The sequence below is a fragment of the Callithrix jacchus genome, chromosome X (genome assembly GCF_049354715.1).
Source record: "Callithrix jacchus isolate 240 chromosome X, calJac240_pri, whole genome shotgun sequence".
Classification (NCBI taxonomy): domain Eukaryota; kingdom Metazoa; phylum Chordata; class Mammalia; order Primates; family Cebidae; genus Callithrix; species Callithrix jacchus.
Window position 1 is genome coordinate 147,843,241 of NC_133524.1, and position 288,358 is coordinate 148,131,598.

Genomic DNA, 288,358 nt, shown 5'->3' on the forward strand with positions numbered 1-288,358 from the left:
GCCTGCTTTGGGGCCATTAGATTCTAGGTAAAGCCTGGCAACATGTGGAGTTAGCCAAGCCCCCTGGCTATGCTGGAAAAAGTCAAACTTTATCCGTACTCTGTCTAGTGTCCTAGGCTTCACGCCTAGTACATAATTAAAATCACCTACCACATTTTTCACCAAAAATCAAAATTACTAAGAGTTAATATTGTAACATGTAATTGAGACTACTGAACAGTTTTTATATGCAAGGTGTGTGAGGAAAGTGAAATGTGCTTTGAGTAAAAAATTATAAGAAGGCATAGAAATGTAAATTTTTGCCAGATTTAGAGGGTTAAAGTATTGTTTTAAATTAGATAGGATAAAGCTGAAGATTTGAGCAAGTTGTGGAAGAGTTGTGAAAAAATAATCTTATTAAAATAATTCTGTGTAAAATTTAAATTGGCTAAATTTAAAGGGGTATTATTCAGTTTTTCTGTAGCACTTCATATTTGAGAGAGAGAGAGTCTTGCCCTGTCACCCAGGCTACAGTGCAATGGCACAATTTCAGCTCACTGCAACCTCCACCTTCTAGGTTCAAGTGATTCTTGTGCTTCAGCCTTCTGAGTATATGGGATTACAGGTGTGCACCACCATCCACAGCTACTTTTTTTTTCTTTGTATTTTTAGTAGAGATGGGGTTTCACCATGCTGGCCAGGCTGGTCTCAAACTCTCAGCCTCAGGTGATCTGCCCACTTCGGCCCCCTAAAGTGCTGGGATTACAGGTATGAGCCACTGTGCCCAGTCAGGTTATATTTTAGTGAATGATATTAATCTATGTTCCAAAATTGTATGGGATTTCTAGAATTCAAATATGTCTGTGTTATCAATTATAATTACGGTTATTACATTAAGTTGTTGTAGACCACAGAAATAACCAAATTTCCTTGTCAATTGTGTCTTTACCTATAACTCTTTACAGTCGTTTCCACAGTTAATTGCTTAATGCTGATGTAGTTTCTGAAAATTTCATAAGCATGCAAAATTCTAGGATATGGTGCCTTTTAAAAAGTTCAGGAAAGGATGGAAAAGACCTGGAAAAGCACTCTTGAATATAGGTTTCTGACAACTTTAGAATCATATCATTTGGACTGGTTAAGAATTCCTGAAACTTTAATGAAAAGGCTGGCTGGTTTATATAACTGCTAACCCAAGTAGAACAAAAATTAATTGAATACCAAGAAAATACTTTGGCAGATATTCATGCTAAATTAGCCAGTCCTAAAATTGTTTAGATATTCAATTTAATTGAACTCCATGGTCTAAGTCAAATTACCTGTGACAACCCATCTGTTATCAGTGCTATGTACCCAAATGGGAGAAACAACTGCTATTCAACAGGACATAAGTCCAATGTGAAGCATGAACTCATGGAAAACCAGGACAGCTACATTGTCCTTCCTGGGTCCTTGAAGCTTTTGTTATTAAAAGTTCTGCATTCCGGCCAGGCACAGTGGCTCACACCTGTAATCCCAGCACTTTGGGAGGCTGAGGCAGGCAGATCATGATGTCAGAAGTTTGAGACCATCCTGGCTAACACAGTGAAACTCCATCTCTACTAAAAATACAAAAACTTATCCAGGCATGGTTGCACATGCCTGTTTTATCCTAGATATCCCTGTTTCTTAAGTAACCAGTCATTTTATTTGAGGACAAAAATTTCTCATACAAGATTATTTTTCATATAAAATCATTTTCCTTTTTAATCTTTCTTACCAAAAATACAGCTTTGGACCTGTAACTTTCTTTACATCTCTCCTATTTACCATTTCCTTTTATCCTGTTTCATAACTTTTGAATTTAGACAAAAATTATTTTTCTTTGAATAAGAACACTTTTAAGAAAAATATTTGCTATAATTTTTTTAAATTGGAAATGACTCAGCCATTTAAAGAGTATCTATTATTTAGTATATTATAACTTTAGATTCTAGATTATATGACAGATTTATCTATAAGCATGTATTCCATTACACTTATCTAATTAATTATCTTTTTTAAATAGTTTACCTAGATTACTTATGAAAACTGTGGCAGTCATCATTTAAGGTTATTTTCCTGTTAACCATTTTTATAGCTTGTGAATTTCAGGCATTTACCTAAGTAAGAAACTTAAGGTTAAATAAATTGGTTATTTTGACAATAACTCAAGATTTAGCTATTTTCATTAAACTAAATAATACTCAATGCCTTAAAAATTACACAAATAAAGATAATTCTCTTTTGGGCTGCAATCTTTATAACCCTCATGCCAAATTTTGACACCTTATACTATCTAGCAGAGATTAAATATTAGCATGCTTGACCAATAAATCTAAATAATAATATATGTTAACAATTCTGAAGACATTTCTAATTTTATTTTACCAATATTGTTAAAATCATCTTACTTACTAAGGACTTACTTAAGTCACATGAACTTAAAAAAGCATTTGAGCCTAAGGTTTCTATTTTTCTAATAAATTATTTGTTTTAATTTTTTTCTTTAGAGATATTTTATACACTTTTGGTAGTGATACATTATATATATGACATAGACATATTAGAAATACAGATAGAAGTAGATTTTATAGATTCATAAAACCTCCCACCCCAGGAATGACAGACAACCATCAGGTGATGGTTAGGCAATTGTTAAACTGTGGCTCTAAAATAATAATTGGTCACAGATGGCACCAAGAAAAGGTAGTCTCCCAATAGAAAGAAACACCTGCAACTGGTGGTGATCAGCAGTTTACCAATAAGATCTCAGGAGTTAGGTGAGCAGGCTCAAGCATGTGCAACAAGAGGAAAAATTGCAGAGTTTAACTGGTATATGACCTTCCTCTAGGAACACTTGACTGGTAAGGGAAAAATGCCTCAAGTGAGCATGTGTACAACTTCAATAAACACACTGTGCATGTGACCTCTTCCAAGTGCTGGAAAGGCACTGCCCATGCAGACAGCCTGCCCCCAATAAATAAATAAATAAATAAATAAATAAATAAATAAATAAAGTACGAATACACAGAAACATACCAATATGTAAAAACATGAAGTCAAGGGTTGGATGGGACACTTGGATCTCTTAAGTTGCCTGCTTGGCCCTCTTCCAAGTGTACTTCCTTTCATTCCTGCTCTAAAACGTTTTAATAAACATTCACTCCTGCCCTAAAACTGGCCTCAGTCTCTCACTCTGCCTTATACCCATTGGCCAAGTTCTCTCCTCTGAGGGGGCAAGAATCAAATTTGCTGCAGACCCATAAGATTTCCCGATGCTAACAGTTTGAGCAATAAACCTAGCCGATGTTGGTACCAAGCACTCATAGATTTATCAAAGGCCAGGGCCACCTCCACTGACAGTCCTATCCATTGGTCACCAATTTGTAAATGAGAATGTATCTCAGACAGATCTCTATCAATTTGTAAGTTTATGTTGCCAACGTTAAAGACACACTTGGGAGACAGGTCTGTGCCTTTCTCCAAAGATAATTTTGAGGGTTTCACTATTTAAAGGGGAAAAGCAGGCTGGAGGGGAAAGATGTATGGCATGGTCACATAACTGAATGCACATGTTGCAAGAGAGAAAGGAGAAAGTACAAAAATAGTTGATTATGTATTTCTTACTCACTCAGTAAATTGGCACTTTACATAAGAGAAGATGAACCTATAGTAGCTACCTGCGGGGATATTTAAACTTTTTTCTGTAGCTATCTGCTGAGAAACAAAAGGAAAGGAAGTTTCTTGCATGACTCAGCTTTCAGCTTAATTTTTTTTTCTTTGGCATAGTCAGATGGGGTAACATGTTTTTATTTTCCTTTCACAGTATCTGATGTATTGATTTGGAGATTATTTGCTTCTGTATAAGATATGGTATTTAAATGTATTCAGCTATATCAATATAACATACTTAGAAGAATGCACAAATCATAAGATACAACTCAAAGAACGTTTCAGAAAGTGATCATGTGTACTCTGAACCTATGATGAAAAATAGATTAACTATTGCCCCAGAAGCACTACTTATTTTAATTTTTAATATTTTAGGCTAGTCAAGTGAAACAATGAGAGTGAAGAAGGAGCAAAGAAGCCTGTAACTTGTGTAACACCACTGCACTTGTGTCAGAGGCATGTGAAGCAGAGCAACGCCATCTTAAACAGGAGCTGGGTAGAATGAGGCTGAAACCTACTGGACTGCATTCCCAGATGGTTAAGGCATTCTAAGTCACAGGTTGAGATGGGAGGATGGAGAAAAATACAGATCATAAAGGCCTTGCTGATAAAATGGGTTACAGTAAAGAAGCCAGCCGAAACCCACCAAAACCGAAATGGTAACAAGAGTGACCTCTGGTCGTCCTCACTGCTACACGCCCACCAGCACCATGACAGTTTACAAATGCAGGGCAATGTCAAGAAGTTACCCTATAGGGTCTAAAAACGGGAGGTATGAATAATCCACCCCTTGTTTAGCATATCATCAAAAAATAACCATAAAAATGGGCAACCAGCAGCCCTCAGGATTGCTCTGTCTACAAAATAGCCATTCTTTTATTTCTTTACTTTCTTAATAAAGTTGCTTTCACTTTGCACTGTGGACTCACCCTAAATTCTTTCTTGTGCAAGACCCAAGAGCACTCTTTTGGGGTCTGGATCAGGACCCCTTTCCTGTAACACTTGGACCAGCCAAAGCACCATTTAGTTTTGTTTCCTATCACTGACCCAGTTTCTTCCTCAAAGATGACCATTGTCATGACTCCTAACATCATAAATAACTTTGGTCTATTTTTGAACTTAAATATAAATGGAAGTAAGCAGTATAAATTTTTAAACTAAACTATTTATTTTGAAATAACTGTAGATTCACATGAGGCTGTAAGAAATAATACAGAGATCTTCCTTGTACACTTTACTGAGTTTTTCTCAATAGAATCATTTTGCAGAACTATAGTATATATCACAACCAGGACATTGATATCAAAAAGGTCAAGAAACAGAATAGCTGCATCACCACAATAATTCCTATTGTTACCTTCCACTTCTTATGCCACCCCCACCCCACATCCTGAACCCCTGGCAATCACCATTTCTATAGCTTTGTCATTTCAAGAATGTTATATAAATGGAATCATACAATATGAAAAAATTTTGTAATCGACATTTTTCTCACTCAGCAGAATTTTTTGGAAATCCATCAAGTTTGTTTCATCTACCAATAATTCCTTCCTTTTTATTGTTAAGTAGTGTTTCATGGTATGGATGTTCCACAGTTTAACCATCTACCCATTAAACTGCATTAGATTGTTTGTAGTCTTTGGCTGTTATGAAAAAAGCTTCCATGCATACATGTATCATTGGTAACTTCATGTGTCATCAATGATTTCTGTGTTTCAATAGTAGAACACATGTCTCTTGGCATGGGTTTTCATGGATAGTTAAAAAATAAGCATATAGAATAATAAGTCTGGCTGAGCATGGTGGCTCATACCTATAATCCCAGTACTTTGGGAGGCTGAGGTGGATGGATAACTTGAGGTCAGGAGTTCAAGACCAGCCTGGCCAAGACAGTGAAACCTCATCTCTACCAAAAATACAAAAAATTAGCTTGATGTGGTGGCACATACCTGTAATCCCAGTTACTCAGGAGGCTAAGGCTGGAGAATAGCTTGAACCCAAGAGGTTCAGTGAGTTGCAGTAAGCCAAGATCGTGCCACTGCACTCCAGCCTGGGCGACAAGGCAAGAATCTAATAATAATAATAATAATAATAATAATAATGTGTATTTAAGAACATCCCCCAATCTCCCCTACCTTGCCTAAAACCTCAAAACCTACCTTGCCAACTCTTTTTTCCTTTTTTTGAATCCATGTAGGAATTCAAATGTAGATGCCCCCAGGAATTATTCCCTCTAAGCCTTATTTGGCTCCCAGCTTCTGCCCAAGGCCTGGGCCACTGATCTCTCCTTTTCCTTCCCACACAGTACCAGTTTACCTCAGGAAGGAAATGCTTGAGCTGGAACCACTTTTGAGGTTTAGTTGCAAGCCTAGCCCCAAGGGATGCCTTCAATTTTATTCCTTGTGAACCAACAAAATTCCAAATCCTCTTCTCACTCCCTTAACCCACATAGGGAAGCCCTGGCTTTGGTCTTTGGACCTGGCCCTCTCCACCCTCAAGCTCTTGGAAGGACTACTCCTTGGCTAGTTTATCCCTTTCCCTGAGCCTTAAACTATACCAAGCCTTGGTACTATACCAAGCTTAGGGCCTCAGGATTGGTCCCCATGGCTAAGTCTTCTGGATGTCTCCCACTTGCTCACCTGCCTTGGCTCTCCTCAAGACACTGGGAATGTTTTTGAGGATATGGTTGGGGCAGGAGAGAGAAAACAGATAAATAAGGAAAGCAAAGAAGGAGGCAATGAACGCATAAGGACCCTTAGAGGCCATCCATTTGAACTCCTCGCTGGACAAATGAGGCAGTTCAGGCCAAGTGTGGGATCCACCTTATATGCAATTTTTTATTGTGTTCTTTTCAATCTTGAGAACTTTCCAACAGTACTAAATATCCATCATAAACATAGCTTTTAATGGCTGCAAAATATTTCATTCTATCACTGTACCAGAATTTCTATCATAATTCCCACAATATTGGTTTGCTTTTCATAATTATAAACAATGTTTCAATTGACATCATAAGGAAACATAAGTATTTTTCTAGATTAGAGTCCTATGTGTGAAATTACTGTGTCAGTGAACATGAATATTTCTATGGCTAATGATACATATTGCCAATTTAATTTCTGGAAAGTTTGTGCAAACTTATACTCCTATTGACATAGCATAAGGGTGTTTATCTCAACATGTTTTTGTCAACACATAAATATTTCTTTAGACATTGGCTAATGATAATCATGAAAAATGGTAACACTTAGTTTTATTTGCCTCTTTGATTACAAATATGGTTGAGCACTGTTATATGTTTATGAGCCATTTAAATTTTTTTTCTATAAATTGTCTCTTATGTTCTTTGACCATATTCAAGTTGAAATTTTAATGTTTTGCAGCCAAGAAGGGTGAACTTGAAGATTAAGCATGATGAGGTCAAAGGACAGAATTAACATAGAGCTATGACCTGGGAGGCAAAAGCACCAAGATTCACATCAGCTGCTTACTCAGTGGGTTACTTTAGGTAAAACCATTCTATGCTTTGGTCCTCAGTTTCCCCATCTGTCAAATGAGCAAGTTGAACTATACGAACTCTCAGTTAATGTAAAATCACTTACGTTATATCTTGAAAATTTACCTTTACTGAAAATGGTAGTATTTCCCACAAGGTGGCTATAAGAACTATTGCATTCAACATATCTTGCTCTTTCCAGAGAAAAATGCTAGAAGTACATATCAGCCTGCTTTTTCTGACCAACAATTAGAGAAAATACTCCTCTAAGTTAGGGGTGATTCTGCTTCCCTACCTGCCAGCTGGTGGCATTTCTTTCCTGAGAGGTTCAAAGGTAGATTGCTGACTTCTATCAAGATGGAAGAGGAAGATTAAAGGGTTAGATTGGGTGTATCGTGACACCCCTATATAAGATACCTGCACCTAGTATCAAGAGAGAACTACTTACAAATGCATTCAAAGGAAATCAAGGGTATTCGTTTCTAAATATCTTTCAGGAACGGGCTTTCAATAAGGCTCTCAGTTTGGAAATGAAGCAGAGACAATATGTGAGGTTGCCTTGAAGTGCCTTCTTATCTTTCTATCTGGCAACTATTTCTTTTCTTTTTTCTTTTAGAGATAGGGTCTTGTTCTGTCACTCAGGCTGGAGTGCAGTGGCAGGATCACAGCTCACTGCAGATCTGAATTCCTGGACTCAAATGATCCTCCTGTTGCAGCCTCCTGAGTAGCTGAGACAACAGGCATGTACTACCATGCCTGGCTATTATTTTTATTTATTTTTTGTTGAGATGTGACCTCACTATGTTGCCCAGGCTGATCTCTAACTCTGGGGCTCAAGCAATCCTTACACCTCAGCCTCCTAAAGTGTTTACATTACAGACATGAGCCACCATGCCTAGCCTCCTCTACTTGGCAACTACTTCATCTTTGGGTGCAGAGATTGCCACTATAATCCCTCTTGTAAAAATACTAATCTTCAGAGACAAAAAAAAAAAGGCAAGAAGCAAGGATAATAGAACAGAAGGAGTAGCCACTGTTTTTTTCTTCCTAAAGGCAGAGGTTTTTATTGTGTTTGGTCCATAGTCAATGTTTCACAGTATTTCATGGTGCAGATTCCCCGGGTGAAGGTCCCTGTGCAGTACTTCACTGGGCATGTGGTAGATGGAGATGAGCAGTACAGCTGGTCAGGACTGGAAGGGGAAAAGGAGAGCTGGGGGCTCCTTAAAACCTATTGAGGGCCACAGTAGGGGAGTGAGCATGGGGAGTGGGTAAGGCTTAGCCCCAACGACTCAGAACTCCATGTCTTGTGTGGGCTTCAGTTTCCCTACCAGACCCCTGTCAGGGTTGTTGGTCTGAGGGTCCTAGGAAAACCCAGTCCCTCATGAGCCTAAAATATTTTAGGACTATGGCCTGGCCCTCTCCCAGAGAACCCATTTCTCCCCCATTTCCTGGAAAAAAAATTCTTTCATTAAAACTTCTTGAAACTTCTGTGGGTACAGAAACCACAAACCGATCAGCCAATAAAAGGGAAGAGGAGAGACAACCAGAAACATGTTAGGGCCTGTTTCTCGCCCTGCCCAGGTCTCTTTTCCCCACACAGCTTGGCTCACAACCTGGATGTCTCTTCCAGGCACTCCAACTCCACAAGCATCCGGATATGGCTTTGACCCCTTCCCCCCGACCCAGGTGGCTTAGTCTTGTAAAGGAACCAAGACAGGAGGGGGAGAAAAAAGCTTGCTGTGTAATCCCATGCATCTGCCCATAGACCCTCAGTTAGCAGCACTGAACACATTAAAAAAAGAGATGAGAACACAGAAAAAAACCCAAACCCAGACAGAGTGGTGATGTGAGGAGACAGCATGCTTGGGAGCCTCAGTAGCTGGCCTCCTTCTGGTAGGAGGGGGGATGCCAGGGGGCCTCCCTTGGGCCTGGGAAGTAGCCACTTGGCCTCACAGGCAGTACTTGGGATCATATCTGTTGACCAAGGCCAAAGACCTGGCTGCTCTGGTTGGCACCCTGTGTGTAGCACATCTGCAGGGACATGGAGTTGTCACACTTGTTGGTTCCTAATTTGTTGTCATAGATGTGCCTCCATGTCCCAGGAGCTGTCATGCCCACCTGGCTGGCACACTTGTTTGTACCCATCTGGAGACTGATGGTCAGTTGGTCCATGGGGGGAAGATATGGTTCTTGGGGTCGTAGAGATGCCCCTTCATGCTGTAAGCTGTCATGCTGGACTGGCTCGCACATTTGTTGGTACCTGTCTGCAGCCCAATGATGTACTGGTAAGCCTTCATGGTGGCGTCATCCAAGTTCTGCTCCTGCTTCTCCGAGTATTTGATGCTAACGTCCACACCATTCTGTAGCCCCTTCATTGTGGCCTTCCCTGCCAGCGCTAAAAGAGACACCTGCATATGTGTCATGTTCACACTCTCAAACAGGTTGTTGGCCTTAAACAGGTCCAGAGGGTTTATGCCATAGCTAACCATGGTCTTGATGAAGTTGGAGAGGTTTCCTAGCTGGTGCCAGTTCTGGATGGAGTGGTTGATCTTGCGGACTGAGGCTGTTAGAGCTTGTTCATGAGTGTGCATGAGATAAACCCGTCCTTCAGATCCTTCTGGAAGTTGGGGTCAATAGAGAGGCCCATGAATCCCTCAATCCAGCTGGGGAACTCAGCCTCCTGAGGGTTGTATTTGGACAGAAGCCAGTTCTTGACCTTGGCCAAGAGCTGTACAAGGACCCCTTGTTGAATTGCATGGAGCTTATGGCTGGCAGGAGTGACTGGCAGGATGGTAAGTGACAGCCAGATAGGCATAGGGTTGGGATGCTCTGGGCTCTGCCACTGTTTAATTTGCACCATTCACTTAGCTGAAGCCTTCTTTGGGTTGCAAAACATTAATGGTCTCACACTCAAAACCAAAACTGCAGAATGTGGCCAAACATATTTTCTTAGAGTAGGCAAGATTTTTGTTAAAGTTGGTCAAGCTCTTGTGGCAGAAGGAGCCCTATTTTGTAGCAATACCCACTGTGAAACATTGGCAGTGATACTTACAAAACCTAGTTTCGAGGAAGAGTGTTAACATGTGCTATAGTTTGGCTATTTGACCTTCCAACACTTACGTTGAAATTTGATCCCCTATGATGGAGGTGGAGCCTAATGGGAGGCGTTTGGGTCATGGAAGATGGATCCCTCATGAATGTCTTGGTACCATCCTCGAGGTATTGCACTGGATGTTAAAAGGAGACTGGCACCTCTTCCTTTCTCTCTCTCTCTCTTTTTTTTTTTTTTTTTTTTTTGAGACAGAGTCTTATTCTGTCACCCAGGCTAGAGTGCAGAGGCATGATCTTGGCTCACTGTAACCTCTGCCTCCCAGTTTCAAATGATTCTCCTGCCTCAGCCTCCTGAGTAGCTGGGATTACAGGTGCCCACCACTACACCTGGCTAATTTTTGTATTTTATAGAGATGGGGTTTCACCATTTTGACCAGGCTGGTCTTGAATTCCTGAACTCAAATGGTCCACCTGCCTTGGCCTCCCAAAGTGTTGTGATCACAGGCATGAACCACCGTGGCTCCCTTTATCCTCCCATCATGATTGGAGGAATTCTGAGGCCCTCACCAGACACAAATGCTGGCACCATGTTTCTTGTATAACCTGCAGAACTGTGAGCCAAATAAATCTCTTTTCTCTATAAATTACTCAGTCTCAGGTATTCCTTTATAGCAAGACAAACGGACAAGGAAAACGTGCTACTCCTTTTGAGAGAAGCCATGAAGCATAAGCAATGTGTCTTCTGTTTTCTTGGAATAGAACTAGATGTCAATTCATGTCCAATTTCTTCTTGGATACACACTTATGTATCTCTGATGATTTATGGTATTTTAATGCCTGTTCAATGAGCATCTAGAATGAAAATAGTCATAATTTTGATTAAAAAGACACAGTACCTGCCTTCTAGAAGCTTATAGTTCAGATCTTTATCAGATCCTTAACACCCTGGCCTGAACTACTCCCAAGTTGGGTGAGGTGCCTTTCTTTGGAGTTACCTAGCTCCTGGACATGTATATGTTACAGTATTGTCATTCTTATGTTATATATCTCTACATTGAGCTTTCTTTTATTTTCTTTTCTGTTTTTTTCTTTTGAGACAAGGTCTTGCTCTGTTGCCCAGGCTGGAGTGCAGTGGCGTGATCTTGGCTCACTGCTACCTCCACCTCCCTGGTTCAAGCGATTCTACCTCAGCCTCCTGAGTAGCATGCCACCAAGCCCGACCAATTTTTATATTTTTAGTAGAAATGGGGTTTCACCATGTTGGCCAGGCTAGTCTCAAACTCCTGACTGCAAGTGATCTGCCTTCCTCAGCCTCCCAAAGTGCTGGAATTACAGGCGTCAGCCACTGCACCTGGCCTCTACAGTGAACTTTCTAAAGGCAGAGATTGTACCTTGTTTACTCTTGGATACTTGGCAATGGTTTTAGAGGCTACCATGGAGAATAGCTAGCCAATATATAGGCACTGAATGAATGCATGAGTGCCTTTGTGAAGAAAGCAAGACAGACATTTTTATTCTCAATTTGCAGATGGGGAAACTGGGTTCCAGAAAGAGTGACGTGTTCAAGATCATAGAGAAAACTAGTAGCAAAATCAAAATTTGAACCAAGAACTTGACTCCTAGCCAAGCTTCTTCCAGTAAGAGTTGAAGTTTTAGAGGGGGGAAAAACATAAAGAATCCAAGAGAGTCTTAGTTGTGTACATGGCATGAGAAAAAGTGGTAACTTTCCCAATCTCAATGGTTAAAATGGAAAACTTTAGGGAAATTTTTAAGTGTCTTTGCACTCCATACTGGGACATTTTTTGATCATCAGATACCTACATTGTCATAGTTTCTTTTGCTCTTGACTTATTTTCCCCTAACTTCCTGCCATCTCAACTTTTCCACTTTTTCTTTAGTTCATCCAAGAAACATTGGAATTTTTCAAAAGGGACTCACTTGGAAATGTTCAGGAAACAGAAGAGTGAAGAAAAAAAGACAAAAAATCCTAATGCAAAATGCCAACAGCCTGCACAGCCCAGAAGCCTTATGCTTAGAAGACTGGTATCTAGCCCTAAGACTTTGTACTTAGAATTTACATTGTATTTATATTATTATGGCTATGTAAATATTACTCACAGTTATGCCACATAATATATAATGATTATGTTTCCTTTCTTATAGCACTTTAGTTTTTTCCTGTAAGTAATAACCATCATGCTTTTCATTTGTTTCATTTCATATCTATCTGTCTGATATGATTTGGCTTTGTGTCCCCACCAAAATCTCATGTTGAATTTTAATTCCCAATGTTGCCAGCTTCCATGTGGTATTGGGCCTGTGGGTGCACAGAAGGCAAGGATTGAAGTTTGGGAGCCTCTATCTACATTTCAGAGGATGTATGGAAACACCTGGATGTCAAAGCAGAAGTCTCCTGCAGAGGCAGAACCTCATGGAGAACCTCTACTAGGGCAGTGTGGAGGGGAGATATGGGGTTGGAGCCTCTGCACAGAGTCCCAACTGGGCCACTGCTTAATGGAGTTGTGAGAAGAGAGATACCATCCTCCAGATCCCAGAATTGTAGATCCACCAACCGCTTGCACCATGCACCTGGAAAAGCCTCAGGCACTAATGCCAGCTCTTGAGAGCAGCCATGGGAGCTGAGCTCTGCAGAGCCACAGAGTGGAGCTTCCCAAGGCCTTGGGAGCCCATTCCTTGCATCAGTGTGGCCTGAATGTGAGACATGGAGTCAAAACAGATTATTTTGGAGCTTTAAGTTTAGTAACTATCCTTTTGGGTTTCGGACTTGCATGGGGCCTGTAGCACCTTTGTTTTGGCCAATTTCTCCTTTTGGCGATGGGAGAATTTACCCAATGCCTGTACCCTCATTGTATCTTGAAAGTAACTAACTTGTTTTTGATTGTACAGGTTCATAGACAGAAGGGACTTGCCTTGTCTCCGATAAGATTTTGGACTTGGACTCTTGAGTTAATAATGGAATGAGTTAAGACTTTGGGGGACTGTTGGGAATGCATGATTGTGTTTTGAAATGTGAGAAGGATATAAGATTTTGGAGGGACCAGGAGAAGAATGATATGGTTTGGGTCTGTGTCCCCACCCAAATCTCAAGTGGAACTGTAATTCCCAGTGTTAGGGGAGGGACCAGGTGAAAGGTGATTGAATCATGGGGGTGGATTTGACCTTTGCTGTGCTTGTAATAATGAGTGACTTCTCATGAGATCTCATTGTTTAAAACTGTATAGCACTTTCCCTTCACTTTATCTCTCCTGCTCTAACCATGGTAAGACATGCTTATTTCCCCTCCACCTTCCACCATGAGTGTAAGTTTCCTGAGGCCTCTTAGCCATGCTTTCCATGCAGCCTGTAGAACTGTGGGTCAATTAAACCTCTTTTCTTCATAAATTACCCAGTCTCAGGTAGTTTTCTTTTTTTAATAGCAGTGTGAGAACTGACTAATATACATATACTATCACTAATTATTCCCTCAAATTTCTTTCAGAACTGTCTATTTATGTTGTGTATTGGCATGCATTTCTTTGCGTTTTATGATCTGTATTGGCATGATTGTTTTTAGCTTTATCCTGTTGAGTTCTCCATAGGTTTTTGAATCTGTAGGTTTATGTCTTTCTGTCACTTTTGAGTTTTCACCCAATATTTCTTTGGGTATTCTTTTAGCCCCACTTTTTCTCTTCTTCTGGAATTATTGTGATAGAAATCTTGGATCTTTCATTGTTTTCTCTAATGCTCTGTTAATTTTTTTAGCTTATTTTATCTCTATTTTTTAGATTGAAGAAATACAATCGATCTGTTCTTAAGTTCACTGATTCTATATTCTGTTATCTTCACTCTACTATTAAGCCTATCCAGCAAGGTTTTTATTTATGTTATTTTATTTTTAATTTCTATAGTTTTTCCTTGGTCATTTTATATAACTTCTATTTCTTTGCTAAGTTTTTCTATTTTTTTATTTGTTTCATGAAAACTTGTAATTACTTATTGTGTTAATATGTCCTTGTCAGTACTGCTGAATCATCTGGTGTTTTTGGTAAGGAAAGGATTTTTTGGCCTAGAGGGACAGAGACCATTTCCTGGAACATTTGTTGTGGCAGGGCCACCCTTTCCTTTTGCTCTGGTCCTCCTAGAGTCTCTAGGGAGAGGGTGAGTCTCATGCACAATGGTGAAGAACATTTCTCTTAGCCACAAATTGTCAAAGGAGTTTTGGATTAATCCCCCTTGCTGATGCTGCTAACCTTCCTACTGTTGTTGGTTGGGCTCCCCTTTAATCCTAGGGAGGAATGGGCTGCTTTCTGTTGTTAGATTGGGGTTTGGGAAATATCATGTCTAGATTACCTTTTTATTATATCATTATCCTTATATTGACATATTACTATATTATATTATTATATTATATTAACATAATCTTACCTTAATTATATCAGATTTTGTATGATATTAACACAGTCACTTTGGCATGTGGTTAACTCTATCATCCCTTTCTTCCAGGGACAAAAACTTGAATGAGAGAACCTGTACCTAGGGAGATAAATGGACTGAAATTGATCACATGGTGTCTCCTCCAAGAAGTTGGAAGCTTGTTATAACCTTTCATGAAAAATAATTCTGTGAGTGTTTCCCCTTAAGGTAAACTCTATTTCTTCAGAAGTCCTCAGGAGAAGAAAGGGTAGTAGAATGTTAAACGAAAGCAGTCAAATAAGATAAGAAAAGTACCTAGTGGATGCCAGCACATTTTGAGAACTTTTCACGCTAGGTGTGCATGCCTCTGGTTAAGCCAAGCTCCTTCCTGGATGCATTAATCAGTTTGAGGTTGCGATTTTCTGTGTGCAGACACCCAGCGCAAATATACATCTGCCTCATCCCCCTAACACTGTTAAAACTCAAGCCTGAAGCCTGAATATTATACCTATTGAGACAAGCAGAGTTGATACAAGAATAGGATACCCAGAAGAGCAAGTCTATTCATGGAAGTCTCTCTTTCTTTCTTTTCTTTCCTGAATATCTCTCTCTCTCTCTTCTTCTCTTTTCTTTCACAGAGTCTTGCTCTGCCATCTAGGCCAAAGTGCAGCAGCATGTTCATGGCTCACTGCAACCTTGACCACCTGAGTTCAAATGATCCTCCCATCTCAGCCTCTCGAGTAGCTAGCACTACAGGCATGCACTACCATGACCAACTAATTTATTTTTTGTAGAGATGGGGTCTTGCTATGTTGCCAAGGCTGGTCTTGAACTCCTTGGCACAAGCCATCCTCCTGTCTCAGTCTCCCAAAGTTCTGAGATTATAAGCACGAGCCACCAGGTACAGCCCTTCACTGAAGTCTTCATAGTCTGAAGGCAGTGATTTGAGACTGGAGAACAGAAAACTGCAGAGAGCCTCATGGACACTAGAAAAAATACATGGAATAAAAAAGGTTCTTGGCAGTAAGCCAACAAGTTAATGGTTTTCAGCATGTATAGACTATTGTTAGGTGGGAATTGGATGATTGACATCTCCACAGACACTTAAATATTGCCAGGATGTATTAGTATAAATTTTACCATGAGTAGATTGTAGATAAGACATGCAACAACTAGGTAATGGTGAAAGGTCGAAGAAAACAGAATGTACCACTGCATGGGTTGGCAGTGGAGAAAGGCTTTGGAAGACACACCCTATCCTTGCCAAGTGATTCACCAGAACTGACATGAGAAAATGAGGAGGGTGCCAGGTCAGTTTGGGAAAGCTTTTTAGCAGTGCTAAAGAAATGCCCCCTTTTGTTTCAACCAGCCTGGCCTCCTAAAAAGACTCTTCACTCCTCCCCTTGTCCCCTACTCTTCCCAATACCTGGTGCCTCCCCTGCTCTCCACTCTCCTGTGACAATCTCCTGATGGGGTTCTGTGATGTCTAAGCCCCTCGCCCCAGGCCCATCATTGGCTGTTTAGTGGTTTGCTTACCAATCAAGGCTCAGGGATGTGGGTCGTTACTGTCCTGCAAAGGTTATATATCGGGAGGCCAGGTGACCTGGAGAAGACAGTTGAGAGACACTGATGTGGTGAAGATGGCCAGGAAAGCACAAGTCTCTAACCCAGTTGCCGAGGGACAACCACCCACCAACACCAAAGAGGAAAGGAAGAAGAAGGCCCCCTCTCAACCAGGTTCAGAAGCCCTCTGAAGGTGAGTGGAGCAACCAGCCTCCTCCTTTTCTTCCCCTTGACTCCTCCCTCCCAAGATGCCTACCTTGCCCTTGCCTGGCCCAACTCCCACTCCAGCCTGCACCCTTCTCCTGCAGCTAGAATCTCAGGGGTTCGTGGCAAGAGTGGGATACTCCATGCCCATTTCACTCACCCCTTCCCTAAGAGCTCCTCAGGGCCAGGAACTAAATACTGCTTCTTGGCAACCCTGTGCAGGGTTCCCAGCTTCCTTCTCTTTCAGCCAGGGGTCTGCCTCTTCCCTTGGTCCACTCTCAATGCCTTCTTTTGGAAGATTTGTTTGAAGTGTGCTGGTCTACTTGATGGTCTGGTCTCTCTCAGTGAGAGAAACTCTTCCTGGCTGTACCTAGTTGGCCATCTTGGCTCTCCCCCTCTCCCTCCTTATTTTGAATGTCCAAGATACTATTCTTGGTTTCTAAATGCTCCTTTTTATGACCTCCTTGTCCAAATTTATACTTGAATATTGTCCTGTGTCTTTGATGAAATTATTTGTAGATTTCTTTGAAGTTTTCTTTTGTTCCCTGCTGTGTCTCTGTTTCATTCAACTTTCCCTTTTTGTTGGTTACTATGTTTGCTTTTGGTCTTGTGTTTCAAGTAACCAGCTTTCCTTAAATATCTCATAATTCTTGGCCCACTGTCCATGAAATTGCAGTGGAATTGGTGGATCATATGGTTGCTCTAGTTTTAGTTTTTTGAGGATCCTCCAAACTGTTCTCCATAGTGGTTGTACTAACTTACATTCCCACCAACAGTGAATGAGGGTTCTCTTTTCTCTACATCTGCACCAGTATTTGCTGTTCCTTGTCTTCTGAATAAGCCATTCTAGCTGGGGTGAGAAGATATCTCTTTATAGTTCTGATTTGCGTTTCTCTGATGATCAATGATGTCAAATACCTTTTCATGTGCCTGTTAGCCATTTGTATGTCTTCTTTTCAGAAATGTTTATTAAAATATTTTGCCTATTTTTTTGTTGGATAATGAGATTATTTTCCTATAGTTGTTTGAGCTCCTTATCTATTCTGATTATTAATCCCTTGTCCTCAGAGGGGTAGTTTGCAAATATTTTCTCCCATTCTGCAGGTTGTATCTTCACTTTGTTGATTGTTTCCCTTGCTGTGCAAAATAGTCTTAACTTGATGTGATCTCATTTGTCCATTTTTTCCTTGGTTGCCTGTGCTTGTGGGGTTTTACTAGACATTTAACATCTAAACTTTTATTCTTACATTTCTGTTCCAGACCTGTTGTTCTGTAAAATCTTTGCTTAATACTAATAAAAGTATTTGGTTTCCTGTAAAAAGTGATTCTAGTGGACTGGATTCATCAAAGTTTAAAATACCCCATCATAGGGATTTATTTTATTTATTTTTTTTGAGACGGAGTTTCACTGTTGTTACCCAGACTGGAGTGCAATGGCACCATCTCGGCTCACTGCAACCTCCACCTCCTGGGTTCAAGCAATTCTCCTGCCTCAGCCTCCCGAGTAGCTGGGACTACAGGTGTGCACCACCATGCCCAGCTAATTTTTGCATTTTTTTTTTAGTAGAGACGGGGTTTCACCTTGTTGACCAGGATGGTCTCAATCTTTTGACCTCGTGATCCACCCGCCTCGGCCTCCCAAAGTGCTGGGATTATAGGCGTGAGCCACTGCGCCCAGCCAGGGATTTCTAATGTTTAAAAAAAAAAAAAACAACCCTGCAAGGCAGTATAGTGCAATGAGAAGTGAACTAGGTTATGAGTCAGTAGACTTGTAGCTTAGTTTTAGCCAAAAATCCCTGTGTCACCTGGGGCATGTCCCATGCTCTTTGCTCCTTAAGTCCCTTCTTTAAAAGGAGTTGTAAGTAGATGTTTACCAAGATATCTCAGTGCTCTGAGACATTCAGAATTCTATTAATAGAAATAATTTTATGTGTTAGGTAATTGGCTATTTGATATCAGATAGTCTGGGACTTTTGGTCTAGCACTAAAATATAAAACCAAATGTACAGTGTAAGTAAATTTGGCCCCTCTTAAAGTTAAGTTATATTTAAAACTTGGTCAGACAATAACTTAAACTAAAGAATTTTGTCTTTGTGAAAAGTAATTTTTTAAAGTAGAAAAGTGCCATATTTTATTATCCTCATGGCACAATCAGAAAAATAATACCTAGAAATGGAAATTAATTTGTTTAAAATTGAGATAAATACAAAATTGCCACAGCCATAGAGAGACCCAGCATCCAAATAATAAATCCAGTACTTTAGAATATGCCAGTTAGACTGTATTCAGAGCACTGCACCCTCTGGTTATAGAAATAAAATGATCTCCATATCCACCTTTGGATATATCAATACATATGTTAAAATTGATGTGGTTATGAAATTGAAAAGTTTGAGGTCTTTTTGGTCTCTAATCTTATTTTTGTACTCATTTACAGACACTCTGAAAGTTAGATTTTAATACTGTCCTGTTTCCTCTATTTCAGCTATTTTACTAGCTGCAGAAAAGCTTCTTCAGGGGAAGGATGACTTAATTCTTACATATTGCTAAAAGTGAAGAATTCAACACTACTTTAGAACTTTTGTGTATGATTGATTCTGAGGAAAACACTACGAGTCAAGTGAAGGTGATATTTTTCAAGCCAGTGATTATGACAAATTGAATTCAGTATTAAAATATCAGGGAAAAGGGAACATTCTGTCTTTTTTGAAGTAGTAGATCCTAAATTCATTTCATAACAAAGAAATGTGCTGACTTGATTGGAAATGTTAATATAAAAAGTTGTAGAATTTACTAAATGATGTTTGTTTTCTCCTGTCTTCATAGATTCTAAATTATTCATATGGATAACTTATGTCATCAATCAACTTATTCAGCAAAAATCATTTTTAAGGGGTTTGTGTTGGAATATTTTATCTTCAGATTCTATAAATATCATAGTGCCCAACACAGGTATGGTCAACTGGGTGATTATTTGGAATCCAGTTTAAAGGAGAGTCTAATCCTTAAAATGTAAAAATAAACTGTAGGATGGGCATAGTAATATCCCTGTTATTTCTGGGTGAGTCAATATCATTTTCTTACTATATCAGTCATGCTCATCATATGTAAACATGTGTCTCCTATATCTAGTTGAGGTCTCCCAGACTGCGTTTCTGGTTAATTAGCAGGCATGAGACAATGGTGTTTTTTGTATCATAATGATGTCTCAGTAACTCCACATGAAAATATAACCCAATATGGTATTTTTAAGTGAAGTAGGATTTTAGAAATCTGACCTAATGTCTTATTTTACAGATTTGGAAATTTGAAGTCCAAAGAAATTCAAAGACCAGCTGAGTTTCCATAGTGATTAGTAACTAATCTGTGACTCTTTCCTCCTAAACTGGGATCTGTTCTGCATGTCAAAAGTAAGAACTTTTCAAATAAAATTACAAATATTTCTAAGTTTTCCTTGACAATTTCTTCTTCAATTCTACTCTCTTTTCTATTAAAAAACTACACTGGACTGCATCTTTTCCACAAACATTTTGTAGATAGCTCATAGGGACCTGTACCATGAATTAAATTCCAATGTCTAATGAAATGATTGGCTATAGAAGGCACTTAACTGTTTTTTTAATATAGCAAATACATTGTTTTTTAATATAGCAAACAAACAGGTTATTGTCATTATTTTCAGATAATGCATGAGAGCTGAGAGAAATCACCTGTGTTTTAATTTGAAAAGTAATTTTTTTAGCCATCTTCAGTTAAACAATTTGGCAATGTGTATTAAGGACCATAACACTTTTCTTGACCTAATAATTCCATTTTTTGACCCTAAGGAAACAGTATTATGCATGCCATTTCTTTGACACTATTCTAAAGCAATAGTTTTATGCACAAAAATGGTTAGCGCAACATCCTCAGTCACAAAAGGAATGTAGGGAGAGAATATACAAGGTTGAATTACCTCCTTCCATCCACATGGCTGGACAAACAGCACCTACTGCCTATGATTCAGCAGCAACTTGACCTATGAAGGGTCTTTTGAGCATTCATTTCCATTCTCATCTCCTGTGGAATAACTCAAAAAGGACCCTTGCCCCTTTGCTCATTTCAAAATAGATTAATCTGCATTTGAGAGACTATGCAGAAACAACCTAAATGTATAATAGTAGAGATATTTTAACATAAATTGTTGAATCTCCATACAACTTGTTATCATGCAGCCATTAAAATCAGGTTGTAGAATTTTATTTAATAACATGAAGAAGAGTGTTATTCTAATGGTAATTTCTAAAATCAGATGATAAAATTGTATGCACAATATGGTCTGAATCATGTAAAACAAATATAAATAAAAGGGAATATGCCAAGACAGTATTGATGATTATCTCTGCTTAATGAGATTTTTTAACTTGTTTTTCAAACTTTTTATTTTTCTGTAAGTATGTATTGCTTTTATAATCATAAAAGAGAAAAGATGATGTATGTTCAATTGTTCCAAAATGATTAGAAAAAAGTACTTGACAAATAATAGTGAAAAAGGCTTAGTTTTCTTTCTCATGCATTATTTATAAGGAAAATAATTCCTATCAGTCTCTGTTTTCAAAAAGCACAATATATACTCTTCACACAGTTGCCAATACAATGCTGGCATAACGTTGGTAAAAAACACAAATGATAACTCCAGAGACCTCTCTGTTGATTAACTGATCCTTTGAAATTACTAAGTTCTAATGAAAGGGTCACTTACACTCTAGCAAAAATAACATTTTGTCCATGTCCCCTAATTTCACACAATGAGAATGTAATTTAAATATATATGGTTTTGAAATTTTCAATCTAGTTTGAAGAGGTATTATGTAAATACTTTGAATATTCAATTTAAAGTTCAACATAATGGAATATCACATATTTAACAACCATACTCTTCCACATGGGGGCAAAGACAACTTTCACAAGTTTTAATTGGTAGGGACGTTTCTGTACGGAAAGGTTACTTTCATTTGAATAGTCTTCGTATTTATGTGGTACTGGCTGCCTTAATAGCTCACAAATCAGCTGATGGATCATCTGTTCCCATTTGATAGATACTTCTTCCAGATGCAGATTAATCTATTTTGAAATGAACAAAGGGGCAAGGGTCCTTTTTGAGTTGTTCCACAGGAGATGAGAATGGAAATGAATGTTCAAAAGGTCCTTCATACACCAAGTTGCTGCTGAATCATAGGCAGTAGATGCTGTCTATCTAGCCATGTGGATGGAAGTAGGTAATTCAACCTTGCATATTCTCTCCCTAAGTTCTTTTTGTGATTAAGGAGATGCATTTCCAAAATTGTAGGTTGACAGTGTCTGGGCAGCAATAACTGGCAGAGAAATAGTACGCACATCCTACTTCCTGCACCTCATTCTTATAGAAGGCACCAACTAATTAATCATCAGACTTGATGTAGCCCTGTTCTGGCCCTTCCATTCTGTAAACTGTTGTTTTAGCATCTCTTTGCCCTCAGCTACTCAGTCTTTACCTTCCTGCATCATCTTCTCCCTCTGTGTTCTATTCCAACCTTGTAACTCCCCATATAACATCTTTCTTTCTCATTTCCCAGAATAGACCCTTCCAGGTCTCTGATTTGCTTCTACTTTCATTCATTGGAAGCTGGTGCTGATTTACCTATGACCCTGACATCTGGCCCCTTCCCCCTCACCCTACACAGGGCTCTTATGTAGAGGCTCCCTACAGACCTTTAGGCAGAGCTGGCTTCAAACATCTGCTGAAATTAACCCTTCAAATTTTACCATTGATCAGAGCTAAGCCTAGTTCAAATAAACAAATAATTCGAGTTGAAAGAGATACGTGGATGTTCAACAACAAACCAACATGCAACATTATCCAGAGGGGCCGTCTAAATTAGAGCCTATTTTACCACATCAGTAGGAAAGTATATAATTCAAAAACATTCAAAAGGAATCATTTTCCACTCTTGCGCCTGATGCTAAACATTATCCAGTTCCCCAGTACAATGTTGCATATTAACCCATTTTCAAGTATTAGGTGGAACAAACAGTGCATTCCGGTAAGTGAAGGACACAAAACTCCATTTTCTTGTAAGGCAAAGCTGATTGCGTCCCATTCAATGTGAAGCCAGGAGGTTTCAGGAAATCATGCTCGAACATTTTTGTTAAGTCTTGAACATTTTTGTTAAAGCACTATTTTTAGGGCACAGGGCAGCTTATAGTTTTTGAGATGCATGTTAATATTGGATATTCGCTGTCTGGTAGATCATTGTGTAATTTATTACTGGAGGGGTTCAGAAATACTGAAACAGTATCACTGAGAGTTTCCACCCCTCACAATATAGATGCGGGGCTTGAGGAGTCAGAAAATTACTCAAAAGACAGTGAATGTTAGCAAGTTCATTAACTTATTTTCTCCTAGCCCCAAAAGCCAAGAAGTTAATTTCTTGTTTGCCAGGCAGAGTGGGCCTTGCTCTCTGGTTCTTACTGATTGAGATAACTAAAATTTTTTGTGTTTTCCAGCCAGAAGTCATTCCACTTAATGCTTTCAATATGGAAATACTCTCGTTAAGGCACTGACCAGAATTTAAAATCATTGTTGAGTCTTCAAAATTAAAGTATAAACAAAGAGCAATTTTAAGAATTTGTAAATCCTTCTTCCTGGTTTTGAAGGCTTTCCCTGAGGTTGATATTAGGCAGGGCTTCGTCCTTTTCCTTCAGGGGAGAACCACTAAGTCAAGCTCCCCAGGAGATTTTTTGTTTTGGCTTGACCAGCCATGAGTTTCCTCCACAGCCAAACATTACAGATTCTTAATTTTAACATTCAGAATTAATGATAAATCAAGTTGAGAAAGATTGAAGTTTCACATTTGGGAGCTAGAAGGTGACCTTTACCAAGTAACGTATGTGAATGAGTTTAAGGAAGTGAGGTAAGCAACAAACAGGTGAACGCAACCGAGGAGACCTGGTCCAAGGTAAATTTACCTCATCCCTCCAGGTGAGTATCATCCTATTTGCATATTATTCCCATCTTTTCCTTGGCACAGACATCTGGTAGGTGATTTCCCATATTCATATGTGTTGGTAAATGAAATAACGAAAGTATTTCATTGGAATGGAAATAATGAAAATGCCTCTCTTTTGAAATACTCTTTAACTTAACTTCTGAATGTCAGAACAACTCTTAGCCTCTTCTAGGATGTCTGAGACTTGACTACACTTCTGAACAACTGATTATAGGTTTTCCAAATTTTTGGGGAGTTAATATGTGCATCAATTACCTAGAATTTATTTGCAGATTATACTGCAGCAGTATCAAGCAATCAATCCACATTTACTGATATGCTCACAGCATGCCCAACAGTAAGATAGCATTGAAAAACAGCAGGCCTTGTCCCCATCTCTTGCCAAATTACAATCTGGCCGGAGAAGCAAGTCTTAGAGAATGTTTATAACCACAAATAGATAATTCAATACAAAAAAGATAGACAACAAAGGATTGATATTAAAGGTAGCCAGAGAAGGGCAAAAATCAAGGCTAGGCATAATGAGTCAGGGTTTAATTGAGGAGGTGAAGCTTGAGTGGAATTTAAATGAAGCTGAGATATAGACACAGAAAGAACACAGTTATATCAATAATCTGAAAACAATCATGCTTTCTCCTTTTTATAAAAGCTTCTTTCTGTGATTGCGCCACTACGCTCCAACCTGGGAGGCAGAATGAGACCCCCTTTTAAAAATAAATAGGCTGGAAGCAGTGGCTCACATCTGTAATCCCAGCACTTTAGGAGGCCAAGGCGGGCAGATCACCTGAGGTATGGAGTTCAAGACCAGCCTGGCCAACATGGTGAAACCCTGTCTCTACTAAAATTACAAAAATTAGCCGGCCATGGTGGTGAGTGCCTGTAATAACAGCTACTCGAGAGGATGAGGCGGAAGAATCAGTTGAACCCAGGAGGCAGAGGTGACCCAAGATAGAGCCATTGCACTCCAGTCCAGGCGACAAGAACAAAACTCCATCTCAAAAATAAAATAAAATAAAATAAAAATAAATAAATAAAGCTTATTCTGACTCAAAACTGAAAGGTAGAAAAAAGATAGTTAAAGAATGGCACATTTTGGTCAGGTGCAGTGGCTTGCCTCTGTAATCTCAGCACTTTGGGAGGCCGAGGCTGGCAAATCATTTAAGCCCAGGAGTTTAAGACCAACCTGGGCAACATGACGAATCCCTATCTCTACAAAAAGTACAAAAATTAGTCGGGTGTGGTGGCGCAGGCCTGTAGTCCCAGCTACTTAGGAGGCTGAGGTGGGAGGATCACCTCAGCCTAGTAGGACAACGCTGCAGTGAGCCATGATCATTCCATTGCATATCAGCCTGTGCGACAGACTGAGAACCTCTCTCTCTCTCTCAAAAAACAACAACAACAACAACAAAACCACCAGAACAGAAAAAAAAATGGTGCATTTCATTTGGTTAATGTGTAAACACCAACTTCCCCAACCCAAACCATGACCTTCTTTCATCAAATAGCTCTGAAATGTTGGTGCTGAAATATTTCTGATGAAATGCTGCTGATAAAATATATTGTTTTGTGTATAGTGGATATTCAAAGTGTTTTTGTAGAAGTAAATTGAGAAGTAAAGACAATAGCTTAATGCCTCTGGTTAAGAATAATTTAGTGGAGGCCAGGTGCAGTGGCTCACGCCTGTGCTCCCATTACTTTGGGAGCCTGAGGTGGGTAGATCACTTGAGGTCAGGAGTTGGAGATCAACCTGGCCAACATGGTGAAACCCCATTTCTACTAAAAATACAAAAATTAGCTGGGCATGGTGGTGGGTGCCTGTAATCCCAGCTACTTGGGAGGCTGAGAGACAATGGCTTGAACCCAAGAGGTGGAGGTTGCAGTGAGCTGAGGTTGTGCCACTGCACTCCAGCCTGGGAGACAGAGCAAGACTCTGTCTCAAATAATAATAATAAGTTATTATTATTATTATTTAGTGAAGAAGAAAGGGACTCAGCTTCACAAATATTCAGTAAATAATGCAAGAGCACAAATTTATTGATAGCGATATAGTTGCTTTTTAGTTGCTAATAGATATAGATAATGTATATATAGCTTTTAAATTATTTGGACCTTAGCAGGCAATCTGTGCCCCAAATATATGATTTGTCCAAAATATAATAGAATTTAAAAGGATCACCTGTATGCTATCTTAAAAATAAAATATTAACAAACATATTTGGTTTAATCTCATTCAAAATATTTCAAACTATGTTGCTGAAAGAATGCTGATTAACAAGTTTATTGACCATAAGCAGCAAAATCACCATGACAAAAAAACTGCCAAAAATATGTCTTTTCTCCAACCAAAATGTTTAATAACTCTTGTTCCTCTTATACCAAAGTAGAAAATTCAGCATGGAAAATGACATAAACTTGTAAATTGGCTTTTAACTGCTTTCTGAAAACACCACAAACGTTATAGTGAATGAGGCAGCCTTTTAATTGTCCTCATTTGTTAAAATCTCCATAAAGTCATCTCTTTATTTTATAATTTTCACTTTACTATGCTCTATTCATTCCCAGAATCATTCATATGGTGTGTAAAACTATAACAAGTAGTTTTATGTGTAGGATATTCCCTTCCTTTAGAGATTATGATCAGGAAGGAGGTTGCTGTGACAAAGGCTGTGCTCTCAAGTGTCCATACTGTTTTCCAAGGACTGACTGGCTTTCTAATAGAATCAGTCACTCAATGTGTAATTATAACACAGAGAATCAAGATGTTTTATTCCCCTCAGCATTGCATCCAGGCCTTCCACATTCTTACTTCAGTTCCACAGTTTTTCTTAGCTCCCTTTGCTAACCTGTCTTTGTTTTCGTCCTTCCTCATTTGTGCCTTCATGATATATAAAACCATTGGACAATGCATTCATTTACTTCACTTTTTTTCTGTTCTTTGCTTTTCATAAATGTTTTCCACCTTCTCCCATTGAATTTTGTCAGTACTGTAGAACCTGTTAACTGCAACAATAAACACAGTCCTAAACTTCATCTCATGTGTTCTCAATGTTACATTAGTGTTCTAATTATGTTTTACTCTATATAGTATTGTGCTCCGTGTTTTACAAAATCGTGTTTTAACCTTTTGTTTATATGTACTCTTCTTTACAATTTAGGAAAGAAAATGTAATTAAAAAAGATGGAATCTCTTTTGAATACAAAACAAATTCAGAAGTCGCTAAACCTACAATTAGGTAATTGTGAGCAAAATTAGCTACTGGCTGTTTGTTCTAAAACAACAAGTTTTTGCCTGTGTCAGTAATTATTTCTACATAAAATTTAGCACTTTTGCATTTTGACAATCAATTAAATCACGCAGTTAATTTATACATGATAATTAGTCATGAAAGAACAAAATGCAAATAAAGAAAACTTAGAAAAGCCCTCATAAAGAGTAAATTTTCTAGCCACATATGAAGATGAGCCTTGAGCAACCATCTAAAATACCTTTTATAGAACTAGTTACACAGTTAAGGTGAGAGATAACTGAGAATTGCCTGCCCTGTGCTGTATGTTCTGGCTTCCCCCAAGAATCCCAGGAATCCCTGGTGATGCAGGACAGGTTTAGAGCTCCCTGAATGCCCAACTGTTTCCCTCTGAATGCTTTCGGCCCCTTTCCCCTTCAAAATACAATGTCTCTGGAAAGTGACTTGTCATCTCTCCCAATACCCCATCCTCCCTGATCCGGCCATAGGTTTCAGACACTGGAGATATAACAGTGAACATTAAAGGGAGGAGACAGAACAAATACACAAGTAATTACATAAAATTTTAGGTAGTGATAAATTCTGTCATGAAAAATAAAGAGAAGGGAATTGAGATTGAGAATTGAAGCTTACTTCAGTGGTTGTTGGAAAAGGCCTCTTTAAGGAGATTGTATTTCATCAGAGATCTGTAAGAAGTGAGGTGGTGGTGAGTTGTGCAAACGTTTTGCGGGAAAAGACCTCCTCAGTGAAGGGGAAGCAAGGCACCTTGTTCACAAGGTGGTAGGAAGGAGAAGTGCCCAGTGAAGGGAGAAGATTCCCTCATAAAACTATCAGATCTTTTGAGAACTCACTCACTATCATGAGAACAGCATGGGGGAAACCATCCCCCATGATCCAGTCACCTCCCTCCACACGTGGGGATTATAGTTTGAGATGAAATTTGGGTGGGGACACAGAACCAAACCATATCACTGCTCCTTTATACTTTAATCATTTTTCTATTAGGCTTTATATCTTTTGTGTGTTGCTTTCTACAAGTTTCTTATCTAGCTTAAATGTCAGTTCCTGTTGGTGTTAGATACTGCAAATATTTACTCCCATCCTGCCATCCATCTTGAATGGTGTTCATAGTGTTCTTCATTGAACAGAAATCCTTAATTGTAATGTAATCAAATGAATTAATAATGACTTCATATTTTTGGTTTTGAAGTCTTATTTAAGAAATCCTTTCCCATTCAAAGACAAAAACAATATTTTACAATTTCTTTTTAGTTGTTACCATTTTTTTCCTTTCATAATTCTTCTTTTTTTTTTTTTTTGAGATGGCGTTTTGCTCTGTCCCCCCATCCTGGAGTGCAGTGGCACTATCTCGGCTCTTAGTTTTCTATTTTAAAAAGATCACTCTGAACACTCACTTTTTGCTTGATTATAATAATTACGTGACCAGACTGCTTAAATAATGTTGTGGTAAGCTAGAAAGGAATGATCACTGGAGCAGGTCTGCCCTGGATTTGCCCTGCCTCTTTGGATGAGTGATTGAACTTCTGAGTGTTTTTCTCTTCTTTAAAATTAGGTAAAAATCATGATAAAATGAAATGTTTTATGTAAAAGAAGCTGCACACGTTTTCAGAATATGTCCATGATAAATCTCTATTTCGTCATTCTTTGATTGTTAATGACCTGGCTTTTTATGAAAATTTCATTTGATTTTAGCCCTTAGGTATTCCTTGTTGATGTTTGCTGGCTTTCTGTTGCAAGAAACACAGAGAAAGAGGAGAATAGTGAAGAGAAGAGCATATTGTTGATTTTTGTGAAAGAAGGGATATTGGAGTCCTACAGATTTCGGTATTTTTGAAGCTTCATAGTGTTGAGACAAGCTGCGTACCTTAAACTGTTATAGTTGGCATGGTAAGTGATTTTGTTTTTCATAGCAACTGAAGCCACAAATAATTCCACAAATGCTGAAAAACAAAACAAAACAAAAACAACCAGAAAGCAAAAACATGGCTGGCTCACAGCCTTTAGGTGAAGACATTTTCTCCTATAAAAGCATTTTAAAGTCTGTGCCTGCAGCCTATGTTTTTGGTTTAAGCTACCCCAAGATTGCTTGGGCAGTAGTAACTACTTCAGAATGAAAGGAGGTAGTGCCCCAAGGCTCTATACTTGGGCTGGCTAGGCCAGTTCTAGGGTCTCAGTGAACCAATTTAAAACGATGGACACAGTTAATCAAACTGGATACCAGTTTAAAAAGATGAACAAGATGGCATAAATGGCATGGAGCCAGGGGACTCTGGTTGACTTGAACCAGGATGCTTCCTATTGCAGAGGCACAGGAATATAGTTTAGAGATGGCCCAAGTTGCCTGAGATCTCACATAAAAAGAGAATTGGCAACCATGGCTGGAGCTAAGATGTAGCACGTGGAGTGCCCAGGGCACAACATTGAAGGAGGCATTTACTCTCAAGGTCATACAACATAACATGGGCTGTTTGGATATGTAAAATGTGTGATGTTAAGGCAGCTCACAGGAGAAATTGATCTGGGCTACTATAGCACTAATTCACAATATTAAATTGATCCTCTCCCTGCCCCCTGTCCCCCCTTTCCTATTTGCCCACCAAAGGAGGGCCTGATGCTGTGGTAGAAGCTTGAGAAGACAGGGAATCCCCCATATGGTCCCTGCCCTCTATGAACTACCAGACAGCAGTACACATAATTCTGAACCCAGATCAAAGAGATGTAGAAGTGGCTCTCAGTTGAGAAGTCTTGGGCAGGTGAGAAATGCCCAGATATTACAGTCACTTGAACTAAAAGGTACCAGAGCTTTATCTTCCCTTTAAAAAAAATTTGGATCCAAGCACTTATCTTCCTTTAAGCCAATCAATTAGAACTCTTTTCATACACACCACACATAAAACACATATATAACTATACAGATAGGTAGAAAAAAGCCCAGTAGCCATAAGACTTTTTGTTTGCCAATCTCCTAATTGGATTATTGGCCTCCCAGTGGAGCCCTTTAAGATACAGGGCTCAGAAAACATGTAGCTTCTAAGGCCTAATAAACAAACACAGGTGGGGCCAAAACAGATTTTGAGAGGGGTCTATCTGCTTTTAATTCCTGGGGTTCCATGAGGAAAACAGAAGGCTCCTCCCTCTCATGGGTGCATTAAGAGTGGCAAGGGAAAATGGAGAAAAATAATTCAGTCAACTGAGAAAACACCTTTTTCCAGCAAAACAAGGTCCAAGAAAAGAAAAACATAAAGGCCTTTTAAATATACCTATAACTTGGATATCCACTTTAATTAAGCTGAGTGCTTTTTAAGAAAATCATTTTAACTCCCTTATTATCCAACTTCAGCCATGCCAAGTGGGCAGTACTTCTGGCTTTCGAACTTCACTAAAGGCTCAGAGAAAGGAAAATCCAAGGCAATTAGTGGAGGGAAAAAGAATCGACAAATAGCAAAGGATGCACAGATATCAAACTAGAACCGACTCATTCCCCAAGACTAAATAAAGCATTGCCATGTGGTTACAGGTCACACTCCCAATGAGGTAAAACAAGATGGAGGCCTACCACAAAGTTTGCTATGTAACATATGGAAAGCGACACAAAGTACACCAGATTGGCTATAGCTCAAGACCAACTTCACAAATCCTTTTTCATAATTGAAACTTTACAGAGAATATGAACAGCGATCTTTATCATTACTGGCCTAGTAAGACTTTTTTTTAAAGAATAAAAAACCTCATTTAAAAGTTAACTCATAACCTGGTAGAGAAAGAAAGAAACCTTAAACTGCAGGGCTGTGTTAACTGCTGACAGGGTAGAGAAAAAGAAAAAAAGTTTAAAGTGAATGGGTGGAAAGATGTCTAGGGGAAGAACCCTTATAATTATGCCAATGGGCTCCTCCAACAAGAAGAAAAACTTTAGAGGGGAGCAGGGAGTTGCCAGTCTGCCTGTCCATCCTGGGAAAAAAAAAAAAAAGGGAAAAGGCTGACATTCCTGATGCACAGATGTGATGTGAATAGGGGAGGCATAATTTCCTTTATACTTAGAAGTCTTAGGACAAAAAGACTTAGAAGTGGAAGGAAAAAAGATTTTTTGATTTACATGCTACTCACTCTTTCTCATGTCCCCGTACAGGCCACCAAAAATGTAGGAAAAAAACAAGTTCTTGTCACATGACCAGGAAGGATTAGGCACACAGACACACTGAAGGGTGATTAGAGAGGATTTTACTGGGTGAAAAGGAAAAAAGAAAAACAACTCTCAGCAAAGTGATATGGACAGGCCCTCCACCTCACAGATGGATTCCCAGGTCACCACACGAGCTGAAGAGAGCAGAATCCTCCTCTGCATAAGATATGAATTCTCTGTGGCTTAACCTACTTCCCCCAGTGCATATGTTGGGGTCCAGTCCACTGTGGGCAACTCCAGTCAAGCCCTGGGCAGGTTTCTTCATCTGCACACAAGCATGTGATGTAACCACTTGTGGGGCAGGTGAGAGATCCTCCAAGGATCCCTTTTTATCTGCCTAGGCATTTGGCTGTCTCAGTGAAAAGTGTTGCAGTTCTAAGGCCAAGAAGCAGACCACCACAGGGTAGGAGGAAGAGACTTAAGGAACGTAGCATGAAATAAACTGGGTCAGCTTTGTCATGCTTACAGTTTGCCAAAGAGACTTTACCCACCATCATGAGTCATGGCACTCAGGAGGAATTGGGAAGCATCATTAGTCCTGTTAGCTCAGGTTCTTGGCAGCCCACTGAAATCAGGAAAGTCAAGATATACCAAAGAAATCAAATTCTGTTCTCATTACACACCCAGTTAGAAAACAGTCCACCCTCCACAAAAGGCAGAAGTAAAGCAATGTCAGTCGAGACAGAAGGTGGTTGACCTCAGAACTTAGTTCATTGGGTTATGTTGAATGTCTTGAGTTTCAAGTTGCAATGGAAAGACCATAGTCTTCTTCAGTTGTGTTACCATCCTGTCTCTAGGCAAAACAGTACTGGCTGTTCCCGGAAGTCTGAAAGTGTGTAAGGGCAATCCTGTTCATGTTTCTTACCAAGATTTCAGTCTCAAGGCTTTATGAGCTCCCTAGTAGTACTTGCTATGAAGTTAAGGCCTTGCCTTCATGCTGTGCAGGGTTATGGAACCCCAGGATGCACACAGCCTTAATTCCTGTTGTTTTTCAAGTATATCCCATCTGACTACATCTTTCTTACTACATTTCAGTGGCTCCTGAGAGACTTGAGGATCGAACCTCAAAACAGCTTAAAGTTGATTATTTATCCCATTCAAACTTTTATTTATTCATTCACGAAATATTTATTGAGAGTCAACTACCTGCAAGATTTCAAGGTCTTGCATGATCTGGCCCCTCCTTACATTTCTAGATTCATCTTCTTCCACCTGCCTTCTTCCACCTACTCTATGCTCCAGGCCAAAAGAATGATCTCTAGTTCCATTAGCAGGATGTCTGATGGCTTAGTGACTTTGCTTGGAAAGCACTTTCATGACTTTTTTTGTTTGGCTTGCTACTTGAGACTCATCAGGACTCAGCCCTGTAATCACCGTCACCCCCTCTGGGAAGCATTGCTAGAACTGCTGCCTTCCTCCCCATCTCTGTGGTGTTAGTCCACCCCCCTCCCCCGGTGCAAGCAGAGGCCCCTGTACCCTCTTTTACTACAGCCCTCCCCTATTACATTACACTGCAACTGTTGTTCAATCAACTGCCACCCCCCACTTCCAAGTCTATGAAACCCGTAGAAGGCAGAGATTGGGATTTCCTCATTTATGAATCCTCAGGGCCCAGGTCAGCATATTGGCCACCATCTCTGAATGCTAAGTGAGTGAAGGATAAGGCCAGACTTCCCTCAAAGGGCTTGCCAGGCAGATCACAGGAGCTATCATCATGGGGAGGGGAAGGGACAGGACCCGGTTTCCAGTGAGCTATGGTGGAAGATCCTACTTGGCCTTTTCTGACACTGGCTTGAAGGGGAGATTGGTGTGCCTTTGCTGGCTGGAATGAAGGTGCAGGGGTCACAGTACTTTTTCTGTGGTATGTAGCTGGATTAGAGAAGTTACTGCCCAAATGTTTTCTGTCCTAGGCACCCCTTTCCTGGTCCTTTGACTGGAGAGGGCAAGTTTTTGTTGGAGCTTTTGTCTGCACCCACTGGTGCAGATTGCTAGTTTTCAGATTGCTAGTTTCTTCAGCTCCAAGTTTGGGATCTGTGAAGCAAAAAGGAAACCCACAGAAGTCACCACTGAGTAGTTCTTTGGATCCTGAAGTCCCTAAAGAGTCAACTTTCTTCTTTCTACCTTTCAGAGTCTACTTCTGTTCTATACCTAATCTCCAGGGGTTTTAGTTGTACTTAGTGGAAGAAATAGGGAGAAGTATGTCAACTCCATCTTCCCATAAATGGAAGTCCCATAATTGATTTCTTTCTCCCAGCTTTAGTGAGGCATAATTGATAAGTAAAGATTGTATATACTTAAGATATACACCTTGATGTTTTGATACATGTAAATACTGTGAAATGTTAAATGATTTACATGCCCATCACCTCACATAGTTACCATTTCCTTTTACTATTTATTCATTTATTTTTATTTATTTTGGTTAGAACACTTAAGATCTACCCACAATGGATTTTTCTACATTGACTTTGTAACTTTTGACTCTCCTATATTTACTCCTTAAGCCTAGCAGATGTTTTGTAGATTTCATAAGATTTTCTATGTACATATATATGTCATCTGTGAATAGTTTTGCTTCTTATAATCTCTTTGTCTTATATTTCTTTATTATTATTGTACTGAATTGGCCCTCTAGTAGAATGTTGAATAAAAGTAGAAAGGACATATTTGCATAGTTCCCACTCACAGAAAAGTAGTTAGTCTTTTACAATTGAGCCTTATTTCTGATCTTAGGAGGAAAGCTTTCAATCTTTCATCATTAAGTATGATGTTAACTGTAGGTCTTTTTTAGATGCCCTTTGTCAGGCTGATAAAATTTTCTTCTATTCCTGGATTGTTGACTATATACTTATATTTATATAAGGAATGGATGTTAAATGTTGTCCATTTTTATATCTCTTTAAATTAGCCTCTGGGTTTTCTCCTTTATTCTGATGACTTACATTAATTGATTTTCAAATGTTAAACAAGGTTATTGTGTTTATGGGATAAATTCTTTATGGTCATAATGTAGTATCTTAGTTTTTAATTTTAAAATTCATTTTATTGTAGTAAAATATACGTAACAAAAAATTTACCACTTTAACCAGTTTTAAGTGTTAAGTTTTGGGTGATAATTACATTCACATTGCTGTGCAACCATCACTGTAAACCACCTCCAGAACTTTTTCATCTTCCTAAACTGAAACTCTGTACCCATTAAACAAGAACTCCTTGTATAGCCTCCCCCAGCCCCTGTCTCCATGTGTTTGACTACTCTAGATACCTCCTATAAGTGGATTCATACTGTATTTATGCTTTGTGACTGGTTTACTTCACTTAGCATAATGTCCTCAAGATTCACGTTGGAGCATGTGTCAAAATGTTCTTCCTTGGAGTGCAGTGGTGTAATCATACCTCACTTAGCTCACTGCAGCCTGAAACTCCTGGGCTCAAACAACCACCCCACCTCAGTCTCTCAAGCAGCTAAAACTACATGCGTGTGCCACCACACTTACTGATTTAAAAATTATTTTGGTAGAGATGGAGTTCTTACATATTGTCCAGTTTGGTCTTAAACTCCTCAGTTCAAGCTATCCTCTCACTTCAGCCTCCCAAAGTGCTGGGATTATAGGTGTGAGCCATCATGCTTAGCCAATCCATTGTCTTTTATACATCATATTTTGTTTGGCCATTCATCTGTTGATGGGCACATGTGTTGCTTCCACTCTTTTATTACTATACATAATGCTGCTGTGAAGATGGGGGTACAAATATCTGTTCAGTCCCTGTTTTCAATTTTTTGTGTATGTACTTGAAAGTGGAATTGCTGAATTATGTGATAATCCCATGTTTAGCTATCTGGAGCGCCAGCATACCATTTTTTTTTTTTACAGTAGGTGCACCATTTTACATTCCAATTTCTCAGCGTCCTCATCAATGCTTGTTATTTTCTGCTTTTTAAAATAACAGTTATCCTAATGGATACTATGTGTTATCTTATTGTGGTTTTGATTTGCATTTCCCTAATGATTAGTGATGTTGAGAATCTTTTCATGTGTTTATTGGCCATTTGTATAGCTTCTCTAGAGAAATGTTTATTCTAGTCCTTTTCCAATTGAGTTTTGTTGTTATTTTTGTTGAGTTGTAGTTCTCTATATAATCTAGATTTTAATCCCTTATCATATATATGATTTACAAATATTTTCTACCATTCCATGAGCTGCCTTTCACTCTGTTGGTAGTGTTCTTTAATGCATAAATTTTAAAAATTTTGATGAAAGCCAATTTATTCATCTTTTATTTTGTTGTATATGCTTTTAGTGCCATATCCAAGAAATCATTGTTAAATCTAATATCATGAGGCTTTTCCCTTATGTTTTTTTCCAAGAGTTCTATAGTTTTAGCACTTGCATTTATGTCTTTGATTAACTTTGAGTTAATTTTCGTGTATGGTTATAAGGTAAGGTTCCAACTTGTTTAAAAAATTTTTTGCATGTGGATATTGAGTTTTCCCAGCATCATTTGTTTGAAAGACTACCCTTTCCTCATTTGACAGTCTTGGCACATTTGTTAAAAATCATTTGGCTATATATGTGAACTTTCATTTCTCGGCTGTCTAGTTTATTCTTTATATGTCTGTCTTGATGCAAGTGCTACACTCTTTTGATTTGTGTAGCTTTGTTCTAAGTTTTGGAATCAGGAAGTGTAAGACCTTCAACTTTGCTCTTTTTAAAGATTATTTTGGTTATTCAATGTCTCTTGAGATTCCATACATACTTTAGACTTTTCTATTTCTGCAAATTGCCATCAGGATTTTGATAGGGATTGGGATGAATCTGTAGATTGCTCTGGGTAGTACTGACATATTAACAACATTAAGTCTTCCAATCCATAAACATGGGGATGCTTTTTCATTTATTTATGTCTTCTTGCATTAATTTTAGCATTTTGTACTTTTTAGTGCACAAATTTTTAATCTCCTTGGTTAAGTTTATTCCTAAGCATTTTATTCTCTTTGATGCTCTGTTATGCCTTCTTGAATTGACTCCTTAATTACTATAAAATGTTATTCTTATTCCTGGTAAGATTACTTATCCTGCAGTCCATTTCATCTAATATTAATATACCTACTCCATCTTTTTTATAATTAGTATTTGAGTGATATCTGCTTTTCATCCTTCTACTTTTAACCTCTCTTCACTTTTGTATTTAAAGGCATTTCCTAAAGGGCTGGTGTGATGGCTCACATCTATAATCCCAGCACTTTGGGAGGCAGAGATGGAAGAATTACTTCAGTCCAGGAGTTCAAGATGCCTGGACAACAAAGTGAGATCCTGTCTCTACAAAAAAAAAAAAAAATATCTGGGTGTGGCAGAGCACACCTGAACTTCCAGCTACTCTGGAGGCTGAGGTGGGAGGATTACTTGAGCTCAGAAGGTCGAGATGGCAGTGAGCTGTGACTGCACCACTGTACTCCAGTCTGGGTGACAAAAGGAGACCCTGTCTAAAAAAATGGTGTTTCCTATATATGAGATTATAGTTCAGCTTGTTTTATTTTCTTGGCCTGGTAATTTCTGTTTTTTAATTGAGGTTTTCATACTATTATTTTCTTTTAATGTAATTATTGATGTGCCTAGGTTTAAGTCCACCATCTTACCATTTGTTGGAAATGCAGAAGCCTGTTAGTGCTCTGTTTCAAAGCAACATTTTTGTGAGAGCAAAATACATGTGGGTATGATCAAGTGGGAGCACCCAGGGCTTCTCATCTGGGTACAATTAATCTCTAGCCCTGGGATTTGATAATTCTCCCCAAGGAGCTCCCTGGGCTTCAGTGTCCTAAATTAGAAAGTGAGGGGTTTGGACCAGACCATCCATAACGGTGAGCTTGGCTATGCCAGGATCGCTAAGGCAAGACCCCAAGCAAATATCCTACTTTCACTCTTCTCTCATCCTTGTGAAATGGTCTTCAGAGGTTCACCAACACTCTGAAGGCTGGAGGGCATAGGTACTTTCAATGTTGTTGTTTGTTTGTTTTTGTTTTTGTTTTTGTTTTCTTTGATCGAGTCTTGCTCTGTCACCCAGGCTGGAGTGCAGTGGTGAGATCTCAGCTCACTACAACCTCAGCCTCCCAGGTTCAAGCCATTCTCCTGTCTTAGCCTCCCTGAGCAGTTGAGATTACAGTCACATGCCACCATGCCCAGCTAATTTTTGTACACATGGGATTTCACCATATTGGCCAGGCTGGTCTCAAACTATCCTGATCCACTCACTATACCCTCCCAAAGTGCTAGGATTACAGGCATAAGCCACCATGGTTGGCCTAAACTTGTTCTTGCTAAATTGAGAGCAGAGGAAGAAGAAATCATAAATGTTTAGGCTCTTTGAGAACATATTTTAACATTTTTTTTTCTTTTTAATTAATGTTATCTCTGAAAGGCATTATCTTTTCTCCTGGGTTCCAATGCCAGAACATGTTTCTTCCATAGTTTTCACATCAAAACATTTAGTAAAATCTCTGGGCTCGGTGCGGTGGCTCAAGCCTGTAATCCCAGCACTTTGGGAGGCCGAGGCGGGTGGATCATGAGGTCAAGAGATCGAGACCATCCTGGTCAATTTGGTGAAACCCCGTCTCTACTAAAAATACAAAAAATTAGCTGGGCATGGTGGCACGTGCCAGTAATCCCAGCTACTTGGGAGGCTGAGGCAGGATAATTGCCTGAACCCAGGAGGAAGAGGTTGCGGTGAGCCGAGATCACGCCATTGCACTTCCAGCCTTGGTAACAAGAGCCAAAATCCGTCTCAAAACAAAACAAAACAAAAACTCTAGGAGTGAAGACAAGAAGGCATATAGAAACAGCTCCAGTCTGCAGCTCCCAGCAAGACCAATGCAGAATGTGGGTGATTTCTGCACTTCCAACTGAGGTACCCAGCTCATCTGATTGAGCAGAAGCAGGGAGAAGTGTTGCTTCACATGATAAGTGTAAGGAGCCTCCCCCAGCCAAGAGAAGTTGTGAGGGACTGTGCTACCTGGCCTAAGGTACTACACTTTTCCCATGGTTTTTGCAATCCACATATCAGGAAATTCCCTTGTGTGCCTACACTACCAGGGCCCTGGGTTTTTAGCACAAAACTGAATAGCTGTTTGGGTAGACACCGAGCTAGCTGCAAGAGCTTTTTCATACCCCAGTAGCAACTGGAACACCAGCGAGACAGAACCATTCACTCCCCTGGAAAGGGGGTTAAGCCAGGGAGCTGAGTTCTCTTGCTCAGCAGGTCCCACTCCCATGGAGTCCAGCAAGCTAGGGACCACTGGCTTGAAATTCTTACTGTCAGCACAGCAGTCTGGAGGTGTCTTAGGAGGATGGAGCTGGGTGCCGGGAGGGGCATCAACCATTACTAAGGTTTTAGTAGGCAGTTTTCCCCTGACAGTGCTGAGACTGGGAGGTTTGGACTGGGAAGAATTCACCACAGTGCAGCAAAACAGCTATGGCAAGACTACTTCTCTAGATTCCACCTCACTGGGAAGGGCATCTCGGAAGGAAAGGCAGCAGCCCCAGTCATGGGCTTGCATATAAAACTCTCATCTCCCTGGGACAGAGCACCTAGGGGGAGGAGTGTCTGTGGGCACAGCTTCTATGGACTTAATCTTTCCTGCCTGCAGCTCTGACAAGGGGGATTTTTCCAGCACAGCACACCAGCTCTGCTAAGGGACAGACTGCCTCCTCGAGTGGGTCCCTGACTCCCATGCCTCCTGACTGGGAGAGACCAACCAGCAGGGGTCAATAGATACCTCATACAAGAGAGCTCCTGCTGGCATCAGGCTGGCACCTCTCTGGGATGAAGCCTCCAGAGGAAGAAGCAGGCAGCAATCTTTGCTGTTCTGCAGCCTCCACTGGTGACACCCAAGTGAATAGGGTCTGGAGTGTACCTCCAACAAACTCCAGCAGACCTGCAGAAGGGGGCCTGACTGTTAGAAGAAAAACAAACAAACAGAAAGCAAAAACATCAACATCAACAAAAAAGACACCCCGCCCACAAAAACCCCTTCCAAAGGCCATTAGCCTCAAAGATAAAAGGTACATAAATCCATGAAGATGAGGAAAAACCAGCACAAAAAGGCTGACAATTTCAAAAACCAGAATTTCTCTTCTCCTCCAAATGATCACAACTCTTCTCTAGCAAGGGCACAAAACTGGATGGAAAATAAGATTGATTGATTGATTGAAAGAAGTAGGCTTCAGAAGGTGGGTAATAGCAAACTCCTCTGAGCTAAAGGAGCATGTTCTAACCCGATATAAGAAAGCTAAGAACCTTGATAAAAGATTACAGGAACTGCTAACTAGAATAACCAGTTTAGAAAGGAACATAAATGACCTGATGGAGCTGAAAAACACAGCATGAGAACTTCTTGAAGTATACACAAGTATCAATAGCCAAATTATCAATTAGAAGAAAGGGTATCAGAGACTGAATATCACTTTACTGCAATAAGGAGTGAAGACAAGATTAGAAAAAAAGGAATGGAAATGAATGAACAAAGCCTCCATGAAATATGAGACTATGTGAAAAGACCAAACCTACAATTGATTGGTGTACCTGAACGTGATGTGATGGGGAAAATGGAACCATGTTGGAAACCCACTTCAAGATATTATCCAGGAGAACTTCCCAACTTAGCAAGACAGGCCAACACTCAAATTCAGGAAATACAGAGAACACCACTAAGATACTCCTCAAGAAGAGCAATCCCAAGACACATAATCAGCAGATTCTCCAAGGTTAAAACAAAGGAAAAAATGTTAAGCATTGCCAGAAAACAAAGGTCAGGTCACCTACAAAGGGAAGCCCATCAGACTAACAGTGGATCTCTCTGCAGAAACCTTACAATCCAGAAGGGGGGGACAATATTCAACATTCTTAAAGAAAAGAATTTTCAACCCAGAATTTCATATCCAGCCAAACTAAGCTTCATAAGCGAAGGATAAATATAGTCCTTTACAGACAAGCAAATGACGAGGGATTTTGTCACCATCAGCCTGCCGTACAAGAGCTCCTGAAAAAGGCACTAAATATGGAAAGAAAAAACCGTACCAGCCACTGCAAAAACACACCAAAATATGAAGACCCATGACACCATGAAGAAACTGCATCAACGAATGTGCAAAATAACCAGCTAGCATCATGATGACAGGATCAAATTCACACCTAACAGTATTAACCTTAAATGTAAATGGGCTAAATGACCCAATTAAAAGACACAGACTGGCAAATAGGATAAAGAATCATGACCCATTGGTGGGTGGTATTCAGGAGACCCAGCTCACATGCAAAGACTTACATAGGCTCAAAGGGATGGAGGAATATTTACCAAGCAAATGGAAAGAAATAAAAAAAGCAGAGGTTGCAATCCTAGTATTTGATAAAACAGACTTTAAACCAACAAAGATAAAAAAAAGACAAAGAAGGGTATTACATAATTGTAAAGGGATCAATGCAACAAGAAGAGCTAACTGTCCTAAATATATATGCAACCAGTACAGGAGTACCCAGAGTCATAAAATAAGTTCTTAGAGACCTATAAAGAGACTTAGATTCACACACAATAATAGTGGGAAACTTTGACACCCCACTGCCAATATTACACAGATCAGTGAGATAGAAAATTAACAAGGATATTCAGGACTTGAACTCAGCTCCGGACCAAGTGGACCTAATAGACATCTACAGAACTCTCCACTCCAAATCAACAACATATACATTCTTCTCAGCACCGCATAGCATTTATTCTAAAACTCGACCGCATAATTGGAAGTAAAACACCCCTCAGCAAATGCAAAAGAACTGAAATCATAACAAATAGTCTCTCTGATCACAGTGCAATCAAATTAGAACTCAGGATTAAGAAACTCACTCAAAATCACACAACTACATGGAAATTGAACAACCTGCTCCTGAATGACTACTGGGTAAATAATAAAATTGAGGCAGAAATAAAGAAGTTCATTGAAACCAACAAGAAGGAAGAGACAAGATACCGGAATCTAGGGAAACTTATAGTACTAAATGCCCACACCAGAAAGCTGGAAAGATATTAAATCAACACTCTAACATCACAATGGAAAGAACTAGAGAACAAGAGCAAACAAATTCAAAAGCTAGCAGAAGACAAGACATAACTAAGATCAGAGCAGAACTGAAGCAGATAGAGACACAAAAAACTCTTAAAAAAATCAATGAATCCAGGAGCTGATTTTTTGAAAAAATTAACAAAATAGATAGACTATTGGCCAGAGTAATAAAGGAGAAAACAGAGAAGAATCAAATAGACACAATAAAAAATGATAAAGGGGATATCACCACTGATCCCACAGAAATAAAAACTACCATCAGAGAATATTATAAACAACTCTATGCAAATAAACTAGAAAATCTAGAAGAAATGGATAAATTCCTGGACACATATAGTCTCCCAAGACTAAACCAGGAAGAAGTCGAATCACTGAATAGATCAATAACAAGTTGTGCAATTGAGGCAGTAATTAATAGCCTACCAACCAAAAAAAGCCCAGGACCAGATGGATTCACAGCCAAATTCTACCGCAGGCACAAAAAGAAACTGCTACCATTCCTGAAACTATTCCAAGCAATAGAAAAAGAGGGACTCCTCCTTAACTTGTTTTATGAGGCCAGCATGGTCCTGATAACAAAACCTGGCAGAGACACAACAAAAAAGAACCACCACGTGTTCTCACTCATAAGTGAGAATTGAACAATTAGAACACATGGACACAAGGAGGGGAACATCACACACAGGGGCCTCTCGGGGCGGGGGTGGGAGGCAAGGGGAGGGAGAGCATTAGGACAAATACCTGATGCATGTGGGGCTTAAAGCCTAGATGATGAATTGATAGGTGCAGCAAACCACCATGGCACATGTATACCTATTTAACAAACCAGCTCGTTCTGCACATGTATCCCAGAAATTAAAGTAAAATTTAAAAAAAGAAAAAAGGGAAATTAATTGACAATTCACCAAGAAAAAAAATTATCCATTATTCTATAAAAAGCATGTTCAACCCTAATTATAATATTTAAGAAGTAACAATCAAAACAGTTAAAAACTCTAGCAAAGTTTTGTATATTTAACTGTTGTGGAGTGAGGAGAGAAAAGTTGTCATTATAATTGGGAGGGTATTAGAGGAGGTGAGGCTGGCAATGGGCCTTTCTCAACAGCCAACAATGGTGGCAGTGATGGTAGGGGAGCTGACAGTATTCCCATTTATGGAAGTGATGTGACATGAACTTAGTTTTAGAAGTCGCAATGGCTGCTCGGTGGAGAACAGTTTGGAGGGGTCAAAAGTGAAGGTAGCAAGGACTCCAGTCAGGAACACAGGGTAGAGTCAATGGCGATATGATCTAAAGCAGTGCCAGTGCAGGTGGAGAGGACAGTTCATATGTCATTTCTTGTGCCTAAAGAACATTTATTAGCACCAGAAAGCATGATTGATTTTGAGATTTTTGCCAGAGAGTAATAATCATGCTATATATAGGAGGCTTGGCATCTAGAAATGGATCTTTTATCCAGTTTGTACTCCTGGGTTTATGGAGACTGTAGTAGGTAATGAAACAGAAGTCACTCACTGTATGTTTGATGAATAGAGCTGAAAAGCATATAGACATAAAATGAGGATCCTTCTAGAATTCATTGGTTGATATTTTTTTAACTCCAAATGAATTAAAATGGCACTACTTAAATTCTTTTAGTGTATTTGTCATTACATTTTTCCATTTAAAAAAAACAGCGCAGACATCTTTAATGTGACTACTATGTATTAACATCATACTTGCCCCTCCAAAAACATGGAGGACTTTTGAGGAAAACTCAACTCACACATTGATCAGTGTATTTCAGATGTAATGGAAATATTACCAAGGCTCCACAAAATTGCATTTAAATGAACTGGAGATGAACAAAACTGTGAGTATTCTTACAAGCCACGAGGGACTTCATGTTGATTTTGTACAAGTCTGCTCTGTTTTGCCTCAAGAGATATGAAAATGAGGTATTTAACTCCTCTGAGGTGAACCAAACAAATGTCAGTTTAATGACCACACAGAAATAAAATCTTACCTCACTTGGCTTTATGTCTTCCAAGGAATTCCTCCAGAGGTTTCTATGAAATTTCTGGGCTTGCTCTGGAGGCTACTGGCAACTGTCTTTTCTTTGCAGACAGGTGCCTAGTCTTTGATATTGACCAGTCCCCCTGTGAGAAAGAGCAGAGGTAAGATGATAGTTCCAAGCAAGAACACTAGAGTCTCAGGCCGAAGCCCCTGAAATCCTGCATTCCATGTTCAGGTGGGATGGACATCTGGAAGCCCTTCCTGCCTTTGGTTAGTATTCTGTTGTGGTTCCTGGTGGTAATTACAACCTCACTGACCAAGACCACCTTCCTACCAGGCCCTGTGCTAAGTGCTTTGCATGCATCATCCCATTGAATCATCCCAATTTTGTGAGGCAGGTATTATTTACTACTGGGCCCATTGTCAGTCACCATGACTTCAGAGATGTTAATTACATTCTCTAAGACTGGCCAGGATTTATACTTAAGCCCAAACTCTTCTTGTTCTTTGTTGTCGCTAATCTCTCTGCTTCTGTGGTGGGAGTCATGCCTCCTTTCTGAGGAAGCTTGGTTGAGATGTTATCAGGAGAAAAGCATGTAAAAATCCCTCTTTTTGAATGCTGTTTCTGACAACTCACTTCTAAATTTACAATTGGAGTTAATTTATGCAGACCATATACTCTACAAATGACAAGCATTACATACATACATGTTATTACCCCTTTGCATGTAATATGGCATTTAAAGAAGGGAAGTGATTTTCTTAAGGACAAGAATTGCATGTGCGATGGGGAAGAAGAGACCTGATTTCTCTGCACCAGCAGAGCACTGTGATTTAGGTTCCTAGAATTATTGCATAAATGCCTGCTTCGCTAAACAACGTTTTGCTCTATCATTTCCTGATTATTTCAGATGTCATGTCATGCTGATGCTTTTAAACTTAATAATTAGAGTTTGTTTATAGTGCCTCAAAATTTCAGATACAGCTGCGAGTCAGAATGTTTTATTTAAAATGCCATCGGGAAGACCAATGCTATTTTAAAATGAGTCCCTTCTGATACTGGGTTTAGAAGCTTGTTTCCGAAGTTCATTGATCTTCAATTTTGATATGAAGAAAATAGTACATACATCCAAAGACCACCTTTCAGAGTAGTCAACTTTTGACGTTACAAGGATTGAGTTGGAGGTTGAAAGCTCTAGGCCCTTTTTGTGACATATCCCCCTTGTCAGAGGGGCAAGCGTTGCCACTATTATGAATAAAGTTTAATATTAATGATGTTAAATTAATACTTACTTTGTTCTTCCTGTGCTCAGTAGTAGAGCAGAGTTAAAGTTGATTTTTGATATTTTAACTCTTTGTCTTTTTAACCTGTCTCAAAATTGGTCATTTTAAGAAAATAACATTGTTAAATCTATTCCTCATTGAGAATTTATTCAACTCTGGAATGAGTGGTGAGGGGAGGGTGGCTCAAGCCTGTAATCCCAGCACTTTGGGAGGCCGAGGCGGGTGGATCACGAGGTCAAGAGATTGAGACCATCCTGGTCAGCATGGTGAAACCCTGTCTCTACTAAAAGTACAAAAAATTAGCTGGGCACGGTGGCACGTGCTTGTAATCCCAGCTACTTGGGAGGCTGAGGCAGGAGAATTGCCTGAACCCAGGAGGTGGAGGTTGTGGTGAGCCGAGATCCCACCATTGCACTCCAGCCTGGGTAACCAGAGCTAAACTCCGTCTCAAAAAAAAAAAAAAGAAAAAAGAAAAAAGAAACAGACTGGAGGAATCAAATGGTGTAATATAGGACAACCCTGCAAAGCTCAGTGGGTGTGTCTCTTGGAAAAGGCCAGAGAGGAGGGCGGATTGGGAAGTGTGAAAAAAAGGCTGGCCTTGTGATTAATGCCACCATACTAAATGAGCCAGCAGGCCAAGGGAAACACTGAAGTTGATGCCTTCCCTCTGACCTCTGGAGTTCCAGACACCTGCTGATGCCCTGCTAAGCTGTAGTCCATACTCAACAAGGGTCGCATTTTGCTCTTTCAGACTACGAAGGCCGTTTAGATCAGGATGGGGTCCTACCTTCTTTAGTTCCACAAAGTAGCTGTGATTGGACTCAAAAAGACCGCTCGTTTATGGGATCCATATATTTTCTGTGCTACATTAGGTGCTGCTCAGGTAGTGCTCCGGGGTCTACGGAGAGCGGAAAGCCTGGATTGGGGTGGAACCTTTGGACTCGGCAAGGTAAGGGGTATGTTGACGGGGTATGCTGTTGCACCTCCAGTCCAGAGGTGGTACGTACCTCAGACCCCAGCAACGCAAAGTTTTGGCGGGAATGCTGTCAGTCCACCCCCACTTCCGCCGGAGCGGTGCCGCGCCCACGGCCCCTCTCTGCCCCGCCTCTTTACGCGCTTTGCACTCTGGGGCTCACTAGGTGCCTGAGGGGACTTCGTCGGGTGAGGAGTCAGTTAGAAGCTGCTCCCTGTTTGCAAAACCTCCGCACTCCCACTGGGCTCCTTGGGTCTCCCTGGAGACCACAGGGAGAAGCTTTAAGGCACCCTACGCTACTTCGACCACCTCTCCAGTAGTGAAGACGGCAGCAAGGGTGAGTAAAGACTGTTAATGGGGGTTGTTCTGACGTAAAATACCTTGGGGTGGCGGCGGGGAGCCAATTCCTTTGTCCCTGGGTGGCTGAGGAGTTCAAGCTTCTCCGTCAGAGATAGTCCCTACAGGACCCTCATTTTCGGGATCATCCTTGGAGGGTTGGTTGGGACCGTTGGGTTGAGGAGGAGGGGGAGGGGTGGCAGCAGGGAGCTGGGGGTTGCGTGAGGAAGCCCTCCACATTCGGAACCTCCTCCTGCACTGGGCACCATCATAGATGCACCATAGGAGGCGCCCATTAATTTTTCTTTGGACGTTTCAAGAAATTTCTGTCATTTGGATGCCCGGTTAGCCAAAACCTCGGAAGCAGAGTTGGGAAGAAAGGAAAGCTTGTGGTGTCGCAAATAAGCGGGCTTGAGCGGGTGGTTCCGGTGAGAACGGCAGGCTCTGTCCCTCAGGGTTGGGCACATCCCCATTGCCACGGTCGAGGACCGCTTGCTAGCGTGGGTGGGCATATCAAGAAGTTTGCCTGGCTTGTAGCAGATTGAGCAGTTTGTGCACGTAAAATCTCAGATTTCGGAACTTTGAGGGCAGCAGTGGCTTTTCCCAAAGGATCGGCTTGAGCTTTTTGTTGCTGTTTGGGTTTTTTGCTTTTTTGGGTTTCAAATGCTGAGGGGTTTACGTCAGGATGTGTAGTTGAGTACAGAAGTCGCGGCTACCTCAGAAAATGTATTTTTACAAAATGGAGTCAGTTCAAAGTGAAAGCGGCAGCAGCTGCATGTGTGAAGACCTATAACGGAGGCGAGCTTGCACGCGGTGGCGCGCAGCTTAGTCTCAGCTTCTCGTAAAGCTGAGGCAGGAGGATTGCTTGAACCCAGGAGTTTGAGACAAGCTTGAGCGGACTTAGCGAGACCTGTTCTCTACAAAAATTAAAATAAATAAGTAAATAAATAAATTAATTAAAAAAATTAGCTGGGCGTGTGGTGCCCCGCTAGTCAGGAAGCTGAGGCGGGAACTGTCACTTGAGGCGGGAAGTGTCGCTTGAGGCGGGAAGTGTCACTTGAGGCGGGAAGTGTCGCTTGAGGCGGGAAGTGTCTCTTGAGGCGGGAAGTGTCGCTTGTGGCGGGAAGTATCGCTTGAGGCAGGAGGTATCGCTTTAGCCTGGGAGTTCGAGGTTGCAGTGAGTCATGATTGAGCTGCTGCACCCCACCCTGAGCAACAGAACAAGACCCCATAACAAAAAAAAATTGTTTTAAAATTAAGTTGATTTTTAAAAAAAGCCAGGTTTGGTAGTACATGCCTGTAATTTTAGCTACTTGGAAGGGTGACGCAAAGGGTCACCAGAGTTCTGGATTGTAGTGCTCTATGCCCATCGCTCATCCATGTGTCGACACTAAGTTTGGCTTCAATATGGTCAATTTGGTGGCCTCCCAGGAGCAGGAGGCAACCAGGTTGCCTAAGAAGCAGTCAACTGGTTCAGGTCATGAACAGAGCACTTCAAAATTCTACTTCTGATCAATAATGGGATAGTACCTGTGAATAGCCTCTGCACTCCAGCCCTGGCAGCATAGCGAGACTCTGACTTTAAATAAAAATAGACTTTAGGAGGCTGAGTCGGCAGGATCGCGTGAGCCCAGAAGTTCAAGACCAGCCTGACCAACATAGTAGGAGCCTGTTTCTACAAAATACAAAACAACAACAGAAAAGAGACAGGCACAGTGGCTCACACGCATATTCCCAGCTACTGAGGTGTTGAGCTTGAGAAGTTGAGGCTGCAGTGAGCCATGATTTTGCCACTGCACTTCAGCCTGGGTGACAGAGAGCCTTTCTCAAAAATAAATAAAACACAGACCTTAATGTATATGACTAAAGCCTACGTGCATATAGACAAACACCCTTATATAAATATACTGGGTCCCCCAAAGTAAATTGTTTACAATTCAGCCTGAGAAAAAGCTTTGATGCTTCACAGAACAACATGTGTCATTTTATTAAAAATGGATTTTGAGACCATTCTTCCAGCAACATAGCCAATTTGGGTAAGAGAGGGAAGGACCACATGGAGTTTTAAATTTATTTATTTGTTTGTTTGTTTGTTTGTTTGTTTGTTTGTTTTAGAGACAGGGTCTTGCTCTGTTACCCAGGCTAAAGTGCAGGGAGCATAGCTCACTGCAGCCTCGAGCTCACTGAAGCCTGGAACTTCTGGTCAAGGGATCCTCCCACCTCAGCTTCGCAAAGCATTGGTATTACAGGCATGAGCCACTACACCTGCTCATTATGGAGTTTCAAAATCTTTTTTTATCAGTCTGAGAGGAATGGCATGTTCTGTATCTGGTTGGGGAAGTGAGTGGTGTGATTTTGGGCTTCTCTATGTATTTAAGAAGTGGTGTATTCACTTAATAATTAGAACAGATAAACTCTCTGAATAGGTGAAGAAACTTTACCCGTGTTCCTAATTTTACTTTGTTATGGACAAACATGTACTGGCATATTCCGTAAATTCACATTCTGCACATACTTGTAAATGGTGACATATTTATTAACTCTTAAATTAAAACTACTGTGAAGCTATGTGCCAGGGGTTGAAAATGGAAACATCTGAAAGAAAAAAAAAAAGTTGCTGTGAAATGAGATCAGTTCTTATGCATTTAAAAACAGGAATGCCTAGATGCTATTGTGGAGGAGAGGTTAGTGGCTAGCAAACTGGGGGAGTGCCATTCAAGGCTCCAAGTGATTTGAAGATTGTGCAAAAAGTAGGGGAAGCAAGTGTTAAAAAAAAATTCAAGGCGTTTTGCTTCCTGTTCAAAAGTAAAAGCCCCAAGTGAACTTGCAAAGCTTTCCCGGGTGGAAGCAAAACCTGAAAGAAAGTGAAATTTAGCTAGGCCAGGAGATAAAGGGTCCCCAAGGGCGAGGTTGTGTTGAGGCTTCCTATCTGTTTTGGAGGGGCTAGTTCAGTAGTACCGAACTGTTTATCTGACCCAAACACGAGGAAGAAATAGCAGGGATAATTTTCATTATCTAATTAGGGGAAATTTGCATTATTTTTTTCAACTTACTTTTTTTAAACAAAATAAAGAGGATTTTTCTATAGTAATTAAGCCCTCAAAGAGTTGTATTTTTTACCTCTAAAATTTTCAAATGGCAGGTGAGGAGCTCGATAGTACTAACTGCTGGATGATACTGGGAGTGCAGTGTGAACAAGCAGGTTATTTATTCATCCAGGTTTCTGGCTGGGGCAACTGGAGTTATTACATATGTAATTACACTAAAATTAAGATGGCTAGGCCTGGCACAGTGGCTCAGGCCTGTAATCCCAGCACTTTGGGAGGCCGAGGCGGGCAGATCATGAGGTCGGGAGTTCCAAACCAGCCTGACCAACATGGTGAAACCCCCTCTCTACTAAAAACACAAAAATTAGCCTGGCTTGGTGATATGCACCTGTAATCTCAGCTACTCAGGAGGCTGAGGCAGGAGAATCACTTGAACCCAGGAGGTGGAGGTTGCAGTGAGCCGAGATTGCTCCATTGCATTCCAGCCTGGGCGACAGAGCAAGACTTCATTAAAAAAAAAAAATTAAGATGGCTTTTGCTTGTGCAGCTGAGTGGCTTGAGATGGGCTTCCTGCAATAGGGGATCTTAAGTGGTGGGTGGGTGGCCAAGGCCAGTTAGGACGGTATGTCATAACCAAGGAAGGGCAGCTTACTTATTCTTGTCTTGGTTGGTTATTTTACTACTATCAAATGATTTTCTTTGGGTCTTTGCCTTGTGAACTGTGATATTTCTATTGGGAAAATATTTTTAAATGGTTCTGAGAAAGGTTTTCACGTATGGCATATCTTCATGGATAAATAACACAGTAATAAATTTATCCTTGTTATACTTTTTTTTTTTGAGACGGATCTTACTATGTCACTCAGGCTAGAGTGGAATGGTACGATCTTGGCTCACTGCAACCTCCGCCTCCCAGTTTCAAGCAATTCTCCTGCCTCGGCCTCCTGAGTAGCTGGGAATACAGGCATGCATCACCACACCCGGCTATTTTTTTTTTTTTTGTATTTTTAGTAGAGACAGGTTTCGCCATATTGGCCAGGCTTGTCTAGAATTCCTGACCTTGTGATCCACCCACCTCAGCCTCCCAGCTGGGGTTACAGGTGTGAGCCACCACACCCGGCCTATCATTGTTACTTTTAATGGAATGGACTCCCACTTTGATCCATCTTATGCTTGCTTATTTTGAAGTTAGTTGTTTATCTCTGAATGCCATGGCAGAGGGAGCCTTCCAGGCTGAAAGTCCATCCAAAAGGTGGCAAGACCTCTTAGCATGGTAAGGAGAAAATGTAACTTCCTAAGTAATCATGAATTCCTCCTGTTTTAGAAAATTAAACAATTCCTCAGTCAAATTGGTAGCCAGTTTATGTTAATTATGCCAGAAGGTATTAATAATGTTCACATTCAAAAATAAATAATACCAACTGAAGTGCTAGTTCTAGAAAATAAAATAGCCTAGTTATGTCTGAAGTAGATTTGTTGTGTTTATTTCTCTGCCTGTTCTAGAACAGAGAGTATTGATGCTCTGGCAGCATCAATACAGAGGTGTTAAGATGCTCTGGCAGCAAAAGAGAATCCTTTCCACCAAACTTTCTTACATCAGCAAAGAACAGGTGTGAGGGTTGTTCCTCCTTTTTTTCTCCCCCAGCAAGTCAGGAGCCAGTGGGAAGTGGTTTTCCAATGGCTGACACTTATGTGCAGATTTCTTTGCAAAGTAATCACAGATACCTAGTTTCTTGGGTGATAAGAATTAGACTACAAATCCTCCTACTCTTAACTGAAAGCTTACAAGGTTGACAAGGTAATTAGGATTATGGGGAGATCATTTGGTTGCTGGTAGTAAAACAAATATTTATGATAAAAATTTAACTCTCCTGGTTTTAGTCTCAACATTTCATTCAACACATACTTAAAAGTTCTGTTAAAGGCATTTTCTGAGCTAAGATATGGGCAAAGCAACTGAGAATAAAGATGCAAGCTTTTAGGGAGTCCACAGGCTATGGAGCAGAGAAACGTGCAAACAAAGTATTATATTCCATTATTTGCTTTGTGCTTTAATATGTGAATAGGAAACCCAGACACGGGACTTCAAAGAGAAGGGAGTGAGCAATTTACCATGGGATTAGGGCCTCAGCACATCTTCCCCAAAGAAGAGGATTTAGATTGGGTTTTGAATTATGAGTTTAATAACCCCAGAAGGAGAAGGCAGAGAGAGGCACACATATTAACAAAATGATGGAGGAGCAAAAACACCTAGCATTTTCCGAAGCAGGAGGTGACCAGGTGAGGGTGGCTGCCCTTGTGGCCTTTGAAAGAGGAGAGATCAGTTTGAGGAGTTGCCTTTTATTTCTTGAACAGTAGGGAGCCATGGCAGGATTTTAAGAGAGTGATTCTCTATACAGGTTGATAGCCTTGATCCAAAATGCTTGGGACTAAAAGGGTATCAGATTTCAGATTTTGAAATATATGCTTTTGCATTATACTTACTGAGTGAGCATCCTCAATCTGAAAATCTGAAGTCTAAAAATGTTCCAGTGATCATTTCCTTTGAGTGCCATATTGACACTTAAAAAGTTTCGGATTTTGGAGCATTTCAGATTTTGGATTTTTGAGTGAAGGATGCTCAACCATACATACCACACCTCATTTAGAGGTGGACTCATCAGGATTTGCTGGACTGGATTGTTTGGAGGCAGAGTGAAGGAGAGGGAGCTGTTAGCAATGATCCTACAAGTTTTTGTTTAATACGACTGGTTCCACTCACTGAGATGAGGAGGACTGGGGCCGGGAGCAGTTTGGGCAGGTTTAGTTTTGGACCTGAGCCTAAGGTGCTGGTGAAACATCTAGGAAGCCACTGGATATGCATCTAGAGCCAGAGCTCAAAGGAGTGGTCACAGCTGGAAATAAAGATGCAGTGTCATCGAGGTTTCTTTTTGGCAGAGGCTTCTGGGGACTACCAGCACCTCTTTATGGTGCTGATGTCAGGGAAATGAATCAAAGCTGACCCTGCTCTATCCATAAAAAGCTGCTGTCTCTAGTCATGCTGATGTAACTTAGGCTATTTCTGATGTTGATAGGCAAAGGCGTGTGTGACAAAGGCTTCAACTAGATTTTCAAGGAGGTACTCCCTGAAATTCAGTTTCTTAAAAGACAAGATCTAAGCAATTGTCCTTTTTTTTTTTTTTGAGACAGGGTCTCACTCTGTCATCCAAGCTGTAGTGCAGTGACATGATCTCAGCTCACCGCAACCTCTGCCTCCCAGGCTCAAGCGATCCACCCACCTCAGCCTCCCTAGTAGCTGGGACCACAGGCATGTGCCACTATGCCAGGCTAATTTTTGTAGGGTTTTGCTATGTTGTCCAGGCTGGTCTCGAGCTCCTGAGCACAAGCGATCTGCCTGCCTCGGCCTCCCAAAGTGCTGGGATTACAGCGTGAGCCACCACGCTCAGCCAATTGTCATATTTTTTAATGGAAAATACAAACTACCTTTGACATCCCAGTTTACACTGAAAAACTTTACATTTTCCCCTTGTCCTTTCTCAAGAGCTGAAGATTTCAGCAGGTCTTTCTCCAAACACTATATAAATATTAAATTGACTTACAAATGTTGTTTATGAGAAAGAGAATACCATTCTTGTTATTTGATATGTATTTATGGAGTGTGTGTCTTTTGACTTGAGTCTGGCTAATGTCCCAGTAGGGTAGGATGTTTTGGATGTTGATGAGTTTTTCTTCTGATTCTATTTTTAATAATTAAGCATACTGTTTAAGTAACTGGTTGTTTGTTGATTATAGAGTGTTCATGACCACTAATAAATGTCCCCCATATTTAAATATACAAGTTGTACCTCTGGGATGGCAGGGATCTAAGGGCCATCAACTCTTTTATGTGCTAATACCTGAGATCAAGGCACATAGCTAATATTTACCTTTGGAAATTAAAGCATAAATTCATGAATTTGAATAGTGTTCTTCTTTCTGCATTGATATTTAACCATAATGTATGTATGTACACAATGTTCCAAGATTTCTTCTTTTTGTTTTTAATTTTTGATGATGTATGTTTCACTTGCTGCAATATTTGTTGACTTCATGAGTACTACTGATTTTTAGGAGAAAGGATCCAAGAAGTGTTGAACTCCTAGTGTCTTTCTTTAGGCTTGTCTCCTTGTTAAGGTGAACCTTAACATACAAGGTTAAGGTGATCCTTATCATTTGAGATATTCACCAGCTATGTGGGTGATAAATGCACCTTAGACTTCAGTGAACTTCTCCATCCATGTGGTATCTGATCCTCCTGAGAGTGGCCTTATGTGGTAGGGAGGACAGGGCTATTTTACTGGTACCCAGACAGACTAGGTGACTTGCCCAAGGTTACACAGCTAGTGCAGAACTGGGACTGGATCTCAAGAATTCTGACCTCAAGAAGGATGTTGATTTCCATTGACTTTGCAATTCCCCCTACTTAAGTCACTGGATTAATAATTTTAAAGTGTGGATAGGACAAGTATATTTTGTTGGCTTACTCTCCTCTAACTTTAGGTCTCCCATTTGGGAGAATGAACTCGTAGGTTAATTGTTTCCTAGTAGAAAGCAATATATATATATATTCGTTAAATATATTCCTTAGTATAAACAATAAATTATTGCAGTTTCACTCTCCTCCTTGGGCTGTGTCAAGACCACTTTGAAACATTCCTTGGTACTCTTCATACAGGACTTTGGGCTGTTTATTCTTTGCTTTCTCTCATAGCAGCCTCCTTTGCCGATCATCTTCAGAAATATAGGTGCAAACTGTGCTGTAAGGCATGGACCACACGGCACTTTGAAATGAGAAAGCTTTAAAGTAACAGGCAGGAATTTGAGGGGGAAATTGAAAAGTCTTTCTGCACAAAATGATTGTACTTTAAGTTGAAATTCACAAAGTCAATCAACATGAAGAATATGGAAACTCATTAAGAGTTGTTTCGTTTTTCTGTACATTCCACAAGAAACAAGTTGGAGCTTTCGTGTAAAATTCTAACTCATGATTACAGAAGGCATTTGAAGTGTATAGAACAGGGAGTATATTGTAGCTGGCAGCCAGGGCATTTGCAGAGCCTCACTTTAATGGGCAAGTGTTTTAACCATCAGCATTGAAAAAAGGAATGGCACAGAAGTGGGGGCTGGGGAGGTTGGGAGAGGGGCTCTGGCATCAGGTAGCCAAGGGTCAGCAACAATTACAGAGATAATTTTAAGTGAAGCGGTTCATAGCATTTCATTCAGGAAGTGGAAGATTTCCTTGACCCCTTTTTCTAATTTGAGAACAGTGCGGCTCATATACATTGTCAACCTTTCACTCAGTGGTATATATTTTTTGACCTTTTATGTGATACTGTTACTTAATTTATATATCTATCTTAAATCAATTTTGTTGCATATAGATTTGTATGTGTGGACATAGCCCTTTTAAAAAAGTTATTCAACAGCTTCTAGGAGACCACTTCTCTGCTTTTTGGGATAAGGCAGCCCTGCAGTAGGCAGAACGGTGGAATAGGATTCATGACAGCTGGGGAGTTAGGCTGGGCATTACTTTAAGATAAGGGATTTAAAATAAGTTAGGATTCTGTTCCTCTTCTCAAAGTTAAAATAAAATAAAATAAATTAGGAGAAACCTAATTCCTAAAGGGTTTGTTTCCCTACTCAGACTTGCCCTGATTTAAAAACTGTATTTACAGAATGTTCACAGCCATGTAAAATAGACTAGAAAGAAATGCTCTAATATGGCAATGTTTCCCTCAGAGTGGTAGAATTATGCTTATGTTTTCTCTCCTTTCTATTTTGTAAATTTGGCACTCTTAAAAAAAGAAATCTGCTGGGCACGGTGACTCATGCCTGTAATCCCAGCACTTTGGGAGGCTGAGGCAGGTGGATCACCTGAGGTCAGGAGTTCAAGACCAGCCTGGCTAACACGGTGAAACCCCATGTCTGCTAAAAATGCAAAAAATTAGCTGGGCATGGTGGCATCCGCCTGTAGTCCCAGCTACTCGGGAGGCTGAGTCAGGAGAGTCGCTTGAACCTGGGAGGCAGAGGTCGCAGTGAGCCGAGATCACATCACTGTACTCTAGCCTGGGCACCAGAGCGAGACTCCATCTCAAAAAAAAAAAAAAAAAAAAGAAAGAGAGAAAGAAAAGAAGCCTAAAATAAATTTCCTTTTAAAAAATGAAGTTGTAAAAAGAAACAAGAAGCCTGGCTTGTTCCCAGCATTCTGATGGGAAATGATTATAGAGCTCTACAAAACTGGCTAAGGAACTACATAGTGATGAAAGGTTTTTGATCTCTTTGGGAAGTATTGTAGGGAACAGCTTTGCTGGCACTCCCATAGCCCCTTTCCTGTGTGGAGATTGGGCTCTGGGATCTTTGTCTTGAGTAGTAAATGCCCAGCATGCAGCCAGGAGCACTAGCTGTGGTCACTCCCTCATGGAGCACCTTTTGGGTCTGAGGCTGATAATTGTCCTGCTTCTTATGTGGTAAGCTGTCAGGACTGTGGGCTGCCAGCTGCTGTAGCTTTACTAAGAGGAGGTGGTTGATTCATTCTTTTACTGCAGATTGTCAGCTGAATAAAGCGGCCCGCCACAGCCTTCGGGACAAAAGCTCTCCATTAGGATTACACTGCCAGGTTGGAGAATGGCCCTTTCAATGCTGCACAGCCTCAAGCAGGGTCTGTATTAAGCTGACCACCTTTATGCAAATCTCCCTCCTTTGTCCAAAGACCCCCTCATGACAGAGGCCAGCTAAGCCGTTCTGGACAGATAGGCTTTGTGCAAGGCTGGGGGATCATCCAGGTTAGGTGTTTCTAGGAAGAAAAGTGGACTGAGGCAATTTTGTAAATGTCATTGCTAATAAATTAAATATTGGCAAAACTTGCACTTAAGATGTTTCTTGGGAAGAACAGATTATTCTTCAAATGGAAGAAACTGAGGTGCCATAGAGTTCTGGAGTGCTGAAATTGTTGTCCCTTGGCGTTATAAAAAATAATATTATGTCTTTATCTGTCTTTTCCAGTTCCTTTCTAGTTTGCTTCCTGCTCCTGAGCTGCTTTGTTTCTGTCCAAAGTGGAGAGGCTGTTCCCATCTGTGCTCATCTCCTGCTTTGGCTCTTTTCTCTCTCCTTGCTGCTATGTATTTCCCCCACTCATCTAATAGAATATTTCCAAGGTCCTATCTTCTTTTCCTCAAGTCATTCCCTTGGGGGGCTCAAGTGATTAGTCTAATTTCAAATATTCTCTGTGAACACATCTTGTAGAGTCATGGATTCCCCAAGCTGAAAGACATTTCCAAGTAGTCTGTCCAACTCATGACTATGTGGTCAAATTGACAATTCTTATCAAATAGAGGTTGGAGTTTCTTCCATGTTTCATTGATGCCTAAGCATGCAAGAGAACCTAAATCTGATGACTTTTCTCTCAGTACTTTTTCATGATTCAGTTTTTCTTTAGGAAAGAACAGTCTCTTCTTTTGACCTTCAGCTACTTTAGCCTTCACTGCCCCAGGCTCATAACAGTAGCAACACATCTAATTCTTAATCTTTGTTCCTTCTCATATAAGTCTGCCTTCTTCATAGCATGTCTGGGAGACATCTTCTCTTGCAATCTTTTCCTCTTCTTTCTGCAACAACTACATTCTAACCTTGAACCTATTCTCAGCCTGTCTGCTTGAGCTCCCCTTGCATCACCTCTTTTAAAATCAGTTTGATCTTGTGAGTCAATTCTCAGAAAATTTTAGTAGTGCCCAGCTACCTCACATATTAAATAAAAATATTAACATCTTCAGTTAGAGAATTCAGCCTGACCTCACCACTTTTATTTTTTCATTTGATTTTTCTTAAAACCTTTTAACATTCCAGCTGTTCAATTTTTAGATAATTATTTTGACAGCTATATATCTCTTCTTTGAAATAATAACGTTTTAATTTTTCTTTAGGTCCTTTCGATTTACATAAAATCCCACAACAACAACAATAATAACAATAGAAATGAAAACACTGGACACAGTGCCTTGGCCATAGTAGAGAACTGTTTTGGGGCATGAGTGATGAATAAATAAATCAAAGTACTTGAAATCACTGTAGATAACTTGATTTGCCCAGAAGGCAGAAATGTAGAACTCACTGTCCTGGAAACAGGATTCTTTCTTCCTTAGTAAATTCCTACAGCGTCAAATAGAGTGCACCTTAATAAATATGGACTGGAAGTGGCCTAAAATATTCCACTATAATCTGTAATACTTTCAGGTTCTCTACAGTTTAAATTTTTTCTGTCTGTTTATATATGCAAATCTTTCTGTTTAAAAAGTCCTTTAATGAAGTGTTCCAGTATCATTTTCTCTAGATTGTTTCACTGATTAGCTCTCAATATTTTAAATTGAAAATGGACTGGAGACAGAGAAAACTTGCCTATCAAGTTCTGAATTAAATGATTCATGAAGATGTATTTTAAATGGTTCACTTGATATATACCTTTATATGAACAGAAATAACTATCTCCATAATAAGTCATCTGTATTAGTTCATTCTTCCATTGCCATAAAGAAATGGCCTGAGACTGGGTAATTTATAAAGAAAAGAGGTTTAATTGACTAACAGTTCTTCAGGTTTTATAGGAAACATGGTACTGGCTTCTGGATGGAGCTTTGCCTCATGGTGGAAGGTGAAGTGGGAGCTTGCATGTCATGTGGCTAGAGCAAAAGGGGGTGCAGGAGGATGGGGTGGTGACGGGGCAGTGAGAGAAGGGCATGCTAGAGGTAGAGGTTGAGGATGGGGGATGAGGGAGGGTCAGGGGTGAGGGAGGGTCAGGGAGGGGAGGTTCTGGGGTGGGGTTGGGATTGGGGGAAGGTGCCACATACTTTTAAATGACCAAATTTCCCCAGAACTCATTCAGTATAGCAAAGACAGCACCAAGCCATGAGGGATCCACCCCCGTGATCCAGTTACCTCCTACCAGGCCCTACCTCCAACCTCGGGGATTACAATTCACCATGAGACTTGGGCGAGGACAAATATTCAAACTATATCATCATCTATCCTACATGTTTTTCTACATTTTTTCTCTTTTCCTTTTTCTTTCTTTCTTTTTTTTTTCCAAGACGGAAAAAAATTAAATAAAAATATTAACATCTTCAGTTAGAGAATTCAGCCTGACCTCACCACTTTTATTTTCTCATTTGATTTTTCTTAACACCTTTTAACATTCCAGCTGCTGGAGTGCAATGGCGCAATCTTGGCTCACCACAACCTCCGCCTCCCGGGTTCAGGCAGAAGTGATTCTCCTGCCTCAGCCTCCTGAGTAGCTGGGATTACAGGCATGAGCCAGCACACCCAGCTAATTTTGTATTTTTAGTAGAGAAGGGGTTTCTCTATGTTTGTCAGGCTGGTCTGGAACTCCCAACCTCAGGTGATCTGCCTACCTCGGCCTCCCAAAGTGCTGGGATTACAGGCGTGAGTCACCATGCTCAGCTTCTACATTGTTTTCTATGTCTTAGGTCATTCTCTTCCTGCATCTCATGATCTCTGGAGAAACAAGTTCTTCATTTTTCACAATTTTTAACTAGCTGAATGTTATTCTTCATAGTTTTACAGGCTATGTTTAGATAGCCTTGTGTTGCTGAGAGAAACTTACCCTATTCCCTGCACTAATCAGGGAGAGACTGACAATACAGGGCTTTGAGACAGTACCAAGCAAGGCAGGTGCCATAAGGGCTATAGGCAATGTGCTATGGAGATGGAGGAGAGAGGATCAGAAAAGGATTCTTGGAGAAGGTGCTTTGGGGGAAGTGCTTTGAAAGATTTATATTAGGCAAGGAGATGATCATGAGCAAAGGCTGGGCAGTAGGAATGAACAGTGAGTGTCTTAATAGTGAATACTCCTGGAATTCAGGAGTATTCATGGTGTAATTGGAAAGGTGAGTTGGGTTGTATTATAGAGAGCCCTGGGTGACAGGCTGAGACAGTTTTACTGTGGTGATGCTTAAAATCGCCAGACAAGAACATATGTGATTATAATTAGAGAGCACATTCAGTAAATACTTGTGTAGAAATCATATATTGAACTTCTCATATTTCACCTTTACTAACATGTTGTCTGTAATGAGGCAAAGTAGAAATGAGTCTGGTAAACTAAACCAAACTCAAACCTATCTAACTAAGTTGGTTCCAAAATCCACACGACTAGTCTTGCTTGCTTCACAATGGCTTTAAGTGACAAACCTTGTGAGAGGATCTTCCTGAGGTCACAACTGTGCCAAACAGGTAGTCCCAAGTGCCAGTCACTAGTGAAGTAAGCACTGGGCATAAGTGCCAACTGTGGGCACCTAGCCAGGTCCTTATCACATGCGCCTTGGCTGATGTGAATGAAAGTCATCTGTTGAGGAGTAGCTCCAGTTCACATCTGCAAATGATTCTTGAGCTTCTACCTTGTGCTAGGTGCCACCGACAGTGAAGAATCAGACCACATTCTGGCTTTGTGCTCATACTCCAGTGGGGGAGACAGACAAGGACTCAAATAGTGTTCAAACACCTTAGAAAGTGGCAAGTGTCCTGAGATAGTAGTGGACAATTAATTCTAGAGGGCTCAGGGAGAAGGAAGTTGAGGAAAACATTTGTGAGAGAGCATTCTATCTGAATCTGGATAAACTTGAAAAAAATGATGTACTTTGAGATCCAAGCCCATATATTAGGTCCCACATACCTTTACACCCAATAGATGCTGTGGGGTATGTTTTGCCAAACATCAGAAACAGATTGCTATTTTGGGACTACTCTATTTGGCTTTGGCATTGGTATGCTCCAGAGGGAAAAATGGTGTGTCTCTCAGAAAAGGCAAGAATACTATTTGCCTAAAGTGAAGCAAGTCTATAGCATCTGTTAGATAAATTTTTTAAACATCAGCACTCACCTTTTATTCTTTTATTATTACTTTTTATTAAAAAATAGAGATGAGGTCTCATTATGTTGCTTAGGCTGGTCTTGAACTCTTGGGCTCAAAGAATCCTCCTGTCTCGGGCTTCCCAAAGTGTTGCGATTATAGATGTGAGCCACTGCTCCTAGCCATCACTCACTTTTGTATCTATAAACAAAGTTAAATATTATAAGTAAGATTTTTTACATTGCAGAAAAAGGAGAATTCTTTGAGGCAGATCTTAACACCATCTCTAGGGCTTATATCAAAGACTACTGGACAAAATAGCATCAGAAAGCCCAGTCCCTTTGGTCAAGTAGGCCACCATGGTGATTGCAAGGGGCTGGAATTGGGAGGAGACCAAAGACATTTGACTTCATGCAAAAGCTAAAAGCAGTTTAAAAACATTTTTTTGGGGTGATGAACATTCCCAGTTTCTCCAAATGACAGAATTTCTGTGAGAATCATAAAACTATGGAAAAGTCATCTCTAATCTGGAAAGTCTTTGTGGTTGAAAAGTTTCTCTTACCTTATTTTCAATTATGTGATTATTGACTTCCCTGGTGTTGTTAGATGAGCTATTTTTTTTATCTAAAAACATCTCTTTTTTCTAAGATGATCTGGATAGACTATCCAGTGCCCATACACAGCACTCATCAGTTTTTAAATCTCTCATTCTCAGGTAAGAAGATGATTTTTGTCTTTCAGACTTACTTTCGTACTTACCTTTTACATTTTACTTGTAATGGAAGTACTTGTAATGGAAGTAAGATTTCTCTGTATTTTGAAACGGATCAGCAAGTTGTAAGTGGGGAAAATCTAAGAAATGAGCTGTAATTTTTTTTTTTTTTTTGAGATATGGTCTCTCTCTGTTACCCAAGCTGGAGTGCAGTGGCACAATCATGGCTCACTACAGCCTCATCATCCTCAGCTTCAAGCAATTATCCCCAGCCCCCTGAGTAGCCAGTGAGTAGCTGGGACTACAGACATGCAGTACCATGCCCAGCTAATTTTATTTTTTTAATTTTAAATTTTTAATTTTAATTTAATTTTTTTTTTGAGACAGAGTCTCACTCTGTCACCCAAGCTGGAGTGCAGTGGCACAGTCTTGGCTCACTGCAACCTCCACCTCCCGGGTTCAAGTGATTCTCCTGCCTCTGCCTCCCAAGTAGCTGGAATTACAGGCACCTGCCACAATACCTGGCTATTTTTTGTTTTTTTTTTTTGTATTTTTAGAAGACATAGGGTTTCACCATGTTGGCCAGGCTGGTTTTGAACTACTGACCTCAACAGATACTCCCACCTCAGCCTCACGAAGTGCTAGGATTACAGGCCTAAGCCACCGTGCCCAGTCTTAATTTTAAGATTTTTGTAGAGACAGTGTCTCCCTGTATTGCCCAGACTGGTCTTAAACTCCTGGGCTCAAACGATCCTCCTGCCTCAGCCTCCAAAAATGTTGAGATTATATGCATGAGCCACCATGCCTAGCGATAAGCTGCATTTTTAAATAATAACACCTTAATTAGTAATTCATACAATACTCAGTCAGGCTTAAAGCATAGGTCAAGATGTAACATCATTCAAATAGTCATAATCAACTCTTATCCCATTAAATTAAATACATGTGACATTGTGTAGCACAAATAATGAAAATAACTATTTATGGATATTCTTGATTTTCACCAATGACAGCTACAGATTTAAAATGTAAATCATATTTTGTCTTGAGATTCTACTTGATCACTTTAAAAGTAGCATTCTTCTAATTTCCCTCAGAGAATCATAAAATCAAGTGAAGAAAAGATGCCTTAGTTTTGATAAATTGATGATTATAGATCAATAAGAAGTGTGTGTGTGTGCATGTGTGTGCATGCATGTGTATGTGTACTCAGTTGTAGAACAGTTGCAAACAGAAGTGAACTTTAATGTTAATTTTCATATCTACTGTAATTTTATGTTTATATAGATATTATATGGTTGTAGTCTCAAAACATAGCATATATTTATTGCCATATGTAATTTGTTTTTTGCATAATTGTAATTTGATACTTCTGTAATGAAAAAGTAAATAGATATAGAAAATAGATATATAAATCTTAAGATATAACAATTATAATTCATTCTGATCCAATTCTTTCAAAGAAGGCATTTTTCCAGCTATGCAGCTGGTCAATTCTCTAAATATATTTTTTGAAATTACATGAGACAGCCCAGTGCAGTGGTTGTGCACCTGTAGTCTTAGCTACACAGGAGGCTTAGGTGAGAGGATTGCTTGAACCCAGGAGTTACTAATAGAAGCCAGCCTGGGCAATATAGTGAGACCTCGTTTTGAAGGAGAGAGAGAGAGAGAGAGAATTTGATTTACATTTCTGTGATGCTAAGTTGCTCATTTAATAAAAGTCTCTTAATAGAAACACAAATTGTCCTTGCACCATTGGTCTTGAAATTCCGTTTTGGGACCATTTCCTTAGTAGAGGGATTCTACTGTGGTGTTACACATAGTGAATAGATTTTACTTTGTTTCTGTCTTCAAAGTTATTTCAATGGCAGGGCTTAATAGTATGTTACTTTATGATTCATATTGTTTGCCTGAAGGAGACTTATCTTACATAGATAATTCTGACAGAGACATATACTATAATGCACAATCATTGCAATTGTTTTGTAAAAGAAAGGTTAGGTGAGAGTCTTTTATTCTTAGAGTTGTTTCTCAGGTATTTGGGCAGGCTATGCTGTGGACATTTATGGCAATGCCTTGAAGTGCAATCAGTAAACCAGTTAAAAAGGTTCTCTGCTATTACCACATTCATCTTTCCCTGAACCATTCACAAACCTTGGAGGGGATCCCAAGACTAGTATTTTTGTCACAGAGACCATCAAATATTTTTAGGCTTCCAACGTTTCCATTTTGTCATGCATAAGCCAAAATGCATGCATAGGTGCTCGAGGATGGGAAATAAAACAAGACAAAGATACACTGATGTCATCTTGGAGATTTTCAGTGCTCCTAGATCTACTAAAAATGCTGAGATGTCTTGTATCAAGAAATCTGCTTCAATATATTTAACCAGCATTTTTCAAATGCTGTGGACATCTTCTGGCATTCATGTTCTGCAGGACCAGTGACCTTTAGGAAACTTGTTGTTACCAGTATGATACCATTTTATATATGTGATCAATGGTATTTGGCTCGGGCATATTGAACTCCTCAAGAATAATATTGACCAGCCATTTTTGAGCTAGAAAGCCATCAGCTAATTGCAGTGTCAAACTTCTTATGACAACCAATAATGAATGTTTTTGTGCCAAATTCCCTGATGTGTTGATTTAGGCTCTGGCAGGGTTGAAGGCAGCAAAAACTTCTGAGGTATCTCCAGTAGGTTCAAAATTTGGCCTTGCAGGCTTAGAACTTTCTTTGCTGCAGAGACAACAGAAACAAACTGAACTCCCCAAATCCAGAATGACTCTGTTGACGCAGTCCCCTCTGATCTTAGATGCTGTTGCATGGGAATAACACTTGCCAGAGTTTTCTCCCCTCTCCCTCTCCTCTGATGGCTTTGAGATGATGAGTTTTGATAACTGAGTTCACCTCCTTGGAAAGAAAGTGTGGAAATCAGCATCAAAACTGTGAAGAACAAAGAGGCTCCTCCCCTTCCAAGGAAGCTGGGAAGGTGTGTTGCTTCATTTAAGAGTTAAAAAGTTTTAGAATGTATTATTTGATTAGCTGGTCGCAGTGGCAGGCACCTGTAATCCCAGCTACTAGGGAGACTGAAGCAGGAGAATTGCTTGAACCTGGGCAGCAGCGGTTGTGGTGAGCTGAGATTGTGCCACTGCACTCCAGCCTGGACTACAGTGAGATTCCATCTCAAAAAAATATATATATATTATTTGATTTATTTTTTCTTTTTGCAGGATCATCTGTTGGGCATTTAAGTCACAGACCAAATTCCATTTTATGTTTCTGAGAACCCATTCTTTATAATACTGTAGAAAAATGGGTTTGCCTGTGGTTTGACAAATTAACTGTTCATTAAGGTAACAGTAAAATGTGATTTTTCTCATACTGTAAAACTTTGAAATTATTTTCACCAAGTTTCTGTGAGTTTTGTTTTTAGTGAATATGATTGGAATTCTGTTTACTACAGAATTTGTAAAAGTCAGCATCTGTTTATATTGTCTATAAGGTGAATCCAGTGTGGACAATGTCATATAAAATGTTAATCTTACAGGACAGTAAAGGCTTCAAGCTGAACTTAAGCCTGTTACTAACTTAGCTGTGGTGTTTTTGGTCACTTTGCAAATTTTTAAATAAGGTGAGTGACTAGAAAAACCCTACTTTGTATAAATTCTAATAAACTTGAGTGAGAAAAATATATATAATGAAGTTTTACCTTTACATGAGTAATAATGGAAGTTTTAAAAGTGTTATGCAGATCTGTAGAATCCAAGTCTAAGGAAAAGTTGTTATTCAGCTTTTGTAAGGAGCAAAGGAATAACTGTAGGAAGCTTAAAAGCTGTAGATATTTCTGGGAAAGCAGCATAGTGAAACCGACATGAGACTAATGTAATCTTGACTCAATTTAAACTTTTTAAGTAATCATTCGCAAACTCCAATGCTTTAACTAATATTGAAGCATGATTACTTCATTTATTTATTTATTCAAGAAAAATTATTGAGGGAAAGTGAAGATGGGAAGTGTGGGGAGATGTGCAGGAAAGAAAGAACCTCCATTCTGGGTTGGGAGGCTGTCATTTAGTACTTTACATTATTTTTATTATTAGTCAAGATTACACATCTTGGATTGCCTCAGTGGAATAAAATGGAAATTCTATTGAAATATAATGGGTGAAAATAGTTTTTCTTCTATAACGGTTTGCTCTCTTTACCTCAGTAGAAGTGCAGTCTATTTTCTCTGTGAGTCTAAGATGATAGCCTGAGCTTTTCACTAGCCAGGGGACTCTGAGCTTCACTCTAGCAGAGTTCAAGGCATTTAAGGAAAAGTATGATTACTTTAACCCAGATACTGTCCTGCTGTCTATAACACCAGATGCTGACTCTCTGTGCTTCTGTTTCTGTATTCCATCTATGCTCCTCATTTTTATTTTTCTGTTTTAGTTTCCAGAATACTTTATGTATAACTTTTTAATGGAATTTATAAATTTTGACCTTGTATTCTAGTTATCTATTTACAAGTCTAATCTCCAAAGAGCAGAACAAATTGACTTCACCTGTTTATTCTCCAGAGTCCACACTTAGAACATGTCTATAAAATGAATAAATGTTAAATAAATAAGTGGAATTTGATTTACAGAGGACTCTTCTAGAAATATGTGTTACCTGATGTATGTTATCTTTACTTCCACAAACGAGTTTCTACTTGTTATACAAGAGCTATCTGGTAAAGAGAACCCAGGATATTAGAATATAGGATTTTCTCCTGTTGACCTTTTCCTTTGAACACACTCCGTTTGTATCTTTTCTTATAGATGAACTATCAGTTACACGTTTTGAGTTCCTCATACTTAATTTTTGGTAAATTCTTTGGTTGATTTCTTTTGAAAAGGAACCCATATTGGAACATGGGGACAAAATGATGAAAAAGGAGAGATGAGAAGAGCAGGATACAGGAATTAAGTGCCCACTGATGAAGCCTGGAAAGAGAGGCTATGAACAGTCAGCCCTGTTAGTTCAATTTTGCATAGCTCCCAATTCAATAAGTAGCTGAAATAGGACAGAGTTACAATGTGTGAAGAGTAGACAGGAAATTTCTCTAGGAAGTGTTCAGGGACAATATTCTCAATAATGTGTTATTGAATCTTTTCTCTTTCTTTCTTTCTGTTTTTTGAGACAAAGTCTCACTCTGTCACCCAGGCTGGAGTGCAGTGAATGGAACGATTATGGCTCACTGCAGCCTTGACCTCACAGGCTCAAGTGATCCTCCTGCCTCAGCCTCCTGAGTAGCTGGGACTACAGGCCTGTACCACCATGCCTGGCCCGTCTTTGGATCTTGAGTGCATCTAAGAGTATCAGCCTTGATTCAGCATCATGGTCTACTTGGATAGGACAGCAACAAACACCCGAAGGGGCTTTAGGAGAGCTCTAGTTAGGAAAGAGTGATAGCAGGGGACTAGAACTCAGATACTGGAGAGGGAAGGGATGAAGAAGAGACAGGATGGAATGAACTTCAAGATTCTTACCTCCTCTGAAGCCTACAGTGCTGCTGCATTTCAGCCTTGATATTGTCTAGAGTTTTGAAGTACACTGGAGTGTCTTTGCTATAGACCAGGAATTCTCAAATATTCAAATCCCATGTCTTAGCAATCACTGTCAAGGTTCTGAGCTCTCAACATGATGGAAACCAAACTCCCCTATTTCTTTTTTCGACGAACAACACTGATGTCTTTACAGACACTTTGTCAGCATGTTTATGATTTTTGGTTAGTTTCAAGAGCATGATCAATTGCAGAAAGGTTATGGGACATAAATTTTATTCCTACAGAACATCAAAGTAATCTGTTGATAGGCAGGGGAACCAGAATTGGGAGAAACATGGGATGTTCATGCTTATTCCTAGTGAACTGAAGGTCACAGATGGAAATTGCGGGGGTGGATGTAAGGAGGGTGGGCAGGTGGGCAAGAGTGTTGAAAAAGGGCCAATGCTAAGTAATGAAAAGGCAGTACACTACAGCGAGTGAGTGCTCTGGCACTGCCATGGACTCTCAGGATGGCCTCGGGAAAGTTAGCAAAAATATTTGGAACCCATTTTCCTCATGTGCAAAATGGGGAAGATAATGCCTGGGATGTAGTAAGTATTTAATAAATATCACCTAATGTTATTACTATTTTTATTTTTTCTAGAATCTTATACTTTTCTACTGCTATAAATCTAAATTCACTAACTATGGTTGAATATGAGCCACATTCCAAGGGAGGTTTATTGCTTAAATATTAAAGTAACATAAGGAGGATGGTTTTATCTCCAAGGAACTCTTATAACAAGTGACCTGAGGACAGATTCTCTGTCAAGTCCCAGCATATATCCAGCATATATATATATATATTTTTTTTTTTGAATTTCGAAAAGGAATGATAGTAACATACTTTTCATAATCAATTCGAAAAGTTCACAATATTTTCCAGTTCTACCTGTCTTTTAGATTTCAGACTGTTTTAATCTTGATGAAATCCTTTCTAATTATGGAGTTATAATGATTGACTTAAATGCCTCTCCTTATTAACTGTGAACTTTGTGAGGACAGAGACTGTGCTATCTTCATCTCTTGATTCTCACACTTGGCATTGCCAAGGCTGGCTCTGAGTAGACACTTTGTGAATGTGTTGGGAATAAATGCAGTACTTCAGCTTTTCGACTTAAGGTGCTTTCATGTGTCCCAGTCCTAGAAGAATTCAGGCTAGTCTAAGGGATATCAAAAGAAGACCTAAAAGCGATATAAAAATTTACTGATACTTCTATCAATTCTCAGCTAAATTTTTACAAGATGTCAAATTGGAGAAGAGTATGAACTTAATGGATTAATAGAACATCAAGGTTGGTATACAGTGCAAATTCTTAGTGAGCAGAAGGTCACAGATGGATGGAAATTGTGACATCGTTAGAAATGGAGGGACCATTAGCAATAACTTTGGAATTTCCCTCTGAATCCCACAGTAGATCACTCTCATTGGGAAGTGAAATAAGCCTTTGAAATAAAGATCAAAGGAATCAATCAGGGAAAGATTGAACCAGACAGGCCATCCAGAAGAAAAGTGGAAGCTTTTCTTTTCTCTACATCAGGTGTTTAGTGCTTCCTATACAGATTGATTTCTGTGTTTAATATTAGGACATGCTTTGGCAATAATGAAAAGCATTAAGTTCTACAGGCTGATTGAATTCTACTTAAAATCTTATAGTTTGTGTTTGTCACCTGGATATCTATGAGGCTTATTCATTAGGTTTTGTTGTCCAACTACTGCAACTATCAATGATAATGTGTAGCAGACTTCAGATTAATTTTCCTTTTTCAAGAAGTAAAGTCCTGCAAGGATGCCTTGTTCTTTTTCTGGAAATCAAAGTGATGGTGAACGTCCCTTTGCCTATTGGGGGTCAAGGTAGCCCAGGACAGTTATGGGTAGTGTGAAACAGCCCTTTAACCACTAGATGTAAGAAACTTTGAATCGATTTGTCTTGTAAATGCTTCCACAGGCTGTTACCCATTATCTAACCCTTTGAAATGTCTTTAGACATGATGGGGTTGGTAAATCTCACACAGAATTCACTCTGGAAATTAAATATGCTGAATTTCTCTGGAATTATTTATTCTGTAAAGTCCTAGGACTGCTAGGGACCACATCTCTTTAATTTTGGTATTTTAAATTCTCGTTTTCTCTCTTTTGTCATCTCAGTGTATAGGACCATATTCTGTCACTGCATTTTGCAAAGAGAAGGGTTAGCTGTTAAGGTAACATAGTTTGCACCAAGTTTTCTGTATCACCTTTTTTACTTACATACATTTAATTTGATTGAAAAAAATACCCAATGCTTTGTGTATATGGTGCACAGTTCTAGATCTTTTAGGATAGAAGCTGAATAAGCCTTCCCTGTCCTGAGGAAGCTTACATTCCAGTGGAAGAATAAGAAAAATGCACACAAAGGATAAGGTTCGGAAAAGAGGTCTTCCAAGAAAAGACTTAGGGATAATCCAGGAAGACTTCTTGGAAACAGTAGCATAGGTATATGAGGAAATCTAGTCTACTTTTCAACCCTTATACCAAACTCTCTGGATTTAAATTTTTGATCTGCTACTTACTAGCTGCTGATCTGGGCTACCATTTTGTGACTCAGTTTTTTCATCTATAAAGTGAAGATAACGTCAGATCATACCTCACAGAGATGTGAGAATCAAATAAATTACTTGCTGCAGAAGGCTTCACGCAGGGCCTTTCCAATAGTTTGGGATGATGGGGAACCCAGGGAAAGGCTTTAAGTGGAAGGACAGATCAAGTCAGTGTATTAGATCATATTGGCTGCTGAGTGAGGATGGACTAGAGGGCAAAAGAATGGAGATCATGAAGGAGGAGATGGTTGCAGGAATTGAGGTGAAAGGGCCTGAGCTTGAGGCCTGGCATAGAGGATTGGTAGGAGTGGGCAAGTGTGAGTGATAGTACAGATGGGATCCAAGGATAGGGTATGGATGCTGGTCAGATGGGCCTAAGCCAGGGCGAGAAGGAAGAGATGTTATGAAAATTGACTTGGCAACTATCAGGGACAGGAATAGTTTGATGATATTCGTGCTTGAGGATTTTGTCATATAACCTTCCTGATGCTTATCAGCAGATTTCTTACATGGCCTAGGTATTCTGGAGTAAAGGGTTGTAGGAAGGGCACTCAGTTTGACTAGGGAAGAGAAAGCAGATTGCTTTGGGTCTTCATGTAACCCAGGATAATGCTGAGGGGCAGGATGTAGAAGACTACATCTGAGAGGGTAGGTAGAAAGCTTTCCTGGGCTAGAGTGAATGTGAAGTCTGTTACAAAAGCTTAGGTGGTGGTGTCCAGAGAATGTGGTGGTTATAAACTGAATTCAAAAGTTTCCCATTTATTCATATACTGACTTCCACATCAATTGGACCTCCAAAATAGTTTAGAGGGCTTTTAGAGTAACCACTTCAGAGTTTAATAACAGAGAAAGAAAGTGGATAGTGTAGCAAGATAGGGAAAGATCGTTTTCTTTGAGACTTGAAAAGCACTACAGAGGAGATGACAAAGCACATGTTTACAGACTGATTTTCTGGTGCCGCTTCATGTATAATGTAAGAAGCTTACAACAGTAGGTTTCTATTTTCCACCTTCTTGTTCTTTGTGCTATTATTGTCACAGGTTTTACTTCAGTATATATTATAAACTCTAAAGTATTTTGCTTTTACATCAATTATCTTTTAAAGAAATTAAAAAAGAGAAACATTATTTTATATTTATGAACATAATATATTCTTGCCAGTGCTTTTCATTCCTTTGTGTAGATCTGAGATTCCACCTGGAATCATTTTCCTTCTACCTGAAGTACTTCCTTTAACATTTCTATTAATGCTGGTGTGCTTGCAGTGACTTCTTTCAGCTTTTGTTCACCTGAAAATATCTTTATCTTTAGTTTTCTAAAAGGGTGTATTTTTGCTGGATGTGGGATTCTAGGTTGATTTTCCAGTCCCACTGTAAGCACTTTAAAGATGCTCCATTGTTCTTTGGTTTGAGTTGTTCTGATGGGAAGCCAGACAGAAAACGTCATTTTTCCCCCTGTATTAAATGTATCTTTTATTTCTGTATGCTTTTAAGATTTCTCTTTAAAATTGGTTTTTGGCAATTTGTTTTAGTTTTTCTTTGTGTTTATTTCATTGAGTTCACCAATATTCTTAAATATATGAGTTTATATTTTTCATCCAGTATGGCAAAAAAATTAGTAATATTTTTCCAAAAATTTTTTTTTGCCTCGCTCTTCTGGGAATCTACTTACTTATATTTTAGATTGCCCGATACCAGCCCACACTGAGAGAGACTCTGCTTATTTTCCTCTACTCTGGTTGGATAGCGCTCAAATGTCTTTTCCCTGTACATGACCTGTGGTTGTTATTTAGTTTTGTATTCATAGCATTTATTCTCTCCCTGGTAGTTGATCTTTGACTGGTCTTGTAGAATGTCACTTTGCATAGGCACAGCTTAGCAATCAGCTAAAGATTCAAGACGACATGTATGCAGATTTTTGAAACTCTTTTTCCCTCATCACTCCCTTCTTTTTGGTACTCTGCTCCACAACTTGTAAACATCTTGGCCTTCTGAACTCTTATGTCTGTCTCCTAAAACTTAATGAGACCACACTATCCTGCTTGAGAACTTTCTCCCTCAATCATAGTCTGGAAGTGCCCTCAGGGAGAAATCTGGGATTATTGCAGGGCTCTTCTCATTTTGCTCTTATCTCAGAGATCACAGGCATGCTCTTCCTTCCTTCCAGTGTCTTAGAACAGGCATTTCCTATAATTTGTCCAGTTTCCTAGTTGTTCATGGCACTATTCAAAGTGCTGGGATTACAGGCATGAACCACCACACCCGTTCAGTTTACTAATTTTGTTTGCTAATTTGTTTACTATTTTTTGTTTACCTTTATTCCTAATAGACATTTAAGAATAAATGCTTTGGTACTGCTTTAGCTGCATTTTACTTTAATATGTTTTTAATATGTGGTATACTTGTAATAGTTTAGTTCTGAATATTTTCTACTTTTCAGAGGTATTTAGGAAGTTTTGTTATTTTTGAATGTTCAAATCAATGAGGTTTTGTATTGTCTTTTTATTCTTGATTTCTAATTTAATTGCATTTGGGCCAGAAAACATGACCTATATGATAGTATCCTTTGTTGTTTCTTGATCTTTTTTATGGCTTAGAATGGCTTAGCTGTTTTTTGTGCTCTTAAATTTCACTATGATGTTTCTAGATATGGTTTTATTTTAATTTATCCATATTGGGTCACATTTTCCATTCTGGAAAATTTAAAGTGATCTCCTTACTGTCCATCTCCCCTTGCTATTATGTCCATCTGGAACCCCTCTTAGATTTATATTGTGCCTTCCAACTTAGTCCTTCATGTCTCATAACCTCTTGTTTCATATTTTCCATCCTATTTTCTCTTACGGCATGGTAAATTTCCTCATAGCTTTATCTCATTTACTAATTTCCTCATCTGGTGTTTCTAATACATTGTTCAACCCATCTTTTAAAAATTAATTTCATTGGATATATCTATTTATATAATTTCAGATTCATCTTTTTCCACATTTATTTGAAGTTCTTGGGGGTTTTATACTGCCAGGGTATGATGGATTTTTTGGGACTGATTATTTCCTTTTGTATTTTCTGATTTTGAATGGTGAGCTCATCTTCAGCAGTGCCTTATCTGTGGAAAATCTGTGGAATCTGTCTTTAGAGAGTATCTCTTCAGAAAGGGTTTATCTTTGCTTTTTCTGGAACCTCAAAGTTGATTCACTATGGTGGTGTCTTTTCTCCTTCACCTAGAGAACATGCTGAGACAGGCAAGCTTCCTGTTTTCTTCTTTTGTTGGTGGGAGGATTTTTGTTTTCAATGTAATGTTAGCCTTTGGGGGTCCTGGCTACATGTAGGGAGACATGGTGAGTTTAGTTCCACTTCCCTGTTCAGATGATTTTTTATGCAGTATATATTTTTTCTGTGTAATGTTAGCCTCTGGAAGTTCTGGCTATACACAGGGAGAGGTGGTGAGTTTTAGTTTCACTTCCCTGTTCGGGTTATTTTTTATCTAAGAGAGCATTAATGCCAAGCACAGGTTCATGTTTTGTGCTCAGTACCTTTCCAGTGTTTGACTCCCTGAGCTTTCCCTTACTTAGAGAACATTTAAAGGATGTTTGCTATATTTTATATCACTTTTTGGTGACACATATGCATTGAGATGCCATTGACATCTACCTTGAGGCTTTGGCCTTGAGGTGATGTGTGAGTCTAATTGTACAACTCAAAGCAGAGGACTTTGGTGATTTCAGGGCCATTGTTTCATATGCCAAGGATTTCTGTGAACATCAACAATAATGCAGATTTTCCCTTTTGTGGCATGGGCATGAAGCTTTCAAACTGCATCTGTCTTCATTTCCTTAAATTTTCTCAAAGTTAGTGAAAGTTAAATAAATTTAAGGACATACAATTAAACCTACAAATATTTGTTTCTTCGGATTAAGTGATATAACCACAGAATGCTTTTGTAACTTTTACAAATATATTCTTCGTTTATAATGTTATTGTCAAAAATATTCATTGGGGGTTGTACAACAAAGCAAGTCTTCAACATCTACATAACATACAAAAGTGTTATTGGTGCTTAATGAAATTCTGTCTTTTTTTTTTTTAATTCAACAACAGAAATTTATTTTCTTACAGTTCTGGAGGCTAGGCAGCTATGTTCAAGGTTCCAGATGATTCACTTCCTGGCTTGTAGAAGTCTTTCTTGTTTCCATGTCTTTGTATGTCATCATATGGCTTTTCTTACTATATGTGTGTGTTGGAGTGGGGAAATATCACTCTTTGATATTTCCTTTTAAAAAGACACTAATCCTGTCAAATCAGTATCCACCCTTATGACTTCACTTAGTCTTACTTTACATCTTTAGGGGTCTCATTTTTAAATACAGTTTCATTGGGAGTTAGGCCTTCAACACATGAATTTTGAGGAAACACAAACCTTCAGTTCATAACAACCACCTTATGTTCTAAAAATCTAACAGGTCCTTGTAATGACTGTAAACGAAGTAGGCATTCCTTGAGGGAAAAGTGTTATGCAATTGAGAATTTTGATTAGTCTTATTGCTTTACTGTGATTCACCATATATTGATTTCTTAGTAAAATGTTGATTCACTTTGTTTTCAGGAGTCTTCCTTGTACCACTGATTAATGAACAAAGATGAGTGAGGAAAAGAGAAAAGGTATGCATTAATAACTGACTGACATTTCTCTCAAAGCCCTCTCCCTTGTCCTCTGTTCCCATTTCACATCTAGCAACATCCTGCTTCCTCAAGGAAGCCTAACTCACTCAGAGAAATATGAACAGACACTTTTCAAAAGAAGACATTTATGAGGCCAACAAAAATATTAAAAAATGCTCATCATCACTGGTCGTTAAAGAAATGCAAATCAAAACCACATGGAAATATCATCTCACACCAGTTAGGATGGCAATCATTAAAAAATCAGGAGACAAACACCACATGTTCTCACTCATAAGTGGGTGTTGAACAATGAGAACACATGGACACAGGGAGAGGAGCATCACACACTGGGGTCTGTGGTGGGGAACTGGGGGGGGGACAGTGGGGAGTGGGGAGTTGGGGAGGGATAACATGGGGAGAAATGTCAGATATAGGTGAGAGGAGGAAGACAGCAAACTACATTGCCATGTATGTGCCTATGCAACAATCTTCCATGTTCTTCACATGTACCCCAAAACCTAAAATGCAATAAAATATATTTTTAAAAAATCAGGAGACAAACAGATGCTGGAGAGGATGTGGAGAAATAGGAACACTTTTATATTGCTGCTGGGAGTATAAATTAGTTCAACCATTGTGGAAGAGAGTGTGGCAGTTCTTCAAGGATCTAGAAACAGGAATTCCATTTAACCCAGCAATCCCATTACTGGGTATATACCAAAAGGATTATAAATCATTCTGTTATAAAGACACATGCAGACATATGTTCATTGTGGCATTGTTTACAATAGCAAAGACCTGGGACAAACCCAAATGCCCATCAATGATAGACTGGACAAAGAAAATGTGGCAGATAAACACCATGGAATACTATGCAGCCATAAAAAAGGATGAGTTTATGTCCTTTGTAGGGACATGGGTGAATCTGGAAACCATCATTCTTAGCAAACTGATACAAGAACAGAAAACCAAACACCACATGTTCTCACTCATAGGCGGGTATAGAACACATGGACACAGGGAGGGGAGCATCATACACTGGGGTCTGTTGTGGGGGTAGGGGAGGGACAGCAGGAGTGGGGAGGTGGGGAGGGATAACATGGGGAGAAATGCCAGATACAGGTGACGGGGGAATGGAGGCAGCAAATCACCTTGCCATGTATGTACCTATGCAACAATCCTACATGATCTGCATATGTACCCCAGAACCTAAAGTACAATAAAAAAGTGTGGTTTCTCCAGTGGTTTTCTTCATAACCGGCAGCCCAACTCTATAATACTTAGCACATTACCTATTTACCTAACAGCCTTCTTTCTCAAACTGTGTCTTTCATGCCTTGCACAGTGCCTGCCTAGAGCTAATTCTAAATAAATGGTTATCAAATAACTGACAAGTATACAATCCCTGATATGTTTTGAGCCTTGGCTTGCCTACAGCTTAAATTTGCTTATGTTTGAGAAGATATATTAACTTATTTTTTCATATCGGACTTCTAAAATAAATTTAAGTTGCACTGATCAGAAAGCTTTTGTCAAAAGTTTTCAGTATGCTCTGTGGTTTTTAAAAGTTAAAAAAACTCAATTAACATTTTACTGTTCAGTCTTCTGAAAAGCATCATTGGCTTTTCAGAGCCTCTTGAGTAATTATAGACCATTTAGAAATAATTTTATTTTATCAGAAATACTCTTGTTAAAACAGGTAATAATATGCGGTGAAACAAAGACCCAGCATTAAATTCAAATTAATTTGGACTTACTTTATGTAATTCTTAGGCCACTGTGCCAGTTACTGTGCTGGGTTTTGTTCTGGAAGAGACGAAGCGACAGATATGGTCCCTACCCTCAAGGGCCCCAGGCAAAGGGAGATGAAGTTGGCTTTCATTTCCTTATTTTAATAATGATTATTATTGTTGCTCTATGGGTAATCAAGGGACTGGATTTTTGCTCAAATATTGACACTAACTTCTCCCTTTCTCTCTTCTCACCTTCTATTGTTCCATCATCTGAATTCCCTGCCTGACCCTTGCCATTAGTAAGGCTGATGGGTTTTCTTTTTCTCATTTAGGGATAAATCTGATGAATCCCAAAAGTCAAAGAAGTTCCAATTGGATGCTATCTTGACAAGACTGTGCACAATACTGCAAACTCATGGCTATCCTGTAAAAGGAGGCAAATATAAAACATCACAAGGCACTGCTACCCTTTTACAGAAGGGAAAAGGTTTGATTTGTTCAGCCTGTGCCATCCGTATAGATTTTCAATTAGCCACATTGGAAATTAGCTGTGAGTGGGGCAACTTGGTCTCTCACTTTATTTCAGTCATTTTCTGGGAGGAATTAATTATTAGAGGAACTCTTGAAGTACCTTCTAATACACATATAGTTTGTTTCTTTCCATTCACAAGTTCGTATATAGTTGAGACTTAAAACGTAATTGAGATTTATGCAAAAGTGGACCAAGGAAATGAAAATTAATAGAAGCATATGTGGGAAATAATGCAGATTTCTGTATCTTAAGCACTTAAAGGCATGTGTAAATATTGCTGAGGGAAACATGGCCCCGAGGTTGTAAAATATTACCTGTAATATTTTAAGGTTTAACTTAGCAGGTTTAACTCAACACATCTGAGTGGATCATTCCCGTAAATACATAAATAAGCTGTAATAATCTCTTACCTTAAATTTTTTGACCCCATGATACCTCTGGGTATTACCCTATTTCTGTGCCCTCCTTCACAGAAAAACTTTCTGAAATGATTTTATAGGCCCTGTCTCCACTGGCTCACATCCCATTCTTTCTTCAACCCACCTCACTGAGGCTTTAGCTCCTACCATTCTAATACAAGTACTTTTGTCAGGATACCAGTAACCTTCACATTGCTGAATTATTTGGTCCTTTGACTGTACTCATCTTTCTTTTTTTCTATAGTGAAGTATTTACCTCTTCATTTTAATCAAGTGATTAGAAAATACATGAACAAATAATACATGGGGCAGATAAGTGTGGTGAAAAGAGAGTTGGTTTGGATGAGAGTTGAGAATTCTGGCCTCATTTTGAGTGAATTGGATAATTTTCCACACTTGTAGACTTTTCAGAAACGTTGGACATGTGACCACTCCCTGCTTTTTGAAACACTTTTCTCTCTGGGACAGCACAATCACCAGGTTTCTTTTCTGGTTCACTGGAGTATTAGTCCAATTTCATGCTGTTGATAAAGACATACCTGAGCCTGGCCAAATTACAAATAAAAAAGGTTTAATTGGACTTACAGTTCCATGTGGCTGGGGAAACCTCACAGTCATGATGGAAAGTGAGACACATCTTACATCGCAGCAGGCAAAACAGAGAATCAGAGCCGAGTGAAATGGGTTTCCCCTTATCAAACCATCAACTCTCATGAGGTTCATTCACTACCATGATAACAGTATGGGAGAAACTGCCCCCATGACTCAATTATCTCCCACCAGGCCCCTCCCTCAAACACGTGAGAATTATGGGAGTACAATTTAAGATGAAATTTGGGTGGGGACACAGAGCCAAACCTTATGAATTGGCCACTCCTTCTCTGTGTACTTTTACTTCTTCCTCCCCTTTCAACTTCTAAACATGGGTGTGCCATGGCTCAGTCCTTGGACTTTTTCCTCTTTTATATTTACACAGTACTCATTTTCCACGTTATCTCATCTATTCCTTTGATTTGAAGTGTTATGTAGATGTCAGTGACCTCCACTTTTAAAATTTATCTCCAGCCCTGAACTCCTTCTTGAGCTCCATACCTGAGAATCGCATTTATTATAAAATCATCAAAAGAGTTTTCTACATGATGTCTTCGCTTGGATATTAAACAGAGAGGTTAACATGGCCATAAAGGAACTCTTGATCCTCCTCCACTGGATTGCCTGTCTCATCCGCACTTCTGGTTCTCTTCATATCAATAACTGGCAACCACCAGTTACTCTCCCAGCTGCACAAGCACAAAGTCTAGAAATCATTCTTGTTTCCTCCACTTCGTTTACCATCTTATCCAATTCCTCTGAATTTTTTTTAGCTTCTACATCTGCAATATGTTTCATATCTCTACATTTTTCACCATTTGTGTAGCCTTGATATACCACCCAAATCCAGGCCACCATCATCTCTTACTTTTTTTCTTTTTCTTTTTTAAATTGACCAATAAAAATGGTGTGGATTTATGGCATAGAACATGGTGTTTTGATATATGTATACATTGTAGAGTGGCTAAATCAGCTAATTGACATATCTATTATCTCACATACTTACCTTTTTCTGATAAGACCACATAAAATCTACTCTTTTAGCAATTCTCAAGTGTAAAATATACTGTTATTTGCTATAGTAACCATGACGTGGAATAGAGATCTTGAACTTATTCTAACTGAAATTTTGTGTTCTTTGTCCAGCATCTCCCCATTCCCTCATCTCTTACTTTTGATGAAGGTTCATAGCTAGATTCTGCTTCTACCTTTGCTCCCCACTTTATTCTGTTTGCAACAGATAGTCGTAGGGATCTTGTAAAAACCTACCATGTCACTCTCCTGCTTAAAAGCACTTCATGGGCTGGGCTCAGTGGCTCACGCCTGTAATCCCAGCACTTTAGGAGGACAAGATGGGTGGATCACCTGAGGTCAGGAGTTCAAGACCAACCTGGCTAACATGGTGAAACCCCGTCTCTACTAAAAATACTAAAAATTAGCTGGGTGTGGTGGCAGGCACCTGTAGTCCCAGCTACTCGGGAGGCTGAGACAGGAGAATGGCTTGAACCCAGGAGCCGGAGGTTGCAGTGAGCTGAGGTTGTGCCACTGCACTCCAGCCTGGGAGACAGAGCCAGACTCTGTCTCAAAATAATAATAATTAAAAGCACTTCATGTTTCACTCTGAATAAAATATCAGTTTCTTGCCATATACCCTACATGATCTGGCCCTTCTTATCTCTCAGGCTTCATTTCTTACTACTTTACTCCCTGGTCATCCCACTGCAGCCACTCCGGGATCCTTTCTTCTCTTTGAATAGGGAAAATTATTTTCTGCTTCATGTTGCACTTACTGCTTCATCTCCCTGAGATGGTTTGGTCCCATGTCTTTACATGGTTGCTTTCTTGTCAATCAAATCTGACAAACAGCTCAGATGTTACTTTCCTAGTAAGGCTTTTCTTGGTCACTCGTTCTTACCAATTATTGTACGTGCAGATATCTGAAACTGTCTATGTGTTGATTATCTGTTCACACCACTCCATCAGTCTGTAAGATACAAAAGAACAGTCACCTTGTTTTTCTTGTTTATACTGTATCCTGAACCTCTAAAGCCGAATATGACCCATAGCAGGAGCTCTGTAAACATTTGTTAAATAAATGAATAAAAGAGGCCCAGTTTAACAACAAGCACTGAATCCCTGATATGACTTAAGTACCATGTCAGATATTGGGGACATGATGAAGAATTTGTATGATACACACTATAGAGGGTAAACAAAAACAAGTTCGTGGGTAATAGTAAAGTAGAAAAGTCCTTTGTGGTTTATTTATAAAATACACTGGTTATTCTTTCTTGGCAATATATGGACCCCCCATTGTTTTATTTCTTTGAATGAAGTATAGGAGATGAAAGTTATTAAATGGAACTGGAAAGCAATGGATAAATTTCTTCAGAAATTGACTATGGAAGAGTGTCATGGGTTGTTTCCTGAATTTAAAGAGCTGTGCCTAGAATTGAGTCTCCAAACTGGGACAGTGGTCAGGATCACTGATCTTGAAGCATTTATGCAGTTGGCATGGTTTACTTTTCATGTTACTCCTATTTCACACCCAGTTACATACCCTATTTTTTAAATTGTACTTTAAGGTCTGGGGTACATGTGCAGAACTTGCAGGATTGTTGCACAGATACATACATGCCATGGTGGTTTGCTTCTTCCATCCTCCCGTCACCTACGTCAGGCATTTCTCCCAATGTTATCCCTCTCCAACCTCCCCACTCCCAGCTATCCCTCCCCATCCCTCCACACCCCAACACACTCCATTGTGTGATGCTCCCCTCCCTGTGTCCATGTGTTCTCATTGTTCAACACCCACCTGTGAGTGAGAACATGCAGTTCCACACCCTATTTTGATTCCCTCATCAGTGAGGGCTCTAAAGCTCTCCTTATTCATGGCCTCCCTCTTACCCAACTCTACTCTTAGAAAAGGGTCAAAGACTCATGCCTGTCAAGAAAGCAATAGCCACTGTCAAAATTATCCTTGTCATAGGATTTAACACTTTTAATGGAGATCAAAGTTGTATGAGATGGGTTTCATTTTTCTGCAAAAAGAAGGAACTAATGTTTATTGACATGAAGCGTTAAAATAACTTGAGATTGGAGGGCTGTGTTAGTGAAATCCCTTTGCTAGTGAAATTAGTGGAGTAGGTGGAGTTGAGGAGGTAGAGAGGGGCACATGTTGACAGCAAAGACGATGCACAGCAGCAGAAACACTTCCCATTGGGGAAACCAGAAAACCTTGAAGAATGTGATAGGACAGATGGGGAGGGGTCAGTACCAGTAGCTTTGAAAAGTTAAAAGATAAGGCTTGAAGATATTCTATTCAAGGGCCTTGCTTAAAGCTTAAATAGGTTAAAGTAAACAGTGAAGTTCCATAATTTAGTCAAGATTAGGGAAGGGCTTTGGGGGTCTGGATTTGCTTAGAGCCCTCAACTTACCTGGCAGATTATGGATACTGGGTTTTGGTAGAACTTGAGAACAAAAAAAGAACTAGAAATTGAAAAATCATAAAATTTTTGGACAGGTCATAATGTGTGTGGCAGAAATTGAATTGGATGATCTTCAAAGTCTTTTTCAATTCCAAACACTTCTGTTTTTATGATCATTTATATATAATTAGTTAGTCAACATCAGATCCTTCATTAGCACTCAGCATTTGCTCGAGTCTTTTCTAAAAATTAAGTATAACTTTGAAAAACCTAATACCCATAGCTAATTATTTTAATATGACACTGTTCTGTCCTTTCTTCTTTTTTTCTATAAAGATAAAGTCAATCCAGAAAGCTCTCAAAAGAAATCATTTGATACCTATGATGACTCCAACCAAATGATGCTTCAGGTAAGAGGGCTTTTGTTCTTTGATTACTTCATATGTTGAATTCATATAATAGACGACAAAGAATAGTGTTTGTCAAAGTGTGATTAGGAGATCATATGCATCAGAATCACCCAGGGAACTTGATAAAAATACAGATTACTGGGCCCTAACTTAAATCGTCTGAATCAGAATCTCAAACCTGTGAGGGCCAGGAGTTTGTATTTCTCTCAGGCTCCCCAGATGCTGCTTATGCCAACTGAGTTTTGAGAACCACTGATTTTGAGTTACAACAAACAAGTCTCTGCATAGGTTAGTGGCAAGTTAAGTGGTTGTCTAGTAGACCCATTCAACATAGACTGCTGTACTCTAATGAATTAGCCTTTAGGTAGTTTTCTCCCCCTCAAGAATGTAAGGCGTTTATAGTTCCTATCTCCAAGAGAACCAGTTAGTTTCACGAGCCACAAGCACCCCGAACGACCACAGTCCTTTGAGGCGGACAGATAAGGATACAGATTTTGCTTTTATTACTTACTTGCTGTGTGTCTTGACTGAGTTATCATCTCTGAGCCTTGATTTCTTTCTCTATCTAAAATGGGTAAAAAATTTTATCTTTATCTCACTGAGATTATGTGAGAATAAAATAAAGTAAACATGTATGAAAATTTATAGTACACTGTTTGATACACATTAGATGCCCAGAAATTATAAGTCCAGTCCCTTTTTCCCTTTGGTACTGGCTGACCACCCAGCACTATGACCATTAGTGGTCATAATGGGGTTTGAGAAAGGCATTGTGTGAGTGAATCTTTTCAAACCTATCCCAATGTTAGAGGCAAAATTCTACTAACTGAATGAGTGGAGCCATATTTTAATACTCTACTTCATCTTTCTTCCTTTCAAGCAACAGGCTCTCACTTTTTTTTTTTTTTGAGACAGGGTCTCACTCTGTCATCCAGGTTGGAGTGCAGTTGTATGATCATGGCTCACTGCAGCCTCAAACTCCGGGCCCCAAGCGATCCTCCCACCTCAGCCCCCGAAGTAGCTGGGACCAGAGGTGCACACTGCCATGCTCAGCTAATTATTTTTTTATTATTCTTTATAGAGATAAGATGTCACTATGTCACTCAGGCTGGTTTCCTGAGCTCCTGGGCTCAAGCAATCCATCTTGGCCTCCCAAAATACTGGGATTACAGGCATGAGCCACTGTACCTGGCCCTCTCTCAATTTTATTAGAAGTTTTGTTTTAGGGATCTTATACATAAATATTTGCTAAATAGAGGACTTAAAATGTGTTATGTGAAATCGTGTTACTAATTTTATGAAACCAGATGCTTATTTGAAATATTTTAGGAGCTAGACAAAGTATAAGTATCCCATACAGGGATAGTTATGTTCACAACTACGGAATATAAGACATTCAACTGAAAGGATCAGAATATCTTGGGTAATTCCCTCCTTTTCACTTTTTTCGCCTCCATTAGGCTTTACTAATTTCTCTGGAAAAGCCTGTTCCTTATTCATGAAGTCTTTTCTCATAAGCTATCTCAGTCTGGCTAATCAGAGCTGACTTTAAGCAGAGAGATGGAAACGTCAGGGAATCTGAAAAGAGAGACAATAGAGGCTCTTTGTCTTTACTTTCCAGTTTCATTACAGCTGTGGCCATTCTTTTGAAGCATGAAAGACAGTGGAGTTTGGAGAGCACGAGAGTGAAGTGGCTTTGTTCCTTATGGCTTGTATTTTAGAGCAATGACTTAGCTTTGGATGTTTCCTTCCTGTTTGCCATACTGTTGGTCAAATGTAACAGCCTCTTGACATCTGCCTAACAACCTACACAGTGATCTCATATAGAGTAGCTAATTTCATCCTCACAAGAAGCTTATGATTAACTTAATAATGATGTCAATCCCTCTTACTGTAGGAAAGAGGAGACCAAAGCTGGGAGAACTTGTGCCTTGCCCAAATCCAAGACTGTTGAGTAGCACAGCTGAGTAGTACACCATGTTTTCTCACCCACACACCAGCCCATAGGGGTCTGGACTAACTCAGAGCAAACCATCTCAGTAGAGAATGTGGTAATCAAAATGCCAAAAGCAAGCAGATATACAAAAAGTGAGTAGAGGAGCAGAGCGCTTTACCAGATCTGCCCAGACTCTTTTCTGAACCTATGTGTTTGGAAGTTCACTTCAGGCATGTGGCAGTTTTGGATGTCATCTTTTGATGTCTAATAGGAAATAGCAAACACCCAATTTTAAAAGCTTTTGCTTAAAATTGTATCTTACAAAAATGTATATAACATATATGAACAGTTTAAAACAAACTACAGGTAACACTGAGCTTAAGAAATAGAGCATTATCAGATCCTTTGAAACTCCTTTGCCATAATCTTCTTCTTCTACCCCACTTCTTTCCTACCATTTCCTGAATTCTGTGTTGATCTTCCTTTGCTTTGCTTTGTATTTTTAGGACATGTGTATGCATCTCTAAGTGATATGTTGTTTTCTTTTGCATTATGTTCACCTTTATATAAATGGAATTATACTGTATGTATTCTTCTCTGACTTGATATTTTTGCTCAACCTTTCTTTTTCGATTCATCCATGATGGTGCATGTAAATCTAGTGCATTCATTTTTACTTCTGTATTCTTGTTAGAACAAACTACACAATTACTTACCCATTCTACTGTTGATAGGCCCCTGAAATCTGTTTTAGCTCATGCTCCTTAGGAAGTAGAGGATGAAGCAAAACTGATATGCTAAGGTTTTAGTGGGATATGCAATCTCAGGATAGTGAGGGTGAGGGGAAAAGTAAGGCAAAGAAGAAGGGAATTGAAATACAGGGTGGTTTATTACGAAACTAGATACAGCTTCACAAGAACACACAGTGGGTTGTTCAGTCACTCTTAAACTATATAAAAGGCACCAAACCTTGGAATAGTCTGTATAGGAGAAGAAGGGAAAATATTGTGTCTACCACTTCCTTTCTATCTCCTGTCATTAGTCAAAAGTCACATGGATGTTTACATTCTGCCCTTTGGGTTATCTGGCTTTTCTGGAAACCCACTGTGGTACCCAGATCCCATGCCCTGAGGTGGATGAAGTTTACGGCTTTCATGAATCCGGTCACTTTGGATGGATACTGAAGCCCCCTCCTGCTGGTGCAGTTAGGAGACTAGACTGGGGCTGCAAAAGCAGAGCTAACATCCCTGGCTTGATTGAAGGTGGGATGGGGTATGAATCTTGAAGAGGCGCATGAACTGGGTTTGGTATAGCTGTAGGTTTTTATTACTGTGAGCAGTTCTGGTTTGAACATTTTTGTTCATATATCCTCTTCCATATAAGCAAGAGTGTTTCTAGGTGTCTATCTAGGAGTGAGATTGCTGGAGGGTGGGGTGGAGTGATAGGCTGGCTTCCCTCTACATGAAAGTGGCAAATTGCTTTTCAAGTGGCTGTGTTTCACTGTGTGTTTTACTATTCATTTCTATTCCCAGTAGTATGGATGAAAGTTCTTATTACTCCACATCATTGCTAATAATTTATTGTCTAATTTTTAAATTTTTGTCAATTAGGTGGGAATGGAATGGTGCCTTGTTTCGTTACAAATGACAATGAGCATGTTTCCACAAATTTTGAGGCCATTTGTGTTTCTTCTTCTGTAAGATGCTTGTTTCTAGCCTTTGCTCAGTTTCTTATGGTATTGTTCTTTCTAAGTATTCATATGTTGGAGATTTTTAAAATAGATTCTGGAAACAAATCACTTGCTAGTTATGTGTTGCAAATTTCTTGTGCTAGTTTGTAGCTTATCCTTTCACCATTTAAAATGACTTAACAAACAGAAATTATTAATTTTAAAGTAATCAAATTTACCAGTCAAAGGGTGTTTATTTTCTTGTTTAAGAAATCCTTACCTACCACAAGGTAATATATTACCTTATATTTTATTTTAAAAGCTTTAACATTTTATCTATTATATTTAATGTGTTTATACTCTTTGAGTTCATATGAAAGAGAAACATTACAAAGATAAGAGAATATTTTAAACTAATGATTCTGTTCCTCAATGGTGATGTGATTGATCATATTTTCTACTTTTTTCCAAGTCACTTTTTGTAATTTATGTTTTTCTAAGAATTGCTTTCAAATTTATTGCCATAAAGTTGTTCATAATTTTCTCTTTTGATCTTCATGTCTAAAGCTTCTGTAATGATATCCACTTTTCACTACTAATGATTCATATTACCAGAGATTTGTCAATTTTAATGTTCTTTTCAAAGAATTGACTTTTAACTTCCTTGATTCTCTCCATTGTGTCTTTAATTTTTTATTTTATTAATTTCTGCTTTTAGTTTTATTATTTACTTATTCTACTTTTTTGGGTTCATATTTTTGTTCTCTAACAATTTTAGATTATTTAATTCATTGATTTGTCACCAGTTTTCTTTTCTAATATGTACATTTAAGCAAACATTTCCAAGTGTTGTTTTAGCTGCATTTCACAGTTCTTGATAAGTAGTGTTTAAAAACTATTTTATTATAAATACTTTCTAATCTCCATAATAACGTATTATTTGTCCTGTTATTTATTGTGGTAAAATTTGTATAACATGAATTTATCACTTTAATCACTTTTAAATGTGGAGTTCAATGGCATTAAGTACATTCACATTTTGTGCAACCATCACCACCATCCATTTCCAGCTTTTAAAGCTTGCATAACTGAAACTGTGTACTCAAACAGTAACTCCTCATTCTCATTTTCTCCACGTTCTTGGTAGCCACCATTCTACTTCCTGCATCTATCAATCAATTTGGCTATCCTGGGAACTTAATATAAATGGAATCATACAGTAATGTCCTTTGGTGACGTGTTTCACTTAGCGTAATATCTTCATGTTTCATCCATGTCGTAGAGTGTGGCAAAATTCTCTTTCCTTTTAAGACTGAACAATATTTCATTGTTTGTTACACATTTTGGTTATCCATTCATCAGTTGGACATTTAGATTGTTTACACCTTTTGGCCATTATGAATAATGCTTCTGAGAGCATAGGTGTACACATATCTGTTTGAGCCCCTGCTTTCAGGATTTTTTTTTTTTGGTATATACCCAGAAGTGGAAATGCTGACTAACATGATAGTCCTGTGTTTAGTTATTTGAGAGACGGCTATAGAGTTTTCTATAGCAGCTTTGCCATTTTACACTATGACCAATAGTGCATAGGGGTTTCAATTTCTTCATATCCTATCCCAAAACTTTCTGTTTTGTTTTAATCATAGCCCATCCTAATGGGTTTGAGGATTTCATGACATTATCCAAATGTAGAATCCTGCTTGCAATTATTTGGGCTTCCTGAATATTAAGATTGGTGTATTTTATTACTTCTGGATAATTTTCGACCTATATCTCATTGAGTGTATCTTCTTATCTGATATATTACTTCCTTCTGGAACGCTGATCAAACATATGGTGGACTTTCTCATTCTCTTCTCGGTGAAATTAAATTATCTTATTTTCCATTTGTATGTCTTTTAGTGTTACATTCTGAGCCATTTCTTCAGCTCTTCCCAGTTCAAAAATTTTATTTCTGGCTGTGTTCTAACATACTATTTAATGTATACATTAAGTATCTAATTTTGATGGTAATATCATTTATAGATATTTTGTTTGATTATGTTTTAAATCTCATTAGTCAGTTTTGATCTCTTGTTTCTTCATATTTGTAGCGTCCTTTGTTATTTATTTAAGCCTATTAAGCATACTTATTTTGTATTCTGTATCTGATAATTTCAATATCTGTTATTTTTAAAATATGAGTCTGGATTTTATTATGTCTATTGCCTCTTGTTTGTAATGTTTCAACTCTTCTTGTGTTTTATTTTTTATTATAAGCTCATATTATTTGAAACTTTATCTGCCGGAATTCTTTGAACACTCATTTTAAAATAATTTTCTAGATGTGATTTTGATTTCCTTTTGTTAGACATATTGGGTCACTACCACATTAAACTAAATATTAGACTTTGATTGTTGAGGTCCACACAGGTAGTGTATGAATTTTACCTCCAAGTTTGTGTGAGGGTGGGCTGCTGTTTAGCACCTCTTAAAGTTGGCTATTTTCTCTTTTCTTACTCTTCCCAGGACTGAAGCTGAGGCAGCCATGCACATTCCCTGTCTCCTTTCATTCATTGGATAAGATTTTTCTGTTTCACCTGTTGAAGGTGTCACCCTTTTGGAGACCTGGCTTTATGTTGTAATCTTTGATTTCACCTCCTACCTTGTACAGGCCTCAGCTTTGCTTTTGTCCCCTAAACTTTAGGCCATTAGTGTTGGGAAGCTAGTCTTAAGGCAAATACAGGATCTGATATTCTCTGATGTCATAATTCTCACAATGTAGCCATTTTTGATACCAGATTATTTCCCTTACTTTACCAATAGCTTGGTTCTGTTTTGAAAAATAAGTTGTATTCATTATTTTATATATTCTCTACCAGGAGACATTTGTCTGGCTATTGAATCCATTATATAGCAGGGAAGTGATGGGCATATCCATATTCATAAGGAGATGACTAACCTAACCACAAAGAAAAGTGTCCTTAAAATATTTTTAACATTTTTGAAATTAAGTGTTCTAAAAGTAAAACAACCTACACACAGAAATGGATATTCTTGGCTTGTGTTAGAGAATTTCATGTTAATTGGGTGTATATTGAAATTTGTTTGTTCAAATGACACATCATTTGATAAACATTTCATGCTTAAGGTTAAGTAGATTCTGTGTAGGAGGCAGAATAATGGAATTTTAATTAAGTCTGTGCCTACTTTATTGACATTTAAGGACTGCAATACATTTTCAGTGTGCTATTATGATTATTATGCATTTAGAAATAAAGCTATCATTTTATTATTGTTCCACTATTTAATTACATTATTATTCTCCCATCATTAGTCATTAGATGGCTTTATGATTACACTGAGCACAGATGGAGTGATCATTTATGTGGATGAAAACATCTCTCCTCTTCTTGGACATATGCCAGTAAGTTCTTCCTACTTTTGGGAAAGTGGATCATTCTAGTTTGTTGTTTAGGGGTTTATTATTTATTTTCAGGAGCATAAAACTCATCACAGAAGATGTTTTCAACGTTGTCAAAACGTGCCCCTGTTTTATTGTCATTTCCATTGGTTTCAGAATACTATAGATTGAGTGTCTTTATAAACAACACAAATTTATATTTTACAGTTTTAGAATCTGAGAAGTCCAAGATCAAGGTGCCAACAGATTTGGTGTCTAGTGAAGGCCTACTCTCTGGTTCAGAGACATCTCTATTCTTACTATAACCTCACATGGTAGAAGAAGCAAGGGAGCTCTTTGGGGTCTTATTTATTTATTTATTTATTTATTTATTTATCGAGATGGAGTCTTGCTCTGTCACCCAGGCTGGAGTGCAGTGGTGCGATCTTGGCTCACTGCAACCTCCGCCTCCCGGGTTCAAGTGATTCTCCTGCCTCAGCATCCCGAGTAGCTGGGATTACAGGCACGCACCACCACATCTGGCTAATTTTTATGTTTTTAGTAGAGACGAAGTTTCACCATGTTGATCAGGCTGATCTCAAACTCCTGACCTCAAGTGATTTGCCCATCTTGGCCTCCCAAAGTTCTGGGATTACAGCCGTGAGCTACCATGCCCAGCCTAGAGGTCTCTTTTATAAGGACACTAATCCCATTAATCATCTCCAAAAGCTCCACCTCTTAATATAATACCATCACATTGAGAGTCAGATTATTTCAATATATAAAGTTTTGGTGGACATAAACATTTAGTCTGTAGCAAGGCCTTCATATTCCACTTATATATGTGTTTGAACAGGGGTTACCTATAATACATTTACCAACAACAGTCCTCCCAAACAAACTGTCTGCCATTGGCATGGTTGTGTTAACAAAAGGTTTTGGGAGAGGATATGAAGAAATTGAAACCCTATGCACTATTGGTGGTAGTGTAAAACAATCATATCTCTGTTGTTGTTTTACATATTCCTTATTCGACAGAGTTGTCTCAAGAACTTGACAAACCCTGATCCAGAGATCTATAGTACTCAAGTTTGGAATGTGGAAATTAATAGAAGCTAGGTTAGATTATCCTGTAGTTAGGTTGGAAGTGGATTAAAAACATTTCACTAGTTTAGCCAGGCCAGTTGGCATGTTCTGTAGCCTTTTTGGAAACTCACAGCCTTTATACCCTTTTAAAAAAACTTGCAGATGCTAGAATCAATCTCTTTTATTTCTAATTCTCTTTCATTCTTTAAAAAAACAGTTTACATTTCCAAATTCAGCTTATATTTGTAGGATACGAAAACAGCTGAGTAAAATGCAAATGGTAGAGATATTTATCGGATTGCACTTTAGTTTATTTAAATCACAGAAAGGCAATAATCTTTGAAAATCTATATTAAAAGAATGAATGTATGATTATGATCCATTACAGCTTAAATTTTATTATAATGAAGACCAGAAAACTACCCAAATTCTTGTGGCATCAGATATTGCATAAACCAAATTGGTCATTGACTGAGACTGGTGACTTTTTCTTATTATGCAAGGATTTTTTTTATAGTGATGCTGTTAGTTGAATGAATAAAGTGGTGACTGTTATCATCACCATCATGGTATTAAACTTTTATCCATCATCAAACTTTTATCCATGCCACCATATTTTCCCAATTGTTGATTTCATTCAGTTTTTTTTCCTTTGGAAAAACTCAGTCATTTGTAGTAGTAAGTTCTAGTCACTGCGCTCTGTTCTTAGTAGCCTGCCCTCCTACTCACCCTACTCCATCATTCCCCCCCCAAAATAAAATCAAATCTGGGGGTTTACATATATTTATTTTCTTTTGCAGTTACTCACTGTACTAATATTTGTGTGACAACTAATAGGTATTTACAAACTTTGCTTTTGAAAAACCACCTTAATTTTTTGATTGTATTTATCCTTGCTTCATTAGGCTGTAAGTACCTTGATCTCTCTGCCTTGTATAATAAGAAAAGCAAATGCTAAAAACTTAGAAAAGTAACATGAGGTTGATCATGCTTTCAGGTCTTTGGCCTTTTTGTAACTAAGGAACAGAGTCACTGGAACAGGTCCACTGTTTCAATTGGTGGTTAATTATAAGGCTTATTGTCATTATTCCTATCTCTAGACAACCAATAAGAAACTCATTACCACTAGTCACATCCAAGAGAATGTGAACTATCAAAAGATAGCTCACTTTGAAGTCTTTTAAGGGACAATCCTATCTACATTTTAAAACTAGTGAAAAAACTTATGAGACATAGCACTTTGTATCTTGTTATGGTATTACTTTATATTTTGCATCATAATTGATTGTGCATATTTAATCTGCCCTACTAGACTATGTGCTCATTGGAATTTGTTGTCAGTTTCAACTTATGTAACCCTTATAAAAACTAAGTATAAAATCTTATTCAATGAATAACTTCATGTAGAATGTCCAAAATATAGGAACTGGTCTAGTAGCAAATTTTCTGTTCCTGATGCAAATTGGACTTGTGGCAGCTATGGTGTAGTGGAAAGGACATAGGCATGGAATTGGATGGAGCTTTCATGTTAATTTCATTTCTGCATTTCTGAACTCTCAACAATTGGACGAGCCTTAATTTCTTGATAAATAAGACAAAGGGTAGTTCTTCCTTTTCCAGGGGATTAAGTGAGCTTGTATATGTGAACATACCTAGAACAGTGACTGGCATGGAGCAACATTTTATCATGTGTTAGATGAGTGAATGAATGAGTGGTCTCCACAGGGATAACCTAGTTTGGCATCTAGAGTCTATTTTATAACTAAACCAATGAAAGCATTTTTATTGAGAAAGTTAAATTTAGTAAAAAAAAAAATCTACATTTATTTTGGGAAGTCAGTATTTTACTGTGTGACTTTCACTGTCAACATATATTACCTGTTAATTTCATAATGTTTTGTTTGCCAGATTAAGGTAACATATCCATCCTTAATCACGCCAAGCTTGATTGAGACAGCATCCATCTGCTAATTTGAGCACTGAACAGTTCATAGGCTGGCTTCTACAAATAGGCCATGAAGATATATTTCAAAATATTTATTGTAGATTATGAATACTAATCAGTTAAAAAATCATTGCAATTTGTGATTCATCACACAAAGCCATTATTCAGCTACAAAGAATGCTTTATTACTTTGTTGCTATCACATTAAAAGCTCATTACTTCTGTATCTGATATTCAATCTATCCACACCTCACCATATTTCAACTACATGATACAGTATTATTCACTCATTCAACCAATACTTACTGAGTGCTTACTAGTGCCAAGCTCTGTTCTAGGTGTTGAGGATGTAGCAGCAAGAAAGTCAGACAAGGTCTCTGTTATAATGTAATTGACATTTTAATGGGGAAGGCAGATAATAAACATAACAAAAAAGGTAATAAGAGAATATCAAGGAATTGGTGCTATTTAAAATACTTTTGAGTAAAGACCTGCAGTAAGTGAGGGAGAAAGCCATTGCAAATATTTGGGAACGAGTGCTTCACATTGAATGAGGAGTTAGTTTAAGGGCTATGAGATGAGTATTTGCTTTCATTGTGTTTGTATGTGAATTAGGAGTTAGGTGTACCTGGAGTGCAGTGAGCAACAGAGAGAGAGAGTAAGAGCAGATAAGGTCAATAGCAGCAAGGAATCAGAACATAGAATGGTGAAAGCCCTTATAAAGACTTTGGCTTTTATTCAGAATGACTTGGATAACCAGTGGAAATTTTTGAGTAAGCAGAGGAATAGCATAATGTGACTTATGTTTTGAAAGGATCACACTGGGTGTTCTATAGAGAATGGAGTGGTGGCAGGGGCATGGCAAGAATAGATGCAGGGAGATCAGTTACAACTACTGCAGTAATCCAAACTGGAAATGCAACTTGAACCAGGTGGTGAAAAGTGGACTGAGTCTGTATGTGTTTTGAAAATTGATCCATTAGAGATTGCTGATGGATTGGATGTTGAATTTGAGAGATAAAAGGTAAGTCAAGGACAAGTAAATGGGTAAATGGTGGTTGCCATTACTGAAAACTGAGAGAAGAACATATTTTGTCAAAGAAAAGATCAGGAGTTCTTTTGGATATCTTAAAATTGAAATCCTATTAGACATCCAAGTTGAGTTATCATGTGGGCAAGAGACGAGTATCTGAGAATCACTAACAGATAGGTTGTATTTAATGAGATGGAACTGGAAGAGACCATGTAGGGAAACAGGCCTAATGACTAAGCCCTAGCACTCTGATGTCTAGTATTCAGGAAGAAAGAGTGAGGTCTAGCAAATTGTGAAGGAGTAGCCTTTGAAGTGGAAGCATATCCTTATGTGTGTGGTGTCCTGGAAGTCAAGTAAATGCTTCAAGAGAAGAGGAAGGATCAACTGCCTCAAATGCTGACATGCTTGGTAAGATGAGGGCTGAACAGTGATGATTTGATTTGGCCATATGGAGGTCATTAGTGACCTTGACAAAAGCAGTTTCAGTGGAGTGGTTAGATATAAACTTCATTAGTGTGGTTCCAAGAAAGAGTGAGAAGTGAAGAAATGGGAGGGGACAAGTTTAGTTTGTTTCAGGAAATTTTGTTCCAAAGTGGACCAGAAAAGTAGAGTTATAATTGAAGGGAGAGGTGGTAATGTAAAGGAAGGTTGTGCGTTTTTAGGATTTTGTGTTGTTGGTTTTGTTTTCCTGATTATTTTAAAAATTTCTTGTTGATACATAATATTTGTACATATTTATGGCATGCATGTGATACTTTGATAGTTGCAAAGAATGTATAATTACCAGATAGATAGACAGATATTACAGCAAATATAATACAGCATTTTGTATGCTTATGGGAATACCCAGTAGAAAGGTAAAGAAAACTTGATGTGTGGAGTAGGGTGAGAATTTCTAGACCAATGTCTTTGGATAGTCTACAGAAAATGGGATGCAGTGCACAGGTGAAGGACTTAAATTTAGTTAGGAGCTTATTCATTGGAAAAGGAGGAAAAGCATGTCTGTAGGCACAAGAATAAATAGGTTGGTAGATTTGGTGTCAGATGTTGACATTGCCCATTTTTTTTTACTGAAATAAGAAATGAGGTCAGCAGAAAATGAAAGAAGGCTGGGGATTCAAGGTTTGAAGGAGGAAAAAGAGTAGGGGAGCAAATTGTCTAAATACATGATTTTGGGGCAGAGTTGAAAATGTATTTCAGATAATATACTGCTTGGTTGTGGGTTTTTCTTCATCTACATGCAATTGCTTGGGTGAAGGTGTAGGGTAAATGAAAGGTTGGAAGCAACCAGAGTCAACATTTTCCCAGGCAAATATGGTAGAGGGAAAGAACACATAGGAATGATTACGACCATGGAATCCAAGCTTTATAGGGAAAGATGTCACGATTTGATGAAGATTGTGCACAGTAAAAATGTGATAGGAATGGACTAGAGGTCTCATTGGATGGAATAATTATTGGAGAGGTGTATTTGTATGAGCGCACTGAAAAGGTAGGAGGTGGTGTCATAAAGTAGGATAATGTGAATTGTATTTTTTAAAGGTACAACAGGTATAACTGTAGATGGCTGAGGTAGGGCAGAGCATAAGCTTACTGGAGGTAAGGAGATAGAGGAACTGAACAGTATTAACACAGATAAAAAACTCGACTCTCTCCTTTTTCCCTCCTTTTCCCCTTCACCTCCTCCTCTCCTCTCCCTCCAGTCTGCGACTGTGGACAAAAAATTATTAAGCCTTCTGCCTGATGCAGAGAAAAATAAAGTCTCAGAAAAGATTATTCTCAAGTTTCCTTTGTTCAATTCAGGTATGTATATTTTTAAAAGTAATAAATTCTTAGGTTTTAAGGGACAAGTAACAATCACTCAATGGGTTAATTTTTTAAAAGTTATTAGAGCATATATCATATATTAATTACTTTTATATAATATTACAATCTATATTTCTAGTTTAAAAAAATATCTCCTCCATTAAATCTTATTCTTCACCATGGACCCTGATTATTATAGCATTTGTACAATTGCATTAGTGCTATGTAAAGAATGGACCGTTGTGTATAGTGTTCTAGCTAGTGCCCTACTCTACTGATACAACATAGATAGCTATGTAAGTGCTAATGTTTGTGGAAAGAAAATAATATTTTTGTAAAATTTAATCCAAGTAAGACATTGGTCATATGAAATAATCCAGTAGAATATGGTAAAGTACAAATGTAGACTTGTTTTGTATTTGTTCTCTTTTTAATAGAAACACATATTGAATTTTGCTGTCATTTAAAAAGAGGAAATGTTGAACATGGTGATGGTCCTGCTTATGAATATGTGAAATTCATTTTGAATGTAAAACATATTTGTAATGGTAAGCAATTCTGTTTATATTATCTATATGACATTCATGAGTTATGTAGCCCCTCATTACTAACATAAATGCTCTTCTGCTTGGCAGTTGCAAACTGTCTGATATCCCTATGACCACAGTTTCTGACTACTCACATGAATTATACTTTACAAAGTTAACAGTGAAATATACAAGGTGGGGATCATACCAAATCATGATACACTGAGTTAAGGATGGCTCTTTCTTTTTATAAAACAAAGAAATGATTGTAAAAATATGACAAAAGACATTTAATGCATATCCAAGCTGAAAATAAAGAGGACTCTATCTGTACCAGAAAGCAAAGTTCAAAGCAGTATAAAAATGGTAAGAAGAAGCTGATTTTGTGATGGCCTCGGTGGATTTTAAGTCATGCATAGGCTCCATTGGCTGGGGTCTGGAATTCTAACACCCAGTCAAGCACCAGTATATAAAACCTAGAGATCAATAAAGTTCAATAAAGTTCTGGTCATTGGCCTAGAGGAATAATAAGTAGGTTTATCATCTCTCTGGGAATTTGAATGGACTAAAATGTGCCATTTGCAGGAAACAAAAACCAAAATTTTTGTTGTGTGTGGACATAGGGTCCATTTTATAAATTTTGAGGTTTCAGAACCTGCAAGCTGAGAAATTAACATAAATTAGGTAACATTAACTGGTTTGGAGCCATTAAAACATCCGGGACTTGAATCAGAGGTAAATAACCCAAATAGCTAACAAATATATGAAAAGATACTCAAACTCACTAATAAGCCAAGAACGAAACATTTAAAAACCAGTGACATTAGCACTCTACACCCATCAGAATGGGAAAAATTAGAAGTGTGAATAATACCAAATATTGGTGAAGATGTGAAAAATGAATAAATAAGTTAAGTCATGCAAAAGCTGGCTGATACATTTGTCACGATTCTTGGAAATCAATGGTCACACCTTTTGAAAAAAATCTTACTTGACTATATATGCAAGATTACACATACTCTCCCTCTTTCTCTCTCTCTCTCTTTTTCTTTTTTTGGGACGGAGTTTCGCTGTTGTTACCCAGACTGGAGTGCAATGGCACGATCTCGGCTCACCGTAACCTCCGCCTCCTGGGTTCAAGCAATTCTCCTGCCTCAGCCTCCCGAGTAGCTGGGACTACAGGCATGCACCACCATGCCCAGCTAATTTTTGTATTTTTAGTAGAGATGGGGTTTCACCTTGTTGACCAGGATGGTCTCGATCTCTTGACCTCGTGATCCACCTGCCTTGGCCTCCCAAAGTGCTGGGATTATAGGCGTCAGCTACTGCGCCCGGCCGCTCTCTCTCTCTTTCTACCCATGTGATCTATATAAAAGAGAGGAGCCACATTTCTTTTGGAGACTAAAATGTCCATTCACAGGGTAATAACAAAAGACTGAAAACTAACCTGAAGTCTCAACATTTGATTTTCAGTAATGACTTCTTTATGTTTAGGTGGGGAGGATGGCTGAAAAGGAAAGAAGACAGGAAAAATCCCATGCCTCAGAATCCTGAAAATAGTCAATGGGTTAGCAAACAGTACATGGACGTGGCAGGTGTTTGTCTTCTTAACTGACCCACCTTTCTGTTGTCACATGTGTGTCTATCTTCCTTAGAGTCTGCTGTGTTCTTTAGTAGTTTCTGTTCCAGCCGCCGCTATGCTGCCTTGTCTGCTAAACATATTACTTGGGAGGATCAGTTTTATCTTATGGGAATTGTTTGTGTTCTCAGGACTCAGCTCCTGAAGGTGAGTACACTGTGTTTGTGCTTTCCCATTGTGGCAATGGGGGCTTTCTTTGAAGGGTCATTTCTCTTTTCACCTCTCAGCAACTGGACAACCTTGCTAAATTACTCTGTGTGCAGAGGGTCGTGCTAGGATATGTTAATAAGGAAAATCAGTGCCTATGTTTCAGAAGGTGAACATCTCAGTGAAAATTTAGACACAGTTGAACGAGATACACAATCATTTACAAGGATTCTTGATATAATACAAAATATTATAAAATGTAGGTGCTGGGGACTGGGACACATTAAGAGAAATGAGCATTTTGGCAGGTAGATAAAGGAAGGCTTCTGATGCCAGGTGAGTTTTGAGGTAGCTCCACCACAGCCCCATTGGGTAGCTGATTGTAAAGGCTTTTGCTCACTTTGTGTTCTGTAACATGGCATTCACAAATTCTAGCTCTAAAAAGAATTCACTTTGGAATTCATCTGATAGATTTAGCTTCCAGTAATTTATCCATTCAGTAACATATTTAGTAAGCACCTACTGTGTTCCAGGTACTGTGCTAGGTGCCAGGGAGATATTAGGGGAAATAGGCAATAGCTAAGTAATATTGGAAAGTGCCATGGAGGATGACAGAATAGTGTGCTAGTGACTGGTAGTGGTGGGGAGTTCAGAGAGAGTGGTCAGGAAAGGTCTTTTTCGGATAATTTGTCTTTTGAGTGGAGACCCCTTGGGATGCTAAGAAAGGAGATAACACAGATAGAGGGTTCAACATTTGTAAAAGACCTGAGGTAGTAACTGGCTTAGAGAGTTCCCAGGAACAAAGTAAGTTATGTGAGCAGAATAAGGGGAAAGAGGGAAGGAGCAGCAGAAAATAAGCTCCAAGAGGTAGACAGGGGACATATGATGTAGAACTTTGAGATCCATGATAATCAGTTTGGGTTTTATTCCAAGTGCGTTGGAAAGCAGGAAGGTGACATGATCTGATTTTCTTCTCTTATTTTTCTTTTGAGACGGAGTCTTGCTCTGTTGCCCAGACTAGAGTGCAGTGGCATGATCTTGCCTCTGCCTCCTGGGTTAAAGTGATTCTTCCGCCTCAGCCTCCCCAGTAGCTGGGATTATAGGCACCCACTACCGCATGCAGCTAATTTTTGTATTTTTAGTAGAGACGAGATTTCACCATGTTGGCCAGGCTGGTCTTGAACTCCTGACCTCGTGATCCACCCACCTCAGCCTCCCAAAGTGGATTACAGGGGTGAGCTACCATGCCCAGACCTGATTTTCTTTTTTAAAGGTCAGGCTGAATACTTGGTGGGAAATGGAGTATAGAGAAACAAGAATGGTGGAAGGAAGAGGACCTGAGTGAAAGATGATAGGGGCTTGGACTATGATTGTAGTAATGTAGATAAAAGTATGCTGATTTGGGGTATATTATGGAGACAAAGCCCTTGCTGATGAGTTAGAAGTGTCTGGTAGAAGGGAGAGAAACATCTCATGGAGGACTCTTAGCTTTTTGGCTTGTGGAACTCAGCAAATGGAGGTGGCATTAACAGATTTGAACAAGATTGGGACAATGTGGATCAGGCAGTGTGGGAGGTTAAAATCAAGAGCACTGTTTGGGCCATGTTAATATTGTGTTAACATTACAACATAAAACCTTGGCCAAGTCACATCCTTTAGCCTCAGTTTCTTTTTCTATAAACGGCACCCATAGTACCTCCTATTAGGGCTGTAAGGAATAAATAAGATGGTTTCTCATATATGGTGAGCACTCAGTATAAATGTGAGCTATTACAGTTGTCATGATCACTGTTATTACTGTCATTATTGCTGCCAGTTATCCAGAGAAGGCAACCTACTTGCTTTACTTTTCATCTCTGGTTTAAAATGTGGGCTCTCCAGATCACATTTTAGAAACTATGGAGGGCGCCTTTACATTCAATTTTAGAGCAATTCATATCATAATTTCTTCAAATTTAAGATGGTAAGAAAAGCAGTGTAGAAGAAAGACAGTTGAGAGAAGTTGTCTAATTGGATTGCCTCATTCATTTTTCCTTCCTTGTAGCCCTCTTGGATTTGACTGTCATGTCTGCCATGAGAATACAGACATCCCATTTTGGAAGTCATCCCCAATACCTACCTCCTTGTCTGAGAAAGAGAAAATATCTGATTTGGTCCAATACCCTGGTTACCCTTACAGCACAAGGAACTCTATTTGTGATCTAGTCCAGTTTATCTCTAGGTTGATAGGATGTTTGTTGCATATTAGTGGACACTTTGGAGAAAAAATCTTGTGTGAACAGAGGGCTTTGGAAGGAAGATTTTTTTCATAGTGTGACTGTGTAGTACAGTAGAACAGTGATGAATTACAGTTCAAACTTTGAAATTCTGCTTCTGGATCTACTAGCTGTATTTCTTGGGTCAATTTTTTTACCTCCATAATTATCAGTTTTCAAATCTGTAAAACTCCAGTGCATTTCTCACATTGACATGCAGATTATTTGTAATATTGGACATGAGCATGCCTCCAAAATTAATATATGCTATGCATTTTTACTAATACGTATGTTAAGTATCTAAATATTTGAATTTTTCTGCAGAGACTTTACACTCGAAGCAAAGTCACTGACAAATTTATACTTACGCAAGAATCAGATGAGGAATCTTTTGTGAAAGATCTCAGGTGAGCAGTAGTGTTGATACAGGTAGCTAAAATCTAGAATACAATTTTACTAAATGAAACTAAAACAAGAGAAATGATACCTACAGATACTTTTTTCCCATCAAAATGAAAATAAAAAGAAAAAAGAAACAAATGGGCCAGCGATGGTGGCTCATGCCTGTAGTCCCAGAACTTTGGGAGGCTGAGGCAGGAGGAACCCTTGAGCCCAGGAGTTTGAGACCAGCTTCAGCAACATAGTGAGACCCGTTTCTACAAAATAATAATAATAATAATTTTTAAAAAATAGCCAAGCATGGTGGCATGTGCCTGTCGTCCTAGCTACTTGGGAGACTGATGTGGGAGGATCACTTGAGCCCGGGAGATCAAGTCTATAATGAGCAACGATCATGCCACTGCACTCAAGCCTGGGCAATAGAGTGAGACCCTGTCTCTTAATAAATACATAAATAGGTGAAACCAGAATGGCAGTCTACTAGTCTGAACTTCCTTTCTCAGCTAATATAATTCACATGTTTTTCCAACATAATATAGATACAGATGATTGGCTTTTTTTTTAAAAAAGCATTAAAGCAACAAATACAGAAAACTTATCTGACTCAGACATGTAATGACTTTCAAATTAAGGTAATGCATCTTAATATACTTGTTTATTATTTTTTCTTGAAAATAAAGGTAATGTTTAGACACTTTTAAATGGTAGAAGAGCAAGTATGCATTGTGGTAACTACTAATTATATAGGCATCCCTCTTTTGTGAATCTAGTATGTTCTGTAAAATTTGTTTGCTGACACATTTTCAGAGAATAGAAGCCAATATTCCACTATTTTGTGTGAGAAAAGTAAAAATATATTCTTAACCATCAGGAAAATGCTGATTAATTTGCCAAATACCACTAAAACCCCTTTATAAACTTATTTAACAGCCCACAAAGGATTTCTGTAAAATGTAAATTATTTATAATAGTATATAGTTATTCACCATTTGATAAACTCATTGGTACGTACATTTGTATGAAGTAAGCCACAATACAATACACTATTGTCTGGTGTTAAATATATTAAAGGTGTGCACTGTAGGTCAGTAATACTTAGTAAAATAAAATAAGAAAACAAGGGAACTTTGCAAGAGGTTTCTTGGGATCAAAGGCACGCTTGTATGAGTTTTGGTGGTGAGAAAAGTGAGCTGGAAGCTGAGGTCACTGTTATTATTTGGGAGCAGGAGGAGGTAAGGAAGCCAGAGTTGGTGAAGGAATGAGTTAAACAGGAAACATCTGAGGCTCATCTGGATTTAGGAGAAGGCAGGGAGAATCTTCCCTTCCCATCAGAAGAGTACAGAGGTGATTGGCTGTCAACCATTGTCTGGTGCCACACACAGAACAATGGGATGAGAAACAGAACTCATGGTGGCTAGCTATTTGCATCCTTTTCGCATGATTAAAAACTTGCTAACATAGAGCTGCATTTGTGTTAATAAGTGTGTGTTGAATATGACAACGTGACATGTCTGCTCATGCCATAATCACATTTGTTTGTACTAGCATGCTTCTTTTGTGGAATCTAATTTTTTTATGAATCTTCAGTATTTTATTTTTGGTTTCTAGGAGTGGGGAGCACATGCATGACCAAGCTTAAGACTTCTAGCCGGTCAACCCTCTGAATGTGCTTCATCGCTCCCTGCTTTTCTTGTAGTACATGGACTTCAATAGGTCTGTTAGTCCTGCCCATTTCCTTTATTAGTTTCTCTACTTTCTTAGAAGAAATTTGGAGAGTAAGATAGCTGCAAGACAACATGTTTAAACAACATGAACTCGAGACACTATGCCGTAAGGAGAATGACTGAGACACAGTAACAGCACACTGGCATGCTCTTGTCTAGGCATGCATGACTTAAACATATTCTTGCATGTGCCCTAAAACAGATTTATTTAGCAGGTTTGGGTAATGAATTTTGTTTAAAAATTAGCATATCAGCATAGCAAATATTCAGATAGTGAGAGTTCAGAGAACAAAGATACCTGTATTTTTATTTAAAGGTAGAGTTGAATTGGATGAAAAATATTGCGATGCAGCAAGGAGCCAGCTACCACATCTACGCCATGATCTTCATAACATATATAAAAGTGTTTTCTGAAGGCTTAAAATTATATCTTTTCTAATATTGTAAGAAATTAAGACTCAAATGTAGGTGAATGTACACTCTTTCCCCTAAAGTTCAAAAGTAGACAATGGATTTTTTATCATGTAGGAAGTAAGGTAGAAGAGTGACACTTAAGGAAAAAAGCGGATGCATTTAATGAAGAAGAATCTGATTAACTCCAGACTACTCGTCCCTCTCATATCGCTCCCTCCTCCAACTCCATGGTCACTACTCTGGCCCCAATCTCTTCAGCTCTCACGTGATAGATTGTTGGTGGACCTGGCTGACCCACTAACCTGAGCTCTGTAAGGCAGGACCTGTCACCCTCATCCCTGTCCAGTACAGAGCCTGATAATAAGTAGACAGAAGTGACATCTGCTTATTAACTGATTGATTATTTGATCTAATCAAATTAGTAATACATTCCAGGCCATGAGATCTCTCAAACATTGTGCAGTATTGTTAGAAAGCAGTGCAAACCAGTACCCTATTGTTTGATTTTTTTCATAGATTTGTCCCTTGTCCCCATGATATTTTAAATTAAAAAGAAGAGATCGCATCATATCAGGGTTGTAATTTTTAGTTACTAATAGTCTGGGTCCCATTTTACCCCCTGGGAGATGGTTAGAAAACCAGTCATTAGGTCATAGGGACCTACAGCTCCAAAATGTTTTCCTTATCTTGGTAATTCCATTATTTTAAGATTAGGAAGCATCTTGCTAAGAGGCTTGAAAGTTTTGTCTATGCTTATGAAGGAAACACAAAGATGGGAATTTGAAGTGTTTATAATAAAGGGTGTATTTCCACATAGAATGTCCTGTTTGTGCATGTTTAACATTTGAGGCTTAAAAATATTTCATTCCAGGAGAAGGACTGAATAGCAGGGATATTTTTTTTTTTACTGAGGCTACAGGTATATTGGAGTAGAAAAGCTTGCTTTCCTGGACCATTGAAGGTAGAAAGAAGTAAGGGATTTATGAGTCAGTGAGGGGCAAGCAAAGTAGTGAATACTGAGTAGCCCTCTGCTGTCTTGCTACTGCTAGAGTTAGAAGTAAGCAACTAAATTACTCTTTGGATGTTCCCAGTTGTATGTAGTGGTAAGGCCCGAATTCCTATCATAGCATCATCTTTTAACACAGTGCATTTTGTACTTTATACTTCATGATGTTATTTTATGTTTATTAATTTAGTTATTTTCTACATATCTACGAGGTAGATTTTAGACTCATTGTACAGGTGACAAAGTACACTCGCAGAGGATGTATAATTCGCCCAAACTCACACAGCTGGTTAGGCAGTAGAGCTGTATTTAGGACTTAAATTACCCTGGGCTCCATTCCGTGAGGACACCAGTTTCAGGAGCTGTGGCCAGTACATGATTCAAGGGAGAAAACTCAAGGCGTCTTTGGGAAGTACATGACCAGGGATGTTACAAAGAGAAAACATGTTCGTTTTAATTTCACCTTAGACTTAGAGGGAGGAGACTATACCAATTAGTTGGCCCTAATACTTTTTACAAAGATGGCACTTTTTCACCCAAGCGTAAAGTAGAGAACACTGGAAAATCAAATGGCAAGTATTTCCCAGGTTCCAGTAGCTCTTACCTGTGCTTGCAAAGTCCTTAGAAACTCTGCTACAGGACTGGAATTGGTCCCTGAGGAGACTCCATCTGTCAGCAGCTCCACCAAAAAGAATGTTCCTGCCTAATTCCTCTTTCAGTGAAGACACACCTTTTACAAAGGTGTGGGGAAAATTTTGCAAAGATGTACAATGGTCCTAATTAGTGAGTTTTTCCAAATTGTATCACTTAATTTTCAAAAAGGAGGAGGAAGATCAAAGAATATTTGCCAGTTGTAGTTACAAGAAAAGAACACCTAATTCTACAAAGAAAAGTACCACTGTCTCATTATGTAAAATCTTAAAACGTTAGTCTTAAATTGAGCCCTTCATGTTTCTTCTCTTTCTTCATTTTAAATCTTTTGGAAAAAGAAAGTTGTGCTTGTATCTGTTCCTAACCAAAGGCCAGCAGTGGATATGGCTGTAACCCCTCTGTTACATGTTATATCCCATATCCTGAGCCTAAATTCATTATTTATATGAACAAACTAGTTAGAGATGAAATATTCCCTAATGGGTTTTCTTTAAATTGTGAGTTTTGTTTGTTTTTTAGACAAGTCTTGCTCTGTCGTCTAGGCTGGAGGGAGTGCATTGGCATGATAGCATGATCACAACTCACTGCAGCCTTGACCTCCCTGGCTCAAGCAATCCTCCCAGTTCACTTCAGCCTCCTGAATAGCTGCGACCACTGGCATGCACGAACACACCTGACTCATTTTTATTTTTTGTAGAGATGGGATCTCACTGTGTTGTCCTGGCTGGTCTCAAACTCCTGGGCTTAGTGATCCTGTGATCCTCCCAGCATGGCCTCCCTAAGTGCCTGTGACTTTTATATTCTACCTCAATTATTTGCCATTTATATTGACGTATGGAGAGGCATGAAATATACATTCACTGAAGAATTTGGAAAATACCTTTATTTATATTATTGATATTTAAGTCGGTGGACTTGAAAACATATTTGCTTCACAATGTATTATTATCAAAGTCAGGGTTTTGTCCAGTAAAACTTACTGCATCTTTTAATACAGCACTGTCCAGTAGAACTTTCTGTGATGATTGCTGTGGTCTATAATCTGCTTCATCCAACACAGTAGCCACTAGCCAGAGAGCACTTGAAATGTGTTCACTGTGACTGAAAAACTAAATTTTAAATTGCATTTAATTTAAATTAACTTAAATTTGAATTTAGCAACATGTGGCTGGTGACTGCCATATTGGACAATGTAGCAAGCAATACATTCACATGTTGTTTATGTCAGCTATAAAGTTACTCAGTATTTAGAAGCCAAAACAAAGGTATTAGACTGCTTTTAAGGAACAGATAGAAGTCCCAACTTGTCCATTAAAATAATGTTGTCAATCCAAGCAGACTTGGGATGAAAGATATGAAAACATTTTGATTGAATTGACTGCTAAGTTTTATTTGTTTTTTCCTTTATTTAGAAAATATCCATTAAGCCCATAGTAATTGTTCTGCATTGTGTGAAGTGCCTGGGGTACAAGAAGTTTAAAGCATGTTCATTGCCTTGAAGAAATTCACTAGGTAGACAAGGTAGACAGAAAGTAGTAAGAAACACTCGCATAAGGCAGAAGAGAGTTGAGAAAGAGGAAATAATCTAAGATGACTTGCAGATTTCAGTCTTGAGTGACTAGGTGGAGGGTGGCACTATTCACCAGGTAGGAGACACTGGAGGGGGAACAGGAGTCTACACCATGTTGAATTGAGGTTAGATATCCACATGCATGTGCTGAAGGCAGTTGGATATGTGTGTCTACAGCTTGGAAAGAGGTCATGAGGTAGAGCTGTGGGAGTCACCTGTAGTTGAAGCCAAGGGGTACGATATGGTCTGCAAGGCAGATAATATAAAGAAATAACAGAACTCCAAGAACAGCCCTGAAGAGGTACCAGCATTTATAATGTGAGAAAACATTCTATTAGACTAAATTGGCTTATAAATTTAATCAGAGATTGAAAAATTATTTTAAAAATATATAATAATATAGGAATTTTATTTTAAAATAGTATGTGGGCAAATTTACAAGTGACTCCACTTGTTTGTTTCATGACACTGAAAATCAAATCAGTAAGAAACATTTTATATATTTTATATTTAATTTTTAATTAAATTATTCATTGATAGTAACAATATAAAATATTTAATTAAATATTTAACATATATTTAATTTATATATATTTTATATATTTTAAACATTCCATATTTAATATTTTAGAGTCCAATTATACACACAAATGACTGAGTTAACTCATTAACTAGGTGTTTTATGCTGTGTAAATCAATACTTCCTAAATATTACACATTTCAGATATCCAAAATGAATTTTTTCAAGCTCTTAATATTTTACTGTTTGATATAAATTTTGTGAATAAATTGATTTTGTCTGGGTCCTGTGAAATATAGAATAGAAAAATTTCTCTCCATTGGATCAGAATTCACTTTTTGAAACCATGTGGAATAACCCAGTTTTTCTCTTAATTGTGTGTCTTCTGAATATTCTTGGAAAGTTTCATAGATATCATTTGCTACTGTCTTGCTGCTCTGAGGTCTTGTTCATTTTTATAATATTTATTATCAGACTTTAATTTCTCATTTTGTGGAGTAATAGGGGTTTTTCAAAAGAAAAACTTGTGAAAAAAATACATTTCAATAACGATCTCAGCTATGAAATTTTTAAGGCTTGAAACACTATTGTCAATATTAAAAATAAGATCATCATTCATTCATATTTCTTCCTCCCATACTTAATTGGTGAAAAGTAAGCTAGTATTTAGACTCTAGTGTGCCATGAAGCTGCATCTCACCTTGGGCATCGAAATTCTAATTTTGATAGAAATGAATTGTTAATGAACCCCGAGAATTGAGAGTTTCTGTAATTACAGAAAACAAAATTAAATTGGGCCTAAAGGCATTTTTTGGTAATTGCAGTTGGTTTAAAAATTGAGAAAGAATAGTCACTCACACACCTTGGCTTTTAAAAAAATCTTGCTTTGCTCCCCACTTTTAAAAAGAGGCATTGTAGGGGGGAAATAGGGGAGGGACAGCGGGGGGTAGGGAGTTGGGGAGAGATAGCATGGGGAGAAATGCCAGATGTAAGTGATGGGGAGGAAGGCAGCACATCACACTGCCATGTGTGTACCTATGCAACAATCTTGCATGTTCTTCACATGTACACCAAAACCTAAAATGCAAAAAAAAAAAAAAAAAAAAAAAAGAGGCATTGAGACCTGCAGCAAACTTCATTCTAATGAGGGTCCAGATGATTTTTTTTTTGTAGATGTGAAGAACAACTTTGTGGGAAAAATGATGCCTCAAAGATTGATAATGTTCTGTAATAGGGAAAATAAAATAAAGTTTTTATTTGAACCTTTTTATTGTATGATAGAAAATTTTGATTTAAATGGCAAGTGAGATATGCTTACCATCTCTCTTTTTACCTATTTATAGTGGATCTCAAGATGAAGGAGGACATACTAGCATGGAAGTTGTTTGTGCTGAACCTGCTGCTGCTGCTGCTGCTGCTGCTACCTTAGATGTATGTACATTGAGGGCCATAGACTAAAATCTTGGCCCTTTATCCATGTGATGTTGATTATTTAGTCAATATGTGTTGCCAAGAAGTATGTCATAAGGATGTGACACCTGAGCAGTGTTTCACAGTTCCCATCTTGCAGACATTTCTTATTAGGAGCCAGTAACTTCCGCATATGGAATGGTCTGTGTAGTAGCTTGAAAAAGAATTAAGCTAAGCTCCATCCCAGATGTTGTTCAGGGTCTTTTTGTCTTGTGAGTACATTTCATAATGAAAGTTTACTGACCTGCCTGGTGTAGAAGGGCATGTCAGTAGACCCATCAGACTATATCATACCATCAAGGGGAGAACCCAGTGCCTAATTAGCCTAGGTTGTCCCCGTCTGTTCTCTCAGACAATCCATGTATCATCCATTTTTTCATTAATCAGATATTACTAGAAAGAACCCTTAGGGTATATACATTAATAGAAATCTAAAACCTGGGTCTACCCTCAGTGATCTGATGAACCTCTAGACTGGGAAATAAAATCAAACTACAAGAAGAACAGAGGTATACCAGAAGGCATTTCCCAGGTTAAAAAGTGACAGGGTGGTTCTTCACCTTACCTGCCACTCCATGCGTTCATGTACTACAACTGGTAGGCTGGATCACCACAGTGGTATCAGTGCTACAGAGAGAAAACATGGTTGAGACATGAGAAGACAAGGGTTTGATTCCTGATTCTGTCACTTCCCAGTTATGTGGCCTGGAGAGTTATTTTATCTCTGACAGCCTCAGTTTCCTCATCTGTAAAATGGAAGTCATAATAATCATCTCTGCTAGACTACATCATAGGGATATAATAATGCTCAAAGGAATCTTAGGATATTTTTTGTACTCCTGTAATAGAATGAAACCTCTGTGAGAGGAGAGACCATTGGCCGTCTTATTGGTCAGCATATCCCCAGTATTTTGAACAAGGCTTATTACACATACTAGGCACTCATAAATATTAGATGCGCAAATGAGTTCTCTGTTAAAGCACTCTGTTATTTTTATATAACTCTTCAAATGTTTGGTAAAGGGATTTCAAGAGCAGTACAGACAGGCTGCATGCATAGACTCTAACTTTGGTTTTCAGACCTCCATGTGTTTTGCCTCAATGGATTTGTACTGGGATCAGTGCAGACAGCAGAGTTTTCAGTATTTAAGTTCTCCTATAACATGGAGATGTCGTGAGCACATATTTTAAATATGAAGCGCTGATTTTATATTGAATTTTCCAAGTATTGCTCATTTAACAAAGTATATATAGGTAAATAAAACTTTCTCCATTCTGAAAAAGTATCTCTGCTTAACCTGATACTCTGTTCAAAGAAATATGAAACAAAGAGAAAAGTAGGTAGAAGAAGGCTAATTTAGACAGAGCAATGTCCTGTTTACACACAAACTAATTACAGGCATTAGTTTGTGTGTAACAGCCAGTCAGTAAATAAATATTTACCCAGGGTTTATACTATACAGTGTGTGAAGAATCCAGCGTCCTTAAACTTAGTATGTGTTGAAGAAAGCTGGATTAAAATATTCTCATTTTACAAAACATATAATGTCTACATAATTATTTAAAGAAAAGTGTTTCAAAAAAAAAAAGAAAAGAAAAGAAACACGTAATGCCACTGCAGTGGCACAGCTGCTCTTTAATTTTGCTTATTCCCATTCAGTCTTGGTCCACCAACGTATATATTTCTCATGTAGTAATAATGAAAAATATAGCTTACATGCCACTGCATACTCTTGGCTTCCACTTATCACTAAGTTCCATTTTATTCTACATTCACATTGATCATTTTAAAATCTGTATAATATTCCATGAAATTGGGAGACGTCTGCTTCCAGCCAAGATGGAGTTAGGGGGTCGGGTTAACTTGCCTACCTGAAACGGGCAAAAATAAAACAGACGAAATATATGACATAACAGTTTTCATGGTAATGGCCGTCAAGCATCAAAAGCCACGGACTCTTGAGCAATTGGAAATCAATGAGGGGAGCTTCACAGTTATCTCAGCTTACTACATAGCAAGTTTCTAGGCCACATTGCAGAGAAAGAGAACACACATGGAGCCCAGGTGAGAGTATAGGGAGACTAAGTTTGCTAGCAGAGTCCCAGAGAAGAGAGAGCTGCATGGAGAAAGAATGCAGAGATCTGTGAGGGATCCCCTCTAGTATTCAGCAGCATATTGATTGGTATATTCACTTGCAGAAGCTGCTTGAAGTGGGGCTAGGGGAAGAACCATTCCCGAACATTACAGAGAATAATGCTAGCACTCAAAAAGGATTGATAATAGTTCTTGTTCCTACCAGCCATACTGGAAATCCTCATAAAGCACAAGACATTAAGTGAGAGTACACAGAAATGTCTTGAATCAAGTGTGGAGAATAATTAACCCTAGTGATATGGTTTGGATCTGTATCCACCCAAATCTCATGTTGAACTGTAATCCCTAGTGTCGCAGGTAGGGCCTGGTGGGAGGTGATTGGATCATGGGGGTGGAGCTCTCTTTTATTTTTTTTTTTGAGACAGGGTCTTGCTCTGTTGCCCAGGCTAGAGCGCAGTGGCACAATCTCGGCTCACTACAACCTCTGCTTTCCTGCTCCAGGTGATTCTCATGCCTGAGCCTCCCAAATAGCTGGGACTACAGGCCTGTGCCACCATGCACCACTGATTTTGTATTTTTAGTAGAGACAGGGTTTCACCATGTTGGCCAGGCTGGTCTCAAACTCCTGACTTTGGCCTCCCAAAGTATTGGAATTACAGGTGTGAGCCACCGCACCTAGCCAAGGGGGTGGAGTTATCATGAATGGTTTGATGTCATCCCCCCTTGGTACTGTATAGTGAGTTTTCATGAAATCTGGTTGCTTAAAAGTATGTAGCACCTCCCCTACTGTCTTCCTGCTGCAGTCGTGTAAGAAGCCTGCTCCCACTTTGCCTTCCCACATGAGTAAAAGCTCCCTGAGGCCTCTCCCGAAGCAGATGCTGCCATGTTTCCTGTAGAGATTGTGAAACTGTGAGCCAATTAAGCCTCTTTTCTTTATAAATTACCCATTCTCAGATATTTCTTTGTAGTGGTATAAGAACAGACTAATACACTTAGGCTAAATGTTGCTCTGATGCCCACTAACAAATCAAAAAGGAAAGACTAAAAAGGATCAAACTATTTCCAAAAGTCTTAGTGCATTTTGTGCTGTTATAACAAAGTATCTGCGACTGGGTAATTTATAATGAACAGATATTTATTTCTTACCATTCTAGGGGCTGGGAGTCTAAGGTCAAGGGGCCTGCATCTTGTGAGGGCCTTCTTGCTGCATCATCCCTTGGTGGAAGTTGGAAGGGCAAGAGCACAAGCGTGAGAGAGGGGAAAGGAGGCAAACTTATCCTTTTACCAGGAAGGGATTCCCATGATAATGGCATTCATTGATATATGAGAGCAGAGCCCTCATCATATAATCACCTCTTAAAGATCCCACATCTCAATACTGTTGCACTGGAGGCTAAATTTTCAAAACGTGAACTTTGGGGGACACATTTAAACCATACGATTCTGTCACTGGTTTCCAAAATTTATGTCTTTTCTCACATGCAAAATACATCCCAATAGCCCCCAAAGTCTCAATTCATTCCAACATGAACTTAAAAGTCCAAAATATCTGGGGATGGTGGCTCAATCCTATAATCCCAGCACTTTGGGAGGCCGAGGTGGTTGGATCACAAGGTCAAGAGATCAAGACCATCCTGGCCAACATGGTGAAACCCCATCTCTACTATTAGCTGGGCACGGTGGTGCACACCTGTAGTACCAGCTACTCAGGAGGCTGAGGCAGGAGAATTGCTTGAACTCAGGAGGTGGAGACTGCAATGAGCTGAGATTGTGCCACTGCACTGCAATCTGGTGCCTGGCAACAGAGTGAGACTCTGTCTCAAAAAAAAAAAAGTCCAAAGTCTCATCTAAATCAGATATGGGTGAGACTTAAGACATTGATTTATCATGAAGTAAGCTCCTCTTGTGAACAGCCAGTGAAATTAAGTTATCTGCTTCCAAAATACAATAGTTGGATGGACAGAGATAAACATTCCCATTCTAAAATGGAGAAATAGGCAAGAATTAAGGAGTAACTGGTGCGAAGTGAGTCCAAAACTCAATAGGGAAAAAGTATTTTGTAATTGAAAAATAATAACTGTACGTATTCATGAGGTACATAGTAATGTTTTGATATATATAATATATAGTGATCAGATCAGGGTAATTAGCATATTCATCACCTCTGATGTTCATCATTATAACACTAAGTCTTAAAGCTGGAGAATAGGCCAGGCACAGTGGCTCACGCCTGTAATTCCAGCACTTTGGTAGGTCAAGGCAGACAGATCACGAGGTCAGGAGCAAGGTTGGTCTCCAGCCTGGCCAACATGGTAAAACCCCGTCTCTACTTAAAATACAAAAATTAGCTGAGAGTGGTGACAGGTGCCTATAATTCCAGCTACTCAGGAGGCTGAGGCAGGAGAATTGCTTGAACCCAGGAGGTGGAGGTTGCAGTGAGCTGAGACCATGCCACTGAACTCCAACCTGGGCAACAGAATAAGACTCTGTCTCAAAAAAAAAAAAGCTAGAGAATAATCTTCCTTGACTCCATGCCCCAGGTGGTGGTTGGGTCCCTAAGGCCTTGGGCAGCCTCGTTCAGCCCCTTCCCTATGGCTTTGCCAGCCTCGTCCACCCAGAAGCTCTAACAGGTTGGAGTCTGGGTTGTAGTCTTCTGCCAGCATGCTGGTGACCTCACAGTATTGAGATCTTAGGGGTAGCCCCATTCCCATGACTCCACTAGACATTGCCCTAGTTGGGGCTCTCTGTGGTGGCTTCACCCCTGCAGCAAGTCTGCCTGGGCCCCCAAGCTGTCTGCGATATCCTTTGAAATCTAGGTGGAGGTTGTCACGGCCCTATAGCTCTTGCATGCCACCCTCTGCAGAATCAGTACCATGTGGACACTGCCAAGGCTCACTATTTGCATGTTTCAGAGTGGCAGGTAGAGCTGCACTTGAGAGCAGCAGCCACAGTTGGAGAGCAGTGTCCTGAGTCTGCACAAGGCTTTCTGAAAACCTTGCCTTCAAGGTCCTCGCTTGCTTCAAAGATCTCTGAAATGTGTTTGGGGTCATTCTTCCATTTTCTTGATGAATAGTACCTGGCTTCCTTTTTATGAAAGGGTCTCTTTAGTCAACACTAATCTCTTTAAAACAAAGAAACAAAACCCTTAGTTTGCTCTCCTAAACAAGCCTTTTCACCTATATGACCAGGCTTTGAATTTTCCAACTTTTTCCACTCTACTTCTCTGTTAATTATGAATTCTGTCTTTAAATATTTTGTCTCTGCTCCCACTTTACCACATGGAGATAAAAGTAACCATGCAACTCCTTCAGTAATTTGTTTAGAACTTTCTTCCAGCAGAGATCCCAGTTCATAGCTCTTAAATTCCACCTGAAAGAGAAAAGCTTTTGGACATGGATGCAGTTCAGCCAAGTTTATAACAAGGACGCCTTTACTCCCATTTCCAATACCTTGTTTCTCAGTTCCATCTGAGACCTCATTAGAATGGCCTTTACTGCCCATGTTTCTACTAACATCCTGATCATGACCACTAAAGCAATCTCTGAGAAGTTCCACACTTTCTCTACATTTCTTTTCTTCTGCGTAACCCTCACCAGAATCTCCCTTAATGTTGAGTTTACAGAAATCTAGGCTTTTTCTAGCCTACTGCTCCAAATTCTTCCAGCCTCTGCTCGTTACACAGTTCCAAAGCTGCTTCCACGATTTTGGGTATTTGTTATAGCAGCAGCCCCACTCTGAGTACCAATTTTTTGTCTTAATTTATTTTGTGCTGATATAACAATACCAGAGACTGAGTAATTTATAAACAACAACAACAAAACAAAACAATAAAACAGATTTTTTAAACACTCTATAGGTTGGGAAGTCTAAGGTCGAAGCGCCCATATCTAGTGAGAATCTTCTTTCTGTGTCATCCCAAGTGGAAGAATGGCAACCACACTAGTAAAAGAAAGAGGGAAGGGGCTGAACTTATCTTTTTATTGGTAGCTCACTCTTATGATAACGAATCCACTCCTGAGAGAACAGCATTAGTTAATTTATGAGAGAAGAGCCCTCATGACCTAAACACCTCTTAAAATTCTAACCTCTCAATATTGTTTCATTGGGGATTAAGTTTCCAACAAATCAACTTTGGGGCACATGTTCAAACTATAGCACTAAGTATAAATCTATCTTTCAGAACAAAGATAAATAATATAGGGATACAAAATATTCATTGCACTACAAGGTAAAATTAACAAGAATGTGGCATTCGGTCAAAGATTAGGCACACAGAAAAGCAATAATATAGGAACTTTATTGAAGGGAAAAATTAATCAATAGAAACCCATCTGGAACAAACCCAGAATTAAAACTCATGGACAAAGATATTAGAACAATTATAACTGTATTGCATATGTTCACAATTTTAAATAGAGATGTGGAAGATAGGGGAAATATCTCAAAGTAAAAGTTTAGTCAGATGTGTGCTGGGTGGGATTAGTTGCAGTTTGGATGTTGTAGATTTAGTAGATCAGTGGATTTAAAGACAAAGCTTTGGAAACTTTCCAAAAATAAAATACAAGGAGAAGAAAAAAAAGAAAGAAAAGAACTTCAGCTCACTGTTGGAAACCTCAAACACCCCAAGACATATGTAAATGGAGTCTCAAAAGGGTAGGAGGGTGGTACAGAGAGAAAACTTTTGAAGTAATTATGGCCAGAAGTTTTTAATATTTAATGAAAGCTATAAACCTAAAGATTCAAGGATCTTAACCAAATCCAAGCAGAGGAAACTTGAAGAAAAACACACCAAGGCACTCAAGCCCCCTGCCAGGAAGCATCATAGTCTGGTCCATCAGCTGTTGCTCTAGACAATCCTGTATTCGAAGAAGCATGTTCTATTGAAAACAGATGTTAATTGACAAGGTATTTAAAACAAGATGTTTGTATTGGATATAAAGTTCCTTTCACAAAACTACCACCTCACCATTTGGACAGCAATGGCTAATGTAAAAACGCTGATGCCAGTCCAAAGGAAATTCTTTTTAATTGACTCTGACCCAAATACTTCTCCTACTGATGAGTGTAGGGAACTTATGTTACTAGCCACTCACATTCTGCCATCCATCCCTAGAGATAGGTTGCTCCTTAGCCATGTTATGCTAAACAGGCATGTTTGTCAGAATTAGAGCTTGTGCATTGTCAGATTGCTTTTGCACCCAAATCCATTGTGCCAGGAGGTGGCAGGTGGGGTGGGATCTTCAAAAGCAGCTGTCTTTGAGCATGAACCAAGGGCTGAGTGGGACAGAGTAGACATAGTACATATCAGCACAGAAGCAGTCTGCTAGAGCTGATTATGTGCAAACAAGAGGCCAGAACAAACCTGTTTTAGGGAATAATCATGAAAGCATCTTGCACTGATTTTATACTTACGATGGTAGGCACTTAGTCATTTATTAATTCAACAGATACTTATTTAAATGTCTAAAAAGTGGTCAAAGAAGGTAAGCCCTGAAGAATAATAATACTGAAAACTAAAGTGTATTGAGAACTTCCTACTTGTGCATTTGGCTGCGTGCTTAACTCCCACAGCAGACCTATGAAGCGTTATCATTCCAGTTTTACAGATGGTAAATCTTGGAACCTTGCTATTGAATAAGTTGCCCAAAGTCACACAGTAAGTGTTAGAGCCAGGATTCAAACCCAGATCTGTCTGATCTCAATATCTATGTCTCTTACTAAACAACGAGGCATCTACTTTTAAAACTATTTTGTCATATGGTCCTAATTGTTGAATAGTTTCCCTTTTGTTCTTTATATCTTCATTTACTGATTTATTGAACAACAATTTATTGAACACCTACCAGATACCAAACACTGTTATAAGTTGGGGGTTGGATTCATCAGTTAACAAAACAGTGAAAAATTGTTGCACTAGAGAAGCTTACATTCGAACAGTGAGAAACAGACAATAACAAGATGAAAATATTAAATCAGGAAATCATTGATTCGAAGGTGACAAGACATTGAAAAAATAGAGCAAGGTGAGGAGGATTGGGAATGCAAGAAGAGGAAAAACTACTGCAGGGTTTTGAGGTGGATGCATGCTCGGTGTTTAGAGGAATAACAAGAAGGTCAGATCAGCTGGAGCAGAGTGAGCAAACCTGAGAGTAGGTATTGATGAAGTCATAGATGTAATGGAGATCAGGTTGAGTAGGGCTTTGGAAGCCATTGTATAGATTTTGGCTTTAACGCTGAATGAAACGGGGAACAATTAGAGTTTTGAGCAGAAAAATGGCAGGACCTGACTTGTTTATTTAAAAAGTGACAGTGTCGAGAATAGACTGTGGGAGGAAGGGCAGGGATGGAAGCTAAGGAGTCCAGTTAGGAGGCTATCAGTGGTCCAAATGAGAGATGACAATGGCTTGGAGCAGGGTGGTAACCATAAAAGTTGTGAGAAGTGATCAGATTCTGAATTATTATTGTTTTTTTTGAGACAGAGTCTCACTCTTGTCACCCGGGCTGGAGTGCAGTGGTGCGATCTTGGCTCACTGCAACCTCTGCCTCCCGGGTTTAAGTGATTCTCCTGCCTCAGCCTCCCAAGTAGCTGGGATTACAGATGCATGCCACCATGCCTGGCTATTTTTTGTATTATTAGTAGACGCAGAGTTTCACCATGTTAACCAGGCTTGTCTGCAACTCCTGACCTCGTGATCCACCCACTTTGGCCTCCCAAAGTGCTGGGATTCTAGGTGTGAGCCACCATGCCCGGCCCTCTGAAAATATTTTGAAGGAAGAACCTTGCATTTGTTGGTATTTGATAAGGGGTGTGAGAAAAAGAGAGGAGTTAGGGATAACTTTAAGGGACTTGATGTGAGCAACTGCTAGGATAATGATGCATTAACTAAGATGAAAAAAATTTAAAAAGTGGAAAGAATTCACAAGCTTAGGTGTTTCTTTCTCTTCCTTCCTTCCTTTCTTGCTTTCTTTGGACAGGGTCTCTCACTCTCTTGCCCATGCTGGAGTGCAGTGACATGGTGGGTTCACTGCAACTTCTGCTTCCCAGACTCAAAATGATCCTCCCACCTCAGCCTCCCAAGTAGCTGGGACTACAGGCACACACTGCCACACTCAGCTAATTTTAATTTTTTTTTAGAGATGGGGTCCTGCTATATTGCCCAGGCTGGTCTCAAACTCATGGGTTCAAGCAGACCTCCCACCTCAGCCTCTCAAAATGTTGGGATTGTAGGCATGAGCCGCTGTGCCTAGCCAATGGTGTTTTCTTTTGGGGGAGGAGTAATATTAGAGATTTAGTTTTGAAAATGTTTATGACTGAGATGCCCATTAGACATCCAATTGGAGACATAATGCTGTACTGGAAATTTGAATTTGGGAATCATCAGCACGGATGGTTTTAAAGCCATAAGCCTAGAGGATGGTCACTAAGGTAGATAGTAACAAGGACCAAGGACTGAGCCTTGAAGTACACTCAAAGGAAAGAGATTAGTGAAAAAAAGGGAGGAATTAGCAAAAGAGACTGACAAGTGATTAGTGAGGTAGGAAGTAAACAAAGTGAAGAAGGTATTTCCAGGAAGAAGGAATGATGAACAATGTCAAATACTGCTGATAGATTAGGTCGGTTGACAATTGAGAAATGACCATTAGAGTTAGGATCGGTAGGTCATTGCTAATCTTGACAAAAGTTTTGGTGGAGTATGGTGGGGTTCAAGGACATAATGTCTGATGAGAGTAGGTTTACAAGAGGATGGTGGAATTGGAGGCATTGTGCATAAAAACTCTTTTGAGAGATTTTTCTATAAAGGGAATCACATAAATATACTGGCAGGTAGAGAAAAAATAAGGTCTAGAGACAATTTCTAAACTCAGCATATTTTTTTAAAATCCTGCTCTATTTTATCTAGCATTTTGCCCATGTCTGTCCAATCTGCTGTCTTGATTGGAATCCCTATGGCCATTTCCCCACCACCCCCAAAAAAGTAAAATGGAGGCATCTCCTAAAAATTAGCCAGAGCACTTTTAACATTAAGCCACCACAGGGAAAATGCAAAGATCTGGGGACAAACTTCTTGAATGCCCTCGTCTCCCTCTCCATTTACATATTTGTAGTTTACCTACTCTATGTCCAACCTCAAAACCCATGTCTCTCTCTTCATATCCTTCAGGATACTATTCATGGAGACAAGTATGGAATAAAAGTGAATCTAAAATTTCACTGAAAACTGTAAAAGCATGTTGATTATCTTCCTATCTCCATGTATGCGTTTTCACCTTACTCCTAATTGCATTTTAAATTGGTATCTTTTTGCTTCCAAATTAGTTTATTGGCTTTGTTTCTTTCCAGGCCAATTACCATTACTGCACGTGATGCTGTCATTTAAGTTAGTTTAAGCTCACTGCATTTATATTGATAAGCTAAAATATATGAGTACCCAAAAGTGGACATCTTAATTAACATTTGAGAATATAAATTTCTATTGAAAATAATCCAGGAAGCAAAAAGACAGTGATTAAATCTATAGATGGCTATGAAGAAGAACCAAAGGAAGAGGACAGAGACAGGTCATATCTCCTCTTAATGAATACCAATTCACCATAGTATCATAAATAATGAAAAGATTGTCACATCTCCAACAACATATCACTTATTTTAAGGAGTATAAAACATAATCACTTGAACAGTTAGGTTTCACAGTTTTCTGAAGTTGAAATGCTTGGATGTGATCCAACAAACAGATTCCTTGTAGAAAAATCACCATGGGCTGTATCTTAAGCCAATCCAAAACAAAAGCAAACACAATATTTTGTAAGGGATGTAAAATATTTAACTGCCAAACCAGGTACTTAAATTTCATGTGGACAGTGGTCCACAGACTATTCAAAAAAATCCAGTTGTTAAGGAACTATCACTCAATAGAAATATGTAGACAGTTTAAGGCAACAAATGGCTCAAAGGTAGCCAGGCTTAGGAAAAAAGCATTGAGTTTGGAGCCAATAGATTCTGTCTCTCACTCTGCTTCTGCCTGTCTATATGGCCTTACCCTCGTTGACACTATCAAATGAGAACATTGCACTAGAAGCTCTTGGAGGCCTTTTCACCTCTCTGCTAAAAGTACTTTTGCCAATAATACTTACAACTTTAATCTGCTAAAAGATATGGAATAGTTGTTAAACAGCCCCCAGTTGGCCTTTTCTTGCTCTAAGCCTAGGATGCATGTGCAGGAACTCTGGGAAAATAGCCTTATCAGTGAAGGTGCAGCTCTCCCACTGCTGTCCCATTTCTCTGTGAACCAGTGTGTTTGGGTCTAATAATGAGGAATGGGAGATGAGATAACTACTATCCTTGGCTACCATCATGACAGCATCCTACTGACACCACTGAAATGCATAATTGTTTTTGCCATGTCTTTTGATCTATAAACATTTCTTGATGCCTTTGTTTCTAGTGTTATGTATACTGTGTTTCTCTTATTGAGTTTGTCAATGTATACCTGTGGCATCTATAATCTCTGCTTGTTATCTTCCAGCAATATTTTTAAGGAGGTATTTGATGATGATTTTGTGTTAGGTTTTCAGTTGATTGCAGCGATGTTAGAGATTGTGCTGTGAAATGCATCAGTTTGTATTCTGCCTGTGTTTCCTATTCATTCTAACTCCAAAATGCAATGTCCTATCTTTCTGTTTTGGAAATTTATGGGACCAAATTGAGATTACACAGGTTGAGCAGCATGGACCACAAGACGGAAATGGAAATATTGAAGATTCCATACTTCAAAATGGAAATATTGAAGATTCTGATTCAACTTATTGCTCCAGCACAGATTTCATGGATAATATTCCTGAATCTTCAGGTAGGTACATTTATGCATTTGGATAGGGACTGTCAGAAGAAAAATAGTCACCTACAGGGTAGTTACAGTTTTTCAGATGAATATGAGGCTGTATTTATAATAGTGTAAAGTCACAGAATGAAGTCCAACTTTCTTCATCTTCTGTAAATATTTGAGATGATGGTTTGAGAATGATAAAAATACGTATTTCATCACAGGTTCAAGTGCTTGGAAATGGTCTTTTCTCCCATTTAATTTTAATCTTCTAAAAATTGATGCTGGATCTCAGTCCTTGAAGGAATAGCATTTTATCTTTTTATACTCATGTAGTCTATTCTGCTATGACACAGTATTTGGATTCCAAAGAAATCTCTTGTCATTGAGCTTTCATGGCAATAAAGGGGGAAAGTGAGTCTCTAAAAAACAGTGATATTTATTTCATGAGTTTCAATATGAAAGATATTTCATAACTATAATTGTATAAAACATACGAAACTTAAGGAAATGGTGGATGCATAACCTAGATCATATCTCCTAATTAATCCTGTCATAAATAATTGGTATGTGGAATCTTCATATATAGAAATAATAAGCTTTGTTTTAATTTTTATTTCACTCTTTTTTCAGTTTTTAAATCGTATTTTAATATTTTCACTTTTACGACTCTTAGTTAACAACTTTTCCATTGTTGCTATCAATCTCAAAGCTGTGTTTTACAAAATGCTTCAAAAACAATTGATTTTTGGCAGGAGAGGTTAAACTTCATGAACTCATAATTGTGATTTCTAAAATTTATAAGAGTAATGATTACTTTAAACCTATTTATCTGGACTTACCATTGTAACTTTGCTATAGATAATTATTTGTATTTACTACTGTTAAGTTTACGGTCGAGAAGTCTTTATAACCTTCTACAGATGACTATTCCAACAAAAATGGGCATACTGAGATGGCTAGCAGTTACGGCTCATCAGGTAGAAGTCAAGTAGCTCCTAGATTTCTCACTGTCACTTATAGATAATTTAGTAGCTTTGTTTACTTGGAATCAGAAAATTAAAAGATGCTAAACTGATTTGGAAAATGGATTTTAGTGGAAAAAGGGTTAAGGAGAAAGATTTAACCAAGGGTCTAAACACTGGAAGTATCCAGAAACCAGAATTTTCCAAAATATTTTCAGTAGTCATCCCAAAAGCATGCTATGATTAAAGGGCAATTTGTTCGCATCCATAGCATGGTAAGGTATGCAACCCCAGGCTGCAAAGAGCAGGTAGGAGGTGACAGAATGGTTCACTTTGCCTAATCCAGATGTTTCTCTTTTCCAAACTTTTAATATTGAAATAATTTTGGACTTAAAGAAGAGTTGCAAAAATAGCACACAGAAAAAAAGTAGAAAAATAAGCGAAAGATCCCATTTAGGATAACCTTCTTTTAGCTTCCCCTAATGTAACATTTTACATACCCATAGTACAACTGTCAGAGCCAAGAAGTTAACATTGATGCAAAACTTTTAAGTGAGATTCAGCCTTTATTCTGTTTTCCCAGAAAGGTTTTTTTTTTTTTTTTCCTGTTCTAATAACTAACCCAGGATCCCTCATCGCATTTAAACAATACGTCTTTTTAGTTTCCTCCAGTCTTTGACAGTGTCTCAGTCTTACTTTTTTTTTTTAATCATCTGATACTTTTGAAGAACATGGATCAGGTGTTTGATAGAATTCCCCTCAATTTGGACTCTTCTGATGATTTTTCAAGATGAGATTGAGGTCTTGCACTTTGAGAAAGAATACCACAGATGTGATGTGCCCTCTTTAGTGCATCATATCAGAATATACACGATGGTATATTTTATTGCTGATGGCGTTAACTTGATCTCTTGGTTAAGGTGGCACTGTTTCCCCCATTGTACTTGCCAAATATTTGAGGAGAGCTACACTGATAACGTGCAAATAATGTTTCCTGTTTCTCCTTAAACTCTCCTTCACATTGTAGCATCATCAGTGGAATTGGCCTGCAGCAATTACTCCTGGGGTGTTCTAGTGCCAATTTTTTTATTTCCCTCATTCTTTATGTATTTATAAACTGCAATCTTGCTACATGAAAGAGTTGTTTCTTGTCTCTCTTTCATTCATTTATTCGTTCATTCATTTACATCAGGATGATCTCATGGGCATTTTTAAATTATTTGGTTTGTAATCCAATACCATCATTTAAAAAAAATTGTCTCAGCTTTGGCTCATGGGGCTCTTTTAAGCTAGCTCCCTTGTCCTTTTACCATGTCTACATCTTTTTTTCCCCCCTCACTTCCTTATTTCCATTATTATAAGTTGTTGAAAACAGCCCCGTCTTTAAGGAACCTTATTTAGGTCCTTTATTTGGAGAGTGGTATTTAGAAATGAAGATCTGGGTGGTAGCTGCACTCCTGGATACAGGTGTGTCACCATTTCCAAACCCTCTCAATGGACAATGCCAGGAAAGATGTCTATTCATACTAAACTGTGCAAGCATATACACGCATCTGTATTTATTTCAGCATGTCACAAACAAAAACAACAACAGGAGTTCACTGATATCTCCTTCTCCAGTCCATTACCATAGGGTTCATTCTACCCTTTTCTGTGTGTTTATGTGTAATTTGTACCTCAGACAGTGATAAATCTGGCTCTTATTATCTATCGTATATTTATTGATTTTTTTCAATGCATAAACATTCATAAAAAGTAGTTTCACAATTGCTAACCTGTACCCCTTGAGAAACAAATTTACCATTTGGAATAAGTTTGAGAATTAGTTTGAGTGTGTAGGTTGTTGTTGTTTTTGTCTTTAACCTTGCAGCATCTAGGCAAACCTCTGTTTTCTAAAGTTCCTCCGTTAGCTTATTTTTCACCCCTGTCACTGTGGATATGCCATTTATTTGTAATAGAAGTAGATTCATTTATTACAGCCTGCATTTTCACCTGGGTTTTCCCACCGCCTGATCAATTCATTTTCAAATTTATGTACAACAAAATTCACTATTTGCGATATATAGTTCTATGGATTTTGACAAACGTTAAGAGTCATGTATCTCTCACCACAGTACCAAACAGAATAGTTCCATCACCCCCAACATTACTTTGTGCTCCTTCTTTGTACTCAGCCTTGGTTTCCCATCCCCTGACAACCATTGAAGTATTTCACCTCTGCAGGTTTCCCTTTTCCAGAATGTTATGTAAGATGAATCATATGATATCTAGCCTTTTTGGTCTAGCTCTTTTCACTTAGCAAAATGCATTTAGGATTCATCCATGGTTCCATGAATCAATGATTCATTCCCTTTTATTGCTGAGTAGTATGACATCTTATGAATATACCAGGTTTTAAAACTCCGTTCACCGGTAAAAGAACATCTGGGTTGTTTCCAAGTGTGTTTTGATCATGAATAAGCTACTTTAAACATTTGCATAGAAGTTTTTGTGTTGTGTGCATATACGTTTCAACTTCTGGGTGTAGAACTGCTGGGTCATTTGGGAAGTATGTGTTTAACTTTATTAGAAACTGACAAAATGTTTTCCAAAATGAGGGTACCATTTTGCATTATTGAAATAATGTTCTCCAACGTGCTTTTCAGGGCTCCTGAAACCAAGTCATGTCATAACAGCTCCCAGAGCACTTTGAACACTTCTGAGGTCCCATATTCTGGGTAACCCAATTGTTCAGAAGTCATTTATGACTAGATTAATTTGGTTTTATCAGTTGGATGATACCAAATCTCCAGAAGCAGAGCCAAAATAATTTTATAATGAATGAAATGACAGTGACAACTGCAGTGGGTTTAAGTGCCAGCTTAAGGTGGAGAACAGGCAGTGGTAACTTAAACACTATCTCCCTTTTCTGCATTTTCAAATATGAACAGATTTTAAAAATAATATTCTGAATGATTCTTGGCACCTGGCACATCTTCTCCTTAACATGGAGTAAAGTGACTCTCTTATCCAGTCTTTTTGATAACATTAATACTTTTGCTTTCAAGTCATGAACTCACCTGTGCTTTCTTCCTCAAACTTATTATTCTTGCAAGGTTTTCAATTTGAGCCTGAGGTGAATCCATTGTACATGGCAGAGCCAGTGGACCTGGAGTTCTCAGTGGACCAGGAGGACTCAGTGGACCAGAGGGGCCCAATGGACCAGCAGGACCCAGAGAATCCAGTGGATCTGTTGGGTGAGACAGGCCTGATGGATTCCGTGGACACAGAAAACTCAGAGGACCTGGAGACTGCTGGCACCAGTGCTCAGGTACCTCTGAAGGTCTCACTTCACTTGCTTCACATGTTTGTCTAAACAGCTAACCTTGCAAAGCCCAAATTTTCACTCTTGTGATCAGTTTCACTTTGCAGAAAGTATGTTTGTTACTTTTTCAGAAGTGTACCACTATTTCTATTGTACTGGATTTTCAAATGCAGCTGATAACTCAATGGACCTTCACAAACAGGGAGGTGGGAGGTTCTCTAAGTACCAAATCCCTGTGCTCTTCTTAATATGAAATCCCAAGGACACTGTACTTGATGGAAAGCTTGAGCCAAATAGGAAGCTGAGCTACTAAGAAAAAGTGGTATTTTTAAGAGCCCTGCTCTTAACCACCTGTGAGAGCAGGCTAACCATCTAGAGGGAAGACAACCTTCTGGCCTATTCATACCAACCCTCTGCCTGCACTACAAGCTAGGTTTTCCCAGTGGAATTTTTATTAGGTTAGAACATGCGTTTCAGAGTATTAGATATACCCAACCTTGAAACGTTAGTACCAATGTGCAGTGCAAAGCCAAATAAAAACGGTTGGATTAACTTCTGTGTAGCTCCTTTACCCAAAAACGTGTGTACACAACTATAGATTTGTACGATCATCTTTTATATTAGACAGAATTACTAAAATCAGGATTAGAACCCAAGCTAATGAGTATATGGTCAGTTAATGTGGAATTGCATGCTTTTGTCACTGAGCCTAAGATTAGTCACTCCATTTCTAATGTCAAAGGGATACTCATCTAATGAAAATAATTAAGGGCCAGAACACAATTGAGTTTGGCCTCAGCAGTGTGGCCTTGGAAAATTCCTGAGCCTCAGTTTCTCCATGTTGAAATGGTCTTGGCTTGCAGGGATTTGCAGACTGCTGTGAAAATTCTTTGAGATATTTAAAAGGAAATTTCTGTGAAAATCCATTTTGTCCTAATTTATGTCCTTATTATGACAAAATTTGTGGTCCCCCCTGTTGACAGGTTTATCTTCTCTTTTGAATTAACTTGCAATTAAATTTTTGAGTATAACTTTGTTGAAAGAAAATCACCAAAATAACCAGCAATGTAAGTGTGTCATCTGGCTCTGCATGTGCTAGTATATTAGGCTTATTTCTGGATGCCATGTATCAACAACCTGGATTGTATTCAGAAGATGGAGACCAGGATGAGGAAGGGGCTGGAAAACATCTTAATTAGTTGCTCAAGACACTAGAGAAGGGAATAATAGTAAGGGACAGGACAGCTTTATACAAATAGTTAAAAGATCTTAAAGTGGAAGATGTGGTTACAGAGGATCGAGGAAGCAGTCTGGCACTATCAGCCTTTTCAGACAGATTAGGTCACCTCTCAAAATAGTAAGTCCCCTCTCATTCAGTGAAAGGTTACAGCCAATGTTTGGCAGCTTATTTTCCAGGAACAGCAAAGAGAAGATTCCTGCTTGGAGAGGGTGAGAGGATGTGATAACCTGTAAAGTTTGTTTCTTCCAGTCCTAAATTTAGAGGGGTGTGTGTGTGTGTGTGTGTGTGTGTGCGTGTGTGCGTGTGTGTATGTGTGTGTATGTATTGGGTTTTTTTTGGTCTAGTGAATGTCTGCTTTCTTATAGGAAGCAACATATAATACATAGAGAAAGAAGGACAATTTGAACAATTTTCAGTGGACTAAAAAATATATATAATTTTTATTCCAAATGATGAGAAAACAACTTGCAGGGTATTCTCTTTCTTTTTCTCAACTCATCTATGTACTTATATTACTCATAAAGGTTATTGATGGACCACAGTATAAGTCTATTTTGGTTTCTAGAAGTTGCAAGTGTGTGGACCTTTTTCTTGTTATTAATATTGTAAATTCTTTATGGATCAGGACTGTGGCTCTCTGACCTTGTTTATGGGCATGGTATCCAGCACAGTTCAGGGCAAATAGCAATTGTTCCCAGGCCCTACTTCCAGCCTTGAAAGATAGTTATTTTCCAAGAATCTCATCTCTTTTCTGTCCCTCTCAGCCAATCAGTTGAAAAGTCCTATCCACCTTTTTTGTGTTTGTTTTTCAAGAGATGGGGTTCTTGTTTTGTTGTCCATGCTGGTTTTGTGCCTCAAGAAGTTCTCCCACATCAGCCTCCTGAGTAGCTGGGGTTACAGATGCAAGCCACCACACCCAGCTCAGTTGCTTTTTTATTATTGTTCTTCAAACTTCATTTTACTTTAGATATTGTGGATGTTAATCTTTTTCTTAGAATTTTATTTGTTTATTTTTGATATATTATAGTTGTACATGGTTTTGGAGGTAATGTGATATTTGAATACATGTCTACAATGCTTAATGATCAAATCCAGGTAATCAGGATACCCATCACCTCAAACATTGTTTTTTTCTTTGTATTGGGAGCATTACAATTATTTTAGCTGTTTTTAAATATACAATAAATTATCATAACTCAATTTTCCTACTGTAGTATTGAGTACTAGAACTTGTTCCTAATGTTTAACTGTATTTTTGTACCCAGTAATCAACTTCTCTTCATCCACCTCTTCCACCTTCCCTTCCTAGTCTCAAGTAACCACCATTCTACTCTCCACCTCCATAAGATCAACATTTTTAATTTTCACATATGAATGAGAACATATGATATTTGTCTTTCTGTACCTAGCTTATTTCACTTAACATAATGACCTCCAGTTCCATTCATATTATGGCGGATGACATGATTTCATTCTTTTTATGGCTGAATAATATTCCATTGTGTATATATAACACATTTTCTTTAGCCATTTGTCTGTTGGGCTAATTTCAAATTTTGGCTATTGTGAATAGTACTGCATGAACATGGGGGTGCAGGTATCTTTCTGATCTACTGATTTCCTTTCTTTTGGTGTATACCCAGCAGTGGGATTTGCTGGATCATATGGTAGCTGTATTTTTAGCTACATGAGGAACCGCCATACTGTTTTCCATAGTGGCTGTACAAATGCATGCATACCAACAGTATATGAGTATTCTCCTTTCTCCACATCCTCACCAGCATTTGCTATTTTCTTAATTTCTCTCAAATGGTGTCCTTTCCTGCTTATATCATCTACCCCTAGTTTGTTCCATGCCCCTGTGATCTCTACCTTGAATTAACTCCTATTGCCTTCTAATTGACTTGTCCTAAGCTCCAAGCTTCCTTTGTCCCACCCACTTCATCTTCTGCACAGGTACCAGAAGACATGTTTTACAACTGAGATCTGAGTATGTTACATCTCTGATAAGAACACACCGTCTAGCGGCAGTGCCATGTGGCTGATGAATAAAATCCGAGTTCCTCGGCTGCCTGAACCTGTACAAAACTCTGGCTTCTCTATATGTGACCTGCCTTACTTCTGTTCCAGTCAATATGGCGCATCATTCGCCCTGTAACACGCTCTTTACTTTTATAAATCTGTATGTTTGCTTCTTTCTAGATGTGAGGCTGTTATCCAAGTTAAAATTAGATTTCCAGGACCTACAGAAGAATCCACCTAAGTACTGTAATTGTTCATGAGAACAATGACAGTATCTACTTTTCAGGGCTCTGTGAAGATCAGACCTGTGAGTTTTCATACAGTGCTTAGAAGAGTGCCTGGAACAGAGGAAGTGCCAATTGATGATTTTCATTATTGCATTGCTAACAGGGGCCCTATTGGTGAACTGTCATTTGTGATTTGACCTAGGGGTAGAATACTTGGGCACTGACCTGTGACTCTTCCACTAAGGACTTTAGGCAGGTTGTTTCATGTCTCTGGGCCAATTTTATATCTTTCTTTTAGGTAAAAGAATCAGGTTAAATGATCTCCATGGTCCACTTCTTATCTAGAATTCCCAAATTCTCTAACCATGTTTTCAAACTTTCTAGTAATGAATGAAATCAGGATTTGAGTGCTACCATTTGCATTCTCAGTCTTTCAGAAATTTTGAAGTGAAACAGTATGGTAAGACTTGGAGAAACCAGTGTCCCTTACATGAACCATAAGTAATTCCTTCCCACAGCCATTGCAGCCATTATCACCAGTTGTACACAGCATCATCAGCCAGGAAATGGATGTGATAAAGAAGTTGAAGGAGCAACTTGAAAAGAGGTCTCAGATGCTGCATGATACCATCCAAGACCAGCAGGATGCACTGGCAGTGATCATCGATCAGTTTCAGAGAAGTCAGGCTGCTAGGTTTCAGGTCAGAGACTGTTCTATTTAAGTGGCAGATGGGAGAGGAGAGAAGGACCTTGGGAGGCCTTAAGGAGTTAGTCAATAGGGCCTGCAGGTGGTGACAGCTGCTGCTCACAGGGTGACATGGGATATCTAAAGTGATCTCCAGTGGGTACTTAGAGTTTTGCCCTTTTGCTCTTGGTTACAAGAGCTGAGATTGGCACAGCCAGGCGTTGGCAATGGTAGGCGTGGCTTCCATATAGCCAAGGCTTCCTGCAGGCTTGCTTATGGGCGGTCCGGCTCTATGGCCAGCTTTCTTGTGCGCTAAGGAAAGTGTGGACTGTGAATAAGACCTTTGTGATTCTGTGTCCTTACAGAAGCAGCCAAACACATCACACCACGTTGTTAGTCCTGATAGCCAACCTTCGGAGGCAGAGCCCATGAAACAGCAGAAACAACACACTGGGCAAGCAGAGCGGTCTCTCCCACATCCCAAGGAGGTCAAGCGAGTCTGTGATTTATCTTCATGCAACTCTTTCAAAAACACCAGGAAGCTTCAGGAACCTTGCGCTGCCGTCACCCAGGTATAGAAATGCTGTTTTAACTGTGTGTCTGAAAGGGGATTTTGTTTTCTTGAGGACTTTGACTCTCCTGTTTCTCCTTAAGGAGTAGTGGCTATCCAGTTGGCTGCAATTTATTTGCCCAAGATAGTAAAAAATCTTGGGCTACCTAGACCTGAATGCACATGCTAGACCATGTATGCATACATATGTGCTGGATTAGCAGACTCTCGCTGCCAAGTGTATGGCTGCAACTAGTATCCAATCTAACAAGTAGACAGTTACACTATGTGCAGAGAGGCTCAACTGTTGTTGCTTTTTGCTTTGCGAAAATTGAATAGCAGTGTTAAATAAATTTCTGGTAGGCACTTGCAGACACCAGGGTCCTTTTATCTCTTGCCTTTTGATACAGCAGCAACTGGCACAGCAAGAACAACGTCTGAAGGAGCAGCAGCAGCAGCTACGAAAGCAGCTGCAGCAGCTGAGGGAGCAAAAGAAAGTGCAGAAGCAAAAGAAGATGCAGGAGAAGAAGAAGTTTCAGGAGCATAAGAGGCAGGAGAAGAAGAAGCTGCAGGAGCAGAGGCAGGAGAGGAAGAATAAGCTGCAGGGGCAGAAGAAGTTGGAGATGCTGCAGAAAGGGACAAAGGAGGAAGAGCAGCAGCAGCAGCAGCAGCTCCAAGAGCAGCCACAGAAGCGTAATGTCATCGTGGGGAATCATATGCTGCAGATATGCCTGCAAAACCCAAGCTGCGTAACTGGGCCCCTCGGCAATAACCCTGTTAGATTTTTGCAGACCCAACCCATTGTTGTTCCTATCCAGATAGTAGCTGAACAACAGCTCTCTGGCCATCAAGAAGATGAGAGTCAAAGGTAAGCCATGCATGGAATGGTGATAGGCGCTGTGATCATTGCTTTTCCTTCATGGCTGGATCCCATGCCTGAGACCACAGACAGATGACCTGTCTGTGTGACACTAACAGCCCTCTCATCAACAGCAACTTGCTCTCAACTTATCTTCTCTGTGGCTACTGCCATCATGCCTCTGCATGTGTAGCACATGGCTAAGCATCCATTGACGGAACAAAGGGGTACCCATGAAGAAGGGACTAGATAAGGAAGCCTCAATGCTAGGGAATTAGCCCACAAACCTTGAAATCACTTGGTTGGATTCCCCAAGCTCGGTCTGTTGCATAGGGTATCTATGGACAAGTCTTTTGTGTCCAAAGCTGAATAACTTCTGGGCTTCCAGTTTCATTCTCTAACTTTCCTGGAATCTGGTGATTCCAGTAGACCGAGTGTAGGTATCTCCATGGCATTTATGAAGAGTAGGAGGGAAGTGAGAGTGAAACAATTGCTAAATTGCTGAGATCAGCCAAGAACACATGAAGGTTGAGTCCTGAGTGGCAGTATAAGGACACAAACACATTTCTGCTCAATAATAAGGTCTTCGGCTTCAAGTGCTAGAAAGAGAAGGTTCTGCTCAGCGATGAAAGGATTGTTTAGCACATAGCTGGGGCCCACTAAAGAGTTTTGAATGAATAGGTTTCTGAGATGGGTCTCCCAAAGCTCTCCAGACTTCCTTCTGGGCTTTGATTTAGAATCAGTGATTTGACATGTAGACTGCTTTAGGGCCATATTGCCCACCTGACCTGATCATCAGAATCCACCCGAGGACAGTGTGGAAAGTATACATTCAGAGCCTGGATGGGGCTCAAAAATCTATATTGATCACAAAACTTCCAGGCTTAGGGTTGTGTAGAGAGCACTGGATTTGGAATTTGGAAATCTGCCTTACAGTCTCTGCTCAGCCACTAGCTTCCTGAGTTCTTTCAAGGTAGATTAAATGACTTGCCCAAGGCCACAGAGAGCATAGTTGTGGCAGGACCAAGGCTGTCCAAGTAATTTAAATAAAACCAGTTGAGACAAGGGATTGTAATTTCTTTCAGTGTCTACATTCACTTTCCTTTGACAAGTTGAATCTTAGGCCAAAGTGAGAATACAAACAAGTGAATGCTGTGGTGTAGCCACCAAACCAAATGTGCCTGAAGCGCCTACTGATGACCACGTGAGTGTCTCATCGGTTATCATGTCCGGATGCTGTCACTGCAACAGATCTTTTCTTTTACAGTTCTCATCCTAAGGAGTGTCTGGAGCTCACCACGAGCCAGGTGCCATTGGTAGATACCCCAAACCCTGAGGCAATTTCTTCTTCCACCACTACTTCCAAAAGTTCAGACTCAACCATAAGTACCCAGGAGGTCCCAGAGGATTGCATCCATATTTGGGAACAGCTGCCTGGTCCATGCAATCAAGGACCTGCAATGAGCGGGGCACCACCCACTGCCAACCCATCTACCGACAGGTATGCTACAGCCTTCTCCTTTTCCCTCCAGCACAGGTCAAGAGGGATTCTTGGCCCTTTCTTCATAACACACACCCCAAGAGCATGCTGTGTGCGACAGCCAGACTTCAAAGCTGAATACACTTGAGGGCAGTTACTCACATGATGGTAGCGCTCATTGCTGAGTAAAAGTATTCTCTGTAGGGTTCCTCAAAAAAGTGAGCTGGCCTAGTGGATCTTAGATGCAATCTGACAAACTTCTCTCAAAAATATGTTACATGGGCAAAGTGAGCTATGCCATTTTTTTAATCTGAGCTCATTATCTGATCCCAAGCCTCTTGCCAGACTTAAGGATCTTTAGTTCTGCTATAAAATCTAGGACCTAGTGTAAGTATGTTTCCTTGCACTAGAAATAAACCTAGGGCCCCACTGTTGAATGTGCTTGGTATCCGTCTATGGGGTACCCTGTATTCGGAAGGGCAGGCCTACCTTGGGGACCATCTGCAGTGGCCATGTTTCCAGGATAGAAGCTGGTCTAAATGGCAGTTATGTAGCAGATTTTGCTCCCAGCAAGCCATGTGGGGACTCCCCACACAAAATTTCACTAATGAATTGAACTTACAAAAGGTGTTTTCACTCTAGCTTTAAAAATCTTACTATAGCCTAACCTTTTTTTCTTCAAACAAAAAACTAAACCAAAACAACCACAAGAAATAGTAAGCTAAGGCAAAAAGGAGTTTAAATATTTTAAGCAAGCAAGGGCATGATTATTTTCACATATACACTTTGACCATCTGTGCCACCAGTACTGCTAGGAACTTTGTCACTTAGAGGGACTGCTCACACGGAGAGATCAGAGGGGGCAATAGGTCCTGTGGTTCCGTTACCAAGCCAGACTTTGTTGAGAACTTTTGATGCTTTTATGTCTATTTTTGAGGCACTTTCCCTCCTGCAGGGGATCCTGAGAGGCCAAACTAGCATAAGGCTGAGCAAGTAGCCCAGGGAAGCGGGAAAGGTCAGATTCTGCAAGGTTGCTCAGCTGGGAGAAAGCAGTGGAACAGCCATGGGCAGGACCATGTCAGAGCTTACCTGGCCACAAATCCTCAAGGGCTCACTGCTATCCTCAGAATGAAGCCTGAACTCCTCCTCTTAGTGTCCCAGCCCTCACTGCCCTGCCCTGGCTTATCCTTACTGCCTTCTGGGACCTTTCTACCTACAAGTCCCCAGACACCTCCAGCTGTCTGCCCAGAGCCCAGCCATGCTCCTTATGCTCCCTGTGTCTTCTCCACCCGCTTGAGTCCCATTCACTGAAATCTTGCATCACCTTGCAACATAACCCAAGGAATCCCTCCTCCATAAACAGGAAATACTTCCTCAGCCCACACTTTGCAACACCTTCTTTGTATCCATTCTTCCTCCCTCCTCCACACTCCAGTGTGGATTGGTACCTCTCCTGCAGTTTTGTTAAAGTGGGCCAATTAGCTGCAAATCAGAGTCAGCATGGAAATCACTGAGTCCAAGGCCCAAGACTAGTGGCCTTGGCTGGCCATGGCTGACAGAGAAGCTGGAAAAGGGAAGGCCAGACACAGACCCAGGAGCTTTAAGGCAACTTTGAGAAAGTCCTGGTCTGCTTCTGCTTCTCTTTAAGCCAAGATGCTGCTGGGAGAGAGAGGAGCAGATGAACCTCATCTTCTCCAGCTCCCCCGCCTACCATCACCTTGAAGGCTCATGTTCCAAAGACGTATTTCTCAGCAGCTTGCCTATTTGAACTAAAGGGATGCTTCCACCACCAAAAAATGGGCCCACGAACTCTAGCAAAACATTCCATCTTATTTTACTTTTTCCTGGCAGGTGCAACACTCTGACTGACATAGGAGCCGAGGGACCTCCTGGTCAACAGGCTTTCCAAGGCCCTGCTGCATACCAGCCAGACCAGATGAGAAACTTGACACCTGAGGAGCAGCGTGACTCAAATAAGCAGCGCTAGCAGTACATTCATGACCAATGATGAGGGGAAATGGGGGGGGGGTGCGGCCAAGCCAATGAGCATGACCAGGGGACCTTCAAGGTGCATAAAATCCCTTGGAGTAGGGGTTGGGGTTAGAGAAATAATTGTTTCCTAATACATTATGTTTGTAATCGTTTATTAAGCACAGCCTGTTTCTTGGAAGTTATGCTGCAGAGGCAGCCTGAGATCCGTAGTATGCTAGGGTGTGACAGCAAGCAGCCACAGCTGGATCTGGTGTCCCATCTGCCCTTTGTCCTGCTTTGCATATCCACGTTCCACCACAGGAAGGAGGTCTGCTGAGAGTTTGTTCAAATTTTTCAACACAAAGAAAAAAGAAAAAAATGCCAGAGTCCTTTTCAATCTAGTAAATGTAGAGGCTGTTTTGTCTTAGTCACAAAAATTCTGAAGCATTGACCCTGATGATCAAGCCCTGCCTCCCCTCCATAGTCTTGCTGGAGAAGGCCAGACAGAATGGGACTCCAACTAAGGGAACCTGAAATCAGCTCAATGGGGGCACTTAAGAGCTTGAATAACTATGACTTCCTTGCTTAATAAACGTTTACATTCATTGGAGCTTTATGAGTTGTTCAGTGATGTTTGGAACCCGACTGTGCCAGAGTCCCTGGTGAAAGGCTTGCTTCCTACAGTTAGGCCCTTTTGCCTATCCTGCTCTCCTGTCTCTTGTTCACACCTCAGCTCCATGCTGCATTTGCAGAGGCCAGCGACTGCTGCCTTCGCATATGGCCATGTGCCCAGGCCTGCTGTGTAGCCTTTCTTTGTGTAGTTCAGGCATGCTGACTCCTTCATTGACACCAGGGGCAGCCACAAACCCGATGAGCTTTGAAACAGTTGGCCCAGGGGCTACCTTCTCAGGGTAGATGGTGTTTGTGCCTCACTTATTACCTCAGAAGTAAGCCTTAACACTAAAGGACAGTGTATCCATTCTTTTTACATGTGGGTTCTTTCTCTCCCATCAGTAGACTTTTTAATGGCTAGAGGTACCACCTAGAGGGAAAATGATTTTTCTTACTAGTCAGGAACCAAGAAGGACATCTTCGCAGTTGTCTGCATGGTGTAGAGAAAGGCTTGGATAGCCAAACCAGAGGTCATTGTGTGTCTTTCTTAAGGTAATGAACCATTGCTGGGAAAAAGCAAGGGAAACCCCAGTCTCTAGTGGCAAGTTAAAATTAAGGAGGCACATTAGGCCTCACACCGGAGGAGCCTGAGATTCCTTAAGAAGTATGATCTCTACCATGGTTTTATGGACTGAATATTTGTGCCCCATTCCAGATTCATATATTGAAGCTGTAACTACCCAGTGTCAGGGTGTTTGTTTGAAGATGGCACCTTTGATGGGAGTGATTAAGGGTAGATAAGGTCACTAGGGTGGGACTATCATGATGCGACTACTGCCCTTAAAAGAAGAAACTCTAGGAACCTTGCTGTGCCCCCCAGGCCCCCGCGCAGGCACATGGGGGCATGCATGCACACATGTACGCACACGCACAGAAGAAATCATGTGAGCACACAGCGAGATGGCGGCTGCATGCAAGCCAAGCTGAGAGGCTCCAGGACCAAACCTACCTTGCCAAAGCCTTGATCTTGGACTTCTCAGCCTCTAGAACTGAGAAATGCATGCTGTTGCTGAAGCTACCCAATCAATGGTATGTTGCTATGGTAGCCTAAGCTGATGAAGACACACAGGCTGTTCTCAGGTGTGTCCCTTTGCAGCCACTGGGTAAGGATAGCTGATGGCTCAGTTGGTTGTCAGAGTCACTCACTGACCCATAGAGGTAAACCTCCCCTCACAATCATCAGATGCAGAACATTGCTAAGAGCCAGTTAACTGTGGCACCAGTGGAGACAGAAGTAGAGTTTAGAGGCATTCTTTATACCCTCTGTGACTTGGGACAGGAAGAGTTCGAAGTGTCTGGCATTCTCAGCTGTTGGCAAGAAGTCTCTTGATAGGCCAAATGCAGCTAAAAGGCAGAAGCAGCCACACCTGCTGCCACCTCCCCTCCTGAATGTGCAGGACTGTACAATTGGAAAACCAAGCCACATCTGTCAGAGGAGTGAGGAAGGTGTGCAAGGGAGTGCGAGGGCACTGCCTGCTGGCATGCACAGTGGAGGCCTAGAACTGGAGCAGGGAAAGGGATGGTGGTAGTGATATGTGAACCCCTTCTGATCACAGGGGAGGCTCAGGGGTTTACTGGACAGCATCAGTAGCTCCCAATTAGAGGCTCAGTTTTACCTCAGGTGTATCACTTAAGTTCTCTGGGCCTCAATTTCTCTATCTGAATAAAAGGGAGTTTGGAGGAGATAACGTCTTTCCCATCTAGCTCTTAGAGCAGATGAGGACACATGAATAGAATGGTAGAGCTAAAAGAACCTTAGGGAGAGGCACTGTGAAAGCCATCGAGGCTGGAAACATTAGGCTGGGGTTGTTGTTTGAATTCAGTGTTTAGAGTGTCTGGGCTAGGGTTTATCTGAACTGGGAGAGTCTGTAGTCACCCACTAGTCAACTGCTTAGCTCATAGCTCAGCCCTGGAGCCAGGCAACCAGAGGGATTGGTGGCTGACTTGATCTGCTTTTACCTAGAAATCCTCTCAGGAGTAGCTCCAAGGACAGTCCAACTTAGGATTGAGGGTAAGAAGGGGTTACAGGGACCAAAAGCCCAGAACTAGTGCTCCTCTGCCAGACTGTCCAGTTGTTTTGTGAATTACTAAAGTCAAACTCTGATGAGTGAATGCTCTCTGACCGCTTATGCAGTTCCAGGGTTGAACCCCTGTTTTAAGGCATTAGTGGTGCCACTGGCAGACCTGTTCCAGCTTGCTCCTGGCCTAGATACCTTACCCTTGGCTACCTTGGCAGATCAGTAGCTCTGCCTGGAGTCAATCTTTTTGCTCATTGTCCCAGGCATGAGCTGTAATTCCCCCAGCTCCAGAGCACCATGGAGAACAGTCCAGGGTTTTTGGAAAGGCAGACAAGGCACAAGGATGGCATGTGAAAACTAAGCAAGAGGGCTTGTACCAGCCTTGCCCAGGGTAGGAGAGAAGTCTGGGCACAGCTTGGTTCAAGAAGACCTGTCGTAGACCAAGCTTTCAGGGTCACAGCTCACACTAGAAGGCAGTATGGCTGTCCCCATGGTCTGTGTCAGGCTGCTCCATGAGGCTCTAGGGAACTCTGCCATTCATACTGCAAAGTTCCACCAGGTAAATCTTCAAATGATTGCTTCATCTGGAACTACTCTGGACAAACATTTTCTGTCCCTTGGCCTCCCTTCTATCCTCACATACTGCATGCACACAATGCACCGCATCTTTACCATCAGGCTCTTCTTGGGGATGAGGGAGAGAACAGTGGGTGATGAGCTGTCTCACCAGCAGCCGAAGGCCAGGCTGACCCTAAGTAAGAGGTTGGGAGGGCAAATCTGAAGGTGCAGCAGTCCTTGAGTGAAAGACCCCACTCCCAGCACCTCTAGCCTTGGCTGATGGGTGGCAGCCTCCTTCCTGGGTGTCCCCAGAGTTCCAGTGGCTCACACACTACTAGATGGCTGGGTACCTGGCTTTGGCCAAATGGGCTGCCTGTTCCCAGAGGTTCCTGGCCTCTGCTGGGATGTGGCCTCCTCCCTTGCTCCAGCTGCCCAGCCCACACAAGCCTCCCTTTTGATAGGGTAGAGGCCCAGAGGGGCCAAAGCACTGCAAGTTTGTTGGCAAAGGGATCCTGCATTAGGAACCCATCCCTTCTTTCCCCTCCCTTTCCTCCAGAAGAACTGCCAATAGCACCTCCAGATCCAATGCCATGCCAGAAAAGGAGGCCCAGGCCCAGGACTTCTTCCACCCGTTGACACAGCCACTAGCAGCCCGAGGATTGAAAGCCAGCAGTACTGGTCCCCTTTCATTCCCCCACAACTTGATGGTAGTTCAGTTTGTATTTCTTTACCTCTCAAGCATGAAGCCAAATTGGCTTCACCTGTCTGGAAAAGTGCAAGAGTTGCACTTGCATGGGGGCTGGTAGGGTAGGGGAAGTTGGAAGACCATGACAGAGGTAGGCCGGCCACCACACATGGCAGAGCTTCCAGAAACAGCCACTGCAACCTCCACATCAGTTCATCACCAGGCGGGCAGAACAGCACTCCTCACTGAGCAGTGCTCAGTCTGTACATCATAGAACATTGCATGCACAGACTTAAAGCTGAATATTCACATTTTCTAAACACACCAGACATTCATAAGTATTCTGATTCCCAAGAGCATTTTCTAACAAATAAGGAAGAGTGTTATTAAAACTGCCAGCCCCAGTTCATGTTTGTAGCACACAGCACAGCATGGGCTGATACCCACTGTGGCATCTTCAGTGTTTTGAAGTACATTTTGAAGACAATGAAAAGGAAGGTAGCTGTAGAATGTTCTTGGATGTGAGTTTTGTTCATCTCTGCCAAAATCACTGGGAAGGATGGGGAAGAAAGGCTGGAGTGTTGGGAAGGGGGTCGGGCAGACATGGGAACTGGGAACCGCTGCTTCCAGCCAAACTACCCATGCGGGGAGAGGAGGGAGCTGGTCCTCCAAGGCCTTGGAATGCCTCTCTAGCCTCAACGAAGACTGCAGCCTACTCCACCCCCATCTTTTAAAATGTGCTACATCAATCTTAGTAAAGACTCCAGTTTGCAGCTAGGAACAAATTAAATATTCCCTAGGGGATATTAAATAATTTGGATTTTTATTTGATTTGTTTTAATGGGCAAGGAAGACAGCGTTGAGTGGTTCTCCATGGCCTATCAAATATAATCCAGGTTCTTCATCTGACCTGGCCTTGCCCTTCCTCTGCAGCTGCATTTCTCTTCTCCAGTCATGCACTTTGCCCCCAGTCCCCTGAGCCCTTGGGTTTCATAGAATCCCTGGGCCTTTCTGCCCTTGTACGTTTGTTACTATTCTGTATGCTTGAATGCCCTTCCCTCCGAGCTCTACATTTTCAATCCTTGCCCACCACCATGCAGATCCTGGCTGGGAAGGAGCCCTGCTCCATGTGCTCCTGCTCCCTCCTGTGCCTTACTTGGAGCACACATGCCATTGCCCTTCTACACTGAGCTACAGTGGGCAGAGATTGGAACAGATCTTGGATGCCCCCATAATATAGCACTTTGCAGGTGAGCCTTCCTGCTATGAAAGTTCACAGCTCTCAGGCCCCAGGAAAGCCTTCCTCCTCTGCTCATTTTCTATTTAGGTAGAGCTGTTCTTAAGCTTCTGAACATTAACCAGAAACCTTGCAGGCCTTCCTCAGGTTTCTTCCTCAGGGCTGAACTCCTCAATGAGAGACCGTCAGACCTGCTGGCATGCCCTGAAGTGGGGGTGCAGTTCTGGCCCTGGGACTACAATGTTCCTATGGGGCTGGGGGCACAAGGGAACTTGGTAGATGAAACAGCAGGGTGTAAGTTATGAAGTGTAAAGCATCCCTGGTGGTGACAACGATTAGCCTCTGCAAACCCCTTTGTGGCACATGGAAGTCAGGACCACTGCAGGGAGTGTGGGGAGTATGGGGAAGTATAGGGGGAACTGACTGTGACAAATGCCAAGACCCCAAAACTCCTGGAGCCATGGATATTTCCTGTCCAGATGGAGGCCATGACCCCAAAGGTCAAAGGATAATTAACTACCTAGTCACCTTGTCGATGAAACAAAACCCACAATCCTGCAGAATCAAAACATGTCAAATATAGAGGCAAAGGTCGGCTGACAGGCCCGACAAATTGCAGTATTTAGAATAGTGCAGTCAAGTGTTTGTGCAGTCCATTTCCAGTTCTAGTCTGTGGGGAAGATAGGTGCGAGAGGGGCTGGAAATTTGGCTTACCAGAAGGGGGGCAGACTTCAGCAGAGAAAGAGGCTCAGGGCTGTACGTAAGAGCCATGCTCTTGAGGCCATTTACATCCCAAACTTTGAATGTGTGGTCTGCTAGGAAAGGCAACCTGGAACTGCCCACAAAAGGGGTAATGGGACAGTGGAAGACAGAAGACAGGAGGGTGGGTCCACCCACTAAGTTCAGTGCTGCACTTTTATTTTTCCCCTCACTTGTCAGTAGGCAGTGCCCACCAGTTTTTATGTAGGATGTGGTGCCAATGGAGACAAGATATTGAATGTTTAGGCTTCTACCTGCTACCCCCCTACTATTAAGCCCTGGGCAAATCACTTTACTGCTCCCTGTCTTTTCTGATTCACAGGAATATAAAGACAAAGATAAGACACTTGCTCAAGAGTTAGGCTAGAATCCAGAGGCTCTCCTGAATCAAGGAACTAATGAATGAGCGAGAGAACAAATGTCAGTCTGTCTCCCTGCCATTCTGAATCCTGTGTCCTCCTTCTCATCTCTGATGAAGACACAATGTGGGTTCTGGTCGCTGGGAGGATGGCCATACCACGGAGTGCACCTCCACCCTTGTTGCATTTACCTCCCCTTCTCTCCTCTCGAGCCAATTGGGTCTTCTCATCTGGTCTTTATTAGCACACTGTTCCCTTCCTTTAACTCCTGTACTGCCCCCTCTCTTGGACAGGCACCTCCATCCTCTGAGCCACCCAGGCTAACATGCAGACTCTGCCTGAATCCTCTTTTTCTTTCATCTATCACTTTAGGAACAATTGTCTGTTTCTTCCACTGACAAAGAAAAGGGAGCGTGAAACTGAATGAATGAGGGAGTAAATAAATGAACAGATGCATGTCCAGTCTCCATTCTCTTCTCTTCCCAGGTGCAGCATGGGTTGGGCTTACAGGATGCATCAGGGGCAATCTGGTGATCAATGGGCTTTCTCCCCCAGATCCTTCCCATTTCCCTCCTTAGGCAGAGACACCTTTTCCAGGCTCAAGGCCCTTAGCTCCAGGAGCACTCTAGGTCATGGCTAGCTCCTAAGACTATAGGAAAGATGTTCCATGGCTCTTCAGGGCCAGCAAATAGATTGGGATTCCTGGTACCATATCTCAGGGTGCCCCCATAACACTCAGAGTCAGCTTCCTGGGGTTGCTCAGGGCTGGGGCATTGCCCAGTACCCAGACATGGACAAGAGCACAGGATGTGTGCAAATGGAGGTTCCTTTATCTGTATCTTAGACTCATGGTTTCTTCTGTCCTTGCCCCACACACCCCACCACCACCAATTTAGTGGTATCTATGGTGGGCTCCAGCTTATGTAGGTAGCATCATGCACCCCAATGCCCTAGGGAAGCTCAGAGCAAGCAGGTGGGCCAGTGAGGCTCAGGACACACAGCCCCCCAAGCCCTAGGATGGGTGTGGTCAAACTCATTTCTTGTCATCTCTTGCCCCCTGGCGTGTGATTGAAGTATTGCAGCTTTCCAGGGTCCTCCCTTGTGACCGATTTGTTAACATTTCCTGACTAAACCTACTCCAGGTCAGATCCTAAACTGGACAGAATTCTATTCTCAAGGTTTCAGTTCAAACCTTGATCAACTTTTTGATGACTCTTCCTTTTCTGTTCTCCTCAAGTAGGCCGGAGCCAGGATCCATCATAAAATCATTTTCTTTCCTTTTTTTGTCTCTGTCATAATTGACTGATAAATTCCCAACCTTGGATAAACTCAACTACGCCTTCTGTGTATCTACACTTATGCATCTCTGTGCTTTTAGAGGGAATCACACACATCGGCAGATTGTGTACCACTATAGGCTCATGATCTTCAGCCTCACCAAGGCACATCTCACTGCTCAGGAATTCCGTGTTTGGTGTCTTTCCAGTCCAATTATCAGAATGCTGATTTGCTCTTTCCTCAAACTCCCCATGTCTTCCCATTTCCCTCCTGCTTGCTTTGTCAATACTCAATTTAGATATTAGAAGATACGGAATAGAAATTCCCTCATCCTCTCATCATGAATTCTTCCTGTGCCATCCTCTGATTGAACTCAGCTTTCCTCAAGCTAAAATGATGGAAGTATTCCTTTTCCTTTCTAAGACTGATATCTTCATTTGCATTCTGAATCCCATCCCATGCCACTTGCCCCTCCCTCCAGCATCAGTGAATCCCCTCTTTCTACTTGACCAGTCCCATCACCATGGAAACTTGCTATGTTTTCTGTCTTTACAAAAAATCAATCCTTGACTCCCACATCCCTCTCCAGTAAGTGCCACATTTCTCTGCCCATGTTCAAAGCACTTGTCTGCATGTATTGTCTCCTCATCCTCTGTCTTCCCAGTATACCCATCAAGTTCAGATTGTGTCCTTTTAGGAAGACTCTCTCTCTGTCTCTCTCTCTCTCTCTCTCTCTCCACACACACACATACACAGAGGAAAGACCATATGAGGACACAGCAAGAAGGCAGCCATCTGCAAGCCAGGAAGAAAGCCCTCACTGAGAACCAAATTTGCAGACACCTTCACCATAGACTTTTAGCCACCAGAACCAGGGAGAAATTAGATGCCTGTCATTTACATCACCTAGTCTGTGGCACTGGGCTGTGGCAGCTTAAGCTGACTAATACAGCCACCTAGTCTGTGGTACTTTCTTAGGTGGCCCTAGCAAACTAATACAACTGGGATCATCCTTAACTACATCCTTTCTCCTCGACTCTAAAATTCCAATTAATTTTGGCTGTGCCTCCAAAATCCACCTGGAATCCCTGTATTGCTCCCCATCCCCAAAGCTCTCATGATCATCTGTCACATGTACTGCTGGTAAAACTCTTAGTTGGTCTCCTTATTTCCATTCTTGCTCCTTATAGTGCATTCCCCGCACAATATCACAGTGATCTTTACAAAGTATAAAGCTGATCATGTCATGCTCTTGCTTAAAACTCTCCAGTGCATTACATTATTATCAGAAAGAGGATCAGCCCCTCGAAAAGTCCTCTAGGGCCACTCTCTAAACCATCTCCTTCTACTGCCCCCACCGTTGCTCATCATGCCCCAGCCACACTGACCTCCTTTCTGGCCAGTGGACATCGAGCCCCAAACTCACATCACATAACTGACTCTCTCTCTTTAGATCTCAGCTTAATTGTCACTTCTCAAAACAGGAAGTTGCAAATGTGAGATCCGAAAACGGATTTTTTCCCATCTTATTTCCTAACTGGTTATTGTTGATTTGTAAGAAAGGTGCTGAGTTTTGTAAAATTGGCTTCATTCCATCTGCCTTGCTAAACACAGTTCTTAGTAAATAATCTTTAGCTATCTAAGCAGCTAACCATATAATTTGTAAGTAATACACATTTTTGTAGTGGGACATTTCCAATAGGTTTGCCTCTTGTTTCTTGTTGAAATCCTATGACATCACTTTAAGTAAGATTCCCTTCCTTGTCATAAGTGCTTGTAACAACACAGCACATCTCAATCTGTACTTATCTGTTGTTGTGTCTAATAGATAAGTGAATACATGCACTGAAACAGATTGAATGAGTAACTGTGTGGCTTCTGCTCTCTCCTCTGAACTGCAACTATCATAAAGTGGGGACAGTGATTGAGTCCAGGCAATACGGTGGACAGTCATTAAAAGTCTATTTGAAAAAAAGAAGGAAATAAATGAAGATGCTATAATGGAAGAATATAGTGGCTGGTTAAGTGAAGGGAAAAACTAACAACATGACCATTTCTAGATGAAAGGGGAGTGTCAGCAGAAGTTTCTACCAGATCTCAACTCCAAATGGAGGTTGCCAGGTAGAAAAGGGGGATGCACATCACAGGGAGAGGAAGCAGCCATGGCAAAGGACAAGGAGTTATGGAAGCCTTAGAAACTTCACCTCACTAGATGGGCTGCCACACTTGTGGGCCTCTAGATTCCCTGTTTCCTCCAACTCTAAAACCACAAGAAAACTAAGAAAAAATGTGTGAATTATATGTGTGTGTGTGTGTGTGTGTGTGTGTGTGTGTGTGTATAGCAACCATGTGTGAAATGTTTTAAAATGTGCAGGATCTAATCTATAAGTGGAATACTGGAAAACTTACCTAGGAATATTAAACAAGATATAGGAAAATATTAAGAACACCTAGAACTTGATTGAAAAGATTTATATTGTAAACATACCAGTTTTTCCCAATTTTAATCCAAAAATTTAATACCATTACAACCAAGATAGCAATGGTATTTTTTGTTTTGTAACTTTATGAAACTATTCTAGAGGCTAGATAACAGAATAAATGAGCCACAATGAACAAGAAAATTGGAGGGAAAGAAACAGAAATGATTAGGGACAAAAGGAGAGAAGGTAATTGCTCCACTAGATCATAAAAGTTGTGTTAAAGCTACGCTGGGATGGGGAAGATGGGCCATGGCAACGGACCATACCGGAAACCAAACTAGCAACACACAACAAAGAAATGCCTGGTAACTCGTGCTTCCATCAGTGTGGCTCCAAAATAAAGACAGGTCTGAATGACGGCTCTCTGGTCAATAGTGAGGGGAGAAGATTCTGAAAGACTGAGGAAATACTAATTGCCCATATCAAAGAAACACTGAGAGAGTGGTTAATGGATAGTAAGTCTCCTAAGCTACCCCTTCTCTCCAACAGTGGTGGAGAAATGACAGTTCCCAAACAGAATAAACACTTATAAAAATATAGTTAATTCCTAACTTAAATATTAAGGCAAACTCAATTTCACACAGGGATTGAAAATTTCCATGTTATTTAATGAAAACATAAAAATGTATGTAAAAATAACAAATATTTTAAATGTTGGAAGTGGAGAAAACCAAAGCATTAAAGCAAAGGGAGAAAATGGCCAAATGTACAAGCAGGGCCATGACAGCATTGTCTACAATGGTTTAAAAAAAGTAAATAGGTAAAGAAGTATTAGTTCAGCCGTACTCTGTACTGCCTTGACAAAGAGAGATGACCATGAGATCGCAAGATATTGTTAAGGGGAAAAAAGCAGTTTATAATTCCTTTGTGTGTGTGTGTGTGTGAAAAAAAAGTATGTGAAAGAAAACATACAGAGGGATAGACAGGAAAGTGCTAAACTAATTCTCAAGTAATCAGGGTATTATGTGGGTGAATTTTAACTTTCTATTTCATATATTTATCTTTTGCCTGAATATTTTATAATGTATACTTTATGAATTTTATAATTAGATAAAAAACAAAGGAAATTAAAAAACTTTTTATAGTGTGTGAACTAAATGATATAAAATCGAATTCGTAGAATGAAAAACAAGGCAATATGTAAACATTTTAATAATGGCTTTCTCTTGCTGGTGTAATTGTGAGTGGTCATTTCCAAAACTGCCACCATGAGAGCACATTAATTTTAGAATCAGAACAAAAATATACATATGCAATTCCTATGCTACATAGTGTGCAATGATATGAGAAAGGCAGGAGGGAGGTGAGGCTACAGAAACATACAAGACAGATGTACAAGCAGGGCCATGACAGCATTGTCTACAATGGTAGAGGCTACAGAAACATACAAGACAGATGTTTCTGTCCTCATGGAATTAATAATCTGGTGGGGAAGACAGACTGGTCACAAGGAAATATAAGTGAAAACAGGAAATATGAGAAAGCTGTCAGCGTGGCAAATGCTCTGGAGGAAACAAAACAGGAGCTCGAAGGGGATGAGCTATTTTGCAGAGTATATCTGGGAAGGCTTCTTTGAAGACGTGACATTAGAACAAAGAGCTAAAGGACAAGCAGGAGCCAGCTATGGAAAATTTAAGGAAGAATCGTCTAGCTAATCTCTACCACTCTTCCATAGTGATGCAGACACACTGAGCTTCTGTCAGATTCCTGTGTCCCTAGTTCCACAGGACGGTGCCTAATCAAAGATCAGATTATGGGCAACACAAGGGGGTGGATATTCTGTTACAGAGGAACCAATACCATACTAAAAACTATACCCTAAGGGAGGAGGGAGGTGTCTTAGTCCATCTGGGCTGCTATAACAAAACACCTTAGACTGGGTAACTTATAAACAGCACAAATTTATTGCTCACAGTTCTAGGGGCTAAAAAATCCAATATCAAGGCACCAGGGTGTCTGGTGAAGGGCTATCTTCAGATGGCTCTGTTTTCATAACCTGATCACCCCTTAAAGTCACGCCTCTTAGAATTATCACGTTATTAATCAGGCTTCAATATATGAATTTTGTGAGAGACATGAATATTCAGATCAAAGCAGGGGGCTAGGTGGAAAGTCCCGTCCCTCACTAGAACCAGGGAAGTGTGTGAGAAATTGCTTCATGGCAGCCTTGCGTAATAAAACGGAGAGTTGAAAAGGGTTTTGTGGCAGCTCATTACAAGACTTCCCATCTTCTAACATTCCTGGGAGGATCATCAGGCACTTTGCCAAGATTGGACTCAGACTGTGGTTGAGCCTTGCTTCTGTGGCCTGTGTGAAGTCTTTCCCCTGTGCTCCCTGTGCCTCACACATGTCAACCACACTTTTGCCCCAGGGTGTTTGCACTTGCCATTTCCTTTTACAAGAATACTCTTCTCCCGGCTAACTACATAGTTATCACCCTTATTCGTTTAAATGCTGCTCAAATGTTACTTCTCAGTGAGTCCTTCCCTGACCAGCTGGGTTAAAACTGCAATCCAGAAGCAGAGCACGACAATGAAACAGAAAACTCCACTGATCATCCTCACAGCAGGAACACTGAATTGAACAACTGTCCACACAGAAAATCAGGTGACCAATCACAGTTCCTGGTTTGATAAGAACCAAAAATCAGGTGAGCAATTACGCTCCCTAGTTTTAACTTGATATCACTGAAAGAGGCACTTAGGAGGGTAGTCATGACAGTCTTGAGTCACTAATACCACTTCTCCCCCATCCCCTGGCATGGAGAAAGAATCTCCAAACCTGGCGGAGGGAGAGTGCAGTCATTGTGAGATTTTACATTAGAACTTGGTGCTGCCTTGTCAAGTAGAAAGCAACAGCAGGCACAGCTCAGCTGGTACCTATGTAAGGAACATTTAGAGCAGTCCTAGCCAGAGGGGAATCACTCATCCCAACAGTCAGAACCTGATTCTGGCAAGCCCCGTGACTCTGGGATAACATGCTCTGGGGTTCTAAATAAACTTGAAAGGAAGTCTAAGCTACAAGGACTGCAATTCCTGGGCAAGGCCTGGTGCTGAACCAGGCCCAGAACTGGTGGACTTCGAGTGCACGTGATCTAGTGAGATACCAGCTGACATGGCCAAAAGAGTGCTTATGTTACCCCTCCCCTAACTCCAGGCAGCTCTAGGAGGAGAGGGAAGAGTAAAATAGGTTATACTATAGTATTTACAAGCCTCATGGTAACCTCAAATCAAAGAAATATACAACAGATACACAAAAAATAAAAATAAAAAAACTAAGAAATTAAAACATACCACCAGAGAAACTCAGCTTTACTAAAAGGAAGACAGAATGGAGAGAAAAAAAAGAAGGAAGACAAGACCACAAAACAACCAAAACACAAATAACAAAGTGGCAGGAATAAGTCCTTACTTATCAATAGTAACATATAATGCAAGCAGACTGAATTGTCCAATCAATAAAAAGATAAACAGTTAATTATTTAAAGATAAGCTGCCTCTGCAACACTCCTGATGTCACAGAGGGTGATATATGTAACAACATAGGGACACCCACAAGACTAGGTCAATAAATGATTCAGATGAGTTGGACTCTGAATGCAAGCAGGTGTACTTTAACCAATTTATTTTGCTTCTATTTTCCTTTTTATGTAAGCACCGGTGAAATATATGATAAAAATCAATGTCTGATTAAGTGTAAAAGAACTCTTTCAACAGGCATATCATAACAAAAAAATTCTGTGTGCTATAAAAGCATTTTATCATGGCTTAATTGGAAGCCTAACTTAATCGGCAGATCATGGAATTGATGTCACCTTAAACTGGATGAAATCTGATCTATATTGTGCTGATTTATTTATGTAACTGCCTGTCTTTCCTTGCTCTAACATCCATGAAGACAGAATCTTTAGTCTGCTTGGTTCACTGATAGACTCTCAGCATCTAGAACATACCTGTGCATAGTGGTGTTCAATAAATGTTTGTTACACATCTTGAAGAAAGAGAATTCCAGGCAAAGGGAACAGCAAATGTAAACATCCTGAGGTGGGAACATGCTCCTGGTGTTTCTGGAGTATCATGGTGATTTGAGCAGGGTGATAAAAGAAGGTTCTTATTTGACCTCTCAGGGTTTTTCTTTGGCATCTTCTCCTCTACAGTGTCCATTCCCAATGACCAGAGGCTTGTGGCTGGTGGTAACTATGATGCTTGGTGAATATTCAAGGAAAGAGAGTGGCTCCAGAAACTCAATCCCTTCTGGAAATCAGCATGATTCCCATTCCTTAACTCCACTGATAAGATTCAGGGGTGAGGAATGCATCTGGACTTGAGTTTAGAGCCCTCAAGCATGGTTGATGACAGTTGTGTGGTAATGACATCCTGAGAGGTCTGGCCTAGGAAAGGAACATGCTCTCAGGGCTGGAGGTGGTAGCTACAGTGCCTACAGTGTCCAGGATGTGGCAGTAGGGAAAATGAGATGCACTGGGGTTGAGACCCATGGGAACTTGTCTACCCAAGCATTTTTTTCCTGGCTTAGGGTATATGTGTAGGTTGGGACCCAGGGTGTATGTGGGTGGGAGGATGGCAAAGTTATTGATAATTTCAATATTTAAATAGATCATCCTTCCACAGTCATCCTAAGACCTAGTTGACATCTATAATCACCCTCTGTCCAGAACCTCCATTTCATGCATCCAGCTCTCCAACCACCAGCTCAATCCTTCTAGTATTACGACAGTCCTTTGACCTGTACGGCGACCCTCAAACCAAAGATTCTACTGTTTATTTCACTCTCCTTCACCAAACCCGGACTATGCCCTTACCTCCCTCCTTACCCAGCCTAAAATCCATGATCAATCATTACCATTTCTCCCTTGAAGCCACACGAAAGTACTCTCTCTATTATATCCTTGTACTCATCTGGCAAAACCCCAACCCTGATGAAACCCAGCTCTACCTTCTCTAAATCTCCACCAGAACAATTGAATATGGTTGGAGAGAGCCACACATATACGCTGAGTAGTTTCATTTTAAAGTAATGGCCATCAACCCTCAAGAGGGCCCTCCATGCAATCCAGAGGGTTCTTTTCCAAGCTCTGTCATTGTCTCTCCCATGTACCTACATCTATGTCTCTCCCATCGACATCACCATTTTCTTCCTCTTTTCTGGCTCGTTAGCATACAAACATGTTACTGTGCTGGAATTTATCTCATATTTTAAAAATACTTTTATCTTGTCCCCTTGTATCCCTATCACCCCCAACCCCAGTTTCTCTGTTCCCCTTTACAGCAAAACTCCTTACAAGACTTGTCAATCATTGGGTACTCACTGTTTTCAGTTCCTTTTCTACTCTTGTCCCTTCACATTTTCCTGGAAATGGCTCCTGTAAAGACATTCATGACCTCCACATTGACAGACATGATGCTCAATTCTTTGTCATCTTCTTTCTTGTCCAGTCCATAGAATTGGATGTTGTTTCTGCCATTGCTTCCATGTCTTGCTGTGCCCCTCCTGCCTCACCCATCACTCCTTTCTGGCTCCCTTGCTGGCTTTTCCTCATTTAAATGTAGGACTGCCTGGGGCTTCCTTCTGGGGCTGCTTTGCTTTCTCTACAATCACTATCTTGTGGATCTGATCCAGCCTCATGACTTGCAATACGAATAAAATGTTACTTATTCTCTCATTATCTCTCCAGCCTTGATATTGCCCCGAACTTCAGACTCATCTATATAACCTATTCCCTGACTGTTTTTATCTGTTAAAGCACCTCCATCCTTCCTGTTCCCCAGACTGAGAACCTTACTGCCATAATTGATTTCTGTCTCTGTGCTAGCCCAAGTCCAAACTGGCATCAAACCCTAATGAGTCTTCCATAAAAATCTATCTAGAATATGCCTGCTTCTTATGACTTCCGTTGCATTGCCTGATGTAAAATAGAAATCAGATCATGGTAGTAAAATAGAAATCAGATCGTGGTTACCCTTCACTCAGAATCTTCACTGTCTCTCCACATGACTCTGATGAGTAGCCAAAGTCCTGACAGTGGTCTACAGGGCCCCTCATGCTCTCTCACTACCCCCGTCTTATTTTGACCTAATCGCCTACCCCCATCTTCTCTGACTTGCTTCACTTCAGCACATCAGCCTCCTAGAACATGCTCCCAGGGCTCTTGCACTCGTGAATTTCCTGATCAGGAATAAGATGGCCCCTCACCTCTTTCAAATCTTGGTTCAAATGCCATCTTCTCAGTGGGGCATTCCCTGACTACTTTATTCGAAATTGCTGCTTCACTTTTCTCCATGGCACCAATCATCATCCTGCACCCTGTATCTTTGACTTTTTTGTCTAATATCCATGGAGAGAGGAGTTCTCGTTTATTTTGTTGGCTTCTGTAATCCCAGGTCCTAGAATCCCTATATCACTAGATAAATACTTCATGTAGCAGTTGGCTCAGTCTGTGTTAACAAAGTAAGTACTTGAATAACAGAAGTGTATTGTCTTCCAGTTCTGGAGGCTGAAGGTCTGGGATCAAGGCATGGGTAGGTCACTTTCTCCTAAATCTCTCTTGGTAGCTTGTGGATGGCCACACAGTCTCCCGGTGTGTCCACATAGTCATCCCTCTGTACATGCCTGCGTCCCAATTTCCTCTTCTTATAAGGACTTTAGTCACACTAGATTAAGGCTCAGCCTAATGACACTATTTTACTTTAATAACCTCTTTAAAGGCCCTGCTTCCAAGTATGATCACATTACGGAGTACTGGGGATTGGGATTTCAACGTGAATTTGGGGAGGGACACTATTCAATCCATAACACCTGATTAACTTGTTGATTGGGTTGCAGAGATGGAATGAGTCTCTTACAGGGTAAGGATCAATGTTTAGGCTCAGTCAGGACATAAAAGGATGGGGGCAGCAGAGCTCAGATAAAGAATTCTGGAATGGATGTGGAGAAATAGGAACACTTTTGGTGAGAGTGTAAATTAGTTCAACCATTGTGGAAGACAGTGTGGCAATTCCTCAAGGACCTAGAAACAGAAATTCCATTTGACCCAGCAATCCCATTACTGGGTATACATCCAAAGGATTATAAATCGTTCTACTATAAGGACACATTCACACAAATGTTCATTGTAGCACAGTTTACAATAACAAAGACCTGGAATCAACCCAAATGCCCGTCGATGATAGACTGGACAGGGAAAATGTGGCACATGTATACCATGGAATATTATGCAGCAATCAAAAACGATGAGTTTGTATCCTTTGTAGGGACATGGATGAACCTGGGTACCATCATTCTCAGCTAACTGACACATGAGCAGAAAAATCAAACACCGCATGTTCTCACTCATAGGCGGGTGTTGAACAATGAGAACACATGGACACAGGGAGGGGAACATCACACACTGGTGTCTGTTGGGGGTTGGGGTGGTGGGGGTCTGGGGAAGGGACATCAGGGGATGAATAGGTTTGGGAGGGATAACACTGGGAGAAATGCCTGATGTGGATGATGGGGGATGGAGAGAGCAAACCCCCATGGCATGTGTGTACCTATGCAACAATCCTGCAAGATCTGCACATGTGCCCCAGAAGTTAAAGTACAATAAGAAAAAGAATTCTGGAAAGAGTGAGTGGTACAGAAAGAGTGAAGCTCTGGGAGCAGATGAGGTTGGCAGAGAGTGCTCCTCTCAGCCAAAGGGTGAGGCATACGGATGGGGCTGGGGGGAGACAATATGGAGGAAGGTAATGGAATTGGTGGTGTTAAGACATTAGGAAAGAGGCAACTGGCCAAGGCTTGCAGAGGGGAGAAGGTGAGGAGTCAGACAAGTAGTGGGTGATTGAGAATTCTTTTTCCTGGTATAGAAATGGGGATATTGGAAATGCCACCTATAGGCACGATCGCTTACATACTTTGTGGGACCCACTGAAAGTAAAATGAAGGCCTCTTGATCAGAAAGCATTAGGATTTCAAGATGGTAATAGGGCAGCCTTGAACCAAGTGTTCAGAGCCCTCTTAAGCACAGGGCCCTGTCTGACTCCATGGGTCACACATCCACAACTCAGGCTCTGCCGAATGGGATTTGGAACAGAAATGGGGACAGGTAAGAAGATGGGTCAATTCTGGGATGGAGGAACTGTCCTCTCACGTTGTGTGGGGAATTTTTACTGAATTATGATCTGTCTTTTCCCACTTCTTGGAGCTGTGCCCTCCACAACCCTTAACGCAGTGCCTTACACATGATAGGCATTCGGAAAACCACTCAGCAATGCAGAGGGAAGAAGAGAGTGAATGTTGAATGTGATGGAGGCCAGGAGAGTGAAGTGAAGGTTCATTTAGATAGTGAGGGTCAGAGCTACGCTAGGAGCCTAGGGGAGGCTAACATCATTGCAATTTGAGTGGAAAAGGAAAGCCACTTGAGGGCATCTAAGTATCTGGTGCCTGGCCGGGTGGTGAAGCCAGTGGACAAGCCTTCAACATACTGGTGCAGGGGGCACCATTGAGACCACAATCTAAAATCATCAGTTCTCAGCAGTGTGTGGAGCCATCCTGAGGGTAGTTAGAAAGCCTTCTCACTGAGGAAACCAAAGAGTATGGACAAAGCTGATACCCCAAGACCCAGGCTTCCCACAGGGAGGAACCAGCAGTCAGAGCTGCCTTTGGTGTCCACTGGGAAAATAGAAGCCATCATGGTGCTAAGTTTAAAGCTGACCCTCACGCCAACTCCTCCTCTCAGCCCCAGCCCCTCCAGCCTCAGATTTACAAGGCTCTAGAGAACACAAGCTGTGGATGAGGCTCTGTACAAGATGCTAGGGACACAGGAAGAGACAAGGTCCGTGGCCCCAAGAGAGAGGAGGCAAGTGTGCACATAAGCTTGCTATCAAATGAACAAAATGTAGGTGGATGCACGCCACAGCTGATGTGCATTAAGCTCACACTGAAGCGCCAGGCACACTCTATGTGATTAGCTCCATTACCTGCTTAGCAACGCTTTGAGGCAGGCACTGTTAGCAACGTTCCCATCTGAAAGGTGAGGAAACCAAGATGCAGTGAGGTCAAATCACTTGCTGGAGATAATAGAGGCTATCATGTAGTACAGCCAAGAGTTGCAGCAGGCAGTAGGAGGCACTGCTCTTCCTCCTCCCTACACTTGTGATCCACAGAGGCCCCATGCTCATAGTCTGCATATAGGGCTGAAAGTGGAATGGTCAACTGGGGTGGGAGGAGGATCCTGCATGCTCACTGTGTGGGAAGAATGAATGCAAGTGCACCAGGTCCACAGTGGGAGGAAAGGCATTCAAGGCAGAGGTAAGTAGACGCAGCCTCCTGTTGCTGGAGCCAGAAGCTCAATTGGGAGTGCCAGTAGGAGGGCCGAAGCCATAGACCCTTGTGAACATACTGGAAGAGCTCCCTTTTCAACAGTTGGGTGTACAAGGGTCTATACAGTGTTAGGATCAGGATGGGAACATGCTGTTGGGCTAGAAAACTCAGGAGATTAGTTCCAGAAGAGCCTGTGGAACTCTGGCCCACAGGCTCCGGGGGCTTGGGGGGAGGTCCGTAGAAGATCTGCATGGACAAGGAAGATTCCTGCAGCCATGGAATAGCAAACAAGCCAGCAGGGAAGAAGGGAAAACCACCATACTGGGAGAGAAGTGTAGGGGTGGGCATCCAGGGAGCTAGGGAGCTGGGCCCTGGGGATTAGAGGGGAGGTCGGTGGCTATGAAGGCATTCTCCCACCCCTCTTCTGCCACCTGGCAGGGCAGGTTGCTATTACCCGCGTGGGATAGGGGTGTGAGTGATTCTGGAAACACCTTCTGAGACTCTTCCCATCAAAGGCATCACTTGGGGTGGAGGGAGGAAGCGGTTGCCAACCCCAGTGCCCAGCCGTGTTCTAGAGGTGCAGAGAACAAAAAGGAACCCTGAAAACCCAGCAGGGGCATCTGGCCCCTCTTCAGAGGGAGGCTTTCCTAGACCCAGAACCTCAGCCCCCTCTGATCCCTCTTGCCCCTCTCTTAGCAGTCGACTTGTCATGTGGTTCCTGTCGCCTAGTCTCATCTCTGCTCTGCGTCTTGTCCTGCCATGGTAAACCTCTCACAGTGCGGCCTCCAAAGGATCCCTCATCTAGTGCTCCTTGAATGCCAGAAGATTTCTTCCTCTACCCTTACTGAGCCTTTTCCAAACCCATTTCCTCCTTCAATTCGCTGCAGTCTCACGAGGGAGGCAGAATTCTACCCATTTCTCGGATTTTGCAGGAGAGAAGCCTGTCTTCCCGGGTCAGGGTGGGGGTAGGTAAGTGAGGAAGCCAAGGTCACCCAGTCGTTGGCAGAACGCGGCCTCGACCCGGCCCTTCTTCTGCGAGCCCATTGGAACCCTGGCAAGGCAGGCCTTGGCTGTAGGCTAGCGCCCCGCTCTTTTCGGCGGCCCCAGGAGCCGGGCTGGCCTGAATGGCAGGTGAGCCGGATTGGGGACAGGACGGGGGTTGGGCTGCTTAGGGAAGCCTGGCGCGCGGGCCTTGGGCGCGGCCGCCCGAGCTCGGTGCTGCGCCCTATCTTCCGAGGGCCCACACCTTGGGTCATGACTGGACCAGGGCTTTGGTCAAGGGTACTCTGTGTCCCCGGGCCCGCCGGTCAGGCCCCGCCCCCCGGCGGCCCGGGCGGGGGCAGGGGCGGCGCCGGCGGAGTGGGGCGCGGGCGCGCAGTGCTTGGTGCGCGCCGCCGCCCCTCCGGCCCAGCTTACCCGGCCGCTCTCCCAACCCCCTCGGCCCACTCTGTCGCCCCCACCCCTCCTTTCTCCCCTCGGCCAGGCGGCCCGGCGATCCGGTGCGCGGGGCAGCGCAACGATCGCGGCCTGGCGATCTGGGCACTGCGGTCTTGGCGCGCCAGACGCGGGGCGCGAGGCCAGACCTGGCGCGGCGGGGTGTGGGGGGCGGGCAGCTGCGGATCCCCTAGAGAAGACCAGGGGCAGGCAGGGGGGTGCCGAGGTAATGGATAGGGCCTGGGCGCCAGGTTGCAAGGGGAGGGCGTTCCAGGAGCCCTTTGGCCCTGGCAGGGCGGGCGACTGGGTGTCCGAGGCGGTGGGAGGGCAGCGGGGAGGAGAGGGAGGGAGGGAGGAGACAACTGGGCTGGGCCGGGGGGCTTGGCCGATGGGGATCAGGTGGGCGGGGACAGGGGCCCTGCTGGAAGAGGCGCAGCAGCGAGGTGGCGGGCTGTGTACGCAAACAGGGCGGCCGCCTCCTGGGCCCGGAGAACGGTGAGGCCATTTGGGTTGGGTGTCCCAGTCCTGAGGGCACGTTTCGGTGTCCAGGGCCAAGGAGCTGGGCGCGAGGCATTGTTGGGGAGGGAAGATCTAGAGGCCCGGCCGGGCCAAGGTGATGCGGGGGGGAGAAGCCCCGGGAGAAGAGTGTCGTTGGGTCAGGGCGCTGGTGTCCAGCGAAGGTGAGTGAGGACCGGCACTTTCAGGGCTTGCCTGAGTGGAAGGGGACAAGGGGGCCCCAGAGTTTGAGTTTGAGCATAATTTGGGAGTTGTCGTGTCACTGGGTGGGTTGATGAGTCATGCGATTTGGAGATCACGGAACCCTTTTCCTGGAGATCAGTTCTGAGGGATGGAAATAAAGTCTAGGGTTTGGAGAAGTGGTTTGGAAGCCATGTCTTAGGACACCAGGTGCTCTGGTGGTCACCAGGCTTCATGTGAGGGACTTTGGGAGTTGTGTCCCAAAGTGCTGAGATTCAGAAGCTTCAGTCTGGGGTGGAGTTAAGCAAGGTCTTTGTGGTGACCAGTTCCCTGCCTTCCTTCCTTTCCAGGCTGTCAGGATTCAGCTGTGTTCCTGTGGGGAGTGGGTTAAAAATTCCTTCTGCCTACAGTCAGCTTTACAGTATCCACCAGGGGCAGGAGGGACATATACATGTGTGGCTGCAGCATCATTCTCTGTCGTGGAGCCCTCATGCTTGCTTCCTCGTTGTTGCCATAGTAACTGTCTATTGATGGTGTATTTATAGGGGAAGAAGCAGGCGCTACATTTTGGGGAGGGAGGAGGAAGAGGCCTCATGGCAGGCAGCAGCAGCAGTGATGGTGGCTACAGAATTGCTAATGGAGTGGGCCATGCTGTGGGATCTGTTTTGTGGGGGTTCCTGGCTTGACTAAAGCTTAAAAATGAACTGATGACTTTAGCAGGTGTGTCAGGATAGCATGTATTCAGGTCTATGATAAGTGTGACATACAGCTAGCTACCTTTGACCAAAGCTAGATGTGTGAGGGACAAAAGGTGGACGTATGTAATTTTTCCACATTTGTTAAAAAAATACTGTAGTTTCCTTTGATAAGCAGTGCAACATATTTTTCTGTTTCCTTATTAGTTAGGACCTTATGCATTCTTTTCAAACCTAGATACAACAGTGCCATTTTTCTTCAATCAAAAAATCCTTGCCGTGAGACATACTACATCCACACCCTCACGACATGAATCTCAGCCATCCATAATGCAAACAGAATTTTGAGATCATATTACATCTTGGTTCTGACAAACATTGAGGGCCAACTGTCTCACAAGGCAGGCCCATCTGTTGACAAATTCACATGTTGATAGCTTTGAGTGGGATTGTGGCAGGGCTCAAAACAGAAAGCCCTTGACATGGCGTTTCCACAAATGGATGTCAGATTTGCTATTTTCCCCTTAATTTTCTTTTCTTTTCTCTTCTTTTCTTTTTCTTTCTTTTCTTTCTTTATTTCTTTTTCCTTTTTTTTTTGATGGAGTCTGGCTCTGTAGCCCAGGCTGGAGTGCGGTTGTGCAATCTTGGTTTACTGCAATCTCCTCCTCTCTGGTTCAAGCGATTCTCCTATCTCAACCTCCTAAGTAGATGGGACTACAGGCATGAACCACCATTCCCAGCTAATTTTTCTATTTTCAGTAGAGATGGGGTTTCGCCAGGCTGATCACCTGAGGTCAGGAGTTTGGCTAAGCTGGTCTCAAACTCCTGACCTCAGGCGATCGGCCCACCTCAGCCTCCCAAAGTGCTGGGATTACAGGCATCAGCCACCATGTCCAGCCTAAATTTTTTATTATATCCTGTTTCCCAAAAGGATTAGGAAACATGTTATAAATGCACAATAAGACATTGAAAACATAAATAGAAAGCTGTATACCACATCACAGGACAGAAGCATATGTGCTTAACAGCTGGGCTTCCAGGGTGCCTGTGCTTGACTGGCAATAGTGACACTGAACTTCCTGGCAGTCTAGGCAAAAAGTAGGGCTCTTTGGGTCCTGCAGTTTATGTGTCTTGCATTCAGTTAGTCATAAAACCAGAGCTTCTGCTTGGGGAGGGGAGCAGTAGGGTGATTGCTCCCAGATGTGACAGTTCAGCGAGGGCTCCAGAATGTGTGTATGAGTGGGTGTGTGTGTTGTGGTTTAGGTACTGGCTGGATAGCTCCTTAGCAGGAGAAAGGCTTTTGGACAATAGCTCACATTAGGGGTAACTCTTAGCGCCTTAGTGTTGCTCATCTAAATTCACATCTTGGTACTCCACTGCTGTGAGCATTAATACAAAGAGGGAAGAGAGGCCCGGTTCCAGAAGATTCCAGGTATCTTGCTTCCTTGTCCAGTGAAGATGAACACAGTGGGTCATCTGGGTTTGGGCCTTCTGGATATGCCTGGGAATATGAAGAATGCAGCATGGTTGTGCACGGAGGATGTGTCCACCGAAGGTTACCATGGGTTAGTCCCAGCAGGGCAGTGACTTTTGAGATGGTTGATGCCGTGTTAAGCTTTGTTTTCAGGGAACATGCTTGTCATTGGAGGTATCTGTGACTCACCATTGTGATGAAAATTAGTTGAAAATTCTGGTCCTGCCACTGTCACTGTTGATTTGCTTAACCTTGCCTGAGTCTAGTCTCACTGGGCTTTATTTCCTCATCTGTCTCTGACATCCTTTCCAATTGGAATTTGCAAAGATTCATTGAAGTGAGCAAGGAAGGAGGAGCCTCAGCCTGTAGGAGCTTTCCTTTTTTGAAGAAAAAAGTCAACCCTTAGGTTTTATAGATGCCCAGAATATGTTCCTGGGGGAAAACACTGAAAGGTTTGCTCTGGACTCTCCTGGGCCTGGGGAGGTCTCTAGAGAAAAGCTTGGGGCAGAATGAGAAGCAGCAGAAGCTATGGGTGGCAGCATGGAGGACAATGCACCCCACAGTGTACTGCTTCGACCTTTTGACCAGGCCAGTGGGAGGGATGCACATCCCAGAGCCAAGAGGGTGCCCTGTCAATTTCTAGATGTGGTTTCACTGCAACTTTGCTTTTTTTTCTTACTCCAGAAAAGTGAGACCCTGAAGCTGAGGGAGCATCATGGCAGGTGAGTTTTTCCAGGCCCAGGCATGTGGAGAGCAGTGGAGGGCCATGCCTAGGGGCTCATGAGTCAGGTTTCAAATCCTTCCCAGCTTCCCTGCCCCCCCTCCAACCAGGTGGCCTTCCCTGGAGCCATTTTCCAGTGGGCTGAGTAGCAGTTTTGCCCTCTCAACACTTTGGCTCCCTTCTGGAGCATATGTCACTTGTAGATATGTACCTACCCAGGCTTTCCTGAGTGACACTAATGTGACAGGCCACAGGGCCTGGGGAAGGGTACCTGCCTACTGGCAAAGACATACCAGCCTGGGCATCCAGGAGGAGTTGCTTTACATGGGAGCCAGGAAGTCCCACTTCTAGCTGAACACCAGGAGCACACACCATTTACAGTCTCAGGTCAGGTTTATGTGGGTGCAGAACTCAAGCTATTCTGGTCAGCCAGGTTGTAGCTGGGTCTCTTTCTCTCTGGAATAAGTAGCTATGCCCACCACCCAAAGACAGTGTTGTAGGGGGAGTCTGTGCCCCATCTGTAAAGCCTTAGACTCTCCATCTGAACCTTTCTACTTCCCATCCCCAGAGGTGCTCCAAGGCTGGCTTTGCATTACATTTTCTTGAGCAAGACTGTTGATTCCAGATGACCTGGTGGCACAGGTAGACATTCAGGCGGAGGAACACCACTCTGGTAGAGTCTTCTAGGATTATCTGGTATTATTCGTTCCACCGGTATTGGCCTTAAAGAAGAATACATTCTCATGGCAATAGGTCTAACTTTCATTTTTCAAGGTGATGCAGAAGATAACTGGAGATTTAGTCACTGAAGATTATCTCCTCACAATCCTTACTCTTTCTTGTTCCTGTGCAACGTGCACATTCCTGGCAGTTGGCTCCCACTTTCTTCCATGTAGCCAGGGCCCTGACCCTTGTTGGGACCATGGTATTCTAGACAGGTGTATCATGGCACAATAAAATGTCAGCCCTTCCATCACTTGTACAAACGGCTGGTCATGTCCTTTGGTCAGAAGCCTGATGTATTGCTGCTCACTCAGCCTTGTTTCCCTGCATAATTATGCTTCAGTTGCTGGGCTGGGCCCGGTTTGAAGGAGCTCCTGGGCATCTCCCCATTCCAGGCCTTAGTAGAGCTCTCTCTTCAGTGTTTCTGGAGGCCAAGGATGCCCATTCGGTCCTGAAACGATTCCCTCGTGCCAATGAGTTCCTGGAGGAGCTGCGCCAGGGCACCATCGAGAGAGAGTGCATGGAGGAGATCTGCAGCTATGAGGAGGTCAAAGAAGTGTTTGAGAACAAAGAGAAAACGGCATGTACCACCCTGGGGCTGGTTCTGGGAGTAGAAGTTGCCTCAGAAATAGCAAGAACAGGTCCTGGTAATGCAGACGAATCAGAAGCAAGGAAAGCCACCCAGCCTAAGGCATAGCCACTAGGACCATTGAGGAGCAGATAAAGTCTATACAGTCCCATTGCCTGACTCATTTGGGGTCCTCCCCAGTTGGGAGCATTGTCCTTTGCCCTTGGTACATTCTGGTAACTCTCTGAGACCAGTCAGATGGGGAAGGGGAGGAAGCACTAGACTTACTGAAGGCCTCTGAGCCCAACTGGAGTTTGAGCTTCTCATAGTATCCTGTTTTGTTTTGCAGATGGAGTTCTGGAAGGGGTACCCAAATGCAGTCTACTCAGTCCGAGACCCCTCACAGAGCTCGGATGCCATGTACGTGGTGGTACCTCTTCTGGGGGTGGCACTGCTGATTGTCATTGCCTTGTTCATCATCTGGAGGTGCCAGCTGCAGAAAGCAACCCGTCACCATCCCTCCTATGCTCAGAACCGGTACCTAGCCAGTCGTGCTGGGCACAGCCTCCCCCGGGTCATGGTGTACCGGGGTACTGTGACCAGCCAAGGGGAGCCTTCTGGGCACCGAGAGGCAGGGAGCAGCCCCCAGGTGGTGCTGGGGCCCAGTCGGGGGGGCAGGACCACAGTCCGGCTTGAGAGCACCCTCTACCTCCCTGAGCTCTCTCTCTCCAGACTGTCCAGCGCTACTCCACCCCCCTCCTATGAGGAGGTAACTGCGCCCCAAGACAGCAGCAGTGAGGAGACCAGCGTGTCTTACAGCGACCCGCCCCCAAAGTACGAGGAGATAGTGGCCACCAACCCTGGCGCTGACAAATAGCGGGACGTTTGTGCCCTGTCCTGGATGAACGCCTCTTTCTGAGGTCTCCTATCTTCTTTTTAACTTTTTAAAGACTGTGCCACCACAAAACAGCCTTAGCCTCCTCGTTGCCAAATAATTCCCTAATCGTGAAGTTTAGGAAGTCAGTTGTCAGAGACAGGTGGGGAGGGGGAGTAGGAACCATGCATGAGTCAAAGTCCCCGGGAAGAGCCAAAGGCCAAAGTGCCCAACTCTTTGGGATGCCCCCTAAGCCTCCATCATCCTGTCTTCCCATCAGGAACTGGCTTCTCTTATGCCAAAGGAATCACTTCGTTGAGTGGATTGTGGCCAGAATGTTCACAGGCCCAGCCTGGGGGCTGCGGGGCTGGCTGGAAGCCTGTCTATGTAGGGAGCTCTGGGCCACAGAGGTAAGGAAGGGAAGCCAGCCTTTCAGCACCCCTTTCCCTCCACAGTTCTGTGTTTTCTGTCCTTGCTTACATTTGGAGGGCATGGACAAGGACTGAGTGAAAACAAAATGAAAAAAAATCATGACAAATAAATAAGGAACGCAATAGAACAAAACTCTAGCACCCGGGCCATTCATAGGAGGCCAAGGGAAATTCATCACATGGATCTGTGATGTCCCCCTCCCCCACACTCCTGGAAGGAGGACAGGCTGTGTGAAGGATGAGGGCCAGAGGGCTGGGTGGCAGAGTCTCCTCTTCCACATTGACCAAGGGGCCCACGTGGACTCTGCTATCCAGTTTCTAGTGTGCTTGGCTATCCAGACATGTGGACCAGCTGTGCTCAAACCACTACCCACTGGCATGAGCCTACTTTTTGTGAATGGTGCATTGAAATTGAAATTCAGATTGAGGATTTCTCCTTAATGATGGTGCCCACCTGGGGAGAAGATCCTAAAGTGTCCCTTTTAAAACACTTATTTGTGGAAAAGCCCATGGGTTTTGTTTGAAGGCCTATCTGGGGTTTGCTCAGCTGTTGCCAGATGCCAGTCTGTTTTCAGTGAGGCTTTGGACAGCAGTGGGGCAGAAGGCACCTGCTCTTTAACTGTCGGTGACCTTGCAAGACACTGTTGATACCACTTCCCCCTATTTCTGTCTCCATCCTCCTGACCTTACCGCCAAACCACTTTTCCTCTGTGGTGCTTTAAAAAATGTAGCAAATTTTTGTGTGGCGCCAGAATGCGTAGCCTGGGTCTATTGGCAACCACAGCAGTTTAAAACCCACTGTTGAAACATCCCTGTAAGGCAGACATTGGGACTGTTTCAAGTCAGAAGGCTTGTGTTCCTACCCCAGTGAGGCCACCAGCTTGGACCACTCGCCCCTGTGGCTGGGGTTTTCCATCCTTCCCCCTACTTCACAGGCCCATTGAAGGTTGACTGAACAAATACCTGTGAGGTGCTTGAAGTGCCAGGGAGCCAGGGAGGTTTGCCTTAGGAAGAGTCTTCTAGAAAGATGTAGGTTATAAGGGAGCAGTCTTAGCTGAGGCCCTCATATGCCTCTGATGTTGAGTTTTCAATGAGGGAGTCAATCTCCTGTCAGTTGACCCTTTCCATTCCCTCATCCTCCCTTCTCAGAGCTCCCTGGCCAGAGATGCTGAGCAGGTGGCATTCTACATTTCATTTCTTTGTCTTTCCCTCCCCTGAGCCTTTAGAAGGCCCCTGTGTTTTCCATGTTGGGGGGCCTGAGGAAGCCTAAATAAAGCTCAGGGCTAGCCCTGGCTTTCCCAATATTTCTTCAAGTAGGTACCCAAGTGTGACTTGGGAGCAGGTGAGGAAAACCGTATCCTAATATGTCTCCTCCTCAGTTAGCACAGAGCCAGACATGAGCTCCACTGATCAGAGCCAAAGGGTGTTTGGCAAGAAAGGCCTGCTGCCTCTGGCATCATGTGGCTGGGCAGTACTGGGAGAAAGCAGGAAGAAGCCCAAGGTCAGGGGCTGAGGACAGGCCATGGGAAGAGTTACAGTGGTTCCTTACAGCCTGTAGAGTTCGGTTCAGATGCTTCATAGTGTTCCACCAGGTGGGGTTGTACCACAGTCTCTGGATGGTTTTTGTAGCACATTGTAGATGAACGACTGTACAGCACACAGCAAGCATCACTCCTTGTGGTGCACATTTGGCTTTTACAAATGCCCTGTGCATATCTTCTCAAACTTTGTCTTCATATGGAGGTGGATTTGATACAATGCTAACTCTTTTGTGGCTACATTTTTGTTGTTTTTGGGCTTGTGTGTGTGTGTGTGTGTGTGTGTGTGTATCTATGTGTGCATGTTGCCGTTTCTTATTGCTTATCTGAAACAATAGCCGGTGTGCGGCTGTAGTTGTACCAGGAGGGATCCGGTCTGCAGAGAGAAATGTCACCTCCCCTCCCAGGGCTGGGTAGCTTGAGGACAGGGCCCTGAGCAAGGAAAAGTGACATTAACTATTGGACGCCCAACCCCCAAAGTTGTCAACATTTGCCTCCTTGTAAAACGCTTTGGAAGAAGACATAGCAGCTCCATTCTGCAGGCCCCCGCCCTGCACAACTCTCGCTCACACCACGCCCTTTTGGCATAGTGCCCCTGGCCTGGGCTTCTATTCTGTGGGCGTCAGCAGCTGAAAGAAATCTGAACACTCCTGGGCATGCTTTTTTTTTCTTTTTGTGGAAAGATGTGTGACTATTGACTTTGGGTATGGCGGGGCTAGTTATGTAGATGTTTTCATTTTTCAAAAAGAAAAGGCTTTAACAATTTCTTGAAATGTGACTGTCACTTGTTTTCAACCAAAACTTTTTAAGATTTTTTAAAAGAAAAATTGAAATCGTGTCCCTCCCTTGCTCCCCATTGCCTCCGGTTTTCAAAATGAAAGCACAAGTGCAGGAGTGGGGTGCACAGGTGGCTGGCATGTGCACAGCACCCACACAGCTGCATCCAGCCCTGGCTGACAGAGACGCAGTGCTGAGCAGTCGGCCCCGGGGGAACCTCTCTTTCGACTTCCCATCCCACTGCCATGAGTGTGAATTCCTGAGGGTGCTTCCAACCAAAAACAGGAGTCTGCCTGATCTGTTGGACACTGCCTTTTTGGTAACCCAAATATGAGGAATTCAGGACAGGAAGGTGTTTCTTTGTCAAGTAGTCAGAGCCGGATGCTTCCCTTCTCCCAGTGGGTGGAGCCTCGCAACCCCCAGCCAGAGTTGATCTTTTGACAACCAAATAACATCCCATGAGAAGAAGAAAAACAAAATTTAACACTGCCTCTAGATTGTTCTTTTGTCCGAGAGAGAGATCATGGAGAGAGTCTTTCTCACTCACGGAGGCTTTGTCTTTCTAGGAGTGTGCATGTGCGCTGTCTCATGTGTGGACACTCACAGTTGAGGCTGACATGGATATCTTGGCAGCAGAGCTGCTGGTCTAGATGGCTTTTCAGCTTGACAAGTAATGAAGCTCCATTTTAGGACTTCACCGATTCAGAAACAACCACAGCCCCCGCCCCTGCCCCCCGCCACTGAACTCTACTAACAGTAATCACAATAATTAGCTAATTAAAAGTACTGTAATCAGACTGCTTGCAACTATACTGAAAGCTCATTAATTTGAAGCCCACTGCTTCAGAACTTTGAGAAAATCACAACTTAAGACAGTTCACAGTAGCTGTGATTCTGGCTACATAAAAATATTTGAAATATTCCTCCCTTTAGTCAATGTTCAGGGTCTTTTGTGTAAGAGGAATCCAGTTTAAAATGAGTATCCTTTTCAAAGAAAAGGCTCCAGATATTAAGGATCCCTCCATGTGCCTTCAGCTCTGGGGCTCAGCACTTCTTGTATGTACCGGGTGATCTCTTATTCTGTCTCCATCGCAGGGATGTTGGATATTGCAACCTTTCACTCTACTCCTTTATTTATCCTGTGAATAACATAGCTTGTGAACTAGACTGCAATTGAAAGTAATAAACGTGATGTACCTTTCTAAATATTCTGTAAAGCAGATGCTTCGCTGTCAGACTGGCCGCTCCATCATTCGCCCCCAAATATTCAAACGTGGGAGCTTTTCCTTCCAGACTGTGGGCAGCGAGTCTCTCTCCAGCAAGGATTTCTCTGACAAAGATATCCAAATAGCACACCCTCTCAAGCTCAATGCCTCAACAGTTGTTTCACTGTACTAATATCTGACCGCTGAACAGTGCCTGCCCTGCACTCACCCGCAGCCCCAGCATTAACACAGATCTTCAGGACTGGGACAAATCCCCCAGCTGCTTTTGCTTCTCAATCCGTCTCCCGTCACAGATGCCATTTTCCCAGGCATGAACACGTCTACTATTTCACTCTGTCATTGTGAATTTGTGACAGTGGAAACCCTGATATGTGCAACCAAGCTTATAGAAATGATTACTGTGAAATGGATGAATTTTGGTACCACTTTAAACTATGTTCATGTTCATGCATTTACCCTTGTCAGCTGGGATATCTGTACATTCGGTATGTCAGCCTTTCACTGGAGCCTGGTGGCAACAGGAAAACTTGCTTCTGATTTCTCTCTTTCTCTTTCTTTTTATAATTGTTAAGGTTAGCTGTTACATTTTGTCTCCTTCTGTACAAGAAAACAATAATAATAAAGAGCACACAGCATCCACTTGAATCCCGTCCTCATCCATCTGGGATCCCTGCTGACTCTCAAACTTCCAAGGGGTATGGGTGGTTTTGGATCAGACTGTAGATAAGGAAGTAGACCAAACCAGTCCAGGAGCAGGAAGCAGGTATGTCCTGGGTCCTAAAGTTTGTCCTCAGTGTGTAAGATGATCTCCTGACCCATCCTTCTAGGATGAGGTTAGTAAGATCTGTCACAAATCACAGCTAGCAACTTCCTTGTCACATGATTTCTGCTTACTAACAGAGGTGTGCCTTTCTGGAAGGATGCCCTGCTTGGTTTCAGAGCTGGGAGAGGAGGAGTGGGAGGGGTACAGTATTCAGGCCTTGCCCTGGTTGTGCTTCCTAAGTTCTAAGGAAGGGCCAGGGGCTGTTCAGAGGGCAATGATGCCCAGCCTTTGCACAGAGGAGACATGGTCTTAGCTCCCAGAGATTCCCAGCTGTGGGTATGCAGAGAGATAGCCCTGGGAAGTCGCAACTGCTAGTTGTATCAACCCCCAGTAATGAAAGTAATCCATCCTTTAATCAGGAAGGCCCTAGTGGTGATGGGACAACCAACGACAATGAAATTTGGAACCTCCTTAGAGGGTTGAATATGGAGCCCAAATGCCAGGGAAGGCAGCCAGAGGCCTTGGAGAGCTGCGGGTTAAGTGATGCTAACCTTCTGGGGATGTTGGAAAGTCAAAGGAAGGTTCTTCAGGCACATAGATGGGGTCATATTCTGAACATGGGTTTTGAATTTTAGGCTGTTTTGCCAGAGACAAATGTTCTAGGCAGTGACTTAGGGTCCCAAGCTAGCTCATGCAAGGAAGCTAATACATGAGGGATGCCCTGAGCTTTCAAAGTCCCCTTCATCCACCATAAAATGGACTGGGCCTCCCTTGCTAATTTACTATAAGGCCACAGGTTCTGGGGCCAAGGCACTTGAATTGCTTGAAGATGATGAAGGTAAGTCAGGGGGAGGGACTTAATGGGGTGATGGTAGAGAGAGATGGTTCTACCCCCAGAGACAGGGGATCAGGTGAGAGGCAAAGCCTGTGGTTCTAGGGTGTGGCTTGGGAAGATGGGGTCCCTCTCCTCGCCCTCTCCTCAGCCTCCCATCCTACACCACTGCCACTCCCACATGGCAGCTGGCTTGAGACTGCAAGGAGTGACAGGATGGAAGGGCAGTGGGGAAGATCACTGAGTTTTGATTGTAAATGATCATAGCCAGCATTTATTGAGCACTTAGTGTATGCCAGGCCTTGTATATGCATTGACCTACAGAATCCTCTTGAGAAACTTCTGACATGAAGTTTATAACTAACCCTAGTTTATAGCAGAGGAAAGCAAAGCCAGCAAAGGCATGTCATTTGACCTAGAGCTCATGGAGAGGAAGTCCTGGTTCCATCATGTGAATTCAGGTCTGTACTGATGGTCCCAGCCCAGGCCATGCACCTAGCACTGCTGGTCCCATTTGGGGAAGGGTGACTTTGCATTGGTTTTGTGTGGACTATATATCCTTCCAGAATGCCCCCTTCCTCTCCCTGCCCTATACATAACTGTATACAGGCAGGGACCATGTATAATCTTTCTCACCACTTCTGCCCTACAACACTGCACAGTGCCTGGATCACAGTAAGTGTTCAATTTTAAAAAATGTGTTGATTGACTGTTTTCTACAGTCAGAGCCCAAGCTCCATGCAAATTTGCTTGGGCTGCCAAAACAAAATACTAAAGGCTGGGGGGTTTAAACCACAGAAGCTTTCTCATGGTTCTAGAGGCTGGAAGTCTGAGATCAAGGTGCTGACAGAGTTTATTTCTTTTGAGGCTTGTCTCCTTGGCTTGCAGATGGCCATCTTCTCAGTGTGGCTTCACAGTATCTTCCCTCTGTTCTTTTCGGTGCTCCTAATCTCCTCTTCCTATAATGACAACAGTCAGATTAGATTAAGTCCTACCCCACTGACTTCATTTTCACTTAATTGCTCTTTAATTACTCATATAGTCACACGTTGACATCCTGAGGGTTTACAACTTCAATATAATAATTTTAGGGGATACATTTTGGCTCATAATGCTCCACTCAAGGCAGGGGGACTCTTTGTTGCTCCTTCCTCCAACCTAAGCACATAATGCACATTCTTGAAAAGCTTGAAGAGTCAAATCATAGCTTCTTTGAGATGATGGCAAAGATGGGTGGGGCACCTTGTTAGTCTCCAACCAGGCCTCAAAGCAATTTCTTCCCTGCCATGATGGACACACTTGGGGCAGCTGCCAAAAGTCTCCTCAGTGGACGTGAGTTGGGAGAGGAGAAGTGGACTTCAGAATGCTTCTTCCAGGGTTCCTCTGTGGAAAACGATGTAAGAACCCAAAGCCTGAAGAATAGGCACAACATTTGTGTCCCAAAGGTTGTTTTTATAGAAAAAAATATCTTGTTTTGGGGAATCACAAGACCGGCAGCTCCAATGACATTGACTTTCAACATTTTCTCTGAAGAGCTCAAACCACGTGATGGGTTCAGTTTCACTAGAATTTCTGAGCTATAAAAATAGAGACTGGGTAACATTTCATATCACACTGGTTGCATGGAATCACAGGAGCCCAATGGGTGGGCCAATTGGTGGTGACACCTTGGGCTGACAGGACATACAGGTGTGGGTGGGGGCAGAGCATGGTTCTCCACAAGCTGCAGCATGCAGGTCCTGGCTGCCTGGAGCTCTGGGCATGACTGGGTGGGGGAAACATCAGAACAGCTGCAGCAATGGTATAAAATGAACTTTATGCTAGCAGAAGTCTTGGGGGCTAGGGCTGTGAGCTTCCAGAGAAAGTCTTCCTGAGGAAACCATGGCCAACCAAAGTGAAGGATGGGTGGGAATCAGCCAAGCAAAGACTGTGGAAGACAATTCAGTAAGGCAGAGGGGCAGCACGTGAAGAGGCCTGGAGTTCAGCAAGTCCATCTTGGTTTTAAGGAAACAGAAGACAGGGTAGAATGAGGGGAAAGAGCTGTGCAAGATGAGATTTGCAACACACATAGAGGTCAGCCCATGTGATGTCCTTTAGGCAGCGTTGAGAATTGTAATGTTTACCCTAGTGATAAGGGAGGCCACCAAGTGGTGCCTTAAGGAGCAAGAGGGCATAGCCAGGCATGCTCTGCTGGCCATGTGGAAAATAGGCTGCAGAAGCTGAAGAATAAGAGAAGTCAGGGAGGTCAGGTTATTGCTCTCTCCCAGGCAAGAGATGGTGATGGGATAGAGGAGGCTGATGACAGAAGACATAAAGAAAAATAGACTGTTGAGAAGGATTTGGCTCAAACTTTCATAGGCACAGGGTCATCTGATTGTTTAGAATGCAGATCTCTAGGCCTCACCCTCACCCTTGAGTCCACGGTTAGGCCATGAATCTGCATTGTGGCCAAATCATTCAATTGATTCTTCTGCAGGGGATCTTTGCGTCACATTGGAAAAAACACTCAATTCTCTATTCAGGAGGTAGAACCATGTATGGTGACTGATTGCATTGGGAAGGGGTAGTGAGTAATGTCAGTTGACTCTCAGGTTTAGGGGCTCGGACAGTAGAGTAGATAGTAGGGCTATTCCCTGGGAAGGGTCACAGTCGAGGAGAAGCAGGTTTAGGGGAGCAAAAGGCCACAGGTTTGAGTTGACACGTTGCACGTGTGGTGTACAGTGCACTTGAGTGTAGTTGAGGAGGGAAGTCCAGGCTGCAGCAGAAGAGATAAGAATTGCTTGAGGCCCCAGAAAAACATTAAGGGTGTTGAGTGTGGACCCCAATGGCCCAGGAGGGAGGCCAGACAAGTGGGAGGAAAAGCGTTGGAGTATGAAGCCCTGAAAACCAAAGGACTACAGTATTTCTAGAAGGAGATGTGAAGTGCTTTCAAGATGGCAAGGAAGGTGGCGGCCAAAGTGAATTCATTGGCTGGAGCCATCAGGGGGTCACTGGTGACCTTGGCAAGGGATAGTTTCATTTCCAAGGTGACTGAAGAAGCCAGACTAGAATGAGCAGCGGGATGCCTGGGAGGCAACAAGTGGAGACAGTGCATATGATGGAGGCAACACTTTACAGGAGGAGAGAAAGTTTAGCGCCATGAGACAATATGAAAAAGGGGGATCGTTTTGTTTTTTAACATTCAGACCATTCCAATCCAACCACTATTTAGTCATCTTCTAATATGCCAGGCAGCTCGCTAAGTGCTGAGGGGCCAGGAAACAAAGCACACAGGTCTCTGTTGGTCTCCATCTTCTAAGAGTGAATGGCAGGTCAGAGTAGAATAGGGGCTGGAGGATGCTTTCTGAAATTCTCTGGAGCCACCTCCTCCTTGGGACCTCCTCTTGGTCTAATGCGGACCCTGGAGCGTTAATGTGATGACCTTGCTTTGTCACTGAATCAGTGACCTGGGTCATATCTCAGCTCTCTCTGCCCACCACTGTCCAGGTTTTCCATCTGCAAAATGGGGGAGTACTGGGAAGAGTATCCACTTCATATATGGGAACACCTGTCATTAACTTCCTGTCTGAAAATAAAACAAACAAAAAAACCCCACAGAAATCCATGTAGCTTCTCAGGGCTGTGCCCTCTTTCCTCCTCTCCCACATCTTTCTCCAGCTTGGAGGGCCAGCTGCTTTTGTTTTGAGCAGTTCAGTGTCTGAGCCTTTGTACCACATTTTCTACCTTTTCCTTTGGCCTCGGATTCTCCCGATTTTTGCATACACATCACAGTTCAGTCATTGGGCATGGAAACAAAGCAGATGCATTTTGATCTGAGAAGTCACATAGCCAAGGCTGAGAATTTTGCAGGGTCACCTTGTCCAATACCCTTTCCTGGGGATCAGGAAACAGGCTCTTCCCTACCAGCTCCAAGCATTCTCTGGACACAAGAGCAAAGTGTCCTGGCCTCTCAACTGGGTGACAGGGTGATGCCAGGCCACAGTATGACACATAGGTAGGTAACAAACCCTCTGGGTCTCTGAACCTGCTGCCAGCTTTTGGTGGAAGGATTTCTTGGGTCAGTGAAGACAAAAGGAGAAGGCCAAAGAAGGAGCAGGCAGTGACAGCAGCTAGCTTCACTAGGAGGTGAACTTCCCCTGTTTCTGGGTGCCGCTCTTTGTCACATGCAGGGTGGTCCTGAGTTGTCCCTAGGGCAGTCAACCAACAACAATTACCCTGAGCTCTTTGCAGCTCCACCTGAGCTGCTGAGGGAGTCTTTCTTTCCCAGGGGAGACCTTGAGGTGTTGTTCTGAAGGGACCCAGAGGCACAGCAGTAAGGCCTCTGGACCCCTAAACCTGGGGGACTGGGTCCCCTCCGTCTTAGGTTTGCCAAGCTCTAGTGAACAGTCACCAACTCCCAGTCAGGCAAAGTGCAGCAGGGTTAAGGGCATGGCCACCACACAAACAACTTCCTGCTACTGTCCCTACAGACAGATGGACTTCCTTCCTGTCCATTTGATACTCTCTGCTCACTAGAGCATGAACTTTGTGAGGACAGAGACCTCATCTCCATCCCCATTATCCAGCACACAGTCAATCTTGATTCAAGACAGAAAGCTGGAAATTGAGGTGGCCCTGTCCCCGTGGGGAGTGGGTCATAAAGGCTTCCCCAGGAGGCCCTGCTACTTTTTATTTCCCTCCCTCTGCTCACAAGGTGGCCTTCCTTCCCTGGGCCAGCTATAGTCCCTGCAGTTTAATCCTGTGTCTTTCTGTCTGTCCTTCCTGCCTCTTTAAGGAGAGGAGGGGGAGAAGCAAGATTCTGCTAGTCCCCTTTCCCCTTCCTCTCTGGCTAGGGAGGGCTTTGGGGCTCCAGGGATGATCTCAGTACCAGCTGCTTCCAGGAGCAGGAAGCAGAATTGTTTACAGGTCCATAAGGTTCATTAACAAGCTGAGAGGAAGTTCTCAGCTTCCTGGAAGATCCGGGTGCACCCATTTGCTTGGGTTTGGGCTGTAGCTGCCTGAGACTGGGCTCTGAGAAGGGCTGTGAGATAAGAAGTCATCGCACGCAATGGCTTTTTTACTTTCCTTCAAGACATTTGGCTTGAATGACCTCTTACATAAAGGCCAAATATAAGGAGGTGGTAAGAGTAGAACTGCTCCAGATGAATAAAAGCTAGAGTCTGCCTTGAAGCCCAAGTAGGGCCCAACACATCTCCCTGAAACTGTTTTTTAGCTCAATCTTCCATGTGATGATGTGAAATTGAGGGTCCAAGCAGGCAAAGTAACTTGTCTAAGATGCCCGAGTGGCAAGGCTGAGTCACTCACAGATGTACTGACTTTAGGCTGAGTTCTTACCATCTCCTGCTGCTGCTTGAAAGGGAGGCAGGAGCAGGGAGCAGACAGAGCTGTGACCCTGAGCTGCTGGGAATTGGAGCAGAGTGCTCAGCTGACTGAACAGCTGGAAGAAGCTACTGTTTGAAAGGCACTGGTGGAGGCAGGTGATCAGGCTGGTTGGGGGCAAGCAGGGAAGACAGACACACATAAGGGTAGATGGGCAGGTAGACAGACAGCAGCCTGAGTTGGATACCTGCTCCATGGGTGGCTGGATGCCCTCTAGGTTTCAGCAAAAGCGTTCTTGCAATTAACTGGATTTGTTTGGTCCGCAGTGGAGGCTCTGTACTCACAATCACCTTTAGGGAAAAAGATGACATGTTTCCTTTGGAGATACTTAGCTTGAAAGGAGAGAGAGCTTTTGTCTTATTCTTTTCTGGTAATAAAATAGCTCTTATTTAATAAAGATTCAAGCCCTCCAGCAGACAGTTCATGGGAAAGAAATATAAAAGATCAATAAACAACAATGAGATAGACACAATTTTTCACCCATTATGCCTTTTAAATAGTTGCATAATATTTCTGTTGATCGGGCTGGGAAGAACACGCATTTTCTTCTTCTAGGTGAGGCCTCACTTTGTGCAGCCTCTTCGGAGTGTCCTTTGACAATATTGGTCCATATAGGTCAAAATCATCAACACACATACCCTAGAACCCCACAATTTCACTTTAGGCGCCTGCTGTGCAAACACATTTACATACGTGTGCAGAGAGATATGTTCAGGAATGCTCACTGCTACGGTGTTTATAAAAATAAAAAAAGCTCTAGACACCCAAAATATCCATGAGCAAGTCAATACAGGAGTAAGGGAGGCAGCTGTGTAGGGAAATGCTTTGCTGGATTGAGAAGAAATGAGGTAGATTTGTTCTGACACAGAGAGATCCCCAAGGCACAGTTGCAGAATGGCACACACCTCAGATGTTAGATCTCATTTGTGTAAAACACTGCACACTGCAAACATATAGACACACCTACAAGCCAGATGTCTTCTGGACCCTTCCTTCCCCTATAAAGAAGCATCTGTCGAATCTCTGGGTGAGCAGAGCCTTCCGCTGGAGTGTTAGGGCTCTGCAGCCTGTCATGTGCACTTGGCCACGTGCCATCTTCCTGGACCCAGGCACCATGTAATATCTGAAAGGTCTCCTCCGTATCCCAGGAGCTCTAGTCCTGCGGGACCCTGCGGTTAGCACCCAGACTGTGGGGTGGGGGACTTTTCAGAATGGTTGGAGCGTGAATTGAGGGCCATGTCAAAAGGAGATTACCACATAGATTATAATTATGAAATTATAAATAGCTAACATGCTAAGAGACAAGTTCAAAGGCACACAGCAAACTCTCTCTCACCTCCAAGTTGTCCTTGGCACTCAATCCAAGAAAGGCAGGCATGCTAAGGTAGTGAGGTGTTGGGGTTTCTGAGTGGCATTGGGGATGCAGGGATTGGGAAGAAAGTCTCTCACCCTTTTTGCTTGGCTTTAGGTGGTGGATTCCTATGCCACCAGGGGGCAGTGCCTCCACATGAGCCTGTGCCCTGTGCCTCTGTTCCCCTGTGCCCAAGAAGCCCCACCAGACCAAGGCCAGTTGGCAGCTAGACAGAAATCTGGCCTCCATAGCCCAAGGCCCTGTGGCAAGCCAGCTTTGCTGACTTCTCAGTACTCCTCACCATCCAGCCACCCTATAGGGAGGGGATTGTTAGCCCCATTGGCCATGGGGGAGACTGAGACCCAAAGAAGGAGAGACTTGCAAAAGGGAAAACCTGGAGGTGATAGTGAGATAGAATTGTCAGATAGACTACAGGATATGCAGCTACATTTTAATGTCAGATCAACCTAGAATCATTTTTTAGAGTAAATATGTCCCAAAGGTTAGTGTACAAGAGAGCATACTTACACTAAAAATGATGTGCTTTTTACCTGAAATTTAAATGTACTTTGTACCTGTACTTTCATTTGCTCAATATGGCAAACGTGACTGGGCTTCCCAGGCTCCTAAATCCCACTGAACTGAGCACCCTCCACAGTTTCTCTGCTTCCAAGGTGGCCCTCCAGAAAGCTCAAATTTCATTGCAGCTGCTCCACTGGAGCTGAGAAGGGCTTCTTTGGGGCCCCCAGGAATGCAGGCAGGGACTACATCAGCTCTGCTTCCCAAGAGCTCGGCCCCAGCACTGGACAGGTGAGATGGGGGCAGGGGGCAGTCAGTCTCAGACCAAGCAGCCCTATCTCAGCTAGTCCTGGCCCCTTCTTCTCTGTTTCCCTCCCTCCCTCCCTTTCTACCTATCTCCCTTCCTCCCTTCCTCCCTCCCTCTTTTCCTCCTTTCTTCCACCTCTTCCTCCCACTTGGCCCAGGGACTCTGGGGGAAGAGGAGGCTATTTGGAAAAGGAACCAGGACAGGTTTATAAAGGATTCCTTTTACAAATAGCCTCCTATTACCCCAGGGGCTCTGGGGTTGTTTCCTAAATGAAGGGTTCAGCATTGGTGGTTGTAGCAATCAGGGTTTTCAGAGAAACAGAGCTGATAGGATATATGTATGTATGTATGTATGTATGTATGTATGTATGTATGTATCTACATATGCACAAATATAGAGAAATTTATTTTAAGAAATTGGCTTATGTGACTGTGGGCCTCACAAGTCTGAAATGTACAGGACAGGCCGGCAGGCAGGAGACTCAGGCAAGAGTTGACCCTGCAGTCTTGGGGTTGAAATGCCTCTTCTCTGGAAACCTCAGTCTTTGCTCTTCAGGCCTCTCAGTTGATTGCGTGAGACCCACCCACATCATCGAGGATGAGTCTCTACTTTATTTCAAGTCCACTGGTTGTAGATGCCAATCACAGCTACAAATTGCCTCATCAGCAACACCTACACGGTGTTTGATGGAATCACCAGGGGCAAGTGCCTGGCCCAGGTGACTCATAAACCTGACCATCACAGTGGTCTAGTCAGTAGGTAAGCTGAGGGAGAATTGGAACTTAGAAGGTGCAGGGCCTGAGGCCCTTGGGGTTCTAGTGGCTGCAGTCAGGTCACACCTCTTTCACCCTTCCCTCCTTTGGTTCTCATGGCTCCTGCCTAGGCTGACCGACTTCAGAAAAAGGCTGCCTCCTGTGTTTGGGGACTCTGGATATGGGAGGTAGGATATGCTCTCCAGAGAATCCCTTTTGAAGGCATGGTATGGCCTGGATTGCTAGGACCTAACTCTGCTGTGGCCACTGTGTGGCTCTTGGACCCTGTGCCAATCCTTGCATCTGCCTAGAAATGATGATGGGATCCCCCATGAGCTAAATCTGGAGATCCATGAGCCAGAGCAGTTCTCACAGGCAAAAGCTTGGAGTTGTATCTCTTCTAAGCTGCTTACAGAGTTGCAGGGGAGAACGCCATGGACCCAACCAATTAGATACAATGGGAACAGAAGGTACTCAGTCCAAGGCCTCAGCCTAGAGAGGGAGTGTCACTCCACCCCCAGGTCCTACTATATCTTCCTTGAGCTCCTGTCCCTGGAAGAGGCGATTTTCTGAGTGTGACTCCTCTGTTTCTGGCACCCTGCACATTTTTAGCCATTGCTTACAAGTGAACAGCTGGTTATGATGGCAGGAGGCCCTATCAGCACCAGGGAGGAGGTAGAAATATCCCTGGCTGAAGAACTGAATCATGGAAGCCAAGGGCAAAACCAAGAGCACCTGGGGATAGCAGGTGAGGATCCTCTAAAATACCACTTGGCTATAGCCAACTCTGTAGATACGTGTCTATACCTGTGCATGTGTGTGTTGGAAAAGGTGCATGTGTGCAAGGAAGTGTTTGCACATGTGTGTGTTGGGGAGCTTCGAGGATTTGTGGGTTGATGATAAGGGAGGTAGGGAAAAGGGAGCATTTTTCCTACTGTCTCCCACTTGTCCAAGCCACCACCATGTCTGTTGCAAAATACTCAGAGAGCTCAAATTACAAGATCAGAGATCAATTCTCTCTCCCAATGCTCTAATTCATTTCCCTGCCCTTCAGAGGAAAGTCCAAACTCCACAGTCTATAAGATAGTATCAGCCTCCTCAAAACATTTCATGCTATGATATAGACAGAAAATATCATTTCTATAGCTCACAAAAGGGCCAAGATCACACTGCATTTATGTTTGTTATTACAATGCTGCAAGCGTGCTTATTCCCCAAAGACCTTGCATTTGCTGTTTCTTCTGTCTGGAATGTGCTTTCCCTCAATTTCCCAGGGCTGGGTCCTTTATTTCTTTCAGGTCCCTGCTTCAGTTTTTGTCTCCTACTTTTTAGAGGGAGCCCTTTCCTTCTACTATGTTACCATGTTTTGATCGTTTATGGAGCCTGTGTCTCTCTGTCTGCATTTGCGAGGATAGATTACTTTCTGCTGTACACCTGTCATTCCCCCTTATACACAAACAGATGGTCAGTTCTTTGAGAGCTGGAATCTTGTTCTTGATCATTGCTTTCTAAGTGAATAGAGAGTAACCTAGTCTCGAGCTCAGCCATCAGGAAATGCTTGATTAACTTTTGAACAAATGAACAAACTGAGGCCTGGGATCAGCTGGTGGATAGTGTTGAACGGGTGTTGAGTGATTCCCGAGAAGGCTGTGGCCTCTGCCTTCTTTTATGCTGTGTTTCGTGTCCAAAAAGCCCTGGTATAACTTCTGTGGGTGCTCCTGAGGCCTCTGTTCTTCTCTCTAGAAGTGATGGATCATAGATCTCGGTCCCTCAGTGTCCCCCAGAAGAGGCAGAAGGTGGAATCAAAAGCTGCAGGCTCTGCTGAAGCCAAACCAGTTTGGAATATGACTGCCACCCGGCCCAAGAAAATGGTACTGTATGGGGTCCTCAGCATAAGGTGGCCAGGTTGGGATTGGGAGTACTGTTTGTAGGGGCTCTTGCCTCACCAGGTCAGTCAGGGCTAGACATTGACTTGGGAGGAAGAGAAAGCTCCTGTGTTCCGAGCTGGCAAATGAGGAAAGGAAGGTCCAGTTAAAGGTCACGGTCATCCTTTCCTATACTAGAGGTTCAACCTTGGGAGTTCGGAATTCTTGAAACAAATATTGCTTAGGGAGTAAATAAATACTTTACTTTGTAAATCTATTGCGTGAAATAATGCTTTCCTGTATTTAAAATTATGTGTGTGGTACACGTGTGTGTATACACACAATAAGTCAGGTGAGGCTCCTATCCTTTCTGGCTGTTAAGAAATCCAGTCAAGTGGCCTGGCATGGTGACTCATGCCTGTAATCCCAGCACTCTGAGAGGAGGAGATGGGCAGATCACTTGAGGCCAGGAGTTCGAGACCAGTCTGGCCAGTATGGTGAAACCCCCATCTCTATTAAAAATAAAAAAATTAGCTGGGCATGGTGGCACATGCCTGTAATCCCAGCTACTCAGGAGGCTGAGGCATGAGAATCGCTTGAACTCAGGAGGCAGAGGTTGCAATGAGCCAAAATCATGCTACTGCACTCCAGCCTGGGCAACAGAGAGAGACTCTGTAAAAAGAAAGAAGGGGGTGGGGGAGAGAGAGAGAGAGAGAAGAAGCAAGGAAGAAAGGAAGAAATCCAGTGAAGTGAATCTGACAATTTTGTAGCCAATGCTTTTAAGCTACATTCAATATGGGTGAAGAAATATTCTAGAACAAATAGTGGCTATACTGCTGCAAATGATATTGAGAAAAACAGTCATTTTGGAGGGAGAGGGAATTCTGACTCTTCTGGAGAATTAGGTGAGTTCCACAGTTCTGTAGCCAATCCTTTTAGCTAGCTACATTCACTGTGGGTAAGGGAAAGTTTTAGAAAAATTGATATGCTGTTGCAAAGGCTGCTGGGAAAAGGCAACAGGATTGGAGAGGGAGGGAGGACTGACTGCTCCAGGAAATAATGTGAGTCCCACGGTTCTGTGGCCAATTCTTTAAGCTACATTCACTGTGGATGTTGAATGTTCTAGAAAGATGCTGGCCACATTGTCGCAAAGGATACTGAAAAAGGCATTTATTTTGGAGAGAAGGGAGACCTGACTGCTTTAGGGAATCACAAATCCCATCTTTCTGTAGCCAATGCTTTTCACCACATTCAGGTTGGTGAGGAAAAATTAATAAAATTTTAGAAAATGGTGGTTTTTACTGTTACCACAGAAAAGTTTGGAAGTTACTGGGAAAGGGAGGGAGACTTGATTGCTGAAATGATTTGTTGGATGGCCCCAGGGAAGATTGAGAAAAAAGGCTTCCAGGTTTAAAGATTTCCTGGGAATAAAAATAGGTCAGATGTTGATCTGGCTTCCTGTGTCCAAAGACAGAAGCCAAATCAAGCTGCCCAGGAGGTCAGGCTCCGAGACTAGGGAGAATATCACCTCTGGTTTAATTAAAGCTGGTTATGAGGGCTAGAGGCAGACTGCCTGAAAATATACCCTTATACTGAATTTAGAAATTCAATTTAGAAATTTAGAATTAGGAAATCTAATTTATTTATTTATTTATTCCTTTATTTTTGAATAAAACAGCTGATGGAACTGCCTCTACGAGAACCATAATATGCAAAGGCGAGAAAAGTTAAAAATGCTTTCCTGATGACTCGGAAAAAGTAGTGTGCCTTTAAAGTTACATGGAAGTAAAAGTAACATTTTTGGAAATGATTAACAGAGAGAAACAAACAAACAAAATCCAGCCATTTCTATTTTTATTTTTTGCCTTCGAATCTCTCAAATATATTTTTTTATCCTTCTGATTCCAATTTATAGGAAAGTCAAGCGATTATAGTCATGGGGTCTCCCTAATACCCATTATATTTTTTCATGCTATTTTTGAAATATCTTAAGAAAATGAAATATTGTGATGGTGAACTACTATTCATAAAAACGTTCCATCAATATCTGTGTGCTCCTCTGGAGGAAGATTAATTTTGCGTTATTGCAACAGACGGAGTGTAGTGGTAAAATTCCTATGAAAACCCTTTACACAGAAATTGATCCACCTTCAGTTTGATGTCGTGACTTCAAAACAGAGAAGGGCTGCAGATCTTTCTCAGTGACCGGTGAGCCTCCGTTGTCTATTTTTTTGGAAGAATGAGGCAAATGGAAGGGCTAACCCAGGACTCTTCATGCCTCGGTCAGGCCTCTCAAAGGGCAGGTTCTACTTCAGCAGGATGAGTGGGTAAGGAACTGACTGTCATGTGAGGCACCCTGAACCCCGCCAGAATGAAGAGGGTTTTATTTTGTGTCACTTTCACCCCAGCTTTCTTATTCATTTGGTTCAGGTTTTGGCATGGGGTAAGTGCCTGGCTGCTTCATACACAGATCTTTACTTAAAGTCCCTGTTTTCTGCCCTTCCCTCCTTTCTTATGATATGCTGCCATTGTCCTTGCAGGTCTAGTTCCTCTCTGGATGCTGCTGGCTGGGCTCCCCTTGTCAGCTGAGCCCTATCTGCTTCCCATCCACACTGAGGCCTGGTTTCTCCATGGACACTTCCTGGACTCCACAATTTTATGGAATTCTTTCATTGGCTAAGGCCTCTCATGTTGTCTTAGTGTCTTCACTGGCACTTACTGTAGCCTTAACAGGAAGGAGTGTTACATATAAGAGACATCATATTGTAATGGTTAAGAGCATAACCTCTGGACTAAAATGTCCTGGGTTCAAATTACTGCTCTGCTACTTACTAGCTGTGTGTCTTGGACAAGTTAATTAATCTCTCTGTGTTTCATTTTCCCGTACTTTCAAAATGGAATGATAATGATATCATTTCACAGAGTCGTGCTGAGGAATCAATCACTTGTATTGGTAAGGACTTAGAGGATGGCGTGGTCCCTGGCATGTGGTGTGTGTTAAATAGGCAGCTTGTGAAATATTTCATCTTGAACTGGAAACCTAGAAGTATGACTTGAGGCCAGGCAGGTCTGGCACCAAAAGCCACTCTCTGTTCCTCTATCCCCTACTGACTTTTCAAAGGCATCAGATAGCCCTGGCCCAAGGCCTCTGGGCCATAGATGTACAAGCTAGGGTGTCATTGGCAGATGGATGAAAATGAAAGCCACAAGGATGGCTGGGCTTGCCCAGAGCAGTTGATGGTTTCCCAGTAGCCAGGGTTCTAGTCTTAGCCCTGACATCCTCGTGAAGTAAAGGCATCTCGCCAGGCCTCAATGGCCTGGGCTGCCAATTGAGGTTTTACATTCTCCTTCAGTAGGTTTCTCAGCCTCTCAGCTAATGTCTGCATGTGAAAGTTCTTGCAGATGACAGGGACCCCTGTTACTGCTCTTTTGCCGCAGCCTGCCTGGGTGAGGAAGAGCTACCAAGGACCACGGTGCATGTGGGATGGCAGCCAGCAGCCAATGTGTGGGGTTCCCAAGCTTTCCTAATGTCTTGAAGCTGCCAGCCCTTGATTCCAGAGGTCAGGCACCACGTGACTCCCCATGTGGTGCACCACTGGTTCTGGGCAAACTTGAGAAGCCACTCATGTGGGGCTGGGCAGGCTACCTTACTGATCATTCCTTTCTTCAGGGGACCCAGCTGCCAATGCCCAGAATGCTGAGAGAATCAGGCCATGGGGAAGCCCGTTTCCAGGAGTGCCCTGGTAGTTTCCAAGGCATACGGTAAGAGCTGGGGGTCTGTGGGGCCTGGCTACTCAGACAGGTCCCCGAATGGGGCAGAAGGGTTGGTGAGCAGCCTGGCCAGGAAGGAGTTCTGAGGGCTTGGCAGAGACCTTGAGCACCCTGGCTCCAAGCCCATTTGGGGCATCCCAGTGCTCTGCAGCCCAGCCGAGCTGGGCTGAGCTGGGCTGCATCAGGCTGGCTCAGGCTAGCTCAGGGTGACTCCCAGCCCTCAAGGCCATAGGCCCTCTTTACCATGGAAGAGGACTGGAGGCTGATAGGGTATTTGTCCAAAAGATCCTGATATTACCTGCTTGCCCTCACTGCCTTCCTGTGCTCCCTGCCAGGCCTTGCCAGGGACCACCAGCAGCTCTGACCCTCTGTCTTTTTTCTCTCCCAGCAATCCAGAGACAGGTACAGTGGCGGAGACTGGCCTGGAAGGGTTCAATGGACTGGAGATGGAAATTATCAAAAGACAGGTGAGGAGGGACCCAATTGGTGGGTGCAGGGAGAATCACGGTGCCTTGGAGTTGGCAGGGCTTGACAGCTGGGGTCCTGTAGTCCCTTACAGTCATCTTTCCCTTTAGCGCTGGAGGTGGGGCAGGTTCCCTTCCTCTTTCTCTCCAGCTCCATGGCTCTGACACCCCAGGTTAATGTCCAGTCTCAAACCTACTGCTGTCCCTGAGATGCTGGCAGAGAGTAGGGGCAGAGAAAAGGTGGAGGAAGAGGGAACATACAAGGATAAGGGTTCTATGTCCAGGGATAGAGTGGTGCCCAAGGGTCTGAGAGAGGGGTTGCCTTTGTTCAAACAAAACCCAGACCTTCTCAGGAGGAGACCCTTCCTTCCTTGGCTCCCTGGCTGGAATGGGCTGCCTCTTTCAGAGAATGGAAGTGAACATCCCGTAGGCCTGCTTCTTACTAGGGGTGCTCCCCGCCCCACTGCCAAAGGGCATCCAAGCCCCTTCTTGCTCTAACTTTATGCTTTTCCCGTGGCTGTGCTGTGGGCTTTGGGAGAAGAGCCTTGCTCAGCAGCCCTGCCTTTGGCTCCTCTGCAGCTGTGTGGAGTCAGTGGGCGTCTGCGTGCCCTGGAGGAGCAGGACGCCACCTGGCGTCAGAAGGAGACCCTGATATTCGCCTTGCTGTTGTCAGCCAGCATTGCCAACCTGTGGCTGTGGATGCACCAGTGATCACAGAAAGCTAGGCCTACGCATTGGAGTCCTCCCTGCTTCTCCTTCTTTCCTTCCTCTTCCCTGGCCGCTCTTGCCCACCCCCCAGGCAGCATCAGGGCCATTTTTTCAAGTCTGGTTAAGCCCCCTGCCTGGGGAGGCCAGGTCACAGCTTTGGGAGGTCCTAGCTGATGCAAAGTGGAGGAACACTGCATGAGCTGAGATGACACCCTTTAAAGGATGAAAAGCATGGCGGCATCTGGGCCCCACAGTAACACCTGACCCCAGCAGCCCTCTGTTCAGTCCTCTGTGGACAGGGGCGTGACCTCGCTTTCCTCCCTTGTTTGCTTCCATCTCACGCACAAGCCTCTGTACAGATAACACACTCAATAAAAGTTCAGCTATAGCAGCAAAACCCTGTGGCTGAGGTTTCTGTGTCCAGTACTCATCTGGGGCAACAGTGGGGGCGGAGTGCCCTGGGGAACAGCTCCTCTTCACAAAGACACTGTGGCTGAGACTGAGCCTCTGCAGTTGCCCCATAGGCCCTGGTTCCCTCCTCCCTTTCACCTCTCCAGCCTCACTGTCCCTAGCCCCAGCTTTGCAAAATTCTTCCTGGTGGGCTCATGCCAATGAGTGCTTGTGGGGGTGTGGTTCTGGGAGCTTGTCTGGGTTGTGTTGCAGGGATGCAATCAGAGGAACTATCCCAAAAGGGACCAAAAACCTTCTCATTTGACCAGGACAAAAATTGAAATTGAATTCCAGAGAGGGGAAACATGTCCCTGGGTCATCCAGTGAGACAGGGCCTGGGTGTGAGTTCTGGTGTGAGTTCTCCTGAGTCCTACGCTACAGCTCGGCCGGCCTCCCGCAGACAGACTCACTGGAGATGATGTCCTGCCTCAGCTTTGGAGTCTGAATAGGAGCTACACATACCCACACGCTATCCACCACACACGCTGGGTCCACAGTCCTTGAAGCTCACCTCAGTCAGGGTGGATAGGTGGGTCGTCCAGTGGGACTGAGCCTGAGAGGTGCAGAGTGTTGCCTGCCATGTGGGGGCCTGACCACAGTGCACATGTGCTTGGCAGCAGGAGGCCTGCGGAACAGCTGCAATCCCTTTCCTGGGACCAAGGGACCGACACACATGTCTCTGGGGGTGGGGACCCAGAACTTTCTCATTGGCTTCAGTTGCTAAGTGCACCTTCCCTAATCCCCCAAATCTGTCAAGGATTCTCCATCTGTAAAGATAGGGGAGTGTGTTCATCACTAGGTATGAAATGAATATATCTGTGTGTGTGTGTGTGTCTCTCTGTGTGTGTGTGAGAGAGAGAGAGAAAGAGAGAGAGAGAGAGAAGGGGGCAGGGAGAGAAGAAAGGAGGGAGGAAGGGGGAGGCAGAGAGAGAGAGAGTCAGAGAGATACAGAGAGGCAGAGGGAGGGAAGTTAGGGGATGGGGAGAGGGAGAGGGAGAAGCTTGAGTCCCACAGCCTGCTCTGCCCCTGCTCCACATCTTTCTCTGGTTTTCAGTGGGCTCCTATACACTGAGGGGATTCTTCCACACCTGACACTCTGGGACTTGTAATACTTCTAAGATGAGGATGCAGGGCCTCCTGTCAGCCCTGTGGGACATCAGGCACGTGGCCCCTGGAGCCTGGGCCCTGCTCAAAGCAGAGAAAGGACACCTAGGAAAGAAACAGTTTGGAGATTCTCTCTTTGGTCCCAGAGCACACAGAGCTAATCACGTACCACTGGAAGCCCCTCTGCAGAGTGGGGAAACAGCAGCACCCAGCTATGAACACTTCTGGCCGAGACAGCCAAGAGGATCAGGGAGTACCAGGGGTGTTCCTTGTCCCTGCAAATGGGCCCTTCTTGCCGTCAGCCCAGTGTTCCCACTGCCACGAGGTCAGCCCTCACACTGTCTACCCCGGGCTGCCCCTTTCTCCTACCCAGTCAGTCTTCACAGGGAAGCTCAGAGGAAGAGGAGGCTGCAGCCAGGTGGGGCTGGGTCTGCCCTTGAGACCTGAGTGTTCGTGAACCTGTGCACACATGGACATGTTTGCAGAAAGTCTGGCTGAAAATATGTTGTGAAACAAAGGTTCACCCTTGGGAGCAAATTAGCTGAGTTGCAAACAAACAGCATGGCAGTGTCCCAGAGGAACATCTCCGGAGCCAGGTGAGCTCATAAGGAACCCCTGGCTGGGCCTCCACCCTGCCTTGCTGTGTGACCACTTGGCTGGTTCCCAGCAGGGCTGGGGCCAGTTCCTAGCTGTGCATTCCTGGTCTATCTCTAGAACTCCCTGCCCCACCTAGAAGACTTCAGGAAGTTCCTGAGAGGAACTGGAGTCAGAGCTGCCCAGGCTGGATCCCTCTGTAATGTTGCTTAAGGGGTATGGGAACTATATTGTGGTGGGTGGCACATCTGTGATTCCCAAGCCCCTGGGAGAGACCCAGGGAGGCTCAGGGGGCAGAGTGCCAGGAGGCAAGTTGGCACCTCCTGCCTGGCCCTCTGGCTCTGACCCACTTGGAGCATTTGCCTATCTGATTGCATTTCTCTGCCAAGCTGTCCTTGCCTCGCCCAAGCACTCCACCCTTCCCCCAGCCCTTCCCCCAGCAAGCCATGGATTTCCCCATGGAGAAACAGGATGCTGTGGGTGAATGAAGGAGAGAAAGAACTAATTCTTACTTGGCATGTGGTTTATCTCTAGTCTGTGAAGCTTCCCAGGGGCTGCCCAGGCTTACTATTAGAGGGGTACACAGTCAGTCCTCCACTGGATCAGTAGCTTCTTGAGTGCACAAGGTAGCCTGTATTGTATTCTGGCACAAGTAAAGGACTGGCAGAATGGCCTCTGATTAGGGTCCCTAGAGAGTGATTCTAGCCCTGGTCTTTCCCTCCCGGCCACCAAAGGCAGCACACCTACTCTGTGTCATACACATTGCATCTTAAAAATATTTAATTACACAATTTGTGCATGAACACATTCTCCCCAAAAAGACAAACATTGCAAGCATTGCTAACAGTCCCTTGCACCCCAAATGCCAAGTCCCTCCACAGAGATATTTCACATGGTTTGGTTGGTGTGTATCCTCTCAAACTCCCTATGCTGCACCTATATGTACCCCAGGCGTTGCACGCAGGATGTCATTTAAGCCTCCACAAGCAACCCCCCTGAGGGAGTGGCTTGTCTTCCCAGCTGGCTGTACAGGTGGGCAAAGCTTCAGTCCTCCATTTGTGTAGTTCCCTGCCCTGCCAAGTGGGCCCCGGGTCCCCTGCCAGTCCTGGGAAAAAGCTGAAACTCAATATTCCAGTTCTTTTATTACAGGCTGGCTTCTGGCAGCTGGGGGAAGGTGGGAAGAGGAAGGTGGGCATGTGAGGAGGGGAGCATGAGGGTGCATGGAGGGGACTCTGGTGTACCCAGCAGCAGCTCGAAATCCTGACTTCTTGGAAAGGAGCCCAAAGCTCATCACCCCAAGGGGCTTGCCTTGTTTCCCTTCCCTAACCCCAGCCCTTCCTGGATTATCCCCCTCAGGCCAGCCCTACCCCAAGTGCCTCTTCTCTGAGATCTCTGCCTGGCTTGACCTTTGGCCAGGTGGACTAGCTAGGATTGTGCCAAGGCCTGGAGGCAAGTACACCAGGACTGTGAGCTGGTAGGTTTGAGTACCCAAACACAAAGCTCTGGGCATGCTCCATGCAAAGGAGGGCTCCTCAGGGAGCTTGGGAGGGGCTGGCTCCTGGATCTGGGCAGGCAAGCAGCTTACACAGCCAGGCAGCCCAGCATCCAGCTGTCGCCTGCCAAGAGCCTGGGGTGTACAGGGCTCACAGACAGGCCAGTTTCTCCAGTGGGCAGGCAACACCCTGGGCCAGCACCTTGAGTTTGCCTTAGCCGTGGGCATGATGTCTTCTCGGTCTCTGCCAGCTTCCCCTGCTGGCCTTGGGCAGGGTGGGTCAGCTTCCTGACCTGGAGGCTGCAGCTGAGTTGTTAGGTGCTCAAGGGCCCCACTGGCCTGAGGGGCAGGACCGGCAGGCGATCTCTGCTGGCTCCAGATGCTGATGAGCCCCAAAAGTTTGTCTCTGGAGGTTGTACAAAAGGACCAACAGATGCTCACTGTGGCCAGGAGAGCCCCTGCCTCTGAAGCCGTCTGATTGGTGAGGAAAGGGGCTGACCTTGGGCTGATACCTTTCTGTGACCATGGGCCCGTTGCCTCCAGGGGGTGCAGAGCCAGAGTCTGCGAAAAGTGTGTGGGCCCTACCACCTGGCTTCACATGGTCTTCAAGTGCATGGGCTGCCAAGGGAGCTGAGGAAACTGGCTGTGTTGGGAAACTTTGTGCCCTGTTAAAGTAGCCAAATAAATTACTTGGGGCTCTAGGAGGGTGGAGGCACTGAGTGCCACACAAGGCTCGTCCTGAGGCAGCGAGGACTTTTTCCTTTCCCAGGAGAGTGCCAGGGAGGGTTACTGGAGAAGAGGGGCTGAGGGCCTGCCCAACAGGCAAGCTTCAGTGGGAGGGAGGGGGAGACCCATTGGCCTTCGCTGCCTGCCTGACTCTGAGTATTTCTGGGCTCCCCAGCCTCAGAGCATGGGCAGTGTTCACCTGGAACCTGTAGTTCTGTGCATATGACAAGCAGTGGAGGTAGTGGTGTGGGTTTTGTGGGCTTCTCCCAGGAACCATGCTGGGATTGCAGCATTCTGCCATTTGGGGCAATCCATGGGGGGTGAAGCCCTTGGAGCTTCTGGCCAAGGGAAGATTCTGGATCCAGGCAGCAGGCCTGGTGCAGAGACAGGCTCTCAGGGCTGCTGCAGGCCTGGCACCCCGTTTGGGCTCTCCAGCTGTTCTTGTATCCATCTCAGCTTGAATCCAGAATGGCAAGTGTAGGCTGTGTCCATGTGAGACTGTGGTCATAGGAGGCAGCTTCATCTCTGCACATCCTGCCAGTAGCTGGGTCCCTGGGCCCCTCTTTCTGCATAGCTGGGCCCCCTCCAACTTCTCCTTGGCACCACTCAGCACCACCTTCTCCACAGGGAGGGACTCTAGTGCTTGGACTGGACACAAGCATGTGGCAGATAGAATGTGTACCTGGCTGGTCCTCAGGTATCATGGTGGCCACAAAACTACCAAGACCAGCTGTGGCCCCACCCCGCTAAGCTCCAACACAAAATGGTCCCATAGGAGATGAGGCTGCAGAGTTGTTTCTAGTGAGATCCTGAAGGAGTGTGAAAGCCCAAGTACAGAGTTTAGAATGTATTATTTAGATGATCCCTCCATCCATCCAAGAAATACCTGACATGATCCCTAATCCCAGGATGCAGCAGGGAACAAGACACATGTGGTCCCTGCTTACATGGAAGTGAACATCCAGTAGGGACAGACAGTAAGCAATTAAATCTGTAGTTCATTATCAGGAGATGACAAATCTATGATATAAATAAAGTGGGATACAAGTGAACACGAAACAAGGTAGATTTGGGGGAGTACAGAGCAAGATCAGGGAATTCATTCATTCATCCATTCATTCATTTATTTACTTGCCGAATGCGTATCAAACACTTATTATATGCTTCACTGGGTTAATGACTAACAAAATTAGATGAGTCCTTTCCATATAAATTTTATGTCTAGCGTGTGGCCTTCTTTCCATGGGTTTTAAAAGAGGAGCAACAGACAGGACCAGGTGTGGTCCTGTGGAACTCGCCTTGGTGGCATGGAAGGTAAAGGAAAGGAAGGGCTGGGATCTGAAAATACAGAAACAGTGAGGCTGTGAACAGAGTCTGGCCAAGGCCCAGGGCAGCCGCAGGTCACAATGGATGGAGAAGAAGGTGCTGGAGAGAGATTCCAGCAGAATAACAAATACTATTTGGGGAGTGGGTGGGAGGTATCAAGGATGACTCCTAGGTTTCTTAATTGAGCACATGTGAGGCAAAATGTGCCTTTCTCCAGATAAGGTGCTAGGGACAGAGGAGCTGGGGCTGAGGGGCAGAAGTTCATGGCAGTTAGAACATGTTGGTTTCAAGGGCCAGTGGCTGCCTCTAGGAGATGGAGATGGCCCATGGGCACCTGGAGATGTGGAATTCAGGAGGGGCTTCTCAGTGAGGACAGGAGCATTTAGGGAGGTGAGCTACAATCACTAGGGTCCAGCCTGTCTTGGTCGACCTTCTAGAAGGAGCCTCCCCTGGGATATGGGCTATATGTGGCTGATGCCAGGTATATTGCCCCAGCCCCATCTTTGTCTGTAAGGAGACAAAGTCTCCCTTGGCAAAAGCAGCCCGACACACTGGTGTCCCCACTAGAGGTTTCAGCCCCTTGTCAAGGTGGTGATCAACCATGCTGGCCTGCCAAGCCTCTTGGGCAAAGCCCTGCCTCTTGTGCATCCTTCTGGAAATTTTATTCTTTCAACAAGTAGTTCTCAAGGACTTAGTGCATGAAGCTGCTGTACTGGAGCCTGAACTCAGGGAGGCTGGGGTTGCTCAGACTCAAAGGCCCACTGCCTGCCTAGTGAGTGCTGGGGATGCTCTCCACCTCCAGCTCCTGCAGCTCACCTTACCACCGCAGGGTCCTCTCACACTGTCCCTCCTGAGCCTGGGCACAGGGTCATGGCAGCTTCCGCACCACACTCAGAAGTCAGCCCAGGAGCCTGCTGCTTCCAGTGCAGTTCTGATCATACCTCTCTTTTTAGTAATTGCCGAATCCCTGGCTCCTTTTGCCTTCCAGGCTGGCCCTGTGACTGAGTGTGCTTCTGGAGTCAAATTGCTTAGGTACGAGTCTGTGCAATGATGGGGACAAGAATAGTGTCGGCTTTGTCAGGTCGTCATTAGGATTAAATGAATTAACTTATGTCAAGTACTTAGCACAAGGTAGCTGCTGCATGAATGAGAACCTGCCCCTGAATCACCAGGTTCCAGCTTCCTGTCAGGGATACCCACTGCTTCCTCTGGGACTTCGCTATCGCTGCTTGCCCACGCACCTCCCTGCTTCCCTGCCTGCCTGCTCTACCGCCCTGCCCCCATGATGTCTACGACTCTCCCCTGTACCGTTCTCTGCCTGCTGCCCAAGACTTTTGCTGCTGCAATGGAAAATATCTGATACTAAAATGTGTCAGATATTGCCTATCTGGGGACTAGTTTCTGGCTAAGATGTGTAGTAGTCTGACTCTGTAGGCTGTTAACCATGGAAGAGATCCCTTCCCAATCTCAGTGAAAAAACTTTGGCTTGACCCGGTATTAACTTGAATCTGAAATCAAAATGGGCTGGATTTTTGCTGTTGTTGTGGTTTTAAATTAAGGTTTAAAGTAATATGTTATTTTATTATACAGCCCTATAACCTCCCTTCCTGACTACAGACACCACACATTACAAAACAGAATATTGGATACTATAAAAAATATACAAAGGAAAACAATTTCCCCACCTCCTCAGAATTGAGACATAAAGTCTTGATCTTGTGAGTTTATGTATCTATGTGTGAATATATATCACACATGCATGCATGGACTAACATTATTAACATTACAGAATATTCCATTTTGAAACCTGTTTTCCCCTAGACAAAAAGCAGTCTTTTACAATAGCGATACCGTTTTAAGGGCTGCATAGTATTCCACCCTATGGTCTTGGTTCACTGGGTTAGTTGATGAATTCATTAAGGTATACATCACTGTGACTAGCAACCTTGCACCGACATTTTTATGATTTTACTGTTTTTATTTTTCCATATGTTGATTTCTGAGATCTCTGTTTATTAAATAAATAAATTTGTTTTTCTCTGTCAAGCATTTTTTTCAGTGTGTTGTATGCCTTAAAATTTTCGGTTTAGTGTGCATTTATGTTCAATGTTTTCTTTCATGGTATTGTCTTCCAATCTAAGTATTATATAAAATGTTTCCTCCAGTCTCATCATCATGGTTTTGTAGTTTACATTAACATTTGTTGTTGGTGCATAGAGACTATACATGTTTATGTGGTACACATGATATTTTGGTGCATGCATACAATGTGTAATAATCAAATCTGGGTCACCAGGATGCTCATAATCTCAAACATTGATCATTTGTGTCAGGACTATTTCAAATGTCCTCTTTTAGCAGTTTTGAAATATGCTCTAAATTATTAACCAAAGTCTATTTAAAACATTTCTTTTTATTTTCAGTACTTGTTTATTGCACTGAAATACACAAGTATTGAGAAATCCAGCACAGTATTGTGTAGAAATGGTGATAGTTCACATCCTTTTAAAAATTTCTTTCCTTCAGGCTCAGCACTTTTCTGAGTTCTGTTTTTTGACATTCCTCAGAACTTTGCCAAGTTCTAGCCTTTATGTCGTTTTCTCTCTCTCTCTCTCTCTCTCTCTATCTATTTCTCTCTCTCTCTCTCTCTTCCTTCCTTCTACCCACCAACATGTATGCAATGCTTTTCAAGATCCATCCGGTGCTGTGTAGGGATGCAGTGGACAAGAACACAGACACCGATGCCTGCTTTCAGACGGTACACACTCTAGTGCAGGCAGTATTGGCAAGAAGGGTAGCATAGTCTGAACACAGGTTTCACCCCAGGACCCAGGAAACTTGGCAGAAAGCTGAAGACAGGGAGAAGGAACCCAGGAATGCTCTTCAGGGAGAAGTTAGAATGCCAAGCCACCCTGAAAGCCGGCAGTTGAATGTCTGAGGGCCCAGTCAGTCACAAATGTCTATCTGTCAAAGGGCCGATGGTGGCGATAAACAGCGTGACTTGAGGTAAGATGAGCTGCAGTTTTCCAAGGGCAGTCAGAGAGTAATGTCCAGTCGGAAGTTGGAAGGAAAGCCTGAAGCTTAGCAGAGAGGTCTTGCTGTCACTTGTGCCTTTGTTACTGGATATTACATCCCATTCATATTTCTTGGGCAACTTTTACGATTTCCCTATTATCAGTGGATGTGAGCAATTGGGTACTTATATGCCTTGGTGCAGTTTTCACTGATGCTTGGCTTTTGGTTGTTGCTATTGTTGTTTTCTGATTCTCTTTTCTTTCTGTGCTACATTGTGAATAGTTTCATTGTCTAAATAAATATTGTAAATTCATTTAAGATAAGTTTGTCTGTACATTCACTAATTCCTTCTTCTGCAATATCTGGTCATCTGTTAATCCCATATAGTGTAATTTTCATCTTAAAAATTATAGTTTTCATCTTTAGAAATTTGATTTGGGTCATTTTATATATTTCATGGCCCTACTTCGCTTTTCAAACATATAGAATACAGTCATATTAGCTGTTTTCATATACTTGTCTACTAATTGTACACCTGTGTCAATTCTGGGTTTATTTCAATTGATAGATTGCTGCCTCCTCATTATGAAGAAATTATCCACTGTGATTTTTACTTTGTTGGGTGCTATGTGTTTTTGTAATTCTAGAAACATTCTTGAGCCAGTAGCCTATGAACCACTAGGTTTTCAGTTTGGCTGGTGGCATCAAGCACTATCCCAGTGAGAGCTGGGAAGTATAGTGTCTAATTTGGGGGGATGCTTCTTTCCTAAGCTGTGGATAACCACCTCATGACTGTGTGCTAATAAGTACTCAGCTGAATACTTGGAAAGACTCTTTGCAGGTCTCCAGACCTCTCTCTGTGCAGCTCTCTCCTCTGCAGCACTCTGGTCTGCAAACTTTCACTCTCTGCTCTGTCTCCTTAGCCCAGGGAGGCATCCATCAGGTTCCACCTGCATTCCGTTCTGTGCCATGGCCTGGAAACTCTCACAAGGGAGTAATCTGGGGCAGTCACAGGATTCATCTCATTTGATCCTGTCTCTTAAGGATGGCTGTCTTTTGTAGCCTAATGTTTATAGTCTTGAAAACTGTTGTGTCATGTATTTTTTCTAAGTTTGGTTATTTCATTCTCTAGGAAAAGTCTGATTCCTGTTACTCAATGTTGGCTAAGAGGAAAAGTGTTGCATGTTCCTTTAAAATCAAATAATTGATAGAGCAGGATCCTATGCTGTACAATGGAAGTAAAAAGAGAGGGAGTAATCAACTGGGACAAATGCAGGGACCATTGAGCACCTACTATGTGCCAGGCACTGAGGAAATATGGTAGCTTGGATTAACATGGTAATGGTGGAGATAATAAGTGATTGGATACAAGGTATGTTTTGGAGGTAGAGTCCGTATGATTTGCATATATGTAGAATCCATGGGGTATGAAAAAAAAAGAGGAGTGAAAGATGATGCTAAGGTTTGTGACCTGACTAACTGGGAGTATGGCATTGCCTTTACTAAGATGCAGATGATTATGGAAGAACAAGCTTTGGAGGAGAAGATAAAGAACTCACTTTTGGACATATGGAGACTGAGATACCTATTCAAAATCCAAGTGGTTATGTGAGGGAAGTAAACTAGAGTCCGTGGAAAAGGTTGAACTGCTGTTAAGAGTTTGCAATTCATCAACATACAGATGTATTTAAAGCGATGAGACTGGAGAAGGAGGTGATGAAGAGAGAAAAGACAAGAGGTCCCTTTAAGGGCTGAGTTTGGGACATTCCAACATTTAGAGTTGGGGAAGAGGAAGAGGCCTCTTCAAAGAACACTGAGAAGTGGCCAGTGAGGTAGGAGGAGAATGAGGGAAGTAGAATCCATTATTTCAAGAAAGATGGAGTGTATAAACTGTTAGATGCTGCTCGGAAACAGAATAGAATATGAAGAGAGAACTGACTTGGGGTAAATCGTGTTCCTGTGTGTCTCTTACTCTGGGAGCACTGCTGAGATAAGAGACTGCCACTCTTCTTTCTAAACCAGCACCCAGCACAGAACCTGGCACACAGTAGGTGCCTTGGGGATGTGTATGAGGTAGATGAGTGGATGAATGGGCTGTGAACTGAAACTTCTAATCTTGGTTATATGATAAACTTGTTCCTTCTCTCTCTAACTTAAGTTCTCTAAGAAGGAATTTTCCTCAAAATGCTTTCAGTGAACTCCTTGACTAGGCTGGCTTTTCTTTAGAGTCTCAGTCAGGCTGGCAAGTCAATTTGTGGATAAGGAGAAAAAGAGGCCTACAAGTCCACCTTGACTGTGGCTAAGTCATGCCCTTTTGAGGACCCCACTGCTCATCTAAGATCTGTTGCCCATCTCTGTTCTCTTTGGCAGCTACATGGTCTGTCGTCTTCCTGTCCTCACACTTGTTGGGAATCCCCTGTCTGTCCTCGCAAACCTTCCGGCCGCCTCCTCCAAAGTCTGCAGCTACTGCTGCCTGATGTTCTGAAGATGAGACCCCTCCCATTCCTTGCATTTCACTTAGAACACTGGGGTTTTGCAAGAGTGAATCCCTTCAACTGTCTCATAGCCTGTTTCTCAGCAGCCCCTTCTTCTTGTCCTGGATCTGTCTCCTTTCACTTCCGCTGGTACATGAACCTTCCCATTCCACCCTTCTTTCATGGCTCCATCCTCAACTGGAGTTTCTCAGAAGCACATGTATTTTTATTATCGACTGAATTCCTCCTCAAAACCTTTAAGCTTGCTTTATTATCTTCTTGACATAGAATTATAACAACAGCAACACAGAGAACCTTTGTCAGCCCCACATCCCCCTCCAGTTCCCACTTTATCTTTCCTCTTTTTTTGGGGGGTCAATCTCTTACAAAGAGTGAGGTATGTGCTCTATGTCTTATCTGTCCCTCCTACTCCTCGCTTGAAACTTCATGAACCATGTTCTCTTTGACTACTACTCCTTGACATCCCCCAGATAAGATCCCCAGCAAGGCTCCTATTGTTCCACCCAGTGCCCGCTCCAGCTCTCATCTTGGGAAAGAAGTACCCGGCATAGGGCACTTATCTTCCTGATATGGGAGTGGGGCATTGGCCTTGCAGACAGCTCCCTTCCTGCAAGTCTGCCCTCCCTGGGAACTCACTCATCTTTCTCACATTCCCAGCGTCACTCTCCTTCACTCACTCAGCCCTTCTGCCATCTTTCATGGTTGCAGCTCACTAGAGCTCTACCCTTAGCTTTTCTCTGCTCTCATGGTATAGGGATGGGCACATCCCCCCAAACGCTTTATCTGCAATGTAAACCCTGGTGGTCATGTGCCCCCTCCAGTCCAGACCCCAGTGAATGCTGAGCCATCCACAATCTGCTGCAGCAGGTGTGGAGAGTCATGTTGAAGGCTTGACACCAGGCCAAGGCCTTGGGGATGAAGGGCAATGGGTGGACAGAACCTTGACACTTTTAGAGGGACAAAGAACTCAGGACAGAGGCTGCTTGGATGTGATAAAGGAAAAAAGGAGTTATGGGTGACCCCAGGATTCCAGCTTGAGTGACTGGGAAGAGGGCAGGCCCCTTTCAGAGGTGGGTAAATTTGATGAGCTGATTTGACATGATGGTAGCTGGAGTCTTGGGACTTGGGGTTTCCTGGAGAGGGTGTATACATGAGACCCACCACCCCAACTGCCTTGTTTCCAGCAAGCAGCCTGAGGTGGTAGTTTCTGACAAAGAGGAGTGTATGCAGGCAGCCAGGCTGAGGGATCGGCCTATTCCTGGTACAGAAGGAGCAGGAGTCACGGGGTAGGGGAATCTGTCTTTGTGACAGAACCTTAGAGAGGGTATGAACATGAGCTGTGTCCCTAGCACTGGCCTGGCACTGGATTACAGCCCTTTTGATCTGTCATCTTCAGTTTCAACACCACCTTTTCCAGGAGGCGAGCCCTGTCCCTCTGGTGTGAACGGCTCTGGCTTTGTTTGCCTGAAACTTTTTGTTTCCATGGTCCGCTGCCTCCAGGGTCCAAGCAGGGACTCAGTGATGCTGGTTCCTTTTCCTCAAGTGCCCTCATTACTATCCTGGTGCCCTAGTCCCACAGAGAGCACCAGGTGAGCATCTCTGAGGCTGTTTGACGCGCCTGCCATCGCCATGGTGACAGCTTCAGAGGCTGGAACAAGCTTGGGCGGGGGTTGAGGGAGCTCCAGGAACAGCTTAGGGACTGTGGGTCCAGCAGCAGGGGCTGTGGGAAATCTGGGGCTTAAATATTGGGGTCCTCCACAACTCTGGCCCGGGCCCTCACTCTGTCTCCTCTTCTTTTGTGATCCTACCCACTCTCTCTCTCCATTGCTCCCCACACCCACTGCTTCCATCCATTCTCCTCTTAGATAGCTCTGCCCTCTTGTCTTGGTCTCCATCAGTGCTCTTGTCCAGCCTCCTTCCCGCCACCCCACCTTCACCCTTGCTCTCCCTCTAATGCAGGCTCCACAGAGCAGCCAGAGGGATCCGCCCTTGTCACACTCCTGCTCTGCACAGAGGAGAGAGCCCTCACTATCAAACCACCAAAGCTAAAAGAAAACAAAAGAAACAAAAACTGTTTAAGCCATCTTCCTGTGCCTACGCTTTTAGCTTTAGTGGTTTGTATGAAAAAAATATATACTGTGGTAAAATAAAAAACACTTTTTTGTAGTTTTGCACTGTTTCCATTTACAATTACATATTAGGGTTGGGGGAGTACGCTCATTGTCTTGACCCCTGGGGCCTGGCAAGTGGGTACTTGGCTACATGTACGCAATCATCCGTGTACCACCTTCATGTGACACTAGAACAATTATCTATATAATAATTTTCTTTTTATCAATTTTCAGTAGGCTGAAAGTTCCATGCTAACCAATCTTATCCATAACGTCAAGGGTGCAGTTGGCCAGGTGGCCCTGGGTTATAATCCATCCATTCACTTGCCACTCTCCCACTCTCTGTGGGTGTCAGGGTCCTCTGGAACCTTTTTCATGGCCTTCTTCCTGGCAGATAAGGGCTCTGGTTGTACATGGAGGATGACTGAAAAAGCGAATGGCATGAAGAGCTCCCCAGCCAATAGTCACAACCATCGTGCAGCCCCTGCCATCAAGGCCAGTGGCAAAGATGACCACAGGACAAGCAGCAGGTGAGTCTGTGTGGCATCAGGGAGGAGGCGGACACTGCTACTTCTCCCACCTCTGCCTCATCGTCACAGAGCCAGCAGTCTTTGTCTCCAGGACACCCTCTTAAAAGATCATGGAATTTCTAAGCACAACCCTGGAGGGGAGACAAGTCATGCACTGAGAACCCTGGGTCAACTCTGCTCTTTCTTCTGCAGGCCACACTCCACAGCTGATGATGACACCTCCTCAGAACTGCAGAGGCTGGCAGATGTGGATGCCCCACAGCAGAGAAGGGGTGGCTTCCACAGGTGGGTCCCACCACTATCTTATTGCTTCCCCCTCCTACCCGTAGGGCATGCCAGGGTGGCTACCATGGCCCTCCTCTTCACAGTCCCACTAGTCCTGTCCACCAAGACCTCAAGGAGCACTGTCAGTGCTAGCCAAACTTAATTCTTTCCTCCTGAGGCCTGGGCAAACCCCAAGGCAGGCAAGCTCAGAGGGACCAGAAGAGGCATCCCTTAACGCTTGGCTGTCTCAGCTTCAGGGAGCAATACCCTTCCCAGTAGAGAGGCCTGGGTAGAGGACCCAAAGCCTCTCTATCCCAGAGTTACAGGCTTCATAGGGAAAGCAGGAATCTCAGGGAAAGCTTTTTTCCTGACAGGTCTTGCCTTAACACAACCTCCATCTTGCCCTGAAGACATCCTGTTTGCTCTTCTCACCATCAACTGAGATGGTCTTCCCAGGACTGCACTCACCATCATGCCTGAGTCCTAGCCCCGTGCTCTACGTGCTGGCCTTTACACCAGCTTTTAGCACATGTGAAATCATGGCCTGGCCTGTTTCTTGGTTTCACCGTCCTTCTTTCATCTTCCTCAGTGGACAGTGAGCTCCTGGGGACAGGTGCTCTGTGAACAGCATGAATCTTGGCTCATACTTTCTTTCTCTTACCTCTAGGATAGTTCACCTGGTGGGGGTCATCAGAGAGTGGGCCAACAAAAATTTCCGACAAGAGGAACCTAGGCCTGACTCATTCCTCGAGCGTTTTCGTGGGCCTGAGCTCCAGACTGTGACGACACAGCAGGGGGATGGCAAAGGCGACAAGGATGGCGAGGACAAAGGCACCAAGTACACTGTTCATCCTGTGGGGCTCAAATGGGCTCCAAGCACGCAATGGAAGAGCTCACTGGGGTTTCTATGCTATTGCCAGGGGCTACGACAAGCCCTGCTGTAGTAAGCAGAGTGGAGGGCAAGGGTGACTTGCAATGTTTTCAAATCCAGAATATCTCCATTGTGTCCCCCCAACAGCCAGTGGCCTACTTGCCATAAGAACCTCTGGTGTCTTTTCTCACCTTAGTTGCCTCTTGCCAGATGTCCTATTGCTGCACATTAATGTACAGCCTAGTTCCAGTGGTCAGGAAATGCTGAGAGGGTGCACTTAGGGAGTGCCCTGGAGGGGATGCCAATCTCAGCTCCATTGTGGGTGGGGAAGTGGGTCTTTGTAAAGGGCTGAAGAAGAAGGGCTGAATGATGGAGCAGGACAGCATGGGGAGGGCAGAGAAGGCAGAACTGGAGGTTCTGTCCTTTGAGGCATGATTAGGCAACTGCAGATGTCTGGCTAAGCTGACATTCCCCATCTGTGGCCAGTGGAAGGAAAGGTCCTTTGCCAAAGCAGGGCACAACATCGGGGAAAGTGATTTGGAGGTTGGAGGCCAATGACCTAAAAGGGAGGCTGAGGTAGGCGGGAAGTTTATGGTGCTCACTCGCCTGGAGCCACTCTCTTTAGGGAGGGATGTGGGAATAGGGCTAAGCCTCCATTACCATCCTGTGGAAATCCCTTCCCAGGCCCTGAGACCCACTACTACTGAAAGTTCTGCCCCTTGACATGCCCTCTGGTCAAGGGGCCTGCAAGGTGCATGGGAGCCAATGGACCTATCCTGATTCAGAATGGGAAGATAGGTGCCTACCCCCATGTGAGCTCCACTCAGATGCCCAGTACCAGGTTGTAGGTCCCTGAAAAATGGGGCCCTCAGCCTGAAGGATGGGTTGGGCCCTTAGCCAACCCATCCTTCACCCCACATATTCCTGTAGGTAGTGCTTTCTCAGGCACCTCTGGTTTCTGGGATCTGGGGTGCTATCACACTGAGGGGACCTGATCCCCAAGCCTGGCCTTTGTCTGTCTTCTCAGGAAGAAATTTGAACTATTTGTTTTGGACCCAGCCGGAGACTGGTACTACCGCTGGCTGTTTGTCATTGCCATGCCTGTCCTTTACAACTGGTGCCTGCTGGTGGCCAGGTGAGCAGAATGGGGCCCAGAAGGGGTAGCCAAAGTCGCCCAGTCTTCAGACCCTGGGATTGACAAGGCAGTAGTCCCTGGCTACCAGTGGCACCTCCAGTTTCTCTTAACCGCTGCCCTCTCCCCATTTGATATGCCATGAAGATTTCTTGTCTGTCTTGTGTCTGGGGCAACTGCAGTGGCTCCACGAATTTATGGTGCATCCTCCACATTTGCAACAAACATACTTGATAGAGAACTAGGATTTGGTGATGCCACTCCCTCCTCACAAACCCTTCAGTGGCTCCCCGTTGTCCACAGGATGAAGTTCAAGGCCTAAGTACTGCCTTCAAACTCCTCTGGACCTGGCCTTTTTCTCTTGCTCCACCTTCTGGACACACCCCAGCCACAGCATTCACCTCTTTTGGATCAGAATATGCGATTTTCCACTTATGGAGATTCTTCTCCTTGCAGGCTCAGTTCAAAAGCCACTATCTAAATGTTCCCTAACCCCATCCTACTCCATCCCTATCCCAGCCATTCATGTAGCAAGGATTTGACTGAGCATCTCATGTGTGCTCAGTGCTGGGGATAATGTGGGGAGAACAACAGCCATGGTCTCTGCTCTCCTGGAGCAGTCTGAGACTAGTGGCAGACACTGACTCTAAACCCGAAATGAAACAAATGACCAGGATAATGCCAGGGGCTGGTGGCAGGGAGCTGCTAGAGAAAGGGTGGTCAGGATCAACCTCTCTAAAGAGTTGATGCCTTAGCTGGTGGGAGGGAGGCAGCTAATTAGATACTTGAGGATGGTGGAGGGAGCATTCTGGGCAGAAGAAACAGCAAACGCGAACACTCTCTCAGGATGGCCTACTGTGACTGGAGGCTATGAGTGAGTCATCACTGCCATGGGCCAGCTCTGCAGTCGCATTGAGTCTAAATGTGACCAAGTAGTCAGAATTAATGGTTCTCCCCTTTGGCTAGTACCTCACTGGACAATCATCCTGGGCTCTGTCCCTGCCTTGGCCCTCTCCCCAACCCTCTCCCTACTCAGTTGCCAAATCCTGCCACTTCCTTCTAAAAAGTTCCTGCAGCCTCTAAACTTTTCTCCATTCCAACTCCTACCCTCTTTCTCATGTATTGGCTAGCGCTGCATGTTGGGTGCTGAATAAGGTGTATGTTGAGGAGATGAGCATGGAGGCGGTTCAGTTGTATGCCGTAGTTCGTTCTTCCAAGGGCTTGTTCATTCATTCAATTCACAGCCATTGAGCCCTCAAATCCTGGTGCCCTGGGTCAGGCATGGGGCATGCCATAATGACTAGGAGGGGTCCCTGCCTTCCTGGAGCTCACAGTTCAGAGGGTGAGACAGAAAATTAATGGCCAATGGTGTTGTCTATGTAGTGGTGTCTATGTAATGAGGAGGGGTGGGGAAGAAGCTGCTTATAGATAAATGTCTCTTGACATCAGGCTGACTGTGACTGAATGATGCCCCTGGTAGCCATCCCAACCCATGCACACAGTGAACACTTAATTTAGGGCCTCTAGGGTACCTTTGGCTTGCTTCGAGGGTGAAGCTAAGCCCTGTCCTCCTGCAGAGCCTGTTTCAGTGACCTACAGCACAGCTACTACCTGGTGTGGTTGGTGCTGGACTATGTCTCAGATGTGGTCTACATTGCAGACCTCTTCATCCGATTACGCACAGGTCAGTGAGCAACTGGGATGCAGGTAAGTCTGAAGGCCTGAGTCCAAAATTTTTGGAAGCCCAGTGAATGGTGTTGGACTAAATTGCTGGGGTGGGACTCTGGTAGGTGAGTACCCTTCTTTGAACCTCATGGTCCTACATGCTTAGAGAGGTTTGGATCTGGGGGTGTTCTCTTACAGTCCTTCTGGCCAGCCCTGCTATGTGAGCTACATCCCTCCTTGGGAAGGAAGTTTCAGTAAGCAGTATTTTCATGGCCTATAGGGAAGGATAGACCTGAGGGCAGAGGGCCATGCTGGCTTGCATCTCTACTAGGTTTCCTGGAGCAGGGGCTGCTGGTCAAAGATACCAAGAAACTGCGAGACAACTACATCCACACCCTGCAGTTCAAGCTGGATATGGCTTCCATCATCCCCACTGACCTGATCTATTTTGCTGTGGGCATTCACAGCCCTGAGGTGCGCTTCAACCGCCTGCTGCACTTTGCCCGCATGTTTGAGTTCTTTGACCGGACAGAGACACGCACCAGCTACCCTAACATCTTCCGCATCAGCAACCTTGTCCTCTACATCTTGGTCATCATCCACTGGAATGCCTGCATCTATTATGCCATCTCCAAATCCATAGGCTTTGGGGTCGACACCTGGGTTTACCCCAACATCACTGACCCCGAGTATGGCTACCTGGCTAGGGAATACATCTATTGCCTTTATTGGTCCACACTGACCCTCACCACCATTGGGGAGACACCACCCCCTGTAAAGGATGAGGAGTACCTTTTTGTCATCTTTGACTTCCTGATTGGCGTCCTCATCTTTGCCACCATAGTGGGAAATGTGGGCTCCATGATCTCCAACATGAATGCCACGCGGGCAGAGTTCCAGGCTAAGATCGATGCCGTGAAACACTACATGCAGTTCCGAAAGGTCAGCAAGGAGATGGAAGCCAAGGTCATTCGGTGGTTTGACTATTTGTGGACCAATAAGAAGACAGTAGATGAAAGGGAAGTTCTCAAGAACCTGCCAGCCAAGCTCAGGGCTGAGATAGCCATCAATGTCCACCTGTCCACACTCAAGAAAGTGCGCATCTTCCATGATTGTGAGGCTGGCCTGCTGGTAGAGCTGGTACTGAAACTCCGTCCTCAGGTGTTCAGTCCTGGGGATTACATTTGCCGCAAAGGGGACATCGGCAAGGAGATGTACATCATTAAGGAGGGCAAGCTGGCAGTGGTGGCTGATGATGGTGTGACTCAGTATGCCCTGCTCTCTGCTGGAAGCTGCTTTGGAGAGATCAGTATCCTTAACATTAAGGGCAGTAAAATGGGAAATCGACGCACGGCTAATATCCGCAGCCTGGGCTACTCAGATCTCTTCTGCTTGTCCAAGGATGATCTCATGGAAGCAGTGACTGAATACCCTGATGCCAAGAAGGTTCTAGAAGAGAGGGGTCGAGAGATCCTCATGAAGGAGGGGCTGCTGGATGAGAAAGAAGTGGCAACCAGCATGGAAGTGGACGTGCAGGAGAAGCTAGGGCAGCTGGAGACCAACATGGAAACCTTGTACACTCGCTTTGGCCGCCTGCTGGCTGAGTACACAGGGGCCCAGCAGAAGCTCAAGCAGCGCATAACGATTTTGGAGACCAAGATGAAACAGAACAATGAAGATGACTACCTGTCTGATGGGATGAACAGCCCCGAGCCGGCTGCTGATGACAAGCCATAACGCCTGGGGCCCAACTGCCTCTCCATCCTTGGCCTTGATTCCAGGAGCTAGAGGAGCTATTTAGATCTCCGGATTTATATGAATTACCTTCATGTCCCCTGAATTCTCTCCAAAGCGTCTCCGACTCCAGGTTTTTGGCCTAAACATCCAAGATTCTGCCTCCAAGTTTAGCCCAAGTTTTTGGAGAGTACAGACTGTGTTGGCTGGGCTTCCGGGAGCTTCAGCCTGCCCAAGTCTGAGGAAGGGAAAAGGGAGAAGCTTATCTGTCTTCCAGGGGTCTGTCTGGGACTGGGAACCTGGATAATGATCTGCTCTGAAGAAGCCCATTTGCAAAATGACATACACCTTGCTGCAGTACTGCCCCCCTCTGGCTCTTTTGCACCTAGACACTCCTCCCTTGGTTCTGGCCGCCACTTTTTCTAACATGGTTTCTGAATACTCCCTTTCCTCTGCACATGCATGTACTTCGAGCACCGACTATAGACATTTAGGCCAGGTCCCCAGTGTCTGTCTCCCATGACAGGCCAAGGAATGTGATAGTGTTGTTGGGAGAGGGCAGGAGGGTGCCCACTCAGGGCTGTTCCTCCCCATCACACACTCCAGTTCCTGCTCTGTGGATTGATTGGTCTGTTTGCTAGCCAGGATGGGGTCTCTGCAGACTTCTCTGGACCAGGGAGATGGACCAGGCTTCTGGTCCATTCCACGGCATGGAGTGAGAAGCAAGGCAACTGGCAATTGTCCACCTGGAGACAGGGGTAGCTGGCAGCTCTGGCCACCCCTTCCTCTCTGCAGAGCATTTCTGAAGAGGCACTGAAAACGGCTGCTGGTGTGGAGACTCTTCAAGTTAATAACTGCATTAGAGGCACCTACAAGTTCAAATTCCTTTGAACTATCGGTGGTTATTGCTTAACTCTGCTATCCACATTCTCCCCCTCCCTCCATGAATCCCTCTCTTTTCCCTATATGGATGTCCATCAGTATTCATGAGGGATTGCTTTCAGGAGTCCCCATGAATAACAAAATTTGTGTATGTTCAAGTCTCTAATATAACATGACATAGCATTTGAATATAAACTATGCATACCCTTCCATACTTTAAATCATCTCTTGATTATTTCTAATACCTAATACAATGTCAGTGCTATGGAAATAGCTGTTATACTGTATCTGCTCTTTGTATTATTTCGATCTTTTATTTTTTTTCCTGAATATTTTCAATCTGCCATTGGTTGAACCTGCAGATGTGAAATGCAAGGATGTGAAGGACAGACTGTACTTTTCTTTGCTCCTAACCAGAACTTTTTCAATCTGAAATACACTCTGCTGCCTTCTCTTGCCTGCCTAAGCCTTATGGGTCCTTCAGGGCTTAGCTCTGGCACCACCGTCTCAGAGAAGGCCCACTTGACCGCAACCACTCCCACACTAGTCAATCATCTTTATAGGCTCCTACAGTGCAAAACAGACTCTCTGTCCTGGTTTCATAATGTGGCATCTGTTTTGGTGGACTTCGTTTCCCCTCTAGGCTATGGGCAAGGTCAAGATGATCTCCCTCATGGGTCTCTTTGCAGCTTCAGTGACATAGCTGGCACAGAGGAGCATTCAGAGAACATTTATTCATCGAGGGAGTAAGTGAATACAGGAATGAGCGAATGAATGAACAAAGAAACACAGCTGGCCAAACACTGGCTCTGCTGGGGGAGTTAGGGAAGATCTCCCGGAGTAGCACAACTTTCAGTCCTGAAGGACGAATACTGATTAGTGGGCAAGAAAATCTAGGTGCAGACTCAGAGGCCTTCCTGTTCACATGCACAGCACTCACTTATTCATGTACTTCTTGTGGTGAAATACACACACAATTTACCATCGTAATCACTTTTAAGTGTACGGTTCAGTAGTGTTAAGTATATTCACATTGTTGTGAAAACAATCTTGAGAGTTTTTCATCTTGAAACTAAAACTTTGCCCCCATTAAACAATTCCCCATTGCTCCTTCCACCCAGCCCCCGGCAGCCACCATTCTACTTTTTGTCTCTATAAATTTGACTTCTCTAGGGATCTCATATAAATGGAATCATACAATATTTGTCCTTTGTGTCTCGCTTATTTCACATAACATAACATCTTCAAGACTCAACCATGTCATAGCATGTGTCACAATTTCCTTCCTTTTTAAGGCCAAATAATATTTGATTGTATATTTTGCATATGTGTATATTTTTTGATGAGCACCTGGGTTGTTTCCACCATTTGGGTATGGTGAATATTCCTATACACGTGGTTATACAAATAGCTCTTTGAGACCCTGTTTTCAGTTTTTTTGGTATATAGGAATGGAATTGCTGGATCACATAGAAATTCTATTTTTATTTTTCTGAGGAACCATTTTCTTTTTTGTGTGTCGCCAAGACAGTGGCATCATTTTACATTCTCACCAACAGTGCACAAGGGTTCCAATCTCTCCACATTCTCACCATCACTTATTTTCTATGTTTTTAGTAGCCATCCTAATGAGTGTGAGGTGGATCTTACTGTAGTTTTGATTTTCATTTCTCTAATGAGTGGTGATTTTGAGCATATTTTCACAGGCTTCTTGGCCATTTGCATATCTTTTTTGGAGAAATGTATATTCAAGTTCTTTGGCCATTTTTTTATTGGACTGTCAAGTTGTAGAAATTCTTTATATAGTATGGATATTAACCCTTTATCAGATATGATTTGAACTATTTTCCTTATTCTCTAGGTTGCCTTTTCACTGTGTGACCATGTGAATTGTGTCCCTTGGTGTACAGAAATCTTTAATTTTGTTGTAATCTGGTTCATCCAGTTTTGCTTCTTTTGCCTGAGCTTTTGGCATCGCCATTCCTTTTTATGTGAATTCATCCTTCTAGCCAGGCTTCTTTTCCATTTAGTGTACTTTCTTGACCTCTTCCCTAGCTTAGAGGAAGAAATCTTAACCAGGGGAAGATTCACCTGGAGGGAGCTGCATCATTACATATCCCTAAGTCCTGGTCCCTGAAAGTTGCAGCATGAGGGATAGGCATTCATAATGGAGCAGTGGTTTGTGTACACTCTCCCTTTGGTTATTGGGCTTGGATGAAAGGCTCTAAACCCCTCTGCCTCAAGAGAACCCCCAGCAACAGGAGGAGTCTTTGGAGACCCAGCCAGCTCCTTGCCAATACCCTCATTACTAAGGTTGCACTCAATTCAGTTTTTAACCATGTCTTTGAACCAGGACAATATGTAATTTTTGCAGGTGTAAGATGGTACTGGAGCCAGAAATGGGGGCACGACTGCATTAAAATTTTTTACCTTGTTTTCAGCAAGAAATCTGCAGTGTTCTCTCCAGAGCCTGGTTCGCCCTCAGCCCAGCCCCAACAGGTGCCTGATTTCCAGCGCACATCATGGGGTGGACATTGTGTCTTGGATTTGCTTTGCCCCAGGGCAAGGCAGACATCTTCTCTGGATCACATGGAGAGCCCATTGGTTTAAGACACAGACTCCAGGGCTCAAATCCCACCACTTTCCAGCTTTCTTTTCCCCAGATATCCTTGGGTATAATCTCTCACAACTTTTTTCTGTGTCTTGAATGTCTATATTCTCTTAAGCTTTCAGGTATTTTCTTTTATGTGTATATATATTTGAAGTACGTAACTTTAAATCCTTAATAAAATTTGGATTTAATTATATATATATACTTTAATTTATATACATATAACATATATATTTAATTATTTATATATGTTTAATTATATATATAATTAAATCCGAATTATATATATAATTAAATATATAATATTTAAAATATGTAGTTAAATCCAAATTTTATTAAGGATTTCAAGTGACATACTTCAAATTTCTACAATTGAATGGAATCATTTTGGACCTGGAAAAATGGCATAAACATGGACATCCCTTGAAACTTCAATTTTATAAAGAAAATTCTTCTGCAAACCACATCCCCATTATATAACAAGACTAGGTATTATCTTCACTTTGGCAATAGCTTGTTTTCTGAAAGAATGAAAAAGATGATTTTGCTATTTCAGTTCATTAAAAATGGGATTCTACCTTTAAGTTCAGAAAAAGCTGCATTTAGATGAAAAAAGGAAAACAGAGCACTGAGTGTCAAATCAAAAGAAATCATTTTAAAAATAAAGAGAAATGTGTTCACATTCCAAGACCTTAACACTCCCTTCGTCTGCTCTGGATCTCTGCTCGGTTCCTATTTGTATAGAAGTGGATGGACATACTATCTCATAAGGTCCAAGAATTTTTTCAGATAGTTTTGATGACTGTACTGTAGTACATACTACAGGGATTGCACTATAGTATTGCGGTCAGGAAACTAAAGTGGAAGTAAGACTATTTTTGACAAAAGACGCCATTAAATTTCCGACTGTAGAGCCACATTCACAATACCTCAGGCTAATTACTGTTTTGGGGGTTGAGCATTTTTTGACGACAGTGAGGGTGGACTTGATTGTCATTAGAGGAAGGTCTAGATTTCCTTCTCTTAATAAAATTACATTGAGGCCGGTCGCGGTGGCTCAAGCCTGTAATCCCAGCACTTTGGGAGGCCGAGGCGGGTGGATCACGAGGTCAAGAGATCGAGACCATCCTGGTCAACCTGGTGAAACCCCGTCTCTACTAAAAATACAAAAAATTAGCTGGGCACGGTGGCGCGTGCCTGTGGTCCCAGCTACTGGGGAGGCTGAGGCAGGAGAATTGCCTGAACCCTGGAGGCGGAGGTTGCGGTGAGCCGGGATTGCGCCATTGCACTGCAGCCTGGGTAACAAGAGTGAAACTCCGTATCAAAAAAAAAAAAAAAAATTACATTGAATTCATTTTTAGAGGTGAGGAAAACTTCCTTTTTGGGAAGTTAGTGTTAAGGTCATAGAATTCTTTCAGGTATTTCCTCATGCTGTTCCCTCTGCCTAGATTACCATTTTCTGCCTCTTCCTCTGAGACTCAGTTCACAGACCCCTTTTCTGAGTCCTACCACAGCTTTCTATGTGAGACTCAGTTGCACATCGGTCTGCAAATGTCTGTTTAGCAATAATATCTTCTCATCTAAAGACAGTTTGTTCACTGAGAAAAGGATGAAGAAATGACAGAAGAAATATGTGTGCAGCTTGTCGTGTGTGTGTGTGTGTGTGTGTGTGTGTGTACGCCTGTGTGAGGACTTGGATGTCAGCCTAGGCGGTGTCTGTCTCTGGCTATCCCCTCACCCACCCTCTCTCAGGTTGCTGTCTCTCCTGTCTGTTGCTGGCTGCCGCCCCCGCCTCTCTCCTCTAGCTGCCTGTAATATAAGAACTGAAGTACATTTTACATTATGTGTTGGATTTATTCAGCACAGCCTGATGTTACCTGCTCTTGATTTTAAAATGTTTAAATTGGAATGTTTTTTATTTTACTTTTAAAACACCCATTGAAGGTAAATTGCTCTATTTGAATGTGACCATCAGTTTGATTTTCTCTGCATTGGTGACCTTCTATAGAAAACAAAAGTCCTCTCTTCTGCCCACCACACTCCCTCTGCTTTTGCTCTGACCTGTGGTGGCCCTTGCCTGGCAGGCCCAGCAAGCCTCAGAACCATTGATCTATTCCTTGTTTTGGAGCTTAAAGTTAGTCTGACCATTTCTCCTTTCCTTTGGGTGAATCCAAGGCAGAGAGTCTCCGTCTTCTGTTTAGCCTGAAAACAAGGAAGACCCCACTGCACAGAAATGAGGAACCCTACCACCAGAGGGCGCATGGACCTCAGGAAAGGGTGGTGGGCTCTACTCATTGAACCCCTCACTGACCAGAGGACTAAGCAGGGCCTGTTGAGGCAGTTAGGTGGCTGCCCCCATCACGGGGCCTTGCAGAGCTATTGGACCAGGTCTATTTCCCAGTGTGCCCACTGTGGTCCCTGTGAAGGCTGTCAGAAGTTCCTGGGTGTCAAAACCAATGCTCAGTCCAAGTTTGTGCATGCTAGGTGCCCAGAGTGTTAGAGACCGGGGAAGGAGACAACGTCAGGGTTGGGAACTATGGTTGTCATTACTGATTGCATTCAGAAAAGAGAATAATAGAGGTCTGAAAACCCCTTGATGTTATGGATAAGATTGGTTAGCATGGAACTGTCGGCCTACTGAAAATTGATAAAAAGAAAATTATATAGATAATTGTTCTAGTGTCACATGAAGGTGGTACATGGATGATTGTGTACATGTAGCCAAGTACCCACTTGATGCCACCATAACTCACCTCTTAGTGTTTCCTAGTGAACCTGCTCATCTTCCCATATTGGTAATGGCACATCTGTCTTTCTAGCTGCTCAGGCCAAAGCCCCTGATGTCATCTTGGACCCCTCTCTTTCCTTCATCTACAGCATCCAATCAGCCAGAAAATACCCTGTCTGCATAACTTTTCAAAGTCCAGTCAGAATCCATACACCTCTCCCACCTCCGCCACTCCCACCCTCATGCGGGGCTCTCTCCCGGATGACTGTGGTGGCCTCCAGACTGGGGTCCCTGTTTTCACCCTTGCTCCCTCCCCTCCAACTCACTCTACTTCTATCCCTATATCTGCAGTATTCTTTTAATCCTCAAAGCCACCTCTAATGTCACCTCTGTCCCAAAGCCTTCTTTGATCCCCTACAAAGAAGAGTGAGTCCAGCTATCATCTGTATCTGTGGCTTTCCCCTCCCTTGCTCCTGGAAGATGGGGCTGTGTGAGATTCATTGTGCCCTCCAATAGTCACTTGCAGGAGGGTGTGTGTGTGGAGGAGAGTGGGTGTGGACTTGCTTCCCTGAGGTCTCTGCTATTCTCCTAGTTGAACAGGGAGCTGGGGTAGGCAAGCATAGGGTGCCATCTGCTCCCAGCAGGAGGAGTGGTGTGCCATGCTGGCTGTAGGTTCAGCGGCAGGTCACCTTCCCCCTGTCAGGGACCGAGCTGCCAAGAGGTAAGTGATTTTGCTTCTCTCTGAGGCAGACATTTCCCTGGAAGGACAATCTAGCCCTGATTTAGGGCCTGACACCGAGCCAGCTACAGTTAGCCTGATGGGGAGGGTGATGAAGATGCTTTTCTAGATAAAATGTTTGCTAAGCCCAGATCCAAAAGGGACTCAGTGCTGTGGCTGGCTCCCAGGCCAGTGTTCCTACAGGCTCTTGCTAACCATAACCTTGGTTTTCTGGGAACTTGGATGATTTTATTCCTGGAAATCTGGAACATAGCACAATAGGGCAGATGGGGAAGAGGGCTGTCTCTGTTTATTCAAGAGAACCTCTTTACTTGGCTCCTCTTGGCTTGAGGAAGACCCTGCTCTTTCCCAGTGCTGCCAGCCTAACTGCATATTCACATGACTCACACTGGGTCATGTGTGCTAAAGGGGGTCTCAGCAAGCTTCTGTCTTGCCTTCTGTGGACAGGTTTGTCCCTGGAGCCTGATATTTGCCCCGGCTCTTGAAGGATGTGAAGGAGCTGGATGGGCAAGCAGGATGAGATGCCAGGTCCCACAAGCCAACTGAGCAAGAGTGTTGAAGAGCAAGGACAATGGCCCCAGTCTGTGGCTGGGAGGGGTTTCAATGGAGCATGAACCTAACTCTCTCCTGGGCTCTGCAGATTCTGGAGTTAATGTGACCTCAGTGGTCGAACTGAACAAATATCTTTCCTTTTAGGGCTCAGTTTCCCACTTATTTTAAGAAATGAAGTTAGCATGCCCTTTGCAGCCCTCCCGGGGACAGTCAGAGGATAGATTTGTCTTACCTAAGCTTGCACCCTTGCATCACGCAAGTTTGTCTAAGCTCAAACTTCCAGCCAGGCCTTTGGAGTTGCCAGTTTCTATAGATCAATGTTTTTAATTAGATGGGTTTTCTTGTTTTTCCTTTATTGAATTGGAAAAGCAAATTAAATTGAGCAATTTGTTGTTAGGTCATTTAAATGCCAATTGGGTTTCATAACCTGGGTTTATGCCATATCCAAGTCCCTCCAACTTATTCCTGGAGTAGTAGAATCAGAGGCCAGCTGGAGGACTAGGCATCCCTGGGAACTGTAGGTGTGGCCCTCTGGCTCTTGAGGCTCTGAGTCCCTGGGACATAGACCCACTCTCTTTGTTGGTCTAACATGGCAAGGTGGATGGTCACAGGGGCTCAGGATTCAAGTTGGATAGGAACAGTGGTGAGATAATAATCAGGAGTTCCTAGAGTTGCCTGTGGCCAAGGCCCTTCCTTGAACCTATAGCCTTTGTTTTGCTATCTATATAATGGGTAAGGTCTCTGGAGACTCTTCTGTTCTGGCATTCTGGTGCACTCTGGCTCTGGGAAGGTAGGATCTGCTCCACCAAGATATAGCTTGTTTGTCTGGTGCTTGAGGGGACACAGCCTTGGGGACTCAAGTCTTGGAAGGCTGATCGAAGTGGGTTGGGCAAGAGACCGGGGTGGGGCAGCAGCCTGGGCCAGGTCTGGGCAGCGCCCAGCTGACCAAGCTAAGGCTGCCTCAGGCTCCAGACAGCTCGCCCTGCTGCTGTTCCACCTCCGGCCATAAAGAATGGTGGGGGCGCTCTTGCACAGCGATTTGAGCGCGCCGCTGGGTTTGCCAATCCCTTGCTCAATCTCCACGTAGCGGGAGCTTTTCTGCACGATCTGTATATACTCCAGGAGTGGGGAGCGCCCCAAGATACCCTGATAAAGAAAGAACTTGAGCAGGGCAGCTGCAGGCACAGAGCATGGCAGGAGGAAGCTCTTCAGCATCTGCAGCAGATCTCCTTACCTCCAGATCTCCCTTGGAGCCTCTGCCTCACCCTCTCTTCTCAGTGACCACGTTTGTTAGCCACACAGTGCCTTCCTGCACAGTTTTTGTTGGAAACCCATTCCATTTCTTGCCCAAATTCCATTTCTTGGCCACCTTCCTGGCTCCTGGAGACACAAGGGTGAGGAGACAGGTCTGTAGACAGGCTGCCCAAACCTGTTGAATTCAGGGAGGTAGTGACAAGATGTGACAAGCAAACAGGGACAATGGCTGCAGGGCTCCAGGAGGGGCTGGGAACAAGTATTCAGGGCATCCGGCTTGGTAAATAACATTAACAAGGCGACAAACCTGAGCAGGCAAATCGGGAATGCAGACAGGGCTCCGTGCCTGTGCGGGCTGTCTGCCTGTGAGTCACCTCTGTGGATCGATTTCATTGCTGAGCACTTGGATATGCAATGTGTTTAGAGAGGCTGAGTTGGAGCCCCTCTCCAAACCAGTGCAACAATTCGGGTGTACCACCAGTGGCCCAGGAGCACTGCCTTCTCAGGCCAGGCCCCAAAGTCTCAGATCATGTCTCTCCCCTTTTTCTCTCTTTTGTAAGCACTGGGTCCCTCAGATTTCAAGGAGAAACTGACTTTTTTAAAGCCACCCTGATTAGGGGGTCTCTGGATATACCCCCAGTCTTGCTCAATCAAATCATCTCTTGTTACTTGATCACCTTGTCTCTGTTCAGTGCCTGGCCCAGAGTAGATGCCAACAAATATTTTTTAAAAGAATGAGAAAGCCAGTGTATTTCTTTATTTTTTTCAGGTGCTTGGATTGATTTGTGTTTTCTATTATGCCTATGAAATAGAAATACAGCCCTTTAGGAAACAACGTTGTGTCCAGTGTATCCATAGCATAGCAGTGGTTTCAGAGAATTCACCAGTTTTGTGCAGATGTGGACTGAGGGGTAGGTGGCGGAATAAAGAATCTGAGAAACGGGAACTCACTCAGCAAACAGAGTCCCAGGAGTGCATCTCATTTTACAGGTACAGTCTTGTTCTTCCTTTTCTATTCGGACCATGTGGAACAGAAAATAGTTTTCCTTGGCTCAGAGACAAGGCAGGCGAGACAGTGACAGTGTCCAAAGGGGCTGACAGCTAACTGTATCTGCTATGGAACACTTTCAGTAATGTGGACAGAAAGGAGTGGAGTGTGCGATTCCAAACACTGGCTGCTGTGGTCAAGCCGACCCAAAGCTGCTCCTGAACCTCAGAGATAACATCATAGCCAGATGGAGTAAGTACTGATTGTTGACCTTTGAGGATTCTGAGATGGAGCTGGCTAAAACTTGATATTTCTTTTCTTTTCTTTTTTTTTTTTTTTTTGAGATGGAGTTTCACTCTTGTTACCCAGGCTGCAGTGCAATGGCGCGATCTCGGCTCACCGCAACCTCTGCCTCCTGGGTTCAGGCAATTCTCCTGCCTCAGCCTCCTGAGTAGCTGGAATTACAGGCACGCACCACCGTGCCCAGCTAATTTTTTGTAGTTTTAGTAGAGACAGGGTTTCACCATGTTGACCAGGATGGTCTTGATCTCTTGACCTCGTGATCCACCCTCCTCGGCCTCCCAAAGTGCTGGGATTACAGGCTTAAGCCACCGCGCCCGGCTGATATTTCTATTTTCAAATCTTGTCATGTATTGAATCATTTTCAAATGGCATGAAAATCTTATTTACTAGTTAATATTTGCCCATTATTTTAAGAGTAGTTTCATAACGAGTGACCATCAGTAGATCTGGAAAGTACTTTGAATCAGTGGCCCTACAAAGCCACAGCTTGGAGTTGGAAGCAGCTTTTCTCTACTACTCAAAGGGATGGTGACTGAGATTAGTGCAACACATACTGCTGGGTTTTGTCTGGCTTCCGCTCTGGGGATTCAACCTGGGCCTGGGGCTTGGCCCAGACCTCCACTTCCCCCATTGTGGGATTGAGGGTCATGGAGGAGAGGTAAGGTCATGGCCAGCTCTGAATGGAGAAACAAGAAAGGAAGGAGGGAGGGAGAGAAGGAAGGCAAGAAGAAGGGAAAGAGAAAAGAAGAAAGGAAGGGAGGAAATGAGGGAGGGAGAGAAGAAGAAAAGAAAGGAGGGAGGGAGAAATCTGGGACCCTATCCTGGTGACTCAGGGCTGCAGACACATGGAACAGCTTAGCTGACTCTCATGCCAGGCCAACACACAGAGCTTGGTGTTCAGCTTTTCTGGGTGGCAGGACTCACTCGGAGGGAGTGGTAAAAGGGTCACTGGTGGAGTGGAAAGGGTCTTGTCAGGTCATGAGCTGGCTCCACTGTGCTGGGGAAATGCCACAAGGACTCTTGGGAGACAAGTGGCACACTATTGTCATGTTCCTTTTGAAAGGGGTCTTCCCAGACTTGGATTTGGTCACCCTTCAGAATCAGGTTGCCTTTACCTTTCTTTGCTCTCTCTGGCTCCTTTCTTTTTGTGCTTTTCTCTCCTCTCTTTGCTCTGTTGCTTCTCTTCCTCCTGCCCCTCCCTCCTTGATTCTTCCTCCCTCTGTGGCTCTCTCAGCTGCTTTCCCTCCTCCTGGCCCTTTCTTCTGTTCCTCCTTTTGCCTCTGAGACCACTCTTCCCTCCTCTCTCCCTTTTGCTTCCCTTTTTTCTTCCACTCTTTGTCTTTCCCACCAAAGCTCAAATTTTCCTTCCCCCATGTTGCTCTCTGTCCTCTCCCAAGGCATTTTTTCTCTGTCCTCTAGCATCCTCCTAGCCTCCTCTGCTCTCTGCTCTTTCAGGATGGCTCAGCTGTCTTTTCCTGCTGGCTCCCTCTCTCCTCCCTGTGGCTCTGTCTTTTCCAGCAGCCTAGTCCCTGCTTTTGCCTCGCCTCTCGTCATCCCTCTTCCCTTCTCACAGTTCTTGCTCCAGCTGATCCTCCAAGACCCTTCTCCTCCCTTTCCTTCTCAGTCTCCCCTCCCTGTGTCTCAGGCTTCTAGTCCACCTTTATCCCTGCCAGCTCATAGCATTCCAACCAGCAGACTCCTGGGACCAGCCTCTGGATCCAGTGGTGCATAGAGCTGGAGAAAGGGCCAGTAGAAGGATTTGGCCTTGATGGATTTTGCACTGAGCTGAAGGCATTGGACTCAGAAAAGCCACCAATCTTCCCCAGTCACATTTCCAGGGCCAGAGGAGCTCCTAGAGATGTCATATACAGATCACCCACTGGATACATTTCTTCCATTGCACCAAAGTCTGCCACAGGATGGTGGCAATGGCTTTCGGGGGACTCTCAGAGTCCCAAAGGGAGTGGAGATGGTGGTGGCTGCACAAACACTGTATCAAGTGTCCAATTGTATAGCTGGGGTCTCTGAAGACCAAGTAGAGCCCTATATTCAAGAACTCAAAGAACTGGGATCAGAAGTCAAAGACAGGAATCATAGGGAGAGATTCTTTGCCTGTGGGCTCTGCACACGTGTATCAGAGATGTGGGGTATGTGTGTTTGTGTGTTAAGTGGCTTTCTTAGCATCATTCACACCCATACCCATACACCTCCACACCCACTGCTGTTTCTCAACCTTGTGGTACAAGTGGAAAGTGGATTTGTGCTATTTCTGAAAAACAAAGTTCATGTTCAGGGAAGTACAAGCTCTGGGAGATTTACGTTGGCGTCCTGAATGGGAGAGATATTGAGCAAGAATGGCCTCAGTGTCCCCATCTTCAACAGAGGACTGGACTAAATGGTCTCCAAGGGTCTTCTAGCTGTAGTGCTTTTGGCTTCAGACACTGCACAAGTGGGGTCTCCTTTAAGCCTGGCATTAAATCAACAAGCTAGGTTTCCCTATTTGTACATACAACAGCCAAGGCACAGGGAGCTTAACTAATGGGCCTAGATTCCCAGTAAGTAAGTGAAAGAGCTGGGATTGGAACATGGGTCTACTTGGCTCCAGACCTCCTTCATCCTGTGCATCAAAGCAATTTCTGGATATGGGACTCAGGGCTCTTGCCAGGCGGTAGAAGTTTGACCAGTGGAAAGCCAAAGCAGATAGGGCCAAAGCTGCTCAAGAGACATGGTTGGAGCCATTTTCCTTCCATCCCTGTTACAGGCTGGGGAGTAGGGAGCCTTCACCCAAGATAACATGTGTTTAATCATTGTTTCAATGATAGCAGAGGCCCTTATCATTTGGTTAATCACTTGCTGTTCCCATTGGCTGAATGCTCTGTCCCCTGATCTCTGCCTTACTGTCTCCTTCTGAACACTCCATCATCCGCCTAAATGTGTGGCCACCCAGTCTGAAGTGGTCATGCAGCTACTCTGCCACATTATCTTTTGTTAAATCGCTGGGTAGCACTACTCAGTCATGTTGTCCTCCTTTATTTCTGTATTTGTTCAAATTCTCCTCTCTCTCTCTCCACTGAAAAGTGTCAAACCATGTCTATCTCGTGTCTGGTTGTATTGCCAAGGCCTTGCACTGTGCTTGGCACGCAGCAAGGACTCAGTGAAAGTTTGTTGTATGAATGATGATGCCCCAGTGGCAAATAGTGACAAGAACCCAGCACCAGCAAAGTGCTTGGTTATTCTGTGCTGGGTGGTGGGGACACTGAGGATAATTCTACCAACTTCCTGCCTTCCAGATTTGCAGTATAGTGCAAAGACAGACCTGGTCACAGATCACTGGGGCCCTGTGCCATATGCTGTGTACTGTGAGAGCCATACTTATTAAAGGTGCTGTCGAATCCAGGGCACATTGTAACTGTCTCTGTCTGGAAGAATTAGGGAAAATATCAAAAGTTGAGTAGTTTTTCCAGGCAACCAGGACAGGACATTTCTAGAATGGGAAACAATATGAGAGGAGGGAAGAGGTAAATAGGTTTCCCACTAAAACAGGAGTCTATGTCAAGGGCTCCGTTAGACGGGAAGGCACACATAGACTGTGTGGGATGACCTGGCTTGGAAAGGAAATGTTAGCAATACCAGCTTCAGCCTGGATCATAAACCTTGAGCAAAGGTGCTGGACTTGAACACAGAGACCTTGGGGAGAGCTGCCTTTTTAACCGCACCGAGAGTGAGTGGCACCAACTAGATAATGCAGAGGCCTCCAAGCAAAGAAGGCTGCTGGCAGTTCTTCCAAAGAACGACCAGGTCCAATGCCTCCCATAAGCTTGTCATGCAGCTTATGAAGTGTCCCACCCTTACCAGAGCTAGACCCACTAAAGACATTTCCGTGCCAAGTGATAAGGCCACAGGGCATGTGGTGTGGTGGGCGCGTGGACACGAACCTCCACACGTGTGTGGGGCTCTGGGATGAAGTGAATCTTGAGTAGTCATCCCGTGCCTGAATGACGGGCTCTGTGCTTCCGCCCCCGCCAACCCTCTGCAGTGCAGGGCTTTCGGTTGTTTTAATTTGACACCAAGAGGAATGACCACATTTTTGGCAAGCCCTGGGAAATAAGGGAAGGTTTGCAATATTGCTTCCTCAAAGTCCCAAGTCACTGAAATGGAAATTGGCTGCCATGTCAGGAAGGAATAAGGGAGGCAAAATTGCCTCATGAGCAATACAGCTTGGTCATAAATATCACCAATAATCCCTCACACTGCGCTGGGTTTTGTCAGGCACTAAGCTCTTTCCCATATGTCAGCCCACTCGATCCTCACGATGAGGCTGTGAGGTAAACAGAACTAGAGCTAGCTCCCCAGGCCTCCTGCCCTCAGCCCTGAGCACTGCCATCTATGCCAAGGGATCCTTGTGCTGCAGTGGGGAACCTGGCCTCAAAGGGCCAGTAGTGCAGAGCCAGGCTATGGATGAGCAGAGGTGAGAGCAGCCGGCTGCATTCTGAAGAGTCTTGACAGGGCAGCTTCTCTTGTTTTCCTTTTTCCCTTTAGTTTGTACTGAGGTAAAATCCACATAGCATAAAATTCACCATTTTAACACTTTCAGAATGTGCAATTCAATGACAGTTCATTCACAATGTTGTTTAACCAGTGCCACTGTCTAATTCCGGAACATTTTTATCACTCAAATGGAAACCCCATACCTGTTAAGCAGTCACTCTCTATTCCTGTCTCCCTTATTTTCCTTTAAAGCCTGTATTATTAAAATGTCCCAAGTCACAAGTACATTAAAATGTATTTGTGGACCTCAGGTGCGGAGCCTTGAATTGAATCTGCCCCTCACGTCAGGGCTGGGCCACTAGCATCACCTACGGTATGTGGAAGGCTGCTCTTGCATTTTATTTATTTCCTCCCCCTTCTCTCAGGTTCCCACACCCTTTCCCCCCTCCGTGAGCACCACTTTAATGCATTTGAGATGAGTCCCTGAATATGTATGTGTTCTTATAAAATACAGTGTTGTTTTGTGTATGTTTTTAATTTGCATAAATATTATTGTGCTATAAATCTTGTTCTGTTTCTTACTTAAAAAAAGAAATCAGCACTATAATTTTGAGATCAGCCCATGTTGTGCAGACATCTAGTTACTTCAAAATGCTGCTTAGTTTTCTCCTGGGGATAAAAAGATAGCCTGGCCCCAGTTCCATTCAGTGTCACAGTGGCCACCCATGGATATGCCCCAGTGGGACCTGCGTTGGGGTAGAGCCCCAGATGTGGGCCCACTAGATGGGAGAATACAAGATTGCTTCATTCTAACTCCTGCTGGATTGTTCTCCAGAACGGTAAAACAGTTTGCACTTCCTACCGGGAGAGTACTGGCATTCCAGTGTCACCTTGTCCTTGCCGACAAATAATAATACTATTGCTGCTCAGCTTGCTAATGTCTGCCAAACTGATTGATAGGGGTAAAGCTAATCTTATTTAATTTGCATTTCCTTGATTACTACTGAGTTTGGGTATCTTTTCACAGGTTTATTGGCCATTAGATTTCCTCTTATGTAAATTGCCTATTCAAAATACTTCTGCTTTTTAAATTGAGACTCCTACCTTCTTGATGACCAATGCCTTTTTGTTAGTTTTAAACATCACGAAACTATTCATCTCTGTGATTTATTTTTGTTTTTAAATGTCATTTTGTAAATAGCAATCTGTAATTTTGTTTGGCCAAATCTCTCAATCTTTATGGCTTGGAGATTTTAGTTTTAGATATGATCTTTTCCCACTCCAAGGCCAAAAAGGTATTCTTTTACGTTTTTCTGCAATTTATTTATGTGTTTATGTTTTCTATTTAGGTTTTGAATCCATCAGAAATAAATGTTTTAATATGGTGTGAGGTGGGAATCTAGCCATTTTTCTCAGCACTGTTTACTCAAAAACTCTTCTTTTCCCCATTGATTTGTGGTTCCAACTTTAGCATATATATTAATTCTCTAGTGTTTTCTTTTGGAGACTGTTATTTTTTTTTTCCTGTATCAAAACCTGTTACTATTTCCTAAAAGACTATGGATTTGTATTAGGTCTCAATATCTAGTGGGACAAGTCTTCCTCTTTGCTCTTCATCTATAAAAATCAACTTAGCTGTTTCAAGGCCTTTATTATTTCAGCATCCTCTTCTTTTCTCAATTCTTACATATAAAAACACATGGCATTGGCACTGAATTGGCAGCAGAATGGGAAACCCTCCTTTCTCTGGGATCTTGATCAGAGAGAGCTCGTGCTTTAGCCGTTACAAATTCCTTTCAGGTTCTATGTTTCATTTCAAGACCCACAAGAGGCCTCTGAGGAAGGAATGTTCATTTTATGGATGATGATCTAGAGCCTCAGAGAGAGAGGCATTCTCAGAGATGCACAATGATTTAGTAACAGAGGTGGTATTTGAGCCCATGTTCCCTGAGTCTCTGTCCTTGGCTGTTGTCCCCACACTATGCTAGCACACATTATTCTAAGAAAGTTGACTCCTCATTTTCCCAAGCACTAGTAATCACATTGCCCACTGCCTACTCAGATGGATAAGATTAGATGGACCATGTGGTCAAACAGCTTTGAAAAGGCATTTTCAAAGCAGGTTGACAAGCAGAGTTGGGAGGCCATGGTCAAAGCAAAGGGAGTCCAGGAAGCCCAGGTCCTGCTAGGCAGGTGGAAGTAGCCTGAAGTGAGATGGGGACATTGTAGGGATGGATACAGAAGCAGTTTAATGGGTCTCAACTAATCAAGTCCTTCTACACTTCGTCTGGCAAGAGTTGGGGGGGTGCAGGTAGAAAGGGACAGAATGGCACCTGTAACTGCACTTAGGAAGTCAGAGATGGGCTGGGTGTACCTCTTTCGGGAACCTCTATGAGAAGGCATGGTGCACACAGCAAGGTTTTTATTCAGATGTCTCACAGAAAGGCTGGGAGTCTAAATAGGCTCTGCCTGAGCAGCCAGTCAACGGGAACTTGGGTCCACAGGCCTTGACCTGGTGGGGTCTCAGAGGGGCCCAGTTGCCACTCAGTACTCCAGCTCCAGCTGAGTAAGCAGTTTTTTGAGGTTAGAGTCACTGCTATAGGATGTGGGCACCCCTCAGCCCTGGAGGTGTGCAAGGAGTGGTTTCATGGCTGCTGAAACCAGGTATGGTGTCTCTTGCACATGTGTTTTCTGTTTGTGGTGTAGGTCATTGCATACCATTGGTCCACTGGTTCCCAAACCTGCTTGGGAGTCACTTTGGGAGGGTGTTAAAAACACAGATGCCAGCCTCTATGCTGGTGACTCACTGCTAGGCTGAGAAGCCTGTGCTTTAGAGCAGTTCTTCTTAAACTTCATGTGAAGGAAGAACTCGTTTTTCAGTTTTCATTCTGTCACAATCTATGCTTTTGTAAAATACAAAATCATGTGCTTCTGCATTGCAGCCATGTCGAATTGCCAAAAAGGTACCTTAAATACCTACTCTACTTGCTGCATTTATCTCAACTTGGACCTGGAACAAACTGCAAACCACGCTCTGAGTAGCTTGTGTTAAATGACCCTTCCTCTAGAGGTCATTTCCAGCCTTCGTCTCCATGCTGCTCCTAGTCAGAAAAGGCCACCTCTTTTCCAGTGTGTGAGGCTCCCCGTGGGGCCAGGCCCTTAGGCCTGGTTCACCAACTAACCAACTAAGAGCTCATTTTGCCCCGTGATTGTCTTGGCTCCCCAGTTTCCTGCTGTCTGTAAAGGTGGTAACTTATGCAATTTCCTCACATAACCCAAAGACCAATGGAGCTATGATGCATGTACAGTCTTTTTAATTTTTTTTTAGATGGAGTATAGCTCTCTCATTCAGGCTGGTGTGCACTGGGGAGATCTCAGCTCACTGCAATCTCTGCCTCCTGGGTTCCAGCAATTCTCCTGCCTCAGTCTCCTGAGGTAGCTGGGATTACAGGTGTCCGCCACCACACCCAGCTACTTTTTGTATTTTCAGTAGACAGGGTTTCACTATGTTGGCCAGGCTATCCTTGAACTCCTGAGCTCATGTGATCCACTCATCTCAACCTCCCAACATTGCTGGGATTATAAGCATTAGCCACTGCACCCAGCCCAGTCTTTTTTATTTAGTGGGTCCAGGCCTTCCCATTCTGCACCATACGTGCTAAACAAAGAATGCATTGATTTAGCAAAGACCTGACCTGGGCCAAAGGGGTCACTTGTGGTCCCCAAAGTGTAATTCTCAAAGCAGAGACCCAACTTCCCTGACTACACTCATTGGGCTGTATTTTTGAGTGGATCTGACGACAGAGTAACAGCTGCACAAAAGCTTCCAGGGCAGGCTAAGGAAAGGTGGTGCTAAGGGAAATGGGGCATTTTAAATCAAAGGAATGGAATGCACCACAGTGATTGCTGAGGTCCTGCCCCCCTTGAAAGTTCTATGGTTCAGGTGCCTTCCATGACTGAGCTGTTTGAAGCTAGGAAGTTTTCTCTCATGGCCCAAAACACTTCCATTCATTGTAGGAATGCCTTCTTAGCATCTTCTAACTGCAGGTTCCAGTGCTGAGCTCTGGGGGACGGAGATCAGCAAAGAGTCATGCATGGTCCTAACTCTGGAGATACATGGAACTCACAATCCTGTGGGGAACAAGAGGGAAAAAAATTCTAATAGGACACAATCACTGAAGCATTAACCAGGCTGGATTGTTAGCTACATGAGCACAGGGATTATTATGTGGCTGGTTTACTATGGTATACTCAGTGCCTGGTACCCAGTCAGTATTTGTTGAATGAAAAAAAAAACTTAAAAGACTGTACATGCTTCATAGCTCCATTGGTCTTTGGGTTTTGTGAGGAAATTGCATAAGTTACTACCTTCACAGACAGCAGGAAACTGGGGAGCCAAGACAATCAGTAATGACCTCTTTAATATTCCTATCCTGGATGCCTGTGACCAATGATCAGTCTTATGTGCCCACTTGGCTAACTATAGTCCCCAAATATTCAATTAAACACTAATCTACTTGTTGTGAGAGTATTTTGTAGCTGTGTTTAACATCTACAATTAATTGACTTTAAGTAAGGGAGATTATCCTAGATTATGGGTGGGCCTCAGCCAATCAATTGAAAGGGCTTTACAGCAAAACTGAAGTTTCCATGAGAAAAAAAGTTCTGCCTGGGGAATGCAGCATCAGCTCTTGCCTGAGGGGTTCCAGCTGGCCCTTCCGGACAGCCTGTCCTATGGATTTTGGTCTTGTCTGGCCAGCTTCACAATTGATTAAGCCTTTACAATAAATCTATTTCTAAATTTATGTAATTACATATCTATGTGTTCATTTATGTCTCTCTCTCTCTCTCTCTCTCTCTCTCTCTCTCTCTCTCTCTCTCAACTATTTATCTAGAGGGTTCCACCAGAGAAAGAGTACCAATATCTAAACCTAAACCTACATCTCTGTCTCCTCGGCCCAAACCTTAACTCCACACCAGCCCCCAGGGCTCTCACCCAACTAGCATGCTCATGCTGTCTGTGAGCTCTGCTGTCTCCTCCAATAGCCTGTGAACCTGCTGAGGGGAGGGACCTGGTTGCCCTCATGTCTGTAGCCCCAGTGCATAGCCAGGGCTTTCTGAATGATTGTTGGATTAATGGATGTGAAAATGATGGGAAGTAGATAATAAGGTGTCATGGGTGATCTCTTAGGTCAGTTCATCCACCTTGCACAGCTTCAGTAATGACCTCTGCACCTGTGATTGCTAAGCTGGCAGCTATAGTGCAGACCTCTCCTCTGAGCACCAGACCCATAGCTACTGTCACTTACTGCCTGTGGTAGAACCTCAAACTCAATATGAGAGGCAGCTAAGTATAGTGCTTAAAGACTCTAGACTCATGGACCCTACTGCCTGCGTTAAAATCATTGCTTCTTCACTGGTTAGCTGTGATATCTCAGGCAAATTACTCTATCTCTCTGGGACTCAGTTACCTCATTTATAAATGAAAATCATCATCATCCTCCTCTACTTGATAGGGTGGGAGGAGGAGTTAGGTAACAGATATCAAATGCAGGGACGTGGTCCTGGAATACCATATGCTCTCCACAGCACTGAAGACCTGTTAACTAATATAAATGTTCCGTCCAAATTGCTTCAAAACTAAACTCAAGATCTTCTCCGAGATGTTCCTCCTTCCCTGTATTCCACACTATGCAAATTTGTCTACATCCACACCCCTTTCGCTTCCCAATATTTTTTTAAGATGTGTCAACTGTAATTCTTAAATATCTTTTTCTCAATCCTTCCTGCCATCACCATGATCCCAGCCACCACCATCTCTCACCTGGATGATTGCGATAGCCTCGTATATAGTCTCTCCACCTCTGTTCATGGCCCCTCCTTAAAGTCTATCCCCCGCACAGCTGCCAAAGGGATCTCTACAATAATTGTAACTCCTGCTTAGAACTTTCTAGTAGCTTTCCATCTTCCCCTGGCCCTGACCTCCATGGCATGCTTTCATTGTATCACAGCTCTTAGCTCAGATGCCAATATTCCTTTACTGGTGTGCTTCTCTGATTAATATCTGTTTCTTTCACTAAAGCCAAAAGCTCCATGACGGCAGGGATTTTATCTGCCTTGTTCAAAACTGTCCTTCCAGTAGCTAGTAGAGTATCTGGTACATAGCAAATAGCATTCAATTTGGGCTCAGGATGTAATCAGGCATTTAAAACAAAAATTATAGGCACTTGGCACGTGGATGATAAGAAAGGCGGAAAACAGATTTCAGAAGTAAAAACTACGTGAGCAACGGCACAAAGGCATATACATAGAAGGCAGGTGGAGAGAATGCTGAGGATTCTGGTATAGCAGGAAAGAAGGTTTCTGTGGTGGCAGATGAGGATGGGGTGACAGTGGATGGCTCTGTAGCCTGCAGCCTCATCTTTGTCTGGAAGGCAACATAGAGCTTGGAGTGGTTCTCTTTTGGGGAAGGCTGGCCAGAAGTAGACTCTGCCTTTTAAAAATTTAGTTTTTTTTTTTTTTTAATGTGACAAGGTCTCACTGTGTCTCCCTAGCTGAAGTGCAGTGGTGCGATCACAGCTCACTGAAGCCTCCATCTCCTGGGCTAAAGCAATTCTCCTGACTCAGTCTCCTGAATAGCTGGACTACAAGTATATGCCACCACACACATCTAATTTAAAGTGTGTGTGTGTCTCTCTCTCTCTCTCTCTCTCTCTATATATATATATATATATATGTGTGTGTGTGTGTGTGTGTGTGTGTGTGTGTGTGTGTGTATATATATATTTTTTTTTGTAGAGGTGGGATCTTGCTATGTTGCTAGGTTAGTCTTGAACTCTTGGGTTCAGGCAATCCTCCTGCTTTGGCTTCCCAAAGTGCTGGGATTATAGGTGTGAGCTAATGTGCTGCTGCTCTGCCATCTTCATCTGGCCTCAGGCATCTTTCAAAAGCATCACCTTCAAATAAGCCACCTTCAAAAACTCCAGTTGCATTTCCACATGCTAGGACAAGCCCCAGGGAGTCGCAGTAGTTTTCCTTTTTTGTTCTACATTTTCTGAAGCCTTGGAGCACTTTTTGTGGGCTCCAAGAAAAGCTTGCACCAAATCTTCAACACTAGGTGTTCAAATAACAGTCATGACTTAAAGTTAGATAACTGGGGGACAGGTCAGAGCTACAAGTTTGGAGGAAAAGTTTTGGGGCTTCTGGGAGGGGTTAGAATCACAGTAAGCTCCAGAGTTTAGGGCTTGGAAGATGAACCTGGACCTGAGGCCAGAGAGAAAACAGATTTTTTTTTTTTTGGTGTGTGTGTGTGTGTGTGTGTGTGTGTGTGTGTGTGTGTGTGTGTGTGTTGAGAGAAAGACAGAGAGAAACGAACTTAGAGAGAGAGAGACACAGAAAAAAAGAGATACAGAGAGCAAGCCAGAGAGAGAAAGACAACCACGGCAGTTACAAAAGACAGAGGCACAGAAACATGGAGATCTAGGGAGACACAGGCAGAAACGCTGAAGGCCTAGGAGCCAGAGAGAGATATTGCCCATGAGAAAAACTCAGAGGCACGGTCAGAGGCATGGATGCGTGGAGCTGGTGGGCTGGCTTGCTCAGCTTCTCATAAATGACTTCTTCCTTGCAGTGAAAAAGGATATATGAGCTCTGGAGTTGGAAGTTACATGAAGAAAAAAAAAAAAAAGGAGTAAAACCAAAATATCAAGGGAAGATAAGTGAAAAATACAGTTGTCGGCTGGTTAACAAATTTACCGGTAAAGTTTTAATATTCACCCATTTTTCCTTTTTGAGCCCATTCATTGTGTATCCCACCCCAGCCTGTGTCCTCAGGGCCACTGATGTGGTTACCATGGGTGACATCCAGAGAAAAGGATATTTCCTAGCTATTCACTGCTGTACTGGAGAAGGACCTGTGGGATGGCATGTCTTTTGTTTTCATTTTCAATGTCAATTAGAAGGAAGCTTCACATCTTCTGGATGATTGTGCCAATGCCATTGCCCTCTTGTGAATAAAACTTGTAGCAAGGTACAGAAAGCTACATCTGAATTGTATGGAACTACTACACTGGTGGCTCTGATCACTCTCTTCTTTCTCGGGGCTTCTGATTTCCCTGTCTAACAAAGAAAAGGAACAGGTAATTACTAAGAGGTCTTCCATTTGTGACATTCTATAAATCTTGGTGTTTTCTTTTTTTTTAATTTTCTTTTTATTTTATTATTATACTTTAAGTTCTGGGGCACATGTGCAGATTGTGCAGGATTGTTACATAGGAATACACATGCCATGGTGGTTTGCTGCCTCCATTCCCCCTCATCTACATTAGATATTTCTGCTGTTATCCCTCCCCAATCCTCCCACCTCCTGCTATCCCTCTCTTAGCTCCCCCACCCCCAACAGGCCCTGTTGTGTGTGATGCTCCCCTCCCTGTGTCCATGTGTTCTCATTGTTCAACACCCACCTATGAGTGAGAACATGCGGTGTTCAGTTTTCCATTCTTGTGTCAATTTGCTGATAGTTTCTAGCTTCTTTTCTGTTCTTGCGTCAGTTTGCAGAATGATGGTTTCTACCTTCATCCACGTCCCTGCAGAGGACATGAACTGATCCTTTTTCCTGACTTCACAGTATTCCACGGTGTGTCTATCTGTGCCACATTTTATTTATCCAGTCCATCTTTGATGGGCATTTGGGTTAGTTCCTCAAAGATGGCCAAATAGGAACAGCTTCAGACTGCAATTGCTACATTTCCAACTGAGGTACCAGGTTCATCTCAATGGGACTGGTTGGTCAGTGGGTGTAACCCAAAGAGGGCAAACTGAGGCACGCTGGGGCGTTGCCTCACCCAGGAAGTGCAAGGGGCTGGAGATCTCCCCCTCCTACCCAAGGGAGGCCACTGGGGACTTTTCTGGACACTCTGGCTCACAGACTGTGCTTTTCCCATGGTCTTTACAGCCCACAGACCAGGAGATACTCACCAGTGCCCACAACACCAGCACCACAGGTTTCCAGCACAAAACTGGGTGGCCGTTTTAGCTGATGCCTGGAACACCAGTGAGACAGAACCACTCATTCCCCTGAAAAAAGAGGGCTGAAGGCAGGGAGCCAAGTGATCTGCCTTGGTGAGTCCCACCCCCACAAAGACCAGCAAGTTGAGACCCACAGGCTTGAGACTTTTTGCAGCCAGCACAGCAGTTTGAGCTCAATCTGGGACTCTTGAGCTTGGTGGGGGGAGGGGTGTCTGCCATTACTGAAGCAGTTTTAACCTTGCCTGTGTAAAGAAAATCACAGGGAAGTTTACACTGCAGCTGGGCAGAGCCCGTGGCAGCTCAGAGCCCATGGCAGCTCCCTTCAGAGCTCCCTGCCCAGCAGCTCTGAAGGGAGCAGTGGAGCTCCCAGCACAGCACTTGAGCTCTGATAAGGGACAGACTGCCTCAGTGTTTTCAAAATCTTTAATTAGTAGTTACCCAAACAAGTCTTTCACGACTTTTTCAGAAATATGAGTTGAATGGTTGTACCATTGGGTGGACCTATGACTACCTGAGCAAAATAGTGTACATTAAAAGTTGGTGTTCCATCAAAAAGCTTATCCACCATGATCAAGTAGGCTTCAGCCCAGGGATGCAAGGCTGGTTCAACATACACAAATCAATGGGGTCTGTTGGGGGGGACTAGTGGAGGGACAGCAAGGGGTAGGGAGTTGGGGAGGGATAACATGGGGCAAAATGCCAGATATAGGTGATGGGGATGAAGGCAGCAAACCACATTGCCATGTATATACCTATGCAACAATCCTGCATGTTCTGCACATGTACCCCAAAACCTAAAGGGCAATAAAATATATTTAAAGATAAATAAAAAAATAAATAAATGTGATTAGTCACATAAACAGAAATACAGAAAAAACAAACATGATTATCTCAATAGATGAAGAAAAGGCTTCAATAAAATTCAACATCCCTTCATGTTAAAAACTCTCCATAGACTACATATCAAAGGAACATAACTCAAAATAGTAAGAACCATATATGACAAATGCACAGCTGACATCATACTGAATGGGCGAAAGCTGGAAGCATTCCACTTGAAAACCAGCACAAGACAAGGTTGCCCCTTCTCATGACTCCTATTCAATATAGTACTGGAAGTTGTGGCCAGGGCAATCAGGCAAGAGAAAGAAATAAAGGGTATTCAAATGGGAAACGATGAAGTTAAACAACCTTTATTTGCAAATGAGATGATCCTATATCTAGAAAACCCCATGGTCTCATCCCAAAAGCTTCTTAAGCTGATAAGCAACTTTGACAAAGTGTCAGGATGCAGAATCAATGTGCAAAAGTCGCTAGCATTCCTCTACACCAACAACAGACAAGCAGAGAGCCAAATCACAAATGAACTCCCATTCACAATTGTCACAAAAAGAATAAAAAACCTAGGAATACAGATAACGAGGGAAGGGAAGGACCTCTTGAAAGGAGGATTACAAACTACTGCTGTGAGAAATCAGATGACACAATCAAATGGAAAAACATTCCGTGCTCATGGATAGGAAGAATCAATGTAATGAAAATGTCCATACTGCCCAGAGTAATTTTATAGATTCATTAAACAACTATTGACATTCTTCACAGAATTAGAAAAAATCTGTTTTAAAATGCATATGGAACCCAAAAAGAGCCCAAATAGCCAAAACAATTCCAAGCCAAAAGAACAAAGTTGAAGGCATCGCACCGCCTTACTACAAATATCCCTATACTACAGAGCTATAGTAACCAAAACAACATGGTAGTGGTAAAAGAACACACACATAGACCAATGAAACAGAATAGAGAACCCAGAAATAAGACTGCAAACTTAAAATTGATCTTTAGCAAAACTGACAAAAACAAGCAATGGGGAAAGGATTCAATATTTAATAGACGTTGCTGGGAGAACTGGCTCGCCGTATGCAAAAAATTGAAACTGGACTCCTTCCTTAGATCATATACAAAAATCAACTCAAGATGGATTAAACACTGAAACGTAAAACCGAAAACTATAAAAACCTTAGAAGAAAACCTAGGTAATACTCTTCAGGACATAGGCATGGACAAAGGTTTCATGACAAAGATGTCAAAAGCAGTAACAACAAAAGCAAAAATTGACAAATGAGATCTAATTAAACAAAAGAGCTTCTTCACAGAACTATCAACAGAGTAAACAGACAACCTACAAAATGGGAGAACAGTTTTGCGATATATCCATCTAACGTAGGTCTAATATATAGCATCTATAAGGAACTTAAACTTACAATAAAAAAATTCAAAAGTGACAAAGGTCATGAACAGACACTTCTCAAAAGAAGACATACTTGTGACCAACAAACATGTAAAAAAGCTCAACATCACTGAGCATTAGAGAGATGCAAATCAAAACCACAATGAGATACCAGGTCACATCAGTCAGAATGGCTATTACTAAAAAGTCAGAAAACGACAACTACCCGTGAGGTTGTGGAGAAAAAGGAACACATCTACACTGTTGGTGGGAGTGTAAATTCATTCAACCATTGTGGAACACAGTGCAATGATTCCTCAAAGATATAGAGGCAGAAATACCATTTAACCCAGTAACCCCATTACTGGGTAATATACCTAAAGGAATACAAATCATTCTATTATAAAGATACATGCATGCATATGTTCATAGTGGTACTATTTGCAATAGCAAATACACGGTGTCAACTGAAATGCCCATTGACGATAGACTGGATAAAGAAAATGTGGTACATATACACCATGGAATAAATACTATGCAGCCATAAAAAGGAACCTGATTATTTCTTTTGCAAGGGCATGGATGGAGCTGGAGGCCATCATCCTCAGCAAACTAACACAGGAACAGAAAACCAAATGATGTGTTGTCTTACTTATAAGTGAAAGTAGAATGAATGATAAGAACACATGGATGCACAGAGGGGAACAACACACACTGGGGCCTGTCAGAGGGTGAGGAGGGCTGAGGGGAGGGAGAGCATCAGGAAGAATAGCTAATGGATGCTGGGCTTAATACCTGGGTGATGAGATGATCTGTGCAGCAAACCACCATGGCACACATTTACCTATGTAACAAATCTGCACATCCTGCACATGTACCCCCGAACTTAAAATCAAAGTTGGAAAAAAAAAGTTGGTGTTCAACATGGCATAGAGGTCTAATGTGACATATCTCAGAACTCTGATCTTGATCTTGTTCAGTCTCAAATTTACAGAAGTGCTTCAGGTGAAGGCACATAAAGCAGTTTTGCCAAACTTACCAATGCGCCAAGGCTTGGAGAAAAGGATGGAACTAGCTATAACACCATAGCCCAACTCAAGACGATGACTTCTAAGAGTCATGTTAAAAGTCATTATGTTGTATAAATCAATTATATGACCCCGATTAAAGAGCTCAGGCTCTGAAGAAACTCAGAAGGGAAATACCTAGTTTGGTTAACTACAAAGTTCAAAAGGGGCCCACAGTGCAATGTGATCACAGAACTAGCTGCCACAGTAGTTGGCTGCACAGTGTAGAATGAAGGGAATTATGATTCCCCTCTGATCAGACCATGTTCACAGACTTCAGCTCAGTTCTGGGCCCCACACTTAAACTGGGCTGGGTACAACCTGGTGTGTGCAGAAGAAACTACTAGCATGAGTGGAGAAGATAAAAATATGAAGGAACTGTTCAAGACGGAGAAGAGCAGATTCCTGGTGGAGCGTGGCCATCTTCTTGAGATCTCTGAAAGTCTGCCTTGTAATGGAGGACCTACATCTTGCGAACTCATGGCCCTAGAAGAAAACCCTAAAGTGAACTATCAGGCTGCCAGTTGGTGGAAACAGCTGACTGCCTGAAGGGTGGGTTTTGTTCACATAAAAATGTGTCTTCTGTGCTTCCTGCTCCCAATAACACAATGGATTTCACAAGGGTATTCTAGCTTCGAGTATGAGGAAGCATTTCCAGGTCATTGGAGGAGCAGGTGTTCAAGGAGTGTGCATCCGGAGACCTTGGGGTTTGAGAAGACTTTTTCTTACACTCCTGGTCATTTACTTTTTAAACTGGTCATTCATTCATGCATTCATTCACTCACAAACCCTTTCCTAAGAACTTAAGAAGATCCAGGACCTATCAACAAGGGGCTTCAGGGCTAGAGGGCTTCCTGTGGCTACGGAATGATCTAGGTATGCATTCTTTAAGATGCACACTTGAAGCAGACAAGCCTTTGTGCAGAATGCTGTCCCTCTGCTAAAAGCCCCTTCTCCTGGAAATGGAGGTCATATTCAGTAGAGCTGACCCAGCCTGAGAAGGGACGTAGAGCCCCAAGGAAACCATGCTCAATATTATGCCTGGAACTGAGCCATAACCTAAGCCTCATTCACACTAGGGTGTTCTGCATCTCTTCATGTCGGTTGCCGAATTGCAGTGGCATTTGGTGGCACCACCATCAGCAGAAACATCACACCTCCTTGAGGTGTGATGCACCAAAGGTGAGAATAGCCAGACTGCAATGCCGCAAAAGCCTTAGAGATAAACTTGCCATTTAGTATGGAAAAGAATGACATCCCAGGGGCTTCAGAATCCTGTATTTGTCTCTTCTCTTTTAGAGCAGCAAAAATTTTGGAAGCGGCCCCGAGTCCTTCCTGAAGCAGAAGAGCAACAGGCCCCTTGGGATGGAGCTGTTGAGCCACAGCATGAGCCCCTGTACTCACAATTCAACTTGCAAATTCATCTACTGTGGTACAGGTGGATTTGGTTCCCAGGGATGCCAGAGGAATGCACAAATTTGCAGGCTGCATGTCAGTCCCCCTCCCCACTGGGCTCCATGTTGCTCCCTTCCGCCTAATAGGGGTCTACGGTAGAGTCAGCCACAACTCCTTACTACATATTTTTCATTTGCTAGCCATTGCTTGGCCCAGGTTGCAAGCTCAGTCTTTCGTCTGTTGTACTTAAGGTCTTAATTTTGGTATGGGGATGACAAGAGAGGAGTTGTGGGAGGTTGCTCTCCTAGAGATATTGGCTAGCCCAGGGTAAAAACAAGCTTCCCTGGCATCCTTTCTCCCTAGCTGACCTGTGGAACGGATGAGCCACAGGTGAGCTCGAGCACTTCGCCACAAAGGCAAAGCTAATTTCTCCAGGGCTGGGATCCCTGTATTGGGATGCCTTGGCTGGATTAGCTGCCACAGCTGCTGTAAGGTGGATTTGCATTTCTGCCCCTGCGGCACAGGCCATTTATCAGCATGATAATAGTTATTTAATCTGTAGCCTGAGCTGCAAGCACAGTGATAACTGTAGACAGAGGCAAGGTGAGATTCGTAGTAGGTGTTAATGGGGTTGCCTTTATCCGGGCCAAATCAATAATGAAGGGAGGTGATAACGGTGCCTTTATGACCACCATGAAAAGCTCGTACTGCTTCAGGGCTCTGCAGTGTGCCGGGCGGCAATTAAAAAGAAGGAAGGCAGAAAGCAAAAAAGGCTAAGGGGCTGGGCAGGACATCAGACTATGGACAGGGCAGAGGTCCCCAATTGGGCAGAGGTTCCCCTTACTAGTATGGCCACAGCCAGCCCTCCATTCTTACCAGTGTCATTGCTACCACCTTTACCACAAGGGCCTTTCTGGGGTCCCCCCACCATGCCTGGGTTTTCAGGGTCTTCCTAAAGAACTCCTGAGTCTCCTGTTGACAAAAGAAAAGCAAATGAGCACCAATAAATGTTCAGATGATTTAATGGCTTTTATTGGAATTATCTGAGATAAAACAAACAGTGGGATATGTGTCATGGAGCCAATCAGGTTCTGCCTTTCACGGTAGATATGGGATAAATAGACTCAAAGCTGCTTCTGGAGCACTGGAGTTCTCTTTATGTAGAATGCCTGTCTAAAGTTTTACATGCTAGCTGAGTGGGGTGACCACTTCAGGACATTTACTACGAGCTCCAACATTTCTTCTTCTCTCTTCTTTACTGTTTCAGGACAAGAAGAGAGGGAAGAGAGTAAGGAGCTACGGCAAAAAAAAAAAAGCTCCTCGATGTAAAGGGCTCTAAGGGATGCCAAATAAAGTTATTCCCTGAATTAACCAGCCAGCTGCTAAAGGGAGGGCGAATGCTGTCAGGTTGTCTGGGAATATAACTTGTACAAAACTTCTAGAAGGCCTTAAGTCTACCAAAGGCAACTCCACAGGACATTCTACTCAAGCCTGGCTATAGAATTTGCCTGCTGGAAAATAGTGGGAAGTTTGTGAGTGGAGCTCTACCTTTATTTGTCTACTTGTATTTGGAAAACTGTCTCTTTAGCATCACTGGTCAAAAGAGAGATGCAAATCAAAACCACATTGAGATACCATTTCACGCCACTTAGAATGGCGATCATTAAAAAATCTGGAGACAACAGATGCTGGAGAGGATGTGGAGAAATAGGAACACTTTTACACTGCTGGTGGGAGTGTAAATTAGTTCAACCATTGTGGAAGACAGTGTGGCGATTCCTCAAGGCCTTAGAAATAGAAATTCCATTTCACCCAGCAATCCCATTACTGGGTATATATCCAAAGGATTATAAATCGTTCTACTATAAGGACACATGCACACAAATGTTCATTGCAGCACTGTTTACAATAGCAAAGACCTGGAACCAACCCAAATGCCCATTGATGATAGACTGGACTGGGAAAATGTGGCACATATACACCATGGAATATTATGCAGCTATCAAAAATGATGAGTTCGTGTCATTTGTAGGGATGTGGATGAGTCTGGAGAACATCATTCTCAGCAAACTGACACAGGAACAGAAAATGAAATACTGTATATTCTCACTCATAGGCGGGTGAGGAAAAATGAGAACACATGGACACAGGGAAGGGAGTACTACACAATGGGATCTATTGGGGGGAATAGGGGAGGGGCAGTGGGGGGGAGCTGGGGAGGGATAGCCTGGGGAGAAATGCCAAATGTGGGTGAAGGGGAGGAAGGCAGCAAAACACACTGCCATGTGTGTACCTATGCAACTATCTCGCATGTTCTGCACATGTACCCCAAAACCTAAAATGCAATTAAAAAATTTCCCTCTATCTTTATGAAGTTATAAAAATGTTTAGTTATGTTAAGAGTTATCAAAAGTTTCTATTAAAATGACCAAACTAACCTGGTAAATTAAAACATGAGTCATTGAATTGGCTTAACCACTATAACTAATATATACTTGTGCTAACCCATTTAAAGCAGAGTCATAATGGTTCTGGAGTAAGTGACTTTCAAATTCCAGTTCAAACCTGAAATTCTTGCATTGTATTTTGTGATAAAAAAGTCTTATGGATAAATGGAAATGCAGGCTACATTTTCTTAACCAAGCTATTTGGACCATAAAGCAGGTAAGCCAAGCACCATGATTTCCTCCAAGTTTGTTTAACTTGGGACCAAGTACTGGGCAATATTCCACAGTTTCTGATATATTTATCTTGCAAATTGAAGTTTTGGCTGAGAGGGTCAAGAACTCAGCTGACACCCTTGCACAGGGCTTGCCTATCAGTGGGGCCATAAAGACACTTGGTAAAAATGTAGGTGAATGAATGCCCACATCATTCTCCCCGACCATCTTCCTTACTAGGAAATCTGGCCATTTCTCTAAACATCTTCACCTCTATCTGCCATTGTGTTCAGATTAGGTCGGGACTTTCATGAGCAAGCCTGGTGGAGATGACAGGAAGATCCAACTCTGTTTAGGTCATCATCTCACTCCTTTTGCAGTGTTTCTTTTTATCCAAATGGCTTTTTTACTGGGGCTTCTGCTCCTTCTCTCTCATTCCAGGTTCTTTGAATCCTTTACCCTCAGATTTGTGCTATGTTTGCAATTGATGGTGAACATAGGCTCCTGGCTCTAGACTTCCTTGATCCCACAGACTGCCATCTCAGCTTGGGCAGCCAGGCCAGATGGCAGATCTGAACTCTTACACCTGAATGAGCAAGAGCTGGCACTGTCCCCTTCTCATCTCTGAACTGCCACTCTCTAAATGACAGGCTCACAAACACTCTCTACTTGGGACCCATCTCGGATCTAAAGTGCCTTCAATGTAAAGGATTCCACGTATCTGGTGTCTGGTCCTAGATGCATCTCCCGTTGACATTTCTCCCCCAAGGACAGCTTGCATCTTGCAACCCTTTTGATTTTGCATCTGCCTTCTCTCTCACGTGGAATACTATCTTCCAAACCTATAAACGGAGTTAACTTAGAATACCCTCTTCCAAACCTATTAGCAAAGCTTTAAAAATCTCAGCTTAAATAGTAGTGTCTCCTCAAAGCCTTCCCTACTCCATGATGAATTCAAAGAATCATCAAGTTGGAAGAAGCCTCTGAACTTATATAATCCAATACCCCATTATATAGATGGGAAAATTGAAGTCTAAGGGGGGTCAGTGCATGCTCAACCCTGCAGAGCACATCAGTAGTGCAGCTGGGACCTAAATGCTGCTGTCCTGACATTTACTTTGTCTCATTCTGCTCCCTCCTCCTCACCTGGCTGTCAGTTGTCGCTAAGCAGTAGAAATAAAGCAAACACACATAAACCCTCACTCTCAGAAAGATTAGATGAAATATTGGAATATAACATTTCAAAATATTAACCATGGCTATCTTTGGGTAGTTATTAAGTGGATGACATTTTCTACTTCTCGTTCCTATCCGTAAGAATTCAAATGTTATTAATGAGCATATATATTGCTGGTAAAATGGAGAAAGTCAATATATATGCAAAGAAAGGTGAGGAGGAAGAGGAGGAGGAGGAGAAGAATGGAAAAAGAAAGACAATGCCTTGCAAAGTCACTGTGGTGTGTGGGCATTTTGGAGAGCCCAGTGCTGCCTTAGAAGACCCTGTGTATCCCTTGTGAATACCTTGTGGATGCAAGCCAGCTCTTCTCCTTTGGATGAAGAAGCACATAATGTTCACGTGGGTCCTAGCTCCAGCCACAGCAAAAAAACCCACAAAAACAAAAACAAACCACTGTGTCACATGGGAGAGGTTGCCTACCCCAAAATTATTGAGCTCCTGACCTACATCTACACTTTAGCTTCATAGGTTTCTGGGATGACTGGGATCTCTTGCTGACGTTGAGCCATCTCATACTAATTGCTAGGTTCTGGGTGTAGGCTGTGGAGCAAGTGTGATAGAAACAGGAATCAGATGCATTTGCTGGCCTGGAGGGGCTCTCAGCTACGTGAAGGACACAGATGTGAACGTAAATAAAGCAAAGGCTGGTTGGAGGGGACTCTCAAATCCCATACCAGATGCCTGGGGGATGACATCAAGCCCTGCCTGGGAAGCACAGCTGTCTTCATGGGACAGTTTTGCAGCAGTTCCTTTCACGGCTGCTAAAATAAGCTCAGCTCCTGCCTGCTGAGCTTGGCTTGGCTGGGATGGGCCTGTACAGCCAAATGTAGTCCCTTGGCAGAAGAGGCCTGCATTCTGAGGCTGAGGCCTCATCTCCTCAACAGTCTACTCTCTGTCAAGGCTTAAAAGAAGGCCTGGGTCTGCAGAACAGCCACTATGAGAAAAGCTCACATAAATAAGTTGAGTGGCCTCAGGAAGGCTGAAGTGGCCTTGGACCAGCTGTAGCACTTATTTGTGCCCCTTCTCTCCAGTCTGTGCACTCCACCCGCCCTCAGCTCTCTGCTTCCACAAGCGTGCCTACTACAAAGCTGCATTCACATCTCTTTCCTCCATCTTCTCTCCTGTTGCTGCCAGAGTGGCTCTTACAACCTTGCCGCTTTTCTCACACATCCAAGGGTGAGGCCCCCTAGCACACTGGCAGGCAGTGTGCACAAGCCCACAATCTGCTTCTGAAACGTCAGGGCACAGCAGCTCTTTGAAATTGCTCTGCACTGCCCTTCCTGTGTCATATTCCTGGGCAATGTGGATGCTCAGGGCTAGTGCAAACTTATGCCTTTAGGTCCAAGAGCATTGGGAAATGGGACTGTCAGGACAGCAGCTGTCGCCAACCAGAAAGTGGACTGGAGGGGCGGGTAGTCCCAGTCTCATTCCATGAGCTATTAGAACTGCCCCTGCTCAGGGGCTGTCTCAGAGCAAAGGCTGTGTTTCCCAGTGAGCCTGAACTCCATGCCTGGGGGTCGAAGGGAGTAGAGAAATGGATAATCTCTATGCCAGGGGCTGAGTTCAGGGGAGAGGGCATCAGATTCCACCCAAAAGCTCCATGGGAAGCTAAGACTGGAGCTGTCCCTTAGAGAGTGCTTAGGCTTTCCAGAGAAGGTGAAGGGCCTTGGAGAGCAAAGGTCTCTGGGCCCAAGGGCCTGCCAGGTACAACTGTAGGAGGAGCACTGAAAGGGCCTCTTAGATCAAGCATTCACAGCTTCCATTGCCAGGCCTTGTAAGCAAAGCTTGGTGCTCCACATGCCACCACCCCTCCTGTAACCATGGTCTGAAGATACAGGTTGCACAGACGAGGGGCCATCCCTATGAATTTCCCGTAGACATTGTCTTTGTTCTCTGGTATCTTTAGCTGATGAGCCCTGATGGTTTCCTTCAAGTTCCATGAGCTTGTCAGCTTCAGGGCACAAAACACAGTATTCACAGTGCAGACACTGAGCCAGAGTAGTGGGTGTGAGTTTTCTGTCTCTTTAAGTGCACCTTCCACTTGGTTTTGGATTAAGTAAGCTCTTAAAGATGTGTACATGGAGCTGACTTGTACACCTGAGGGGAGGGCTTTTCTTCACAAGCCACTCTGCAGCATGACACACCTAACTATATGGAAGGGAGGGCAGGCCCCAGCTTCCCGGGGGTCTCCAAAGTCATGAGTTGGGCTTGGGAATACAGCAGCAGGGAGCAAGCCTCCTGGCTTGGCTCACCTGGAGCCAGCACTTTGAAACATGTTGCTTTTTTTAGAGCAATGAGATATGGGAGGAAGAGGGAGAGAAAGAGAAATGACTTGCCCTTCACTAAGGGTGGGACTTGGGGATCACATTTTCAATCAAGACTTCTATTATGGTCTGAATTGTGTCCTTGCGAAATTCATAAGTTGAAGTCCTAACTTGCTTTACCTCAGAATGTTAATTGTATTTGGAGATAGGGTCTTTACAGAGGTAGTTAAGTTAAAAGAGGGTCATGTGGGTGGCCCCTAATCCAAAAGGACTGGTGTCATTGTAAGAAGAGATTAGGACATAGACACACACGGGGAGATGACTATATGAGGACACAGGGAGAAGACTCCATCTATAAGCCAAGGAGAGATGCTTCAGGAGAAACTAACCCTGGCCACACCTTCATGTCAGACTTCTAGCTTCCAAAACTATGAGAAAATACAATTCTGTTGTTTAAGACCCCAGTCTTTATTTTGGCAGAGTAAACTAAGGCCCCTCCTCTACTGTTAGGAAGCCTAAAAATCACAGGGCAGCTGGTTAAAATGCAGATTCATGAGCTCATCCTCAGATGATGTTATTTAGGCAGCCTGAGATGCCACCAATTCTGCTTGCTCAAGAAACTCTGCAGAGGATTCCAAAGGATGTGGTCCCTAGGCCACACTTTGAGAAACCAGGACTAGAATATTGGACTTAGACTCAAAAGTACTGGGTTTGAGACACGATGCTGGGCTTATTCACTCCGGGAACTTGTTCAAGTGAGGTTGATTTTTGGGCTTCAATTTCTTCCCCTATGGAATGGGGTTGATGCTGCCTTTCATGGCCTGCTCACAGGGCTGCCAATGAACATGTATTTATGTGAAGGGAAAGACTTTGGATTCGTCTCAGGGGGTCCAGGAATGGTTTATTTGTCAGCTCGAGCTGCTCAGCTACCATAACAAAATACAATAGACTAAGGGGCTTAAAAAACAGCTGCCTCCTTGCTGTGTCCTTACATGCTGAGGTGGGGGGGGCAGAGAGAGAGAGACAAAGAGAGAGAGAGAGAGAGAGAGAGAGAGAGAGAGAAATACAAACTCCCTGTCTTGTAAGGACACTAATCTTATGAAGGCCCACATTCTCAGGGCCTCATGTAACCCTAATTACCTCCCAAAGGCCCCACCTCCTAATACCATCACATTGGTGGGTAAGACTTCAACATAGGAATTGGCAGGGGGCACTATTCAGTCTATCCCAGATGGCAGTGATGCCAATAAGCTTGCAAGTCCAACTTAGACCCTATATTGTGACTCCCTAGATCTCTGAGATCCAAGATCCTGCATTTCAAGTTACTGAACTGTGAAATAAACATTGAGGCCTTGTTCCTTCTTTGACACTTCTTTGAGGATTCTCACTCTTTCTGAGCAGAGGTGCTCTGTGCCCCTAGTGGCCCCAGGATGAGGGACAAGCAGATGGGGGCAGGGGAGTAGCCGGGGGACAATCAGCCTTTCCTCCTGTGGACAGGCCAGGCTAGTAAAACTGTTCTGGATATACTCAAAGGTACAGGGGCCTCTTTGGGCCATCCCTGCTCTGGCACCATGCCCTTGTAGAGGACAGTCTCAGCATAATGCTTAATATTCAAAAAGAGTAAATCCAACAGCAAATGCATTACCAGTTAATGTGGCATTGTACTGAAGCTTTCAAGGAGAGACAGGAAAATATATATCACAAAGCAAAATTTATTAAATGACCTCTTTCAATATCTTGGCTCTTTTCTTAAAATTTATCTTCAATGGCAGCTGCCCGAATTCTTCTCTCTCCCCCAACCCTGTCCTCCCTTCAAGATGGGATTCGGATCGAGGCTTGGAACAGAGTAAGTTCTCAATCAGATACTGCTGCTTTCCCCAGGAAATCTAGGACTCTTGTCTTCCCACCTTGACCACTCACTCATTGCAGCAGTCTCACACCTCACAGAGATTGCAAAACAGCATTCCTGGAAGGTTCTCAGTCACAGATAATTTAGGCCAGCTTTTCATATTTCAGCAGGGAGAACTGAAGCCCAGGGGTGAGAAGGCAGTTTCCTCGTAACTAGGAGAACAGAGACATGCAGCAGAGTGAAGTCGATGTTTGGCTCCCTTTTGTCTCTGCTTAATTTGGTCTTGAATGAAGTCCTCATCCATCTGCAGATCACTATGAAGATGGTGAGCAATGCCATCTGGGCTTTCATGTCAGTTCAGAGGCCCAAATGTGTTGATCACGGGCTGTTCATCTCTAGTGTGGAAAGAGTTCTGGCCCCTCCTGTGATCCAGCGCAGACCAGCTTTCCAAGGGTCTCCGAGTGAAATCTGGATAAGCAGGCAGGAGCGAGGAACACTGCTGAGGTGGCAGGAGAATAAAAGGGGTTTGTTCTGATGTGAAAGTGAATTTGGCAAGAGAGTTGTGGTTTCCTGCTCCAAAGTCATTCTCAGACTGTTGGTTTCTCTCTTGGAATGGTTGGCGGCATGATGGGGTGGAAAAAGGCATGGTTTTAGGAGTCTAGAAAGCAGGACCTCAAGCCAAGGTCCTGGCTTGGCTTCCACCTCTGAACATGGCCTTGGGTATAGCCCAGCCTCCGCCTGGGCCTCTTTCCTGCCTTCCTGATGGGGAGAGTCAGACAAGCCCTGCATAGACTAGGGGTGGCAATCAATCACAGGTCCTGCTCATGTGGGCACTGGTGGCCAATTTGCCAATCCATGCTCTTCTAGACTGCGATCAGGAGGCAAGATGAGGAGGGACCCAGGTCTTCCTGCCTGGAAGGCATGTGGGAAAGAAGTTGCGTGATTGGTGCATCTGTAGTCAAACAACACTGAAACAGAATTAATATTTCAGAAATAGGCAGAGATTCTGGGGATCGTCAAGGGGTGGGGGGCAGAAGCCAAGACCAGAGTGACTCTGGGAGCAGTGACTTTTGGCTCTTAGCTCCCCATCCCATTTATTTTCTTGCTTCCAGATGAGCCTCCTTGGCTCTTGGAGGAGGAAAGAAACTGTCACAGCAAGCAGCTCTCTTTCTACACTCGCAGAGCTCTAGCAGCAGGCCTGGCAGGAGGCGGGAACCAGAGAGGAGGCCTCTCACAGGGTTCACAGTACTGAGCTGAGCTATGGGAAAGCAACGTTGGCAAACCCACAGTCGCCACCCACTCTGTAACTGGTCTCCCTGCCTCCACTCTTGCTGTGCCCTCAACCCACTCTTGGCTCAGGAACTAGAGTGATTTTAAAATGCAAATCACTTTCCTTCCCTTCTCAAACACTCCATGACTGCCCACTTGCAGGAAGAATAAAATTCACCCTTCTTAACCTGATCTCCAAGGCCCCAAGTGACTGGGCCCCACTTACCATGCTAACCTCATCTGGTCCTGTCCTTCTCTCATTCCCCATATGCCAACCCCACGTGCTTTCTTTCCTTCTTTTCCTTCAACAGACACTCAGTCCCACTTTCAGGGCTTGGCACTTGCTTTCCTGCTTGCTGAGAAAACTGTCTCCCAGATTATTGTGTGACTGGCTCTTTGTTTGTTAATTGATCTCAATTCAAATGTCATTTCCTCAGAGATACCTTCGTGAAACCAGCCAAACTGAAGTAGCTCCAGGGTTACAAGCTCTGTGTGTTTGTTTACTTGCTTATTGTTCATCTTTTCCATTGAACTTAAGCTTCGCAGGGCCAGACCATTGTCTTTTTGAGCTTCACTGTATTCCCAGTGTCTGACACTTAGCACAAATGAATGATGTATAGAAGCTAACCAGGGAAAGGCAAAGGTGAGAAAGGCCGCTTGTTTAACCCCCAGGCAAAGTTAGCCACTCTGGTCTCTTGGTCCTCATGTTGTGATCACAATGTGTGCTAATGTACCGGCACACATGACCACCTCTCCCAACAGACGCTAAACTCCATCTGTCTTTTACAAATGGGAAAACCAAGGCTCAGGGACACTTGTACATGGTAACACCTGAGTAAGGGCAGAATGCAGGTCTTAGCAGCAGTACTATTTTCCTGTAAAAGATTTGAAAGTTGGCTCAGCTGATATGTCTTTTCAAAGCTGAGTGAGTAAACATACTGAAGGCCAATCCATCATTTTTGCATGAAGAAGGGAATCTTGTTATGAAGGCAAAGGGCATACTCAATGAAATGCCATATCATCCAGGACCAGGTTAGCCTGGACAAGATACAGGAATACAGGAGCTACATTGAACCCTGGTAAACACCTACCCTCACTAATAGGGATCTAAGCTATCTTTCCACTCTGCTAATGCCTCCTCTTTCCCAAAACCCCAGCCAGATGCCCTCATCCTGTGGAAGGTGTTCCTATCTGCTTCAGATGATGGGGTCAGTAACAGGATTGGTGTTTACTGAGAGCCCCCCAGAGTTAAGGATTAAAAGAGGCGGACTTTAGAGTCAAAAAGATCTGGGTATGAATTCTATCTTTTCTATTACAAAACTTGCCGTTGGTCAAGTGATTCACTTCTCTGAACCTTAGTTGCCTCCTTTAAAATTTGGGAGTAATAAGAATAAGATCTATCATGCAGGACTTTTTGTAAGAATTGAGGGGAATTGTGAATACTTAGCAAACTGGGCAGCTTTCTACTCATGCTCTTCTTGGGTCTTGAGGCGTTTGCTCAGTTTGTATTCAAGTGATTGCTTATGCTCTTCCAAAATAGAACTGTTGTCATTTCACCTCTATAGCCTCACAGAAGCCCAGTACAGAGCTGAGTACAGAGCTAAGTACAGAGCCCGTGCAGGCTGCCACCCTGTTTGGAGCTCTAATGCTCAGTGAGAATAGACAAAGCTATGCTAACAGAGGTCTTTACACTTGTGTAAAACACTTGGGTCTTTACATGTATGCAGCTGAGGTCAAGGGCACCATGTCCAACTTAAGAGGACAGGCTTCTGTGCAGGCAGGATGGGCCGTGATAATTCAGTCGGAGTCTTGGCAGTTCCAGTGCATGCAGGCAACCTCAACTCTGGACTCAGAGCGCTTCCCAGAAGAAAGTCACAAGTTGGGTATATGTAGTTACTGACTCTGTCCTTGCCTCAACTCCAGTCAGTCATGATGTCCTAGCCTGCTAGTCACCAACTTGATGACAATGGAACTGGGCTAGGAAACCATGGATTCTGTGTTTTTAGCTGCTGGAAGCTGCTGTTTCTCTTCTCTTGGAGTCAGTGACATCACACTAATCCTTTAGATTGTCTTTGCTGTCTCTTTCATGGATTCTTCTTCCTTTTAAATGCTCCTGTTGCCCGGACTTCTTTCCTCTGTCCTTTTCTGTTGTCCTTCCACATAGTCTGGCTGGGATAGTGCATGGTTATTTACAGGTTGGTGACTTCCCACCTTTATCTTTGGGCACTTGAATGCAAGACCCTAGGTGTTCTCAGTCACGCCTGAGACTTCATCTATCACCTATATGCAGGAGACTCAACAAGTTCTCTTCAATTCTCAAGTCTCTTCTGCCCCCAGACCTGTACATCTGTCTACTACACACCTTCACTTGGATATCCCATAGGCACCTTATGTCCCACATGCGCAAAACTGATCTAGCCTCTTCCAGTGTCCCAATCTCAGTGAATCCTGCATCAAGTACTCATTTGACCAAACTAAAATTGGGGTGGCATCCCTTCCCTCTCCCTCTTCCTCTTGCCACCTCCCACTCCCTGCCACTTACAACCATTGCTCTTAAAATAAGGGCAAAAATACTTCATATGGCCTAAAAAGCCTTGCATATTCTGGTTCCTGTCTATTCATTCTGTCTTGTTTTGTACCATATTCACCCTTGATCATGCTCTGAAATCATAACACAATTATCTCTGTTCTTTGAACACATCATGCTTTCTTTTACCTAAGGGCCCTTACACTCACCTATTCGTCCCCCACATCTTCATCTACTTAATTCCTCCTCATCCTTCAGATTACAGTAAAGTGTAACTTCCTTAGGAAACCCTTCTCTGATTTCAAATACCCCTTAGATGGTATACTTTTGCTTTATAGGATGTTTTCAAAAATGAATAGACTTTATTTTACAGTTTTAGATTTACAGATAAATTGGGAAATAGAGTGCCCATGCACCTCTCCATCTCACTTTTCTTTATTATTCATATGTTACATCAGTGCAGAACACTTGTTGCAATAATGAACCAACACTGATATGTTGTTATTAACTAAAGTTTGTATTTCATTCATATTTCTTTAGTTTTTACATAATGGGTTTGCAAGCTTCAGTATACCACACTACATTTAGGTGTAGTGTCTTACGCTTCTCTTGGCCATGTCAGTTTCTCAGACTCCTTGTTTTTGATGACTTTAACAGTTTTGAGGAGGACCGATCAGTTGTTTTGTAGAATGTCTCTCTGTTGAGATTTTCCTGATATTTTTCTCATTATTAGACTGGAAACATACTATGTACATGATGTATGACATTGATTCTTACTGTGATCACCCAGCTAAACTAATGTCTGTCAGGTGTCTTCACCTTAAAATTATCCTTCCCATCTTGCCATACTGTGCTCTTTGGAAGAAAGCCACTATGTGTAGCCCACCTGTAAGGAGTGGGTGTTATGCTCCTCTTCTTTTAAGGTGGAGAAGCTACATAATTTATTAAAATTTGTATGCCTGAGAGGCTATCTTTTCTTCCTTATTAATAAATTAACTAATGTGTATTGCTATAGACTCAAGGATATTGATTTTATAGTTTGGGTTACATTCTAATATTGTTTTATTTATTTTGTTGCTGATATTATTCTAACTTTGGCCATTGAGAAGTCATTCAGTTGGCTCCTGTGTCACTTTGATATATTCCCATCATGGTAAAGACTTGTTTTTAGCACTTCTTTACTTTCTGGTGCTACAAGATACTTTAGCATTATCCTGTATATTTTTTAATCCCTAGAATAAGTCTTTTCTCTAAGGAGCTCTGGTTTCCTTTATTAGAGAATGGTATTAGAAACCAAGATCTAGGTGTCAGATGTGCTAGCATTCAAGCATTTTTATTAGTCACAGTTTCATTTATATCTGTGTGATTATTTAATACACATCTTTATCATCCACAAGGTGTTCCAGTAAGGTGGGGGGGGGACCATGTATGCTTTCGCTCTTGTTATGTCCCCAGAGCCAAGCACAGGCTCTGTTAAATAATATGCATTAAAAGACTTCTATATGAAGGCCAGTTAATGTTTTATGGAAATGTCCTCCTCTAGGTTATCCAAGACAAAAATATCAGAGTAATCTAAGTTTCTGTCATCTTCCTCACTCTTCACATCCAATCACCCAGTTCTGATGATTCTATTTTGGGAACGCATTTCCTAATTTCCACTCTAACAGTACACTGCTTCATGTATTTCCTGTTCACGGATAACTCCAATAACATCCCAAGTGGCATCCATGCTTCCAGTCCAACCTATACTTCATATTGCTATAAAATTAATCTTCGTAAAGCACAACTCTGACAAAGACATTTCCCTAATTAAAAACTCATTACAGAAATGAAAAAATATACTATATACATTAATTAGAAGATGCTCTTTGTGGAGTATCAATTCTCACAAATAGATTTATGAATTTAGAGTTTTATTTATAGATTTAACACAAACATTATCATCATCATGACAATTTTTTGGTGGAAATTAACAAGCTAGCACTAAGAGCTATTTGGAAATGCAAAGGACCTAGAAACCTAGAATGATTTTGAAAAATATGAGCAAAATGACAGGATGAAACTTAACCTGACTTCAAGCCTTGCTCTAAAGCTGTATTTATAAAGACAGTGTGTTACTGGCATAAGTCCTGACCAATGTATCAGTGTAACAAATACGGATTCTAGAAATAGATCTACATTTATAGTCGTTTTATGTTTGACAAAGGTGCCAAAGCAATCTAAAGAGAAAGGGAAAGTCTTTTCAATAAAAGCACTGGAAGAACTGGCTATCCATGTGAATAAATGAACCTTGAACCTAAGTTCACATTCACCATACACAAAATGTAATTGGGGATGGATCCAGGGAACTGTACATAAAGTAAAAGACCACAGACCTTTTAGGAAAGCCTTGCTTCATCCCTTAGGCTAGTCAAATGTTTCTTAGGATACAGAAAAAAAGATGAATAAGGGCAATTGATAAATTTCATAATAATTAAAAACTTCTGCTCATCAAGAAACTCTGCTAAGAAAATGAGTAGGTAAGTTACATATTGTGGAATATTATTTTAAAAAATATATTTGACAAGGGACTCATATTCAGGATATGTAAAGATCTTCTACAATCCAATAATTAAAATACAAATGACTGATTAAAGTGAGCAAAAATTATTGAACAAACACTTCACAAAAGAAGATATACAGATGGTCAATAAGCACAAGAAAGATTGCTCACATTATTTGTCATCTTGGAAATGCAGATTAAAATCACAATGAGACATCACTATACAGTCACCAAAATTGTTAAAAATAAAAGGACTGACAATACCAGATGCTGCTGAGGATGTGGTGAGAGCCAAATTGTCACACATTGTTGGTAAGAATGTAAAATGGTACAATAAATTTGGGAAAAGTCTAGCAGTGTTTCATAAAACCTAACATCCACCTACCCTAGGCCCACTCATTCAACTTCCATGTATTTACTCAAGAGCAATGAAAATACATGTACTAATAATAGCCTAAAACTGGAAACAAGCCAAGTGTCCATCAATGGGAGAATGATAAGCAAAGTACATAAAGGTGGATACACAAACTGGATATATGAAATGTATGAACAAACTACGGCATATTCATCCAATGAAGCACTGCTTAGCAATAAAACAGAATTGCCAACACACGGAGCACAGTGGACGCATCTCAGAAGCACCATGCCCGGTGAAAGAATCAAGATGCAAAAGAATACAGTGTTCAGATTCAGATTTCTGCTTTCCCCAGATGACACTGTGCCTTTCTTTTGTGTTTTGTTTTTTCTCTGCATAACAAGATCTAAGTTAATGTCTTTCCCAAATGTCTCTCCATTTATCTCAACATACTTCTATGCTGATTTGAGTTGTCTCCCTTATCATGTACTAAATATTCATCTATTTGAGTCTGCTTGTAGTCATATTCTGTACACTAATCTGTCTCTTCTGTCACATCCTGTGGTAATTACTGTGACTTTACATTTTAATATCTTCTGTGGAAATTGTCCCCAAGTTTGTTTTAAAAATTTCTAGCTATTATTTATTTATATTCGAGATCAACACTTTTTTTTAGTTTTTGGACTCTCTTTAATATGAAATATAGCCAACTTGTTTTTACTTCTGTGGCTTTCTTATTACGGACCAGATGCCATTAAAACAAAGAATGAGGCATGATGTGTATTCTATGCCTTTCCACGAACTATTTTGAATTAAATGCATGAAATTAATATATGATAACCTAGGATTTTAAAGTTTTGTTACATTCAGTTTGTTTGAATTGAATTTGTCCAGACTAACTTTAAAGTAAACCTACCGAAGCCTCCCAAATTCCAACTGGAAATATGTGTTGAATGCAGATCGATATGGAGAAAATTGCCATTTATTTGATCATCAGGTTTCCTATATGGGAATATGTTCTCTTCATTTCTTTAAATCTTCCTAAATGACACAGAATAAAATTTAATAGTTTTTGTCATTTGGTGAAAATTGAAGTGGCTAATAGGGCAGGGATGTAGTAAGGCAAGGTGAGTCCACTAGCCCAGAGTTGCTCACTGTGCAGGGAGCTAGCCAGGGCATAACAAACCACAAGTATCCCTCTTCCTCTCCTCATGTGGCAACAGCCCCTCCCTGGTCCTGCCCCATTGGCTAGTCAGTGTTCACTAGCCATTTGTACATTGTTCATGTTTATTTCAAAAACTCCCTTTGGGGAAAGGCTTAATGTTCTATATCTGCATTGTCAAATATGGTAGCCAGTATTAGACAGTGATGATCTGGGATGTTGATTTCTAGGTATCCCTGGGATTTGGGGGTGATATGAAAATTCTAATTATTCATGTGAGTACTTGGGCCACCAAAGTCATGGCATCAGGAGGTTGTTATCTGTCCTTAGCTCCAATATCCAAACACACTAATGCCATTTGTGGAAAGGCCTTTTTTTTTTTTTAAATCTGTTTTGCTGGCAATAACCTCTGGCTATCTGAGTGTTCTTGGGACAATCCAAGCTTAGTAAGAGAACTCTCTGATGATGCTGGAGACAGACAGAATTCTGAAGCCCCCTTAGTTTCACTCATGATATGTTATCAGATCTTAGCCTTATGAACCACAAACGTGGATAATTTGTTTTCTGTAACCCCCACATGAAAGAGAGAGCAAAGTCTTCTCTAGGGCCCTTCATTGTCACCGCCATATGGGCTGATGGGAAAATGGGAAGAATATCCAAGGCAAAGATTCAGGTCTGCATACTGATATTTGGGCTGGGGCCTGTACTAGGGAAGGTCTCCAGGTACTGGAGGCCTGGTAAAGTTGCTGCAAGTAATCAGTGAAGAGGTTCAACCGGTGGTCATTGCTATGAGTCACAGAGCTAATAGAGCCAAGGACAAACCACAGGCCAGGAGTGACACACTGAGATCTGGGACCAGGCAATCCCTGCATAGACTTGACCAGGAGAGGTTGCAAGGGAGGCCAGAAACAGCAGTGAAAGAAGGGATGCTGGCAGATACCAAACTTCTGGGCATCCAGAGTCATTCCTGAGATGGTTGATCATGTAGTGTAGAAGACAACTCACCTGCAAGGTTCCTCAGAGTCTATCAGCCAAGAGCAGAAGCTAGATAAGTGGCTGAGGCAAGCAAGAAACCACAAACAACGAAGTTAGCAGGAGGGTTGCAGGATAGAGGCTGAAGTGGAATACAGGCTTCTCTGGGTCTGGGCTGAAGATCTAGGTTTCTAAGTGTGTATGTCTGGCCAGACAGAGGCTGATTAGGAGAAAGAGTGGTGCAGAGATAAGTTTTTTGAGAAAATGCATGCCAATACAAAGTCGGCACAGGCCCTGGTTGAAGCTGAGTCTCAGACTGGTCGTGTTAGAAATGGCAGGAGTTATTGCAAGGACTCATGGAGTCTCAGATCAGTCTATAGACAGAGATAGGAACCTCTGGGTTCTATGAAAGTTTCAAGGTGTTTCCTTGTGCCTGGTATTGTTCCAAGAACCCCTCTCACTTCCTTCCTGTTGGCTCTGTGGTCACTGTTAGCTTGCACTCTCCTCCTCTTGCTCTTTTGTGCTCCTCTCCTTCCTTTGGGCAATGGCATGAGAGTTTCCCTGGCTCCCAATTTCATTTCTCCTGCCCTAAAGAAGTAACAGGCTTTTTGTACTGAGGACTTCTGGGAGATGTTCTGGAATCTTTCAAGTGTCTGGTTTTCATCTCCTTACTTTTCCCTAACTTCCTTTGTTCCCATAATCCCATGCCTCAGAATTCCTCTACTATCTCAGATGGAAAAGCTCATCACACTTTTCCTTTTTCTTTGAACTCTTCTATTTCCTAGGTCCACAATATCTTGTCTCCAAAGCATTCTTCCTAGTTTTTGTCAAAAAAAAATTATAAACCACAATGAATGCCTATTTCCTAATCAGACTTAAGTGAGTCTTTCCCATCTCAGGGGATATAGATGAAGCAACTCTCATGTCCCTGGAACCCTATTCCTGCTCCATGGAAAAATCCACAATTGGCCACTTCCTACAAGGAACTAGAGGAGAGCTACAGTGGAGGACTCTGATGTTGGATCTTATTTCACAGCACATGTGGAAAAGCATTTATGTATGCTTGTTTAGAAATCTAAGTATGGTGTTGGAATATTCTTTTAAACATTCCATTCTGGCATTATTCCGTTTCCCAAGTCCAAATCCTAACAGAAAAAAAGTTTAGGGAGTGGTAATTTCTAAGGGATCATCCAACATATATTATGAATACCATACACTCTGGCTTAGAGGGAAAGGGACTTAGGTTTGGAGAAGGAACATTTACTTCCTCCTCATTGAGAAAAAGACAATCACAGGGTTTCATGCTGGAAAATAGCCCATACATGGCTATATTTCTTTCCCTTTAGACTTTTCTCAGATTCCTTAAAAACAAAGTCAGGAGCACTATAATGAGGAGAAAGTGACATCTCTGATTAATGACTTCAGTAGATGGCTATTAGAAAAGAGCCACAAGAATGATTCCTTCAACCTCGCAGCTCATGACAGGGGAGAGTGGTGTCAAAGGAAAGGCATCCAAGTCATTCTTCTTTCTTAGATTCTTTGCTTGAGATAGCAGACAGTCAAAAATTTGAAGGAAGATAGCATAAACCTGACATAGAAACCGTGGATTAAGTAAGGGAGAGAGAAGGAAAGCACCAGAATTAATGAGTTTAGGCTTATCAAGTAAGTATTTTTTTCTAAAGTTTTAGGGGCTTATGTTTCTCTAAATCTTGCTTTAGTTTTGTATCACATTTAAATAGCCATTTTAGTTTATCTTGATACCTAGCCATATTAATAAAGTGGTTTCTTTGTTAGGTTAAAATTGAATAATAAAGCTTATTAATCTCATTTATTTTGCCTTTCCCCAAAAGAGTTTCACTGTTTGTACCAGCAAGAAATAACCTGTAGGGAACCAGCCCCACATCACACCCGTGGGTATCCTGAGTTCAGTGGCAACAAAGGAATGAGAAAAAGACACATTAAGAGAGAAAGTGGGACCAGCAGGCCATCACTCATTAGTGGAGGAGACAGTGAAGGCCCCAAGTTCTGATCATTCACACTATTTATTGGTTATAATCACTTTGATCTATAGGGTGGGGTGGAGTGATGGTGGGGAGAGGGTGATGTGATAGTGGAGTGAATCAGTGAGCTGGAGCTGGTGTGTCATTCTAAATACTGATAACAGTGGTGGTTTCAGGAGTTTCACAAAACAAGAGCATGTGCTTATCTTCAGCCTGTTATCTATGTGCAGCTGGGGGAACTCCGGCCTTACAAGGAGACTACAAGTCTGGCTATGTTATAGTACTATGAAGGGGTTTTATGTCCTTGAGCACAATGTTTATGGTAACAGAGCTGAGGTCACCCTGCACCGGAACATGAGGCATGGAGAGCCCTTCCTCCCCGGAGGCCTCCTGTGGCCTTCTGCAGTTTGTTGTTCCTTGTTGATATGTTACTCATAACCAATTTATGTAGGCACTCTGCAAGTCCTTTCTACTTTGCTGCTTCCCCCAACATACCCAAGGCTCTGCTACCTACTACCTGGTGGCTGTCCTAAGTGTGCTATGCTACTAGAGTCTGCCCACACAATCTCGCACTTGTATAATACCAGCATTTCCAAATGTGTTTGATGGCCCAGGCACCCACTTAACTTCCTTGTGATAAGGATTTGTGGGAAACAAGACCCAACTGAGATTTCGATCCAGAGAACCTCAGGTAGCTCACTAGCCCCATTTCTGCCTTTTGGGGCATTATTAGTGTGCCTGACTTTGTCTTGGAGATTGGCCTCTTGCTGATAAACTACATATGGTCTTGGAGGTCATACAAGGTAGAGACACAATAAATTACTCTCTAATTGACTAGAACCAGTGAATCTGACCTTTTCTGAAAAAAGCTATGAATCTTTCAACAGTGAAGCAACTACTTGGCAGATAAGTCATTGTCAGGTTTGTAAAGGGCTGACCTACCCAGACAGAATGGCTCCCAAATACTGGCGACATGGAAGAATCTGCACTCCAAAAGCAGCTAAGCCCACCTCTGCATATTGGCAGGGATTTGCTTGCTTGTGTGTTTTGGAGGCGGGTGCATGTGGGGCAAACTAGGGAATAGGACAGAAATGGTTGACAAACTGGCAAAGATCAAAGCCTAGCTAGGTCATCAAGGCATTAAAGTGAACACAGAGTACAAGATTTCAGAAATGACCAGGAGACAGCTGGGCCAGACAGTGTGGAAGAAAGCCACAAATGAGGAAAAAACATTTAAGGCAAAGTGAAGAGCAGAAGAATCAGTAGGCTTTCTCCACAGTGCTCATGGGGCCTCCAGTTCTCTAGTAGAGAGCTGTGTCTGGCTCAGGTAGAGCTTAGTCTTCCTGAGGCCCTGGAGAGACCTGCATAGAGAACTGCTTTTCTGAGCTGCAGAGGACATGGCTAACCACTCCTGTTGGCTACAGTCAATTCTGCTCCAGTGGAAACAAGCCAGCTTGAAGTTCAATTATAGAGTATGTCTCATCAATCGAATAAACTTTTTTTTCTGAGAGCTACATTGCTCAGATACTTTGTGAGGCCAGGCCAGGCCAACACAGTTGTAAGGTACTGGCTATAGAACAAAGCTCATGTCTTTCAGGCACATTGAGACTCTCTCCGAACTGGTTCCAGTCTACCTTTTCAGGTTCATCTGCTACCTCCATCCCTCTCTCGCGAAACCTCTTCAGTCACATGAATTGACTTGCTGATTCCCAAATTCATGCCTCATGCCTTTGCTCAAATTTTCCTTTTCATCCCTCTGTCAACTCTCCTCAGCCCTCACACATTCGTCACCTACTCATTCTTCAAAGCCCAGTCAAATGCCACTTCTTCCAAGATGCCTGCATTGATACCTCCCTCACAGTTGGAATGACTTTCCCTTTTTGTGCTCCCCGCTTTGCTTGTCTTCTGTTTGGGGACAGACTTAGGTATGTGCAGGTGCCCTGGGAGAGCTATTGTCAAACAGGGACCAAGGCTAACTCAGCCCTGTTCCCACAACATAGGTTGTCCAAATCCTCATCTGGAACAGGTTCCAAACACATACTTCGTGGAATGAAATGCATTTGTTCTACCTCAGAGAAATAGAAAACCTTTTTCTCCTTCCTCTAAACTTCCTCAGTTTTGATTTATGGAGTTCATTAACTTAGTAATTTTCCTGTCTTCTCATCCCTTGTGTCTGGTTCTCTAGAAGGCTGATCTCTTAGTTCCAAGGTAGAATTAAATAACTAACCTTTGTGGAGCACTTCGTAGTTTTCAAAGCACTTTCCCATCCACTACCTAATTGATTCCCTCAGCCACCCGTGAATTATCCCCAATTTAGAGCTGAGAAATCTGTCTCCTATGTGAAGCAACTTGTTCAGGTCAGAGCAATTAAGTGGTCAGCCAGGGACTAGAGACCAGACTGTCTGCCTCTAAGTCATGTGCTTCCCACTAACAACAACCACACAGCAGAAACAACTGCCATGAGCATTTATTGACCTCTCACTCAGTGCCAGGCACTGTGCTATGCACCTCACATGGGTTATTGTGTTTTATCCCAATAACAGTTTTGTGAGGCAGCTGCTAATATTATTACCAATCGAGAGAGGATTTGATGGTTTAGACAGCTTGGGCAACCAGTTGAAGGGCACATGGCCAATAAGTGGTAGAGCCGGTACTTAGATTCAGATATGGCAGACTTCTGTGAGCCTGGTTGCTCTGAACTGCAGCTTCTAAGCCATGCCCCCGCCGTGCACTGGTGAGAGCTGGTGCTTTGGCATTCCCAGCTATCTGTGTGCACACACCTGCTAGGTTAGAACACCTAGCACGGACCCTGGAGTCAGAAGTCTTGACCACCAGTCCTGGCTCGGCTATCTGTGTAAACAAAATCACTGATGATTCCTGGAACTCGGGTTTTTATTTGTCAAAGAGAAATGATCTCTCTACGTGTCTGGGCATTGAAGAAAGCCTGGAGAATCCAAGGCAGCTGAGTTTTCCCTGGCTCTTAGAAAGGCTGCCAGTCACATTTGATTTGCTAGTCACATCTGGTTTAACCCAAACTTCATTCTGTGTCCAAATCAGCTCTTCTGAGGCCTTTTCAAACTTCTCTCACACTCAATCACAACCTCATCTCCTTTTTCACCCACCCAGGAGACTTACCTCCTGATTTGAGTCATGTCAAGCCATTAAAATGAAACAGTGTTCTGTAAGAACTTGGACCATGGTGTCTCACCGACCTGGGCTTGAGTCCTGTCTCTCCCACTGGCCGACAATGTGATATTTGACCTCTATGAGTTTTATTTCCTTCCTCTGTATAATATGGGTAATCACTGTAGCTACCCTACCGGTTATTGTGAAAATGTCACCAAGTAATGCCCAGACAGCACTCACCACAGCACAATGTATATGCTCAAAAGGTGATGGTTATAAATGGTATAATTTATGCTCTCAAGCATAAAACGTTGACATTTTCTCCACCTCAACATTTCTTCTTTCCTTCATCCTGTGGCCCAGCCCTCTCTAATGGCACTCTCCCTCAGCTTACTGTGGTCCCAGTTTTGTGAGTTGTCACCACCCATGCTTATTTTCAGCCTTTCTGGCTCTGCTGGCTCTTGTCTTGCAGCCTAGAAAATGCTTAGGTATTGCCTAATCTCCCAGAGAGTGAGGTTTGCCTTCAAAATCATCTCTTTCTTGTCCTGGCTCCCTCCTCAGCTCCCAGCAATCTGTTCCTGGCTCTCAGTACTCTCCAGACCATGATCCCTCTGCATTTACTGAAGACCTAACTGGGAAATTCAATGGCCTTTTCTTGGCATCCACTTCCCCAACCCCTCTGTACAGAGCTGCTGACTTCACCTTCCTTGGATGAAATTCCTTACTTCCTAGCCTTTCCCCCCATCATGTTGTAAATATGGTTTTCTTCTCTTTCACCAAACACACCTTGCATTGTAGTTGCCCAGAAAGTTTCTGAAAACAACAACGAACAAAGCACTGAGACAAGATTATTGGGTTCTTTCCAACCCTGTTGACTCCTTTGGCTCCTCTCCCTTTTCCCATTTCCTGAGCTTGAATTCCCTAAGCTTCTGTCCTTGGCCCAGGTCTCTATCTTGACACTTTCTCCCTTGGAGATCTCGCACACCCACACAGTTTCTGTGCTCATTTCTGTGTGACTGGTTCTCAGGTCCTTATCCTGAGTCCTGTTCCAATCTGAGCCCCAGATTCCCATCTCCACATGCCCATTGGATGCCCAATAAGACACAGAATCTTCACACATAAGAAGCAACATTGTCTCCCCCACCAAACCTGCTCTGCCTTCTTAGCCTATTTGTGATCATAGAACCAACACCTTCTAATCACCAAGGCTTTAGACCTGTGAGTCATCTTGGAGAACCACCTTTGTATCTCCCCCAACTAGAAAGCAGGTCCTAGGAAAGCTGCTCATACAGTGGGGATACTCTTCATCCCTTCTCTTCAGATCTGCTAGCCTTACTTCTTTCAAGCTTTCACTATTCTCACTTGGTGTCTCCCGCGTGGTCCCCTGACATCCAACATTTCTTCCTCCCAACCCCTCCCTCACATCAGCAGCCAGAAGGATCTTACAACTTAGATCTGATCACTTCTTTCCCCTTGTGAGATACCTGTTCTTTAAATTACACGGAAATTACATCTTCTATCTTCATTTCCAAATAATATCTATACATGGATACCACAGAAAGTTGTTCACTCCCCTCTCTCTATCCATTCTCATCTCTAACAATGAACCTAAAGGCAAGATTGGAGTGAGACTTGCCCTGACAATCATTATTATGTGGCAGTTGAAGTTATTTTTAATGTTCCTTGGACTTCTGTATATTGATTTAATTTTTAATTAGGAGAACACATAAATTTTACAAAAATAGTAAAGTCATTCTTCAGGGAAAAGAAAAGAAACCATTCCAGTCGTTCCTGATTATCATGGTCACTGGGACAAGTCCAAGCTCCTTAATGTTCCTTAAGGTGCCCTCTGTGATTGACCTCTGCCAACTTGTCTCTCCTCACTGAAGGACATTCCCACTGCTGTCTTGAGCTCCAAGCACATTGGCATTGCAGTCATTGGTCAGAAAGGCCACTTATTGTCATCTCCAGGGCTTTGTTTGTGTCTTTCCTCTTGTCTCTGGTCCCATTGACCTTGTCCTGGTTCTGTTCCTGTCATTTCTTGCCTGGGCTATGGAATGAGCCTTTTTTTTTCCCCCCATCCAACTCATCTTGTTCCTTTTCTTTTTGCATACAACAGTGAAATCATCTTCCTGGAGCACAGGAAAAATCTTTCTAGTCTACCTCCCTGATGCTGAGCCTGAGTCCTGATTCTTCATTGGGAAATCCTACAGTCTGGTTCTAGTCAAGTTTTCAGCTCCATGCTCTTATCCTGAACATTTGCCTGAAATCCTCACACTCTTATAGCCTCATTCTTCCTGGTACATTCCTAGCCCTTCCTCTTTCCTCTTCTTTACTACTTTTGAAAGCATGTTTATCCTGCCCAGTGAGGCAGCTAATGGGCTAAATAAAGTGTCTCTGTGGACTACTGGGTCTTGCTTCATTCTTCAAGTACAGCCCTTGTTTCAGAGGTATTCACTGGGAGCAGGAAATCCACCTTCCCCTTGAGTGCAGCCAATATGCTGCAGGAGAGGAATAACTGGGAATACAGACCCAGACCAGGGACAGAGACAGCAGCTAAGAAAATAGCCAGGTGGAGTACCAGGTGGCCAAGGTGGGTTTTGCCATCCCTTGTTTGTCTGCTGTGTACATGAGCTTAGTGACTCAACCTCTTTCCTAGACACACCACAGGAGGCAGAAGAAGTAAATGCCTTCAGCTGTGAAATGGGCCTCAATGATTCAGGTCCTGGGAAGCCCAACTCACCACAAACATAAGTGTGCTGCAGGATCACAAAGCCCCACCCCTTATCTCAGTCCTGCTAAGCTCCGTTGGTCTTATGGTACTGAGAAGGTGAAGGGCAAGGTGCCCAGGTGGGCCACCATCACCATCCCTCCTAAATCTAGCTTCATCTCCACAAGAAAGTGATTTAAAGAGATTACTTAACTACTATTCAGGCACTTGAAACACAATATGTCCAAGAAGGAGTCCAACACTGCCTCCGCACTGCCTGCCACCACCACCACCACAAGCTTTTCTGCCTTTTGCATTCTAGATCACAACTAATGGTGCCACCATCAGCCTCATCCCTGGTTCTGCTTATGCATCATGCTGTTTCACACCTCACTGCCTTCATGATGCAGTGTACTTGCTTGCAATAACTGTGCCCTTTTCTTTCACTTGTCTCCACCAACACTTGGCTCAGTGGTTAATCCCTGTGCAAATTTCCCCCTTTGCCTTCCCATGTTCCTGAAGCATGATGTGGAGCCCCTCCTTTGTGCTCCTCAGCAACTGGGGATACTTCATTGTCATTGACACCTTCTTGTCCAGTTTTTTCCATTAGATCTGGAAGTATTTGTATGCAGGCACCATGTGTTATGTACCTGTGTGTTCCCATCGCCAAGCACAGAACTCTGTATACACATGATGTTTGGTAAGAGCCAGTTAATGTATTTTATATATTCTTAAATTCTAATGTATTATATGGATTCATAAAGCCTCATCTATTTCCTGGCTCCTACATCTCGAATTCAGTTATTCATTATGCTTTGTCCCTTTATCTTCTTAATTATCTCTTTATCCAGTATACTTCTATTCGAACCTAGGACCTTCTTTCTAGTTGAGGCCACAACCATCTCAATGCCCAACCATCCCAACATCCTGAGTGGTCTTCCAAACACCACTTTTTGTCTCCTGCAGTCTGTTCTCCACACTGCAACCATATGGAGCCGTTCAAGTATAAATTTGCTTATATCATCCTTTTTCTCAGAACATTCCAGAAACTTGGCACCACCCTCTGCACAAAGTACAAGTCCTCAATGGCAGCTCAGACAGCCCTCTCTAGCCTCATCTTTCACACTTTTTTTCTGGAGTCCTGGAGTCTAAGCAAACAAAACAACTTGCTGTTACCTTCAATTGCTATTTCTTTCCCACCTTCATCCCTTGCTCATGCTGTTAGCTCAACTTGGAATCCCCTCCCTTGTATCCCATCTGTCCATATTATCCCTCTGATTTAAGGCTCCACTTCAGTGCCCCCATCCAGGGGTCCTTGAGGAGGCTGGCCACCAACTGATGAATGGCTTGCATCAGGGATATAAGTCTCTGACAGAGGACAAGGCACTGTTTGGGTGGTTTTTTGTGAGATCATGAGAAAGTTGCACCCAGATATGTCCTTGTGCACAGATAGATGACTTGGCCAGAATGGCAAGGAGACATTTAACAAAATGAGTCGGTTAGGTCAGAATGGATGACAAGGTAGTGGCTAAATAATGTGGGGATGGAAAGAGCTCCTATGCTCAGATATATGTCAGGAAAGGTAGAACTTAGTACAGGGTACATCTTTGGGCAGGATTGAGGGACTGTTAAGTCAGGGGTTGGGGATTCCTTAAAAAGCAGCTTTGTTCTGAATTCTGGGAGGGGGTCAACAAAAGCAGCATTTACAGAGTACCAGGTACTGGGTAGGCCTTGTGGATATGGAAATGACACAGAGTTTATTGTTGCCTTGTCTCTTGCTTCAAAAACCTTCTGGTCTAGACTGGAAGGGGTTACACCCTCACTATACCCATGAGCTGTAAAAGCTCCTGTGTGCCTGGAATCAGGATGGAGAGAGGGTGGGAGGGAGGAAGGGATGTCAACTGGGAAGGCTTCACCTTCTACCTCCACTGACATGTAGTTTAAGTTTAGCCACCAGTCACCAGCACTCCTTTGCCCAGCCTGTTCTATCTCCACTCCCTGCAACCCATTCAGATATTCAGAGGCCATATTTGTCTTCTAAAAACATCTGTCTCTCACCATCCTCAGGGGCTCCTGGATCTGCTGAATGGGTATGTCCCTTCTGTAGTTCTTTTAGCTCTCATTTTTCTAGCTTCATCTCCACCACTCTCCACATCAATGTTTGTGTTTTAGTCAAGCCCCTCTTCTGAAGTACTGTATTCCATGTGTCAGTTCCACAACCTGGAATACAGTCAGTCTAAGGCAACCACCCTTTTCTTGTCTGGCATAAAATGTGATTTCCTTCCAGGAGTTTTCCCTGATTAAACCCACTCTCTTCAGACATCTTCTGGTTCAGTTTGTCAAATACAGTACTCCCTAAAAGATTTAATGCAATTACAATGAGGTGACTATCATCATTTAAATGTATTTAATATTGCTGAGCACTGACTGAGTGTCGGACACTGTGCTGGGCCCTGAGGGTATGCTATGACCACGACTGACACAGCCCTTTCCCCATGGAATCCACAGTCCTGTGGGGTAGCCAGACACATGGGCCAAGTAACTGCAAGTGTGATGACTACTTCCAAAGGGCAAGGGCATAGTGCTCAGAGAGCTGACCCAGCCTGAGGTCGAGGAAGGCCTCCTTGAAGAAAGATCATCTGAACTGTAATCCAAGGCTAAGTTGGAGTTAAACTGGCCAGGGGATAGGCCAAGGGAAGGATATGAAAGAGTTCTAGGCAGAGGGATGGCTAGTGAAAAAGCCTTTTATGAAACAGAAGCAAGGGAGACTATAATGTTTGTTATGAAATCTTTAAGGAGTCGCTTTTCTGGCTGGAAACTGGTGGCACCTTTGCCCAAGTTCTTGTCCTTCATCCAGGAAGAATAAGGTATGGAGACAAGTAGAAGATGAACAAGATGAAGAGGACCTTTATTGAGTTCAACTCAGAGGAGCCCTTCGGGAGTAGCTCCTCTCTGCTGGCAGGTCATCCTGCTGTCTCTGCGGCTCTCAGCAGACAGGGTACCTCCTCTTTGCAACTGGTCATCCTCTGCCTACTCTTCCCAGGCTTTTGTGGACCTCAGAGGGGAGGAAGTGTGTGCTGATTGGTCCATGGGCAGTCATGAGTGGGCTGGAAAAAGCATCGCAAGTCCCCAGTCTGGCCCATGGGACTGGCAGCCCAGCCTCCAGCGTTCAGGCCCTCCCTGGCCTGGAGGTGGGACCTTACTGGGGACCCACCCCTTCTGCCCAGGAATCTGTCTGCCTCCTATTACCGTTCACAGTGACCCAGCTGGGCCCTGACTTTGCTCCAAGATCAGAGCAGGCACTAACAGCAGGGAGAAGCCAGGCAGCAGGAGCAAGTGCTTCTGTTTCCAAACCTGCAAGGACAGGAGGGCCTTTGCAGGACCCCAAGAATGCAGGGATGCCTGAGGCTGCAGCTGCCAGTTTGGGCAGCTGTGATGTACCAGGGAGGGCAGGGGGCAACTGCAGCTGTACCAGGGAGGGTAGGGATCCTGACTTCTCCTGCCCCTCAGGAGGTTCAGATCTGTAGCCACAACTTGGGTGGCTGCAGCCCCACCCAGGAGGGTGGGACTCCTGCCTGCTCCATGGAGCAGGAGGCCAGTGTCTACAGCAGGGCCACCTGGGGAACTCCCACCGCAACTCAGAAGAGGTGGGGCTCCCACCTGTCACTGGCGCCTGCCAGCTCTACACAGCAATGCAGCCCTGGAAGGGCGTCCCTGCTGCAGCCGGCATGATGGCAGCGGCAGGCTATCTGGAGTGGCAGCTACCATCAGTAGGAAAGTAAGACAGAAGCCAGAGCATGCAGAACCTTTAAGCCATAAGAAGGAGTTTGAGTTTTATTCCAAGGAAAAGTGAAATGATGGGACAAGCCTTCCATTTTTAAAAGGTTGGTGTGTTTGCCATGAGGTGTACAGATTGCGTATGGGCAAGAACAGAAGTAGAGAGATTAGTGAGGAGTCAATAATTTATTGTTCCTCAGCTCCAAGCTTATCCTTTTTGCTTGCTCTGTGAAATTGGATCTGGGCCCTTTAAATATTTTTTTCTTTTCCTTTCTCTTTGAAGTTCTGTCAGTAGAGGGCACTGGAGAGACATTGTCAGAAAAAAATGGCTTCTTGTTTTGGTGTGCTGGATGAGCAGGCTCTTGGTGGCCCTTGCAGGTGGCTTTTCCATATCTCACCTCTGATTCCCAGTACTTGGCTCCTGCAGGGCATATGACTTCTCCATGATCTAGTACCTGCAGCAAACATGGCTTTTCTAGCATCTGACTCCTGAACCACGTGTGGCTTCCCCAGTGCCCAGCTCCCACAGCATGATTGGCTTGTCTTGTACATAAACTCAGACCTGCAGTAGACAGTGATCAGCAGTGCCCAGTGGCCAGCATCTTCCTCTGGTACCCAACTTGGGTGCTTTTGGTGGGACATCTCCTAGTGAACAGCTTTCTTCAGCATCCTAGAGGGCAGTTTCTGACCAGTTCCAGAGAATGGATGTCCAGCAAGTCTACCAGCCATTCAATGAGCCATGGCCATGTCCTCTCTAACAAGGTATGCATCTCAGCCCTGGGGGATACAAGGGAGCATTTATTTATTTATCCCGTTTAAAAAACATTTTTTTTATTACAGGAAGTTTCAAACACACACACACACACACACACACATACATGTATGTGTATATGTATGTGTGAAGAATAATATAATAAACTCTTTATACCCATCCCTCAGCTTCAGCATTTACTGTCAGGTGCCCAAATTACTGTTATCTGTAAACCTCCAAAATCCCCTATCATCCCATCATTTTAAAGCAAATACAAAAGACATCATTTCATCCTTAAATAGTTCAGTATATATCGCTAAAATATTGGGACTCTTTTTTCCGCTTAAGCTACAGTACCATAATCCTATCTTAAAATCATTTCTTAATTAAAATCAAATATTTACTTAGTGTTCAAGTTTCCATGATTGTCTCATAAATGTCATTTAGTAATTGGATCCAAAATGTCATTTAGTAACAGAGATCCAAAAGATCCACGTATTGTATTTGTTGTACTTATCTCTTAAGCCTGTTTTAATCTCCAGGTTTTCTCTCCCCATACCACAATTTTCTTGCTATTCATTTGTTGAAGAAACCTGGTCATTTGTCCTTTAGAGTATTCCACAGTCCAGCTATCGCTAGTCACATTCCCATAGTGTCATTTCACATAGTCTTTCATCTCTGAATTCTCTGTAAACTAACAGCTATGTGGAGAGGCTTCACTAGATTTAGATTTGAATGTTGTAGTACACATATATTTGTATTATATCAAACAGGGTGGGGTGTATGTTTTTTGTGACGTTGAAATTACTTTCTGGGTTTAGGCATTGTCAGTCTCACATATCCACAATAAAGTTGCCTCAGAGCCTTTCACCTAAAGATTCTATTAATAGCAGCCATTCTTGATCATTGTCTGTATTCTTATTTCATTGGAAGCTACAAAATAGTGGTATCACAATTGTGTGATTCCTTCCACATTTGTTAGCTGGAATTCTTCATGAAGAAGAGCTTCCCAGTATGCCTTTTCAGAATATGTTGGTTTCCTGACATCTTCTAAAGGTAATATATGAACACATGGGTTGGATTTGTTTCAAGCTATTGTAGTTATTTGTAGTTATCTTTTCTTTGGTCAGAGGGAGCCCCTGTGTTGGCTTCTGTGTCCTTTTGAGAGGAGCCCAGTTGGATTTTGTTTTGCTTTGTTTTCTTTTTAAAGTATTATTTGCATAAAATAACACCATTGTCTTTGATAGATGCATTGCTTTTTCCAACTTTATTGAAACATAATTGACAAATAAAAAATGTGTATATTTATGGTGTACAATGTAATAATCTGATGTATATATACATTATGAAATTATTACTATAATCAAAGTAATTAACATATCCATCACTGAATATACTTATCTTCTGTGTGTGTGTGTCTGTGTGTTGTGAGAACATTTAAAATATATTCTATTGGCAATTTTCAAATATACAATCCATTGTTATTAACTGTGGTCACCATGTTGTACAATAAGTCTCCTGAACTTATTTCTCCTGACCAACTGAAATTTTATAACCTGTGATCCACATCTCCCCATTCTCCCAACCCTCCACCAGCCCCTGGTAACCACTATTCTACTCTCTGCTTCTGTGAGTTCAACTTTTCTTAGATTCCTCAGATAAGTGAGATCATGTGGTATTTGTCTTCCTGTGCCTGACTTGTTTTGTTTAGTATAATGTTCTCCAGGTCCTTCGTGTTGTGGCAAATGACAGGATTTCCTTCTTTTTAAAGGCTGAAGAGTATTCCATTTTCTGTGTGTGTACATATGTGTGTGTTTATGTATATATCTCATATTTTCATTATACATTCATCCATTGATGGACTCTTAGGTTGATTCCATTTCTTGACTATTGTGAATAATGTTGCAATAAATATGTGAGTGCAGATATCTCTCCAATATACTGATTTCCTTTCTTTTGGATATATACCAAGCAGTGAGATTGCGGGATCATATGGTAGTTTTATTTTTAGTTTTTTGAGGAACCGCCATACTGTTTCCCATAGTGGCTATGCTAATTTATATTCATGACAGGGTTTTTCACTGGGTACTCTACAAGACTGTTAGGGGTTCTCTATATCTGTGTTCTTCAGAGTTATTTTTACTCATGCCTAGCCAATCCCTTATTAATCCAACTACTTGTTATAATTAATAATTCTTTTACAAAATAGCTTTTTTAGAGTAAAATTTAGATACCACAAAAGTAGTTTTCACTGTACAGTTCAATTGTTTTAAAATAATTTTACAAAGTTTTGAAGCAACCTCCATAGTCTAAGAAACATTGTGTCCATGAGAAGTCACTCCTCATCCCCATCCCTAGCCCCGGACGACCACAAATCTACTTTCTGTCTCTATTGATTATGTGGACATTTCTAAAATATGTGTTTTGGACATTTCTAGAATATATGTTCCTCTGTGTCCGGCTTCTTTCACTGAGCATATTTTTTAATAAACTGTAGTAAAATACGTATAACCTAAAATTTACCATCTTAACCATTTTAAGTATATAATGGTTAAGTCACATTGTTGTGCTACAGCTCTCTTGATCTCTTTCATCTTACAAAACTGCTAGTTAATAATTCCTTATATTAAACTTTCCTGTCCTGATTGGATTTAGACTGCACAGAAGTATACAGTGTCCCAGAAAAGAGATAGTGGAGCTTGGGCTAGGAATAACAATGGAATTGGAGAGAAGGAAGCAGATGCAGGATATTTTGACACTGATGAATTCAATAGAAGGGTAAAGGAAAGAGAATTGAGGATGACTCTTAGAAGTCTAGCTTGGGCACTGGGTGAGGGTAGTAACCTTCACTGAGGAGGAAGAGCACTTATTTGGCAATAGAATGCTTGAATGAAAAGATGCTTCCTTGTTAATTTTTCTTTGTTTCTGGCAAATTAGTGTTGTATGCCTTGGCATCTTCTACATCACTGGCTCTCAACACTGGCTGTACATCAGAATCACCAGAGAGCTTTTAATATCTATGGATGTCCTGGATCCATCCCAGACTAATTCAATCAAAATATCTGGAGATGGAGTCTAGGCACTGATAATTTTAAAGAGCTTTGCAGATAATTGTAATGTGCATCCAGTTTTAAGATCCATGGAAGTAGATGTAAAATTAGAAACTATAAAGAAACTGAACGTATTTAACGTTGGGGGGGCTATTGGATGGCCTGCATAATTAGCAAAGGTAATCTAGTTAAGACAACATTAGTAGGGGTCAAATTAGAGGGTAAAGATGGTCAGAAATGAATATGCTTATTAGATGGTAGAATCTTTACTACACCTTGGGTGCAATCTCTGTGCTTGGGTTCACGTCAGGTGTTTTATACTTGTCATCCACTGTATCACACAGAGAGCGTTCTCCAAAGAAACAAAACCAAGTGGATGTGTATGTGCACACATGTGTGTGTGCGTGTGTGTGTATGTAGAGGGACAGATTTTAGGAAATTAGCTAGTGTGATTGTGAGGGCTAGCAAATCCATAGTGAAGGCCAGCAGGATGGAAATCTAGGCAGAGTTTCTATGTTGCAGGCTAAAAAGTAGAATTCCATCTTCTTTGGGAAACTTTGGTCCTTCCTCTTAAGGCCTTCAAATGAGTGGATAAGGCTCATTCACAATATGGAGGATAATCTGTTCAAGGTCTCTTCATCATAAATGTTAATCACATATGAAAAAAATAAGTCTCCACAGCAACATCTAGACTTGTATGTGATCAAAAACAGGGCATCATAGCCTAGCCTAGCCAAGTTGACACATAAAAGGCACCATCATATCTACTTTATTTTCACCACCTTGTATGAGAGATAACATTGTGCCCACAATGCAGAGAAAACTAAGGCTCAGCAAAGCCAATAAATTCATCCTAAATCACCCAGCTAGTGGATGGATGACTGGGGCAAGAATGAAAACCGAGGTCTCTGGGATGCCACAGTCTCCCCTGAGACAGGAGAAAAACAAAAATATATTTTGCCCATTCTCCTGAGCCTTAGGCTGTGTTGAGCTTTGAGTGGGGCCTTTAGTAGTATTCTCCTTGCCTCAGTCAGAGGGACACTAGGTTATATTTTCTCCTTTTCTTTTTTGTATGCTTCTTCCCTGTAGATCTCTGAAGTGAGCCATCCTTTGCCCTTTGTGAGGGTCAGAGTTTTTACAAGAACTTGTCCAAAAGGTAACCTTCCTTCCTCAACCAGAGGCTAATCCCACCTGCCTTTCCCACTCCCCATTAAGAAGTAAGGCTTTTGCGAATACCTTGAAGGGAAAAAATGTTTTCTGTTTGTGTCTCTGGGTTCTGCTCTGAGAAGCAGAGAGGCAGGCATCATCCCCAGATCTCATTTTTTTTTTCTGTGCTACACTGGTATCTTTTTGGAAGGACTTGACATGTCTCTGCTCTCCTTTCCAAAGAGCTTTTACCTCTCCTCCTTCAGGGAAGCCTGGAATATGAAGTTCTATATTTAGAATGACTCTAGATGTATCCTTCAAGTTCCAACTTGCTTGTGCAGTGATCAATGTTATTAGTGATTATTGTAAAACGAAAGCAAATTGCCATGTGCCATCTATTGGGACACATTTCTATAATCCTTGCTTCTGGCATAATGATTTACATGACAGCTGTTTGTTCAGGTATGTGGTGTGAGTGATCATTTCTTCAGCAGGAGAACTGACTCCCCTATAGCAGCCTCTAGGCCATTCAGGGTCTCTGATGGATGTTGGTAAAAACTGAAGCCTGAGCAAGGAAGAGGATAGTGGCACATACTCTTAGAGCTGAGCTGTAAATCTGGCCACTTCTCAAACAGACTGAAAATTTCCTAATTCCTGTTTTAGTTGTCCCTAGGGTTTAACTCTCCCAAGCCAGCTCACCAGGATGTACAGGGGCTGTAGGCATGGAGGTTTTCCACCTGCATAAGAAATTTCATTCCGTTTTAACAAATATTCCCTGAACACATACTCAGCACCTGGTACAGTTCTATGCACCATGGATGCAGGGAGACTCAGACATTATTGCTACCCCTGAAGGGTTTATAGAGAGAAGGCATGAATGCAGGAAGGAGCAAAGCAGAGTGAGGGAAAGCTGCCTGCATGATATGTTGCTTGAAGTAAATATTGAAGCAGGGCATAGTGAAGAGCCTAGAAAAGGACATTCCAAGAAGAGGGATCAGCTCAATGGAGTGCCCATAAATATTCAACAATCAGCTTTCTGGAAAAAAAGAAATCTTTGATGTGTAGTGTTTTCCAATTTCCATGCTGTAAATAATCCCACCATGGCCCATTTTAAGCTACTAACTTGGCATCAGCTGAATGCACAGTTGGGAAGAGATGCATACATTGGGCTGTCAGGGCCTGTTATGAGTTGGCTCCAACAAACACCACTGGGTCAGCCCCCACAAAGGCTGAAAGTAGCCTCTCGGGGCTGCATGGTGGGGTTAGAGGCTAAGGAAGTGGGACTTGGGCTGATGGGGGCTAGTGCTGGAACAGTAGGCAGAACCAGGTTATACATGAAATTATGCTGCAGGGTTTTACACAAGAGAGGCACACAATCAAAACAATATTTTTGAAACATCTAGTTGGTGTTGACAATCAAAATTTTTGGTTACCTCTCCTATCAATAAAATATTTTTGAAAATATATGCCTATAGCATATAAATAAACATGTACAACTGAGCCAGATATGCTGTGTGCAAAATACACCTAAATATGAAGGTAAATGACCTAAACAAAGTTGAATGAATGTTCACATCTTTTTATGGTGCATCCTAGTGGGTCACCATATAAGCACCTCATAACACTTGTGTGGCTGGTGGGGTTGACGCTGGAGGCTGGGTGACCTATTGGTTTGTAGTTCAGATGTGAGATAACACTGGTTTAGACTCAGGAAAGAGAGAAGTAAGATTTGAGCCTGCTCACAAGACAAAATCCACAGGACCCATTGAAAGAAGGGTCGGAAGATGTGAAAGAGGGAGGCATCACTCACTGAGATGGAGAACACCGAGGAGCAACCAGAATCTTTTTCAGGTAAAGGGGAGGAATAGTGACTCATGATAGTAACCATAAACTAGACAGTAAGTAGCCACCATGTCAAAGGCTTCAGACTTGCCTTTATTTTCCTCAGTAGTTATTTACTGTAAAAATATTATAACACCATTAGGCAACATTATGGGAGGTTTACAAAGAAAAAAATCACCTGTAATCCTGCATTGTAGGCCCTAACAGCTCATTTTCTATCCCATATTGCCTCCAAGGCCTTCACCACATGTGTGCATTTGTTTTTACATTGCTATAGTTATAGTATTATAATTGGCCTTCTCACTTACCATCGAATTTGTAAGCCTCTTCTGCGTCACAACATTGTCTTCATAATAATCATCATTTTAATGGCTGCATCATATTCCTTAGAGATGATGTCCATATTGCCTAACATCTAGATTGGGTTCATTGTTTGCTATTACAGATAACGTGACAACAAATAACTTTGTGTCTGGGTTCTGATTGTGGCTAACCCTAACTTGCTCTGAAGTAAAGGGCTGCCCTAGTTCTCTCCTCTTAAAAGGAAGCATTATGCAAGCATGGTTTCCTGCGGAGGGTCTAGAACACCCTGCTAGATCCCCATGCAACTTGGACTTCCATTTTCTATAGTAAAAGCTAATGTGTCTCATTACCTTTAGTGGTAAATAAAAATGTATTCAAGGCAGTAGGTGGGACCAGGTGAGGTAGGGAAAGGACTGAGACCAAGGATGGAAAGTACAGCAGCAGTGTGGGTGTGTGTATGCACATACACATCTGCGATGATGGGGCTGAAGAGCAAGAAGCAGGCCAGAGTGAGGTTGTGTCCTTGCAGGGCACATGGAATTAGGCAAGGCTATTGGGCAGGAGAGGGGTGTATTTGATGTTTGGACATTGTGACATGCCTTAAGAAAATGAAACCCCTTTAAGGTGTCAGCTGTTCGAATACTATGTACATTTGCGCAGCAACCTTCCGTCTTTCCAGAAGTATGCACTGCCCATGCTATTTCACACCTCTGCCGACTCTTAGCGTTTTGCAGACGTCTCTCATTGCAGACTCTACCTCAGAAGCTGCAGTCAAAGGCATCATATGCCCTACGTAGGTTCCTCAACTCTGGTTTCTGGGCAGGGTATGAGGTAGGGCTCAAGTGGCAGAGCCAGTGGACAGAGCAGCCTCTGCTTTTCTTCCAGCTTGCTGGAAATATACCTGTATGCTTTGGTCCAGTCTCATACTCCTAAAAGTTCTGCTAATGGGAAGGGATATTAGTTAGTTACTGTGGCTTTGGACTTGATATGTCTCAGTCACTTCAGGTGGTGCAATTTCATCTTTCACATTAGGAACAGCCAAAATTTTTAGTAAATTACAGGCATTAGGATTAATCTGTTACTTCTGCTCCTTTTGCTCTGAATGAATCCCAGCTTATTAGGAACATAAGATCTTGGGGCCTGAGCCATCATTTTGAGAAATTACTTTGCAAAAAAATGGGAGAGAAGGTGACACTGCAGTCAGTCCTGGTTCCAGGAATGATAGGTCTGGGGCAGGAGCAGCCTCCCTCTACCTTGTCCCCAGTGAGTGAGAAATATGATGGCTGCTCCTTGACACAGAGTCAAGGTGGCCACATGATTAGAGAAGAGGGAGGGGTTGACTATTGAACACCTGGCTTTCCATCCCAGCTCTGATATGATAGTGATAATAGTAATAAGAATAATTTTATTGGGTTTCTATTATATAACTGACAATGTACTCAGTAATAGTGATAAACCTGTCAACAAAACAGAATAAAATCCCTGTTCCCATGAAGATAGGCAACAAAGAAATAAAAACATGTAGGATATCAGATTTATTTGTAATAGCAAAAAAAAAATAAAGCATGAGGTAGGGTTGGAGGGGCTTTACAATTTTAAACAGGATGGAGAGAGAAGGCTGCACTGAGAAAAGATCTGAAGTGAGGTGAGGGAGACAGCCATGTGGCAAGCTAGCCAAAGAGCCTTGCAAGCCAAGGGGGCGCATGGGGCACATTGTGACTGTAGATGCTAAATAGATAATCTCAGCTCATGGGTGCCCATTCAGGGCTAGAGAGGGGAGCAGGAACTTCATATGCCCACCTTGGTTTCATGCATGCAGAGGGCCGAGATACAGGCTTGACACTTTAGGAGTACCAATTAGATGTCCTGCATTAGTTTTATGTTATTGTTAAACAAATTTAGCAGCTGTAAACAACACCCCTTTATTTTCTCATAGTTCCCATGTTCCAGTAATCTGGACATGCGTTAACTGGGTTCTCTTCTTGATGTTTCACAAATCAAGATATGCACTGAGTTGGGTTGTCATCTGAGTCGCTAGGGGAGAATCTGTGTCAGTTTAGGGCTGTTCTCAGTTTCCAGAAGTCACTCGTTGGTTCTTGTATATGAGCCCCTTCATCTCTAAAGCCAGCAAGAGTGCATCAAATCCTCCTCTTGCTATAAATCTCTTTGCCATTCTCTTCTGCTACCAGCCAGAGAAAACACCAGCTTAGATAATCTCCACATCTTAAAGTCAACTGACTTAAAACTTTACATCTTAAAAAAATCTCTTTATACCAGTATGTAGATGAATGTATGATTGAATGGCCAGAGAACAGATATCTTTGGGGTACTATCTTTAGAATTTTGCCCACCACATGTCCTCATTTTTATAAGAATCATGTCAACAATTTCTCTTGCAAGCTACTTCAAGTCCCATTAAATGAAGCAAAGATCACTTGTCATAATACTAAAAGTCACTGGCTGCCTGATAAGCAAAGAAGAGAAACAACACATCCCCCTTTTGATTGTTGTTGTATTTTTTTTCTGGTGTGCTGGGTAAGGATAAGCCCTGGGCACAGGCACTGGGTATATCCAGAAGGTGTTGCAACCCAAATTGTTAATCGTCATCAATAGGGAAGAGTCAATTCCTCAGGCAGTAAACTCAAGGTCCAAGACAGCACCTGAGAAGCTGGTGGGAGACATTCTTTCAAGACAGGACAAACCCAAGGCCAATTGGGCCAAGATCTTCCAGGCAAAATACCATTAAGAGATTTTATGTGAAAACTCATCTGGAAGAGTTCTTCCAAAGGGACAGTTGAATCACCTAGGGTACAAAAAGTACTAGACTAGGGAGGTATAACCATCTGGCAGATGTTATTCACTCCCTTCCTCCTCTCTTTCTTTATATCTTTTTCATTTGTATTTGAGTTAACTGCTGTTCTTAAGAGACAAGAGTGGCCAATATCCCCTTGTAGCTATAGTACCATTAAAGATCCACTAGTCCAACTCATTTAATAGATGAGGAAGACTTTCCTGGTCTCAGTTTCTTCACTTGTCTAAAGAATGGCAGATTCAAAAGCAAAATTGCAAGCCTGTTTCCTCTTTCTTTAGGGATGGTATTATGAAAAAGCTGGTGCTGAAACAAAAGGCTTAAAGCCAGAGAGTAAACAGCCGTCCTTTTTTTTTTTTAATGCTAAACTGGGCTTGGAGAAAATGGAATAGGCCAATGACTATGTAAGGTTGTAGTGGTGGTTGAAAGCTCACTTCCCTGCACAATGCCTTGCTCCAAAAAGTCTTATAGGTCAAATTTTTCATGAAAAGATAATCTTTTCCCTCTATAAGTTGTTACAGAGATCAGAAAAAGTGGGAAGGTGCCCACTTGAATAACAGAGTTAATGTAATATTGATACCAAAACTGGAGAGAAATAACATAAGAAAAGATTTGGGCCGGGCGCGGTGACTCAAGCCTGTAATCCCAGCACTTTGGGAGGCCGAGGCGGGTGGATCACGAGGTCAAGAGATCGAGACCATTCAGGTCAACATGGTGAAACCCCGTCTCTACTAAAAATACAAAAAAGTAGCTGGGCATGGTGGCGTGTGCCTGTAATCCCAGCTACTCAGGAGGCTGAGTCAGGAGAATTGCCTGAACCCAGGAGGCGGAGGTTGCGGTGAGCCGAGATCGTGCCATTGCACTCCAGCCTGGGTGAAAAAAGCAAAACTCCATCTCAAAAAAAAAAAAAAAAAGATTTACAGGAAATCTATAATAAATGAAATATTAACTACAACTAAACAAAACATTAACTAAATCTAAACATGTATTAAAACAAAACAGCAACAAAAAGATTACATCATGACCAAGCAGAGTTTATCCGCAGGATGCAAGAGTTAAGCATCAGGAAATCTGTCAATGCCAATGCACTCAGAGAAAAAAATGAGAAATATTTTTATAGATGCATAAAACACATTTAGCAAAGTTTAACACCTATTTTTGATAAAAATTTAAAATTCTTTATAAAGGGATCGCCTTCACCTGTATCAATACTGCAGCTATTATACCTAATAAAGGAGAAATTTTAACATGGGAAACAAGATGAGGATGCTGCCATCACATCCCAAATTAGTACAGTAAGTCCTAGAAAGTGATAAGAGGTATACAGATTGCTAAGGAAGAAACAAAATGGGCATATTGGAAAATTATATGATTGTTTACATGGAAAACCAAGAGAATTAGACAAATCATTAGAACTAATGACAGTCTAGCCCATTTGCTAGATAGAAGATCAATATTCTAATATCAGTAGTATCTTCTACACCAGAAATATCCAAATATTAATAGAAAACACAAAGGCACAAATATGAGACTGGATAAATGAAGTGTGGAAGATAAAAATGATGGGGATATGTAGTAGTGAAAGGAGAGGACAATGAACATGGGTTAATCTGACAATAGTTACATGTAATGACAAGAATAAGGTGCAATCGGATCATGCTACTGGCTACCATTTATTGTGTACCATGCTGTTCTAAGTGCTACCCGCGTAATCCTCATCACAACCTTATTAGGTTGATATTAAAATGATTCCTTCTTTATAGGTAAATAAAATGAAGGTTCTGAGAGATTAAACAGCTTGCTTGAGATGACTCATCTAGTGAATTGTGAAGGGAGGATCCAAATCAAGACAGCTCAACTTCAAAGCCTATGGTGTAAACCATTGTCCTAGGATCCAGCGCTGCTTTCATGGCAGGGATATGGGGTGGCTAGAGAATTGTGGTGTCCTCATCACCATTACTAACTAAACACACACCTTATTGTTTGTAAAACACCTTCTAATTTAAGATCTCATGGGGTCCTCATGAGAAAAGGTGAGCTCTGCAGATAAAAATCTTGTTCAAGGAAATAAAAGAGGCAAACCAAGCACCCTGATCTTTTGACTTCTGTCTCAGCCCTTTGCCCACTAAACTGAAACCAGGGATCGAGGGACATGGCAAGGCTGGCAACCATGGTCGATCTTCACCAACTTTCTACTGTGAAGCACCTATGATTTATTTTGTTTAAATTTTTTATCTTTTTAGATTTCCAAAGAGCATGAACCAATACTCTGGTAAAATACAATAAAACACAATTACTGGAAGAATGAGAATAAAGACACAATTATTTAAAAAAAATTTTAATTATTAAACTTTTCTAAATAATTTTTATTGCATTTTAGGTTTTGGGGTACATGTGAACAACATGTAAGATTGTTGCATAGGTACACACTTAGCAGTGTGATTTGCTGCTTTCCTCTCCATCACTTATATCTGGCATTTCTCCCCATGCTGTCTCTCCCCAACTCCCTACCCCCCACTAACCCTCCCCTATTCCCCCCAACAGACCCCAGTGTGTACTGCTCCCCTCCTTGTGTCTATGTGTTCTCATTGTTCAACACCCACCTATGAGTGAGAACATGCGGTGTTTGATTTTCTGTTCTTCTGTCAGTTTGCTGAGAATGATGGTTTCCAGGTTCATCCATGTCCCTACAAAGGACACTAACTCATCGTTTTAGATTGCTGCATAGTATTCCATGGTGTATGTGTGCCACATTTTCCCTGTCCAGTCTATCATCGATGGGCATTTGGGTTGGTTCCAGGTCTTTGCTATTGTAAACTGTGCTGCAATGAACATTCATGTGTATGTGTCCTTATAGTAGAATGATTTATAGTCCTTTGGATATATACCCAGTAATGGAATTGCTGGGTTAAATGGTATTTCTATTTCTAGATCCTTGAGGAAGTGCCACACTGTCTTCCACAATGGATGAACTAATTTACTCTCTCACCAACAATGTACAAGTGTTCCTATTTCTCCACATCCTCTCCAGCATCTGTTGTCTCCATATTTTTTAATGATCGCCATTCTAACTGGCGTGAGATGGTATCTCAAAGTGGTTTTGATTTGCATCTCTCTGATGACCAGAGATGATGAGCATTTTTCATATGATTGTTGGCCTCATATATGTCTTCTTTCGTAAAGTGTCTGTTCATATCCTTTGCCCACTTTTGAATGGGTTTGTTCATTTTGTTCTTGTAAATCTGTTTTAGTTCTTTGTACATTCTAGGTATCAGCCCTTTGTCAGATGGGTAAACTACAAAAACTTTTTCCCATTCTGTTGGTTGCCAATTCACTCTAATGATTGTTTCTTTTGCCGTGCAGAAGCTGTGGAATTTGATTAGGTCCCATTTGTCTATTTTGGCTTTTGTTCCCAATGCTTTCGGTGTTTTGGTCATGAAGTCCTTGCCTACTCCTATGTCCTGAATGGTTTTACCTACATTTTCTTCTAGGGTTTTTATGGTGTTAGGTCTTATGTTTAAGTCTTTAACCCATCTGGAGCTAATTTTAGTGTAAGGTGTCAGGAAGGGGTCCAATTTCTGCTTTCTGCACATGGCTAGCCAGTTTTCCCAACACCATTTATTAAACAGGGAATCCTTTCCCCATTGCTTGTTTTTGTCAGGTTTGTCAAAGATCAGATGGTTGTAGATGTGTGGTGTTGCCTCCGAGGCCTCTGTTCTTTTCCATTGGTCTATATCTCTGTTTTGGTACCAGTGCCATGCTGTTTTGATTACTGTAGCCTTGTAGTATAGTTTGAAGTCCGGTAGTGTGATGCCTCCTGCTTTGTTCTTTTTGCTTAGAATTGACTTGGTTATGCAGACTCTCTTTTGATTCCATATGAAGTTTAAGGTGGTTTTTCCCGGTTCTGTGAAGATGGTCATTGGTAGCTTGATAGGGATAGTGTTGAATCTGTAAGTTACTTTGGGCAGTATGGCCGTTTTCAAGATATTGATTCTTTCTAACCATGAACATGGAATGTTTCTCCATCTGTTTGTGTCCTCTCTTATTTCATTGAGCAGTGGCTTGTAGTTCTCCTTGAAGAGGTCCCTTACCTTCCTTGTTAGTTGTATTTCTAGGTATTTTATTCTCTTTGTAGCAATTGTGAATGGCAGTTCGTTCTTGATTTGGCTCTTTAAGTCTATTATTGGTGTATAGGAATGCTTGTGATTTTCGCACATTGATTTTATATCCTGAGACTTTGCTGAAGTTGCTTATCAGTTTCAGGAGATTTTGGGCTGAGACGATGGGGTCCTCTAGATATACTATCATGTCATCTGCAAATAGAGACAATTTGACTTCCTCCTTTCCTATTTGAATACCCTTTATTTCTTTTTCTTGCCTGATTGCTCTGGCTAGAACTTCCAGTACTATATTGAATAGGAGTGGTGAGAGAGGGCATCCTTGTCTAGTGCCAGATTTCAAAGGGAATGCTTCCAGTTTTTGCCCATTCAGTATGATATTGGCTGTTGGTTTGTTGTAAATAGCTTTTATTATTTTGAGATACGTTCCGTGAATACCGAGTTTACTGAGGATTTTTAGCATAAAGGGCTGTTCAATTTTGTCAAAGGCCTTCTCTGCATCAATTGAGATAATCATGTGGTTTTTGTCTTTGGTTCTGTTTATGTGGTGGATTACATTTAATACGCATTATCAACTTGCTATAAAAGTTAAAAAACGCTATGCACTTTTGTTCTTACTTCCTTGCAGAGTGTCACAGATCCATGGACCACCTAAGTAGCACTGTTCTAGGTTTCTACATCCCTTCAGCCTTCTATCCCTGTTGCTCTCCTCACAAGCCCTCAGAAATACAGAAGGGAATCTTCCCTCCTCCCAGACTTACCTGAGACATCATTACCCAACAAGGAGGAAGGTTACTGTCAGGATGCAGGGTAGGGCTGCTAGAAAAGAGGATTCAGAGCTCCAAGGCTCAGCAGGCTTCCTGGCCCCTGTCCCATAGTACTCTTGTGCTGGGGGCTGATGGGTGGAGTGCAAGGTTTGGGAGAGTGGAAATCACCTGGAGCAGTTAGAAACAGTAACAGAAGGAAGAAAGTCAGTTTCTGGTTGGTTATAGTGAGAGGAAACATAGTTGTCTGACAGAGATGGCTTTTCAGAACTCTAACCCTGAAGGCTTTATCTATGAATAACCACCTGGCATCTACCTGACTGGTTCTTGGGAGAAAGAATCAGGAACGAGCTCTTTGCCTAGTGGCATCTCTTCCAGTGCACACAGTTTTCAGATGAACCTATGACTTTGTTGGGGGCTGTCCTTCACCAAGATCAGGGCACTGGGTATGGACTCAGGGCATGGCCAACATCACAGGTGTGTGATCAGTATAGTTCCACAAAGCCGTGTGCTTAGAAGAGTCCCATGCTGGGTTTAATGCTCTACTGTTGCTATCTTGAAATTCTTAATAATTTGAAGAAGGGGCCCTGCGTTTTCATGTTGTGCTGGGTGCCACAAATTATGTAGCCATTCCTGCTTTGGAGTTTGTGCTCAACAAGGCAACCCACAGAGTGCCACCATTGGAGACACTGGGTAACTGACAATCAGGCTGAATTTCCTCCCACACAACAGAACAAAAATGCCGAGTCCCCCATGGAGCAGAAGAGAAATTGGCAGTCACTGTGAATCACATATTTTTCCTTGTTAGTCAGACAACATCAATTGTGTTGGTTGGGGGATAAAACTGTATTGGGAATACCTAATGAGATGTTAAGATCTGTTTGTTCCCAAGCTGAAGTGAATCAAAAAGTGTGGTCTTGTTTCCCCTGATGAGATTTTAGTGACTTCTGAAGAAAGATTAATTGACAAAGAGAGTTGCTTTGTGTGGATTATCTCTTTTAATCCTTATGCCTCTTCAGGGTAAGCATCATTAGTCCCATTTTGCAGACAAAGAAACAGGCATGGAACAGTTCAGTGGTCTGCCTCAAAGTCAGTTCTTTCACACACTATACCAGTTGTCTCTCTGATGTCCTGGGCTCTATGTGGAAGTGGTGGTGGGAGAGAGAGAGGAGCGATGGTGCCAAATATTGGCACCACCCTCTGAGCAGCGAACATGTGAGAGAGCCACCATGGGGACTGTAATCATTTAGGAATTCACACCTTTGGTACAGAGAAAAGTTGTGGGGTACTGGGAACTTGCCGGGGGATGATCTCCATTCGTGTCACACATACACATGTTCTCTCTCCATGGCTGGCTGCCTGCCTGCTGTTGAGCAGATCTGTTGAGTGCCCTTTCCTCTTCACCCCCTCTCTGAATCTACTTGGCCTGTCACCTTCTCTCTTAGCCTAGTGGAATCAAAGAAGATTTCTCTCAGTTCCTCCAAAAGAGCAACGCATTTGATCCTGTGCTTCTGGTTCCCTCTGACTTCCTCCGAGTGAGCTGCTGCCAGGCAGTGCTGGGCCTAAGGTGCTTGGAGAAGGAATAGGTGGAAGGCAGTATGGGAGGGGCTACAGGGCAGGAAGGAGGCAACTAATGCTCCAGAGCTCTAGCCTGCTTCTCCCTAGAAATGGAGATGTGCAAATGCCCGGTTTCCATGTGGACTGGAAATTTTTCACCTCTGATTCAACTACCAGAGCAATGTTTAGAACTAATGATAGTAATAATGCCTAGGAGCTAAGAATGATTATGTGTAATTGTTGATGAGTGAGTGTGGAGTAAATCAAGTAAATCCTCAGACTGATCCACCATGCCTTTTGGTAATTTGTCTGAGATTCCCCTCCCTGAAATTGCATATTTGCCAAAGCATTTGCTTTTTATTGGCCTCTGATGTTGATACCCCTGTGTCCAACCCAGACTCTCCCTATCAGTTGTCCCTTCTCTCCAGAATTTTCAATCTCTTCCTTTCTCCTAAGCCTGTAACCATTTTAATCTCCCTTATCTTAAAAAGAAAACTCCACTTTTGGCGAAGTTTGCCTCTCGCCTTGTGATTGAAATTTTGCAAGAGTAGGTCTATATGCGATGCCTCCTATTCCCTCTTGCAACTTCTTAAGGCCTCAGAATCTGCTCTCATCCCCACTTCCCCCAGGGGTGCTCATAACTCTCTCATTGTCAGCATGCCAAGCTTCGTTCTGCAGAAGTTGTTCAGCCTCGTGTTCTAGTTTTTCCGAGAGCCACTCTTATTTCCTAGCTCCCATTGTGCAGCAAGCTGCTTGTTCATATACCCTTCTTGGACAGCTTCTTTCTTTCTCTTAGACACCACACCTACATCCCAGCTTCAGTCATTACCTCTGTGATAAACTCAAGAATCTGCCTCAGTCCAATTCTCCTTCCTACGCTCCAGAGTCAGATATAGTGATACGTAGATACTTGAGAATCGCCACTTGCATATCCTACAACCACCTATAATCCTATTTGGGTCAAATAGAACTTCTCATGTTCACACTCCTGTCAAATCCCTCAAAGTGTACTTTTTTTTTTTTTAAGAAATAAACAGCATCATCAGTCTATATAATGAAGTCTGAGATTGGGAATTCATTTTTGACTCAGTTCCAAAGTTCTCTGCTCCTCTCACTTTCCACACTCTTCCTATATGATCTAATCTATTCATTTGGCCTTAAGCATCCCAAATCAATTTTCATCCCAGGCCTTATTTCAAGCCTCCAGATCCTTGTAACCAATGCCTAGTAGACATCTTCAATTGGATAGCCTACAAGCGTCCTGAATTCATCCTATCTAACCCTAATTCATGTTGTTTTCTACAGAAGTCCCCTGCCGTGTCCTCCTCTACTGTTCCTTACCTATGTAAATGACATTATTAACCAATCATACTTCCTCACAGACACCTGAAAGATTCCTCTTTCACCAACATCTAACCCACCTCCAAGACATCTCAATTCTACCACCAGGATGTATCTTACAGGCTTCCAGAAGTTCACTTACGCACCCAATGTTAAGATTTTCTGGTCAAGAGGCTAATGAATGTGACACAAATATCCATCTCTAATAATTTAGTCCTCCTTCTTGTGCTCTAGGCCTGTTGTCCTGGGTGCTGAACTCTCATTTGACTGTTCCTCGGGCTCCTTAATGTATCTACCACAAACCGATCATCCTTTTCCCTTGATCTTTCTGCTTTTCTCTTTCTCTATCTCTTTTGAAATGGTACCACTATACTCTTGGTATCTCATTCTAAAAAAACCTCTTTCCCATTAAGTCTGTTTTGTTGATTCAGCCTCCCCACAGCACTCATATTCGGGTTTGCATCTGCTTTTGTGTCCCTACTGTCCTACTTCAGTACATCAGTAGCCTCTGGCTTCTTCAAGGATCTGATTGCCCCAGGGCTCTATGATCTCTCTGATTTCACTTCCAAATTCATCTCTTAAGCCCAGTTGTCATCATAACACAAGTCTGCTCAAAAGCCATCCATATCTCCTTGTCTTACCCACACAATAAAATCCCAATGGACATTGAAAACCTTGCTCAAGGGCTAAGCCTTATTTCCATCAACTCCCTCACACATATCCTCTGCTTTAGAAAATTAGAACTCTACTATTCTTCAACTATACCTGTGTTTTCTACCCCTGGATCATACTTGAAGCATTCTCCTTTTGTCCTGTGTGTCTTTTTCCAACTTTGGATTTTGAACTCCATAAAGGCAAAGTCATGTCTTAGTTCTGTTTGTTTTACCAGGGCCGGATGCCTAGCAAATGCTCAGGGAAGTTCACTGAATGGAAGCCTGCATGCGGCCTTTCTGCCAGAATCATGTACTTCCTCTTTTGGATTATTTTATCTAATATAAATATTTGTGAAAATGCTTATCTCCTCAAGTTGACTTTAAGCCAAATGAGGATGTGGTTAATGTCATCTATCTCTTTCTACCTCTGTACGTAGCGACCTCTCAAGCAGTGTGTATTGAATGAAAGGAGTGTGGTTCAAGCTGGCCAATTGTATGAAAGCTCATCATTTTCTTTGAACACTAAGTTACTTTTGGAGAAAATCTATAAAATCAGCTAAATTCCTAAGTCACCATGGAGCTATGGGTGGTATAGAGTGAGGGAGGGAGGGAGGGAATACTTTTCTCAGTGTGTGAACCAGTGTGTGAACCAGACAAGAAGGATGGGAAAAAAAATAAATGAAGGAGTGAATGAATGAGTGACAGAGTAAGTTAACTAATTTAATGACCAAGCAAATGTGTGATTGAGTGAATAAGTAAATGAATAAATGAACACATTCTTTCCCCTTGGTGTTTGGGGGCCTTACTTAGCTTTTCGCATTGCCTGATCCTTTGGTAGGGGTCTCATGCACCATTTGAAAGGGTCTCTGCTTCCTCAGTTTTTAAGTTGCAGATTTTAAATTACATATATATTTTTAAAAATTGCCACAAAAGCAGAGCCACTTGAAAACTCGATTAATTACTAATGTTCTTCATCATTTATCAAGTGCCAGTTATTACTTGTAATCTTTAAAGGTAGTGAAATTAAAAGAATTAAGGAACAATTATGTCTGGAAAAAATCCCTCCCCAAAGCTAATCAACTTCTGATGGAGAGCTTCGTGCTGACGTGGCTGGGCTGGAGAGTGTGGTGATATGCAGGGGGAAATGTACCCACGCACCACTGAGGCTCCTGCAGCTGGTCTAGGAGGAGATGATTCGTGACCTCGCAATGTGATGTGATAGAGGGCGGTTCTTTATGAGGGCTCAGGTAAAATAGAGCTTATGGGAGTGAGGGTTCCTGTGCTTACTCAAGGAGGTCCCAGGCTGCTGAAACCTCTCCCACACTCTCCTGTCCCTCATCACTTGGCTTAAGGCAGTTGAGGAAGAGCAGAGTTGTAGGACAGGAGCTCACAAAAAAAAAAGCCACTTGCAAGAGTTATAGGCTAAAAGTGGGGCTCTGCACTTGGACCGTTTCCCATGCTTCCATGCCAATCCAAGATCAGCACCTGAGAATGATAACTTCTGGGTAGACAAAGGCAGTCAAGACTTAATGTGGGGCTTCTAACTTGGACCATTTCCCATCCTTTAGCATGCCACAGGCAAGCATTAGCTAACATGCACAGACTGGCCACTATGACCCGGGTTTACTGTGGCTGGTCCCCACTGTGAGACAACTGCAAGGGCCTAAGAACCTAAGAACTGCTGAACATGAGACTCTGATGATTGCCCTTTAAAATATACAAAAGGAGCATTTCTGAGTGCTAGGCCTATGGCTGGAAGAGAGGCTATTTCTTAGGGAGGTACCTGAAAGCACTGCAGAAGCTAGTGTACCAATAGCACAGCCTGGGAAACAAGAGACCTTGTTCTCACATGTACCTTGCTGGGTACGTTTTTGTGTTGCATGGTATAAAGCAGTGTCCCATCTCTTTATTCGTCAACCTCTACAAAGAACCCCCTGAGCTGGGGAGTCCGTACCTCTTTTAGAGATGGGGAAGGGGGTTCAGTCCAGTACTGAGTCTTGCCCAAAACTCATGGCTATGGGAAAGTGAAGCCAGGATTTAAGATCAGGTCTTCATTTTCCGGACCTTGCTCTGCTTCTCCCACATCCCATGATCCAGCAGAATCCCCAACTTCCTTTCCAGCTCCCACACTTGCCACTCCCGTTTGTGGTGCTGTGAAAATGACAAGAAACTTACTACACATTAAACCGCATTCTCAGAGCTTTATAGATAGCACAGCATTTTTTCACAAAATTCTAGGAAATTGACATACTATTAGTACCTTCAGTTTAAAGATGAGGTGACTGAGGCACAAAGCTGTTGCTCATCTTCCCAGGGTCACAGAGCTAAGAGTGCTGAAGCCAAGACTCAAATATGGCTCCTAAGTCACTGCTCACTGCATTCCAGGGACAATGGTCCTCTTAGAAGGCTGCCTTGAGTATCTGCTCTATAGGGAAAGAGAGCTCAAGGAACAGGTTCAAGCTCCTAACAGACAAGAATGATCCTGGGTCAGGTAGGGTCTCCTTGCTATGAGATTTTCTACAGCTTTTCATAGAATGCCTGTTCTTTGTTTCTTCTCACTGTTCAGGCTCCTGGTCTCTTTCCTGCATCCACCTCACCAGCCTCCATCCCATCAGGGCTCTATGGTAAAGGGAGCCCAGGCACACTCAGCAAGATATGAGATATAGTAGTCTGGGCATGTGTATGGGCATGTGGACCTGCCGGGTTGCCTGCAAAAGGTTTGATTGCATAATATCATTTAGAAAATGGCACTTGTCGGCCGGGCGCAGTGGCTCAAGCCTGTAATCCCAGCACTTTGGGAGGCCGAGGCGGGTGGATCACGAGGTCAAGAGATCGAGACCATCCTGGTCAACATGGTGAAACCCCGTCTCTACTAAAAATTACAAAAAATTAGCTGGGCACGGTGGCACGTGCCTGTAATCCCAGCTACTCGGGAGGCTGAGGCGGGAGAATCGCCTGAACCCAGGGGGCGGAGGTTGCGGTGAGCCGAGATCACGCCATTGCACTCCAGCCTGGGAACAAGAGCGAAACTCCGTCTCAAAAAAAAAAAAAAACAAAAAGAAAAAGAAAATGGCACTTGTCTTTTCTTCAAAGGCCTTCAGGATGATGAATTAGGGCTTATTTAAATGGCCTTAAATCAAACCTTCTATGCACAACAGCTTGCTCAGATTCATGCAGAGTGAATTTTTAAGGGGCTGATAATAGTTAGCTCCCTAGCACTAGCTGTCTTCTGGGCTCAGGGCTGGACCGGGAACCAGAGTTACAGAGCAGAGCTTGGAAAAAAACTAACTACCTCACAAGACAGAGAATGTGAAATCTCTGTGTGTTTTGGGGGACTCCAAGACCCTGAGAGGAGGAGGGATTGACACAAAGGTACCCAGTAAGTCAGTCAAGAAGCTGCTTTTGGAGTCCTAGGCTACGGTTCTTCCTCCTACTTAGGACTCTGGTAATAGCTATCTTCCCATGGGGCCAGTCTGGGGTCTACCTCTCCACCTGCAGATGCTCACTGTCTGGCAGGAAAGCTGATCTTGCATGACCCTGAAAGTAAATGTATCCTTAAATTTGACACCCTCAGTACCTTGCTTGCCTCACCCTAGCCCAGTCTCTTGTTGGCAGTTACCTTGACCGGTTCAGGAAGTAGAATTTTTCTGAGAGGCATTAGTGTGACCCTTCCAACCTTCGTAATGCATCAGTTTCCTCATCTGCCAGATGAAAATAATGGAGTCCTTGCCTTCCCTACGTCATTGAATAGTGGAAGGGGCCTGTGGTGGGAAAATGGGAGAAAAGTCTTTTACAATGTAAAGTGCTGTGCAAATACAGTGGCTGTAGCTGTTGTTCTGCTGCTATGTGCCTGACTGGTGACAGGCTCTCAAAGAATTTTGATTACGTCTCCAGGTGCTGGAAGGCATGACACTACAGCAATAACATAAAACACAATGCAGCAAAACACTAATACCACCACAAAAGTATCAGAAACAATATAATACAGATGGAATTTATTGATGAGATTTGACAACAAAATTCTAATATTTTTAAAGGTGAGAAAACTACACGCAGGCCAGTATTGTACATAGACAGGGGCTGTGGAGACAGATGGAGGAAAACATGAAACCGACTGTGTGTTTCTTCTGTACATGTGTGCCTCTTATACATAGGGACACACACATAAGGGGCAGACATTACAAAGCAACCCAGATAAGATTCCTGCATTTGAGGATTCCCTAGTCCTGGGAAAAGATATCTGGTATGACTGCATGAGTGTTCTGGTGAGGCTGGGACCTCGGATACAAGGAGTGGTGGGAGGAAGACAGGCTGAAGTTGCCCAAGATTAGATCCTGCAGTGCCTTGAATGCCAATGTCAGGAGCTTGAACTTGATTCTAGGAACACTGAGGAGGAAGCCCCTGGGGGAGTGGAGCTTAGGAGGTTTACCATCTATCTCCATGTTTTCAGAAGATCCCTTTTCCTGCAGCATGCAGAGAGGACAGAAGAGTGGCAAAAGTGGAAGTGAGGAAGCCAGAGAGGAGGCAGTTGCGGAAGTCCAGGCCACAGATGATTATAACCTGGACTTTAAAAGTGCCACTAAAACAGATGGGGAGAAGGGATTAAAGCTAAGAGACTGGGGAGAGGTAGAATGTCCTAGACTCAGGGACTGATTGCATATATGTGGTAAAGGAGGAAGAGGTGTCAAAGGTGATTCCCAGGTTTGTTGCTTAGGTAGCATAGTGGATGGAGGTCACTGGGAGTCAAAAAACCCCGGGAAGAACATCAAGAGTTCAATTTTGGCAATTGAGGCATTTTCTGGTACATTTAAGAGAAAATAGCTAGTATATGATTGGATATATAGGTCTGAAGCTCAGAGCTGATGTTTGAACTGGAGATAGAGGTTTAAGTACAGTAAAGAAGGAAGGGCCAACAGAGGAGGCTGACAATAAATATACAGAGATATATAAAAGAAACCAGACAAGCTTATGGATTTCTCTTCCCAATGTTCCTAAAAGATCAAGCAGGATGAAAAAGAAGTGACCAATGGATTTAGTAATGTCGAGGTCACTGGTAATGTTCAAGTTCAGTGGAGTGAGTAGTGGAGTCAGTAGTCAGATTTGACTAGATGAGACTATATTGAGATAATCCAGGGTGGAGATAATGGTGGCTTGGTACACAGCAGTGACAGTGGAGGTGGTGGGTAGTGGTTGAATGCCAGATATTGCTCATAGCACTTGTCAATTGTTAAGCTATGAGAAGTGATTGATAAAAAGAGAGGAGTCAAGTTTGACTCATAATTTTGAGGGAAGTCAGAGCAAATGAGTAGATGGTGGTATCCTTGAGATGGGGAGAAATTGAGGGAGGGACAAACTTAGTGATGGCAGAAAGTGGCTACTCAAGAATTGTCTTTTGTGTATGTGAAGTCTGAGATGTATATCATATACCCACTTGGAAATGACAAGTAGGTAGTTTGATACATGAGTCCAATATTCAGAGGAGAATTCATGATAGAGAGGTAAATTTGGAAATTATCATTACCCCAACAATACTGCAAATCAAGTGATCTCTAGGGAGGGAATACAGATGAAATAGAGAAGGTCAAGGATGGAGCCCTGGGGCACTTCAACATTCAGACAGAGCACAAAAAGAAGCAGCAGCTCCAGTAAAAGAGATTGGGAGGAAGAAGCTACAAATCAGTTGAAAACTGAGTGAGGGTAATTCTAGGTCTTGCCCAGAGAAGAGAATATTTTAAGAATAAAGGAGTGATTATCATGTCAAATGCAGTTGGAAGGTCTAGAGTGATGAGGACAGAAGTAATCATAAGCTTCAGGAAGATGTGGGCTTTTGCTGATTGAACTCATTTATGCCTAGTTAAGAACCATTTCAGTGAAGTGGTGGATCAGAAGCTGACAAGAACGGGGAGACAATTTGAAACACGGAAGAGGAGCCAGAAAGAAACCCAACTCTTTGCAGGTGTTTGGCTTTCTCTGGGTTAAGAAAACTGGTAGCTGCAGGAGACTGGGGATCAAGATTTGGATCTTTTGAAGATGGTAGATAGAAGCTATGTTTGTATGTGGATGGAGATGATGTCGTAGAGAGGGAAAGTTACATGATGCATATAGAGGAGAAAACTAGTATAGTGAGGTCGTTGAGTAGGTTAAAAAAAAGCACAGGATCAAGGACTGGAGTGGCTGCTCTAAGATCAGAGACCAGGGACAGTTCATCAAAAATGATCAGGGGAAGGCAGAGTCTATAACAATGAATGTAGGTAGGTTGATGGATGTGCATGCAAAGGAAGAGGAGCAGGACTCACTTAAGAAAAGATTCAGAGTTCAGAGGTGGGCCACACAGAAGTCTCTAGTACGTACCTGGATGACAGGAGACAGGATAAAGGTCAAGGCTGTGGACCAACTTGAAAGTCACTGGAGAAACTTCTGTTCACAGAATGAAAGGGAATGATGCAACGTGGCACAGATCTTAAGTGGCAGCACTGGGAGGGGAATTTAGGTCCGATTCCAGGGCCTGTGCTTTCTCCTCAAACCTCTATCTTTGGACAGAGGTTGGTTTGTGGATTGCAGTGCCCAGCAAGACATTCTTCCTACATCATGTTTATAGCTGCTGGTCATTTGGCCTTAGTGTAAAGCTGAAATGTGTATGGTCAGAGGCAGGAGGCTGGCCTTTTCCCTGCCCTAACTTCCTGGCCTTTTGAAAGATCAGAGCTTGATGCATATTTTGCTCTCATAAATTGTTCATAAACTCTGATGGCAAGCTTCATATTTGTCACTCCCTAATGTAGCAGTGGCTACAGCCAGCTGGCATCAACCTCTAGGGAGCAATGCAGTAAATCATTTTCCCTTTTGTATAAGAAGAAAAAGTAGAAAATTACATTCTTCTCCGATTTCTCTTTTGAATGTGCTGGTGCCTTTGTCAAGCGCTCCCTCTTGCAAACAAGAAAGCAGTATGACCCCCATGGAGCAGGCTTTTCAGTAAGTAATCCCCACACAGAGAGAGTGGCAAACGGCAATCAGAATCTGTTGTCACATCAGCTCACAAGCTAGAGGTTGTATCCTCCATTCTGCAAGTTGGGGATTGAGATTCAAGAAGCTTGGGAATTCACTCAAGTCATCCCATTCAGCTAGTAAGAGGCAGAGCTGGGCCTGAAAGCTGAGCTGGAGTTCAGAGTCCTGCACTGGCCCAGTGATCCATTTGGTCCTGGGTACAAGTAAAGACTGAGGCCCACCAACCTACGTGGGGTTAAAAAGCACCTAAGTATTGAAAATGCAAAGCAATGATGCTGCTGATAATGATGACTCTAATCTTTTCATTAACTCCTCTGGAAATCAGAGAAGGAAATTATACACGCAAAAAGCCTCAGCCGGGCTCACACTTCATGCCTGTGGGACCCTCCTGAGGGCCCCAGCCTGCTCCAAAGGGGATCCCTGGCTAGTTCTGGCATCCGTACAGGTATTTCTGGCTGCCTCTGCTCAAGGCTGCATTATTTATTGTCGTGTTTGTTATGACAGATACAGCAGCATGGAGGAGCTATTGGCCAATTTGAATAGTGCTTCCAGAAGCATCTTCCGAGCCAATCGATTCATCTCTGCTAAAACAGACATGAGTTGCCAAGGGCAAAAAGCAAGAAATTAGCCAGTGACTCAGCACTGAGCTACTCAGGGGCCCCACTAGGGCATGTCCCTTTTCTGAGTCTTGGCATCTCCCACAAAAATAAAGGAGATGAGCTACAGGGCCTCTGAGGCCTCTTTCAAATTTTTATTCTCTAAAATTCATTCTTTCTTGTTCTCTTGCCCTATCTCTCTCTCTCTCTCTCTCTCCCCCTGGCTCTCTTACTCTCAATCTCATTTTCTGTCATTTGCTTTGTCTGCCAAACTCCCTGGGGCTTACTGTAAAAGTATAACTGATTTTGTAATAAACATTCCAGATGTGTGTGTTTGCTTCACAGGACTTCACTAGGGTGGGGCTGACTTACTCAAATGAGGCAGAATTGTGACCTTTGTCTGAATTCTTGTTCAGTCATGGCCTCTGGAACCACTTGACAAAGCATAGGAGAAACTCCATTCCATATCCAGCAAGGATGGTCCTGTGAGCATAAAGATCTGTATAGGAGCTGGAAGATGGTTGAATTTGAACTTGGACTTGGGATTGAACTTCCTCCTACCTGGTCTCCAGAACTGGAGCCAAGAACTCAGCAGGCCCACCTTCTCATGAATGCTTGAGAGACAGGAGAACGGAGCTATTTTGTGAGTTGAACATCAAATTCAGATAACACTTTCAAAACACATGATGGGTAGGAAACATGAGACTCGTTCTCTAGTCATCTGGTCGCAAGACTAATGAATTTCCATTGCCCATCAAACAAGACCCCTGTGATCTTGGGAGGGAAAAATGAATTTCTATTTTCACTAACTTCTAACTGAAATTTCTCATTTCAGTCCATTTTGAATATAGGCAATGAACCACAGTAGCATTAGTAGCACGTGAGGCTTTGCCAGTGAGATAAATCAGAGAGATTTTCATATCAAATTATTATTGTAGCTATCTCCAGACAGCCTTTGTAATGGACAGTATTTTGAAATTACAGTACTTGTTAGAATCACCACTAGCTTTGATTTTATGCATTAATAAACATTTATGTTAGTATCTGGTACAAGTTTTGTTTAATATTTGGATATAATTTGTTTTCATTATAACCTTGTGCATTTTTATGTATTTAAAGTTGTATTGTCTGAAGGGATCCCTGGGCTTCATCATTCAGCTAAGGGTCCATGGTGCAGCAAAAGGGTAAAAACACAGCGATCTGTGAAGCACAGGGCATACAGTCTGCTGCAGTGGACCTTGCTCCAGGTGCCTACAGTGTCTCTATGTTGGATAGCAGTCGAAATCACCATTCATTGTCCAAAATCAAGGCAGCTCACTGTTCCCACAAGGGCTGCTTTGAGGTGTCATTTGGATCTCACTGCAGCTTGTTTGATCTCACTCTCAGCCCCTCAGTCTGGGCTCTGCTAAAAAGCTTGCACCTCATGACCTCTCCCCTTCTCTGCCTGTGGGATGTCATCCTCCTATACCCTTGGTCACGATTCCCTAAATTCATTAATACTCTCCTCCCCTTGCCTCCTTCCCTAGCCTCTGGCAACATTATTGTGTCTCCTCCTCCTTCCTTCCAGGCCCACAGTTGTGTCCTGCCTCTTCCCATAGGACTCTCAAGGTATTCAAATGGAGAAAGTGGGATTGAGGTTCCAAAGAGGTGCTAGGTTGTTTTCTGCTGCTGCTGATTGGGCTGAGGGCCACAGTAGCAAGTGGGAAAATAGAAATACACTGGCTCTGAGCCACGACATTCTTACCCACTCCACTGTTTCTGGTCAGACCACATCTCTTTGGAGTCTTGAGTCTCTTAATAGGTAATGAATAAGATGTTTCCATTTGGGGAGCCATTGCAGATCTATCTACCCAGAGGATAGGTGCTTGTGGAATGAAGCAAGCAAGAGAGGTGAAGAAGAGACTACCTGGTTTGGAATCTTGACTGCCATTTACTAGTCATGTGACCTTGGACAAATTATTCAACCTCTCTGTGCCTTAGTCCCTTCATCTGTAGAAGATAGTAACTCCACACTTCACAATATTATTGTGAGGATGAAATGAATTATTTCCTTTAAAGTACCCAGCACAGTGTAGGCACTCAATCAACGATAGTATTGTCTTTGTTAACCAGGTGCATTTGTAGGGAGTGAACAATGTGAGGAATTCTGAGTTGCACATACTTCTGGATCCCTGGAAGCACGGGCTGACATCTGCTACCTCTGTTCCTTCCCAGGGTGCTTGCCTTGAAATTTAGGAGAGAGGTGACCTTCTAACCCACTCTGCTGTCTCCTCTCAGACCATGTGTGTTTGGAGTTTATTACTCCTTAGAAATCCCTCCTTTCCTCCCAGAGTTGTTGTGGGCATTGAATAAGACTTTGTCTATACAGGGCTGAGAGCTCCTGAAAGGGGGAAACCCTGTTGCAGACTTCCCAGTAAATTCACCTTTGCAAGGGAATTTGTTTGTTGAGGTGTAGATTCACCTGGCCAAGCTGCAACCTAGCCCACTTACCCAGAGGCATTGAGCCTGATTTCCACATCATCCCTGCCCCAGCAGCCAGCCATATGACCACTCTGATTCCTAGTACACCCCACCCTGCCCCTGTCGGAGTCAGACCTCTGTGCTGAGATATAATCTCCATCTGCCTTCTTGCATTTGCTCCACCATTCCTTGTGCCCTGAACGAGAGCACATTCCTTCCTTAAAGCCCAGTCCTTCTCATCTTTTAAGGTCCAGTGCCAATTCCACCTCCTCCAGGAAATCTATGCTGATTAAAGTCATATTATAGATTCTCAGACGTCAGTGTTCCACCCTCAGACGAATTACTCAGCCTTCATCGACTGCCCTTTCTCTGGATTCCTGCAGCACTTGAGACTTGTGCCAGATAATTTAGCATTTAATTGCAGACTGTCATGAATCGTGCCTCAATTTTTCCTTATGAATCATTAGTCTGTAACCCCCAACTCGATCAAAAGCTTTTGGAGGACAGAGAAAAGTAAATACGCTAACATTTCTTCTTATCACTGATGTAGGAATATGACCGTAGGGTTGAAAACGAAATATTTGTTATGCTATCCCTTGGCCATTCTACTCCCTGACGTGTCTTATTCCACAGTCTCTTTCTGCTCCCAAATCTAGTTGAAAACCTCTCCTTGGAACACAAGGAAGTAGAAAAGAGCAATCTGTTCAGCTTGCCAAGGAAGACTTGTATGGCCCTTAGCCATTCCATCTCCAGGAGTGCCCTGATTCCCTGGACTCTGTAGCTGAGACCTGAGTGCTCAAACATCTTCATTTGCTTCCCAATGGCCTGCCCACTCACACTAGGGCTTCTTAATACAAGCACTAGTGGTGGAGGCAGCTGTCCCAGATGCATGGCTGCCATACACAGGAACATGGCTGGTCAGGTTGCAGGCAGAAGGGATAGTTTTATTTGTGCAGGGCTTGCTCCAATTGGCCTTGGGCAGGCTACTGTGGTCTGAGGGAATATCTGTCAAATGGACCCTTGGTACATACACGTTAGGCAAAGACTATCTCCATGTCACCCATCCACGATATTTGTTGATATCTCAGAGTGCTTTCCCAAAACAAACTCTACTGAACCAGTGATCTGAAGCTGCAAGGAAATGCATGGGCAGTAGCTGGCCAGCTGGTCATGAACTTGTTCACATACATTTATTGAATGCTAATTATGTGATGCTGAAGTCACAAAGAGGAGAAAGAGAGTCCATATTATCTAGAAGCTTATGGTCTTATGGGAAACACAATTTATACAACCAACTAAATGCCATCATGGGGGGAACACAGGGGCTGTAGATGTTTATGCAAACAACCTAGCTTCCCAAATCAAAGCCAACCTCAGTTCCATACTGACGATGCTTTCTCACTTCCCACCTTGCCAAGCTCCGCTGCACTTCTTACTATACTGCAGGTGCAATGGGAGCTCAAGACAGACAGAAATTAATTAGACAGGCAATCAGGGAGGCAGTTTCTAGTATGACAATGAAGAATATGAGTTCTGGGGGTCGTGTTGTTGCAAAAAAGTTGCCATCCCACTTAGGCTCCAAAGCAAGAGCTGAGAGAGGCCCCTGAGACCCTGGTCATAAGCTGCCTTATCTCAGAGAGGTACTTACTCTATGGGAGCTATAATTATTAGGGTTTGCCTTTGGATAGTCACTCAAGACATTACAGGAGGAAAAATATTGATAACCACGGTCTAGTGGAAAGAGCCCTGGACTTGGGGTCAGGGATCTACTTTCTGATTCTGGCTAAGCTACTCACTAGTTATGTGACCTTAGGTAATTTATTTACCTTCCTTGCCTCTGTTTCTTAACCTTTCAGATGAGATTAATAATAGCACTTTTGTCAGGATCAAATGAGACTGTATATTTAAAAATTCCTCCATGGAGTTTGACATACTATGTCAACAGGTTATTAGTTTGTTATTGAAAACCATCCACCTTTTCCTGAGCAGCAACAACAGCAGCAGAAGCAGAAGCAGCATCTTTACAATTCCTCTTTCCCCCTGTGTCTGGCCTCTCTCTCTCTCTGTTAGCTGTCTGAATCCCTCAGCTAGTGGGCAGTAGAGAACCTGAGAGTATAAACAGCGATGTTGTCACATAGGTGCAAGCGGCTACCTAGCAAAGAATTGACAGTTCTTGTCAGGTAGAGGACTTCTGGAGTGGAGGAGGGTGGAGGTGAAAGAACTTATGTACTCAGATTATGGCCTTCTTCTGAGGAGGTTAACTTGTACATTTCATCTAATGAGTTTGTTTAAGCAGTACAGAGGTCCCTGCAGTTCTTTTTCTGGGGGTTAATGATTGGGAAGAAAATGTACTTTTTGAAGCCATTAGTGCTGCAATATTACTGATTCCAAGAACTACCTTAGTGCTCTGGTGACAGGATGGGCCCAGTGTTTTCTTGGATTGGCTGATTGCCTACGAGGATGTACCTGGTGCTTTGAGCCTCAATGTCCTCCCCATTATCCACCAGCTGCATTATATTATTTTCTTTCTGTTCCATGCTTGTACTAATAATGTTTGTACATTTGGGAAGATTTTAAGTAATGGGTGGCCAATGCCATTGCCATGACTCAAATTACAAAGTACCCTTTAAGTGGAAAGCACTTAGCTTGAACACAAAACATTATTTGAAAGAGAATGAACGATGACTTTGGTTGCCTTTGGTTACCTCTATTTAACCTGAGAGTGGGAGTCACAACGTCTGGATTTTGTATGCAGGAAGCTAATAGCAAGATTCATTCTTCTTAACTCTGCTGCAGAGCTCCGTCTGAAGCTCTAGAGAGCTACTTACATTAAATGACCCCAGGGGCTGATTTGGCTTACTCTCCCAGGCAGAGGCCTCAAAGTACCTCCGGGCACTGTTGCAGCCCTCTAGTGCACGTGAAACTCACGGTGGGAAGAAGGAAGGAGAGAGAGGTGATTATTTCCATCTTACAGGTGAATAATTACAGGTTCAGAGTTTACATGGCCTATCCGAAGTTACTTTGCCTTCCAGTGACAGAGCTAAAACTGGCATCAGGGTTTCTGCCTTCAAGCCCAGAACAATTTCCACTCCCCAGCTACACCAGGGAGGCTATAGGTCCTCAGGATAAGTGCTCCTTAAAGTATAGGTTGGTTACAAAATGAGACACTTGCTGTAGAATGTACATCAATGCAGCATCTACCTCCTTCATTGATGAGAAAGTCTTGCTAGAAAATAAATGTCAGCTGGGCCAGGCACAGTGGCTCACACCTGCAATCTCACCACTTTGGGAGGCCGAGGCAGGTGGATTGCGAGGTCAAGAGATCAAGACCATCCTGGCTGACATGGTGAAACCCCATCTCTACTAAAAATACAAAAATTAGCTGGGCGTGGTGGTGAGTTCCTGTAGTCCCAGCTACTTGGGAGGTTGAGGCAGGAGAATCACTTGAACCCAGAGGCAGAGGTTGGAGTGATCTGAGATCACCCCACTGCAGTCCAGCCTGGTGATAGAGCAAGACACTATCAAAAAAAAAAAAAAAAAAAAAAAAGAAAGAAAGAAAGAAAGAAAGAAAAGAAAAAGAAAAAGAAAAAGACAATAAACGTCAGCTGTATTCAATAGTGTGCTTAGTGATGATTTGGTTTACATTCTGTTACAAGCTCCCTGTCCCATCAAGGATAGGTAGCACTCACTCTCTGGACCACATTTAGGTTAGTACTGGCCTAGTAAGCTCTAGGACCATTTCTGTCTTAATAACGGCAATAACTAGCTATTGTTGATTTGAACTTTCTTAGTGTTATGTATTGTGCTAAACAGTGCATATCAAATTTATCTAAAACTTTATGGTTTGGAACTATTACTATCCCTATTTTACATATGAGGAAACAGAGACAGAAAAGTTAAGTTTCTTGTCTGTTATCATCAATTTCATCAGGGATCAATATGAGTTTTGAATTGAGACCACTTGACTCAACAAAGCACACTATTTACCACATTGCTTCATGCCTCTCATGTCACTGTGATATCCATAAGGGTGAAGTTTAGAAGTAACACATACTTTTTGTAAAGAATGAATGAAAGAATTTTTTGGGATGGGTAGACAGTGCTGGAGAACCTAAAGATACATCATAGGAAGAATCAAATGGCAAGATGGATAGAGGCTATAAGAAAGAATGGCCAAATTTGTCTTCTAATGCCAACATTCATGACTTAAGGGAAGAGTTTGAAGTTTGAAGAAGGACATTTTAGGAGAGATTAGAAAGGCATTAATAATCAGATAATATAATGTCAAGAGCTTGATACCACACAGGGTGGGAATAGGATAAAACAGTGAGATAGCCCCAGGATATTTGTCATGCTATTTGGCAGCTCAGGGAGAGCTGGGGCCTGCTTGACCCTGGTTGTACATCAGGTAATGCTGGCAGCATTTTGCAAAGGCCCATGCTTAAGCCTCACCTATGAGCTTGTGATTTTATAGTACTGTCATGGGCACTGAGTACTTGATTTTATAAAACCTTCCTCAGGTGACTCTAATGTTTAACAAATCTGGGAGAAGGCAGATTTGTTAAATTGGAGTGAGATAAATCTGTATTCAAAAGAATAACATAAGAAAAGTTAAATATGTGGCAAAATTTGGAAACTCAACTTCCCCCCTCTTGTTTCAGTAACATATATAGCATATAGCATATGTGTAACATATGTGTCATATAACATATATATAGAATGTGGTATACATATGTGCGTATGTGTGTGCATGTGGATGAAAACCATAGCGTGAAGGGTGGTGAAGTGAATGGACCAATTCAGTTGCAAGACTTTACATTTTGTGTGACAGTATTTTGTCTACAGCATTAACTGTAACTAAACCACGAAAACTTAGGGGTGTATAATTAAGCAATTAGAGTAACTTTAAAAATTAATACAAATAATCTGAATAGGCTCATATCTATTGAAAAATTGAATCAATAATTCCTAACCTCACAAAACAGAAGGCACCAGGCTCAGATGAGTTCACTGGTGGATCCTATTAAATATTTAAGAAAGAAATTACACTCATGCCTTACAATCTCTTTCAGATGAAGGCAAAGGGAATGCTCCCTAACTCATTCTATGAGACCAGCATTGCCCTAATACCAAAACCAGACAAAGACATTATAAAAAAATAAAACTTCAAACCAATACCTCTCATTGACATAAATGCAAAGTTCCTCAACAAATATTTGTATTAAGGAATCCCACAATGCATAAAAAAGAATTGCATATCACAACCAAGTGGAATTTGCTTCAGGTATGCACAGTTGTTTCAACAATCAAAATAAGTTAATATAATCCACTATGTCAACAGACTAAAAAAGAAAAAAAAATCATATGGTCGTATTAATGGATACAGAAAAAGCATTTGACAAAGCAATACCCATTTTCCATAAAAACTGAGAAAACCTAGAATAGAGGGGAACATCCTCAACTGAATAAAAAACATCTACAGGAAACCTACAGCTAACATACCTAATGGTGAGAAACTAGAAACTTTCCCACTAAGATAGAGAAAAAGGCAAAGATGTTTCCTCTCACTACTGCATTTCAACATTATACTGGAAGTCCTATCAAATGCAATAAGATACGAAAGTGAAGCCAAATATATATAGATTGGGAAGAAGTAAATAAAAATGTATTTCTTCATAAATGATATGATTGTCTCTGTAGAAAATCTGAGAGAATCAACAACAACAAAATCTCCTGGAGCTAATGAGTAAATATAACAAGGTTGCAGGATGCAAAGTTAATATGCCAAAGCCAGTTGTTTTCTTATATGCCAGGAATGAACAAGTAGAATTTGTGATTAAAAACACATTACCATTTACATTAGCACTTCCTAAAAATGAAATAAATATAAATCTGACAAAATATGTACAGCTTACAAAGAAAACTACAAAACTCTGATGAAAGATGTCAAAGAAAG

The 288,358-nt window shown here is 42.7% G+C and overlaps 4 protein-coding genes and 1 pseudogene across 14 annotated transcripts; 4 read left to right on the plus strand and 1 right to left on the minus strand.

The window, feature by feature from the left end:
• Nucleotides 1-9,136: 9,136 nt before the first annotated feature.
• Nucleotides 9,137-30,807, minus strand: LOC100394957 (calponin-2 pseudogene; annotated as a pseudogene).
• A 14,589-nt stretch (nt 30,808-45,396) lies between these two features.
• Nucleotides 45,397-131,165, plus strand: PASD1 (PAS domain containing repressor 1). 3 transcript variants are annotated; one of them, XM_035288735.3, is made up of 16 exons: nt 45,397-45,569; nt 72,983-73,038; nt 80,081-80,154; nt 87,079-87,168; nt 92,912-93,011; nt 93,452-93,562; nt 95,197-95,327; nt 97,907-97,989; nt 105,210-105,297; nt 117,138-117,279; nt 121,313-121,527; nt 125,529-125,711; nt 126,061-126,267; nt 126,656-127,113; nt 128,372-128,605; nt 130,436-131,165. In XM_035288735.3, exons 2-16 carry the CDS (start codon nt 73,017-73,019, stop codon nt 130,569-130,571), a joined length of 2,274 nt encoding a protein of 757 aa, XP_035144626.1. In that variant the 5' UTR covers nt 45,397-45,569; nt 72,983-73,016; the 3' UTR covers nt 130,572-131,165. The 3 variants fall into 3 exon arrangements, with proteins under 3 accessions (XP_035144626.1, XP_035144627.1, XP_035144628.1); XM_035288736.3 differs by having other exon boundaries at nt 126,659-127,113; XM_035288737.3 differs by having other exon boundaries at nt 117,147-117,279.
• Nucleotides 131,166-150,897: 19,732 nt separating this feature from the next.
• Nucleotides 150,898-161,724, plus strand: PRRG3 (proline rich and Gla domain 3). 8 transcript variants are annotated; one of them, XM_035288183.3, is made up of 4 exons: nt 150,898-151,053; nt 154,906-154,943; nt 156,061-156,245; nt 156,583-161,724. In XM_035288183.3, exons 2-4 carry the CDS (start codon nt 154,937-154,939, stop codon nt 157,108-157,110), a joined length of 720 nt encoding a protein of 239 aa, XP_035144074.1. In that variant the 5' UTR covers nt 150,898-151,053; nt 154,906-154,936; the 3' UTR covers nt 157,111-161,724. The 8 variants fall into 8 exon arrangements, with proteins under 8 accessions (XP_035144074.1, XP_035144076.1, XP_017824179.1 ...); XM_035288185.2 differs by having other exon boundaries at nt 156,085-156,245; XM_017968690.3 differs by lacking the exon at nt 150,898-151,053 and adding an exon at nt 151,264-151,582.
• A 9,815-nt stretch (nt 161,725-171,539) lies between these two features.
• Nucleotides 171,540-178,183, plus strand: FATE1 (fetal and adult testis expressed 1). 2 transcript variants are annotated; one of them, XM_008990041.5, is made up of 5 exons: nt 171,540-171,730; nt 172,726-172,853; nt 176,518-176,609; nt 177,007-177,085; nt 177,662-178,183. In XM_008990041.5, exons 1-5 carry the CDS (start codon nt 171,622-171,624, stop codon nt 177,791-177,793), a joined length of 540 nt encoding a protein of 179 aa, XP_008988289.1. In that variant the 5' UTR covers nt 171,540-171,621; the 3' UTR covers nt 177,794-178,183. The 2 variants fall into 2 exon arrangements, with proteins under 2 accessions (XP_008988289.1, XP_008988291.1); XM_008990043.5 differs by having other exon boundaries at nt 172,729-172,853.
• Nucleotides 178,184-181,533: 3,350 nt separating this feature from the next.
• On the plus strand, nt 181,534-199,383 carry CNGA2 (cyclic nucleotide gated channel subunit alpha 2). The gene is made up of 7 exons (XM_017968689.4): nt 181,534-181,911; nt 191,498-191,633; nt 191,826-191,918; nt 192,565-192,735; nt 193,796-193,903; nt 195,478-195,584; nt 195,897-199,383. Exons 2-7 carry the CDS (start codon nt 191,524-191,526, stop codon nt 197,300-197,302), a joined length of 1,995 nt encoding a protein of 664 aa, XP_017824178.1. The 5' UTR covers nt 181,534-181,911; nt 191,498-191,523; the 3' UTR covers nt 197,303-199,383.
• The last annotated feature ends 88,975 nt before the right edge of the window (nt 199,384-288,358 follow it).

Bases quoted from the DNA above. Each gene is read 5' to 3' on its own strand.
- PASD1 (XM_035288735.3), top strand. From the start codon at position 73,017: ATGAGTGAGGAAAAGAGAAAAG. The intron at 95,328-97,906 runs GTGAGTACACTG...ATTTTTCTGCAG, and splicing joins TCAGGACTCAGCTCCTGAAG to AGACTTTACACTCGAAGCAA. The intron at 127,114-128,371 runs GTAAGCCATGCA...TTTCTTTTACAG, and splicing joins CAAGAAGATGAGAGTCAAAG to TTCTCATCCTAAGGAGTGTC.
- PRRG3 (XM_035288183.3), top strand. The intron at 156,246-156,582 runs GCATGTACCACC...TTTGTTTTGCAG, and splicing joins TTGAGAACAAAGAGAAAACG to ATGGAGTTCTGGAAGGGGTA.
- FATE1 (XM_008990041.5), top strand. From the start codon at position 171,622: ATGATGGCAGGAGGCCCTATCAGCACCAGGGAGGAGGTAGAAATATCC. The intron at 176,610-177,006 runs GTAAGAGCTGGG...TTTCTCTCCCAG, and splicing joins GGTAGTTTCCAAGGCATACG to CAATCCAGAGACAGGTACAG. The intron at 177,086-177,661 runs GTGAGGAGGGAC...GCTCCTCTGCAG, and splicing joins TGGAAATTATCAAAAGACAG to CTGTGTGGAGTCAGTGGGCG.
- CNGA2 (XM_017968689.4), top strand. From the start codon at position 191,524: ATGACTGAAAAAGCGAATGGCATGAAGAGCTCCCCAGCCAATAGTCAC. The intron at 191,634-191,825 runs GTGAGTCTGTGT...TTTCTTCTGCAG, and splicing joins GACCACAGGACAAGCAGCAG to GCCACACTCCACAGCTGATG. The intron at 191,919-192,564 runs GTGGGTCCCACC...TCTTACCTCTAG, and splicing joins AGAAGGGGTGGCTTCCACAG to GATAGTTCACCTGGTGGGGG.